The 233,091-nt window shown below is 36.4% G+C and overlaps 13 protein-coding genes, 1 long non-coding RNA gene, 1 other non-coding gene and 2 pseudogenes across 29 annotated transcripts; 6 read left to right on the forward strand and 11 right to left on the reverse strand.

Moving 5' to 3' along the window:
- Positions 1-53,528: 53,528 nt before the first annotated feature.
- LOC147545098 (uncharacterized) lies at positions 53,529-56,217 on the forward strand. 2 transcript variants are annotated; one of them, XR_015239649.1, is made up of 7 exons: positions 53,529-53,954; positions 54,048-54,143; positions 54,316-54,356; positions 54,471-54,588; positions 55,043-55,123; positions 55,333-55,448; positions 55,808-56,217. XR_015239649.1 is itself a non-coding variant. In XM_086672875.1 (6 exons), exons 1-6 carry the CDS (start codon positions 53,754-53,756, stop codon positions 55,387-55,389), a joined length of 594 nt encoding a protein of 197 aa, XP_086529001.1. In that variant the 5' UTR covers positions 53,565-53,753; the 3' UTR covers positions 55,390-55,470. The 2 variants fall into 2 exon arrangements, 1 of the variants encoding a protein (XP_086529001.1); XM_086672875.1 differs by lacking the exon at positions 55,808-56,217 and having other exon boundaries at positions 53,565-53,954; positions 55,333-55,470.
- A 1,170-nt stretch (positions 56,218-57,387) lies between these two features.
- Positions 57,388-61,135, forward strand: LOC147545099 (uncharacterized protein At4g38062-like). Of its 2 annotated transcripts, none has more exons than XM_086672876.1 (2): positions 57,388-57,658; positions 58,175-61,135. In XM_086672876.1, the coding sequence occupies exon 2, from the start codon at positions 58,203-58,205 to the stop codon at positions 60,981-60,983; it is 2,781 nt and encodes a 926-aa protein (XP_086529002.1). In that variant the 5' UTR covers positions 57,388-57,658; positions 58,175-58,202; the 3' UTR covers positions 60,984-61,135. The 2 variants fall into 2 exon arrangements, with proteins under 2 accessions (XP_086529002.1, XP_086529003.1); XM_086672877.1 differs by having other exon boundaries at positions 57,472-57,658; positions 58,200-61,135.
- Positions 61,136-61,505: 370 nt separating this feature from the next.
- On the forward strand, positions 61,506-73,240 carry LOC147545100 (mechanosensitive ion channel protein 2, chloroplastic-like). 7 transcript variants are annotated; one of them, XM_086672878.1, is made up of 17 exons: positions 61,506-61,919; positions 62,973-63,326; positions 63,436-63,784; positions 63,977-64,054; positions 68,487-68,709; positions 68,782-68,841; positions 68,965-69,122; positions 69,343-69,466; positions 69,570-69,667; positions 69,768-69,881; positions 70,331-70,391; positions 70,760-70,909; positions 71,107-71,217; positions 71,355-71,522; positions 71,655-71,768; positions 72,067-72,123; positions 72,244-73,240. In XM_086672878.1, exons 5-17 carry the CDS (start codon positions 68,629-68,631, stop codon positions 73,054-73,056), a joined length of 2,109 nt encoding a protein of 702 aa, XP_086529004.1. In that variant the 5' UTR covers positions 61,506-61,919; positions 62,973-63,326; positions 63,436-63,784; positions 63,977-64,054; positions 68,487-68,628; the 3' UTR covers positions 73,057-73,240. The 7 variants fall into 7 exon arrangements, with proteins under 7 accessions (XP_086529004.1, XP_086529007.1, XP_086529005.1 ...); XM_086672882.1 differs by lacking the exons at positions 61,506-61,919; positions 62,973-63,326 and adding exons at positions 64,108-64,556; positions 68,243-68,370 and having other exon boundaries at positions 63,474-63,784; positions 63,977-64,060; XM_086672881.1 differs by lacking the exon at positions 63,977-64,054 and having other exon boundaries at positions 63,575-63,784.
- A 602-nt stretch (positions 73,241-73,842) lies between these two features.
- Positions 73,843-75,037, forward strand: LOC147545101 (uncharacterized). The gene has a single exon (XM_086672886.1). The coding sequence runs from the start codon at positions 74,393-74,395 to the stop codon at positions 74,816-74,818; it is 426 nt and encodes a 141-aa protein (XP_086529012.1). The 5' UTR covers positions 73,843-74,392; the 3' UTR covers positions 74,819-75,037.
- Positions 75,038-76,149: 1,112 nt separating this feature from the next.
- On the reverse strand, positions 76,150-78,786 carry LOC147545102 (Thioredoxin superfamily protein). Its single transcript, XM_086672885.1, has 2 exons — positions 78,172-78,786; positions 76,150-76,483 (listed from the first exon to the last, which is right to left on the reverse strand). Exons 1-2 carry the CDS (start codon positions 78,655-78,657, stop codon positions 76,313-76,315), a joined length of 657 nt encoding a protein of 218 aa, XP_086529011.1. The 5' UTR covers positions 78,658-78,786; the 3' UTR covers positions 76,150-76,312.
- A 7,638-nt stretch (positions 78,787-86,424) lies between these two features.
- On the forward strand, positions 86,425-94,983 carry LOC147545103 (putative ubiquitin-like-specific protease 2B). 2 transcript variants are annotated; one of them, XM_086637688.1, is made up of 16 exons: positions 86,425-86,998; positions 88,087-88,221; positions 88,349-88,395; positions 89,463-89,660; positions 89,743-89,818; positions 90,015-90,123; positions 90,840-90,914; positions 91,356-91,487; positions 91,703-91,903; positions 91,998-92,053; positions 92,141-92,234; positions 92,554-92,644; positions 92,814-92,933; positions 93,200-93,622; positions 93,910-94,502; positions 94,600-94,983. In XM_086637688.1, the coding sequence occupies exons 1-15, from the start codon at positions 86,842-86,844 to the stop codon at positions 94,498-94,500; spliced, it is 2,505 nt and encodes an 834-aa protein (XP_086493814.1). In that variant the 5' UTR covers positions 86,425-86,841; the 3' UTR covers positions 94,501-94,502; positions 94,600-94,983. The 2 variants fall into 2 exon arrangements, with proteins under 2 accessions (XP_086493814.1, XP_086493815.1); XM_086637689.1 differs by having other exon boundaries at positions 86,539-86,998; positions 94,610-94,983.
- Positions 94,984-95,079: 96 nt separating this feature from the next.
- LOC147545104 (peroxidase 10-like) lies at positions 95,080-97,281 on the reverse strand. Of its 2 annotated transcripts, none has more exons than XM_086637692.1 (4): positions 96,920-97,281; positions 96,578-96,769; positions 96,236-96,401; positions 95,080-95,593 (listed from the first exon to the last, which is right to left on the reverse strand). In XM_086637692.1, exons 1-4 carry the CDS (start codon positions 97,130-97,132, stop codon positions 95,184-95,186), a joined length of 981 nt encoding a protein of 326 aa, XP_086493818.1. In that variant the 5' UTR covers positions 97,133-97,281; the 3' UTR covers positions 95,080-95,183. The 2 variants fall into 2 exon arrangements, with proteins under 2 accessions (XP_086493818.1, XP_086493817.1); XM_086637691.1 differs by having other exon boundaries at positions 96,236-96,495; positions 96,540-96,769; positions 96,920-97,192.
- A 1,746-nt stretch (positions 97,282-99,027) lies between these two features.
- Positions 99,028-99,101, reverse strand: TRNAI-AAU (transfer RNA isoleucine (anticodon AAU)). Its single transcript has one exon. It is a non-coding gene; the product is annotated as a tRNA-Ile (tRNA).
- Positions 99,102-101,445: 2,344 nt separating this feature from the next.
- On the reverse strand, positions 101,446-103,732 carry LOC147545106 (demethylepipodophyllotoxin synthase-like). The gene is made up of 2 exons (XM_086637690.1): positions 102,659-103,732; positions 101,446-102,285 (listed from the first exon to the last, which is right to left on the reverse strand). Exons 1-2 carry the CDS (start codon positions 103,628-103,630, stop codon positions 101,656-101,658), a joined length of 1,602 nt encoding a protein of 533 aa, XP_086493816.1. The 5' UTR covers positions 103,631-103,732; the 3' UTR covers positions 101,446-101,655.
- Positions 103,733-114,190: 10,458 nt separating this feature from the next.
- Positions 114,191-115,378, reverse strand: LOC147545107 (magnesium-protoporphyrin IX monomethyl ester [oxidative] cyclase, chloroplastic-like; annotated as a pseudogene). The gene is made up of 4 exons (XR_015223560.1): positions 115,369-115,378; positions 114,974-115,282; positions 114,794-114,892; positions 114,191-114,545 (listed from the first exon to the last, which is right to left on the reverse strand). The product of XR_015223560.1 is annotated as a magnesium-protoporphyrin IX monomethyl ester [oxidative] cyclase, chloroplastic-like (transcript).
- A 2,621-nt stretch (positions 115,379-117,999) lies between these two features.
- On the reverse strand, positions 118,000-122,403 carry LOC147545108 (uncharacterized). Its single transcript, XR_015223484.1, has 6 exons — positions 122,037-122,403; positions 121,383-121,445; positions 120,460-120,623; positions 119,171-119,233; positions 118,213-118,335; positions 118,000-118,128 (listed from the first exon to the last, which is right to left on the reverse strand). It is a non-coding gene; the product is annotated as an uncharacterized LOC147545108 (long non-coding RNA).
- Positions 122,404-125,335: 2,932 nt separating this feature from the next.
- On the reverse strand, positions 125,336-132,676 carry LOC147545109 (spermidine copper dependent amine oxidase 1-like). 4 transcript variants are annotated; one of them, XM_086638613.1, is made up of 6 exons: positions 132,574-132,676; positions 131,960-132,176; positions 126,799-126,877; positions 126,384-126,569; positions 126,033-126,173; positions 125,336-125,658 (listed from the first exon to the last, which is right to left on the reverse strand). In XM_086638613.1, the coding sequence occupies exons 3-6, from the start codon at positions 126,841-126,843 to the stop codon at positions 125,449-125,451; spliced, it is 582 nt and encodes a 193-aa protein (XP_086494739.1). In that variant the 5' UTR covers positions 126,844-126,877; positions 131,960-132,176; positions 132,574-132,676; the 3' UTR covers positions 125,336-125,448. The 4 variants fall into 4 exon arrangements, with proteins under 4 accessions (XP_086494739.1, XP_086494741.1, XP_086494740.1 ...); XM_086638615.1 differs by adding an exon at positions 126,973-127,128 and having other exon boundaries at positions 126,762-126,877; positions 131,960-132,652; XM_086638614.1 differs by adding an exon at positions 126,973-127,128 and having other exon boundaries at positions 131,960-132,646.
- Positions 132,677-143,162: 10,486 nt separating this feature from the next.
- LOC147545110 (GDSL-like Lipase/Acylhydrolase superfamily protein) lies at positions 143,163-145,006 on the reverse strand. The gene is made up of 5 exons (XM_086636069.1): positions 144,688-145,006; positions 144,461-144,591; positions 144,037-144,285; positions 143,705-143,960; positions 143,163-143,543 (listed from the first exon to the last, which is right to left on the reverse strand). The coding sequence occupies exons 1-5, from the start codon at positions 144,950-144,952 to the stop codon at positions 143,320-143,322; spliced, it is 1,125 nt and encodes a 374-aa protein (XP_086492195.1). The 5' UTR covers positions 144,953-145,006; the 3' UTR covers positions 143,163-143,319.
- Positions 145,007-152,270: 7,264 nt separating this feature from the next.
- On the forward strand, positions 152,271-154,251 carry LOC147545111 (B3 domain-containing protein Os11g0197600-like). Its single transcript, XM_086635270.1, has 5 exons — positions 152,271-152,536; positions 152,706-153,171; positions 153,278-153,432; positions 153,700-154,006; positions 154,090-154,251. The coding sequence occupies exons 1-4, from the start codon at positions 152,429-152,431 to the stop codon at positions 153,994-153,996; spliced, it is 1,026 nt and encodes a 341-aa protein (XP_086491396.1). The 5' UTR covers positions 152,271-152,428; the 3' UTR covers positions 153,997-154,006; positions 154,090-154,251.
- Positions 154,252-162,705: 8,454 nt separating this feature from the next.
- LOC147545112 (uncharacterized) lies at positions 162,706-163,428 on the reverse strand. Its single transcript, XM_086635794.1, has one exon. The coding sequence runs from the start codon at positions 163,426-163,428 to the stop codon at positions 162,706-162,708; it is 723 nt and encodes a 240-aa protein (XP_086491920.1).
- Positions 163,429-166,355: 2,927 nt separating this feature from the next.
- LOC147545113 (uncharacterized) lies at positions 166,356-167,078 on the reverse strand. Its single transcript, XM_086635795.1, has one exon. It carries the CDS (start codon positions 167,076-167,078, stop codon positions 166,356-166,358), a length of 723 nt encoding a protein of 240 aa, XP_086491921.1.
- A 24,231-nt stretch (positions 167,079-191,309) lies between these two features.
- Positions 191,310-192,498, reverse strand: LOC147545114 (uncharacterized; annotated as a pseudogene).
- Positions 192,499-233,091: the final 40,593 nt, after the last annotated feature.

Below are 233,091 nucleotides of genomic sequence, written 5' to 3' on the forward strand. Positions count from 1 at the left end.
ACTATAAAATGGTGGATGACAGAATGATACGGGCATCCAATGGACGGACAACAACATCAATCCACACATTCGATCATATACAGAATAACTCATTACTTTATCTCTCATATAGAGTGATCAACTAGTCTGCAACATTACTACTATCGTCTTATTCTCTCTCATAACGTATACTCATCAAAGGAGAACGACCTATCTTTCTCTCTCATAACGACCGCTCATCTAAAGAGGGTGACCTATCTTTCTCTTTTAACGATTGCTCATCAAAGAATGGCAACCTATCTTTCCCTCTCCTAGCGATTACTCATCAAAGGAGGGCGACCTATCCATCTCTCTCCTGACGACTGCTCATCAAAGGAGGGCGAGCTATCCTCTGGATCTCTCCTGAAGATCACTCCATCAGAAGATAACATTCACAATTCCGAAGCTCTGTCTCTGGTCTATTATTCGTATTTCAATACTTGTTAAGTTTACTGACTTGACCGTCAAAGTTCCCTTTGGCGGACACCATCCCGGTGTTTCATTTCTTGTCACAGGTTAAGCCCAAAAAAGTCGTTGGTGCCCATAAAAACATTAACAGGTGAAAGCCTGACTTACGACCAACGACCCGGTCTCACTGACATCTTGACCCGCGATTTCGGCCCCTCACAGATAAAAGATGATTTGTTAAAGTCAATGTAAACCAATTGAAAAATTAAGTCGAAAATCAAAATTGATCTTAAAAGCAGATCAAAACATCAAAACTAAGAAGATAGGGTTTACATCAATTGATGAGACATGAAAATGTCCCATCTTAGTCTCTTAATTTGGACAAGTTAGTCTATCTAGGGCAAGTTACTCTCATGAATTGCCTCTTTTTCTACTCAGATACCTTTTTCAGAGTTATGTGTGCAAAACGGATAAAAGTCGGAGAAATGCAGACTAGGGGTATTTTGGTCATTTTGTGATTCTGATTTCATGATCATTATTAGTGCTCGGATGGAAAGTAGAGTCCAAGATGAACCCGTATGCGAAAACGGAAGTCAAATCGGAGTCCGGATGAATAAATTAGAGCAAGTCAAAGTTCGGGTCAAATTTGGTATACTAAAAGTCAAGAGGGACACGTGGCATGCATCCGGCAAGAAATCGAATGGACCAGGGAATGCGCGGGCTACTTTCTGTCACGTCCAGAGGTACACAAAGCTATACGCGTGACCCGGACAGCCCAAACCGGCTCGATGAAGCTGACGTCATCATCTTCTTCTTCCTTTTATTATAACCGAGAGCTGTTCTAAATTTCTTAAAACCGAGACTTCACCAAGATTCCGACCGACTGAAACAGAAATAGAAAGAGATGCAGAATGGAGAAACAAATCAGAGGAGAAGAGATTGATTGAACATAGAGAGAATCATGGTGGGATTTCTTTCCTTTTCTTCTTCTTCTTACTATTTATTTGTATTTCTTCCACAAAGAGAGAAAGTTAGAGATTTGTTTTGCTATGGAGATTGGCAAAGAAGAAACCGAATCAAGAAGGGAATCGGATTAATGATCAAGAGGAGATCTTTTAGAAAATGGAAAGAGATTGAAAGACAGAGAGATTTTCTTTATCTTTAAAACCGAGAAGGAAAGAAAGGAGATTGATAGAGATAATCAGGAAGATGATTGGTGATTGCTTTGAGATGGAAAGAGTAAGATTGAAGAGGATTCTATTGATATTTTTTTTAGAAAGAGACAGCAAGCTCGGAGCTGGGATTTTGTCTCCTCTGTTTGTATAAAACAGAGAGAGAACAGAGTTATGGGGCATCTCGGTTGGGGAGAGATCATCCTCTCTTTAAGCTCAATCAATAGGAAAACCAGAGAGAGAGAGAGAGAAGAACAGAAGATTATCATCTCTTCTCCACGGCTAAAAGAGACACAGAAGTTTAGAGAGAGAGAACAAATCACTCTCGATTTTGGATCACCATCACATATCTTCCTTCTTCTTTTGTAATTTTGTAGTGAGAGAAAGGTTATTGAAAGAGAAAGAAACAGAGAGAGAGAAAGAAACAGTGAGAGAGAAGAATTGTAGAGAGAGAAAGAATTGAATTTGAATTTACAAACTCCATTAAAATCTCATCTTTTCTTCTTCATCCTTTACTGTTTTGGTCAGAGAGAGAGAGAGGGAGAGTTATATTAATGTTTTAGAGAGAGAAAGAGAAAGGTTAGAGTGATAAAGAAGGAGAAAACAGTAGAGAGAGAAAAAAACCAGGTGAGGAAAATAATTTTCCCACAGAGAAGTATTTTCCAGGAAGACGAGAAAATCGTTTTCCCTGAGGGTGTGTTTGGCAGAATTTTGGGAAAAACAGAAGGAAATCATTTCCCTAAGGCCCTGTTTGGTTTGGAAATAGCGAAAAAGTTAAGTTTTCTTCCATTCTCTTTTATTATTCATACTTATTTAAATCTCGATCATGATTAGCTAAAACTCTCCATCTAGGATTTTACGATGAAACCCATTTTTGATCTTTTAGAGATATAATTTTTATTGATTAACTCTTGATTAATGCTTCATAGTTTAATTCGTTTTAGTTTGATAAATAGATTTTCTTTTCACTATTTATACTTTTCGATTTGATGCATCGTGCTTATGTTAAATCATTTGACGGTTCATACTTATTAATTGATAAATAGTAGTTTAGAGATTTATTTATTTAAAATAAAATGATTACATTGTTATGTTTTATTCGGTTTTAACGAAAACATCTCCTGGAATTAGGATAGTTTATTATCCGAAATTCTGAGTTATAAAAAAGAAGAGAATTAACCATTTTAAGTATTTGTTTCTAAAGGTTATTTTATGTGGTGAATTTCTAAAATCCTAGGTCCTCTCCCCCATTTAAGTTCGTTGTATCATAATTTGTTTTATTAATTTGTTTGTTATTATTTTATCACCAAAACCAAAACCATTTTCAAAATCGTCTTACTTCCAAGTCTTAGAATAGGTTTCACTTAGTCTCTCAGGAACGAACCGGTCTTACCGGAATTTATTACAACTTGACACCCGTGCACTTGCGGGTGTAGACCTATTTAGGGTAACCTTTTTAGGCCCATCATCAATCTAAACCCAATAGAAAATTGAGTTAATTCCTATATGGCCCCCTACTTTGTGACAAGCTTCCTTTATGGCCCCCTTTTTTTCGTAAATTCAAATATGACCCCCTTTTCTTAACACCGTTAGTCAACTTTTATGGTTAATCTTTTTGTTTCCATATTTACCCTTTTTATAAGAATGATTTCAAAATTCAAAATTGACCCCCTTTTAAATTTGGGTCAATTTCCAAAAACTTATAGCTACGTTAGAAAAAACTAGGGGGCCAAAATAGAATACATATAAAATTTTTTTTAAAAACACCTCATCTCTCCCTCTCTCTCCTCCACATCATGTATCTTGCCACCTCATCATCTTCTCCGATGAAGGTCGCCGGCAGGCCAAATTTTCCGGCGACCTTCAAATATATATATATTTTTTTTATCTTTCTCTAACTAATCTCTCTCTCATTTCTCTCTCTCTCTCACTCCCATCTCTCTCTCTCTCTCTCCCATCTCTCTCTCTCTCATTTCTCTCTATAATTCCGGCGAAGGGGAGGAGCCCCTTCACCGGAATAACCAGACTCGGTCTGGTTTCAAACCAGACCGAGTCTGGTCATTAACCAGACCTTGAAGGTCTGGTTTCAAGATGAAATTAGACCTTCAAGGTTTGGTTATTCCGGCGAAGGGGCTCCTCCCCTTCGCCGGAATTATAGTGAGATGAGAGAGAGAGAGAAATTAGAGAGAGAGAAATGAGATAGAGATTAGTTAGAGAAAGATTAAAAAAAAAAAAAATTTGAAGGTCGTCGGAAAATTTGGCCGGCCGGCGACCTTCATCGGAGAAGATGATGAGGTGGCGAGATACATGATGTGGAGGAGAGAGAGGGAGAGATGAGGTGTTTTTAAAATTTTTTTTATATGTATTCTATTTTGGCCCCCTAGTTTTTTCTAAAGTAGCTATATGTTTTTGGAAATTGACCCAAATTTAAAAGGGGGTCAATTTTGAATTTTGAAGTCATTCTTATAAGAAGGGTAAATATGGAAACAAAAAGATTAACCATAAAAGTTGACTGACGGTGTTAAGAAAAGGGGGTCATATTTGAATTTACGAAAAAAAGGGGGCCATAAAGGAAGCTGGTCACAAAGTAAGGGGCCATATAGGAATTAACTCTAGAGTATTTGAGTGGAAAATAAAAATATATGTTAAATGCAGGCCCCAAAAATCAAAACCTTGGCCTTTTCATAAAGTCATGTTTTACAATATTTGGTCTTGTTTTAATGATTCCTCTCATAGCTTTGGATATGGTTGTAGGAGATTCCTCGTAACGAAAAATAACATGTTCATCATTTGAGAAATAATAGGGTATTAGTATGAACAAAAGGTACAAACCCTAAAACATATAGTTATTAGCTTTCTATAATATTAGGTATGACTACTTGTGCCTTCCCGTCGGTATGTTCGATTTAGTGATATAGTAACATCTAAAACAAAACAGCTTTAGGAAAACAAGCACAAAAGTACCCACTTACAGGGGATTCGTGGGTGATCAAGGAATTACCTCCCGTTCAAGACGGGCGATGACCTTTGAGGACGACCCGGGCCACTCTTCCCTCAAGTGTTCGAACCCGAGGCTTCGTTTGATTTTCGGTTACAATTTATAAGCCCTCTATTTTAGGGTCAAAACTTTAATCCAAAAAAATAAAATTAAGAAAGTCTAAAGTCTCTCTCTCACCAAAAAAAAAAAAAAAAATATAAATTTCTTCTTTTCGACTCCTCCTCCTTGTTTGCGCCTTCTCTTTCGCTCCTTAATGCCCTAAACACCAAAAATAGAGAAGCAAGTCAAAGTGGCCAAAAATAAAAACTTACCAAAAATAAAAACTTTCCAAGATTAGAACAAATTTAAAACATAGTCCCCGGCAGCGGCGCCAAAAACTTGATGGGCCTAAAAGGTTTCCCTAAATAGGTCTACACCCGCAAGTGCACGGGTGTCAAGTTGTAATTTTTCCGGTAAGACCGGTTCGTTCCTCAGAGACTAGTTAAACCTATTCTAAAATTAGGAAGTAATAAGATTGTAAAATGATTTGGTTTTTGGTTTTTAAAATAAAATTACGGGAATGAAAATGAACTCAAATGGGGAGAGGAGTCTAGGGTTTAGGATTCCACCACATAAAATCACTTTTAGAAACAAATACTTAAAATGGTTAATTCTCTTTTTTATAACTCAGAAATTCGGATAATGAACTATCCTAATTCCGGGAGATGTTTTCGTTAAAACCGAATAAAACATAACAATGTAATCATTTTAGGGTTAATTCCGTTTTGGCCCCCATATTGTGACCAACTCACCGTTTTAGCCCCCAATTGTGTCCGGCAGTTCGTTTTGGCCCCAATTTCCTATTTGGCCCCATCATATTTTTGTAAGCTTCTCCATTATACCCTTATGGCAAATTCGTAATTTAAATGTGTTTTCTTTCTCTTTGTCCACCTCACCAAGCAATTTCCACGTCACATTTGTCCACATAAGATCGCCGGAAAATGTCGCCGGCGACATCATTTCCGGCGACCACCATTTTTTTTTTTTTTTTTTTTTTTTAACTTCTTCTTCTCCAACCATCTCCTTCTTCTTCTCCAACCATCTCCTTCCTTCTTCTTCTCTCTCTTTCTCCTTCTTCTTCTCTCTCTCCTTCTTCTTCTCTCTCTCTTCCCCTCTTCTCTCTCTCTCCCCCTCTTCTCTCTCTGTTAGGTTTCCGGCGAAGGGAAACCCTTCGCCGGAAACCGTCTGGATCTGGGGAAAACCCCAGATCCAGACACCTCTTCGTCTGGAAATTTCCAGACGAAGAGGAACCCCTCTTCGTCTGGAATTTCCAGACGAAGAGGAACCCCTCTTCGTCTGGAATTTCCAGACGAAGAGGAACCCCTCTTCGTCTGGAATTTCCAGACGAAGAGGACCCCTCTTCGTCTGGATTTTCCAGACGAAGAGGACCCCTCTTCGTCTGGAAAATCCAGACGAAGAGGTGTCTGGATCTGGGGTTTTCCCCAGATCCAGACGGTTTCCGGCGAAGGGTTTCCCTTCGCCGGAAACCTAACAGAGAGAGAAGAGGGGGAGAGAGAGAGAAGAGGGGAAGAGAGAGAGAAGAAGAAGGAGAGAGAGAAGAAGAAGGAGAAAGAGAGAGAAGAAGAAGGAAGGAGATGGTTGGAGAAGAAGAAGGAGATGGTTGGAGAAGAAGAAGTTAAAAAAAAAAAAAAAAAAAAAAAATGGTGGTCGCCGGAAATGATGTCGCCGGCGACATTTTCCGGCGACATATTCCGGCGATCTTATGTGGACAAATGTGACGTGGAAATTGCTTGGTGAGGTGGACAAAGAGAAAGAAAACACATTTAAATTACGAATTTGCCATAAGGGTATAATGGAGAAGCTTACAAAAATATGGTGGGGCCAAATAGGAAATTGGGGCCAAAACGAACTGCCGGACACAATTGGGGGCCAAAACGGTGAGTTGGTCACAATATGGGGGCCAAAACGGAATTAACCCATCATTTTATTTTAAATAAATAAATCTCTAAACTACTATTTATCAATTAATAAGTATGAACCGTCAAATGATTTAACATAAGCACGATGCATCAAATCGAAAAGTATAAATAGTGAAAAGAAAATCTATTTATCAAACTAAAACGAAATAAACTATGAAGCATTAATCAAAAGTTAATCAATAAAAATTATATCTCTAAAAGATCAAAAATGGGTTTCATCGTAAAACTCTAGATGGAGAGTCTTAGCTAATCATGATCGAGATTTAAATAAATATGAATAATAAAAGAGAATGAAAGAAAACTTAACTTTTTCTCGCTGATTTTCCTCTGTGCAGCCAAACAGACCCTTAAGGAAAATAGTTTTCTCGTCTTCTCGGAAAATACTTCCCTGTGAGAAAATTATTTTCCTCAACTGGTTTTTTCTCTTTCTCTACTGTTTTCTCTTTATTTCTCACTCTAACCTTTCTCTTTCTCTCTCTAAAACAATACTATAACTCTCTTTTTCTCTCTTTAACCAAAACAGTAAAGAAATAAGAAGAAAGAATAGATTTAAAAGCTTGGTTTATCAATTCAAAATCTCTCTCTCTCTCTATACAGTAGCCTCTCTCTCTCTTAACTCTTTCTAACTAATCTTCTCTCTCTCACAAAGAGAAGGATTAGAAGAAGAATAAGAAACAAAGACAGAAACTCTAACTCTCCAAACTCTCTCTAGCTCTCGGCTTTGTGATCTCTACATCACTCTCTCTCTCTCTAGTATTTCTGTCAAGTTGAGCTCGAGAGGCCTTTTGACCCCCAAATCCGAGATACTCCTGCTCTGTTGTCTCCCTGTTTTTATCAGCCAAGAAAACCCCCCTATCTCTCAATCGATTTTTGTTATGTAAAGAAGATATATTTTTCTAGAAAATAGAAGGAATATCTCCATCTTCAATCTTGTTCCAGCTATCAACCGAATTTCTCCTATTTCCTTCTATGTAGAAATCTTCATCTATCTTTCTTTCTTCAGTCACTATCTTTGAAAATCCAATCGGGTTTCTTCTTCATCTCTCTATAATATATTGGAAAACCGACCAGCTCTGTCGAATCCTTATTTTATTTCCATCTCTAGATCAATTCTCCTTCCTTGCTTCTATTAATCGAATCCATCTCTCTGTTACCACATCAGAGAGTAATCTCTCTCTCTAGAAATAATGAAAATCTCTCTCAATCACACCTGTTACCAACTCTGTTCCTCTTTGATTTCTTTCCTTCTCTGAAAATCTTTTAATTGTAATGCTTCCATATTCAGCCAAATCCCATCTTCATCCTTCTTAAAAATATTCAACACTTTCTTCCTTTCTCGCTTTCTCTCTCTATTCTACTGTTAATAGAGACGGGAGAAGGGCAAGATAAAATTAATGGGTCCCCATAAATCTTGGCAATAATCTTGGCAACAACCAGTCAATGATTTTATTGCTATCATTAGGATTAATTTGGTGCATCTAGGTGTATCATAAGAAAGTGCAACATGCCTCCTGGATGATGCCATATGTTGCTTCAATAACCACCATCGTCGGATCTAGTGTTGTACACCAAATATAAGCCCGAAACAACGTGTGTTTGACACAAGGGATCATGTTCAAATAAATGCCCAATTGCCGTCCCGCTATGCCCACCAATATACCGGAAATTACATACTGCCGTCAAATTACCTGCCATATGTCGCTTGTAGCTCCAGGTTGACATTTAGTCATCTGATTTTGACCATACCTTGACCCACTCTATTTTTCTCACCCGGAGTTGGACTCCGATTAGACTTCCGCTTTCTCCCACAAGTTCGTCTTGAACCCTAGTTTCATCTGAGTGTCAACGGTTGCCAAAATTTCCAGAGAACCAATACCAAGAAATGACACAAATACCCCCAACACGGCTTTCTCTCGATTTTACCCGTTTTTCACACTGAACTCCCTAAAAGACACCTGGGAAAGAGAAATACACAATTAATCAGAGTAACTGCTCGAAATAGACTAACTAACCCAAATTAAGAGATTCAAATGAGGCATTTTCATGACTCATCACTTTGCCAAGTGCAAAGCGCTCTGACTATCACAAAACAGAGTTACCTTCTCTTGTTTGTGTCCAAGCTCCTCCAATAACATTTGCAACCAGATTGCCTCTTTGCTAGATTGTGTAGCTGCCACGTATTCTGCTTCCGTCGTAGAAGTGGCCACGATAGACTGCAGTTTCGAAACCCAACTTACTGCTCCTCTAGCAAGAGTAAACACATACCCTGTGGTGGATTTGCTTTTATCAAGATTACCTGCATAATCCGAATCAACATAGCCTTTAACAAGAAAGTCCGGTCCTCCGTAACCTAATGCAGCATTTGAGGTACCCTTGAGATATCTCAGGATCCTCTTCACCGTATTCCAATGCTCTCTACCAGGATTTGCCATGTACCGATTAACTGCTCCCACTGCTTGTGCAATGTCTGGTCTTGTACATACCATGGCAAACATTAGGCTTCCCACTGCTGATGCATACGGTACTCGAGACATCTCCATCTTCTCTGCTTCACTGCTAGGACACATACTTGAAGATAACTTGAAATTAATTGGAAGAGGGGTAGAGATTGACTTACTATCTTGCATATTGAAGCGTCGCAAGATTTTCTTCAAGTAGTTTTTTTGAGAAAGCCAAATCTTCCTATTACTTCTGTCTCGGTGAATTTGCATCCCTAGAATCTTGTTTGCTGGTCCCAAGTCCTTCATTTCAAATTCCCTAGCCATTTGAGCCTTCAAATTTTCAATACGATCTTTGCTGGGGCGTGCAACCAACATGTCGTCTACATACAACAGCAAAATTATAAAATCACCATCACCAAATCTCTTGTTGTAAGTACAAGGATCTGCATTAAGTCTGTTGTATCCTAGGCTCGTAATGAAGGACTCAAATCTCTTATACCAACATCTCGGCGCCTGTTTGAGACCGTATAGAGATTTGTTCAACCTGCAAACCAAGTTCTCTTTTTCTTCAAAACCTTCTGGTTGGAGCATATAAATTTCTTCTTCAAGTTCTTCATGAAGAAATGCAGTTTTCACATCTAACTGCTCCAAGTACAAGTCATATGTAGCACACATCGCCAGGACTACCCGAACTGTTGTAAGTCGTACAAAAGGTGAGAATATTTCGTTGAAGTCAATACCTTCTTTCTGAGCGAACCCTTTCACTACTAGTCTAGCACGATACCGCTCCACTTGGTCATTGCTATCCCGTTTGATCTTGAAAACCCATTTGTTTCCGATAGCTTTCCTTCCATGTGGTAGATGAACAAGATCCCATGTATAATTTTTATGGAGAGCTTCTATTTCTTCTTGCATTGCCGCCATCCATAGAGAAGCTTCTTGACCTTTTATAGCCTCATTATAAGTTGAAGGTTTTCCATCTTCCGTTAGCAGACAGTATGCAATATTCCCTTCCATAAAATAATCTGAGTGCCAAGCTGGTTCTCTCCGCTCCCGAGTTGACTGTCGAATTAATGGAGTTTCAGTCTCAGCTTCTTCTTGTTCTTCGTGCTCTAGTTCCGCTTCAGAAGAATTTTGATCTTCTTGTTCATTTCTAACATGAACTGTATTAGTCTCTGGTTTCTCCTTTGAAGTGCTATCATTTGTATGTACTTTGTCTTCTGTAAATATCACGTCCCTGCTGATTATTACCTTGTGGGCAGTGGGATCCCACAGGCGATACCCTTTCACTCCATCAGCATACCCTAAGAAAATACATCTTCTAGATTTCGAATCTAGCTTTGATGTTTCTTGGGTGTTGTACATCACGTACACTGGACTTCCAAACATATGTAAGCGAGAATAATCAGCTGGTTTACCTGTCCACATTTGCATTGGCGTCTTTAGATCAATTGCGGTTGACGGAGACCGATTGATCACATAGCACGCGGTCTTGACTGCTTCCGCCCAAAAAGATTTGTCCATTCCTGCAGCTCTCAACATTGCTCTTGTTCTTTCTAACAAGGTTCTGTTCATCCGCTCTGCTACTCCATTTTGTTGTGGAGTGTACGCCACTGTGAACTGCCTTTTGATGCCTTCTTCTTGACAAAAGGTATCAAACTCAATACCAGTATATTCTCCTCCGTTGTCTGACCTTAGACACTTGATCTTCTTCTCAGATTCAAGCTCTATTTGCGCTTTGAAATTTTTGAAAACTGGAAATACATCTGCCTTCCTCTTGATTGGAAACACACAACATCTCCTGGAGTAATCATCAATAAAAGATACAAAGTATCTTGCACCTCCTAGGGATATAACCGGTGATTACCATACATCAGAGTGAACAAGTTCTAAGATAGTCTTGCTTCTAGCATTTGAACTACTGAACTTCAATCTGTGCTGCTTACTAGTAACACAATGCTCACGAAATGGTAAGGAAACATTTTTGAGCCCTGGAAGAAGGTTTTGTTCGACGAGAATCTTCATACCTTGTTCTGATATGTGACCAAGTTTTTGGTGCCAAAGATTTGTTGACTCTTCTATCGAACTTATTGATGCAACTGAAACTTCTCCCTCTTGTTGTGTTTCTCCTTGCAGCATGTACATATTAGCAGCTATCTTTTCCGCTTTCATGATCACAAGCGCACCTTTGATCACCTTCATTTTCCCATCTTCAATATGGGTTTTACACCCAAGACTATCTAATTGTCCTAAAGACAATAGATTTTTCTTCAAACCTTTAACATGTCGTACCTCCTGGATAGTGCGAACGGTACCATCATACATCTTCAGTTTGATGCTCCCAATACCAGCAATCTCCACAACATGATCATCTCCCATGTACACAGATCCTCCAGAGGTGGGTTCATATTGATGGAACCATTCTCTCCGAGGGGTCATATGCCATGTGGCTCCTGAATCCATTAGCCAAACTTCAGCAAAATTTCTTCTGCCTTCATGAACTGTTGTTGCCTCGCTGTATAAAATTTCGCCTTCATCCGAGGTACCTGCTACACAACCCTGAGCGTTTGACAGCTCAGGACTTTTTCCTTCTTTCTTCTTGAGATTCCAACACTCCCTTTTGTAATGCCCTTTCTTTCCACAATAGTGACACTTCACATTCTTCTTACTCCTTGATTTTGATCTACTCTGCTTTTGACTCCCACTTGAGCCACGTTCCATTGATCGCCCTCTCATAATCGTCAAAGCTTCAGCATGTTGTGAGCTTTCTTGTCTATCTTCTTTGTTTTTGCGTCGATTTTCTTCTTCAAGAACTGCAGCAGCAATATCATCAAAGGACAGAACTTCTATATTGGTGGTAATATTGATGATGAGTTGATCATATGAATCTGGTAGACTTTGAAGTAAAATTTCCCCACGTTCAACCGTGTCCATGTCATGCCCTATTGATGTAAGTTGAGAGAATAAAGTATTAAGGGTGTTGATGTGGTTTGTTACCGTTGTTGACTCCATCATTCTAAGAGTGTAGAGTCTTCTCTTCAAGAAGATTTTGTTTTTGTAGTGATTTGGTCTCGTACAACTTTGTTAAAGTATCCCATATTTCTTTTGCTGACGTCTTCTCAGCTACACTTGATAATACTCCATCGGCTAGTGCTAGGTGTAGATTTGCAATAGCATTGCCATCTATCTCGTTCCACTTAGCATCATCAAGCATATCAACCCGCCTATCTTCAATTGCCGCCAGACAATTATCTTTTCTCAAAATTGCCTTCATCTTCATTTTCCATAATGAGAAATTATTCTCATTGAACTTTTCTATATCGTACTTTGCCGCCATTATTTCAGTGTCTTCTTCCACTAACCGAACGACAAGAACCTGGGCTCTGATACCACTGTTAGAAAGGTTGTGAGTCTTAGACACTCAATTGCAACTAAAGTCGAATATCGAATAACACGAAGATGAACAATTTTTGTAGATAGATTTTCACTTAGAGATGAATTACTTACAACTTCTTCTCTCTAAATAAGGAGATAACAATTATGAACAACCTCTCTCTTATTCTAGGAGATATACTATCAACTCTCTCTTTACCAAAGGAAAGACAAGTATTTAGAAGAAACTAAACTCTCTTTCTAATACTAACTCACTTTCTCTTCACTTGGATTGCTTATGAGATGGAATGGATGGGATGAGAATGGGATGATAATGAATTGTAGTTCTTCATCTCCTTTTATAGTGTTGGAGGAGAAATATGGTGTGGACACCTCAACAAATGAGGTGTCTCACCAACTCATGGTGTCCTCTTGACAAATTGCCACCTCAAATGATAAGAGACTTATCACCAAGGTGAGATGTCTCATTTACAATAGATGGTTCATGTTGCTTGACACCTCACATGGTAGTTGACACCAAGAGCTTGGTTGATGCCACCTAAAGCTTCAAACAAAGTAGCTTTACACCTGCTGCTAATTTGGTCAACATGACTCCAATTTGGGGATATATATAATATTGCTAAAGTTCTAAGTAGTTGTAGTTCATGACATGTTATAAATGGAAATGAACTACTTCTTTCACGATGAGTAGTCGATTTATGAATAAAAAGAAGCACTTCACAATAGTTTCGAACAAACGTAACCAAAGAACACCTTTTGAATGTAGGAGAAATTACATATTTGGAGCATCTGAAAAAAGTAAAAAGGAAATGATCTAAGAAAAGTGTTCTGGCAGTTAATAGGTAAAAGACGTACTGAAGTGCATGGCAGGTTGTGAGGCATAGTTAAAATGATTGACATCCAAATGAGAAGTTAAAGAGACATTTTTTTCATCGAAAAAGTGATAAAATCAATCAGCGTGTGAACATTTGGAGATGTAGTCACTTATGAGGGGGGTTGAAAATTAATAAATACTTGCTGCAAAGTTGATTCTTTCGCTCAAATGTGACTTGGTTGCTCAACATCCATTCCTGTTAAAATGGTCGTCTTTCCTGAAGAATATGCATTTACACATCCTCAAATTGTGTATACTGAAATTCAGGTTGAAGCTGAATTCGTGAAGTAATTGAAAAACACTTTCTTAAGCCCCTCATTAGCAAAAAGAGAAATAAAAGAATAAGGTAAAATCAAATGCAATCAAACACTTGGTGCGTTGTAGTTGAGAACGAATAAGGATTTTATAGACAAGTAGGGCAACCGAAAATCCAAAACCAATTCACTGATGAACATAAATTGTAAGGAGAGCGAAAGGTGTGAGAATAGTCCCACATAGAAGAATGGGTAACTCTAGCAACCAAGAATATAAAGTATAGGTCATCTCCACTCATTGCCAATTGGTTTTGAGTTGGATGACCACAAACTTAACATGGTATCAGAGCTAGGCCCACACGTGATAGGCTTAAAAGCCACACGTGCTCCACGTCACCCGTAAAGAAAAAAAAACACACGTGTTAGGTTCAAAGAACGCCACACGTGAGGGGGCGTGTGAGAATAGTCTCACATAGAAGAATGGGTAACTAGCAACCAAGAATATAAAGTATAGGTCCTCTCCACTCATTGCCAATTGGTTTTGAGTTGGATGACCACAAACTTAACAAAGGGAAAATTTGGTGGGAGAGAGAGGTTACATGTATGGATCTTGAATGAGTTCTTTGATTCATTGGATTAATAATTAGTTGTTGGAGGAGTAGTGGAGGTTTCACAAACTACTAGAATTCCATGAGAGACTTGTGCCGGTTTTTAGAGGAGCAGTGGTTGGAATTCCAAATAAATAAAGTTGTTTCATTATATGACAGGGTTATGGAATGCAATTAATTAGGAACTAATGCATCTAAGGACAAAAAATAGATCTTAAACAAAAAAGACAATCGTGATTGTCTCTGGTTTTCTTAATAAGTTGGTGGAAGAAAGGTGAAAGAGATTGAGTGAATCGACACACATAACGAGGATAATAAGTTTAGTGGACTTATCTCTTAACTTTATTTACCTCTCTAGATTTATTGTCTGGTGATGAAATACAACCTTGCAATTACAACCACACAATTCTCTTTTATTCTTTCTTTTACAAACAAGCAATAACACTTCTCTTTACCAAAAAAAAAACTATAACACATCTGATATTCACGGTAAGTCTACTCACATGTCTCACTATCCCATTCTTTCTAAATGGTTTATTTTCTTAAATTTTATCAAAGCTTAACATAAATATTAAACATACAAAAAACAATTATTAGGTAGTAACATTGGTCTGATGTGAAAAGAAAATTAACTATATTATCTTTCTTAATTTTATTTTTTATGAAAAACTTCTTCGTTTCTTATTCAATAATGCTGGATCAATAATGCTGGAACAATAAACTGAAAACTTATTTGTAAGAATAGTTTTTTGGGTACATAAAGAGAGATTTGTACTATCTTAAAAATTTGTTACGTCATCTTCTAAAGCATATTTTAACTGGATAATGAGTCTGTGAAGTTTGAGGGGCTCGAACTGTAGTTATAATAGGCCAGCGTTTTGGAGAAAACAAAATAGTTTCCGGAGTGAAAAATTTTAAAGGGAATATGGAAAATTTTGGAAATTTTCCGAGAAAACAAATTTTAAGGGGAAACAACACATTTCATTTTTCCTCTTCTTCTTCTTCTTCTTCTTCATCATCTTCAACTCGACCACCAACTCCGACCACCACCTCCGGCCACCACCATTTTCTCTTTTTGTTTCTTCCTCCTCTTCTCACTCTCTATCTCTATTTCTCTTATATTTTGTCTCTCTCAATCTCACAATCTCTCTCTCTCCCTCCCCCCTCTCTCTCTCTCTTATCGTCTCTCTCTCTCATACACAGTTCCGCTAAATCCTCGCCACAACAAGACCTCGAGGAAGGTTTCACTAAACCCTCCTCGCGAGTTTCGTGGGTCGATCGACCACGAAACATTTCGTGGTCAATCAGCCACAACTTTTCGTGGACAGTTAGCCCACGAAATGGTTTGTGGTCGACAGACCCACGAGATCTCATGGGTCGGTCGGCCACGAACCATTTCGTGGGTCGACTCTGTCCACGAACCATTTCGTGGGTCGACTCTGTCACGAATTCTGGAACTGCGACAAAGAGAGTTTAGGGAGAATGAGAGTGAGACCGAGTATTAGGGTCTGGTGATCGGAGAAACCGATATACAGTGAGAGAAAACGAGATATAGTGAGAGAGAGGCAACGAGATCGATAAAGAGAGAGGGAGAAAGAGATAGGGAGATAGAGAGAAAGATGCAAATGATGATGGTGGTGGCCGGATTTTGGTGATGACGGTGGTGGATGGATTTTGGTGATGATGGTGGTGGCTGGATTCTGGCGACCTTGCCGGAATGGAGAAGAAATGGTCAACAAATTTGTTCCCCCCTAACAATTGGAAAATATACTGGTCAAGTTGACCAAATTTTGACAAAATCTTCACTCTCCGAAAATTATTTTGATTTCCCCAAAGCGCTGACCTTATAATATTGTCATAGAAGTACTGGACACAATGGCCAATGTTTCCATTGTATAGTTAACTTGATATGTATTGTTTGCTAATTAAGTGATTTTTTTCATGATGTTTTATCAAAATAATATATTCGATACAATTATTTACTTTATGAAAGTAAAAGAAGTACAAAATTAATATGGTCATATTGATCATCCAAAACTGTAAGAAATTATAAATTAAATAGTTTTGAATTAGCATTTTCATTGGGATATGAATATACACTTTATCCTTCACATAATAGTATAAAAGGGCCCCAAAAAAATTTTCGCACCGGGCCCCCGACTCTCGGCCACACTACTGAACAAGAACATATTGAGCAACATAGTTTTCAAATTGATATTGAATAATCATTATCACTTTAGAATCGAGAAGTTCCCTTATAACTTGTAAAGATTCTTGTCATTTCGTTTCAATTAAGAACTTCTAAACATTGCTGCTATAAACTTTTGTCCAAAGAGAACCCTTTAAGTTGTCTCATTACACCGTTTGTGATGAATATCATAATATCAAAATCCAAACTATAAACTTGTTGAAATGAGCATTTTCGATGTAGAAAAAATCGTCAATAGTTGGTTATAATCTATGTAGTAGAAAGATAAAGGGGAAAATGGAGAACAATAAAGGCGGAAAAGGGGGATGACGAGGGATGACTGAAAGAGCTTAAAACAAATTGTAAGATATATATAAAAAACATGGGTAACCCAAAAATTAAAAGATTTTGGAAGCAATTCCAACATATGTGGGCTCACATATGTATAGACAAGTGTATGGCTATCTTAGTAAACTGTCAAGTCCTAAAGTGATCTAATATGGATTGAATTGGCCAGTAGGTGTCAATGTGTCATGGAATAAACGTGTAGAGACCATTAAATGATTTTTAATTTGATGAGGGGCCAAATTAAAAATTATAAGCCTATAAATAGGGGTTATAGTCTCCATTTGGGCTTCTTCTCAATCTCCCCAATTCTTGGTTTAGTGTGACTCCCTTTCATCACAAGAGAGGTTTCAAGAGAAGAAGAACCAAGTGGAAGATCAACCCTACCCAATCAACTACAAGTTATGGGTCAAGGTACGCTTCCGCTTATGATTAAATACATCTCTTTGAATCTTTTGGAGAACATGTCTAGTTTACATTATACATAACATATTGTATGGTAAATTTGTATTTGACTATATGTATCTATAAAGTCTAGTTTAATCTAACAAAATAACCATTCGTTTTAGTCTCTCTTGGGAATTTCTTAAGTGAATAACCATAAAATGAATTAGATACTAAAATAATAAGAATCGCAAAGTTCGAGCGAAAAAATACCCATTCAAACTTTAAAATGTAAAGAGAATTATGTAGACAGGAAAAGTGTTACGAAAGATGATGGAGAAAGAGATTGACTTGTTTTGCTTTTATAAAGAGATAGTATAACTTAAGCTCCTCCATAATGTGGAGTAATATAAATTTTCAATTTTTTTTTTAGAGAGTGTAAAGGATATAATAAATCACCATTGTTGCCTTTATGAATTTTCAGTTTTTATTTACATAGAGTAGAAGTTATATAAAACTTTTAATGTCATTTATTATATATAATGACCATTTAGTGAAGGACAATTAAAGGAGGTTTAATGAGAGATTTGTGAGGAAAAGTTATGTTAGTGTTGAGATTTTAAGATAGTGAATTAGATGGTCAAGATTTAGAGATATATAAAACGGATGACCATGATTTAATATGGCGTTTTGTATAATAATTTTAGTAAGTGGGTGAACGAATTATGATATTTCTAAGTAGGTAAGAGATCAAGCAGTCAAAACTGTAGAACAAAGGGAACGAACAACTGGATTTCCCTTTCGGTTTGTCCCAGTCAGCGCAACAAATATTGTGTTTTATATAATAGACTAGGTAAAGCCCGTGCCTTCGGCACGGTGGAACTCAGTATATGAACGACATAATGGAAAGAACATAAAAAATTTAATCGTCACAAAGTAGTTTAGTTTTTTTATCATAAATTGGAATTCGGAGATGTAGGACAAAGGAAAACACATTTTGTTATTGTTGAAGTTCAAAAGAGTACAGAAAAGTACTACAATAAACTAACCATTATTAAAATAAAAATGTCAAAAAAGAATGAATAAAGAGGATAAAAAACACATTCAAGAGATTCATAAGTCCCCAAATACTCTACTGATTCTATTTATGTAGATCATGATCAACTGAATGTAGAATATATTGAAGGACTTGTGCTATCTTGACATAATCATGCTTGGCGGAATGCAAATCAATTCTAAGAATCTCAGACCGGCTCCATGACAACTTAATAAAACAACAAACTAGTTCCATTTCCGTTGAACCATGCTTCGAACAGAATTGTCCGATATTAGTTTCATTTTTCTAACAAGCTAGTCAACTATGTTGCTCTTCCAACAAATGTAATTCATCAGAAATACTTTCAAACAATAACAAAAAATTTCCTTGTTATCAAGATAAATTTTTTTTTTTTCCATTTTCATGAGTCTAAAGATTTAGAGATGCTGTTGTTGGAATCGGAGCCAATTTTGGCTCGACCCGACTCGTCAAATTCAGAAACCGAACGCGCCATTGCGTTCGTCTCGTCGAGCTCTTAAATTTAGAGCAAAGAATTACTCGAATCCGATTCCGGATGAATGAGAAATTCGAGTTTGAAGTTTGGGTGAAAAAACGGTTAAGTCAGGGTCTGAAACGTCAAACGGGACAAGTTAGATCAGGGGTCGTTTGAGCGAATACCACGCGCATCCAAATCTGTGGGCACATTTCGGTATTGATCTGACGGTGGGCGTTCCACCCGAGATTTTCACCCAGATCCGACGTCCCAGATTATAACCGACTTCAACAATCAGTTATACTTCCTGTTTGGTCCCTAATTCCGAACAGATATGTCTTTTAACCCAACAGACACTATGCATCCATTCAACTCCTATATAAACCAACCAAATCCACTCCAATTTTCAATCAATTCATTCTCTTCTCTTCTTCTCTTCCCTTCTAACAATTAGAGGTTCTGGTTAGCCTAGAATATCTAATTAAAGAAGTATTTTCTAGAGGTTCTGGATAGACTAGAATATCTAGAAAAGGAAGAAAGAAGTTCTTCATAGGTCGTCTAGAACATCAATTCAATTTATTCTCTTCTTCTCTTCCCTTCTAACAATTAGAGGTTCTGGTTAGCCTAGAATATCTAATTAAAGAAGTATTTTCTAGAGGTTCTGGATAGACTAGAATATCTGGAAAAGGAAGAAAGAAGTCTCGAGTGAAATCTGAATTTCCAAAGCATCTAGAAGATCATCCGCATCAGTCAAAGAGCTCATAATACTGACAAAGGTTCGCCCGCTTTCAGAATATAGAAGTACCATCTTAAAATTCTGAAAGGTTAGTCGTTGTATCCCGAAGGCATTCACCCTAACGTTTGGTACTGTTACGGGGGTGTAAAATGTCTTAAGGAAAGAGAATTTATTCTTGCCTCGACTACATTAAACACCTATCTCGGTTAGCCCGAAAGAAGGAATATTGACTTATCTTTATTCTTTAATAGTTTATCTCTCTATAAAGTTAGAGAAAGGAAACTCTGTCCGAATCAAGCCAAGACAGAGAGAAATCGACTTATCGAGGAAAAGGGAAAGGCCTGTCGAATGCTACAAATGTAGAAAGCGAGGCCACCTAGCCAAAGATTGTCACTCCACATATGACAGTCAAAGGGAAAAAACCGATAACCAAGCTTTATTAGCAAAAGACACCGAAAATCGGAATCACCGTCTAATGATTACTGAGTTCGAAAAGGCGTTTGATCTACTTCATAAAATGAACCTCTGTGCAGAGGCACATGAAGATAACCTGGTTAACAACCAGAGATGGTGGGTCGATTCTAAGACAAATCATCACGTTTGTAGTGACAAAAGCCTATTCTCTTCCTATACAGAGGTAGCCGAAGGAGAAACCTTATTCAAGGTAAACGGCTCGACCACCCAAGTCAAAGGAAGGGGAAAGATCGTGTTAAAATTCACTTCCGAAATAGAGGTGACTTTGACCGATGTACTCCATGCTCCAGACAATCAAAAGAACTTGATTTCTGGTTCTCTTTTAAGTGAGAACGGGTTCAGACTAATCTTTCTGTCAGATATCGTTATCATATTTAAGAAAATGATGTATATTGGAAAGGGCCACTTATGTGGGGGGTTATTTCAATTAAATGTTACCCATGTAATGCCGAAGGCACCTATTATTAATAAAATTAATAATTATGCGTATATTATTGAGTCCTCCAATATTTGTCACGAAAGATTAGGACATGTGAATAATAAGTCATTAAAGACATTAATGAGCTTGGAGTTAAATTCCGAAACTCGAAATTTACTCAAGACGTACATGTCAAACATGTGTATAGTCAAAAATGACTAAAACGTTGTTCAAAGTCTTTAGACTTAATTCACAATGAACCCTATAACCTAAGAACGGTTCAAACATAAGGTGGAAAAGGCAATTCATTACCTTTATCGATGACTCCACTTGGTTCTGTTACTTACTAACACGTAAGGATAAAGCAATCGAAAAAATCGAGCTTTATAAAATCAAAGTAGAAACTCAACTTTGTAAAAAGATTGAGGCTTTGAGAAACGACTGAGATGGAGAGTATGAATCTCCCTTCGCCGAGATATACGCCAAGAATGGCATAGTTCATCAAACGGCGACTCTTTTGGTATAATGGAAGCACAGAACATTAGAAGGGATAAAACTCGATCAGTGGAGATTAAAAATCGATGATCAATCTAATCTCGATGAATTTTGTGAAGTATTTCACTAAAATTCTACTACTAGCCAAGAACAGAAATAAGGTTCAACCCATGGTGACCACAAATGTTGACTTAGTTGATGACTCTTAAAATATCTTCTCGATAACAGAGACATCGAAAAACTAAGCGACACCTTGACCACCAAGTATCGACATAAATACTGGGTGTGAAACCGTATATCGAGAATACATAGAGCGATCAATGATGAATACATGATCCTAAAGATTCAATTCGATGACAAATCGAAGATGACAACCGCATAAGTTAGCGAAAAAGTATGTCAAGACAAATGTCAAAACCTAAACGGTTAGACAAGGTCGATGACAGAATGTTCTCGTTATACAAATAGCTACAAGACGATAAACTGTTCGAAAGAAATCATCGGTCTGAGATAATGAAAAATTCCGTGAAACACTCTCGAATACAAAGTTGACGAAGAATGCAAAATTCTGAAATTAAACTTGTCTTCGAGAAAGTAAGTTATTTCGTATAACATATTCAGGCGGTAAATAATTCTCTAGAAGGTCCTTAGGCCTGTCTAAGAATTACAAGGAATCCTCAGATATGTTAAATGGAAGGACCTTGGCTGAAAGATCTCAAGATCAGGAGTTATTATAAATAAATCCTTAAAGTCTTTGTAAGGAGGTCCCTAGTTTTGGATCATTACAGAATAGTCCTTATAAATCCTCATGGCAACCTAGTCTTCTTGGATAGACAAGAGAATTAAGGTTGATAAGACGTAAAGTTGAATATTACATCATTCGGTCTAGACGTGACTCGAATAGTAAATTCAAGGGTCTTGGTAAGATTTTCAATTCAAGAGTATGAACGAAATCTAGAGACGATAAAGGACAAAATAATGAATGATAACTTTGATGATCATAGTCTATCAAACGAGTATATATGATTAAGACATATAACTTAAGAAAGAGTTAAACGAGAAACTCGCCTTGTATTATATCTCAAGGTTTTAATGATCATAAATCATCATGTTATAGAACAAAACTAAAGACACTACACTGAAGAAATTGTGTACGAAAATAGTTTTGTTAAAGAGGAGAATCCAATGGTTATCCTAGAACTGTGGGGGCAGATATTGTTACATATCTGAACAGTACCCTATATGGAATACTATAAAATTCCACCCAAATTGACGAATAAGAGAAAATACTCTTGAAATGTGGGGGGAACCAAAAGGAACCAAAATGCCAATTATAAATGGCATAAAAGTCTCTATATTCTCCTGACGATACAACATCATACGGACGTGAAAAGAGGGAAATTATAGAGTACCTCGGAAACCAGATTTAACCATAAGAATGTTGGTCAATAAGGTTTAATTGAGTTAAGAACTATAGTTATATTCACTAAGTTGTGACAAGAGTCGGAAATCAAGTGTGTGAATATAAGTGATGACGTGAATGTCCAAATTCACTCAACAAATCTGGGAAAAACACAAATGGAAAGAACTTCTCTTCCTAATCCTAAACTAAGTAACGAGATTCAACCGTGAATCATCTGTTCAAAAGAACAGACAATACTAGTTAGGAATAAGAAAGTGTTTAAGAAGATATGATTCGATGTTTTTCCAGATTGAATTATTACTCATGATTGATAATCTAAAGTGCAAGGTTAGACAGAGAATGGTAGAATAACCACTCAAAAACCACGATAAGCATAAATACTTGAATTTGAACAAATTCAAGAAAGAGTTATCATAGTAACAAATAGTTCTTAGGTATCTGAGCAGACTCGTATTAATTGGTTGTACATATCATAAAAGGAAACGAAGATATGTGGACAACACTCGAATCTCAGATACAAAACAGTGGATATGACAAACCACTAAGGGCTACGATATCACAAAATCCTCAGAGGCAGACGTGCATAGCTGGATCAATAATGTAATCCTAAAGGCCTTGATGGATACATTGTTTTGGGAGAAAGCAAAGGAAGTAGGTGAACTTCCTGGAGGATATTTGTTTGTGATTGAAGCCAGTGCACGCAATAAACCTAAGTAGTTGTTGCGTAGGCACTAATACGGTAAGTCTAGAGAATTCAAAATAAATAGACTAGCACCGTAAAGCAATTGCTCTCAAGGAATGCATAAATTAATTATGCTCAATCCTAAGTTACCTGGCGGATCCGTAAAGAACAAGGGTGAACAAGAGAGTTGAAATTGCATCATCAAGGGGAATGTGGCAAAAACGCCTAAAGTAAATGAGTAAAGGCATGGTGAAACCCTACCTAGATGACTGGAGATCCCACGATCTAGGTTCAAAGGGCAACTGAAGCTATATCCTGACTCGACAGTAACACTGTAAGAGATTTCTATCTCTTACCCATTCCTAGGATGATAACAGTGTTGCCTGCATTGAGAGGCTAAGCATTAAGCTTTTAATGAATCCGAAAACTTAGAACTTGATTCTAACGTGAGGTATAGCAGGATACCTTATTACGGATAACCTATATGTGTGTGAATTGATGCCGGTTCCGTGGGAAGGTCGTCTAGGCCGACTTCTCTAAAGCACACATGAATTCGGGAATGTTCAGGGCCGAAATGAACACAACCGAGAACCTAAGTCGGTAAGGGATTAGCTGTGTGATAGCTATTCAGGTTTACAATTTCCAGGACTCAGTTCAAGACGATAAGTTCACTGCCGTCCTTGTAGACCTTGTAGTTATTCACTAGGAAAGGTTCAAAGTCGAAAGACTACCTTCTTCTGATGCAGCGAAGTTCCGCATATGAGCTCTTTTAGTGTCAGTATGTCAGTATAGTATGTTTGTATATAGTAAACCTCGAATTTTCATTCATGTGGGGGATTGTTGGAATCGGAGCCAATTTTGGCTCGACCCGACTCGTCAAATTCAGAAACCGAACGCGCCATTGCGTTCGTCTCGTCGAGCTCTTAAATTTAGAGCAAAGAATTACTCGAATCCGATTCCGGATGAATGAGAAATTCGAGTTTGAAGTTTGGGTGAAAAAACGGTTAAGTCAGGGTCTGAAACGTCAAACGGGACAAGTTAGATCAGGGGTCGTTTGAGCGAATACCACGCGCATCCAAATCTGTGGGCACATTTCGGTATTGATCTGACGGTGGGCGTTCCACCCGAGATTTTCACCCAGATCCGACGTCCCAGATTATAACCGACTTCAACAATCAGTTATACTTCCTGTTTGGTCCCTAATTCCGAACAGATATGTCTTTTAACCCAACAGACACTATGCATCCATTCAACTCCTATATAAACCAACCAAATCCACTCCAATTTTCAATCAATTCATTCTCTTCTCTTCTTCTCTTCCCTTCTAACAATTAGAGGTTCTGGTTAGCCTAGAATATCTAATTAAAGAAGTATTTTCTAGAGGTTCTGGATAGACTAGAATATCTAGAAAAGGAAGAAAGAAGTTCTTCATAGGTCGTCTAGAACATCAATTCAATTCATTCTCTTCTTCTCTTCCCTTCTAACAATTAGAGGTTCTGGTTAGCCTAGAATATCTAATTAAAGAAGTATTTTCTAGAGGTTCTGGATAGACTAGAATATCTGGAAAAGGAAGAAAGAAGTCTCGAGTGAAATCTGAATTTCCAAAGCATCTAGAAGATCATCCGCATCAGTCAAAGAGCTCATAATACTGACAAAGGTTCGCCCGCTTTCAGAATATAGAAGTACCATCTTAAAATTCTGAAAGGTTAGTCGTTGTATCCCGAAGGCATTCACCCTAACGTTTGGTACTGTTACGGGGGTGTAAAATGTCTTAAGGAAAGAGAATTTATTCTTGCCTCGACTACATTAAACACCTATCTCGGTTAGCCCGAAAGAAGGAATATTGACTTATCTTTATTCTTTAATAGTTTATCTCTCTATAAAGTTAGAGAAAGGAAACTCTGTCCGAATCAAGCCAAGACAGAGAGAAATCGACTTATCGATTAATAATCAGAGAACAACAGCTGTTACAGCCAGGGTGGATAAAAATTAAAAACAACATTAAAGCAAAAGTAACCCAACATCTAATGATATGAGTACTTGTAGTACAAAACCTAAAATCATTTCAACCTAAAGAACCAACAGTGTTCGAAACCCTATAAATGAATCACTCAATCAATATCTGCTCAACGATGATACCGAGAATTTAATGGCATTTGCAGATGCATTGTAGTCGATGTAACTTTGTAGTTATGGTAACTTATGAAAGATCTTGTTGTTTCTTAAATGTTACCCAACAATGTTGGACCGCAACATTTTTGTGGTTCTATACTCGCCCTCCTCCATCATTCTTTTTTTGTTGTTGACCTAATTCTCCAAATGAGATATCCACAAGGACTGGAACTGGGACAACAACGTCTTTGAATTGCCTGTTGCAATGCAATACATAAGGGTAAAAACCTCTGCATGTAGAGGAGAAAACAACTCAACATCTTTTCAATAACTAAACAAAATTTAAAATCAGACTAAGGTGTTGTTTGTTTTTTTATTTTTTCAGATCTAAAATCTGAATTGGGTTCCAATTCAGATTTCAGATGTTTGTTTTTGAATTTTAGAAAATCTGAAAATTTGGCTGAATTTGGTCTAAGATCTGAATTGGCTGAAAAACCCCCCAAATATTTCAGACTTTAAAACAAGTCTGAAACAGTGGTTTAATTTCTGAAATATGGGAAATGTCATTTCTGCCCCTACATTTTTTAAAAAATTTGTCCACTACCACCACCACCGGCAAACCAAACCACCGACAAACCAAACCACAACAAAACCACCACCAGACCACGGCAAAACCGACACCAAGCACATAACCTACACCACCACAGATCCCATCACCACCACCACCACAGATCCCATCACCACCACCACCACAGAGCCAATCACCACCACCACCAAGAAGTTTGACAAATCACTCAGACCACCACCAACAACAACACTAACCCCGACACCATTGTGGTCTTTTGCCGGAGATATGTTAACCCTCGCCGGATATGGCGAGGGTTTAGATTTCCATATCTTCACTTAAATAAAGAGAATGAAAAAGAGAGAGATCATGTAAGAGCAGGATAGAAAGAGAGAGAGCCGGCTAGAGAAGGTTAGAGAGAGACATGGCAATAGAAGGTTAGAGAGAGATGTTGGCGAGAGATGACCGCGATAACTTTTCCATCGGAGAGAGAGAGAGGGAGTAGTAGTGGAGAGGCTGAGATGAGAAAGATAACAAACCCTAGGGTTTCTTTGCCTTTTTGTTCAGCAAAAAAGATTAGGGCGTGTTTTGTTTATGAGGGTATATTGGTCAAAATTTTATTCAGATTCATTAACTCAGATATAAAAAACAAACATTAACTTTGTACAATAATTCAGCCGATTCAGTTTCAGCCATTTCAGTTCAGCCAATTCAGATTCAGCTAATTCAGATTCAGCCACAAATAAAAAAACAAAAATCACCTAAGTCATTGACTGCTAACCTAGCTGTAGATCCCAAAAAAAAAATGCTACCAGCTTCAAATTGGTGGTTTGTAATCCACTCAATATAAAGGGCGGAAAAATTTGGAACAAAATGAAGTAAGGTGACGAACCTTGTGGTATTTAAGTGGATTTAAATTAATGCACCTGATGATTGCAAGGGAAGCAAAACTTGCACTAATTTAGTTGATGTAAGACAGTAAGACTAAGACTGCAAATTAGGAGGGTCTACAAAAATCAATTATTTCATTCATGATTGGTAGTTAGTTAATCAATAACAAAACGAATTTCGAAAGGAGTGTACAATCGAATAACCCAAGAAATAAAAATCGTTGAGTGAAAGAGTCGTCGCATCTTGGGGGCCATTTGAGTAGTAAAGTAAACAAAATGTAGGAAAAATGCTTCAGTTATCCAGTAAGTAAAGGACTTATGAGTGGCATTTGGTGAGACATAAAACTGACGAATTCATATTCGCAGGAAATTAGGAGATGCCGTCAATCCCCATGAGGCCTGAAAATTAGTAAATACATGTTGCACAGTTTAATTTTTCGCCTGAATCTGACTTGCTTGATCGATAATCATCTCTGCTTCAACGACCAATGTTACTGAAGTATTTACATTTAATGATCCTCTCCTTTTCATTTCCTAACATTCTGGGTGAAGCATTACCGAATGCTAAAGAAATTATGATGTTTTTGACTACTTCTGATTGTTACTCACTTGGTCGACGTACTTACTGCTACAATGTTTAAAACCAAATAAGAGGCACATCCCCCTACATAAAGAATGAGAGAACCAACACAGAGGAAAATAGAGAAAAATGCAACCGTTTTTCCTTTTTTTGCTCCCGAGTGGTGCGATTTGGATTTGCAAATCGGAGCCTCCACTATTGGTGGTGAGTTAGTTTCATTTCGGCCAACTAGCAGTTCCATCCCACCTTTTCAGCAGTTTTCAACAGTTTCTCCCACGTTCCCCACCTCATCTCCTCCTCCACCCGTCTATTTTTAGTTAGAAGTTCTGTTCTTGTCTCTCTACAGGAGATTCTCATTCTCGAGATTTAGTCTCACTTCGTCTTCTTTCTTCTACATCATTCTTCTCTTCACTTTCTTTAATCATGGCAGACACAAACACCCAATTTTTCCAACAGTTTGAAGCACTAACCACTATCGAACAGCCACCGGCGATGGTTGAGGTGGCTGATAATACCAACCCGGAAGCGGATATGATCAAGACAGGAGTTGTGTGGATCCAGCGCACCAAAAGAGTCGAAATCGGACAAGCTATGATGAGATTAGCCAGGGTGATTCATGGTCCGAACAAATTCGTGATAACGGAGGTCAAGGAAAATACTTTCATTATTCGTTTCATTACGGCAACGGAACTCGACCTGGCGTTGGATAGCTCTCCTTGGGTTATACAGGAGGAACTGATGGTATTACAACCTTGTCTTAAAGACTGTCCTCCAGGAGATCTTAAATTCGACACTGCTTGTTTCTGGACACAATTCCATGGAATCCCTCTAGGTCTTCTTAATTGTGAAACAGTGAACAGGTGTGCAGCTGCATTAGGAAACTACAGGCAAACGACTTCAGAGGATGCGGCAAAGTGGAGTTTATTTGGAAGGGCTAAGATTGAGTTTTCTCTTAACAAACCTCTTCCACAAATTGTTTATTTGAAAATCTCTAATGCAAAGTTAATCGCTATTGAAATTAGGGTAGAGAAACTACCCAGATTTTGTCGGTCATGTGGATACCTAGGTCATACTATTAAGTTCTGCCCTACCATGTTAGCATTTGGAGACCTTCTCAAACAGCGTCTCTCATTCGAACAGAATCAATTAGTCAAGAAAGCCATGGAACCTAAATATAAAGACAATTTTAAGGTTCCTCTTAATGCTAGATCCCTAGGTCGGGAATTGGGATCTTTAGGCCTGGAGCGACTCTCCATTGATTCAAATGGAAACACGGCATCAGCAGTTCCTCATGAGGGACTCGAGACTACCAGACAAACACCTAACATCCGTACTAACTTTGGTGAACTTTTGTCTAGTCTCTCACAGGTCAAAAGGAGTAAAGTCCAAACTTCAGAAGGAGTCACATCGGTGAATGTGGGTGGAGAAGACCCAAGAGTTCTAGAAACCGACCGGCAAGTGACATACTATGCAGTTATACCTGATCCACATATCCTACCGATCTCTCTGGAAGGTCACCAGGCGGAACGTTCAAAAAAGCATTATAAAAGGACAGCAAAACATGTGTTACTGGATCAAGATGAACGGGTACCGGCAACCCAAATGTCGGATGTACCATGAATCTGTTAGCTTGGAATCGTCGGGGTCTAGGGAACGCCCCGACAAAAGAGACTCTCTCCCAGTTCCTAGGAGCGATAAAACCACAGCTAGTTTTTCTCTCCGAAACTAGAATTTCTAATTATGCTGTATTTCCTTGTTTTATTAAGTTTAATTTACCTAATTATGTTGTAATACCGGCCACGGGTAGAAGTGGTGGTTTAATATTACACTGGTCGGATGAGTTAGAGGTTACAGTTAACTCTTCATCTATTAATTATATTCATATCACGATCTCTACTCTCCATCAACCTGACCCGTGGGACCTTTTTTGTGTCTATGGTCCTCCCAGAGTGCAGGACAGACAACCTTTTTGGACCAATCTTCTACATGAAATTACTAGCGTCACTAATCCCTACTGTTGTATCGGGGACTTAAATGCTATTAGTTCTAGATCGGATAAGTGGGGAGGTTGTCCGACAATCCCTTTTATGACGAATTTCCAGCACTTCATCAGTGAAGCAAATTTGCTGGACCTTGGGTTCAACGGTCCAGCCTACACTTGGACTAATTGCAAAGCCTTACATCATCTGACTAGGGAGAGACTAGACCGAGTATTATGTGACGCTTCCTGGTTGTTGAGATTCCCTGAATCCGGGGTTTTTCATTTGCCTAGGTACAATAGTGACCATGCTCCGATTATGCTTAAACTTGCTGTTCAGGGCAATGTGGTTAACACTATCTCAAATTTTGAGATTTTCTGGACTAAACACAAAGATTACAAGAAAATTTTTTTAGAGAATTGGGAGAGTATTCAGGAACCATTTCTTAAGAAAATTTCCTTAGCTAAAAATGCCATTCATAATTGGAGTAGACGGGCTTTTGGGATACTAAAAAATAGACTAACCATTTTGAGAAAATGACTTGCAGATATCCAAAGCCTCGAACCAAAGGAGGACTCACTCCTTATAGAGAGTAGCATCCAAGAAGAGATAATGTACCTCGAGGAAGTCCAAAAATCAAAGGCGGAACAAAGGACAAAATCAAAGTGGGCCCACAACAGAGATAGGAACACCAAAGCTTTTCACCTAGCAATGTCTACAAGGCGACAGAAAAATAGAATACATCAACTACGCCTCAACTCAGGATAACTCTCAACAAACGAAGGTGATATTTGCAATGAATTAATCAATTTCTTTCAGAATTTATTTCAGGCAGAACAGGTGACTGATCCGCCAACCAAGGTTATCAATGCTTATAAGGTATTTTCAGCTGAAGCCCTGACCCATATCTCTAGGGTTCCATCAGAAGAGGAAATCAAGGATGTCGTATTTGAGATGGGCTCGATGAAAAGCCCGGGTCCAGATGGATTACCTTGCTATTTTTTCCAACACAATTGGGAGGTGATAGGAGCCGAACTTGTTACCTTCATTAAGGAGACATTCACCACCGGTAAGTTTGATCCCACTCTCAATGAGACGACAATAGCCTTGATCCCTAAAATCAGAAACCCGAGTAAGGCCTCGGACTTCAGGCCAATTTCCCTTTGCAACTCAGTTTACAAATTCATCACGAAAATCATTGCAAATAGATTGAGACCATATCTCGAGGATAATATTATGTGGACACAAAACGCCTTCGTTCCTGGGCGGCAAATCATGGATAATATCATCATCACCCAGGAACTACTCCATTCGATGAATTTAGCCAAAGGGAAAAAAGGGGCTTTCTCGCTTAAGATGGACATGGCCAAGGCCTATGATAGGGTTAACTGGGACTTCCTTAATACAGTCCTCTCAGCCACGGGACTCCAAGGATACAAGATCAATCAAGCCTGTCCGAGCATTACTCATCTTTTATTTGCGGACGACTTGATTGTCTTTGGCAATGCAAACAAGGAAAATCTAGAAAATATTTTACAATTCATTGCTCAATACGAAGCCTTTTCGGGGCAAAAGGTAAATTTCGAGAAATCCTCGGTACTGTTTAGCCGAGGGGTTCCAGAATCAACTCAGCAACTTTTTGTTAACCAACTTCGAGCACCAAAAATGACGGACCAGGCAAAGTATCTCGGAGCTCTCCTCTTAAAGCCAGGTAACCGAATTAAAAGTCATGAGTGGCTTATTGACAAATTCCAGAAATCCTTGTCAGGTTGGAAGAAAAAGATGATCTCGCAAGCTGGACGTACGGTATTGATCAAATCTGTTCTTGGGCCTTATTGCACATACCCTTTTAGTTATCAATTGCTTCCTACAGGGGTCATAGAGAAACTCGAACAAGCGGAACGTAATTTTTGGTGGGGTCACGAGGATAATGAGAAAAAAATTCATTTTATCAGGTGGGACATTATTAGCAGCCCCAAACATAAAGGGGGACTGGGCATTAGGACCCTAGCCCATGTAAATGGGGCCCTAATAGCTAAGTTAACCTGGAGGCTATTGACACACCCCAATGCTGTTTGGGTCAAGATTCTCAAGGGTAAGTATTTGACCTATGATGACTTTTGGTCATCCCCTCTCCCCCCTTCTCCTTCTCCTTTATGGAGATCAATTATTCATACCAGAGAAACAATGGAGAGGAATGTCCTATGGATCATAGGGGATGGTACTACTGTCAAAATTCAGATGGACCCTTGGATTCCAAATACACCCACCCACAGACCAGAAATGAAAAAAGAATTACCATCTAACATATTTTGGGTCGTAGATTTAATCATCAAACAGACTAACAGTTGGAATGTGCAGCTCATAAACAAATATTTTGATAGTCAAACAACTCAAGCAATCACAGGAATGAGGATCTCATCTAGACATCAGAAGGATAAGCTTATTTGGAGTCCAACAGAGGGGGGTAATTTTTCTACCAAGTCTTATTATACGGAAATTAAAACCCTACCACAGTTAAGTGACAAAGCCCAAGATTTTCCATGGAAAACATTTTGGAAAATGAAAGAGATGAAACCGAACATCCAAATCTTCATTTGGAAACTCATTCATGACGGTTTACCAAATCTTAGCAATATAGGGAAAAGAATCGATACAATACCTCTTATTTGCCGTATGTGTGATTCAAATGAGGACGAGACAATAGAACACCTCTTTGGCAGCTGTCCGAAATTCCAACAGTTATTAGGGTTAGCTGGAGATACAGATCGAAACCAGATAAGTACACACCCAATCGACAGACTCAAGTTCATCCTTAAATCAAGCCAAAACAGGGAATATAGATGGTATTGTTTAACTACACTAATGTGGAATTGGTGGAAAGGTAGGAATGAACTTATCTTTCGCAATATCGAACCGGATCTCAAGAGATGTTGGTGGAAGACTAGCGAAGAGCTCAGGTATGCTTCGATAACCTCAAACCCTCTTTTATCAAATCATTTGGTGTCTGCAGATGGATGGTGTCCTCCACCGACGGGAATCATTAAGATCAACTTCGACGGATCTTACAAGGATACAAGAGCAGCATGCGCAGCAGTGGCAAGAGATGAGAACGGAATTATAACCGAGATAAGAACAGATCTATTCACGCCGATCTCGCCTCTGCATAGCGAGCTTTTAGGGTTCCGGTCGGCTGTAGAGATGATGGAAGACAGGAGAGAAGGCTTTTATATCATTGAGGGGGACTCTAGGGTTTTACTTGAATTAATATCAGCCGAAGATCCCATCATCCCATGGAGATTACTTGATGAAATCAACGACCTACGGGAGCGCACGTGTCAGCTGCATGTCACTCTAGCCTACTGCCCTCGTGAGAACAACACGCTGGCACATAACTTGGCCGCGGACGCGTCATCACCGGGAGCTTAAAGATTTCGGTCTTAGTACTATGGTTAATAATGTTTACATTTTGACCCTTCTCACTTGTGGATGGGGTGAACTTTGTAACGTTATTTTGTTAATGGTATTTCTTTCCTCAAAAAAAAAAAAAAAGAATGAGAGAAACCTTACATGCTAATTTCTTTTAATATATTTATAGAAACACAAAATCTTATATAAGAGAGTTAATAAACACAAAAGTAAATTCATAATGAAGAGTTGACTTTAATAAACCCACATGCAATAAGCACCAAGTCAGATTATGGGTTATTCAATAATTAATTCAAAAATACAATTTGTATAGAAAGAAAGAGTCATTTCTTTTTAATGACCAAAAGAAGAAAGGAACTTGTTTGAAGGAAAATACACTTTATGCATCTCCATTTTAAAATGTATTGAAAATAAACTTCTAGAACCACATAACTATGTAGCATGTTGTTTGATGATAAAAGATTAATCACAAATAAAAACCTCAAGTAATGAACCCTAAAATTATCAATCAACTAAATCTCATCAAACTTAGATTCAAATATGAACTCAAATCTTTTCTACAACAAAGTTAAATACTCATAGATAACTACTAACCTTTTGACATAAACAACACAAAATACCATTAAGCTAAAGAGTCTTGTTCCATTAGATTATCTCTTTAAAGTAGCACATCCTCTTGCAAAAGAACCACCAAGAACTCTATCTCATTTTTACTTTCTCTCACTAGGATACTTTTTTTTTTAATCTCAAAAAGGCACACACACGTTTTTTACACTTGCACCCACTTTTGTTCCAACACACTTCTATTTGATAACCCTATAGTACTCAAGCCACACTCAAACTCCAAGCCCACATAATATTCCATACAAGGCCCAACTTCAAATTTGGTTTAAAGCCCCTTTTTCCAACATCCCCCCTTAAACCAAATTTCCGTAGCTTCTCATACCTAACATCCACTTCAATCTTTCAAAGACATCATGCTTTAAAGGCTGCGTAAATATATCCGCTATTTGATCTTCAGACTTGCAATACATCACTTCAATATCACCTTCTTTAACATGTTCACGAATATAATGGTAGCGTGTATCAATGTGCTTGCTTCTTTCATGACAAACGGAATTCTTGGCTAAAACAATAGCCGATTTGTTATCAAGGAACACTTCGGTTGGACCAACTTGAGGGCATTGAAGATGCTTCAACATATTTCTTAACCAAATTGCATGACAAACCATAGAGCTAGCGGTTACATATTCCGCTTCACAAGTAGATAAAGTCACAATGGGTTGTTTCTTAGAAGACCAAGTAAATGTCGTGTAGCCCATGAAAAATACAAATCCGGATGTACTCTTTCTTTCATCTAAGTCTCTACCCCAATCACTATCGGAATAACCGATACGTGATGTGGCGTGAAAATGCCACATTTAGGTCACTTAACTTTGATGAGTTAGTTCTTTTCGAGTTTTATTTCTAATTATTTATGTGTTTTTTTTGCTAGGTAGTTTATTTGTGGTTTGGCGTGTAATTCGGAATAAAGAGAGCGAATTATCACATTTTCATCTTATGCGGCAAAAGGGAAGAAAAGAGCCCCAGGGGTATTTTGGTCATTTTAGTCAAAATCAAAAGTCAAACAACAACTGAAGTCAATGACGAGTCCGACGGTGAAAACGGAAGTTGATTCGGAGTTCGGACGGGGAAGTTATGAAAGAAAGAAGCCAAGGTCTTTTCTTGAAGGCACTTCCCTTGGTTTTAATGTAGAGACAAGATGGAGGCACCTCTTGATTTCTAAATCAAGCCCAAAACCAAGCCCAAAACCCACATAAACCAAAGAAGAAGAAAAGAGTTGAAAATATATGGGCACCCTCTTTACGGTTCAAAGTCAAGTTTGAGTCAAAGTCTTGACCTAGGGTTTTAGTAGTAAAGGGTTACTATTCATCATCTTCTTCATCAACCAAGGAACAACCAAGAAGAAAGAGAGAGAAAAAGGAGGCTACAACTTAGGGTTCTTGAGTTTGAAGGATTTGGTTGGGTTGAGAGCTAGAAAGAGAGAAGGAAGAAGGAGGAGGGCCGGCCAAGCATAGGCCGGCCAGCACACTAGGCCGGCCTAGCTTAGCCGGCCGAGTTGCTATCTTCACAGCAGCTCGGGCTGCTTTCAACAGCAGCTCGGGCTGCTTCAGGCAGCAGCTCTCGGGATGGCCATGGAGCACGGGACGCGACCAGCGCACAGAAGCAGCCACGAGCAGCAGCGACAGCAGCAACCGGAACGGGAAAGGAGCAGCTTCATGGAGCACGGGACAGCAGCTTCCGAGCTCGGGACGCGGCTGCGGGTATCTTGGCCGGCACGGGAGCAACGCTCGGGACGCGACCAAGGGATATCCGGCTCGGACAGCAGCATACATGGCCGGATCTATATGATTTTTGGCCGGAATCTTCACTTCTTTGGCCGGATTTATATGAGTTTTCCGGCAACCTTTTTGATCCGAAACCTTGGGGCTTTTACTCCCCATGTCTTTTGCTAGCTACCCCTTGTGTTTGATTTGATTTTGGATTGAAATTGCTTAGAGAGAGAAAGCTTGGTGAAGCTTTAATGGTGGTGGGTTTTAAATGAAGAAGATGATGCTGATTGCTAAGGGGAGATCTGATTTTTGCTCGGGGACACCCATTATGCACTGTTAAGGGGAAATCCAGAAATTTGCTAAGGGGAGATCGGCTGAACCTCATCTACTCATATTTTCCGACGAACCTAGCCTCGAATTACATCGACAAAGGGGGATTTCTCATCATCTTCTTTTCATTTATTACTTATCACCATGTTTAGCTAAATCAAGTGTGTCGATTATATGGATGAAATGTGATGAATTTGTGATTATGTTGATATGATTTAATGTTTTAATAATAAATTGATGTTCTCTTATTTTGATTACTTATTTCAATCGTTTTTCATGTGTCTTACCAAGTACTGCGCATAGTTAATCGATTAGGCAAAGTGATTGATATCGATCGTAGTCTAGATTCAAATTTCATGTGTCTTGTCATGCACTTCACATAGTTAGGCGACTAGACGACATTTTCGATGATTCGGTTTTAATCGTTTAAGAACTTTGTTTGACTACGTATTATCTCCGGACATACGTAGTGCTTATGAACGTCCACCTTAGGAATCAAGACTAGATTTACATCAATCCATTCGATTGGACCGTACATAGTTATAGGTTTATTATCATGGATTCCCGGACTTCGACACCTCGCTCACTTATTTGTCTCCCGATTTTTGTTGTTTCCCGACTCTTGTTCCTTCGACTCTTCTCTCGAATCTCTCTCGCCCATTTACATTGATAATTTAGTTTGTTTTACTTGCTTTCTTCTTTGTTGCTTATTTCATTATAAAGCCCCCCATTTGCCTTTGTTTCCTTTTTAGTCTAAGTTAGCATTTGATTTCTAGACCAGGGGATAAGACCCTTCGACATCCAAACTACCATCCTATCCTTGGATCGATCCCGGCTTTGCCGGATTACTACTTGATACCTCCGCTTGGGTGTGCAACTTTTTCGGGTGCATCATGTTTTTGGCGCCGCTGCCGGGGATAGGTTTAGTAGTTTAGATATCGTTTACGTGTTTTGTTCATTAGCTTAGTGTTGTTTGCTTACTTGGACGTTTATTTTCTTTGTTTTTTTTTTAGTTTCTTTTTAATTCTTGTTTTCTTTGAGGTACTTATCCAAGGAGCTTTAAAGGACGAAAGCAAACAAGTTTGGGGATAAAAAGGTAGAGACAAGAAAAGGGAAGATGATCCAATTGTGGTAACAAACGCCACCTCTAGTATCGTTCTCTAACCTTTACCTATTTGAGCAGCTTAAGTGCATTTGCATCTTGTCTATTATTGATAGTTGTAGTCGAATTGAACATTTGTGATTGCTTGCATTTTTTTTATTGTGCTTCAATGGATGTTAATGGGACTGATAGTTGGAATGATGGGTATGAGGTTCATCGACCGCTTAGAAGTCTTAGGGACTACCTTGAACCTAATATGGCTAGCATACCCTCATGCATCATATTTCCGAGTAATGTGTGTAATTTAGATATAGACCCTGAGATTATTCCATTACTTCCTATATTTCGAGGCTTAGAGAATGAAGATCCATATTTTCATTTGAGAGAGTTCGATGAGATTTGCTCGATACTCCCAATCAATGGAGAACTTGAGGGAATCGCTAAGCTTAAATTATTTCCGTTTTCATTAAAAGAAAAGTCGAAGATATGGTTTCATTCTTTAAGGCCTAAGACTATAAGAAGTTGGGATGAGATGACTAGGGTGTTTTTGAAAAAGTTCTTTCCCGCTCATCGAACCACCACCTTAAGAAGAGAAATTATGAACTTTGAGCAAGACAAAGAGGAGACCTTCTTTAGGTGTTGGGAGAGATTTAAAGACCTCCTTCTCGCATGTCCACATCATAACTACGAAACATGGAGGGTCATCGGATTCTTTTACGATGGCTTGACTTCCAAAATGAAACACTTCGTGGAAGTTATGTGCAACGAAGAGTTTATGAGTAAAAGTCCTAATGAGGCTTGGGAGTATGATAAAATTTTCAACGTGTCTCGGAAAGAATTTACAGATATGCATGATGGTGATTTAGTGATTGATAGTGTTTGTAGCATTTGTGCAAGTCGAGAACACCTAACGGGTGAATGCCCTCCTACTTATCTTTGTCGAGATGTCTCATTAGGATGCACAAATGTCGTAGACACGTATATGAAGCCCGTAAGTTCAAGGAGTGATGCCTTTACAAATGATTATGAGAATCTTCAAGAGCCCTTAGTTGGTTTCACTTATGCATCTCATCATGAGAGGACTCTTGAAGATGTTTCGAAATCATTTTATGAGGTAGAAACTCAGATTAGCCAAAACACCTTGCACGCCCTTAAAGAGATGGAAGCAAAATTGAAAGACATCGAGAAACGGGTTTCACAACCCCAAGCTCCAACAAATCCTAAGGGTACAGGTGAGGGTAATACACCTAGTGCTAATGTTAAGTCTAACTCCATTCTCGAAAGTGATGAAATGATTAACTTAGAGACTCCCATGACGGTAGACATACCCGAGGATCGTACGATTTTTGAGAATGGTGGTGGGCATAACGAGGTTTTTAAGTCGAAATCTGAGTCTAAACCAGTTGATAAACCTAAACCCTCATTCTCTCAACAATTATTGCCTACCTGTGATATATATATGCTTGCACCGGTAGTTCAAAGGGACAATACTATTAGTGCTCAGGAGGACCATAACAACATGACTAGTTTGATTCCTGAGACCTTTGTAGATCATTTTGGTGAAATGCATGCCCCCTCTGTTATTTTATCAAACTTTGTTGCCTTGTCATCATCCAAGTTTGGGGATTACCTCTTATTTTTTGCCGTCTCACGTATAAACCCATACCATTACATTGTTGTGAGACGGTTCTTACCAGTTAAAACTTTCGTATGGGTAGACCCCCAAATATTTCGTCTTTTGTTATATGATTGGTTGGTCTATTGAGATGGGTTTGATGTTTGTGGGTATCATCTCTGGAAACCCTCCACGAGACCTAACTCGTGCTCTTGTTAAAGCAAGAGAATCAATGACTAATTGCATGGTTCGATGCAATCGAGTGATCCTGCGTGAGTGGTCATTTTTATCTGGTCATGCTTATGCTTCATTCTTATGTTTTATATTGATGTGTTAGGAGTGTTTCTCACTTTGTATACTTTTAGGACGTGGTTCGTTCCAAGTTTGGGGATGGCAATGGGCTTATCATCAACTTCGAACTCGAACACACAAGTCTTGGTAGTATAAATTTTTATCTCCGCCGGCTATGGTAATATCCTTCTTCTCTTTAACTTATTGTACCTCTTATCTTTTGGTGAGTATATGCTTAGAACATTGAGGACAATGTAGTTTTAAGTTTGAGGATGGGGATACGACCATTTAGTCGCATGACATCATGACCTTAGATTTCAAAAGACAAGAGAGTTCAACAAATTCGACCAAATTTGAAATTTTTTGGGTAGATTTGGTATGATTCTAGTGATTTTCTTAAGTATGTTGATGCATGTGTGTCTTTCTCGATAAATCTTATGCATGCTCTTAGTCTTTTCATGAATGTTGAGTCCTTTGGTGTTGGTGTTTTATCATGTGAGTATCATCTTAAGGAAGAAGGAACACTTCTAAGTGACCTAAAATAGTCATTAGTGGAGACTTAAACCCATGTGAGATATTTGAGCCTTTTTATTGCCTTTGAGTGTACTCTTCCGCGCTAACTCCGAGTAGAATGAAGAGCTACTCAACTTCGCAACTTTCAATAGAGCTTAGACGATCTCATGAGCTCAACTTCCTTAGCCACTAGGAGTGACATCAGGATAGCGAATAAACCTTACTCTTGTAGTCCATGAAACCCGATAATGTTGTCAACTTTAGGGAAACGGATACTCCACCATCCATTCATCATACTACTCTCGAGAATGAAGGCATGAAAAGTAAAGAAGAAAAGATGTGAAAGCAAAATGTGAAAGTAAAGGTGATTTGTTGAGAATACTAGTTGTATTTTTGTTTTGGTGTTTAGGTATGTGTGTAAAAAAGAAAAGAAAGTGAAAGAAAATGAAAAAGTGAAAAAAAAGGAAAAAACGAAAAAAGGAAAAAGAGAAAAGTGAAAAGAAAGAAAAAAGAAAAAAAGAAAGAAAGTGTTTATATGTGTTATTTTGTGTTTGTGTAAGTGTTGTGGAAAATAAAGTATTCAAGGCAAAAAGTCAAGTTTAAAGGTTGTTTGAGTATTCTTTTATCATTGAAGGCGTCGACATTCTCGGGATTTCATCATCTTCCATTCCATCACTTGTATCCGTTTACCTTTAGGAGACATTATTAGAGGGTGGAGTGGGTGAGAAGGGTGAGTGAGCTTCCCCATTCCGTTAGTGGTTGTTTCCATTCCTAAGAGATCATTTCGTTTTAGAACTTGATATCCTCATTTAATTTTGTATGTGTTGAGTTTACTTTATTCCATGCTCACACATGAGAGTGAACCATTACAATTCGATTTTGAGTGATTTCATGTTTAAGAGCGTATGACTGTGAGGCTAAAGTCGAGGCGAAATGTGCTATGATAGGAAACAAGGTTTTGTTACTTTAGCCTTGGATGATACTCATGATGATGGGATACTTACATGTGAGTATAAAACTATTAGTGAGGAGACTCTTAACATGCTTTGTGTTTATTGGTTTGATTCATATGTTTGACATACTTTAGTCTCTAACTTGTTGATCATCACCTTATTTGCATCGATAGTTGAACTCTTTTGTCCTTTGGAATTTAGAACTTTGTGGGTGTATTCACTGGAAACCCTCACGAGACAAAACTCGTCCTTTAGGGGTAACCTAAGGGTTTAAAGGCTTGTTGCATACGCTAGATGCAACCGGGAGTCCTCCGAAAGTGAGCTAGGTTTACTTTATTGTCTTGTTTTGTTTGTTTGCTCGAGGACCAGCAAATTCTAAGTTTGGGGATGTTGATGTGGCGTGAAAATGCCACATTCAGGTTACTTAACTTTGATGAGTTAGTTCTTTTCGAGTTTTATTTCTAATTATTTATGTGTTTTTTTTGCTAGGTAGTTTATTTGTGGTTTGGCGTGTAATTCGGAATAAAGAGAGCGAATTATCACATTTTCATCTTATGCGACAAAAGGGAAGAAAAGAGCCCCAGGGGTATTTTGGTCATTTTGGTCAAAATCAGAAGTCAAACAACAAATGAAGTCAATGACGAGTCCGACGGTGAAAACGGAAGTTGATTCGGAGTTCGGAAGGGGAAGTTATGAAAGAAAGAAGCCAAGGTCTTTTCTTGAAGGCACTTCCCTTGGTTTTAATGTAGAGACAAGATGGAGGTACCTCTTGATTTCTAAATCAAGCCCAAAACCAAGCCCAAAGCCCACATAAACCAAAGAAGAAGAAAAGAGTTGAAAATATATGGGCACCCTCTTTATGGTTCAAAGTCAAGTTTGAGTCAAAGTCTTGACCTAGGGTTTTAGTAGTAAAGGGTTACTATTCATCATCTTCTTCATCAACCAAGGAACAACCAAGAAGAAAGAGAGAGAAAAAGGAGGCTACAACTTAGGGTTCTTGTGTTTGAAGGATTTGGTTGGGTTGAGAGCTAGAAAGAGAGAAGGAAGAAGGAGGAGGGCCGGCCAAGCATAGGCCGGCCAGCACACTAGGCCGGCCTAGCTTAGCCGGCCGAGTTGCTATCTTCACAGCAGCTCGGGCTGCTTCAGGCAGCAGCTCTCGGGATGGCCATGGAGCACGGGACGCGACCAGCGCACAGAAGCAGCCACGAGCAGCAGCGACAGCAGCAACCGGAACGGGAAAGGAGCAGCTTCATGGAGCACGAGACAGCAGCTTCCGAGCTCGGGACGCGGCTGCGGGTATCTTGGTCGGCACGGGAGCAACGATCGGGACGCGACCAAGGGACATCCGGCTCGGACAGCAGCATACATGGCCGGATCTATATGATTTTTGGCCGGAATCTTCACTTCTTTGGCCGGATTTATATGAGTTTTCCGGCAACCTTTTTTATCTGAAACCTTAGGGCTTTTACTCCCCATGTCTTTTGCTAGCTACCCCTTGTGTTTGATTTGATTTTGGATTGAAATTGCTTAGAGAGAGAAAGCTTGGTGAAGCTTTAATGGTGGTGGGTTTTAAATGAAGAAGATGATGCTGATTGCTAAGGGGAGATCTGATTTTTGCTCGGGGACACCCATTATGCACTGTTAAGGGGAAATCCAGAAATTTGCTAAGGGGAGATCGGCTGAACCTCATCTACTCATATTTTCCGACGAACCTAGCCTCGAATTACATCGAAAAGGGGGGATTTCTCATCATCTTCTTTTCATTTATTACTTATCACCATGTTTAGCTAAATCAAGTGTGTCGATTATATGGATGAAATGTGATGAATTTGTGATTATGTTGATATGATTTAATGTTTTAATAATAAATTGATGTTCTCTTATTTTGATTACTTGTTTCAATCGTTTTTCATGTGTCTTACCAAGTACTTCGCATAGTTAATCGATTAGGCAAAGTGATTGATATCGATCGTAGTCTAGATTCAAATTTCATGTGTCTTGTCATGCACTTCACATAGTTAGGCGACTAGACGACATTTTCGATGATTCGGTTTTAATCGTTTAGGAACTTTGTTTGACTACGTATTATCTCCGGACATACGTAGTGCTTATGAACGTCCACCTTAGGAATCAAGACTAGATTTACATCAATCCATTCGATTGGACCGTACATAGTTATAGGTTTATTATCATGGATTCCCGGACTTCGACACCTCGCTCACTTATTTGTCTCCCGATTTTTGTTGTTTCCCGACTCTTGTTCCTTCGACTCTTCTCTCGAATCTCTCTCGCCCATTTACATTGATAATTTAGTTTGTTTTACTTGCTTTCTTCTTTGTTGCTTATTTCATTATAAAGCCCCCCATTTGCCTTTGTTTCCTTTTTAGTCTAAGTTAGCATTTGATTTCTAGACCAGGGGATAAGACCCTTCGACATCCAAACTACCATCCTATCTTTGGATCGATCCCGGCTTTGCCGGATTACTACTTGATACCTCCGCTTGGGTGTGCAACCTTTTCGGGTGCATCAATACGCTTAAAATCTTGTTCACAAGAGAAAAATAAACCATCATTGAGCGTACCTTTAACATATCGAAGGAGCCTCTTTGCAACATTAAGGTGAGATTCATCCGGTGTCTCCATGTACCTACTCACTAGCCCAACTCCATAGAGAATATCCGGTCGTGTACATGTAAGATAACGTAGACTTCCAATCAAACTTTTGAAATATGTACGATTGACATCACTTCTTCTTGTGCATTTTCTCAACTCCACTCCACTTTCAAGAGGGGTGTTTACCGGATTACATGACTCCATTTTAAACCTTTTAAGAACTTCCTTGGCATATCCACTTTGAGAAATAAATATGCCATTTTCCATTTGCTTCACTTCAATACCAAGGAAATGACCCATCAACCCAATATCGGTCATATCAAATTCCTTAATCATGCTCTTCTTGAACTCATCAAATAGTTTTGAATCATTACCGGTGAATATCAAATCATCAACATAGAGACAAACAAATAACATACCTCCATCTTCTTTCACTTTCATATATAATGTGTGCTCATGAGGACACTTTTCAAACCCATTTTCTTGGAAATACTTATCAATTCTTGCATTCCATGCACGTGGAGCTTGCTTTAACCCATAAAGGGCTTTCTTCAACTTATAAACTTTATCTTCTTTTCCCTTTCTAACATATCCCAAAGGTTGTTCAACATATATCTCTTCCTCTAGGATACCATTTAAAAATGCCGACTTGACATCAAGTTGATAAATCTTCCATGAATATTGAGCCGCTATAGAGATTAACAATCTAATTGTTTCCATACGAGCAACGGGAGCAAATATCTCACTATAATCAATGCCGGCTCTTTGTTTGTAACCTTTAACTACAAGTCTTGCTTTGTATCTTTGGACTTCTCCACTTGCATTCTTCTTTGTCTTATACACCCACTTCACGCCAATAGGTTTGTATCCCTTTGGCAAATTTGTCAACTCTCACGTATCATTTTTTTCAATTGCATTAATTTCTTCATTCATTGCATTTTCCCATTTTTCTTCTTGGATGGCCTCTTCATAACTAATAGGATCACAATCCATGAGAAAACAACACAAGTTCAATTCTTCTTCATTATCTACAACTTCATAAATTTCTCTCAAATTTCTCGTCTTCATTGGTCTTTCACTAGAACTTCCCCCCGATGATGAAGATGATGGAGATGAGGATGAAGGTGATGACGATGATGATGCTTCTCTATACATCGGTGTTTGTGGCTCTCTTTGAACTTCTCTTGGTGCTTCTTCTTTTTCATGTTCTTCCCCTTCAAGCTCAAGTTCAACTTGAGTAATTTCTTTTCCTTTCCACTCCCATGCCATTTCTTCTTCAAATACAACATCTCTACTAAGGAGAACTTTATTGGCAATAGGGTTGAATAACTTATAGCATTTTGTTTGTTCATTATAACCAAGGAATATGCATTTTTCACCTTTGTCATCAAGTTTTGTTCTTCTTGCTTCCGGTATCTTTGCATAAGCAATGCACCCAAAAACTTTTAAATGAGCCACACTTGGCTTGTAGTAGCCCCATGCCTCTTCCGGTGTCTTCATATACACACTTTTTGTGGGACATCTATTCAACAAATATACGACACATGCCACGGCTTCCCCCCAAAAATTTTTAGGCAACATTTTCTCTTTTAACATGCTTCTTGCCATATTTAATATGGTGCGGTTTTTCCTCTCGGACACTCCATTTAGTTGTGGTGTGTATGATGGAGTAAGTTCATGAGTAATCCCATGATTTTTACAAAACAAATCAAAATCTCTTGAAGTGTATTCTCCACCTCTATCGGATCTTAATTTCTTGATCACATAACCACTTTGTTTTTCAACCATATTCTTGAATTCTTTAAATGCTTCAAATACTTCAAATTTATTTTTCAAGAAGTATACCCATGTTTTTCTACTATAATCATCAACGAAAGTAAGGAAATAGTTATTACTTCCATTTGTCATCGGATTCAATGGACCACAAACATCGGTATGCACAAGTTCCAATGGATTATAAGCTCTCCACCTTCCTTCTTTCGAAAAATTTGTTCGATGATGTTTACCAAAGATAGATCCTTCACACACTTTATGTGGGTGATCAATATATGGTAAACCCCTTACCATATTCTTGTTTGCCAAAGTCTTCATCCCATCAAAGTTTAGATGCCCAAGTCTCAAATGCCACAACCAAGATTTATCTTTCACAATAGAGTTTAAGCATTTTACATCACCATGTTGCATGTTCAAAGGGAATAATCTATTTTTCGCCATCTTCACCTTGGCAATGAGAGTTCCACTTCTATCTCTTAATGTGAGATGAAGATCCTTCAATCTAATATCATATCCCTTCTCTAAAAGTTGTCCCAAACTCAAAATATTATTTTTCATATCGGGAACATAATAAACATCGGAAATATAACTATGGTTGCCATTTTTTAGTTGAATGAGGATATTACCTTTTCCTAGCACCGGAATCTTTGAAGAGTCACCAAACTTTATATTCCCTTTTACATTTTCATTTACTTCAACAAACAATTCTTTTTTCCCACAAATATGATTACTTGCACCGGTATCAAAATACCAAGTATTTGTTTGAGATTCATCAAACCCATCACAAGAAAATAACAATGTAGGATCCACATTAATTTCTACATCGTTCTCAACAAGATTTGATTCTTCCTTCACTTCATTTTTATACCAACATTCATTACTATAATGTCCAAGTTTGTGACAATTGTAGCATTCAATATCCCTTTTATCTCTACCTTGACTATTATAAGGTCTAGTAAAGTTTCCTCTACCTCTTCCTCTTGATTCATTTGTTTTTCCTCTATTAAAAGGATTTCTTCCTCTTTGGTTTCCAAAGCCCCTTCTATGATTATCATAGCCTCTTCCATAACTCTCATAGTCTTTTTCCTTTTTTGATATACATTGTTTTTCTTCTAAAGTTAGTTTTGCTTGAAGCACTTGATCAACCGAATAATTTGAAGAGTTTGTAACATTTCTATTCACCCTTTGTTCATGGATTTGCAATGTTCCCATCAATTCATCTACCGTCATAGATTCCAAGTCTTTTGATTCTTCAACAACAATAACCACATTATCAAATTTTGGTGTCAAAGACCGTAAAATCTTCTCCATCACCCGAACATCATCACATTTTTCACCACACCTTTTCATTTCGTTAACATTAGACAATACTCTTGAAAATTAATCGGAAACAAGTTCTCCTTCACTCATACTCAACCTTTCAAATTCACCGCGCAAAATTTGAAGACGAGCCTTCACTACTTTATCAACTCCTCTAAAAGAATTCTTGAGAATATTCCAAGCCTCTTTCGATGATTTTGCTTCGGATACTTTTTCAAATGTAGGACTATCTATCCCTTGATATATGAGAAACAAAGCTTTTTTATCATTCTTCCTTGAATCTTTAAGAACATTTTTTTTGTAAATCATTCATACTATCCTCTTCTTCTAAACTTGGTTCTACATAACCATTTTGAACAATATCCCACAAATCTTGAGAACCCAACAACACACTCATTTGGATAGACCAATGTCCATAGTTTTCTTTTGTTAATCTAGGTATTTGAGATTGTACCATATTTGCCATCTTTCTTACAAGATCCCCAATTTTTTTTACAAACCCTAGATTCTCAAAGTGTTAAAATGCTAAAGCATTATGGCTCTGATACCATGTTGTTTGATGATAAAAGATTAATCACAAATAAAAACCTCAAGTAATGAACCCTAAAATTATCAATCAACTAAACCTCATCAAACTTAGATTCAAATATGAACTCAAATCTTTTCTACAACAAAGTTAAATACTCATAGATAACTACTAACCTTTTGACATAAACAACACAAAATACCATTAAGTTAAAGAGTCTTGTTCCATTAGATTATCTCTTTAAAGTAGCACATCCTCTTGCAAAAGAACCACCAAGAACTCTATCTCATTTTTACTTTCTCTCACTAGGATACTTTTTTTTTTTTTTAATCTCAAAAAGGCACACACACGTTTTTTACACTTGCACCCACTTTTGTTCCAACACACTTCTATTTGATAACCCTATAGTACTCAAGCTACACTCAAACTCCAAGCCCACATAATATTCCTTACAAGGCCCAACTTCAAATTTGGTTTAAAGCCCCTTTTTCCAACATAGCTCTGAATGGAGGGATTTGGTAACATGAGTGATATTGTAAGACTTGTGACATGTACACGGCTATGTCGAAATAAGTCACTTTTATGACATGACAGAGAGGGCAAAAGTGAAGAAAATCAAACTACACAAAGGTTCAAGTTCACAACAACAAATTAGCTTATGTTACAAAATAAGAACTTCTTATATCCATTTTTAGTAGAGAATATACGCATCTGAAATTAAAGTTATTACGAAACCAAAGAATTTAACGCCGACATCAAACCCATTCTCACACATAGTAGGTATATTTCAAAACACCTGAGAATATATCAATGCGAAGCAACTTACAACTTAGTGAAATGACACCCTTGATTAGGCAAAGCATTTCTATGCAAGTGTATTTCTTCTCGTTTTATACTCCCAACAGTAAAAATTATGGATGAAACATGAGCCAGATTCTACTTCAAAAACAGAAACAAAGATTTAGCAAAGGATGGTAATTTCCCTAAATCATTTGTAGACACAATCATCTCATTTAACAGCTACATAAGATTATACCAAACAACATCAATAATTTAGGACGAAATATAATTGTACATCGGTTTTTCTTATAGTTTTTTGTTATATTCAATAGTGATCACCAAAAAAATAACAAGGGGAAGTTGGAAACGATTTTGGAATTGTTTAAAAATAAAATGTAATGGTGCATTGAGCATGAGGTCATTCGTATGAAAATGGGAAAGAAGTTATGCTGAATAGTAGATGAGTTTGTTGGTCTTCACATTACAAACCATGACTATGAATATTGATAAGCGGGTCGCACAAAATTGGATCTTGAGTTCATAATACTGAGGTAAGTGTTAAGTTTCAATAATGATAGTACTAAACGTTCGCGAAAGCTATCAAACCTATCCTAGAAATTGATCTGATTATGAAAATTAACCGAAAAGCTAAACCAAAACTAAATATGTAAACAGAATTAACGAGGTTTAGCTTAAAGCCTACGTCCTCGGGCGAACAAGAAACTTTATTGAAGGATAGATGAAGACGACTCCCACAACCCGCAAGTTCGTCCTAAGACAGTACTGAAATAGAAAATAACCTTCTATCTCTTTGACCTACTCTCTTTCACTCTTTGTTAAATAGTTGTTGCGTGTGTTGTTACAAGCACAAGCATATCCTATATATAGGTGTTTTATCCACCGACTTCAAGTAGTAGAATTTAGAAACTGCCTATTTAGTTTTCTAAATTGAAACCGCCTCTTCAATTTAGAACCCAATTGAAACCGCCTCTACCAATTGAAAACGCCTCTTACAAATAACATTTTCATTCACTCATGCAACTACATTAACTAATAAAAAAATTTCATACCTCCAAGAGATATCTTCTAACGGGAGGTTCAAACCGAATTTTGCAGAATCTATGGACCCAAATGGTCAAGACACAATGAGGAAAGGTGAGTAATCTCATAAGAAGAAGTTGTGAGATAATCAATGCAGATATTATACGCCCATGAACATCTGAGCGAAATCCAGGTGCACTTTCGTGTTCTTGATTATAAAAGATTATAATCTACAAAATTGAGAATCATTAAACGTATTGTTACTAAAGTGAGATGAGATGAGAAATTAAAGATAGAAATTTCAATTGTACAGTTATGAAATGGTTACCTCCGGATGACGAAAAACGACATATGCAAGGGCAAACAATACTATTTTGAACGGAAGTAAGAAAGGAGTCACGACATCATAGACCAGACCAATTAAGAAGTAAAGCCAATTTTGAGGTTCTCCTACATTAACGGATACTTCCTGGATCCATTGCCTCTTCCCTACCATTTTCTTTATGTACGAAGAAGAAAACTATCAAATGGTAAAGAATCAAAGGTTCAACCTTAAAATCTCCCCAACAACTAAACCCATCCATCAACCATTATATATAAGTAATGAGGGATAATAAGAGTTGAAATACGGAGGAGTCGTAACCGTTTTCTTCCTAGAGAGAGAAACAGAGTTCGAGATCCAGTTCTTCCGGCGAAGGGTTTCCCTTAATTTGCCGAATCTTCCTCTTTTATGCTTTCTCCTCCATGATAAACTCCGATTCACCATCGTCAGATTTGAAGATATAATCGCAGGTTGTATTCTCATGAGAAGTTTTAATCAATCCCCATCTTTAATTTACTCAAGATTCGTAGTTTCAAATCCAACACCAACTCAATTACAAGTAATTCTTCATTATGCAACATCAACCATTGTTTCCACAACAATCTCTTTCTGTGATTCAAATCTCATTTGATGTTCTTAAATTAAAATCACTCTGTAATTTCTTAGTTTTCAGATTAGGCCACGATTCATTAATGTGGGCATCTTTTAATCCAAATGGGTTTACATTATTTCTTGAAGAAGATTCAAAATGGGTTGAAATTGTTTTAAAAAATCCACCTAATCTTAATGCTAAGACAGTAAATTACCTTCCGGTGATGACGGCGGTTTGTATATGATGAACAATGGTAGATCTGGGTTGAAAGAACAAGGAATCAACTTTCATCAATAACAAATAAGAAGGAATTGACTCGTTGAGACTTGCTGAGTTGATTATTCCTTCCGGTGATGACGACGGTTTTTTCTACTGTGGTGACAGTTATCCGGTGATGACGGTGGTTTTCCGGCGGCGGTTTTCCGGCGACGATGGCAGTTTTTCCGGCGAAAACGAAGGGGATATAAATTTAGTATTTTCTTAATTTGTATTTTCTATTATTATTGTTGTAATTTGCTTTTAGTCAGACCTTTAGGGTCTCCTTTCACGGATCTTTAGGATCCTTTTTGTCAGACCTTTAGGATCTTTTTTCTCGGATCTTTAGGATCCCAATAGTGTCTGTGTCTAGTCCAATTTCTTTCTCTTCATGAGACACTTTACATTTAAAGGCATGTAACTCTCATGAAGTATTCAGAGGAGAGAAATAAGAATTCATCCATGTAATCATTGTGATTCAATCACTTATTAATGGAATTTGTTCCCTTGGTTTCAAAAAAAAAAAAATAATGAGGAGAGTCGCTTTTATTGGGATACATCATACATACACTAACAATAGGTGTTTGAATACATATGGACCCCAACCAACATATCTTTCCCACCATAAAATGAGTAAAGGGTTGAATAAAATTTGAGTTCTTAAGCAAAATTACTCGGAGAATTGGAAAAACCAATTATCTACAGATAAGACTTAGGTGCTGTTTGTTTTTTTATATTTTCAGATCTGAACCCAATTCAGATTTCAGATTTCGGATGTTTGTTTTTTTGAGTTTAAGAAAATCTGAAAATCTGGCTGAAAATGGTCAAGGTCTGAATTGACTGAAAAAGAACCCATATATTTCAGACTTCAAAGAAGTCTGAAATAGTGGCAAAATTGTTGAAATATAACAAATGACGATTCTGCCCCTATATTTTAGAAAAATTTGTCTCAATGCCATGGGCAAACCAAACCACCACCACACCAGCAGATCAAAGCACCACCACCACACCGGTAGATCAAACCACCACCACCACACCAACAGATCAAACCACCACCACCACCACCGGCAGACCAAACCACCACTGGCAGACCAAACCACCACCACAAGCAGACCAAACCACCACCACAGGCAGACCTAACCACTACTAACACCGGCAGACCAAACCACCACCACCACTGGCAGACCAAACCACTACCATCACATGCATACCAAACCACCACCACCACCGGCAGACACCACCATCTTGTTCGAAACCCTAGTCCTTCGGTTAGAGAGAAAGACAGAGATACGGCGAGGGTTAGTTTTCCAGACGGATGGTTTAGCTTTCCAACCTACATTAGAGAGAAAGATCCGGCGATTTTGCTTGCTAACCTTCATCAGATAGAGAGAGAGATCTGATGGTTTTGCCATCCAACCTTCATTAGAGATGTGGAGGTTTTTCTTCACAACCTTCAAGAGAGAGAGAGATCTGATGGTTTTGCTTTCCAACCTTCATGAGAGATCCGACTGCTTTGCTTTCTATGACTCCATTAGAGAGAGATGGAGGGAGAGGAAAGACTGAAGTTTTCTTATTTTTGAAAGAGAGAGAGAGCAGCAAAAAATCCTAGAAACCTAGGGTTTTTTTTATGGAGTTTCTTTAGTTTTTGGTTTTTATTCAGCTTAGGGAGTAATTAGGTCTTTTTGGTTATATATTATTTAGGGGTATAAACGTAAAAAGATGAACTTAGACCCAATGATTCAGACCTAAAAAACAAACATCTAATTTGTTAAAACAATTCACTAATTCAGATTCAGCCAATTCAGTTCAGCCAATTCAGATTCAGCTATTTCAGATTCAGACACATACAAAAAAACAAACAGCACCTTAATCTGGATCACTAAAAGAATGATCAAAGTTATTTATAGATAACATTTAAGAAATAACATTGTTGAACCACAAGGCATCAAAATGGGCGAACATGATCGAGAGAAACTTATCCAAAACTGACCTAACTTCAATCAAATGTTCGCAAAACCCATCGAAAACAAAAATACAGTGAATTAACTTAACGTAAGACTGCATCCAGAATATTAAAAACATGATCAAAGTAAAAAATTATTGAACCAGGAAGAATAAAAATAGGCGAATCTGGTCTAGAGAAACTTAAATGATTTAATTTTAGGGCATCTGGAACAGAACTGAAATAGAGTTTTGTACAAAGAGATTTATTGATGAAATGAATGGTAAGAGTTAAAGATTGAGTTCGAGAAACGAATCGATTGTGGATGTGGGAGAAGAGGGGTTTTGGTAAGCAATGAATGCAGAAGTTTGGTGGGAGGGAGATAGGGTGAGAGCGATGAAATTGAGTAGGGGAGAGGAACCGTTGATTCGAATGATCACATTAAATCTGAGTTGGGTACGTGGATGCTTAGTCAACAATTGGAGCATCAACTTTGTCCAAGTCACAACCTTTCTGGTAGGTAATAGATCCAAGAGTGATTCAAGATCAAATAAAACAAATGGTTATGATTTGGAGCTTGTCTCAATAAGCATGAGAACGCATTTATTTTATCCTAGTCAGCTGGATTAATTTTGTCCCAGTCAGCTTGAAACCATCCTGTTTTGTTATATAGATATATGTAAGATTATATGATTGGGCATGAATGAATGACGGATGGTGGAGATTCAATTGTTTATCTTTTTATTCTTTCTGGAATGTTGATAAACTGTGTCGAATTAATCACGTACATGTAGACTTAATGGTTTGTGAGATAATACTGAAGTAACTTTTAACACGTTATAGGTATAATTGTAGCAGGTTTTAAAGTCGAAAACTCGAAATTTTGTTCTTGGTAAAATTTTAATCGTTGGTTATGTTGGATAACCGAACCAAACGTTCATGCATAGTTTGGTTTGGTAACGGAACCAAACCATGAATGAATTGGAATCTACAATAACCAAACTCTTCGGATCGGACTACAGGTAGACTCAAAAAATTAGTCATCAACTAATGTTCGCTCCCTAATGATATTCCAAAATTGCGGTTGTGGAGGTGAGGTGAAAACTGAAAATTTGAAAAATAAAATTACAATCAAGTAAAATTTTAAGGTCGCGGCTTTGGGGAATAAAGAAAAATCTCCGGGGAATAAATTTTCCGGGGAATCCATGTTTCTTTGTGAAATCTCTAGGGAATATTTTTTTATGGGGAACACAATTTTTTTATAACTTACACCTCTTTCTTCTTCCCCTCTTCTTTCTTCTTCTCCGGAAAACAAAACTTATTCATCTCATCTTTTTTTATTCTCTATCACTTCTCTTACTTATCTTCTCCAAATCTCAAATACATACTAACCTTATTTCTCTAAAATCAACAACAAAGTTAGAGAGATAAAGAGAAAAAAAATATTCTAAACCCTAGAAATCATCAAACAAACTATTTTGAAGTCCTTAATACATCATCCATGGGATGACCAAAGCAAGTTTCTTCCTCCATTAATCCTCCCAAGATAAACACATTATAAACCCTAAAAATCAATTAATTTTGAAACCCTAAAACATGTTCACTTCTAAACATATTAGGTTGTTCTCCTATGTTTTAGGGTTTAGCGATTAGAAGAAAACAAAGCTTTGAAAATAAGATGAAGAAAAGAAGAAACTTGGAAAGAGTTTAGGGTTTAGAACCCTGGAAAGATTTTGCTTAAATTTATAAAAGTTCTTTCTAAATTCGTTTATAAGATCTTCTAAAAATTTAGTTTTGTTTAACTCTAAAATTGGGAGCCCTATAAAAACAAATAGATATAAAAAAAAAGCCCAGCGCTTTGGGGAAAGCTAAATAGTTTCCGGGGTGTGAAATTTTAAAGGGAATATGCAAAATTTTGAAAAATTTCCGGGGAAACATATTTTATGGGGAATATGGTTCAAAATAAAAAACTCTCTCCCTCCACCTCACCTCACCTCCCTCCACCTCATCTTCTCTCTATCTTCTCCGATTAGTCGCCGGCCGGAAAATTTTCCTGTCGGCGACCGTGAAATTTTTTTTTTTTCTCTCACATCTCTCTCTCTCTCTCTCTAAACTCCGGCGAAGGGGGTTTCCCTTCGCCGGAGTTTAAAGAGAGAGAGATGTGAGAGAAATTTTTTTTTTTTTTCATGGTCGCCGACCGGAAAATTTTTCGGCTTCTGACCGGCGACCTATCGGAGAAGAGAGAGAGAAGATGAGGTGGAGAGAGAGTGAGGTGAGGTGGAGAGAGAGTGAGGTGAGGTGGAAAGAGAGAGAGCTGAGGTGGAGAAGTATTTTGATTTCCCCCTAAATAAAATTGTCAAACAAAATTGACCAATTTTTGACCAAGTCTTCACACCCCGGAAACTATTTAGCTTTCCCCAAAGCGCTGGCCAAAAAAAAGTCAATCTTGATTGACCATTTGTAGAGAATTTTTATTCCCCAGATATTTTTTTTTTATTCTCCAAAGCCCTGGCTAATTTTAAACCAAGTTCCATGTTCCGGAATTGTACTTCTATGTGGTTATGTATCAATATATGTACCAATATTCACACTAAAGTGAAACTCATTTTCCTACAATACTTGATAAGTTTTTTTTTGTTTGTAGAAGTCACCAGACTTTTGAAGGAGCCTGGAACCCAAGTGCCTCATTTTCCTGCAATACTTGATAAGTTGTTCCACACATCTAGTGTCATTGTCATACAGATGCATCTATTCTTGGTTTCTCTGCAATCTTGGTTTCTCTACAGTATTACAAAGTAGATGCACTTACCAACGGCACCACCATTGGTTAACTGTAAACATTATGAGACAAATAGTAATCAAACCTCAAAACTCAACAAGTCAAGGTTTTCAGGGTTGAATAGATGACGGTTGTTAATAATGGCGCGGATTAGTTTCCTCGATCTCTGTTAATATTTACACGTACTCAGCCATACCGAAGGACAACACATACACTAGCACCCGTGCCACGCAACCTTCGTTAGAGAGAGAGAGACAGAGTTTTAGAGAGAGAAAGTAGTTAACCTTCTGAGGTTTTCTAATGGCGAGGAACGGAGGAGGATATGAAGAAGAAAGTTATCCATTAACTTCAATTCCATCATCATCAAGACATAGAACTAACAGACGTACAGATCCCTTCTTACTAATATGCAGATGTTTCAGCGTCTTGGTTACATTAGCTGCAATTCTTTGCATTTTTATCAATGTTATCTCCGCTTTTAGATCTTTCAAATCCGCTGATGTAATTAACCTAACCCTAAAATTCAATCTTCTTAAACATTATATTTTTGTACCCAATTATTTTATGTCTCTTTCCCTTTGATTTCTGTTGCAGATTTTTGATGGGATTTTTCGATGTTATGCTGTTGCTATTGCATTCTTCGTCGTTGTTGCAGAAACAGAGTGGACGTTCATTTTGAACTTCTGGAAGGTGATGATTGATTTTATGATCTCTTAATTTTGCCCTAATTTTCTTTTGGGTATTCATCTATTTATCTTTTTCTGACTCAAAATCTCAAATACAGTATTGAACTGGAAAAAGTATGACATAATTTTGAAATGAAACCATATCTAGGTCAAATTTGATAATCATCTGGTTGCAGGTATTGGAGTATTGGGCTGGTAGGGGAATGCTGCAAATCTTGTATGGTTATTCTCTTAGTCTTGATGATTTTCAAAATGTCTTTCTTACATACTTATGAGTGATATTTAGATTACAAGATCAACAATATAAGTCGTAATTGAATTTGTATTTCAGTGTTGCTGTGATGACAAGAGCATACCCTAATCTGAATAAAGAGCGGAAAAATCTTGTTCTACTTCAAAAAATATCAAGTTATGTTCTCTTAGCTTGTGGTCTGGCCTACGTCATTTCGGTAAAGATCGAATCCCTTTGCAGAATATCAATTTAGTTTATGTATTCCTTTCGTATTGAAACATCTTAGGAAGAATTTGTCAATTTCGGTGTTAATGTGTTTGTTTGGTAATACATCATCTTAAGAAAAGTGATTGATTTAGTCGGCAATCTATATATATTTGGTATTCAAACATTTAAGAAACTAAGAAGAACCCTTATATTTCTAGTTGATAATTCGTTCCTTTGGTATTGGGACATCTTAGAAAAACCAATCGCTTTACTTAACCCAAGTCCCCGGATATTCATTTTGATTATCAGCTACCTTCTTAGATGCGTTTTCTGTAAGGTTGTTCTTCATGTTGAATGATGTGTTTGCTTAGGTGTTAGTTAACTAAACTGAATGTCGATCAAGTTTGTTTTTCACGTTTTCGTAATGCTTACAATCAAATATTCGTTGAAATGTCAATTGTTAGGGTGTCCTATGCATCGGACTTTTGAAACGAGCTCGCCAATCCAAAGAAATTTCAAGGAATCAAGCTCTTAAAGATTTGGAGGTAAGCTACTGTGTACAGAGAGTGGCTATAAAATAATAAAAGGATGAAGAGTTGCCATTTTGTGCTGAATAATGTTTGTTAGACACGTCATGGTAGCTGGTACAATGATTTATTATACTACCACTTCAGAGTTCAGATGTTTTTTCTATCTTAATATCGATTTTAGTTTAATTCCTTCGATATTTAACTTATTTTTATTTTCTCTATAGGATTTGGAGCGGCGTAAAGAAGAACTTGAAGCATTACTACTTGCAGAAAGGGCTTGATACAAGTTAATAATGGTAGAAACGCCTGATTATCCATTTGATGATCTTTATAAAGGGAAGTAAGTATTGATATTCGATTCCTCGTGTTTATATTACAAGGAAATCACAACTAGAAAGTAAACATGTAGAAGCCGTATCACATTTAGATTAGATAATTAGGGTCTTGATTCTTGTGACTTGACGATTTAACACCAATCGAATTTCAATCCTTGATTTAGGATTGTGCTTGCCCTCGATTACCCTGGCTTCTCCATCACCAAACCCACCACTCTATGAAAAGGCTATACACCTCTCGTAACTCAAGTGTGAAAGATTTCCCTAAGCAATGTGGAAGTAAATGCAATGCACACGAACCTTCTAATGCACATCACTAGATGCTTATTTCTGCGTATACGTAACTGTGTTATATTCTAAACAGGATTGAAGCGCAGTAGGTGGAGTAGTACCTAAATTACATCTGCGGATAAGATCACAACTACACCAAGTCCGATATAGCCGTTCTTGCTTTCTGACAAAAAGTAGGTACAAGTTATTGTATATCTTTTTGCTGCTTATATGACTGACAAAACAGATGAAACAGAATCGCGCCCTTTAAACAGAGCTGCATTTTCAAATTACTGATACTCAGTTAAGTTTTTAATATGAACTACCTCTGGATGTGGTTATGCTTATATATCAGGTTGATTTAACACAGTTGCTTGTATATTTCCTATACATCTTCATTCTTCAGTTGTTGCTCTGGGTTTTCTATGTAATCTAGTTCTATCTTCAATTACTTTGTTTTAAGTCGAAAAACATCTTGAGTGGTCAATGAAAATCATTTTTTTTTGTTGTTTGGTTTGAGGTCATTTTGATCTGAAGAAAGAAACTTGTTATGATTCAAATCATGCTAATGACATAACACTATGAATCTCAAAGGGAGATTCGCTATTTGGACTCCCTTTCGTATAATTGACTTGTTGTTCGGACTCCCTTTTTCTAGTGTTCATTTTGGACTCCCTTTTAACGGAATCACCGGAATCACCTGGGAATATTCCGTCTCTAAAGTTATACTTAAAAAGATTCTCGCTTTACTCGTACATAATCAATATTACAGTTTGGACTCTCTAATTTAATTAACTCGAGTAGTTTGGACTCAACTTCTTCTTCTATTTAAGTCATCTTCTTCCTCCATTAACGGTAAAATCAAGATAAGATAATATTCAAAATAAAAACATTGGTTTACCACTAAGGTTGTGTTTGATAGCGTTTTAGTAGAAAGAAAAAAAATAGAGAAATATTTGCACCGAGAAACATTTTCACCTAAAAACATTTTCTTCATAATTATTTTTCATATTCTCTGGTGGGAGGTGGGTCAAGAATTCCCCTAATTTTGAGGAAATTTTGGAAAAATCGATCACGTGAGGAAAACTCAAACTTTCCCTAATATGTGCACCAAACAGTTGGAAAATAACATTTTTTAAAGAAATTATTTCCTTTTTCCTTGTAAAAATCCCTATCAAACACAACCAAGACTTAGTTGCCCAAATTCAAGAGAAGACTTAGTTGCCCAAATATGCCCAAATTCAAGAGAAAAAAGAAGATGAAACCAACAAAATAAATAAATAAAAGGTATAATATCAATTCAAAATAAGAATAAAGGAACTAGGAAATCAAAAATATCGATAAATCCATGAATCCTTAGAAAAAGATGCTTCCTTCCTGCTGCCCAAGTTGTGAATTTTGATAAGTTTGAACCCCATGAAAAAATAGGATTCGATGAAGAAGAATGAATCCTTAAAAGCAGAGGGTTACTACCATAAATTAGAATAAACACGTAACTGTCGTGGAAAATCTTAAGCACACCCTGAAAAACAACCTTAGTCAGAACATGAAAGATAACCCTAAAACTTCAAACAAGCTACCAAATGCTTAATCCAAAAAAAAAAAATGCTTAATCCAAAACTTTAGAGGGCTTCTTATAGTTTGGGTAAATATATTGGGGCCAATATCAAAGTTGGGTTTCTTACTTATCAGGGTAAAATAGTCATTTTAAGTAACGAGGATCTATTTGACCGTTAAGTTCTCATCAGTGCAAAATTCAAACTTAAAAAAACCTTTCGCCATTCCTTAGTTACAACGGCTCTTTTCTAAAAACCAACTCCTGAACTTCAAGATTCAACATCTTCTTCGATATCGACTTTTCGACTTCTTTCATCAATAGATCGGAATCCAATATCAGAACCTTCTACAATTTTTGTTACTGGCGAATCTCCAGCCACCTTAACAGGTAACTTTTTTGCTTATCGTCTCCGTTCTCTACCTCAATTTTCTCGTTTTAGGGTTTTTGTGGTAATATTTTCATGTTCCTTGCTTCTGTTCTTTCCAAAATTTCTGTAAATTTCTAGTTCAGCACCCAAAATTTGAGGTCCTTTTGAGCAAAAACTAGGGTAATTTCTTGTTTTGCACCTTTATTCTAGAGAGAGAGAGAGATTTTCATTATTTCTTAAGCATTATAACTTCTCTAATCCCCAAATTCATTCCACTTGATCTGCATTGTCATTTAGGCACATTTATAGCTGTAACTCATGTGATTAAGGTTAGGGACTGGATTATTTAGTTAACATTGACAAAAAATTAGGGCACAAACCCTTGTTTTGATTTATTATTAAAAGATTATACTTTGTTCATTAGTTATTTGGTTTTAAAAGAACTATCTTTAGGGTTTTTAGTATTTAAGTCTTATGAGGAACAAAACGTTTTTTTATTTCAACTGTTAATTTTTTTCCTTTCTTTGTTAACTCAGATTCTGAAAATCTTCACTGATCCAGAATATGATGGAGAAGCTCCAGAAAGAGCTGGATGATGTTAAAGATGAAATGGAGAAGTTAACAGCTGAATACCGAATTAAAGCGGAATTATCAGAGAGTTTGAAGAGAACTCATAATGAGCAACTAATCAAACTCAAAGAAGCAAAAATGGAGATTGAGAAGCAAGCTCAAGACATAAATGCTAAAGCTGAGGAAATCTCAGTCACTAAGCAAATGTATGAAGATGTCAAAAACAGTTTAAATGAAAAAGAATCTGTTATTCGACATCTAAGTTCAACAAACGAAAAAATCCGAGCTGATTTCGGAGAGAAGATGCAAAAATTGGAAAGAGAAAACAGAGATATGTCGGTTGCTTTAGAGGATGTGAATGTGAAAAGCGTCGATCAAGAGAAGATAATCAACAAGTATAAGGAGGAGATAGAAAATTTGAAAGGGTGTTTAACTAATTCAAAGAAGAAGTGTTTAGAAGCCGAGCAAAGGGCGAATGCATCTAAAGAAGTTAGACAGAGAGAGAGCATGTTTATAGAAGTAGAGGAGGAAAATGGGAAGCTCAAAGATAAGCTCAAGTGGAAGATTGAGCAGTTTAAGCACCTCGAAGAAGCTCATGATAAGATGCAAAAACAGTTCGATTTGAGTAAGAAAGCGTGGGAGAAAGAGAAATCAACCCTCATCGATGAGATTACTTCATTGCAGTCAAGTTTGGATTCTCAAACTCGAATTTCAGAAAGCCTAAAGAGCAGGCTAGAGATGTGTAACCAAGCTTTAACACATGAAGAAAGCCGAAGAAAATTACTAGAAGTTCAAATATCGGAATCAAAAGCGTCATATGAGAATGTCTTCGCAGATTATGAAGAAGCAAAGTCAAAGATTGAGAATTTGACAGTACAAAGGAATGAAGAAATTGCATCTTTGAGGAACTCTTTGGGCAGTAGGCAGACCCTCTCGAAAGAAATGGAATTCAAAATTGGGCATCTTGAAGAAGAAAATCGGGAGTTGAAAGAATCTCTTAAAGAACTGCGGGAAGCTCAAATTCAAGAAGCTGGAGCTGCTGGTTCATTATCGAAGCTTCGAAACAAGCTTAAAAGTATCGAGAAAGTGCATAAAGAATGTTCAGCAAATCTGAAGGCGAAAGAAATTGAATGGAGTACTCAAGTTGAAAAAATGTCCAAGGATCTGAGTGACTGCAGAGATGAGTTAGATTGCAAAGATAAACAATTACACGAAATGCAGATAGAGTTAGAAAATTGCAATTCTTCGATATTGCAGTTAAAGCTTGACTATGAAGAAATGTCTGTGTTGCTTATGGTATACAAATCTGGGTATTCCGATGCTCACTCGGATCTCTCAGATTCAAAAGTTGAAACAGAAATGCACAACAAAGAGACAGATGAACAAGTTGCTGATCTGATGGAGCAGTTAGATCGGAAGAACAGTTCCTTGGTGCAAGCGTACAACGATATTGAAAAATGCCGCGATTCAATGTCATCATTAGAGAAGAAGATTGAATCCTTATATACTATTGAACAACCGTATCTTTCGATGCAGAATGAGCTCGAGAAGTGTAAAGCTATGCTTGAGGAATCATCTTTGGAGTACCTTAACTTGAAGGAACAAGCTTCTCATATGGAAAGCTCACTGAACGAAGATTTGAGAAAAGTTTCTGATGCTTTAGATGTAGCAAATCAAGAATTGGCTGAAAGAGCTAATGACGAAAGTGAGATAGAATTCGAATTGGATAGATGGAAATCTGTAGCTGAAAGACTACAAGCTTGCCTCGAAGAGAGTCAAGAAACTCGCAAAGAAATGGAAGATTCATTACTTGCGCAGGTAGAGATGGAGCAGACACTCAAGCAAGAGATGGAAAGCCTTACACGAAAAGCCGAAGAAAAAGATAAAGTAGTTGATGAACTCCAGAAACAAGTGGTTTTACTGGAAAAGGAACGTCACCGAAGTGAAAGAGAAACTATCTTGCTGGAAAGAACGGCGATGAGTAATGACTTTGAGCAAGAGAGAGAAAGCATTCTTCTAACTGTAGGGGAGAAGGATAAGAATATACGAAGTCTCAAGCAAGATATTGCTTTCTTGGAGGAAGAATTCATGGCAAGAGAATTAGAAGCTGCTGTTCTTGCACAAATGAAGGAAGAGAGAACTTTGGAGCAAGAGAAAGACCAGTTCACAGAACATCTAAATCGCTCGATTATGTTGATTTATGAAGCTTGGGAGAAGATAACCACATCTTGGACTCTAGGTGAACTAGAGATCCAGTTGAAGAGCCTGACAATTATTGAAATGGAAGAAGAAATCCACAATTTACAAAAGAATTTGGAATTGCTAGAGAAGTCTTTGTCTTGTTCAAAGCAAAATGAAGAACATTTAAAATTGAAACAGTTAGAAATTGAACAAGTTATAGCTCAACTTGAGAACCAGGGTAGAACCTCAAAAGCCGTTAACGAAAACCTAGAATCTGAGAAAAGACTTTTGCTGGATGAAGTCATGAAGTTGACGTCTGAGAAGAGAGATTTGCTGAACTATGTTGGAGAATTCTCTGATCAGGTCAATGAGTTTTCTGATAAAGACACGGCTCTTATGGGTAAGTTAGAGAAGATAGTACAAAGCTTCAACAGAGAAAACAAACTCGTGACCGATTTAGTGGTGGTTGATGACGAACTCTACGACTTGAACGCTGAGAATGTCAGCCCACTTCTTGCTTCCTTGAGGAAGAAAAATGGAGGTAAGCTTGAGGAAAGGTCGCCACTGAGAGAGCGTAATATCAGCCACTGCTGAAACTTGGTACGCATATGCACGTTCACGTTGCTACATGTTTCTTTTGTTCTTCTTTTCTCAAATTATGAAACAAATCATGGCACTGTGATTTGTTTTGAGCTTGTATATGACTTAAGTCTCTTTTTCATATATAAGCAAATTGGTTTCTCGAATTCATACTATTCTTCGAAATTCAAGTTCTCAAATTCTTGTTATGTGGGAATTGTTTCTTGCACTCTAGATGTAATCTCATTGGGTCCACACGAATCCTGCACAGGTTTTAGCACTACGGAAGTTATAGGCACTCATACTTTTGTTCCACTCGCAAGCAACTTTATATCACTTGACTTGGGCAATTGACCATGGATTGTGGGGTTGGACTTGGTAACTTTCACCGTGCGAACTCTTCGTCTCTTCCCAACGATTGGTCCAACAACAACACATTTTCTACCAGGATCTGAGTTTCCCATACTCTTATCAGTTACCAGTCAGTCGTCCATGTCAGAGACATTACGTGTAACTTTTTTTCTCCGAAGTTCATCCTCAGTTTAGTCAGATTAGAATATGAATTTTTTGTTAAAATGGGGTTTAGGGGTAGAACGATGAGTTGACTAGTCGTACATAGGCGGAGCTCAACTTGTGGAAAGCGGAGGTCCTCGAAGATATATTTCATCATAAATATGAATTTGGTTCAAACTTGGATTCAATTCTAGGGCATAAAAATGCATTTTTCATTTCTTTTTCTTTGTTATGTGTACATTGAAGATAATAACAAAGGAGATGAAGGCCGGTCCAATTTAGTTGTCCTTTTAGATAGCTACCAACAACTCCTCATCTTCTTTACCCTCTCTCTTAATAGATAGCTGACGTGCTACCTTATCATCTTCTTTTCTCCTTCCCCACACACTCAATTGTTGCTTTCACGAGGCCTTAGATTTTTCTTCTTCCTCTCTTAGGGTCTGTTTGATACGTTGGAAAATAGGTAGGGAAAATCGATTTTCGTAAGAAAATCGATTTTCCGTTGTTTGGTTCGTCCAAAAAGGTGTGAAAATTGATTTTCGTAAGAAAAAAAAGTGGGAAAAACGTCCAACAAATTTTACCACCTTTGACGTGAGAAAGTCACTTTCCCACCCTCTAACTTTACGCTCTCTCTCCTCCCGACTCTTTCACGGGTCTCTCTCACACACCTTTCTGAACTCTCTCAACCTTCTCTCTCCTATCTGTCTCTCTATATCTCAGTGAAGAACCAGACATCCATGGGTCTATGACTATGAAATTAGAAGATCATGGAGTGTATTGAAACCCTAATCACAGATAACCAACCAGACATCCATTTCCACCTCCATGAAAAAACCCTAAATCATAGTGTGTTGCAACCCTAATAATAGATAACCAACCAGACATCCATTTCCACCTTCATGAAAAACCCCTAAATCATACTGTATTAAAACCTTCATACCTCCATGAAGTTAGAAGATCATCTTTGTATAGCTGTGGAATTGGGAACAAGAGCTTCATCATTGATAACCAACTAGATATCCATTTCTATGAAGTGGTAAAACCGATTTTGTTATACCTTACCAGAGTAAAGGAAAGGGGTAAAGAAACATGAAAAAAAACCTAAAATTTAGACTCTGATAGGAAGATTTACATGATTATAATTGCACGATTTTGTTATTGCTTCATCGCAGGACGAAATCATCATCATCTTTAACCACGGGATCCATTTTTGGGGAGTTTTCTTTTCATTCTAACAGCAGGAAGATCTTCAACAAAAAAAGAAACAGTAGCAAGAGATGATGACGAAATTCTATAGGCACTCTCACTTAGTTGTTATATTAATGAACAGTATGGATTTTTAAAGGCACCCAAGAATTTTCTTACAACCCCACCAAACATCATAAAACTTAATTCACATGAAAAACTAGGTTTTCTTTCCCATCATAAAAAAAAGGATTTTCTTTCCCATCAGAAAAAAATGGTTTTCACACGTATCAAACGGACCCTTAGGAGAAAATTCCCTTGAGAAATTTCCACGTGCAAGAAATGCATTTAAAATAAGAACAATCACAAAAAGAAAAAAAACCAAAATCCTAAATGCTTCTCATTTCATCAAAATAAAGTAATAAAACAACCCATAATTGAATTCGCGAAAATATTTCCAAAACAAAAAAAAAAAATGGTTGTGAGTCAATCCTATGTTAGTGGGAGGTCAATAAGATGCTACAACAGCTAATGATTCGAGCATAATTGTACAACTAGGCTATGTTTGGTTTAATAGAAGGGCGCTGATGCTATGCCCGACCAATGTTCCGGTCGAATCCCAACCGAGGTACTTGACCGGTTCAGATCTAGTGAGAGAAAGTCAGGCATAAGATCATTTTTAGTACTAGAATAGAATATAATTGCAACCGTATTAAAATTATTTCTACTTGTCATATTCTTAATTAAACCAAATAAAACTACGAGACAGTAAGATATGACACTAGGGAAAATGGGATTATGATTTATATGTAGACTGTTCTTTTACCCGTATAATTCATAGTCAAGAATTTTGACAAAGTCGTTTGTACTCTTAGCATTTCCCTTATTAAATTGTTATTCTTGGTAAGCTAATCAAGATTCATTATTTCCACACATGAGTTAAATAACTACTTAATCTACAAGTAGTTGAGTTTTACCTTTCAAGACAAATTTGGAAGGGAGTATTCTCTTCTCCCATGCGCCTCATCTCTCTTTCTCTCTCTAAAATTAATTATTGCCTAAATAAAGTTCACAAATTGCACCAATTTCTTCATACTTGAACGATTTCTTCTTAAAAGGTAACTACAATTACTTTATTCTTTCTTGATCCTTTTTTCAATTTGATTAAGATAGCTTACTAAATTAGTTTCTCTCACTAGAATATTGTTGTTTCCCCCCGTTTTTGTTAGACTTCATAGTGAATCACTTTGTGGGTATTGACTGTTTGTTTGTACTTTGATTGATGTAATTTATTATTCATGATTCTTCAGTTTTTCTTCACAACTTGAAAATTTTGGAGCTAGTTCAGAAATTACAGAAGTTGTTAATTGTTGGAGGGTCTCTTGAAGGTAAATGTGAAGAATTTTCTTTGTGATCTTGTGCTTTCAGCTTATTACTTTAGTTTCGTTAACTAAAATTTGTTCTTACCCCCATATTTGTAACTTCATAGTGAATCAATTTCTTCCTATGAATAGTGTTGATGTAATTAATGGTGCATGTATTTTTTTAATTTTTAATCAGAAGTTCCAAATTGTTGAGCTAGTTTAGTGATGGAAACTGTTTGTTGTAATTAGTGGGGGTTTGAGTAATTTAGTTCGGATTTCTGGGGTTGTTTTTGTTTTGATTACGCTCAATCTGATTTTCGGCCCTTATCGTTCGAGGGAGAAGAGTAAATTTATGCCTGTGTTGCTGCTGCTTGATCATTTGAACTTATAGAAAGGTGTGTCTAGCTGTTAAGGAAACAGTTAATTTTCTTTTGCCTTGATTAGTAAGTTAGGTCTGAATAGGTCAAACCGTCGATGCCCCCAGGTGAGGGTGGAAGACCCCTACACGGGTGAGGGTGGAAGATTAGTGTTAAATTTGTGGTCATCCAGCTCAAAACTAATTGACAATGAGTGGAGAGGACCTAGACATTATATTCTTGGTTGTTAGATGCCCATTCTCCCATGTGGGACTATTCTCACATGCCCCCTCACGTGTGGCTTGTTCTTTTTTTTTTTGGGTAGCTGTTGGGGTCCCTCCTTATAATTAAAGGACTCCTAGTTGGAATAGGATTTCCCTTATTCCTTGTTTGGGGAAAAAATAGAAGTTTCTATTTTTTCAAGCCTAAAAAGGAATTCCTATTTCTTTTGGTAAACCTCCCTATTTATCATTATAAAAGGGAATGAAAGGGAAGAGATTATACACAACAACTTCCAGAACAAAGAGAAGTCAGAGAAAGAGAGATTTCTGAAGTGGTTCTTTCAAGAGAGATTGAAAGAGCAGAATATTGGTTTGAAGAAAAGAAGATTATTAATCTTGTGAAGCAATTTAGTTTGTGGTTATCTTCTTCGACCTTTAGTAATCTAGGATTTGTTCAAATCCTAAGGAGTAAGAGATTTTTATTTCTTTGTTTCTTTGTTCAGTTTATCCACCATAGGTTTGGTGAAGAGTTGTGTAATCCATTATTATCATTATAGTGGAAGATTTCTGGACTAGGTCCCGTGGTTTTTTTACCTTCTAGTTTGGAGGGGTTTTTTGCCACGTTAAATAATCTTGGTGTCTCTACTTTTACTTTCGCATCGTTTATCTTCATATTCCTGAACAAGTTAATTAGGTTATTTTTCCTAACAAGTGGTACCAGAGCTAAGGTTGGATTTATTGTTCAGAAATATGGAAGTGAATACTAATCGCATGATTAGTTTAGATGGAGAAAACTACTTGATGTGGAAAGCAAAAATGGAAGATTTGTTATACTGCAAAGACCTAGCTGCACCCATTGAAAATCACGGTACAAAACCGATGAAGATAGATGAAGAAGACTGGAAGGTATTAGATCGTAAGGTTGTTGGATTTATTCGACAATGGGTAGAACCCAGTGTTTTTCATCATGTATCGACGGAGACTTCCGCTTATAGTCTATGGAAGAAATTAGAAGAATTATATGATCAGAAGACAGCTGCCAAAAAGGCTTACTTGTTCAGAAAGCTAGGAAAATTACAATATAAAGAAGGAACCTCAATTGCTCAACACTTGAATGAGATGAAAAGTCTAGTAAATCAGCTTTTTGCAATGAAGTTAGTTTTGGATGATGAGTTGCAGGCCTTACTTCTTCTAAATTCTTTACCAGATAGTTGGGAGACATTGGTGGTGTCTCTTAGCAATTCTGCTCCTGATGGCATAATGCGTATGAATCACGTAACAGGTAGTTTGTTGAATGAAGAAACAAGAAGGAGTGGTTGAAAGCTATGCAAGATGAGATTGAATCATTGCATAAGAACAACACTTTTAAGTTGGTTGAAAAACCTAAGAATAAGAAAATTCTTAAAAACTAAGTGGGTTTTCAAAATCAAAACCGAAGAAAGAAATTCACAACCACGGTATAAGGCACGCCTAGTGGTGAAAGGATTTGGGCAGAAGAAGGGTATTGATTTTGATGAGATTTTCTCTCCAGTGGTGAAGATGTCCTTTATACGGTTAGTATTGGGATTGGCTGCAAGTATGAACCTAGAAATTGAACAACTAGATGTCAAGCCCGCTTTCCTTCATGGTGACTTGGAGGAAGATGTGTATATGGAACAACCAACAGGGTTTGAAGTTAAAGGTAAGGAACACTTGGTTTGTAAGTTAGAGAAGAGTTTATATGGGCTGAAACAAGCACCAAGACAGTGGTACAAAAATTTTGAATCATTCACGAAGGATCAAGGGTATCACAGGACGGCTTCAGATCATTGTGTTTTCGTTCATAAATTTCCTGATGGAGATTTGATTATACTTCTACTTTATGTTGATGATATGTTGATTGTTGGTCAGGATGCTAATAAAATTAGCAGGTTAAAGAAGGAACTAAACAAGTATTTCGATATGAAAGACTTGGGTCCAGCAAAACAAATTCTTGGCATGCATATCTCTCGTGATAGGAAAGCTGGAAAACTTTGGCTATCACAAGAAAGATACATTGAGAAGGTTCTAAAAAGGTTCAATATGGACAAGACAAAACCAGTGAGTTGTCCATTAGCCAGTCACTTCAAGTTGACTCGTGATCAGTGTCCATCAACTAGAAGTGAGAAAGAAGAAATGGAGAAAATTCCTTATGCTTCAGCTGTAGGAAGCTTGATGTATGCAATGGTGTGTACAAGACCGGACATTGCATTTGCAGTTGGAGTAGTAAGCAGATTTCTTGCTAATCCAGGCAAAGAGCATTGGTTAGCAGTGAAGTGGATTCTGAAGTATCTTAGAGGTACGTTTAAAGCTCGTATATGTTTTGGTAATGATAAGCCAATATTAGTCGGTTACACAGATGCAGACATGGCAGGAGATGTAGACTCTAAAAGGTCCACATCAGGCTACTTATTTACATTTTCAGGGGGAGCAGTGTCATGGCAATCTAAATTACAAAAGTGTGTAGCTTTATCTACTACAGAGGCAGAATATATTGCCATTACAGAATGTTGCAAGGAGATGTTATGGGTGAAGAGGCTGTTAGAAGAACTTGGTATGAAACAAGATAATTATGTTATTCATTGCGACAGTCAAAGTGCCATCCACCTCAGTAAGAATTCTAGTTTCCATTCTAAGTCCAAGCATATAAATGTGAGATACCAGTGGATCCAAGATGTTCTTGAAGACAAGGTGTTGAAGATCGAGAAAATTCATACTGACGACAATGGTTCAGATATGATGACAAAACCATTACCCAAAGGCAAACATGAGCTATGTAGCAGTGTTGCAGGTTTGGGGATGGTAGGTCCCTCTTCATAAGTCGGGAGGGGGAGTTTGTTGGGGTCCCTCCTTATAATTAAAGGACTCCTAGTTGGAATAGGATTTCCCTTATTCCTTGTTTGGGGAAAAAATAGAAGTTTCTATTTTTTCAAGCCTAAAAAGGAATTCCTATTTCTTTTGGTAAACCTCCCTATTTATCATTATAAAAGGGAATGAAAGGGAAGAGATTATACACAACAACTTCCAGAACAAAGAGAAGTCAGAGAAAGAGAGATTTCTGAAGTGGTTCTTTCAAGAGAGATTGAAAGAGCAGAATATTGGTTTGAAGAAAAGAAGATTATTAATCTTGTGAAGCAATTTAGTTTGTGGTTATCTTCTTCGACCTTTAGTAATCTAGGATTTGTTCAAATCCTAAGGAGTAAGAGATTTTTATTTCTTTGTTTCTTTGTTCAGTTTATCCACCATAGGTTTGGTGAAGAGTTGTGTAATCCATTATTATCATTATAGTGGAAGATTTCTGGACTAGGTCCCGTGGTTTTTTTACCTTCTAGTTTGGAGGGGTTTTTTTGCCACGTTAAATAATCTTGGTGTCTCTACTTTTACTTTCGCATCGTTTATCTTCATATTCCTGAACAAGTTAATTAGGTTATTTTTCCTAACAGTAGCGTGGAGCACGTGTGGCTTTTAAGCCTATCACGTGAGGGCCTCTCTAATACCATGTTAAGTTTGTGGTCATCCAACTCAAAACCTGTTGGCAATGAGTGGAGAGGACCTAGACATTACATTCTTGGTTGCTAGATACCCATTCTCCCATGCGGGACTATTCTCACAATTAGGCAATCCTGTTTGTAGTTGAACTCCTAATTTTACATGAGCCAGACTCGCTAGGCGCTGAAAATGGCTTTGAATCCAAGAACACCTTAAAAAAAAGTAATTTCAGTCCAACAACTCACTCATCTCACATGTAGGAGGGAAAGAAAACCCAATGCTGCATGTTGTTTATCATTGTCTTCATTTTTCATTCGACTAAGAAAACATTAAGATTTTGCTGCAACTAAACTTTTGATTACGATTTAACAGGTTCCACATTTTTGAGGATCCTCCCGCAGTTGTCTTAATTTCGTTTCTCTGTCTTCAAGCGGATTCATTTGATATCTGAGGATAACCAAGTTTGAGCATTTTATGATTTTATGCTTCTAGTGGCCTCGTGTGACTTCTTCAAATGTTCACAGTTTCTTGTTCTTTCCAATTCTCACGAGAATTGGGACGTCACAAGAACCATGGACACATTAGCCATTTCAAGGTATGAATCATATCTGATGGGTACTTTTGTGGTGATTTTTTGACTTCATGTTTGTTTTGATGATTTTTGCAGAGTGTGGTGGGAAAAGATCGGTTAGATTTTTCAAGTTTCTCTTTCTCATCACATGAAAAGGTACGCCGAGCATTTTGAAGAATTACTGCAACCTAATGCCCTATTGTATCTCGAACATTATTAGCTTATGCGTAGAGACTAACTAGTTCAACTGATGGTTACTATTTTTTGGATCTATTTCAGCAACTGGATGCGTTGAGTTTACATCTTTTAGATAGTATACATAAACCAATACACTTTATACCGCTTAGGTACAACAAGTTTGTCTGCCGGTCTTCCTTAATCCCAGATGCAGCTAATGCGATTCCGATCCTGAAAACTGCTCTTACATCTCTAACAAGGTGTTTTACCCTTTTGACTACGTCACTTGTTTGGTAGAATATTTGTAAATTACTAAATTGTATATTTATGCATCAAGTTTTCCTCTTTCTCTAGCCACTCTTTACGTACTGGGTTAATTCATTTGTTCCCATTCTTGAAATAGTTTCAGGGGAATGGAAATGACTACTATTACCATTTCGGTTGTATTTTCTCTGAAACAACTTCATTGGAATTACACAGATTATATAATTCCTCCAAGGGAAGTCTTTTCGTGCTTCAATTGGTCCCAGCATTAAGTGTAATCGCTTTTGCTCTTTGCTGTCTGGAGCCACTCATGCGTCATAGCAGGACTGTCTTCATCCACGTATTATTACTCTTTACTCTAGTTTACTAATTTAGTATCTCCTATTTGTTTCCATTTTAGCTGCGCTGTGTGAGCTGACATTGTTCTTCGCAACCTTCTACAGCAGAATGATAATAGTTGGAAAAAAAGTAACGTACATTATGTCATGACCTCTTACATACAACCTTTGTTGCTCTGGTTTGGAGCATCGCTTATCTGCAGGTGTTTTAACATTTCCTTTAGAATGTTTAACTTTCAATACGTTTTCACTCATCACAGAGTTATTGATTTTGTTAACGATGAAAGTAATAATGCTTCTCAGGGCACTGGATCCAATGGTCCTACCTTCAGAAGCTAGCCAAGCTGTAAAACAACGCCTTTTGAATTTTGTCCGATCGCTGTCAATGGTGCTGGCTCTTGCCTACTGTCTATCAAAGTGAGTGTTGTTGGTCTCATAATGAAAATTCTTAACGATGCGTTTTGTCCATTTTGACTGTAACAACACTCTAGCAATTCAACTGGTGATGAAGCTACTTTAATTTTTTCTCTAAAAATGGACAGAAGAAACCTGTTTGACTGAGACTCTTTTTCTTGCCACAATAACATCCTTATTTACTCGTGTATGAAGTCCTACGGGTTCATACTTGCAATAATAAGAACGTCAAATGTTTACGTTTGTTGTTCCATAACTAGTTGCCTCTTGTACCATGACCCTAAAAGTTCCACTAATTTTTTTTTTCTTTACTTTTTTTGTATTAAACTTTTTGGTCTTTCACTATGGTAGAACTTTACGTGGGACATTCTATCACTTTCCAAATATCTAGGGTATTTGAAAATCATGTATTGAGGAGTTGAGCAGATACTAAACATTCTCATATAATGCAGCTTTATTCAACAAGCACAGAAACTATTTGGGGAGACGCCCGACTCCAGCGATACAAGAAGTGTATGTTTCTTTTGATATATCATGATCAACTAGCTCAATGTGTTCCTTAGATATTAAGCACTTTCTCATTTTGTTTACCTATTAAGTGGAAATCCTCTGAAGTTAGGAGCAAGTTATTATCTCGAAATTAAATAGTCGTTCTCTTTTTTGGCTGCATATTGAACTGTACTATAATTTTTCCAGTTGAGCTTTTGTATCAAAATGAATGTTTGAGTTGTCTAAAATGAGTGGAATTTTTCAGATGAAGTTATTTCTTTATCGCCTCAAAAATAGTGGATGCTACTTGTTATAAAATCCAAATAATGCAGTTGTAGACACATCTTTTCTTTGGTTAATTCACTCGCTGGCTTTCTATCTCTTACTTCCAGATGGGTTTTCAATTTGCCGGGAAAGCGATATATAGTGCCGTTTGGGTCGCCTCTGTTTCCTTATTCATGGAATTGCTGGGTTTCTCTACTCAGAAGTGGCTAACTGCAGGAGGTCTTGGAACAGTGATATTGACACTTGCGGGTCGTGAGGTACATCCTACCACCCATTGCTGCATTTTTTCTGTTCACACGTTTCTTTGGGCTTGTTCAGAAGTTTTAAATGAATATGCATTTATAACTTTTTGCATCAAATAAAACGTCAAGTGTGTTTTCAGTTATTTGTTCTATTTTTCTTCCGTGCTAGGTTGTAGTATTTAGCTAATTGTTGGCACTCTCACCTTACTCAGATATTCACAAACTTCCTCTCAAGTGTGATGATCCATGCCACTCGACCATTTGTTGTGAACGAATGGATACAAACAAAGATTGAAGGCTACGATGTTTCTGGCACTGTTGAGGTTCGTCTAGAGTATTGAGCATGAAATATTAAGTTTCATTAGTTTCTATTTCTTCTGGAGAACAATGGGGTCAACTAGTACAGAAAGGGGTGAAATAAGTGAAAGTTTATTAAAATGCTAATATTGTCATGTTTCAGCATGTGGGTTGGTGGTCGCCGACCATTATAAGAGGTGACGATCGTGAAGCAGTTCATATTCCCAACCACAAGTTCACAGTAAACGTTGTAAGAAATCTCACCCAGAAAACCCATTGGCGTATCAAAACCCATCTGGCTATCAGTCACCTGGATGTCAAAAAGATCAATGTGAGGTTTAATCTAATGTTTTATTTGAACGCAAATGGAGTCTTTTCCTCGTTCATATGAAGTGGGGTCTGGACTTGGGAAGTTTCTTACCCTCCACTTGTAGATTGATTGAATCATTTTTTCTCCCTACAGATTATTGTAGCAGACATGCGGAAAGTATTGTCGAAAAATCCACAGGTAGAGCAGCAGAAGTTGCATAGAAGAGTATTCCTGGAAAACGTAAATCCAGAAAATCAAGCTCTTCTGGTATAGCCTTTCCCATTCTTACTGAAATTTTTGTTACTGAAGTTATCAATTTGTATTGCTTTTCTTTCTCTATCGTACATCTCTTAGGTTGAGGTGGGTTCTTGGGTATGAGTTGTATGACTATTTAAGCTTAACATAGTGGGCCTTAAAGATGATCGTTCTTATGAATCTTGTTCTTGATTTTCTTGTCAACTAGCATAAGAATCACTTACAAAGCGTAATGAAATATTATCAGTTTAAGTGGGTCGTCGTCAAAATTTACTTTTTAATGAAGTCTTATGCCTTGCTTGTGGTGCAGATTCTGGTTTCGTGCTTTGTGAAGACATCTCATTTCGAAGAATACTTGTGTGTAAAAGTAAGATGATCTATACATTTTATATCCTAGTTCGATTAATCAAGGCCACTTGAAGATTCGTATATAAGGTTGTATCTTGATGTTTATGTCACTAAATCACTTCATCTCGGGTGATAACAGGAAGCCGTTTTGTTGGATCTGCTCAGAGTTATAAGCCATCATCGTGCTCGGCTTGCTACTCCAATCCGAACTGTTCAAAAAATCTATAGTGATGCAGATTTCGATAATATCCCATTCTCAGATACAATCTTCAGTCGTGCCAGAGCTGCCGCAATGAATCGTTCTCTCCTACTGATAGAACCTCCATACAAAATTAATGGAGATGAGAAATCAAAAGGTCCAGCTCAGACAACGGAAGAAGATAAAGAAGTTAATCCAACTGCCAACCCGGCATCTGGATCCAGTACAGACACAAAGACCCCGTTAAGGTCTGACTCCAATTTAGACGATAAGATCACATCTACACCGTCTACTTCCAAGTCAGATAGTAAGCTCACTGAAACACCATCTGACTCCAAATCGGAACCTGAGCCATCAACATCAATTCCTGACTCCAAGACGAATTCCAAGTTAACAGGCACTTCAGCATCAGAATCAAATCCAGAAACTAAGATTTCAGAATCGACTACTTCTGAGAAGCCACAAGTTACCTCTGGCAACTCGAAAGGAGAAGGAAGTGAGAAGTTCACAAGTACACCACCTTCTACAACTACTCGGCCTACTACATTAAAAGAAAATATTGTTCTTGGTGTTGCATTAGATGACTCTAGGCAGATGCTCCCAATCGAGGAAGAGATGGCTCCATCTAATACTGCAGAAATAAAGGAAATGGCACCGTCTATTAACAGCAACGAATCTTCTCCATCTACCCGGACAGATTCAAAAGTCGGCCAGCCAGCAGAAGATCAGGAAAAGAGAGATCCATATATTTAATTTTTCGGTCTTAAAACAGTAAGGTTAGCTCAAGAAAAGCATGAAGCTGCGTATCTGAAAGCTTGAAATCATGCAAGTATTATACTTTCTGATAAAATTAGGTATGAATGTAAATTATGATAAGTTGTAGGATTAGTGTCTTTGATTGAAGCAACTGGAGTGATATTATACATTTTCTTCAGTATTTCTCTCTTTAAGCATCTCACAAAGGAAGACCACCCTTGTCAACATTAGCGAAACTAGACTACAATTGGAAAATGTATTGTAGTGAGAAAAAGTTGTTAATTATGTTGTACCAATGGTTTTTAAATACTGATACAAAATAGATTTTTATTTCATGTGCAAGTAAGATATAATTATATCGCCTCATTTTTAACGATCTAAACTACAAGAACTGCGGATATTGTCTTTCATTTTGTTCATAAGTTTGAGCTCCTGATACTGTCTTTCCTTTTTTTTTTGTTCATAAGTTTGAGCTCCTATATATTTATATCGTTTTGGACGCTATACTAAGCAACATGAGTTTTGAAACAAATCGTAACTCAATAGCATAAAGTTTTGTTCACAGTGAAGGATGGCAGCCCAACACTTATAGCCGGTAGAAGGACACCCACGACGCTTTCCAGAGCAACGTGACACTATCTTTATACATGAATACTAATATACTATCATATTTTTCTCTTTTTATCTTGTTCTCTCTTTAATCCACTAAAAAACACTTTTCCAACACTTTCAATAAAATAATTTGAAATATTGTATTAAAAGAAAAAAAAATTTGTTAAAGTGAAACTATTTTATTTGTAATTGAAGAAGTTAAAAACTTGAGCTAGTTAAAAAGCTTGAAAGGGTTTTTTCTGAGAAAACTTTTCCCACTATCTACCTTTCCCATCTACTTCTATTTTTCTCTCTCTTTCTTTACTTCGTCGCTCTATCTATCTAGCTCTAGGTTTCCATCCACTTTCAATTCAGGACCAGGATCCAAAATTGCTCTCATTTCTATCTAGAGTTTCTCTCACTTTCTTACTGCAGACAAAAACAATTTCTTTTTGGCTTGTAAACCTCCCAAAATCTCATCTTTCACCCACCTCTTTTTTGCCTTACCCTTCAAGAAACAAACTTAAGGAGTTCAAGTCCTCAAAGTTCATAAAACCCATCTCTTATAATTCATCCTTCTATCCATTTATTAATCTCCAGCCACCATGAACTTCTCTCATCTACTTCCACCTAAAAAGGCTAAAACCCTGACAATTCTAACTTAAAAACTCAATTTTCTAGAGAGAGAAAGTAGAAAGATCAGATTTTTTTCCCCCTTCTCTTCACTCTTGAATTTGTTGAAATGTCAGTCCCAGTAGACCAACAACAACAGCAACTGCAGCAGCAGCAGCAGCAGCAGCAGCAGCAGCAACAGCAGCAAGAGCAACAACTACCTCCACCACTAGCTTTATCACAACAAGTTTATACAAGTCATTCTCATCATGGATCAATTGGAACTGTTATAGCTGTTCTAACTGTTATTACAGTTTTAGGGCTTATAGCAGGTATGATTGGTAGAATTTGTTCAGGAAGAAGAGTTAGAGGACTAGGGCAATATGATTTTGAAAGTTGGGTAGAAAGAAAATGCTCTTCTTGCATTGATGGAAGAATCAGTGCTCCACTTCCACCATCAATTAGTTCAATTGACTCTGTTCCAGTAGCAATTCCAGTTGATTTACCTCAAAAAGAAGAAGATCCCCATAACCCATCTTCACCAACCAAATCTTAACATGGGTTTCTCCTTTCTCTCTCTCTCTCTCTCTCTCTCTCTCTCTCTCTCTGTAAGATCTCCATCTCTTTCTCTCTGTCTTCAACTCATCTGTATGTTGGAATCAAATGGGGGTCTTGGTTGTATTCAATTCTTTTTGTTATGTATGTACAACTTTGATGGTTTGATCTTGCTATATTATATTCCTTGTTATATAAACTTTGATGAATTTAGATGGAATTCAAATTAGTTCAGAAGAATGATGAAAGAATTTTCAACAAAAAAAGGAATGATGAAGGAATTGTTCTGAACTACAAGCATGGGTGATGAACTGAATCACACTCCTCTAGTCTCTAACGTGCTTCTGCCTGACTGACCCATTATTAACTGATGGGGGACACATTTATTTTTCAGAATGGACTTGTTTCCGTTACTTTTGTTTTTTTCAGTATTTTGTTGAGTTATCATCAAGAAGTTGCAGTATTTGTCCTGAAATTCTTCATTAGAATCTGAATTTCATCCCTAGTCCAAATCAATGGGGTTGATTATCAATGTCCCATTTTCCTAATTTTCTTCCATTTTCGACTTCAGCTTGTGGGTAGCAAAGTTTCATTTTTTTTTTTTTTTTTTCCTTTAACAAAAAAAAAAAAAAAGTTTCATTTTTTTTCCCCTCCGTCCCTCTCACTGTTCACCACAAAGGGAACTAGTCTATTTCCCAGAACCCCTTTCTTCTAAGACGAAGGGACCTCAAGGAGGGTTCCAGCAAAATCCTCCTCGAGGGTTTCAGACTTTCGTGGCTGACCGGCCATGAGATGTACCCTATACATCTCGTGCTCGGTCGGTCACAAAACCCTCGAGGAGGGTCTCTAGCGGGTTCCCGGAACACTTTCCTTCGCCCGAAGGGTGAAAAAGACCGTGAAAAAGATACGAGGAGATAAAGATTAAAAGACAAAAACAGAATAAAAAAACAATTTTTGGACTTAAAATGAAGATGCAAGTCTTTATTCCCGGATCATTTTAGATACCCAAAGCTGTGGACTTTCAATAATGGTGGTCAAGAAAAATACTGTTTAAATAGGGGTATTTTCCCCATTTCAGGGCAAACCCCAATTTACTCTTATTCATATATTTTCTGTCTCTACCAACTTTCTTTATGTGGGAGCCAGACCTTCATTGTTTTATATCCTACTTTCCTTTGTGATGTTCTTTTCTATGGTCAAAAAAGATTAGAAATGATAACTTCTTAGTGCTCAAAAGCTTTATTTCTCATTCATCAATTTCTTTAATACTCCAACAGTATAAAGATATAGATGATGATACTATGGAAGGTCCATGAATCTCAATCCAGTCAATTTTGTATATGAAAAAAATATTATCATATATAAGCCAGTAAAAAGTAGTCTATTTTTTCAAATATCATCATTTAGAGTAAGATCAAGCGAATTATATTACATTGAAATCGATAGAATTGCCATAACCTGAATTTAATATAACTTACGTGTATGCAATGGAAGTTTAAGTTTCAATCTTTTGTTTGTTTTTCTGAGGCTTCTTCATTTTGATTAAATGAGAAAGACCTGCAACTACATGCATTCGACTAGTTGGGACACCCGTCTTTGCTATTGCTCTGCCATGTTTGTCCAAAAGCACGAAGCAAGGAACATATCGAATATCATAGTGAAGGAGCTGCCAAAGAAACAAGATGAAAATCAAGTAAAATATCAATTTGAGGTTCATCTTATAAGAAATAAATGAAGGTAGTTCATCTGAGTGCCTAAGGTTCGCTTAAGAATGTTGTCGATCAAGTAGAATAGTTGAAGCACAGAGAAAAACTGATAGTTCTCATTTTCCTGAACAATATAATAAAAATGCATAAGCAGGTAAACTATTGTCACTGAGATTGGGGCAATCTTTTACCTTGACAATCACATATTCTATCTTATATGACTTAATTCTCGACCACTGAGTTTCTAGTACTATTGCTCTTTTGGTGCTCTAAGTCAAAATGCTCCAGCTCAACTTTTGAAGGTTGCCTGAATCGGCTCAGATCCATCAAGGGCTCGGTATAAACTTTGCAAACTTTCAAGTAGGACTCAAAGGAATACTCTGATTGTCCATTTTGGGTCCTAATTATCAGACTGAATCAGAACAATATTCATGAAAAGAAGACACAGTAACTCAAATGGCATATTCTGATAGGAAAGGCCTGCTCAGAATGGATATGGACCATCTGTCTGGATAGGTCTCAATTATCTATTCTTGGAACAAAATAATGTGTACTCAATGGTTCAAACATAAAGCTAAGGATCATCTAACAGGACTACATAGAAGTAACGTTACCAACTCTTTTTCGCCCAATGTGGGTTTAATGGTTATGATATTTTTGTGCTCTTTTTCTACTATATATAAAATAAATAGTAGCATGGGAAAAGAGATACAAACATTACATGAAGTATGTGCTGAACTTGTTATCGGTTAATGAATGACAGTACGCATATTTGGTATATCTGGTAATCCGAAAGTTTAGAAGAACTAATTCCGTGCCTATACTAATGAGTTGATATTACAAAACTTCGACTATTAGTCTACAAAGAAAAGCAATAAGCGCCTTACACTTTTCTTTGATTTGATCCAGTACATTGTCGATTGAGTAAACAGGTAAACAGGACAAGTTTGTGGAAAAATCAATCAAAATTCAATAGTTGTTCTTCTGATAACCCACCAAAACCCTCAGTATATCAATAGACATCGACATTCAACTCAAAAGAAAGACTAGACCTTCTTTTATTTCAATTAAACTCAATTATATGTCCAACTAAAGCCAGTGAACAATCTTGTTTCACTATGAAGAGGTAAAAAGGCTCTATCTAAATTTACGACACTTAAAGCACCTGGTCACTTAAGGTGGGTTTGGTTATTTGGCATCTAAATCTGATTTGTATTGTGTTTTACTTATTCAACCAGATTCATATGATCGTCCTTGTTCTGGTCACTTATAGACTTCATCGGAAATTCTACCTGTAGGTAATCTATCTAACAAAGGATGACGAATTTTGGTTATCCACCCAACCAGCTGAGAAGAAATCAATCATATTATCTATATCCCAATAACTAGACCCTTTTATATCAACCCTAAGGACATGTTTGTCGCGCCAGATAACTAGGAATCACATTACGGGATAACTATTCCCTAGTAATCGCATTTCATTCCTGCAAGCCAAACATGACCTCATTGGTCAGGAAGAAGTTATCATCTTCATTGGACTTTTTGTCATAGCAGTTTCAAAACACAGAAGAATTAAATCCCTAAAACTAGCTAGAACAAGAGAAATTGAAAATTTGTAAACTTTGGGAAATCCCAGTTCTGGTCTTACCTCAGGCAACCATTTCTCATTTTCAGCATCCGCCATGACGATGTTAAGCCAATCTGAATTCCTCGACTCCATTTCCGTAACAAGATGAAGCAATGAATTGCAGAGCCTACACTTTGGTGAATAGAATTCCATCACTGTCGCCTCCTTCCCACTCGCCAAAGCCAAAGCTAGAGCTCTTTGCTCTGCTTCTCCTTGTTCTTCCGGAGATAGAATTTCATCCTTCTTCCTTTGCGTTGTCGTCGTCGTCTTCAAACTGATTTCAGCAGCATTGAAGGGCGGATTGCTTTTTAAGGTATTAATTGGGGAATCTAGGGTTTTAAGAGCTGAGTTGAATACATTGAAAGCCAAAAGTCCAACATTTTGAATGGATTTGAAGAGCCAAGGAGCCTCTAAGTTGCAGGGAGATTTAGGGTTTTGGTTGATGTTATTGTTCTTGTCCCATGGCCATTTCAAGCAGAATACAGGAGGTTTTGGAAGAGGTTCCATGTTTCCTGGATTTTAGGGTTAGCTGCTCTTCTTGAGTATCAACGCGGCATCATTTCACTGTTCTGTTGTTTGATTTTGGATCGAGGCACTAGGAAAAAGAATTTTGGGTTTTTTTGAGCTTAACCCCTCGGCTAATTGAGTTTACCCCTTCACTTTAGAATTGGTGGCCAATACGTGGACAACCGTTTTTCTTATACGGCCAACTATTTTCGGGCCCAATGCAAGACAACTATCTTTGACTTAGTTGACTTTGATTTAATAAGGGGACAACTCCATAAAGCCTTAAATATTAACAGTTATTAATTTGTAGACCATTAACAAAAACAATAGTCAAAATAGAAAACCATCTCCATTATCTTCTTCTTCTTTTTCAGCTTCTTATTCTTCTCGTTACTAATTGGCTGATATCAATAGTGTTTGAATCACCCATAAGTCCATAACCCTTTCTTCTTTTTCTTCACTGTGGTGTTTGTTGTGTTCATCGATAAGTTCATATAGTTTCTAGGTTATCTCCATTAATTTATCTTTTAGCTTAGTTTCTGGGTTATCTCCATTAATTTATCTTTAAGCTTCTTTCACCTCTTCTTTGTCAAGTTCACATCTTGCATTATAAAGGTTCAAAAAAAAAAACATCCACAACTCTATTAAACTTACTCCAACATTGGGTTGCGAATTTAAGGGAACACTGGATGTAGTCAAGATTGGTGCAATCTCATCAGAAACAACCAACTTTATACTGTTGGTGGGTACGACCATTGGTGGAGGAAGCATCATTCTCAGTAGCTAAAAATGATGATGTTGATGAATGAAAATTAGGGTCTGAAAAGCAGCATATTTAATGAGGCTGAAGTGGTGACAATGATCTCACCCACGGAAATCCATCCTCCCTCCTCTGATGGTACTGTTAAATCTTGATGGCGGAGGTGCATGGCAAGAATAGCCAGGAAAGAAAGGATACATTTTGAGATGTAAAACCACCAACAGTAGCAGATTTATTTGTTTGTTAAACAAAAATTTGATTTCTAGGTTTTAAAATTTTCAAGGAGTTTTAGGGTTCATGAAGAAGACTTAGATCTTACTTTTCTCTTTGGGAAGATATTTCAACAATTTCATTCTCTTTTCTTGATGCCAAAATCAACAATTTCTCTCCAAAATTTTTCTCCCTCTAGAAATTTGTTGGTGATGAAGAACAAGTAGTAGTAGAAGAAGACTAAAGTCTAGGGTTTATGGACAAGAAGAGGGAGGAGTTAAAATAAAGTTCTAATTTTTGAAGTACTTGAGTGAAAAATAATAGAGTGTTGTCCCCTTAAAAAATGTTGTCCATATAAATTTTTTAATTTTTCTGGTTGTCCACATAAAATAGTTGTCCATATAAGAAAATCGGTTGTCCGCGTATTGGCCACCTTAGAATTTTGTCAAAAATACTAAGGACATATTTAGTAAGAGATAATAAAATCATAAACTAAATAATATTACAAATACAGTAAATCTTTACTAAATATATCCACGAACAAATTGAACAATTAAGTAAGGTAGAATAACCACCACGAAGCATATGGAAGAATAATTGCTCTTAGAATTCACAATTATTTCACGTACGCCAAACATAACCTTTGTGTTTTTGTTAAAAATAGTAAATCTAACGGATTAAGCTCAATTACACATTATTGAGGGGGTAAATCCAATTACCAATTAGTGACAAGGGAGTAACTTCAAAAAACATTCGGTACGAGCCCACCAAATTCACGAGAGACCAATCGGTACGAGTCCACCAAAATTCACTTCAGTAACCTATTTTTACGAATTCGGTGTACTCGTACCGAATTGTGAATTTGGCGGACTCGTACGAAATTCACAAGAGGGACCCTTTTAATAAGAATAGGGGCCCCTTTAAAACTTCCCGAAAAGAAATTTTTAAATTTCAGAATTAGTTATTTGAAACTCCATAAATGAGGTTCCTCTTGATGTTTCTTTATTTTATGATGTTCAATCTTCATATGAAGTGTTACTTCCACATTATATAATTTCTTAATAAAGTGAAAAAACTTCACGCAATTTTTTTTGTTTTAAGAAAACAAAAAGTTAAATTTTAGATCTATTTTTTTGGTTTCTTTCTTTAAAAATTACGTTTTTAGCAGATGTTTATTGTTAACAGAAAAATTGATTGGTGTGTTAAGCATTTTAAAGTTTGTTGCAAGTACAATGTTAACACAACAAGCAAACTCAAAAATGCTTATTTATTTTTATACATTTTACCACTAAAACCCAAAATTTATGCCTTATAGAAATTGATTGGTGTGTTAAGCATTTTAGTTTTTTAAAAATGATGTTGATACAACAAGCAAACTCAAAAATATTTTTTTTATTTCGTCATTTTTATTGACATTTATGTTTTTCTTCAAACATAACATCCGTTTTTGTTAAAAAGCAAAACAAAAATCTTTGTAGTCTGGGCATTCTCTTACACGCTTTCAGCACATGGTGTTAGTTAATCACATAAATATATGTGTGACATCCCAAGCCCAGCAGTTGCCGATATTGTCCTCCCTTTCTGCCACCACCCTCGCACGGATGGTAGGAGGTTTTGTTCTTGGCGAGAGCACCACGGACTCCCCGAAAAGACCTCGGTACTTACCAAGTTTGAGCATACACCTATAACCCAAGCTCCGGACACTCTCGTGAGCGATGTGAGACTATAACAATCCCCCACCCTCAGTGAAGAGCCGTCCTCGATTCTGATACCACTTGTGATGCACCAAGTCCAGCAATTGCCGATATTTTCCTCTCTTTCGCCACCACCCTCGCATGGATGGTAGGAAGTTTTATTCTTGGCAAGAGCACCACGGACTCCCCCAAAAGGCCTCGGTACTTACCAAGCTTGAGCATACACTTATAGCCCAGGCTCCGGACACTCTCGTGAGCGATGTGGGACTATCACAATATGCTTATCGCAAATGCGTACATGCTCATCTTAACCATTAAACATTGTATTTATATTTTCTTGTTTTCGCTATTTCTCGTCTGTTTGCATTATGTTTTTTTATAAATTCTCAACGTACACCACTTTGTTTATTGCAATATCTCACATTCACTAAGCACAACAACTAACTTCATGACATTTGTATGTCACATAAAACAAACAGGTAAATTCTTTTGTGGGAAGAATTCAGTTGTTCTAACATTTACGTGTTTGTTGCGCACACTTTTGCGTACGTTATTTGCATATTATTCATGTTTTTTGATATAAATCTATTTGCTTAGAATACTCCTGATTCATTTGTTAATCAATTTTTAACTACTTGTGGACTCACATTTTAATAGAGGAAGATCAAATAACTGATTCACAAAAGAGGGGTAAACACCTTGAATCCGAGTCTTAGGCTCTGATGTTTTACTCATGTAAGTTAACTATTTTCCGGAGTAGTGACAACTTTCCATGATGCTCTTGACTGATATATAATTGCAATAACGAATAGTTACAAATTTATCAATAAATCGTTTCGGGCTACAACATATGCACTGTTGAAAGTGTCTTGAATATGGGTTTGATATCTAACCCGATTTACGATCCACCAACCCGCTTTGGATTCAACGCAGAATTTTGAACCCGTTAGCGAAGCTGATTATTGAGACATGGTTGGTATGCGAAGCATGACTCTGATACAGAGCTGAACTCTGAGACAGAGTTGGAATGCGAAGCTGTGCTTATGTCAGTTATTAGTGTTAGCATATCCATGTGTATTTCAGATTTTAAAAGAGAGAGGCAGTGGGATTAGGGTTGCTATATAAACTAAACCCTAGGAGATATCTGTGTCTGAATTCTCACGAATCTCTTGTGTAACTTGTTTGTTTATCATAGTGGAAATCATCGCGCCGTTGTCGCCATGATGTAGGTCTCACCAACCGAACCACGTAAATCTCTTGTATTATGTGTGATTGTTCTTTATTTACTATTGCTTTTCTTAGATTACTTGATTTCGGTCACAACAAACCTTAATTGTCATAAGATGCACAAAACGCAATTATAATTGGAGAATACAAAACAAAATAAACAAAATGCAAAAACCATTTCTTTCTCCACAAGGCAAATAGAAATATGCTTGAGCCAAATTATTATTTGCCCGCTAATGGGTTTGTCATATACAAAGGGTAATATGCATAACATTTTAATTTTTTGCACAATACAAATAAAAAAATGCATATGTTTAAATGTTTTTGTCAAAAAAAAAAAAATGAAAAAAATACAACAAACATTTATTTTATCACAAGGAAAATCGAAAAAGTTTTTACACAAAATGTTAGTGCTAATTAATGTGTTTGTCAAATGCAAATGGTGAAATGTAAAATATATATTTTTTTTTACAAAACAAATTGAGAAATGCTTAAGCCATATTATTTGTCCGTTAATGGATTTGTCGAATACAAATGGTACTATGCATAACATTTTAATTTTTGCAAAAGAAAAATAAAATAATGCTTTAGTCTAAATGTGTTTGTCAAAAAAAAATTGAAGAAACTATTTCTTTCATCACAAGACAAATCGAAAAATTCTTAACCTAAATTTTCTTATTTGTCCGCTGATGGGTATGTCATATACAAACGGTAATATCCATAACATTTTAATTCTTGCAAAAGAAAAATAAAAAAAATGCATTAGTCTAAATATTTTCTCAAAAGCAAAAGAAAAAATGTGGAAACTATTTTTTTCATCACAAAGCAAAGCGAAAATGTTTTAGACAAATTGTTAGTGCCAGTTAATGTGTTTATCAAATGCAAGGCGAAACGTAGACTATATATTTTTTAACAAAACAAATCAAAAAATGCTTAAGCCAAAATATTATTTGTTGATTAATGGGTTTTTCAGATGCAAAGGGTAAGATGTATAAGTATAACATATTTATTTATGCACACAACAATTTAGAAAATGCATAAGTCTATATGCCATGTTTATATTTGTTAAAGGATATGCCATGTTTATATGCAAAGGGTAAGATGCATAAGTCTATATGCATAAGTCTATGTGCCATGTTTCGGTTAATGTGTTTGTCAAAAGCAAAAGAAAAATGCAAAAGAAAATTCTTACTTCATAAGACAAATTACAAAATACTTAAGCCAAAATATTATTTGTTCGTTAATGGATTTGTCAAATACACCAAGGGTAACATGCATAATATTTTAATATTTGCAATTTGCAAAAGACAAATAAAAAATGTATTATTCTAAATGTTTCTGTCACACGCAAAAGAAAAAAATAGGGAAACCATTCATTTCTTCACACGGCAAATCGAAAAATGTTTTAGATAAAATGCTAGTACAAGTTAATATGTTTGTCAAATACAAATGTTGAAATGTAGAATTTATTAATTTTTTCACAAAACTAGGATTTGTTCAGAAGGTTTCAAAAGTTTATTCCCATTGATTTGGGTTGGAACTGTAGTGTGGGTGAATTCGACCAGAATTTTCATTTTCAGGAGTCAACTCGTATTTTTATGCGACAGGATTTTTTACATTAATTCTCAATGTGGAGCTTGGTTTCCTATTACCCCAGTATTTTGGGCTTATAACTTACCGGCCCTTCGAAAAATGCCGCTGGACGTAGGAAATAATTGCGGAACAAAATTTTCTTTGACAAAGTTTGTTTGACCCAATTGACTTAGGTTATTGGATAGTCTACTTCATTTGTTTTTTATCTTCTTCACTGCACCACCATCACAAATTATCACGGCTGATGACCGTCATCACTATGGTTTCATTCTCTTTTCAAACAAACTATTTTGTATTTGTAAGATCATCTAGTTAGGCAAACAATAACGGAGCCTATAGTGGAAATTAACAAAGTGAACTATTGGTTACGAAAAAGTTATATTTATAGTGTTTACATTAGAATTACAAGAAGATATCTATATAACAAATGACTTAGGTTTTCATGCTAAGTCATAATTTTCATTTATAAATCTCAGTCAATTAGTTTGTATTATTATTTTTTTTATAAAGGTGTAAAAGTCAAAATAGCTACCCACTTCCTATAAAATCTCACACTATTTCTCTCTCTCCTCCCTATATTCTTTCTCTTTAAATTCACACGATTCTCTCTATCTTTTTGCTTCTCTCTTTAAATCTCACACTATTACAATTATCATTTTTATTTTTTCTACTTGAAGATTTCTAAATAACCAAAGTATATGTTCATGATTCGACATAAAATGCTTATATAAAACTCAGTGTCCTATGGGCACAGGCTATACCCTAGTATAGGATAAATAGTAATATGAAAAACACTAAAAACAAATTAATCGGAATTTTAGTTTCCAATGTCCTCCCTTGGTTGATTGTATGGTGCGTGCCCATTTGGTGGAGCACCCATTTTGCTTGGGTACGCCGATAGTATTTATCGTCATCTTCACTTTGGGCACCATCAAACAACATCAATATCTTCATGGTCATGCCTAAAACGACCTAAGCAACTTTTTTGCACCACATTTGCTTAAAGGGGCCAATCTAGAAGGTTCTTTCTTAAATTGTATGAAGTGACAAGTTTCTAAGTCTTCTACAAGTCAAAGTAGAATCACGAAACCGAGCCAAAACCAAATCTTTAATAGTTTTAAGTTAAAAATATAAGTTATATTTTGTTTGGTTAAAAATTCAAATATTTGTACTTTGTTTAGTTAAAAACTCAATATATTTTTCAACATTGTTGCAAGTTGTTGGAAACTTCTTTTAAGCGGTTGAAATTTACAAAAAATACCTAGGGAGCTAATAAAAAAAGTTTGAATAATCAGTTTTCACGAAAACAAATTTTATAAGGAGTTTTGACCAAATTTCACAAACAGAATTAATCCGAAAGGTGTAAAACATTGATTTTCACGTCATTTCTCCTTCTTTCCTACACTTCATCTCATTTTTCCTCCACTTAATCTCTACAACTTAGCCTTCTTCTCCAACAATAATATTAGGCCGACTACCTTTAGCCGAAAAAGAAAATATTTCTTCTTCTCTTTTCTCTATCCGGCGACTGCCACTGCCATCTATTTCTCTCCTTCTATCTCTTTTTAATCTCGTTTCTCCCTTCGTCAAGGTCATCCTCACTATCTATCTTGCTCATTCTCTCTCTCGACTCTCGTTCATCCTATATCTCTATCTATCTTGCTCGTTCAATATCTCTTGGCTTATTCTGTATTAATATCTCTTCGTCTTTTTGTCTATCTCTTTCTCTTACTCCCGTTGTTCCGACAAATGAAAGTGTGCCCCTTTGTCGAACTTCAAGAAGGATTTCGTGGCCGATGGACTAAAAATAAAGATACTCTTTAAGTTAATCTTGATCGGTGAAAACTGTATTGCCCGGAGACTTTTTTGGATATCGCAAAATCGTAGTCCTTTTGGAAAGAAATAGTCATTTATGTTATTAATAGGTGGGTGACCACTTTATATGTTATAACTGCTTAGAAGAATTATACGAGTACAATAGACATCGTACATCAACCACTTTATATATGATAGAAATTCTGAAGACACCCCTATAAGCGTCAGGAGGACCTCTATGTAAGTGTCAAAGGTGCCTCCTTTACCCTCAAATTTCCCTAAAATTTGTTTTTAGGGAAACACCTTTAACAGTTACAAGGGACGACTTTAAAACTCTCACAATAACGCCCATAAAGTCATACACAATGTACTAGATGTGACGCTCCTGTCCACCATTCTTTGGTGTAGTGGTTGGACACTATTCTTAAGTTCATGAGGTTTTGGAATCGGTGAAAGCAGTTTATCATCAAGATTTATCTTATGTAACTTAGACAATAAATAAAATAAATCTAGGAATAAATAGACTTACAGGTCCGTAAGATAGTCCTAAGCCTTTTATAAGGCCCAAAATGTCTTAACTGGCCGTTACAGTGCTCATCCGTTACAGTGCTCAGCCAAATTCATGATGTTGTGTAAGAGACTTTTGGAGTCCCAATCTCAAAAACCACCTTTCAACAAAAAAAAAAGAAAAAAAAAAAACTCAAAAGACACAGATTTGACTTTCCTCAACATTTCGAAGGAAATTTTACGACCTTGATGACCTGCAAATCTCCAAATCCAATCGAAACTTCTTTTCTTTCTTTCTCAGTTGTTCTCCATAATTTTTTTATCTTACAATTCTGCAATTTGATTAGCTACTGATTTCCGAATCTGAATTTTTGCGCGATGGGGAACTCCGATGATAAAGATTTTAATGTTTTTAGTTTCAAAGAGGAAGACGAGATTATTGAATCTGTCTCTGGAAGTCTCGTGGAGAAGTTCACAAACTCTAATCATTCTGAGAGCTTACCTAGTCACACCAAGTATAACTTCCTTGAATGCCGTAAGTTACCTTTTTAGAAACCCTAATTTCTTTTCTAATATAAACACAAGTTTGGTACTTGAGCAAACATTTCCTTATATTGATGTTTTGATCACATCATTCTAGCTCTTTGTGGGTAATTGGGTTATTCTGCCCTGTGGGTTGAGTTGGAATTTGTAGTTAACTTCAGATGGATATATCAAATTCACATTTCATTATTTGTTGGCTTTGATAGGTGTTTTGAGAACTTATATGATGCAAATTTAGATCTTTATGTCTGTTCGGAGTCAAATTTTACTAATTAATTGTTCCTGGTAATTGAATTTCACCTGAAACTGTTCAATAGATGAATCATGTTTTAACAATTTGGTAAGAATTAGTCCTATGTTTGTTTCCTTTGCTGCTGTAATTGGTAGTTGATTGAATCAAAGTTGTGTTCGATCCCTATTGACCAAATAAGAGTTGTTCATACTGTTGTACACACAGGCACGTAATTGATGCACCACAAATTGAACCAAATCGAGTTTAATTCTATATGATAGAAAAAGTGCAAGGATTTAACATCATGATCTTAGTCGTTTTTCATTTGGGAGGTTATCGATCTGATGGCTGGGTGATTTTATATTTAAGTGACATTACATTTCGTGGATATGAATCTATTTTTTTGATGTTTGCCTACTCCCATGTTATATGAATTGTTACTTCTATCTAATCATCTGAGCTTTTAGAACGAGTGGTTGTTAAAACAGTGTACTATTTTAACTACCACTTATTGTAGAAGTTACTGACTGGAATTTGTGGTTTAGCTATTGAGGCTAAAAGCCTAAAAAGAGGCACTTTAATATCTGTGGTTTCTCCAAGTTCGAATCTAAGGTCTTTGTTATATATTTAGGTACTCTTTCTGCTATGGTTTTCTCTGACAATTTGTGCTTTTGAGGGTCTTCATGTGAACATAACACGTGATTGTGGATTATTCTTTCCCTCTACTTCAGTATTTTATTTTTTTACAGATTTATCTGTCTGGCGCGATGATCGCTTTCTGTTGTTATTCTTTTGTGGAAAATGTGTGTTGCATGCTATTCTCTGACGCCCATAAAATTCTTTTACAGTTCCCAGAGAAGCTGAAATTCAACAAATGCAAGGCAGTAGAAACCTTGACGATCAAGCTGATGTCATTTCAGAGGAAGATGGATGTGTTAGAACAAGTTCTCCATCATCTTCTTCTGATCTTGGAGAAATTGCAGGTTCTAATCTCATAATTTTTGGGTTTATCTACTAATCTTATAATATAAAGAAGGTTTATATATGTGTATATATGAATGTTTGTGTACTACCCCTTTCTTCTTACTGCAGTATATTACACAATTTCAGGTTTAGATGACCCAGCTACTAAATCATGTTCTCTTGATTGGCAAATGGTAAGCATTTTTTGCTTCTCCATTTCATCTTCATGCGATTTTGTTTAATGTTAAGGTCTATGTTGAGGAGCAAGACCTAGGTTAAACCGATGTATGAGTATCAGGCTCTAAACATAAGCCATGAGCTGATGAGCATTTCCCAGTAAAATTAATTCTTGGAAAGGAAGTACCCCGTGCTAACGAGGTCTGATTGTTCCACGCGGCCACGCGCTTAGGGGAGCGTCCAGATTCGTGTTATAAGGGCGTGTCTATACAGCTACTTGTATAGTGACTAGGTCTTTTGGGTTGGCTTGTGAGTTTGCTCACCAAGAAACAGAAACGTCACTCCGAGCAGTGGTGTCAAACTTCCAAAGAAACTTATCTCTAGGGATGGGGGATTTGATTGTCCCAATGCCTTAGGGAGCGTCTAGATCTATCTGTGAGGGTTTGCCCGCCCTAAGTTAATGACAAGGCATTTTGGTTGGCTACAATTTTGTGCATGTGCTGGGCTTGGGGTGTCACGAGACTTATGAGCACAAGGACAACACTAAGGGAAACCTCTCAAGAATCATAGATTTCTTTTTGTTGGTTTGCTTTCCCGTTGCAAAGAAAATAGAAAATACATGCTCTTGCTTTTGAGACTTTATCGGTCAATTTCGGTGTCCATGTTTCTTAACGTCGAGTCTTAGAAGAGCAATAGATTGTAAATCATGTTAAATGGTTTTAACATTTTATTAGATTAACATTGAGGAATCTCTCTTCTTGTCATAAAAGTCGCAAAATGCATGTAGTCCTTAAACTATATCCGTAGTAGAGCTAGGCCTAGAACCTTAGAATTTTTTCTTCGGTAGGGTTGGATGAGTTATTGTATCTTCAAAAGTGGTAGGCAAGACAACACTAATAAAATTGGTTGTGATTCCCCCCCCCCCCCCTGCCCCCCCTGTTAAACTTTTGAGTTTAGAAGTGAAAGGGGACTGGGTCTGTAGAGAGGTTTTGTTAATACATTTGCTCTTTTTCTTTAATGGTATTATATGGCCTTTTCACACTGATTCATTACTTTTAATTGCTGTCTCTTGGTGATGTGATAGGAAACGGTGAATGTGGCGGTGGTTGTTTCCCCTGATTATGTTATATATGACAAAAGATACTGTACAGAATCTTTGTTAACCTTTTCCTGTAGTTGTATTATGCTCGAGGGTTCAAATGCATGTGCAGATAAAGGATCTTTTAGTTCAGAATGGTTAATTTTTGATGTCAAACGTATTGAGTCTCAATGGTGTGGTGTGGTGGGTCCCCTCCTCCCTACCTTTTTATAGTTTTTTTCTATACATGGCTGCAGAAATAGTTAATTTACGATATTGGATTCAGGTTGGAATAGCTTTTGTTAAGCTTTTTGTAAGAGATAGTTCTGCAATAGGAGCTAGTAGTTCATCTGGAGCTACAGGTTGGTGTTTCTTGACAAATTATGCTCATCTTGTGTATTAGTTTCTTCCGTGAGATCTCATTTGCTGACTCAAATAAAACTTCAGTGCTTCTCTCTAGCTTATCAGGAATCCAGCTCATTATCAGTTACCCACACACGTAGAAAGATTCTTTCTCAGTTGGTTTTGAAAACAAATATTATCTTTAATTACTTGCAGACATTGTTGAGTTGAAGTTTGCAGTTCATGATCGCCAGTGGCCTCAGAAACAGGAAAATATCCTCTCACTGAATCCGAGATACAAGGATGTATGGGAAGTTACAATGGAGTAAGTTGTTTATTTTTCATCTTGATAGGTAGTTGGTGGAGTCTGTTAATTTGACCAGACCTGTTATAACTAGTCAGTACTCACCATCAATTTTATGTTTGTGTTTGTGAAGAGAAAGAGAATTAAATGGGGGACCTTGTGGTCAACCCTATGGGTAGGGAGAAGGTATACATTATGATGACGATTCAAGTAATAAATTGGACAGTAGAAACGTTACATGTTGTGGCCTTTTTGAATCCCAGATAACTAATGCCAGGACTGAGTTTGATCCTGCAATTAACAAATGTTTAGATCACAGGATCAGGACAATTTTAGAGTTTTATTCCATTTCTTCTAGTTTCTAATGTATAGTTTTAGAGCTTTTTGATATGTTGACCGATGGATGGCAATGCCTTGTGTTTCCTTTCTTACTTTCTGATAAATTGTTACACTCTGTGCGCAACCTTTTCGCAGTTTGTGCCTTTAGCAGTGTAAGTGTGTAACACAGTTGACACCATTTCTGCAGTTCAAAGTTTAAATTGGGTATGCTTAACTTTTCCAGTTTGACTTGGTATACCACCTTATGAAATCTGATATCATAAAAGTTCACAGGGACAAACTAAGAGTTAGTCAATTTTGATTGAGCTTGCTTTGCTCAACATAGAGTCATTATGAGGTGAATAATTATTTGGACTATATAGTCTGCTACTAACTATCCACACTATTATAACTTTCAGCACTGACATGGAAACGGAAGACATTGAGTATGCAGGGCAGAACAGTTCATTCTCTTCAGCTGACTACTTTTCTAAGTGAGTGACGTGAATGAATTAATTTGTTTGCTGTACCTCAGTTAACTTGTGATGACAACATGTTTCTAGATTTCCAAGCATAAAATTTCTAATCTTCACCCAGCTTTCTATGTTGGAGCTAGACTCTACTGAGGCATCATCTGTATCTTACATATTATGAAGTGTAAAACCATCTTTTGTTATGTTTCTTTGCACAATTTTACTTATTTGGAGTTGATGTGACATGAACCACACTTAGCACATGCCAGGTCTCATTACATTTTTATTTGATTGCTCAGTGTCTTTTATAATATATGATGAAGAACACATGATAAAAGCATAATGCTTTTATTGCTGCCATTACTATTTAATTATACGTATGTGTTCTCCCTTCAAATATTGTATCTTATATGGTACTCTTCCCCATGCACGTTAGCTGACTTAAAATATGAAAAATTTCAGTTATGATAAGCATTTTGAAGATGTTGTCTATCCGAAAGGCGATCCTGATGCAGTTTCTATTAGTAAAAGAGATGTTGAGCTATTGCAGCCCGAGATTTTCCTGAATGATACACTGATCGACTTCTATATTAAGTAAGTTGAAACCTATAATCTTAAGCAGGTTTCATTTAGGTGATTTTGACTTCTTGTTTAATAAATGAACTTCGACAAAAACAATAGCAAGTCCTTCCTTTGTAGAAGTCTCAATGCATTTCTAGTGCACCCTTATTCTGGCGAGCATATTGTGGCTTATTTTTCTACTATTGTTCCTATTAAATGGTTTTAATTACAATTCTAAATGTTGGCAGATATTTGAAGAGTAAGATCCCACCCGAAGATCACCATAGGTTCCACTTTTTTAATAGTTTTTTCTTTCGGAAGCTAGCCGATCTGGACAAAGATCCATCTAGTGCTTCTGAAGGCAGGGCAGCTTTTTTACGTGTTCGCAAATGGACAAGGAAAGTGAATCTGTTTGAAAAGGATTACATCTTTATTCCTATAAACTTCAAGTAAGACATGAGTGATGCGTCATTTTTTCGTTACAATTAGTCTTCTTTTTCATACTATTGTGCTCTGACATGAATGATCGTTCCTCTTGAGTAGTCTCCATTGGAGTTTGATTGTCATTTGTCATCCTGGTGAGATTGCCAATTCCAAAGGTAAATTCTTATGTATTTTGGTTTATTTTCTAGCTCTTTCTTGCATAGCTTCTTTCCTTCATTGCATGCAATTTCTATTCCTACCAGATGAAGAAGCTGATGACTCTCGCAAAGTTCCCTGCATAATGCATATGGATTCTATTAAAGGAAGTCATAAAGGTCTCAAGAATCTTATCCAGAGGTTTGTAAACTTCAGTTTTCGCTTTCTTATATGATATAATGATCTAGACAGTGGACCCAAAAGAAGGTAGAAATACATATGAGCTTCTATGAGAAGGAATCAAACAAAGGTGTCTGTTGCAGTAAAACATTTCTAGGAAGCAGCTAGTATGTTGGTTTCTTCTAGGGGCTAAAGTGCTAGATTTAGTTCTTCAGATACACATGAAATGAAGCTTATCATTCCATTCATTTTTTCTTCTCAGATCTTCTGAGCGTAGACAGAAGTTTCTTAATGCTAGAACAAGTGTTTTAATGCTTTATCTCTTTAATTGAGAGTGCAGTTACCTATGGGAAGAGTGGAAAGAACGGAAGCCAGAGTCACCTGAAGTTCTTTCATCCAAATTCTTAAATTTAAGATTTGTCCCACTTGAGGTATTTTCAGTATTCTCACGAGAATATTGTCCATACAATCTGATTCTTCTTCCTATTAAACAATGCGTACTTAAAGAGAGTTTAATTTTATATTTTACCTCTTTTTTATATTCGGTTAAAATTATTAGGCATGGAGTTATCTAAGTTTCTCACGTCCATTGTACTTCAGTTGCCACAGCAGGAAAACTCGTTTGACTGTGGCCTCTTCTTGCTCCACTATGTCGAGTGTTTTCTGGAGGAGGCTCCTCTTGACTTCAGCCCTTTCAGGATATCAAAGTCCTGTAACTTTGTAAGTGACTTGTTTCTTGTAACCAGATTCCTAATATTCTGTTTATTTCCTACCATTTTTGTAAGGGAGTAGGACAGTCTGTAAGTCCCAGATATCTTCATCTAGGATATATCATTAAATACTCCATGATATTAGCGTAACACTTGGTTGTTATCTATATTTAGACAACTTCAAAGTAACCGTAAAATTCTTCACTTAAAATGTCATTTTCCTTTTGTTCAAGTCCATATGGTTAGTTAGTTATATGCAGTATTCTTGTCGTTCAGCTTAGCACTGACTGGTTTCCACCTTCCGAAGCTTCCTTCAAACGTGCTTGTTTTCGAAAGTTGATTCGAGAACTCATTAAAGACCATTCTCTTGAAGTCCCTCAAGATTCTCGGGGAGATGTGCATCATTCCTCTGGATTTTCTCAAACCGATCTGGAGAGGGAAAATGGGCTAGTATTTCTTCCTGAGAGATGTGGCATTACAGATATTGGTGATAATAATTCATCTTTTCCCGCTGTGGAGCAAGGGATTGAAATCAAACTTTTGGAGAAAGCACCTCTAAGTGATGTTCAATTTGGCGGAGAGCAAGGTTTGATTCTCAGAGAGTTCTTTGAACCAGGAACATCTCCTGGTGGACAGTATCTATCTTTTGACCAGAATGGACCACTTCACACCACAAATGGTGGCATGTCACCCATAGAGGTAATAAGACTTTCTCCTTTTTAAGATAAAGTATATTATCTGCATGTATAGAGGATGGAAGTAAATTTCATGATATTTACGAAAACATCCCTGCATATACGTGAAGTGGAATGCATATAAGTCGCCTATCCTCACCTAGCGTGTCAAATAATGTAAGCTTGTTGCATTGGACCAAATTATTCCTTACATCTTGTTTCCCATGATAACCATACAACTTTTGGAAGTTAGTGTGTTTGATGAACTTGTTACAAAACTGGCTAAAAGGGCTGCACTTTGCCTGAAAACAGGAAATGGAAGAAGAAACTACAGAGCAGGTTGCTTTCTCACCATCAGGTGCAGCAGGTTCTTGGCCACTAGTTGGACTGACATTCGAGGATTGTCCACCTACAACCTCTCACCCGTCTAAAAACGTTACAGACTTGGAGCATTTAGTTAATCCAGACTGCTCCATGGGGCTGGAGGAGCAAAATCACGCATCACACCCATTCCCTGTAACTTCCACTTTTATGTCTCAGAATTTATTTGAATTCGGGGTAAATGTCTTACCCCGAGTTACAGACCCTGCTTCACAAAATGAACAAGAAGCAACAGAAAATACAACATTGGTCTCCCCAGAATACTCTTCTGGTGTTAGAGAAAGCCCAGCCTCCTCAGAACACGCTTGTGGTATAGTCGAAGACCCTAAAGAGATGGAAAAGCCCTCTGAGGCAAACGAGAGCGAAGAATCCCTCTCCTTTAAAAAGGACTTGAGAGAACAGTCTTTTTCAAATGAAGCAGAGAATCTTTTAGGAGATAATCTGCAATTCAACGGTGCTGATGACGATGAACATCAACATATTGCAAAACGCCCAAAGACAATTCCTTCTGCCGAAGTTTGAAGGTGATTCTGTGTTCGAAACTTTGTCAATTTGCAGAGGTGTATCTCCACTATCATGAATATTTCTAGTATCTCTATTGTATTAACAAATTTTTTTCAGGGTGGTCCAGAACAACATAGCAGAGATAGAGTAGTACCAAGATTTCTGATCATCTATTTTCAGATTCTGGAGATGTGGCTGGAAGAACTTCCCATCTAATAGGTTGAGGAATGCTAATAACTGAAGTCCAGTAGTTTGAGTTGTAGAATCGGGCATTATGATCGTTTCATCTCTTTGCTGTTCACCAGAAGGAAACACGGAAACTCAACTACTAGAAATTCGAATCTTTGAACAATTCACATTCGGTTGAAACCTGCTTGGGAGTGGAGTTACTGGTGTAACTGTATACTTTATTTTGGATGATATGCCTGTAAATCTGATAGTTTATTCTGTATAGATCAGTAAAATTTTCCACGATAGTGAATTACGGGTACGATATTGCCACATTATAGTCCCTTCCATGTTCTTCTTTGTATTGCTGTTGTCTCATACATAACAAGTATTCACATCATATCAAGTAGGGTCCAACAAGAAGTCTCATACATAATAAGATAGTATTTATTTCTGAATACACTGATTGCTTCATACATATGGTTACACAAAATGCTGTTTCTTGGATTAAAAATACAAACCACTAATTAGTTTCAATTAACAACCCCACATTTTCTCCTAATCTCCCCATCTTCTCCGGTGAGTACACCGACATATCCTAATTTCACCATTGACGCTGCAAAATCCTCGTAAAACTGATAACGATAGGTACTATAGTATTTAACCATGCCTGAAGTGACAGAGTTCTTCATAAGTACTTGATCAGATTCAAGAAGACCCGCATTGTTCATGAGATTTGTGTAATACACATGATCAAATCTGTCATAAGTAAGTTGATCTAATGGAGCTAGCTTACTTTTTTGTGTTGTTCCTTGTGGGCACGTACTTCGCAAACTTTGAAGCAGTGATGTATGGACTGTTGGATCAGGCTTACCAGTGCCTTTGTAATCGAAAAGACGGTGCTGGAAGGTGAAGCACTGTGCAAAACCAATAGTATGTGCACCTGCAACATTGCATAAGAAAACGAAGTTATTAGACCTAGGCAGTGTTGTGCTGAAACTATTAATCGTGTGGGCGGGTAAGTAACTTTCAGTGAATAGAAGATACCGGATATTGAACCATAGTGATTAAAGGGCTGTACATGGAATTATGTCGGAAAAATGAATCAGAGAAGAAGAAGAATACGCTACAAAATCTGTGATGACCCAAGATTTATTACTTATCGTTATTGTTCTCGCTTTTTCTATGCTGGTTCAAGTCCAAACTGTACAGGTTTTATTCCTGGTGAAAACTCCGAGAGTCCCCAAAAGGCCTTGGTATTTAAGCTTGAGGTTAAACCTACAAGCTCGGTGCTAGCTCCAAACGCTCTCTCAAGCAATGGATAATATTTGCTGGTATGGGGATATTATCGGCCATGTTAATGCTGGTTCTTAGTATATCGTTTGAGGGAGTAGCCGATATGATATCCAATACATAGTCTGTCAGACAGAGGCACACAACATACAGCGGCATGTGGAACTAGGAAAAGTTTTTCCTGTTTCAAATTGTTAAACATGAGATGGTAGAAAGTTTCAATATCGAAGAAATGTGTTTTTTTTTTCTGTTGGAAGTGATCGAATTGCAAATGCTATAGTGAGATAAGGACCTGATAGAACTACAACATCCTTCACGTCAAGACCCTTTGAAGTGAACTTGGCTGTAATGTTTTCTAGAGGTTCCATCGGGGAAGGTATCTGCTCGTTAGCTGCTTTCCGACTTGCAGTCCTGCCATCTCGTCTACCTAATGGCACATGCCAGTAAGGCCCATCAACCTGCCATGAACAACCCAAGGTAAAAATAATCAAAACCAAACTTGAACAAGAAGTGTTGTATGGGAGAGGAAAACCAAAAGAGTTGGGTGATTCCCTTATTTCTTGTACTTTTTTTTTTTTTTTTTTTTGTTGAATAACCTTATTTCTTGTACTTGAACAAGAGATATTTCACTTACTAGAGCGACGGCTTCGCTTGTTGCAAGAGCCAATATATCAGCACATGAAACAGTCAATGGGCACTCTCGTTCTACTTCTTCTTTTATCTTTTCTATAACGTCGTACCCTCTAAGAGAATTTCGGTTTGGAAAAGCGTTCTTTTCCCCCTCAAAAGTGCTAGTATCGTCAAGTAGTATCGATCCATCACATCCCTATAAAACAAGGAAGAAACAAAATAAATATCGATATAAGTATAAGTCCTATTATATATTTTAAGAAGCCAATCCATGATGTACCAACTTATTATAAAAATCATACAACCATTAAACCTTTGTGAGACTAATCAAAGATAGAATGGTTACATTAACGATGCAGTCGTGGAATTGCATTCGAAGAAGAGACGCTGCTATCCTAGTTTCATTCTTAACAGCTAACCAAACATTATATCTGACTATGTCTCTTAAGTAAGGACAGGTATAATAATAATAGTCATAAGATAGTTCAGCGTAAACCGAAAATGGGTTACAAAACAAGAAGAAACAGAACAAAAAGGAACTGAGATGGATTGAAGCCATGACTATCTATGACTTTTTAACAACTTTCTTCTTGGAATTTACTAACTTTGATTGATGTTCTGTCATAAGTGAAGCTTGGGGTGATTTATATGCAAGGGTTAGAGAGAAACTGAGTTCATAGTGGAAACTGTCAAGGCACTAATTTCATTATCATTATTATTATTATTATTACCACTAGTGGGTGTACTTGGATTTGCAACAAATAGCAGTGTATAAGCAATTGATATGTCGCTCCCCCTCGGATAGTTTACGCATGGCTCATACCGACGACTCTTTCAATGGTCACTCCCCATTGAAGATTGTTCAAAAACCAATTTGGTCACGTTCTAATTTCGTATGATTTGACTCTGTTGTATTTTATTAGTGATGGATATAATGCAAGAATACAAAATTTAAGTGCAGAAGCAAATGGAAGACAATGCGAGTGGAACTTTTAAGAATACAAAATTTAAGAAATACTTAGTGGGAGAGTGATATAATCTCCATTAGAGTTAGAGTACATTTGTTTCATTTGTTTAATACCCAAATGCACAATGTGTGAAAATGAATCTCTAAAGGTTCTGAATTTAAAACTGCGCATACCCACTTTACAAGTTACACTGACAAAAATACATGGCCATCTACAAAAGTACCCCGGGTGCCCCTCTCTTTAGTAGTCTGAGGCCTATGGACAAAATAGTCCGAGGGCACTTGGACTGGCCTAAGTCTGTGTTGTTCAGGTCCAACATGGTTTAGGTCCAGTCAGAGAGCCCTCGGATTGCCCAGTCTGTGGGGGCGCTAAGAATGAGGGCGGGCCTATGACAATTTTCCGGAGCGCCTACTGACCCTCCCTTACATATATTCTTCAACTAGCTAGTACTGAAACTGACACTCATCTCAGATTTGTTTGTTTCTTTGGTATGTCATTGTTTGAACTCTAGGAACTATCTCGGCCTTATGTGCCAAGGTAATGTCGCCAAGCACGATCAGTAAGTGATGTGCATATTGAGGAAAATCAATATAAAGAAACTACTATATATGTCTGGTTATATAAAAAACTTACCTGGTTGTATCTTAAGCATTTACCTAGACAAAACGTCCCATCATCTATCCTCATCTGTTACAAAAATTGTTTTGGTAAGTACAAAGTTTTTGAGGGCCAATAAAAGACAATAGGTTTGCAAATAATGGACTCATAGGCAAATCAAAATATTTTAGTTACTCCACTTGCTGACTATGTTTTAAGTTGGATCCATCAGTGAGTGTTCTCCCCAAAACTGATTGTCTGTGGGGTCTAATACCAGATTACTTTTATCTTTAAAACAAAAAAAACAACTCCACAACAAGAAATGGTCGTTTTTTAACAAAAAATGAAGGAAAGAAATGGTCGATCTCACTTGCTTGTCTGACCTCCAGGTCAGAGATTCGAGGCACTTGGGTTTCAAGCTCTTAAGGAGCCTGACTTCTACAACAAAAATGAAAGAGTCTAGAACCTATAGATCAGTTTCCAGACACCCCCACCTTCTAACTGATGTGGGACTAGCACATCAGTCATTTGAAAATTTAATGTTGCACATTTCTTTTTACACATCCAAGACCACAATTTGTATTAAGATATCAGGACCCCAATTTCCATTTCATTTATTGAAATAATATGTCTAGAACATCTTTGCATCATGTACACAACCACATTTTGGCGAATAGATATTGTAAGAACTTTTTGATTTAATTAATGCAATCTATTTCAACAAAAAAAAAAAAAACCACATTTTGAGACTAGAAATCAAAATGATAATTTATAGGATATGGTATCAAGATTCAAATCCAGGTTTTGCATCATGTACACAACCACCATTAAGCCTGGTGGTAGAAACCGTTTTTGATTTTCAGAGGGAGAAATAGGGAAAAAAATAATTTGGCCCATGCAGGTCTCGAACCTGCAACCTTCGCGTTATTAGCACGACGCTCTAACCAACTGAGCTAATGGGCCGTTTGATTTAGTTTGAAGATTGACCAGTAATGACCGTCACAGTTATGGGCTGAAGTTATAATTTATTTTCTTCAATTTGGTATAATAAACAATAAATGCAGTGTTATAGGATGGTGTGGACCAGCCTTCTGAGCTGCTAGTGATACTGTCTGCTTTGGCACACTTGGACCTCACAATTTTAAAAGGTCTCACTAGGGAAGGTTGTTTAACCTCTTAACAGGAGCACCACATTCCGTCTCACCACCAATGTGTGATTGTTGCCACAACATATAGACATAACTTTAATGGGATGTGCTTGCGTTTTAGTTTTTTATTTTCAACAAAAAGAAGAAATAGAAAAGCCTTGCTTTTTATTGGTATTTCTTGCTTGTTCTTCTTTTTTATCGTATTCTTGCTTCTATTTATTCTTTATGAATAATTTTCTTGTGCGAGATAACGATAAAAATATGTCATTCTTTTTTCTTTAGATTAGCAAATTACCTAACCAACACAATTTGAAGTTAGCAGCACCTTTATTTTTGTTAAGATAAGTTAGCAGAACCTTACTGCTTTGGAAACTACGATCGAGCAAGCCTCTGTTTCGCAATTTAACAATTTGTCGTCTATTACCTACTCAACCACATGAAATCAAGGATAGAAAATTGGGTCATGGACTCATGGAGAACCTAAGATCACATTATTTTTTTTTTTTTTTGATGAACCAGAATTTCATTCAAATGATGGAAATTAATCTAATACATTACATGGTTAAGAAAATTTTGACTCCTTTAAGTACAACAAAGATTTACTAAAGTACATTACAACATGTACTTACAAAAGTATAGGGGAACATGAAGGTAAAGGAGTACAATATTACAAAAATGAAATGAAAAGACCCTAAAGGTCACAGAATTAAAAGATCACAAAATTGCAAATGAGAAGACCCTAAAAGTCGTAAACTTATTATACTAACATAGCAATTAGTGGAGAATTTAGAGATTTGATGAAGCTTTGGATTGAAGTTGTTGTTCGAATATGATATCTTCTTCTTGATGTCGTATTTTCTTTGAGTCATTTGATTATTCAAATCCAAAATATAAAAATTAGGCCTGTGACTTTGAAGAAACCATCTTTAGATTTGGTAACCCTAAAAGAGATATGGGATTCCCAAATCCCAACACCACTTAAAGATATTTTCATTCATAACCCGGATGGTGAAACACTTACGTATGGGACTAAAGGTCACAGGTTCGAAATCAGCCATAAGTGTGTTTTCAATTTTTTTTTTTTTTTATGGATAATCCTTTTTTGGCCCCCAATATATTACAAAAGTCTTGATTATACCCTTAACTCTAACCAACTGGCGTTTTGGCACTCAATGTGTCTAGACTTTCTTTCTACACTCCATTTTTTCACTTATTTTGTTACATTTTGATTTTCTTCTTATTCTTAAATTTTTTATTTTCTTTTATCTCTCTTCATTTCATCTTTCCTTTTCTAGATCTCATCTTTCTCTTTTCTTCTTCGTCTTTCTCCACTATTATCTTTTTTCTTAGTTGTTGTAGTAAAGGGGAGGGTCTCCTTTGTCGGGAGTCGGGACCTTTCCTCTTTATACAAGACAACTCAGTATTTTACCGTATTTTGGTTAATTTACTTGGTAAAACAAAATAGTTTATGTCCTACTTTTGCATTTTAGCGTGAATCTAACCTCCGAAAAGAATTCGGCCCTTCTCAAATCTTATGCATGTTTATCACGAGAAAAAAGGCAATTATCAGAAAAATTAAACGTATAAAGCGATCAAACGTATGAAGCAATTGTAACTGAATAAAAATGTCTTTTTCTTTTGTAAACACTGATGCTTTTTTACTACAAGTTTAATACGCAAAAACGTCTTTATCTTTTGCAAGCACTGAAATTCCTTCGTTCTTAACTTTTCCTCTCTTCTCTTCCCTTTCTTGTCTTTCCTCTATTTCCATCTTCTCTTTTTTTCTATTACCACTTCAACCATCACGATAGGCTTCTCCCTGCTCTTCTTAGCGATGTTATCGTGGTATGGCTACCATATTTCGTTCCAACTAGGTAAGACAAAAGAGTTGATGTTTCAATTTTTTGTGATTTTGTCACAAATCTAGCTTCGAAATTTTTTTTGCTTCTCGAATGTTGGGTACGTGTGACGGTAGAAAATAGAAAATTTTATTGTAAAATAATAAAAGAACGAAAGAATTGTAATCGAACAAAAAACGTCATCGTATTTCGGAAGTAGTAGTGTTTTAAAATTTCATATACAAACTTTCTTTGAGTCAGCCCTGCCTAAAACGAAATTCTGGCTCCGCCCCTATTCCCAACACCACACATGATCATTGATTTTACTATAAATTATTATCACTTTTTATTCATAGCTAAGAAGACAAACAACGTTAAGGTATAAACCACAAAACCAGTAGAAAAGAAATACACATACAAACATTACATAAGACCTCCTCCCTTATGTAGGTAGTACGGTAGTAAAGAGAGGGGAAACACACCAATTTCAAGCATAATAGAGCACACTCAATAATACATAAGAAGGCCTCATCAAGCCGAAACATAGAATGCATCGGAAGCAAGGCGTGGGATGAGCTTAACTTCAAGTGGGGTGGCTTTCACCATATTGTCTACCCCTGGACTCACGGTCATATCGACTGGAGCACCTGATGGTGTTTTGATATCAAATCCATGGACTAGACGTGCGATGGTTAGGTGCAGCATCTCAAGACCCAATGAGTTACCCGGGCATGATCTTCTACCCGACCCGAATGGGATAAGTTGAAAATTTTGAGGTTTAAACTCAATGTGAGCATGGGTAGTGAGGAATCTCTCGGGCTTGAATTCTGCTGGTTCGAGCCACACCTTTGGGTCACGATGAATCTTCCAGGTATTCACGATTAAACGGGACCCTGCTGGAACATAGTAGTTGGCCACAGTGCTGTCTTCGTTGGATTCAAGTTGGCGCATTGATACTGGGTATAGCCGTGTTGTTTCCTTAATTATGGCTTGGAGGTATACAAGGTTTTTGATATCTGATTCTTCTACGTTCCTTTCCCTGCCTATGTGATTGTCTAACTCATCATGGGCCTTCTTCAACACACCTGGATTATTAGCTAGTAAAGCCATGGCCCAAACTAGGGTAAACATAGTCCATACGCTAACACCCTGCATTAGAGCCTGCAGAACATCCATACGGATTAAAGCAAATGTCTAATTAATTACATCGTTTGATAACTACCTCCATGTCATCATAGAGATTCAAACAGAATCTCCTCGATCTTGGAGATGGAAATTTAATAAAAACTTGTTGTTACTATCTTATCTAACTTGTTGTTCTAGTCGTACGTGTTCTAAAATTCACTAGACAGAAGGACACGGGATAGACTCAAAGAATGTCATAAAAGACGGGCAAATGAGTGAGAACAATCCCACATGGTCCAGAACATAACCAACAATATAATGTCCTATGAGATCTCTTCACTCATGGCCAATAATTTTAGGAGTTTTAAGTTATATGTCAACAAACTTAATTTGTTATTAGTTTACATACCATGCAAGTAGCCTTGGTGATGGTATCGACATCGTAATATTGAGAAAGCTTGTTGTCATCTTGAAGCACGTTCAGCATCACGTCCATCCAGTCGTTAACGTCGGACGATACTCTCTTCTTCTCTTTATGTTCTTCCAACCACTCTCCTAGGATCCTGTCTAACTCTTTACCAGTAGTTTTCATATCCTTCACAACAGGCCCATCCAAACCGAGCAATCCTAGAAGCGGTACACCATCCGACACTACAATTTGGCCCATTAACCTAACAAATTCCCTCAACCCCTTTTGAGCTTTTGGACAAGCAACACTACCAACACCAAAGCATCTCTTCCCTGCAATCATCTTAGCAGACATATTTAGGGTTAAGTCACTAAGCCATTGCTTCATTTCAACTAAAACTGCAGGTTGCCCTTGGTTGACTTTGTACACTTCTCTAATGGATGAATTAATCTCAAAGGCCCAGGCATGTTTTAGCAACTCTACCCGGTTATTGGAAAGAAGATCTTGTTTCATTATTTTTCGAATTTCAGTCCAGTATGGTGCATCTGAGGCGAACCTTAACATGGCATCGTTGTAACCTATGTACTTACCGGCCGCCGTTTGAGGCGTTCGGGAGGAGAAAACCTTGTCATGAGTAGTGAAAATCTCGTTCGCTACCTCCCAGTCACTCACAATTAGTGTCTTGTGGACACCAATGTTAATGGTGAATACTGGTCCGTGCTTGTCGGCCATGTCTCCTAGTATTATGTGAACCGGGTAAGGTCCACGGAGGAGATGAAGATGACCAATAACCGGCCACGAACCAGCTGGTTCGGGTGGTGCTTCGTTTGTCTTCTTAATCATCTCAAAAGTAGATGATGATTTTGATGGCCTCTTGCCAGCTAGAGTATAGTAGAGACCAAGAGCAAAGAGGGTAACATACATATTTGTAGCTGAGAACTGGGAGGAGAGAACATCTTGATAGAAATTCATGGTTGCTTAGACACTCTATTAATCAGTTTCTTGGTGTAGTTAGAACTCAAGATACTCGCCTCCTTTTATATCCAATGTTTGAGGGCTTTTTTGTGACTCACCTTTTGGAGTTAGGTAGATGTTTGTATTTTTTCTTCAATCTTATCCGTAGGGATCTGATGTGTTTTAATTTGAACTAGGTTCCCACCCCACCCTACGGGTGCGGTAGATCCCTTTTGGCTACGCCGTCGTGTCAAGAATATTGTTGATAAATTATTTTAGGAGAAAGAAAAAAGAGACTACAAAGTTAATTAGGCGAAAGAGATGGAAGAAGACAAAAATTGATGAAGAACGATTACATATCGAAATAAAAAAAAAATTATATTGTAACAGTTGAATACCCATTTTACATTTAGAGAAAACAATAATTATACATTAAACAACCAACAGGAGCAATCAAATACTAAGCTATTTACATTTAAGAAAAAGAGAATTACATTTAAAAAAGAAAAATAATATTTCATTGAAGCCTGAACTATAAAATAGATGTGAGAGATTGTATTTTTTTTCATTGAAAAGATATCACTCGCAAGAGTCCTATTTATATATTTTTCGAAGTAGTTACTTTGGGAAGTTTTTCATAAAAAAACGATCAAGAATTTGGAAGATAAATTTTCTCCCCACTAATTTCTCTTCCTCCCGCGATCTTCTCCCATAATTGTTGGGTATATAGTAATTGTCAACAATAACCTTGTAGTTAATTTGTTAGAATTGGACATATCTGATGATCTCTAATACAAATGAGGATATAAAAGTCTAATGGTAGTTTCAAGTAGTTAGAACTTAATTATTGACAATGATACCCTTTTGTTTTGATTCGAATTACAAAAAGAAGATAATAGATGGTAGTTTCAAGTAGTTAGAACCGTAGGATGTAATCTTTATGAAAATCCCAATAAAAATGGACGGTCAGACTTATCCCGTGAATAACCGACTGAGCTGTTTTAATATAATAGATGGTAGGAGTTTAAATTATTTTGAGAAGGAGCACCTAATGTTAGGTTATCCTCAGATAAGAAACATTTTGATCATTGATTTTTATGTCTAACTCAAATAGATCTAAAATATGTGTAACTAGGCTATTTAGACGAGTCAAGTGTGTAAGTGAGACAAAAACAAATATTCTAAAATAAAATCTAGTCACATAAATAAAATATGTACTAGAAAAACAACACCATGTCACCACCTTTACAATTATATTACTCCTTGTACAATTGTATTGCATGTTTTTCAATTTGTAGACTTCTGGCTAGCTCGTCAACTTGAGCGGAGATGTACTACCGCGTTAGATGTGGATGGAAGGATTGAAGAAGATTTGTTTTATTAAAATTTCACAAACATTATGTTTCTTTTTGTAATCTTTCACCAAGGCTTTAAAGTCCTTCTTAATAGCATAACCCAGAAAAAACACGGTTATGTTTGATTAAGGAAAATCTAACCTTATTAGCATCTTCGGTGCAAAACTCAAAATTTTTTTTAATTAATCTTATATGTCAAGTTTCAATTTATATTTTATTTCGTATGTGTCTAAATTGAGTTTCTGTAAGCTTTGTATTTCTCCAATTTTTGCAAATGGATAGATAAATGAAATTGATTGTTGTATTTTCTTCACATGGATTTGCTATGCACAAACCAAATTAGATGCAACTCTATCATAATAAATTATTCCCACATATTGATCAACATTCACAAACATATCATTTTTTTTTTGTTGAAACTCACAAACATATCATGACTACCAAACTTAATTAATAATAACAAATATTGAGTTTCATCCAAACTCCTCTCAATTCAATCTCATGTTTCTCTCAACTTGGAAACAAGAAATGCATGCTCGTCACTGTTTTTTTATTTCTTACACAAAATGTAACGGCAGCCACCTATCACCCCTATATTAGAGCATCTCCAATGCAACACTCAAACTCTAAATCTTAAAGTGCTACATAAGATTTTTTAGAGTTTTTCTTTTAAAATCCATCTCCAATGCAAAACTCAACATGAATATCTAAAGTGATGTGTCAAGATTTATTTTAGAGATCCGTAAGAGGACACTCTAAATTTAGAGTATCTTTTTGAGGATCTCTAAGTGCCACATAAGCAAATCAATTAGTTTTAAACCAAAATATATGTTTTTAGCAGAGCCGTGGCTAGGAATTTTAGGGCCATGGGCGAAGTTTCATTATGGCCTTTGGTATAATAAAAAAAATTACAAGCAAAAAATTGAACGACGCGCTTTTTTTAATATGATATCTTTTGTATCATGATTTTCTCATAAGTATTTATCCATTGTTAGAATAAAAAAAACTTAGATCTCTTTTATTTAAAAACACGTCTAAAGATGAAAGATATGCACCCAAACAACAAAACATTTTAAAGAAAAAGTGTGACGGAGCATAAATAAGGATTGATTTAGCAATTATCCTCTCAACCTCACAATTATAAGGAAAGAAAAAAACGAGTGATGGATTTCGAATGCGTGTCTCAGGTGTGGTAAAAGATAAACTTGACCACTAGAACTGATGGAGTTTCACGTTGAAGTGTTTAGGGTTATTTATATATAATCTGAGTGTGACCCTCATAAGAGGTGGGCCTATTTGGGGGTGGGGGCCAGGGCGGACGCCCTGCACACCTGCCCCCATACACGGCTCTGGTTTTTAGAGTTTCTCTTGAGTGTTGCATTGGAGAAGGTTTTGCTATAGAGTGTCTCTAAATGGCCAAATAGGAAAGAGACCATTTAGAGATCCATTTTTCACACTTCACACATATGATTTTTAGAGTTTTTCTTGAGTCTTGCATTGGAGATGCTCTTCGTTCCCTGACATTGTATACACTAAATCATATCTATTAGGGTTTGGTTTCCACTGTGTTAGAGTTTGTAATCATTTTATCATGATACAAGGAGGCGTACCTCATTGAATAAAATATGCAATTCAGCAATACCCGTTTGGTATCAGAGCCAACTGAATTTCTGTGGGTATGCTATCTCCTAAGACTTGCACTGCTCTTTGTCCCTACCTCCAAAATTGTGGTGTAATAACATCTCCGTTCTCACTTGCCTCAAACCCTGTATTCCACTCAAATATCAAGCATTCGACGTTAGATCATCATTTCATTCGTGAACTTTTTCTTTTTTGTTTTTTGTTGAGAATTTCATTCGTGAACTAGTTCAAGCGAAGACTTTGCAACTTGGTCACATTCCAACAAAAGATCGACTGGTGGATGTTCTCACCAAGCCACTGCCATCCCTGTGCTTCACCATCTTACGCCACAAGCTTCGGGTCTCAGCAGACCCCTTTGCTTGAGGGGAGGGGGGGGGGGGGGGGGGGGGTTGGTAACGGTGCCCACCTATCACTCTTATATTAGTTCCGTGACATTGTATACACTGAATCATATCTATTAGGGTATGGTTTCTATTATATTAGAGTTTGTACTCGTGTTATCAGACGTACCTCATTCAATAAAATATACAATTAAACAATAACGTCTAAATGTGTGCCTTAACTTACATAATTATTGAGAGGTTTTCTTTCTTGCTACAGTTGAACTTGATGTACCTTTGTATCAAACACACTTGCTTAACTTAAGTATGTGCTAAGTTGTTAACGTTGGAGAGTGTAAAAATGATTTTCAAAACTATTCGAACCATCACATGGTTAAAATAAAAAAAAGTATGATCGATTATATAAGAAATTAGAACAATATTAGAAAGAATAAACTTTTTTAAAGCATTATTTGCCCCCTCTAGATCGAGATTACTTGAAGCGTACAAGGCAAATTACTTCCCAAGATATGGCAAACCTTTGTGGAATTACACCAAGTAATTTGTGGAGATTTTACCTTAGGAGCAACAGAACATATTGACTTTGGCAAAGAAGTTTACAATACAACAAAAGAAAATAAATTTATGATTTTGCAACATGTTGAAAATAAGTTTTTTTTTGAGAATTAAAAATATAAGTTTCTACACCTCCCATATACACCTCCCATATATAAGAAATGAAAAAACACATTTTCAAATAAAATCCTTTAACAAAAGGATGTGTCTCTCTAAATAATTTTAACAAAAAGATATAACTATTAGACATAAATTTCAAATTCAAATATTATAATAATTTGTAATTTTATAGAATAGTTTAATTAATTACTTGTCCAAAATTTCCAACAGTTTCCTTTTGCCGATATCTCTTTCTTTCCACCTATTTATATGATCATCTTTCATTTCACACAGTTTACTTTCCGTTTATTTGACTCACATTTTTAACCGTAAAATTATCATGGAAGAATTACCACTTTCTAGTTTATTGGATCAAACCGCTGAGAAATTTCTTGATTGGAGAGCTCTGTCAGTTTTCGGCAGCTTTGACATATTCATGGTTACAAGAACTTGTTGATCAAGCTTCGTGTTCGCTGGTTTCTTTCGGTATTACACCTGGTGATGTTATCGCTTTTACATTTCCTAAGACTGTTGAGGTTAGTTATTCTCTTTCTCTTTCTAGAATTTTCTCTCTCGATGTTATAAAGTACTAATTTATTTGATTAATGTTGTTGACGATTTTATGATTTTCTAGGATATCTAAGTGCCACATAAATAAATTAAATAATTTTATACCAAAATATAGATTTTTAGAGTTTCTTCTGAGTGTTGCACTGGAGAAGGCTTTCCAATAGAGTATCTCTAAATGACCAAATAGGAAAGAGGCCATTTAGAGATCCACTTTTCACACTTGGCACTTAAGATTTTGAGAGTTTTTCTTGAGTCTTGCATTGGTTGCTCTTAGAGTCGAAACGTTCCAACTCCATCAGCCGCTTCAAAAGTCAGTATCAATAAGATCACCGCCAAATTACCCAACTCAGAAATAGTTGGTAGTAAAAACACTATACTTATAGATAATGCTGGTATAATACTGGTATCAATAAGATCACCTCCAATCAATGAGTGTTAAAGCACATAGTGTAAGTGAAAAAAAGAAGAATAATCTTTCACTCTATCTGTTTTTCTATCACTTTCTATCTTTATGCTATTATGTTTATTTGGTTAACAGTTCATGAGAAATCAATTATGTTGAGGACTGAACCAGACTTCTGGCGAAGGAAAATCCATTCGTCGGAGTGTTTAGAAAGAAGAGGAAAAGGTAGAAGAAGAGAGAAATGAGGAAGAAGAGAAAGAAAGGAGGACGTATAAGAGAGAGAAAGTTTTTTTTTTTTGTGGTTGATGGTCGTCGGGCTGAAAATTTTCCGGCCGACGACCTTCTGTCGGAGAAGAAAGTGTGAGGTTGAGAGGGAGGTGAAATGTGGTGAAGTGGCCTAATGTTCTTGAATTAATTCTATTTTGAAATATTTTTATAAGAAGAATAATTATGGAAACAAAAAAGTTAACCATTAAAGTTAACTGATAGAGTTAATTAAAGGGGGTCAAATGTGAATTTACGAAAAATAAAAGGTCAAAAAGGAAACTGATCACAAACTAGGGGGCCGAAAGGAAATAACTCTAAAAATAAATTAGGTATCAAGAATTAAAATATAATGTAGGTTGACTAAGACAATTGAGATACTTAAAAGAAAACTCAAATATTGAGTTTCTTCTTGAGAAAACTCAACATTAAATAATGATACTTCATTTTGAGAAGGCCGCGGCTTTGGGGAATAAAGAAAATTCTCCGGGGAATAAAGACTTTTCTTAAAACTAGTCAAATAAGATTGACTTTTATGTTTCTTTTTATTGCTAAGGGGCTTCTAATTTTAGAAGATGCTATAAAAAAAAGACTCTCTTCCACCTCATCATCTTCTCCGACGGGCGACCTTCAAACATAAAAAAAAATTCTCTCTCTCCAAATTTTATATTTTTAAAATGAGTTATTTTCTTTTTGGTCCCCTACTTTGTGACCAGCTTCCTTCTTGGCCTCTTATTTTTCATAAATTCAAATATTATCCCATTTTAAAAGTAAACGTCATAACTTCCCTTCCACTAAATATATTTTCAAAATAAGAAAAAGATAAAAAACATCTCTGCACTTCACCTCTCTCTCTCTCCACCTTACTCTCTCTCTCTCTTTAGCCCGCCTTTCTCTCTCCACCTCACCTCTCTTTCTCTCTCCACCTCACCTCTCTCTTCTCCGACAAGGTCGTCGATCGAAAAATTATTTGCCCGGCAACCTTCAAATAAAAAATATTTTTCTCTCCCCTCTCTCTCTCTAAACACTCTGACGAAGGGGTTTCCCTTCGTCGGAGTGTTTAGAGAGAGATGAGAGAATATTTTTTGTTTAAAAGTCGCCGGCCGAAAAATTTTAGGTCGGCAACTTCGTCAGAGAAGAGAGAGGTGAGGTGGAGAGAGAAAGAGGGGGAGAGGTGAAGTGGAGAGATGTTTTTTTATTTTATTTTATTTTGAAAATATGTTTAGTGGAAAGGTAGTTATGATATTTACTTTAAAAATGGGGTCATATTTGAATTTATGAAACATAGGGGGCCAAGTGTTACAAAGTAGGGATAAAAAAAAAAACTCTTTCAAATCTCGACGACCACCACAACAGAAGGTGCATGAACAATGAAAGAGAGAGAGAGAGTACGAAAGTGGAGAAAGATGGATTTATAAATTAGGGTTTCTTTTGGGCAAGAATAGAAGGAGAAAGTATAAATTGGAAAATTAGGGTTTTTGGGTAAAAAAAATGAAATGAAGGCATAAATGTCAAAATCCTAATTCAGACCCAATAATTCAAATTCAAAAAACAAACATCTAACTTCTGAAATAATTCAGCTAATTCAGATTGTTCCAATTCAGATTCAGCCAATTCAGATTCAGACAAAAAAAAAACAAACAGCACCTAAGAGTACCTTAGTTGGTATGTTTATAAGATAGTCGGTATAGAATTTGAATTTCAATATTTATTCTTTTTCATTTATTTGTGCATTTCAAATAATGATTCCTAAGTGTACGTATGTAAACGTAGATTTTAACTTTTTTTTCTTTTGTGAATGAACTGGGCATAACCTCCGCCCTACGGGCGGGGGAATGCCCTTTACGCAACACCAAATGCGGACGTGGTATTCGATTATTTAACTTTTCTCCACATTCCACATTTAGTACTTTCTCATTATAGTTTTCACTTGTTAAAATCAGCACTCTCTGTCAACACTTGTTTACCCAAGTGGTTAAAATTGTTGACATATACTTAAAAAGATTTTGGAGGTCTCGGGTTCGATCTCCAGAGGAGGTGGAATTCTTGGGTTATCGAATTTGAGATTATTAGGGTATAAATAAGGTAGTTGAGCTTCATGCCATGGTTAGTTGGGCTTTAGGCATGTTTTTGCTAAATTTGACAGTATTGTGCTTATCACATTTTTGATATATCAACGCCGTTATAATGACTATCATACATCGTAGCCAATTTAAAAAAAAAATCAGTATTCTCTAAAGATAAGTATAGTGTTCTCAAATCTATTTAGAAAATTTATTCTGAAAAAACTTCTAGTTCTGTTTTACAAATAGCCAGTGTCATCTTACCTTTTTGACACATAAGTGTTACTAAAAATATTTTAGTAGATTGCGATATAGTTATTATATGTAATTTTCCATAAAGGAGTTTTGAGTCCAATTGAATGTAATCCTCTCAGTAATGTCAAAGAAAAAAAAATCAATTGCGACTCTAACTTGGGTGCAACAGACATAAATGTAGCTCATTCAGAATTTGAATAGATCAAACACTTTAATATTTACAGAAACATATTTGGGATTTTGAAAACGTATATCATTTGCATAAGCAAAATGATTTTGAAAAGAAAAGACTGTATTAGAGAGGGGGAGAGAGAGAGAAACAAAGAAGTGTTGATGAGAAGCTTAAGTGAGAGAAATAGAGAAGGATAAAAGATGAAATATTTGAAAAAAAGGAAAAAAGACCTTTCTTATGGGGTACTCTTAAAAACTACAAAAAAAGAGTTTTATTCAGGAGTGCAACGTGAAGACTAACCCAAACTGTAGCCTAAGTGAGCTTCAGATAGTTTTAAAACAAAACATTAATAGTTGTATCTATTAGCCCAACAAGTTAAATCCTTGACTCAGGTTAGATAGGTCAGGACGAACACCATGTGGCCTTTAATATTTCGCTTTAAAGAAATATTAAATCTTATTGGGCTTCCAATTCCTAACCACTCACATTTTGGCACCCAATTGTGTCCAAGCTTCTTTCCAAACCTCAAATTTTTTTTTCTAATTATCCATTTCCTATGTTGTAATTATATTAGCATGATATGTTTATCATATTTTTTTCAATTACTTTTTACGAAGAAAAAAAAGTTAATGTCTCAAGTTTTTGTTCTTCGTCGCAAATTTAAATATAATATTTTTCTTCTTCTCCGCTCCTCAAATATAGGTATGCAAAAAACTAATTTTTTATTATATAATTAAAATGATATTATAATCGAGCAAAAAATATCCTCCTCATCTTGAGCCAGCAACCTTGTGTATAAAAATTTTATGTAAAAAATCACTCAAGTTAGTCATGCCAAAATCCTGGTTTCCCCTTGGTTTTATTATACATTTGCTTTCATTAATTTCTTTCGTAATTAAATATTAGAGTTATTGAGTTACAACAGAATTATTGAAAAAGTATTGGAATCCACATAGTTGTCGTACTCATCAAATATGGTCCAAGTAATAGCACAAGGAAGTCATTTATTTAGTCCCCGTTCTTGGGGTCCTTTATGTGTATCTTTTATGTTGTGTAATATTTCTGCAAATGAATATATAAATAAAAATACATTAAAAAAGTAAATGTTAAATCAAAATTCGTCATTCTTCAATATGGATAACCCTACATTAATTAATATCTAAATAAGCACAAAAATGAAAAATGCATACAACTATTCTAGGAAATATGAATTTGTAACTATTATAAAACGTACTTATGATTTTGATATACAATTGTAATGTTTAGCGAGTGTAACCTTCACTATTTCTTTCTTTGTGTTTTTCATAATCTTACTGGTAGCGTATCACTTATGTATAAATTAAGCACAATAAAAAACAAATCAAAACTTGCGGCCTCATTCATGGACGATGGATTTAGTGAAATCCAAAACATTATCAAAAGTAAGTAATTGTACTAATATTTTGTTAACCCGATTAATTAATATATTAGTAAATAGTTAAAATCAACCAAAGAATTAAAGAAATCCTTTGGCCATACATTGGATTTAATTAGTTCGTAAAATAAATCTATACAAGTTAACCAACATATAGTAATACTTACATATACGCTAATCAATTCATATTTTAAATAAGGAAATATAGATTAAAAATCACACTACTTTCAGACTAACTCTTTAATATCAAATGAGACGAACAACCAAATCAACAATTCATATTTTAAATAAGGAAATATACGCTAATCAATTCATATTTTAAATAAGGAAATATAGATTAAAAATCACACTACTTTCAGACTAACTCTTTAATATCAAATGAGACGAACAACCAAATCAACAATCATACACCTCCCTTCCTAGATGTACTTTCTTAATTTCATGTAATTGGATTCTCTTCATTTCATGTACCTGATTTCTTAATAGTGGGAGGAACTTTTCTACACTTCCTTCTACTTTTCCTTCACAAAAGCAATTCATCTGTGTTTGTGATAAGTCAAGATCTTCTCTTTGATCTTCTCAAAGATACATTTTTTCTTCGTTTTGTACTCATCTTAGTGTTCTGTCACAAAAAATCGTTGTAAACCATTCTTATTTTCAACGTGGATGAAATGAAAGATCACGTTCATGTCATTTTTCGTCAGAAATGTGTACTTTTTCCTAGTTTTGTTGTGGCCATGACAACTTCTTCATCTCCTAAATTTCTTCTGGCCAAGGAAGAAATCAAACAACCCAAGATCTTTGATTTCATCAACATTTGTATTGCTCGTTCCCGATAGTAGTGGCTACTGATCAAAAATTATATAATGAAACAAAACAAAATAAAAGTTGACTCTGTATTAATTGAAAGATAACAATTAATTAAGAGAGATTTGAGAGGTAAAAATGAGATTAAAGAGGTGGCTTTTATAGAGTGGGAGAGATGGAAATTAATAGTCGTGACATTCAAATGGTCATCTGAAACCTACTAAACATTAAAATTCAATCTTATTTACATAGATTTATGGGGGAGTTAAGCATATGTGAATGTGGGGGTGGCATTCCTTTCTTTAATGGAATTTAGATAGGTGGAATGTAGGTGCATTTAACATATTTTAATTCCAAGATTATTTTAACCTAAGTAATTAAGAGAGAATATGTGGGGACATGCAAGTTTAATAAAGAGATATATATAACATGCAAAAGTTTGGATTAGATGGAGAGATATTTAATGGTGGGGATTTCTAAATGGTTTCGTCCTAATCAACATTTATTTGTCCAAATCACCTTCCAACTAAGCATTTAGGAGTATTTATTTTGTCCTAGTCACATTGATGTGTTTTGTATAATAGACTAGGCATAACCCCCGCGCGATGGGCGGGGGAATGCCCTTTACGCATCGGAATAGTAGACACGATATTAAATTATTTAAATTTTCTTTTCTTTTCGACATTTAGTACTTTCTCACTATGGTATCGACATTTCGGATCAACATTCTCCATAAGTGTATTGTTCTCGAGTTATTAGATTTATCTTAAGTTATTTAAAGCTTCGAAGTTTGGAGAACTATTATTGATTTTAATGTTTCTAAATCTATTTTCAAAATCTATTGATTTAAGTTCTTCACCAAAGGTATATCTTCGGTGTCCCCGATAGCAAGAAGTTTGGTATTAATCTCCACCATTCTGTCCAATTTCCTCTTGAACTCTGGGTTCTCCACATCTAGAACTGCCGGAAAAATCCTCGCTTTTGTTCGATTAGTCTGCAGATGAAGTTCAATACTTGGTCGTTAGACTTCCCTTTGTCTATGTCGCAGCGGACTATTCTTATGTGTTGCTCGAGGTATGGAACCAAATTAAGTGTGTTGGCATCCAACTAAAAACCAATTACAATGAGCATCGAGGGCCTCTAGACTTTATTTACTTGGTCATGAGTTCTCTTTGTCCATGTGAGACTATTCTTAATTAGTCATCTTAACTTTTCCATAAAAGATGATAGTTATCGGCTAACCTCAATTATAACATGCATATCGAATTCTTTGGTGTTAAGTCCAATTCCTTCGTAGAAGGCTGTCTGTTGGCAGTCGTTCAAGTACATCGTCACGTAAACCTGTGAAACAATGGTGGTGGTTGTACTCCATTCTCATGATCATATAACTTTGCAAGTAACTAACAGAGAAATGAAAGTTACCAATAAGCAGAAGAATCGAGACCACAATTTCGACTTCCAGTCATTGAGAAACTGAGGTTGAGCTTTCATGAGTGCAGAAAAGAAAATCTCCATGTTTGTTCTCATCTTGGCACCAGTTCTCAAAATACTTGAAAATGGAGTAAACTTGGTATTCTTGGTTGGTTTTGAGATGCCTGTATATGGTGATGTACCTCCAATGCCCAATCTTTTCTGACAAATATGTAGCATAGAAAATGAATTTTGGCTTGAAGAATGTTTCTTTCCTAGCTTTTGTTAGGAAACCTAGATCCAGTGCCAAGTTCAAATAACCTACATACCGCTGGAATCACACTTACCAATAGCTGCAAGATTAATCGTGTACAGAAATAAAATGATTAAAATCCCAATTAATCAACCACAAACCATTTCAACCTTGTCATAGATTAGGCTTAGGCAACATATATGGAATCACATTTCAGCCTTATAAAGATGTTCAGAATTAACGACCACAACTCCATTACGACCATGAAATATCTTCTCTACTTATTCATACACCATACCTAAATCAAAACAAACAAAAATCAAGTTGAATTTTTGCTTTTCAAACTAAAAATGAAAAAGATCCCAAAAGAACCCAATAGCAGAGTGATTTTTTGATCTTCGCTCATTTATACATTTATAACTTCCGTATAACGGTAAAGCTAAACCGTTGACAGTTGGACTATTGGATGTAGGGATGAATTACCACATTGATACCAACCTTTCCAACTGATTATTGTTAGTCTACCCTACAAAATACTCTTAGAAATTTTTTATTATTTGATGTCCATAAAGATATGAAGTAACTGACAGCCCCTTACCAAATACAAGTAATGAGATAAACAGACAGAAACAATTGTCAACTCTGGTAAAGTCTCAATCTTTTATATTTGTTTTCTGAAATAGGTCTTAATGACTGAGAAATCGAGGGCAGTCAGGTATATGATAATAAAAAATATGGTACCATTACATAGGTAGAAAAGCTAAGAACTTCCCGCTACCAATTGACACCATGAAATTGTAGACCTCCACCGTCTCGATAAAAAAAAATTTACACGATTAGGTGCAGTGTTTATGGGGTATGTATGATACTGGACTACCACTTAAAATCTATCTTTATCCAGTAATAAATTGCGACCCAAATTCGAACATAATAGAATAGTAGTCGTACAAAACTTAATGGTCCAAAATCTAGAATCGGCTAAAACGACGGGAGCAGACCCAAATCTATTGGAAATCTAGATATAGATTGTAATCTAAAATCGATTTCGATTTAAACATCAAACACCTAAATAATACCTGTCGTCACCTTGCTTCAATTGTACCCTGAAATCAAAAGCATGGAGAGTGAGGTTGTTAGTTGATTTCGAACCCTATATCGATTTAAACAACAAATAAACTTCACCTCTTGAATACATGTGGTCACCTTGATTCAAAACTTGTTGTCAATCCAAAATCCAGAATCCATTGAAAAAATAGGAGCAAATCTAAAATCTAAATCCTATGGAAACCCGGATTTAGTATTTAGATTGTAATCTAAAACTGATTTTGGTTGAAGATCAAATAAACCTCAACCTATAATACCTTTCGTCACATTGATATAACTGAACTCTAAAATCAGAAGCATGGAGAAAGAGATTGTGAATCGTAAATCAATTTAGACATCCAATAAACCTCAACACAAATATATCTTCACTCGTTAAGCCAATATCTTTCTTCATCAGAAGGGAGAGAGTGAACTGAGAAGAATTGAGAGGGAACAACAAAAAGAAGAAGAATTCTTACTAATGTATCTTTGAATTGACCAATAATAAGACTCCAAATTGATGCACCTTCTTGTATTTCCAACTAATTTGAACCATAAATTTTTCGCCTTTTTCTATTTCTTCACTCGTTAAGCCAATATCTTTCTTCATCTTGAACTCCTTCAAAGAATCTTCAACATCTTTACACCAAGCCTGGAACTTTTTCTATTCAACATCTGAAATCCGGCACAAGGGGAAAGAAAACAACTCCAACAAACTAATTTCAGAAACAAATCCACAACCTTGTCATTAAACTTTAAACCAACAAAGTGGAGAAAGCATTTGCCTTATTTGTATTGACAAGTACCACATACTTTGAGGTCACTAAACATTAACCTGCTTGAAGAACCCTTCACACTTATAATAATCTAATTACCAAGGCACTCATAATTGGTTTTGACAATTGTAAAAGCGCTTTCAATAGTTACAGTTTTGAGGAGGTGTATTGGCTGGTTCACTCTTCTAAAGAAGACATATGAACAGCTAGGCGTCTTACCCCCCAGAAGTCTCATCACCTGTATGGGGAAGATAGGTAGCATGCTTTGATGCATTGACCATGATGTAATCGGCTAAAGATGAATCCCTGACCTAAAAGAGAAACTAACAAAAGATAAGATTAGGATTTATCGAACCCCAAAAGAATTTAGAAAAAAAATACACAAGAGAAAGTAAATTTTACGAAATAACAATTGTAATGGAGGAGAAGGTGTACGGATATTTAGATATAAGAAACTAACATCGTTAGCTTATTGTATATCTTTTATTCAATAACTTCTAACCGAGATACATAAAATTAATAATTTACTCACGACTCATCAGTGCATCATAGCTTTATGTGTTTGACAAAACACTGTGTGAAGATAACTCGACCACAATATAAAGTAAACGACAAACATTAAAGCGAAGTTATAATGGGGAGTCTCAAGAATCTCCCAAGAAAGGTGTGCTCCATCTAAAAGTCTGGTACAATGATATCATTCAACAATACCTTTTGAAATAACACCAAATTCAAACTCAAGATAGAAACACAACTTTATCATATAAATTTGTAACATGATTCAAATCAGTAGCTGCATATTTTTAGTAACATGCTTCGAGTCAGTACTAAAACCACAATTTCTTAGTGAAAAACCACTAACGTTAAAACAAAAGTCAGGGAGATGAAATGGCATACAATGTTGCACAAGATAACCAGAGTGATCTTCACAATTTCAATACTTGGAACATTTAATTGAAATGTGGGAATTTGATTCATGCGGGGGAAATGCCTCTAATGAAATTCAAATATTGGGACAATGAATCTTGAGAGGCATTATGTCTCACATTTTCTGCCTGAATGATGAAGATGTCATGTCAAAAAACCTAAAATTTAGGAGTTGCAAGGTAACATGAAATTGAACATTGATAAATAATCACCTCTTCTGCGCAGTACTTAAACAGGTCTGGTCTATCTTTAAGGCACCTGACAGCAGTCTTTAGAATCTCACTAATTTCGGGATTATTATTACCACCTAGTCTCCTACATTTTGCTTGAAGCCACTTGCGGAAAAACATATTATGAGTAAATGAATATTAAAAAAAAATTAAATGAAGATAAATCTGATAGGGAAAGATTTGATAGAAGACGGAATCTACAACAACTGATAGAAAGTTGGAATTGACAAACAATCAAATGCATAACCTTAAGAATTGGGACTTAGTCCAAAACTGGAATACTTACAAGTTACAACTATTATTCAATGGCTTAACATCATTTCAAGTAGGAGGTCATTGCAATGTTTCAAGTAGTAACTCTCTGAAGGGTTCAAATTTAATAAATGGAATACTTAGGGGGTGTACGTGTTTCTGTCAGAACAAAATTTTGAAAGAATCAATGTTATACTTTTAACTGTTCGAGATTTTCTAAAGTTCATACTCCAAATGGATTTCCACTGACATAAAACTGAAGCGGTGCACAACGTTTGACGTTTGTAGGAAAATATATTGCCATCGAACACACTTTTAAAGTTGACAAAGTAGTCTGCTTTTCTTGTTATTCCTTATATTTGTATTTGGGTGCCTCGTGGATGTAACTATGTAAATTTTATTTACTGGAAAAATTTATCTGTGTTTGAAGTGTTTCCATATCTAAGTAGATGTTTGACGATTTACATCTTCTAAATCATAGTTTGTTAATTTTTTGTGTGAGGGAATGAAATTGTTAAGTAAAAGAAATCAAAAGTTTCATAACAAACTCTGGAAAGACAACGCAAAGTGGGTATTAAAAATATCTTACTGTTGATGTCATGTAAAGACATCATACTGTTAAGTCATAAGAAGGGCTTGAAAAGTTTCAAATACTTAGTAAATTTCTCTATTTTTGGAGAAGCTTCACCTGCAAAGGCGCTCATATGCCCTCTCTTGGTATAGATCCATCATATCCATTGGAGAAGCTTCACTTGCAAAGGCGCTCATATGCTAGAAAGATGAATAATGTACACAACTTTTAAGGTAAACCAACTGAAACTATGTTGCAATGGAATGAATCAGTGTGCATATATCAGTACGAAGCGTAGGAAATATGACCAACAATACATAACTGATCGGAATCTCTTGACCTTTAGACAAATTAAACAGAACTTAATGTGTGAAACCTTACAATTATAGAATCTTTGAAATTAAGGAATCAATAAAGGCTTTGTGTCATTCCAAATGGATAAGATCAAGCCTCTTTAAATGGTCATAATTTAGGACACTTTTTTTGTTGTCAATGCTAATTTTATTTTTGTAAATGTTCATTTGGAATACAATTTACTGAGATTTGGTAACAAATGGTGAACAGTGAATGTGCCGCATTACGTTAAAGTCTTCACATTGTCACATGACAAGTAGAATTGTGATCTTTTTCCCAAATCGAAATAGTTCTGGAAATAGTCTTTAATCGGCAATTTCCATTAACAATATAAAACAATGCCAAATTTTTTCCCAATCTGAAACAGTTTTGAAATAGTCATAAAAAGAAATATAGTATCCTATTGTTAAACCACCTTTTTCGAACAAAGATATCAAGCTGTTATTGGTTTTTTTCGCGCAGCATTATAAACTAATACCCATTCGTGCGATAAAAATTCATGATCAGCGGTTGGGCACATTTATATAACAAGGGACGCGGGTTGACCATTGTGTTAATAATTCTGAAAATAAAGGGATGAAAAGTTTACCTTGGTATAAGTTTTTTGAAAGATTTTCTTCCGAGCATCCAAAAAGATCCGAAACTATTATGCTAAGTAGTTTATGACCGGACCTTCCTAAAAGATATTCATTTTTATGTGGACAAACCATTTTTTTCTATCTACGTGTCTTTGGCACCCTTTCTTATTCACTATATCTATTCTCAAATCCACAAATAGAAACTACTCCTTTGACCTAAGACTCGAAGTTCATAACCTCCCAACCATTCAATCAGCAACTCCAAATCCTCTTATTGCAAATTAATAGGAACAAACATTTCTAAGCACAAGAAAGATTCCAATTCATCTTTTTGTTTGGCTTTTACATATTTTTAGAAGGTGAATAAGTGTCGAGCCGTTGTTCTTAGGGCTAAATATCGGTTTATTCTCTGTTACATAGTCTTTGCTAGACTGGTTTTGTGCCATGATTAAGGTAACTTTTTGTTGTGCTTACCGCATATTGGTTCAATGTTTTGTTTCACGTAGTCTTTGCTGGCCCGATTAGGTGTGATTAAGGTAATCTTTTGTTCTATTTCCTCAGATTATTCCTTCGCCACTTCGATCACACCTTTTAGGCCGGTTAGAAACTTCATAACGTCATGGATTTCTTTGATGTTCCTGAAACCCATTGATACAGGATTTAATTAGAACGTTGAAGTATAAAATTAACATTCAGTGTTACATCATCATAAATTAAGATAAAATCACATTTATACAACAAAGAAAATTTAGACGGGTGAATAAAAATTAATCACCCATTCCGTGAGGCCTTCCAGGTTAGTTTCCACCCCTGGTCCACCAAAATGAAGTGAAGGTAGCAAACAAACTATACATATGAGCTATGGTATTCAGGATTGTTTGTCAATGAGAATGATATGAAGCCCTTGGATTGGTCACCCATTTCACCAAGGCATTACAGATCGTGAACATGGAATATAATAAAATAAGAAAATTCATATAACGACAACTTTAATTAGTCATAATAGTTCTTGACAAAGTTAATAAGAAAGTTCAAAGGTAATAAGAAAGCCACTCGAAATTGGCATCGTCAGCAATGCTTTAACATGGTATTATCCACTGGTTGTAGTCCTTCGCTACCTTAGAAATTGATGCAAGATTTTACTCTTTAAAGGAGCTTAAGTTTCTAGTAGTCTTTCTTAGGGAATTTCGTCAAACCTAGGAGGTCACTGACATCAAGTACTACTTAATCTCAACTCTGTATAAATTGTTTTTTTTTTTTGAACTTGTATAAAATGATTATTACTGTTACTAATAAGTTGATAGTGCAACTCCAAACCTTTTGTTACCAAATGGGACATTGAGGTTCTAAAAATATGCAAAATCCAACGACAAAAAAAAGTAAAGAATGAATTTTACCTATTATTAAATCTGCTCGGACAGTTCAAAAATGCGAAATTGGTTTCATAATATTTGAAAATCCTGTAATCGCAATCGACCTTCATAACCATGACCGAAGTGAAAGATGGTCTACAACAAAATATAAAACAAATACAAACACCAATGGGGCAAAAATAAATCATCAACCAGATGTTAACAACTAAATCAATAATTGTCGAAGTTGAGTGGCATTTATCACAAGCAATTTTGAACAATATGGTATCTCTCTGTGAAGATTCTATGAAGTGGTTATGTTGTAATTGTATCTGAGTTGTTACTACAGGGAAGATAACTCTGGAAAACCAAAAAAAACCTTACTGAAATCTTTTCAATTAAAAGTTCATATTAAAAAAATAGAAAAATTTGGAAGTAGAAAAAAGTATTTGATGAACCACAAAACAAAATAAGCAAGTTGTTAATTAAGTAAATAACTATGGTACCATTAATTCTATTCTCTTCAAACATCTTATTCTTTCCCACATTCTAGTTGAGGCATTTTATCAAACATCTTGACAACAATTTCTAATTTAGAAGATCTAACTCTAAAAAGATCTGATGAAGCTCTGATCTAATAAATGGGCAAAGTGGAAAATCGGAAAATAAAAATTTATATCTTCTTTTATGAGCTTTTACCGTTATCTTCTTTGTTGATTCCAGTTCACTGAGTTCCTCATGCATATTTTTCTCTCTCCTGTGCACCATCTGTGGAGTAGAAAGATGTTTCGTAGGAGAGTATTAGATGAAGAAGAGGAAATGAGGAATTTACCTAGGAACTTGTAACTCAAATCTTCACCCTCTTCAGACATAAAAGAGAGAATGAATAATGAAGCAACAGGTTCACGGAGACTGAGGAACAGTGAGGAGCATCATCAGATATTAAGGGTTGAATGAATTTGCAGATTCAATCGAATAGATAACGAAGGTGTAGGAAGAGAGGCGAAGAGTTTTGACTCTTCAGTTCAATAGAGAGAGACGGACAATGTGTGGGGTGTTAGATTACAATCTAATAAATTATGTCCTAGTGTATATTAATTATGTCCTACTGGCATGTCCATGTCTTTAAATTTATCCTTGTCACATTGCCAAATCATATTTTATGTAATTATTGTGTCCTAGTCACAAGGATCTGTTTTGTAATAATAGACTAGGCATAACCTTCGCCCGATGGGCGGGGGAATGCCCTTTACGCAACGGAATAGTAGACACGATATTAAATTATATGAATTTTCTCTTCTTTTCTACATTTAGTACTTTCTCACTATAGTATCGACTTTTCGGATCAACACTCTCCATAAGTGTATTATTCTTGAGTTATTAGATTTATCTAAAGTTATTTAAAGCTTCGAAGTCTGCAGAACTATTATTGATTTTAATGTTCCTAAATCTATTTAGAAAATCTATTTTCAAAATTTATAGATAGCTCACTGCCATTTTACTATTTTTTTTCTTGCCATCTTACTTTTTTCACACGTGTTAGTAAAAATCTGTACATATTTTGATATAGTTGTTAGATGTAATTTTTCATAAAGAATATGAAGCCAAATCGAATGCAAGCGATTTTGACTCAATAATGTGAAAGATAAAATCAATTCAGGCTCGTAATTGGGTGTAGGAGACATAATTTAAATTGATGTGAAGTTAAAGAAACCAAATACTTGCATAGACATTCGAGAATTTGAGAGTGTATCTTTGAACCCAAAGAAAATGGGTTGTTAAAACAAACCAACATGTTGCAGAAAACATCATCAAATGGCTTGTTAAAGCTTTGAACAAAAATAAAGCTTCTTAAAGAGCGACGACGGTTTTGTACCCATGTCGCACACTCTTTGAAAAGATCTGAGACAATTACCAGAAACCATGAAGGGAATGTCCTATAATCATAACAACACTATAAGAGAACACAATTTGAATAAGTATCACAATGACATACGCACCCTTTGATTGTACAATGCAGATCTAATCCGAACGAATACATCTGGAAATGGTCCCTTAGAAACTCAAGATTCCCGTACAGATGAACTCCCATCTCAGGGATATGGAACTAAGGTGTATGAGTACGAGTTGCAAGAACCGCATGAGAAGAAGGGAGAAATACCAGTAGTAACTCTATTTTGCTCGCTATGGGTCCTTAACCATTTCTTGTTAAAGTTGAAAATGTTGAAGAAGGTTTATCTATCATTATCTTCAACTTTTGTCACCTGATGTTCGAGGATAAACTCGACAAGCCACGCAAAAAAAAAATAATACAAAAAAAGATGATTTTTTTGTGTTGAATATACACAAAAGATGTTGGTATTACTAATTTATAAATATTAAATATTATTTAATGTCATTGACATAACCATATAAACAACAGAGTTGTTTTACTACGGTAAGAATTGACCATAAATAACAATTTTTGGTATCAATAATTAGGAGTTCTTGCGCACTAATACAAATAGTAGATTTAGACAGTGAGTCCCGACGATTACACGTTGTTTAATTCTTCACAACACTCTTCGCCACATGCAAATCTCGCACTGTCATATTCATCAATAAATCTGTTCAAGTAGATGTTGTGGCACCATGTAAATCTATGTCATTAGCTGGTTTAATAGTTTTATCATATTATACTCGTTCACTAAATTGACCATATCATCATGCGAAGCAATATCGACACTTTCCCTCCTGCTCAAATAAAAAATCCTTCGACTCTTACACATACTTAACCACCTTTTACATATACTTAACCACTCCTTGCTTCGATATGATTGTGTACTATTACTGTTAATACTAACTCCCAACAGACTTATCGAAAATTAATACAATATGTACCCCAAGTAAAGCCGTTGCTGATGGTCGGCGATAAAAATCTTATGCACGGGAAAGAATTTAGTTTCCTAAATATATTTTAGCTAGGGTTTACTCACCAATTTCCAACTCTATAATCATATCATCCGTCGAACTATACATACAATCTCCAACAAGTAAACTATGAAATGGTTGAATAGAATTGAAGCCTAAATGAAGATGAACAACAGAGCAATCTTATAAACAGTAAAAAAGAGGTCTCGGCAAAATCAAATCCTGAAAATAAGAATGAAATTGGGGAAAGGGAAAAAAACGTTAACATCAGTAACATCATAAACAAAGGAATTCAAATAAAACTAAACCCAGCATCTGTATATAAATATACAGAGACAGAGAGAGATAGATAATAGTTCAAGAAATTTGTAGCAAAACTTAGATGTTGATTCAAAACTATAACATCACCTTAATGGAAAGCTAATTCAGTCACTTGACCATAATATCGTCAAGATCAAGGTCAAATCGACTTTCACTATCCACCAAGTTTGATTATCATAACATCGGCAAAAGCAATAGGAGATAAATGTATATCTCCAATTCATAAGACAAAATAATAGGCAAAAAGGAGTGCATATCCGCAATGCATCTAACAATACAACTGTTCAAACTTCAAAGAAAACACAAATAGGTAAAGGTGGATTAAAAGCAAATTCAGGTACAAAAGAAAACTCATCATTAGAAATGCTTAACTCATGTCTTCTTCTTTTGAAGATTCCGATATATTTATACCTATAGCAGTAAAATCACCTGAAAACTTTTAAGTTAGGTGCGAGCCTGAGTCCAATATTTGCTTTTGACGGAAATAGTAACCTTTTGAAAGTTATATATATCATACTTTTAGGCTTTTATTCATACTTTTAGGCTTTTATTATAAAGGGGACCAATAAACATTGTGTAAAACAAGTGTCTCTTCAAGGAAGGAAAATAGTAAAAGAGTCTAAAGACAACTTAGCAAATACAAATGAAAAGATCTAGCATATAGAATATCAACTCTAGAACACTGCCAACAACCCTTGGTTGGAGTGATAAGAGGTATAATCTTCCTCCTTAGAGGTCAAGGATTCGAGGCACACGCTAAACAGTTCAAAAAAAAACTCTAAAACACAATCAGACAGTAAAGGCATCAATGTATACTTTTTTTTAACTTTGCACTGACCTCCTACTAAAAGAGATTATGACATTTGACATGTGAGTGGGTTTATGCTCTTTGCATTAGGGAATTTACCCCTGGATACATCTCATCACGGTATAAGGTGACTTTACCCCAAGGATTATGCTTTAAGTCTAAGAAAGCAGCTCGCCTCGGAAACTTTGCCTCAGAGCCAGCCAATGGCAAACAATTTGAACCAGGCATTAGTTTATAGCCAGTTAAATGCTCTGTGCGGTTCGCATTTCTCGTGTTCCTGATCTGAATAAAAAACAGTGACAGACAAGTTAAACCATGTCTTTACTAACGAAAGAAAGCTATTCAAACTTTTTCACGGGACAGCCCACACTTGAAGTTCATTCAACTGGACATTATGTAATCCTAGGCGCAGTGAACCATGAAACCACATGTTACTGAATTCATCTCAGAAGATCGGCACTTCGACATCATTTAAACCAAAGAAGAAGATAGCATGGTTGATGGTTTGTACTTAAGTAATTCAGGCAAGATGTTTTGATAAATAGAGTAGAAATAAGAAACTGTTTAACGCAAAAATAACAAACATCATTAACTATTCTTACAATATTACTTCTCAGTAACCACTATTATTTGAAGAAATTGTAGGAACAACTTACAATCCAATGGCGAGCAGACAAAGGATTACAATCACGCATTGCTTGTGTTTCAGATCTTAGCAGTTTTTCTTCAGCATAGAAAGCATTGTTGTGGATATTATTATTCCCTGGCTCTTCAACTTCAACATTCACCTCAACCACCTGAGGAAGACAGGAGTCGGTCATTCGATATTCATTAAAGAAGTAGATGAAATGAGTTGGGATGAAGAAACATACAAGAAGTGACAATGGGCAGAGGTACCGAATATAATAATCAAAACATTTATCGAAGATAGTACTCATTTCTCTTATATCCCCTATGATTTAAGGAATTATGTATCATAAGAAGTCCCATTAATCACAGTAATGCACCTGATTAAAAGCTTCTCCAGGTTTACAATCCACAACCATGTTTATACGAGTAACAAAGAAATGTTGGTGTACTTGTGCATATAATCCTGGAGCAATTGTTGTACCATATTTTCTGGATTCACCTGGTTGCAGTGCACCTAAGCTGAGTATTCCTGTTAGCTTAACCTCAACTTCTATTTTTCCATCCTGTAACAATAAACAAAAACTTTATGATCCTTACTATAGATTCGGTTACATAGATCGTTTGAGAAAGAAGTAGAGATAAAGGAACTAAGCTAACCACTAATAAGTGGAAGATATGTGTTCGCAAAACAATTGTTGGCAAACGATTCAAAAAATAATTTTCCCCACTGATTACAGATACGGAAGGTTATGTACCATTTTTATATATTGAACATAGAAAGCAAATACTAACTTGCAAGTGTTTCAACTCCACCGGTGAAATTGGTGAAATGAGCATCGAAGTATTTGATGGAGCCTAAACAATCACAACCCTGAAAGACAAATTGATAAAAGTGTCAGAAGAACCCATACTCATAATTAGCCACGGTACAGAAAAAGGAACAACAAGGTGTCTCGGTCGCCTAACTTCTGCTAAGCCTGCTCTCCAATCTCGATGCTTCCACAGTATACCATGATCTTCTTCTTGTAAACAAACACACTTTCAATTGTTTCAACTCCACCGGTGAAATTAGTGAAATGAGCATCGAAGTATTTGATGTAGCCTAAACAAGAGAGGATAAATCTAAGGCCCAAAAAAGGAGCTCAAATACCAAATCCAACCCAATAGGGAATAATATCTCAAAAAAAACCCAAAAAGTGATGTTACCTTCCTATCCTCCCAAAAGAAATGCTTACCTCTTATGTCCCTCACCCATTTCCCTCTCAAACGTACTTGTGTCAGCCAACACATGCCTTTCTCTTTCTCTCTCTAGACTCTTCTCCCTCAAAACACTCTCTCTCTCTACAATAGATTAGACACTATAACCCTCATTTTCTCTCTTCCATCCAAACATTTTTCTTTCTCTCTCTCTCTCTCTCTCTCTCTCTCTCTCTCTTTCTCTCTCTCTCGCTCAAACGGAAAGATTTCCGACCATTTACTCTCTCAACCGAAGCGTTTCCGGCTACTCTCTCTCTCTCTCTATCTTGCTCAAACGAAACGATTTCCGGCCATTTACTCTCTCAACCGAAGCGTTTCCGGCTACTTTCTCTCTCTAGTAAACCTTCAAAAGCAACTTGATCCTCTCATCTCTCTCTCTATTTCGCTCTCTTTCAACAAATCAGCTTCTTCTCTCTCTTCTTCGAGCATCATCAAACCTAATTTTTGTTCGGCACAACACACAGGTATGACTATGTTCTTCCTCAAAATCTTCTTTCTATCTCTGATCTTGGTCAAGTTTTAGGGTTTTTGGTGGTGAAATTATGAGTTTGTTTTGACATTTTGGGTTGTTTTAAAAAAATTAGGGTTTTGTTTCACACCTTTAGTACTTTGATTCTGATTTTTGGGGTTTAACTTGCTCTTAAGTTGTTCTTCGTGATTGTTGAAAACATTTTGGTTTGTGATAAAACATTTAAGGATTTTGTTTGATTTCGGAATCATGCATCTTCACAGAAGGTAATTTTGGGGTTTATGGTTCTTCATCAAGTTTTTAGGTTAGGTTTGTTGATGAAATTATGGGTTTGTTGTTTGGGTTGTACTTTGTTTTCGATTTTTGGTTGTTTGTCATTGTTGATGAAATGAATGGTTTGTTTTAGAATTCTGGGTTCTGTTAAAGAAATTAGGGTTATGTTGAGACATTTTGGATTCTGTTCTTGGTAAATATTGGAGACATTTTGTTTTTTTTTTTTATAAAAAATTTGGTTGGATGTTGATGCATTTGGTGGTTTTTACCCCTGAAACTTGATACGATGTAACATTTTGGGTTGTGTAGAAACATTTTTGGTTTGTTTCAAACATGTGGGGTATCTTACAAACATTTCAATTTGTGTAGAAAACATATAAAAGATAGTGAAGAGCCGACCACCGCTGGGCCTAGTAAAAAAGGCAAGAAAATGATGAGTGTGACATCATCACAGACAAAGGTATGATATTCTATAAATATTTCAAACAATTTTTAAGCATTTTACATAATTTCGAGACATTATGGAGTTTGTCCACTCAGTATTGTTTGTGGTCTTGCATTTCGTATAATGTTTTGGCATAATTGCTAGTGTGTTGTCATTCTGTAAAATGTTGCTTCACTTATTCCTACTCTTATTCCTAGGGTTTTGTGAAAAGTTCTGAAAACCATTGGCATCAGCTTACAGTGTTGTAGCATTTGTAGCGTGTTAGAACTTTTCGCTGAATGATCTAACATATCTATTACTGTGTGTTTGAAGCATCGATCTGCGACATCCAAATCAAAAGAGCATATGGTGGAGGCTCAACGTACAGAGCCAATGGAGCAAAAGAAGAAAAATTCTTTAAATTACAAATGTAATTTGAAAGCAGTTCACAAGGTAGCAAGGGACAATTTGGAATCATTTGTAGTCCAGTTTTTGTTCTCTGGAATGTTGATGAAATGAATGGTTTGTGTTAACATTTTGGGTTGTGTTCCAGAAATTAGGGTTATGTTGAGACATTTAGTACTTTGTTTATGATTTTTGGGAATTTTACTTGATTATTACAGTGATGTTATTGGTCAATGTGGCAGACAATTTGATTTATGTTTTAACATTTAGTGGGGTGTTGATGGATTTTGTGGTTATTAATGAATAAAAATTGATATGTTTTTTACATTTTGGGTTGTATAGAAACATTTTGGTTTTGTTATCAACATTTTGTGGTCTCTTACAAACATATCATTTTGTGCAAACATTTAAAAAGGAGAAGCAACAGCAGCAAGACAATAGGCTGTACAAAGATCTAGCTCTAGAAAGAGGGCTAGTGAAGAGACAACAACTGCAGGGCCGAGTAAAAATTGCAAAAAAAATATTAAAGGTGACTGAATCACATACCAAGGTAAGATGCATTCCTAAACATTTTGCATAATGTTTAGGAATGCATACGAAATGACATAAGGTTCTGTGAAAAAAGTTAAAATTTGGGGAAAACAGTTGCATCAGATTTTTGAAATGTCCTCTCATTATTGATTGTGGTCTAGCATTAAGTATAATGTTTTCGCATTATTGGTAGTGTCCCGGCATTTTGGAAAATGTTGTCTACATTATTCCTAGGGTTCTGTGTATTGTTATGGAAACCAGTGGCATCAGTTTTTTGGTACACAATTTGCAAAATGATCTCGCATTAATGACAGTGTTCTAACATTGTAAATAATGTTTAAAGGTGACTGAATCACAGACCAAGGTAAAAATGCATTCCTAAACATTTTGCATAATGTTTAGGAATGCATACGAAATGACATAAGATTCTGTGAAAAAAGTTAAAATTTGGGGAAACAGTTGCATCAGATTTTTCCAAAATGACAGCTCATTATTGATTGTGGTCTAGCATTAAGTATAATGTTTTTGCATTATTGGTAGTGTCCCAGCATTTTGGAAAATGTTGTCTACATTATTCCTAGGGTTCTGTGTATTGTTATGGAAACCAGTGGCATCAGTTTTTTGGTACACAATTTGCAAAATGATCTAGCATTAATGACAGTGTTCTAGCATTGTAAATAATGTTTAGGGGTGCAAGGTAATAACAACAATTGTTTCTCAAACAATTCGAATAATGTTAGAACATTATGGATAATGTTGGAACATTATCGATAATGTTTAAGAATTGTAGAAATTGTTCCTCGAGCATTATGTATAATGTAGCACGCAAGTTACCTAATCTTCATCCATTTCAGAATATATTTGTACATTAGTGGTGGTGGTATGGCATTTTACAGATTGTTTGCATAAGTCTGAAAGTGTTTGCAAGTAATATATAGAAATACTAACATATGTATTACTGTGATTTTGAAGCATCGAGCGGTGTCATCAATATTGAAGGAAAACACAAGATTGTGGAGATTAAACCTGAATTGAAAGTGTGGTTGATATTTTGTGCTTTGGGGAAAGAAGTTTTAAGCAATAGTGAAGTTGTTTTTGAGAAACGGTGTTATGTTCACATTCGTAAACCCGCAACGACTTCAATTTTGCTTAGAGGACAAACAAAAAATAATTGTTAAATTATTTTGTGTGGTATTGTACTGTTTTTGTTTGTTGTGGGATCTTGATGTTGAAAGAATATGAAGTACATTTGTTTAATATATTATTTTTGTTCTTCAAAATATATGAGATGAATAGACATTATACAGAATGTTTAGTTTGTTTGGGTAGTGCCAAGACAATTTAACAAATGTTAAGGCAAATTTGGAAATGTTACACAACGGCGGAGTATGTCCGTTTCAAAATCAAAAGTTCTCTCGTCAGCGGAGAAGTGTAGGTATTTTAAATTGAATTCTGCTTTGCAATTTAACAAATGTTAGGGCACTGCTTAAAATGCTTAGAAAACGTTAGGCTGATCTGAACATCTTTAATACAAAATTGTGGTGAACATTTTTCAAAATGTTCACACATCCTTTAAAATGTTAACACAAATTGTAAAGTGTTTTTAACAAAACGAGAACCAGTTGCTACTGTTAACATAACTGTACGGAATAGTGTTAACACATCCCGTAAAATGTTTAGACAAACTGTAAAGTGTTGCTTACAAAACGAGAAGTGGTTGCTAATATTAACAAATCTGTACGGAACAACAAAGAAAACACCATGAAAATACCCTAAAACCAAGAACAACCTCACTAATGGAGCTTCAAATAAGTAGATCTACAAATCTATATATTTAACTCTCTACAAACTATGAAAACACCATGAAAACACCATGAAAACAAGATTTGAAGTTTTTTTTAACCTCCATTAAAGAAGATGATGAATGAAGGTGATGACTGAACCACGAAAACGTGAAAAGGGTTATCTCTCTCGGTCTCGGTTTTTTAGAGAAGAAGATGATGAATGAATGAAGGTGGAATAGATTGAAGATGATGAATGAAGGTGGAATAGATGAAGTTTATGTCGGCTTCTATAGTCTACAGAGAAGAAGATGATGAATGAAGGTGGAATAGAATGAAGAGATGACCGGTGAGGTTCGGGTGAGAAGAGAGAAAAGAGGGTTTGGTGTTGGGAGGTAGAGAGAGAAAGTAAACCCAGATTATGAGAGGAAGAAAGATATTTTGGAGAGAGAAATTTTGGTTTGTAAAGGGAGGGAGTAGTTGGATATATATGGGAGGGCAAAAGAGGGATTAGAAGAAGTCATTAGGTCTTAGAGATACAAGTTGGGAAGGGATGGAGCATAGGGATGTGTATTTGGGTTTGATATGAGTTATTAGTTGATTATTGGGTTTTGGGTGGGATATTAATCCTTGTTGGGTTTTTTTTTTGTATTTGGGCCCAAAATTTGGGCCTTTCATCAAAAAATTCCCTAAACAATCACAACCCTGAAAGACAAATTTATTTCAGACACTTAAATTTGAAAAAAAAAAACTACGAGCAGCAAATCTAATACTCAAAAGAAAGAAAACCACACAGAGAATAACTAACTTTACCTTTTTAAGAGAATGTGCATTTCCACCCAGGCCATCTTCCCCTGCATCAAATGCATTTTTCCTATAATGTGGTTCATTTGGATCTCCATAGGGCACGACCATCTCAACAAAACTCACTCTGTGAGCTAGAGACCTCCCACCCCGGCTACCATCAATATATGCACTGGAGTAATGACCAGCCCCCCTCATTGGGAGTGAAACCAACCGGAAAGTTCCACTATAGGCAACCAATAAGATGAGAATAATTTTCAATATCATGATTCAAGAGAACTTCAAATGGGTTAGTCGATTAAATGTAGAAAAGCAGATAATCCTTAGTTGTGCAATGGAGATTAATAGTAAAACACACCTGCTATAGTAAAATCAGAAAACCCTAACCTTAACAAAAAAATATTTTGGGAACCAGAAAGAGGGATTTATTAGAACTAGAAAACCCTAAGTTTAGAATGGAGATTAAAAACAGAAAGAAAATCCCATCGATTAAATGAAGAAAACATACCTTTGATCTCCATTGAAAAATTTCATCTTCAAAACCATAACTCACAGAATTTTTTTATTTCATTTGGATATTCAATTTTACATTAACAATCTATAAATTAAAAAAACAATCTTACATTCAATGTAGGCAATGATATGAGAGAAGGGAGAGAGAACGATTGAAGATGAGGAGACGCGTTTACGTTGAGTGTAGAGAGAGAAGAACAAAGTTGTGAGAGGAGAATGAAAATGGAGGGTTCAGACTAGGGGTGGGAATCGGTCCGGACCGGTCGATACCGGACACTAACTTCATCGAACCGGTCAACTCGGACATAAACTGTTAGTGACCACCTATTTACTCGTGCGGACTCGGACGGTCACTCTCAAGAATTTTTTTCCATTGACCATTCAAGACCGTCTATTTTACCGGTCCAGTCGGACCCCGGACGGTCTCGGTCCGGACTTTCCAATAAATTTACTTAATTCAGAACTTTATTTTTATTACCACAAACAAGATTACTTACAAATGAAGATGTTTAGGCAAGAAATCAAAAGTAAATATAAAAAAGAAAAAACACAGTTGATCATCATTTGACAAGATATAATTAAGCCATGCACTAATGTTTGGTCTTCCAGAGGACTATATGACTATAGCCAACGATCATCATATATTCATATGTCTATAAAATTCAACGGTCAACTTCTAAAAATGAGGACAGTTTAGTCGGCCAACCTATTCGGTCACTCGTACCGGTCGGTTAGTGGTCGGTCCTTCGACATAGAATTTTGACCGTGACCGTCCGCCAATTCTTTCGGGCTGGTCGGACACTGACCGTTATGACCATTGGGTGTCCATGGACACTTTTTATCTCGGTCGAACGGGTCAGATAGCGGTCTTCCGGATCTTTTTTCCACCCCTAGTTCAGACGTTCTTTCGTGTTGTTGAAAGGGGTTATGACGTTTGGTTGGATTTTTCTGTTGAAAGATGAAGTGTAGAGAGAGAAGAACAAAGTTGTGAGAGGAGATTAGTATGTGGCCTGCTCTCACGTGATCAAACGCCTCTGTCTGACACATTCATATTTAGTGATGGACACCACCACAACTCTTTTTGTAAACTAATAAACTCATTTCCTACTTAGTTGGACACCCACACTCTCTCACACCATCTCCAAAAAAATGTGTAAGTTTCAGTATTGGTGTAGTAAGTAAAGAGTCTAAAGTTTCCTTCTGATTCCAACCTTAAGAATGAAAACGTTGCATTGTAATTGAGTTTCTTTAGTATCATACCCCTTGAATTAGTCGTCGGTCGTGATTGAAGTAAGTGTCTCGTCGTTGAAACAGAATTAAGCGTTTGTGCTTCGACAAAGATAGGGTTAACTCATAAGTAGTAATGCTTTCATCTTCACGGACCGCATCAAATGTAACATTTAAGAGTCCTTTATCTCCCCAACCTCCATATTGGAAAAACTTACCTGAATTACCGACATTCAAGAGTACTTTATCTCCTCAACCTCCATACTGTAAGGCCCATCAAAACCCTTGCTATTCGATGTTCGACTAACGAGCTTATTCTCCCCACCAATTTTAAGTGATTGGCCTACTAAAAGGGTATCGGACGGATAATCGAAGCTTTGTGGTATAATACAATAACACCTCTTGTATTACAGGGTCTTTTAAGTTGGAGTGAGAATTTCATTTGTTCCATCATAAAAAATTAAGAGCATAACTTGAAGTATCATACTCAAATTTATTCAATTTCTCATTTCCTCCATTATTGTTCATTACTTTCTTCAGAGCAGCTCTTGTTTTCTAGAAAAGATTTGTACAATAATTCCAACCCATTATTATTTAAACTTGGGTTTTCAATTTCTACATGAAATGAAAAGTTTTGAAATTTGATACTGATTTGAGAATTGAAGAACTAATTTTCTAGTGATAAAGGTGGGTTCTTCCTATTTAAACGTGGAGATGGGCTTGGTGCTTCACTCTTGGGCTTCATGCCTTCAGATGCTAGCGCCTTGTACAGTTGTTTTCAAAGGCATTAACGGATTACCTGACCGCTACCTGCTCGATTTTTTATTTGCCCGCTCAATTAGGCGGGCACGAGCGGACAACGAATGTTATTTTACCCGTCCGCCCCGCCCGAAATACTTAACGGTCAGCATGTTAAAGTGCTCGTACCCGCCCGACCCGTTACTCTTTATGCCCGGGCTGCCCGCCCGTCCCGGTTCCCACCCTATGTTATTTCTATAGTTTTAGATACGGTAGGTAATGGATAAAAGGGTGAGGATCGTATTAAAATCGCAACGAACTGCTGGATTTGTCTTAGTCAGCACAAAACATTGTGTTTTATACAATAGATACTTTCTAACAATTAAAACTACTTTAACTTATACATTAATATAGAGGGACTAAAATATGTATATTAGTTATATACAGTTTCTAAAAATTAAAATATACATAAATAAATAAAATATATAGTTGTTAATTAAAACAAAAAAATTATCTTTTAAAACTATAGAAGGTATATATTTTTAATAAATATTTATATACATACACAAAGATCAAGATTAAGATAACATATTTAAAATTATAAATATTTATATTTTTTAAGTAAAGAGATAACATATTTATATTTTTATAAAAATATTTATATTTTTAAGTAAAGAGATAACATATTTTAAAAATTTGTCCTAGTCAGCATTCACTTGTCCAAGTCACTCCCTCCAAATGTACCACTTGGGTTCTCGTCTCTCGCTCCAAATGTTGGACGGATCGACAAATTTGATAATGTTATTGTCGCGTCCTCTTGAGTGACGAGAGACTCTATAACAATCTCCACCTTCTTTGCAGCAGTCCTTTTGTTTCCTTCTTGCGCAAATTCTATTGGAAATGCGTAGGTAACAAGGTTTACATCTTTCAAGCAACTTGCAGTTACAACTATCAGACCACTTTCGTTACGGTGATTGGTAAACATTTAGCAAGTGTTTCTACATTACTTAATCCGAGATATTGGATGATAGTTTGTCCTAGTCAACATTCATGTGTCCAAGTCACTCTTCAACTAAGTCATATTGATCTGTTTTGTATAATAGATTTATTAAAACTACTTTAATTAATAAATTACTAGAGAGAGACTAAAATATGTAGCTATATATAGTTTCTAACAATTAATATATAAATAAATAAAGTTTCTAATGATTTACAATAAATAGCTAACGATTTAATAATTTTTTTTATAAATACTTTATTTTTTAATGATCTAAATGTAAATAAACATTCTTAAAAGCTTTCTTGTTTATTAAGTAAAACAAAAAGGATAATCTTTTAAAACTATAGAAGATATATAATTTTAATAAATATTTTATAAATACACAAAGATCATTTGACTCTCCGTCATTAAGTTGGCTTCATCTAAGGAAAAATGATGAACTAAATTTGGCTTCATCTCAGGGGAAAGGAGGAACTCTAACAAAAAAATAAAGTTATCTAAGGCAAAAGGATGAACTACGAGAAAATAAATGACCTAGATACTTAGTTAGAAAATGACTCGGACAAATGAATGTTGACTAGGACAAATTTTTAAATATATATCGTCCAATATATGTTCATCTAATCTTAATTGTTGTATACTAGGCATAGCTCCCACCCTACGTGCGGGGGCAATGCCCCTTGCGAAATGGAAATAAGGGGTCTGATTTTATTCTTTAAAGTGAGGGGAATGAAATTGAAATTGATACAATTATGTTGTCTAACCTATCGTAAATATATACGGATTACAAAACATCATATCACACGTAGTCCACTATCGGGTAAGTGATAAAAATTTCATATGAGATTTTTCTGAAGACTTGGTACTAATCATAATAATGTAATCACCAACTTGATTAAGAACATTATTCGGAACCTAGGTAAAGTAGAGTATAATGAATTTGGTTTCTTCTAAGATCAACGAATGAGAAAATATCGGATCAGAGAATGAGAAAGTTAAGTTTCTCTTAAGATTACACATCTTGAACCTTATAAAACAAAAAATTACGTACTACATGACGCAGGTCATATGAATTTGGTGAATTTAACAATTTAATTCCAAATATATTCAATTATGTAATAGATAAGTAAGTTGATCTGAACTTCACAAGTTGAAACAAAATGGTTTGTAAATGTACTAAAATGCTTCATTAGTAAAAGGTAAGAGGACTTTTATTTTTGTTTGCAAATATTCACCCAAGAAATTTTCTAAAATTGCTCGAGACCATCTCAAAATTTGACTGAAAATTGATCTACAATAGCCTTGAGCTAAACTATAATTTAGATCTTTATTTTAAAAATCAATTTATATTAGTGTGCATGAGTTAAAAATTTCAGTAAAATATTTGAAGCCATTTTTAAATACATAAACATTTATAAATTAATTAGTAAAAATTTTGTAATTGAATATTTAAAGTCCTAATTAGGTGTCTCATAGCGGACGAAAGCATTTAGTCTATAAACTGCCTAATATATCATCATCAAGACTAAACTGCCTAATATATCATCACCGGCTCATGAATTTGCATAGTGTACATGTACATAGAATATTCAACCTTTTGGAAAAACAAACAGATAAAAAAAATAACGGATAAAAAAAGATACACATATATTATAAAATTTGACAACACCGAAAATAATAAGATGTAATAAAAAAAAACGCATAAAGACGAAAATAAAAAACTGGAGGTGATTGATCTTTCCTATTTGAAATTCTTTAAAGTTCACAAAATATGATATTTACAATCTCAGCACAGACAATTTACAACTGCTGTAAAAATACAAATTGACAAACTTTAAAGGTCTTAAACAACGGATCGAAAAGAAAATTTGATGATGAAATAAATGTGCAACTTTGGAAGGTTTACGTATAGAGAAAAGTATATAAGTGTCTTAATTGATCTTTATTTTTGAGTCTTCCAACTCAAATTTTTCAGGCAACTTATAGCTGCATTAGCATTCGAAAATAGACATGCTTAAGATAGAATTATGAAGAAGCAACTTTGAAGAGCAACTACCGAATATCATGAACCTGAAAACTGAGAGTCAATATTAAAGTAATAAAAATATTTTTCTGTATCAATTCTTGACATTTTTATCACTTAATTTATATTAACTTTAACACCAACCCTTGAAGACTATTGGTGTCCCATCGTTGATTAGTCTCTCTACTACCATTGTCATTCGACCCAATAATTGATCATGCTTTCCCTGACGCCATTGCTAAACAAACATGCTTTACTACTTGTAACTGGATCAACAATAGTACCTCACTTTCATTATTAAATCCTCTCTTTAATTTCTCGTTATTACTTCCTCACAGGCTTAACGGACTAATTTAAAACATGCCCCTTTGAGAAGTTTCAATTTTCAGTTCTCACCTCCTTCTCAAACAACATTGTTCTGCTATGATTTCAAAAATCATAAATTGGAACTATAAAAATAATAAATGTTTGACGGAGACAAAAATTATTCGATACACATTTATACCAATTTACAAGATGATGAATATACGTCTTTTTTTTGTATCAAAAGGATGATGAATATATATCTTCAACTTTGGATATGTTGGTTATAATGTTTAGTTTGTGGTTGTTCATAAGAACGATAGAGGAATACCTTATAATTGCATTGGTCTTCATGTTCTTATTCACCCATCTCGAAGGTTTGTCTAAAACCTTAAGATATGATGAAATATACATCTACAACTTGGAGTTCTTGGTTATAATATTTGGTTTTATGTCGCTACATAAGAATCTATTATACATAAGAAATTAATAATGGAAGAGGTAGAGGTAAAGATGGAGGGTTAATAATTATTAAGAAAATAAAAATATTTTAATTCATATCCTAATCCTATTCATGTTAAGTTTTGTCCTAATCACATATCCTAGTCACATTATTTTGTATTAATTATGTCCTAGTCATTAATCCTTGTCAGCAAAATGGACATTTATTTTGTCCTAGTCACGTTGACCTGATTTGTATAATAGATGTAAGTCGCATGGTTGCTAAATTTTGGAGCACCTAATACATAATTAACATGCTCATTTGGATTTATCTAAAATATAAAATTTTTATTTTATTTACATCACTCGGGATTTTTTACTTATTGCGTTATGTACTTATGTTTAAGAAGAAAATTATATGTTTTTTTTTGTTGGGAATTGACTACGATCTACTATAGTCATTACATTAGCACAAAATGATACGTTTTGGTTACCATAAAATAGCCCTAAAAATTTTTTGGACCGCACCTCCAATTTTTTGACTACGGCACTGCAAAATAACGTAGTGGTAGTTCCACTATACGGGAGACAATTATTGTCTTCATACGGTGGTGGCGGTTTTGTTGGTTGTGGTTGTCTAGTGTTACTGTGTTAGTATGCCAGTGGCTATAGTGACACTTTATGAACTTCAAGATATCATTTTGGTAGTGGACTACAGAATTTCGGGGGAAGGAATAGTTTACAGGGCCTCCCATTTTTGTTAAAAGGCCTCCCTATGAATTTATTGACTTTCTAATAGTCTTTTTTTTTTTTGTTGAACTAGAGCTTCAAAATTAAATCAAAACGTTATTACAATATTTTTTTACTAACATACAAGGAATATTCTCCCAGCTTTTACTTGTCCCTTTCTTCCTCGCCCATTTTGCTAGTTTGTCTGCACTTGCATTCAGATCTCTTTTTACATACTTGAATTGCACCTCTTCAAAATCTTTCCTTTGTGCTTTAATTTTCCGGGTGTGAATCAACGATTGCCAGTTCACCTCATGTCTGTTCTGGTATATGTGTTTGATCAGATTGATATTATCACTTTCAATTATAATTTTCTTGTAGTGGTTCTTCTTTGCCCATTCGATTCCGAGTAGGATTGCCAAAGCTTCTCCTTCTTCACTATTCCTCGTTCTCTTTGATGTTACGTGCGCTGCGATGAATCGCGATTCTGCATTATGGACTATCAAACTGATTCCCACTTTGGATGTTACATTGATAAAAGATGCATCTACATTAATCTTAATAAAATCTGTAGGCGGAGGTTGCCATTTGTCCCTGTTATTTTTCTCATTTTTCTCGGATTTGATGGGGATTTTAGGGAAATTGTCGATCATTTTGATAATTTTATTAAGGTCATTTAATTCATGTTGAAAGCAGTGGTCGCATCTAGTTTTCCAGATCATCCATAAAATAGTAGTATAATGCACATTATTACTAGTGTATGTTTGATTCATATGATTTTCCCATGAGAAGATCCATTCTGATAGGGATTCAATATTCTCTGCAATGATGTTATACTTAAACCAAATGTTTTTAGCAAGGTTACAATGTAATAGAGCATGTTCAATAGATTCAATGCTCGTGCAATTCGGACACGTAAAATTATTATTTATGTATTTACCTATTCTTTCCTTCACCGGGAGTGCTTTTGTGCATATTTTCCAGATGAACATCTTGATCCGAGGAATGGTCGGTAGAGACCAAATGAAGTTCCAATTCTGACTATTCATGCTATTGATATTCGTCGTGTTATTGAGGTGTTGGTACATCGATGCTACCGTAAATTTACCCGTGTTAGTGAGTTTCCATCGGAGCTGGTCCTTACCTTCTCTATTCACCGGGATAGCCTGAATAATATTCTGAGTATGGATGTCAAAGTTCGCTCGTAGCACTTCAGTATTCCAACTGTTATCGGTGATCAACTGCGCGACTTTCGTGAGGTGAGAGTTATTTATGTTTGGAATTCTGTCATTACTCTCTGGAATCCAATTATCCGTCCATATGTTGATGTTTTCCCCCGAATGAACTTCCCAAATTGCCAAATCATCCAGAAGGCTGTAGTGTTTTTTTATAGTTTTCCAAGTCCAGGAGTGATGCGCTTTAGCTGGCCCCGGGCTGCTGGTGTTCGGATAATATTTGGCTTTAAGAATTTTGACCCAGGTAGCTTCAGGATCAGTCTTAATCCGCCACACTAATTTAGTTAGGAGAGCTTTATTATCCAAGTCTGGCAAATGAAGACCTAGACCTCCTAGTTTTTTCGAAGTGCATATCTATGACCAGGCTTTAGTGCAGATACCTTTAGCTTTACCCCACCAGAAATTCCGTTGCACGGCCTTGATGCTTTTGCAAATTCCTTTAGGAATTGCGAAGCACTGCATCTGATATCGGGGTACGGCCGCCGCAATGGTTGAGATAACCACCGTGCGACCAGCTTGCGAGAGAAACGAGTAATTCCATTTGTTCAGTTTATTCTTGATTTGTTCCAGTATATCTTTGAAGACGGTCATTTTCTGAGCACCAATGAAGAGTTGTGTTCCGAGGTATTTCTCTGAAGTGGATGCATATTTAACTTTCATAGTACGCATGATCATCCTCTTGAATTTGGGATGAGAGTTCATAGTCATTGACCTCGTTTGGTTAAAGGGCCTCCCACGCAATGGTTTATAAAATCCACCTTAAGGGTGCACCCACATTAACAATCTACATATCTCAACCCTAAATCTCTCCAAAACTTAAATCTCTAAACATTCACTTCTTCCACTTCCGTGATAACCAAACTTTCAAAAACTAAACCTAGGGCTTGAGGAAGATGAAAGAGGAAGGGGTGAAGATCAAAAGTGGGAGAGAGAACGAGAGAAAAACCAAGGGAGAATGAGGGAGAGATGAAGATGAAAATGGCGGCAGTGATAGAGGTGATAGATTTTACAGAGAGAAAGAAGATAAATTGAAAAAGAAGAAGATGAAACAGAACTGCTGGTGCAACTTTCGGTAGACTCGGCCTCTCAGGCCGAATTATGCAATATTCACGGATCGAGCCACTATAAAATGTTGCGCAATTCAGCATGAGCCCACCGTAAAATGTTACATAATTCGGCCTGAGCCCACCGAAAATTGGTCCAACAGCTACTGGCCCAATTTTTGGTGGGCTCAGACCGAATTATGCAACATTTACGGCTCGATTCCACCGTATTTGCCACCAGTAGCTTTTCGGTCTTCTTTTTTGTGTTGCCAACAGTAGATTTAAGTATTCAAACATTGTAGTTTCAAAAAAATCGAAAAACTAAACCTAGGGTTATGAGGAAGATGAAAGAGGAACAGATGAAGATGAAAAGAGGGAGAGAGGAGAGAACAAGAGGGAGAAAGAGAGATAAACCGAGAGAGAATGAGGGAAAGATGAAGATGAAAATGACGGCAGTGATAGAGGTGATAGATTTTACTGAGAGAGAAGATAAACTAAAGAAGAAGAAGAAGATGAAACATAGGTTATGAGTAAGATGAAAGAGGGGTGGGATTTTTGATCGGTCAAGGGACTTTTTCTTGGTTTGAATAATTTTGACCTAACGGCGCTAACTTTACTGTTAAGTCAAACTATAGAAGGGAGAGTGCTTTTTTTAGAGGGGCCCTTCTAATTAATATGAGAGATTTAGGGGGCGCTTTAAAAGGAGGAGTCTTTTAACAAAAATGAGGGGCCCTATAAAATCTCCCTTGGGAATGCTAGGATTCTTGTAGGTTACCAAATAAACCAAAGAAAACCTTCTGAAATTCATGAATTCTAGCATTTAGGATTCCTTCTTACAAACACACTATTATAGGTTAATCAAGATACTGCTATAGTTAGAATGACTACATAGGTTACCAAATAAACCAAAGAAAACCTTCTGAAATTCATGAATTCTAGCATTTAGGATTCCTTCTTACAAACACACTATTATAGGTTAATCAAGATACTGCTATAGTTAGAATGACTACATTTCACAGTTTTTAAGTAGTGGGAGAGATGGTTCATAATGAGTCTTTAGTCTGCAATATTATTTGAACAGGTCTTTTATATAAAACTCCAATGAAGAGTTATGCGAAAACTAGCAAAATATGAGATTGGTACACCAAACATCACATATGTGGTCACCGAAATTTTAAAATGAGAGAGATATCATCTGTTTTTATCTAATGTTCTATATTAATGGGCCGAAAATAATTTGAAGCCGTCTAATAGGTTTTTAGTCCAGCTAGTTATAACATAATTAAGTGTAAAAGCGACAAGTACTGGCTTTGTAATAGTTTAATGCAAAACCTTCGTGTGGAAACTATTTACAATGGCGCACATTGATGTTAAATACTTAAATGTAATATTTCAACGGTTGATCCTTCATGTCCATTACTGCAGGTATTGCCGTATTGCAAATGATTTCATATCTTTACAACCGTACGTACTCCGCGAAAAGGGAAGAAAATACCCATCTTCAAGATAGTCTCTAGGGTTCCTCCACCCTAACAGCATTTTAAGATCAATATGGATGCGGCTTTTTCAATCCAAGGTGCAGCTTGTAATACGGACGCACACCAGGGGCACTAGCTAATATGCATAGAAGTTTCGGGATATGGGATTCATCTAATATCCCATCTATTAATTGTTGTAAACACGTTCTCCGGTGAGAACTGATAATGAAATTTAAGCTTCTTTGTCACAAAAATGTCCCTGTATAAACTTGGAACCGAAAGGCTAGTAGTACCCGATGGATGTACCTATGTGGTGGCGTACTTAAAAATACTCATTCGGCACTCTCTGTCACAAACGGAGCCCAACAGGGCAAAGCCCTTGAAAAGCAGTTTGGGCCTCTCATGGAAAGTCAAGTATTTTTCTTATGATCATCTTAATTGCAAGCTCTTAAGCCTTAAAGAAAACAGATATCCCCACCAAATGCATACAACTTTAATCTTCATGATTCCTATACTTTATTCTCACATTGTTGGAGTAAACACAAGTACATGCAAATGTAAGTTCACGAGAAAACTTCTTAAACAAAGAAAGAAAAAACAGACAGACAGACAGACAGACAGTAGAATTACTAATAAATACTAGAGATCTCTTAGCTGTCTCAGATTGATAGGAGATATAATATTGGTATCACCGTCAATGAGTTGCTTGGCGATTATAAGGTTAGCAGCTTCACTTGGATGGTATGGATCCCAGAAAACATGTTTAGTCCGATCAAGACATAAACTCGAAGTTGGTCCACATGGTATTATCCCACTAAATTGCCCTCCATTCCCACAACATGCTGCACTTGCTGTCTTGAATCCTACATTTACATACATTCATGCCCACACAATTATTATTTCACTCAAGCTTTTAATGGAACTCTATGTTCATTAACATCGCAATACTAATCTCGTTAATTAAAATCACGCAGATATCTTCAGGAAAAAAAAATATAATAATAGAAAAATAGTCTTGACTTACCAAATTTGGCGTAATTTGTGATGACTCCCATAACAAGATCATAAACATTAGCTAGGACAAATTTGGCACCAGGGAGATTCTCATTTAATTCTGTAAGCAAATCCTTCAATCTTCCATTATATTGAAGTGCTAATTTATTTGGTAATTCCACACATTGATCCTCATTCAGTTGATTTATTGTTTTTTGATAAGGTATGCATCCGATCGGTCCCACGCTTCCGATGACAAACTTTCGTGCATCTAGCTTGTAAAGTCTCTGTTGATTCAAATTCAAATACACAGTCAAATGAAAACTAAATAGGAAAAATGTTGATGTGAAATCATTTACTTACGGTGAGTTGCCCACGAAGATTTGTTATGAGATGATCGATAAAAGCATTTGGAGTTTCTGATATTCTTTCACCGATAGAGAGAACGGGAAGAAGATAATTATTTAAGAAATCATTTGATCCCACGGTTATGGAAAAAATAGCCTTTTTCATTAAGAAATCTCTAGCTTTTGATGCACCTAATAATCCATCCAATTGTTTCCTAGTAATGTTGAAGTAATCAATCTGAATATCCATTGAAAGCCTGTTTACCTGTAAATTAAAACTATATTTTGTTATATTACACAATAATATAGAACAAAACATTAACCCTTGACCTTGTACTTGATAAGTGGATTTGAGGATTGTTCTCCCTTTGTACTTGAACATCATTAAAGAAGAAAAAAAAAAAACAACTATGTAATATATGAGAGTAGGAAGAGATTACAAATATTCTTCCAGTTGCGTTCATGATTCCTCCCCCTCCCGATGCGTAATTTACTCCATTTAGTATTGCTTTGCCGGTGGCATTTGGTGACAGAAATGGGATCGCGTAACTTGGTTGTCCCAATTCCTCCCCTGTAAAATACAAAATTTGGTGATAACATCAGTTAACTTGACCAATGGTGACCCATATAAATTCGTAAAGTACTAGTAATGTATATTTGTATATACCAACAATGTCTCCTATTGTCCTCCCATTGGTATATCGCCCTGTAGGGAGCCCGTGTGAAGCCTTAAAATCGATACCATTAGGTTTAAGATCCGCCTTTGATAATGTAGATAAATAATTATTATTTCCAGCATCAACTAAAGAATCGCCAAATATAAAAGATGATCCTGAGATTTCATCACCTTTACAAACAATTGAGAAACTTATGATCATTAAGAACAAGAAATGAATTGAAATAGAATTGAAAGAACTCATGATGATAGTCATGATTTATCGTATTCTATTTTTAGCTCTCAAGTATTGATGATATTACATTACCATGGCTAAGTCCTTTCCTCTAATGAGTTTTATACTCTTTCTTCTTTCTTTCTCTTCTTTAGGGAGAAAGTACTAAAATCTATGATTTTGCTTTAGGAGTTAGAATTTGGTTTGACTACACATTTGGTAGAGTGAAGCAAAAGAGAAAGAAAAATTGGATGGAAAGAAATTCAAAATGGTAGTTCATCAACATTAGAAGGTTCAACATGTAATGAACTTTTGGAGTTTTTCTAGAGGGTTTACCATAAGTCAAGGATTGGTCTGATATCTCTTACTACTTGCAACAATTAATCAAGTGGGTATTGGTGAGAATTTTGGGTTTGTTACATTTTCGTCCATTAAAGATGACCAACTCACCAAAAGACTCCCTAAAGATGACCAACTTATAAAATAACCTCCTTTTTCATTATTGATAAGTAATACTAATTACTTATATTTTCAAAATTAGTTGTTCCTAGATCATATCTATAATTAAGACCTTGTTGAATTTTCAATTATACCCTTTAAATTTTGTTTTCTCTCTTTCCTCCCACATTTATCTCTCAATATGGCAAGATTTGAGTTTTTCAAGTGTGAAACAAACCTTAGAAATAGAAACAAATCAAACATTTTGTGAATCTAGGGTTTTCGCAGAGAAAGAGAGAGAGGTCGAAATGAGGAATTAGGGCAAATCTTTGCCTTTTATATCTAGGTCATGTTCTGACCAAGACTTAGTCAAGAAGACCAATGTCAAGTCAAGCTAAGAAGACCAATGCCAAGTCAAGCTAAGAAGACCAATGTCAAGTCAAGCCAAGAAGACCAATAGTCAAGTCAAGATGCTCTCTGGTCAAACCGAGTCAAGGAAGTCTTCTGACTAAGTCAACCTGCAACAAGAATAACTAACTTTAGTTAGTTACAACTAAAATCTGTTTAGTTAACTAACAAATCTGTTTAGTTAACTAACTACTTTTCTAATCTTTCTTTCTCTTCTTCTTTAGTTTCTCATTAGTATAAATAAACTTGTAATAAACCTAAATGATCATTGATTGGAAAATAAAATAGAGTTCTTAGAATTTCTTACATGGTATCAGTCTAGGTCTTTTGTGATCCAAAAGCTAGGGTTCTTCGAGCTCAATAACAATCATCATCATCTCGCAACAAAGAAAACATTCAACATTCAGAAAATTCAACATTCAATATCAAAATTCAGAAAATTCAACATCAAAATTCAGAAGATTCAACATCAAAATTCAGAAGATTCAAGATTATAATCAAGTTTTTCAAAGTTTTTGATCAAAATTACAACAAAATACAACTATACTTACTGTTTTTCCGGGCTTTTCTTCAAGCTTTCATCAAATGACTTCAATTACAGGTAATCTGCCTCCAATTTCATCAGTTACTAGTTTCATAACTGAAAAGTTAGATGATTCTAACTTTCTTATGTGGAAAGATCAAATAGAAACCCTTCTAAGTACTTATGAGTTACTAGGGTTTGTCACTGGCACAATAGAAGCACCTCCACAGCTTACTTTCATTCATGGAGTTGAACAAATCAACCCAGATTTTATACAGTGGAGAAGTAAAGAGAATTTTGTGAAATCTTATCTCAAAAGTACTCTTTCCAAATCTATTTACTATGATACTTATGGCCTTCAAACTGCCAAGGAAATTTGGGATTATCTAGTTCTTACAAACAATGAAGGCCTTGAATCTCAAAAAGACCAATTGAGAAAAAAATTGCAAAATATAAAAAAGGGAAACTCTACCATATCTGTTTATCTCAGGGAATTGAAACAAATTTCTGATTCTTTACTATCTGTTAATGACAAAGTAAATGAATCAGAACTAGTAAGAATTGCTATTCAAGGGTTAAGTGTGGATTATGATCAATTTACTATTGCTGTGAGGGCAAACAATGAGCACTTAACATTTGCTCAATTAAAGTCTAGGTTAATACAACATGAACAGTGGTTATTATCAAGAGAAGTTGATCATGAAGCTTATTATGTAAGGAGATATAATCAACAACAACAAACTAGACAGAGTTATAAACCCTCTCCTTCTTATTATAAGAATCAACCCATGGTTAAAAAAGATGAGAATATATCATCCCCTCAAGTCTCAGGAGGATCAAATCAACACTATAAAGGAAAAAGGGCAGATGACTTTGATTTCTCAAAAGTCCCTTGTGGAATTTGTAAAAGATGGGGGCATTCAGCAGGTGTCTGTTATTTTAGATATCAACAAAACAAGAATCATATGGGCTACCACTCTGAATCACAAGATAAACAAGATAAACAAGATCTTCCCTTAGGAAATTCTACAAATATGCAAGATTCACAGTCTTATCTTTATGAGGATGAAGTCTTATTAGAATGTAATAATGCAGAATTATATGATTCAAGTATGTTTCAAGGCTATCATAGTTCAAATGATGAGGATATTTTCCAAGAATGTCACACTGCTATTGTTCAAAATATGGCAGAAGATGTGTTTTTTGACTGTGAGTCATCTGATATTACAGCAGAAGAGTGTCATGTTGTTACTACAACTACAACTGATCAAAATACAGCATGGTTAGCAGACACAGGAGCAAGCAGTCATATGACTCATAGTGCTTCTATATTAAAATCAATTCAGACCTATAAAGGGACAGAGGCTGTCATGGTAGGTAGTGGCAAATTTCTTCCTATTACTGACACTGGGTCTTCTGATTTATCTACTGCCACTCATTCTTTTGAACTAAACAAGGTGCTGTGTGTTCCAAATCTCAAAAGGAACCTCTTATCTGTGTCAAAGTTTACAAGAGATAACTCATGCTCAATTGAGTTTCTACCTTGGGGCTATACTATAAAAGATTTATGCACAAAGAAGATATTGGCTGAAGGTCCTATGAAACAAAATCTATATCCCATAGAGGTTCATAACAAGGTATTGAAAGATAGGATTATCTCAGCTCATATGGCTCTCACTGCAGTTCAATATGACATATGGCATGCAAGATTGGGTCATTCCCATAATGGTATTATTACTCAACTACACAATGAACAGAAGATAGCATTATCAACAACTCATGAGAAGACTTTGTGCAAGTCTTGTGCCTTAGGCAAGAGCAAATGTCTGCCATTTGAGGAGTCTACTACTACCACTAATACTCCCCTATACTTGGTCCACTGTGACATATGGGGACCAGCTCCTGTTTCAACCCCAAATGGAGCAAAGTATTATATTCTCTTTCTAGATGATTTCAGCAAGTTTAGTTGGATATATGCTATGAAAGCTAGATCTGACAGCACAAAATGTTTTATTCATTTCAAGGCAGCAGCTGAGAATCTATTAAAAGAAAAGATAGTATATTTTCAATCTGATGGGGCTCCAGAATTGAAACATGGAGAATTCAGAAAATTTTTGGACACAAATGGCATAATATTCAGGTGTTCTTGTCCATATACTCCACAACAGAATGGCAAGGCAGAAAGAAAGCACAGACATATCACAGAATTAGCTATGCAAGATGAATACCAAGCTCTTTTGGACAATAAGACTTGGTCACTAGTACCATATCATCAAAGTATGAATGTTCTAGGCTGCAAGTGGGTTTTTAAACTCAAACAAAAGAGTGATGGTACAATAGAAAGATATAAAGCCAGACTTGTGGCTAAAGGTTTTCATCAACAAGAAGGAGTTGATTATGCAGAAACTTTCAGCCCAGTGGTCAAATCAAACACCATTAGAATAGTACTCACTATTGCAGTTACTAAATCATGGCACATCAAGCAGTTAGATGTCTCAAATGCTTTCCTTCATGGAACTCTTGATGAAGATGTGTGTCATTTACACAAAGCCCTATATGGGCTAAAGCAAGCACCAAGAGCATGGTTCAACAAATTTGCTCACTTTCTATACACTTATGGTTTTCACAAGAGCAAAACAGATCACTCCATGTTTGTATATCATTCAAGTGCAGGCAACATGATCTTATTATTATATGTGGATGATATCATCCTAACAGGAAGCTCTGACTCCCAAATATCTTGTCTCATCAAGGAGTTGAGTTTGGTTTTCAAAATGAAGGATTTGGGGTCATTAGCTTACTTTCTGGGCATTGAGGTAACTAATTCCTCACAACAAGGGTCTATCATTCTCACACAGAACAAATATGCACTTCAACTACTTCAAAAAGCAGACTTATTGAATTCAAAACCATCAAGACTACCAGTATCAGATGGTAAAAGGATCTCACTTACAGATGGGGAAGAGCTACCAAGTCCAACAGAATACAGAAGTCTAGTGGGGGCTTTACAATACCTCACTTTGACTCGTCCTGATCTTTCTTTTGCAGTGAATTATGCCGCTCAGTTCATGCACAAACCAACAAATACTCATTTAGTATTGGTCAAGAAGATCTTGCGATATGTAAAAGGGACTTTGGGTTCGGGTCTGTTGATTTCTCCTACTGACTTAACAACATTAACAGCCTATTCAGACTCGGATTGGGCTGGTTGCCCTGATTCTCGTAAGTCAACAGGGGGCTATTGTGTGTTCTTGGGTAAAACCCTAATTTCTTGGTGCTCGAAAAAGCAAGCAACAGTAGCCAAATCCTCAACGGAAGCAGAATATAAAGCTTTATCAAACACTGCTACAGAAATGGTTTGGATTACGTACCTCATGGATGAACTTGGTTGTTCATTGAAGAAACCTTTGCTTCTCTACTGTGATAACATTAGTGCGAAATATTTGGCCTCAAATCCGATATTTCATGCTAGAACGAAGCATATAGAGGTCGATTTTCACTATGTCAGAGATCTAGTTTCGAATGGAACTTTGGTGATTCACCATCTCTCAACGAAGGAGCAACTCGCTGATATTTTTACCAAGGGGGTTTCTTTTGATCTCTTCTCTTATTTTCGAAGCAAACTCATGCTTCATCGCAGCTCCTCACCATGAGTTTGAGGGGGGCTGTGAATCTAGGGTTTTCGCAGAGAAAGAGAGAGAGGTCGAAATGAGGAATTAGGGCAAATCTTTGCCTTTTATATCTAGGTCATGTTCTGACCAAGACTTAGTCAAGAAGACCAATGTCAAGTCAAGCTAAGAAGACCAATGCCAAGTCAAGCTAAGAAGACCAATGTCAAGTCAAGCCAAGAAGACCAATAGTCAAGTCAAGATGCTCTCTGGTCAAACCGAGTCAAGGAAGTCTTCTGACTAAGTCAACCTGCAACAAGAATAACTAACTTTAGTTAGTTACAACTAAAATCTGTTTAGTTAACTAACAAATCTGTTTAGTTAACTAACTACTTTTCTAATCTTTCTTTCTCTTCTTCTTTAGTTTCTCATTAGTATAAATAAACTTGTAATAAACCTAAATGATCATTGATTGGAAAATAAAATAGAGTTCTTAGAATTTCTTACACATTTGAACTTATAAAATGGAGAAGAAAATAAAGAAAACCAAGGATTCGTAGGTTATAGACTAAGAAGAAATAATTGACCAAATAAGGTTGAAATTAGCACTGAAGATCACTGGTAAATATGATTTATTTTTTTGATTACATGACGATCGAGTTCTTTGTATTCTCTGCAAGTTAAGCTCATCTTCTAGATCTCCATTTAATTTCTTCAATGTTTTGTGAACTTAAATCATTTCGTTCATTTAGTATATTGTTTCTTTCTCTATTTTGCTTTGATATATGTTGATTTCGTCGGAAAAGTTGTTGATGATGAAACAAACTTTGCTTCACGTGTATTAAGATACCCAAAAGATGAAGAATTCAACACTTGGAATTTATTTTGGAAAGTGACGCAGTGGGTTGAGTGTAGTATCATCGGCGAGTTATCACCAATGAGATAGAGGGACTGATGGTTGAAAAAGGTGTGCTCTATAAGACCACTGATGAGAGAGAAAAGAAGCGATTGAGAGAAATATGAAGTTGGATGATGTTACTGCATATGTAGATAAGTTTGAATAAGGGGATACATTTCGGGAACAATTGCAAAGCAATCATTAAGATACGATCAAATCGAATTCCCCCTTGCAATAAATTTTCTTTTTCAAACTACCTATCCAACTTCTTCTTTCTCTCTATATACTTTTTTGTTTACATAAGATTCTTCGCCGGTTACTAGGTTATAGCATCTGGTATTGATAAACCAAACACAATGGTTAATTGAGTTACTAAAAGGCTCAAATTTGGACAGAAGTAAGAGAGAAAAGTGAAAAATGGGGAAAGAGGGAAGATGACTAATTGAAGATAGAGTTATAAATTAGTTTGAAAGTAGATTTTAGAGGGTATAATTGCATAATCGACAAAGTCTTAATCGTAAATATGATTTGGGACATCTGGGTTACAAAAGTGTGGAACCATGTACAGGAAACATGGTTTTGAAAATAGAAGTAATTATTACCTAAGAGAGAAATCAACGAAATAATGAAAATGACAATTATTTTAGAAGTTGGCTGTCTTTAGGGGGCTAAAATGAAATTTACCCAGTTTATATCATGCATAGGTTCCTTTAACTCTTACTAGGTTTCTATGGACGTGACATGTCGGCTAACGATGTCACATCACATTAAATTATGATTCACATTTAAATCAAAACTCCTAAAAAGATATGTGGAGATAGAAAACAGAGAAAGTAAGTATCTTTCAGTATATCTTAACAAAAAAAAAAAAAGTATCTTTCAGTATACATAATCAAAACCTCTAAATACTTCCCACTCTTGAATCATAGGGAGAAATAGTTACCCAATTACCTAAACCAAAACAAACAAATAAACAAATGACAGACTAAATGAGTAATAAAGATGACACTGAAGTACAAAAGTTCGAGAAAGAAAATAAAGAGATTATAGTAGAAGAGATAGGGCGGGTAGTTGTCTCAAGTTAAAACTGAATTACATGAAGAGAAATAAAGAAATGAATATTAACCGACTAATGTAAATCTCGTGATGGTTGTAAGATAGCAGTTAGAGAAAATGAGACGGATGTAAATGAAAAAATAGACAGAAAAGATACGCGGAGTAGCATTTATTTAGGGATATCTTAATTGACTTTTATACTAAAAAGAATTAATTATATGCCACTCTAATGTATTGAACTTGGGTGTTTCAACAGGCGACTCTTGCAATCCCGGGTGGGTCATAGTGCATATCGGGCTCCCGGGTCATATTGGTACCCCGTTGTATAATAGATACAACTCTATTCGTCTTCTCTAATTCATTTTTTTTCCCGCGGTCTTCGAGGACAAGAAGTAAACAAATTGACCGCAGGATAAATCCTAGCCCTCCTCCCGAGCTGTCACATTACCTAAAAAGTTACTGAAATTACTTACAGTACTTCCTCAATAGTCCACCTTCACTCACCAGTCATCACTACTTCTGTAAAACCCTCAAAAGCAAACAAACAATCTTAAGTTTTTCTTGAAATATCACTCAGGTGAACCAGAATGGGAGATTTGAAATTGGGTTTAGTGAGAAAAGGAAATTCCACTATGGATTTCTCAATCCCTAATTTCTTCAAGATTTATTTACCTTGTTTAAGCTCCAAACTACTTGTATGATCTCTCTCTCTCTCTCTCACTCTTAATTGAAATCTTACATTCGGTTATTGTGTATTTTCTTTTCATTTATGCCAAATCACAACTTTATACTTGAAAATTATATTAACTTGGGTAGTCTTTTAGATTCTGATTTTCTTTTTAATGTATGTCTTTTTTTTTACAGAAAATTCCTATAGCTTTCTTGAAACATTTTGAAAGTGAAACAACTTCAGGAAGAGTTTCATTGATAGGCCCAAGTAAGAATATTTGGAATGTAATCTTGATTGAAAAAAAAAATGGGGTTTTCTTTGAAGACGGTTGGCCATTGTTTGTTAAAGATCATTTCATCAAAACTGGTGATTTCTTAGTTTTTGGATACAATGGAAATTTAGTTTTTACAGTTCAAATATTTGATACAAGTGGGTGTGAAAAAGAATCTGCATTTTATGCCATTAATAGTCAAGAAACTACTAGTCCTAATTCTATCAAAGATAAGATGAAAAAGAGAAGGCTTAAGAATGTGGTAGAGGTTTCGGATGATTCTTTGAAGAGGAAGTCGAAAGTCGAAATTGTCGATCTCTCTATAGAGGGAACTTCTATAAGTAATGTTGGTGGAAATTGCTTAAGCAATGAAAGTGAGAAGAGAGTAGGTAAGTTCTTTCCGTTCGGAATAATGTTTATCGATATTTTTCTACTTGGGATATTTATGTGTAGAAATGTAGTTGGTTTACTAATGTTTTGGTGTCTTTGTTATAGCTAGAAATCGGTTAGGATCTTATATATCACAAAGACGGGTTGTGACGAAGGAAGAAGGAGCAAAGGCATTGAAATCAGCCATGGAATTTAAATCGAAGAATCCTTGTTGGGTGGTGGTTATGCGAGAGTCCCACGTTTATTTCGGGTATTATGTGGTGAGCTTTCTCATTTTTCATAATTTTAGCCTGTTTAGACATTAACTCGTCTATGTTATCACATTATTCGATAACCATAGTGAGCTTAGTTGACAAACGTTCTTCCTGTTTTGATTTTCGATCAAAACAAATATGTATGAAGTGCAATCTCTTACTTTTCGAATTGGACTATCTGAAATTATCTGACTCGGTTGATATTCAATCTAATTCATGAAATCCTACTAAACTAGATCTTCGTCACATTTGTTTTGTGATCTAATATTGCAGCCTTTTCCGAAGTCATTAAGTCACTCCTGTCTTCCACCTACCAGCAGAGAAATGACTATATGGGATCCAAGTGGGAAACCATGGCCTGTGAGGTATCTTTACACCAATGCTAGAGGAGGATTAAGTGCTGGCTGGGCCGTCCTTTCTCGCCAAAACAACATCGAAGCTGATGATGTTTGTATTTTCGAGCTTATAAAACAAAATCAAATGAAATTACATATTTTTAGAGTGGTACATGAGATCAAACCCTTACTAAGAAGCCGAAGTTACACAAGAACAGAAACCAGTGGTGATTGACAAACTCCTTGTAAGTGAAGATCAAAATAACATTGTATTCATCTATAATAATACATCGGACAACCCTTAACATAGTTTCTTTGTTTTGATTAGGTAAGGCGAAACGAGAAGTGAATTGACGATCTTTGAAAACAGCGTTGGTGCACTTTTTTGTGTTACTTTTGCTGGTTTAATTGTAAGCTACTGTTATGAATCTACTTACATGAAGTAATTTGTTATTGTCTTTGTTGCAGTTAATTGTTCCTGTTTCTTGTAGCCCATTCCAGTACAGAATATGTGAAATCTGAAACAGAAAAAAATGATTTCTAATTTTGGTGTTTTTTATTTTTAGAAGATAAGAGAACCCATTTTCGGAAAAACCAATCAAATAACTAATCTCCACCCATAATTGAAGCCTCACAGGATAAATACTTTTGTAACTCAAAGATGAAGAAAGGAGAATTTCTCATTAGGTTTCAAAGATACAAGTGTTTGAGTATTTATAATCTCTTAACCTATGAGAGAGAAACTAAACAGAAAATTAACTAACTTTAACAACCTTTTAACTACTTTTAACAAACTATTATTTCATAACTATTTGTTTAACAGAATTCTTCTATCAGCACCCACCACTTCTATCAACACCACCATACTTTGCTTTTGTAATCTTTAGAAGTTAACACCTTGAATACACCACCATCTCATACTCTAACATCCCCCCTCAAGATCAGGAACCGAGAGGGACATGAGCTTGGTTCGAAGATGAACAAATTGAGTTGGAAGTAAGCCTTTGGTGAATAGATCTGTTGGCTGATCCTCAGTAGGAATGTAGTTTATCACCACAGAGCCATTTGCTACCAAATCTCTTAAGAAGTGATAATCAACCTCAATGTGTTTCGTACGAGCATGAAACACTGGGTTGGAAGCAATTGCCTTGGCACCTACATTATCACAATAGAGCATAAAAGGCATAGTAGGGACAATATGAAGCTCAGACAACAAATAAGAGATCCATAGAACTTCAGCAACAGTGAAGGACAATGCCTTATACTCAGCCTCTGTTGAGGATCTTGCTACTGTTGGTTGTTTCTTGGAGCTCCAAGAAACCAATGAATTTCCCAACATAATGCAGAAACCAGTAGTGCTCCTTCTAGTGTCGGGGCAACCAGCCCAATCTGAATCCGAGAATGCCACAAGGCTGGTAGTATCACCCTTTGAAATAGTAATCCCACAGTCCACTGTGCCTTTTAAGTACCTCAAGATCTTCTTCAAAAGTAAGAAATGAGAATCACATGGTTGTTGCATAAACTGAGCAGCATAGTTAGCAGCAAAACAAATGTCAGATCTTGTTGTAACCAAGTACTGTAAGCCCCCTACCAAAGTTCTGTAACTTGTAGGATCTGTCATAGAAGTACCATCTAGTTTTGAGAGTCTATTTGCCTGAAGAAACAGGAGTTGAACTAGCCTTACAATCCAAGAAATCAGCTTTCTTTAATAATTCAAGGACATACTTTTTCTGGGTAAGTAAAATAACAGATGAAGTAGGAGCATAAGTCACCTCAATACCTAGAAAGTAGTGTAAGAACCCCAAATGTTTCATGGCAAACTCTTTGCTGAGATTAGCAATTAGTTGATCCAAGAGTGTGTCAGAACTTCCAGTAAGGATAATATCATCCACATACAAAAGAAGAACTATAATGTGAGAAGAGACCTTATGAATAAACATAGAATGGTCATGATCACTCTTGATAAAACCCAAAGTTAAGAGATAAGTCCCAAATCTATTGAACCAAACTCTTGGAGCTTGTTTCAACCCATAAAGACTTTTGTGTAGAAGACAAACATGATTTGGTTTATCTGGATCAACAAAACCTTGTGGTTGCTTCATGTATACAGTTTCTTCTAAAATACCATGAAGAAAAGCATTTGATACATCAAGTTGATGTATATGCCATGAGTTTGAAATAACAATATTCAGCACTGTTCTAATAGTAGTTGCTTTCACTACTGGACTAAAAGTTTCAGTATAATCCAATCCTTCATGTTGGTGAAAGCCCTTTGCAACCAACCTGGCCTTATATCTCTCTATTTGACCATCTGATTTGTATTTTATCTTAAACACCCACTTACACCCTAAGACATTCATATGCTCTTGAACAGGAACTAGAGACCAAGTGTGGTTCTGTTGTAGAGCTAAGAATTCATCATTCATAGCTTTACACCATTGTGGATTTGAACTGGCTTGTTTGAAAGTTAGGTTCTTGTGATTCATTGAGAATAGATAAGAAAGATGAATGTAAAGGATATCTTATAGTGAAATGAGTAACATGATCAGGCAAATACTTAGGCTTAGTAATCCCATTTCTTGATCTAGTTGTCATACCATGAGTTGGTAGAACAAATGATTGAGAAGTTGAAGATGGAGTAGGACTATCAATAGGACCTTCTTGATGGGAAGTACTAGGATTAAAGGATGGTAAAGGAAGATAAAAACTTATAATGGTGTAGTAAGAGAAGATATGCTAGGAGCAGAAGAATGAGCCAAAGTTTGAAATGGAAACTCAGTCTTTGAAAATATCACATTCCTAGACATGTAAACTTTACCACTATCTAAATCTAAGCATTTGAAACCCTTGAAAGATAAGTTGTATCCAATGAAGACACATTTAATAGCTTTAGGACTCAATTTATCTTCCCTATAGGCCTCTAAGTGTGGATAACAGGCACAGCCAAACACTTTAAAGAGAGAGTAATCAGGTAGCTTATCAAACAAAACCTCAAATGGTGATTTACTACCTAATACCTTGGTAGGAAGCCTATTTATAATATAAATGGCAGTTGCATACGCCTCAAACCAAAAATGTTTAGGAGCATGAGCTTGAAAAAGAAGAGTGTTACCTATTTCAGTGAGGTGTCTGTTCTTCCTTTCAGCTCGACCATTCTGCTGAGGTGTGTAGGGGCATGAACATCTAAAAGTTATACCACATCGATCAAGATAAGATTTGAAATCACCCTTAGCCAATTCAGGAGCACCATCACTTTGGAATTGTTTTATGGATGTAGAGAATAGATTTTCACTAAGTTGTTTGAACTTTTTGAAGCATTGAAGGCTATCAGATCTCAAATAGAGGTGAAGATGTATAAGACTCAGAAAGAGCAAATGGTAATGATTTGCTTTTAGCCAATTTGCAATAATGACAAGAACCCTCAGAGTCCTTTTGATCAATGTGAATAACTTTTTTCCTGTGAAGAAGATGCAATATAGAATTTGATGGGTGACCAAGCCTTTGATGCCAAATAGAAGAAGAAGCAGCCAAAACAGAGGTATAAACCTCTATAGGTAAAGGTGATGGGTCATGAAAATGTCCCATCTAAGTCATTTAATTTAGCCAAGTTAGTCGGTTTCGAGTCTTTATTATAATAAAATGGTTGGTTTTCTTGATTAGGTGTCTTTTGCGGAGTTAGATGTGAAAAACGGTTAAAAACGAGGAAAAGATGCATGAAGGTTATTTTGGTCATTTGGAGTCAAGGAAAATCTGGTAATTTGGCCAAGGTCAGTGCGTGGTTGAAAAGTAGATGTCGAGACGAGTCCGTAGGAGAAAACGGAAGTCAATTCGGAGTCCGGATGAGCGAAAAATGCAAAGTCAAAGTCAGGTCAACATTTGGTCAGCATTTGGTACAATGTCGGGCAAGTTTCTGGCCCGCGGTATGCCTAAGGACACGTGTCGAGATCGGAAGGCCGTCGCATCCAGTTCCCGTGTTTCTGCTGAGCATCGAAATGGAACTTATAGGCGGGATCCTGTGTAGCGCGTCGCGGCTTTCTTCGGTAGCCCCCTTCTCACGTTATAATCTCAGCCGCTACCTTCCGCGTCCTTCAGATCAACGCACGAGGTTTCTCTGCCGGTCACCGATCCAATGTAGCGCGTTGTATCCTATTTCAGTAGTCCCGCTCCTACGTTTTAATCTCGATCGTTGGCTTCCGCGTTTTCTAGATCCAACGGCTGCCGAGATTCAGCTCTATTTCTTTTAATCCCGTGCTCCCGAAGCTGTTTAGTCTTCATGCTCCCGGCCACGTGGCTCTCTCCCATCCACCCAGATCCCGCGCTTTCTTCCATCCAAGGGCTGCTGCTCCGTCTCACCCTATTAACTTATAACCGGCTACACCCTAGCATCCGAAATTCCCACAACTAACCCTAGCCGCCTGGGTTTTGTCCTTTAAACCCCTAGAATTCCCAAAGTAACCCTCTCTTTTTCACTTTTTACCACTTTAACCCAACAAAAACCCTAATTTCACCTAAACCATCTTTCCCATTTTATCCCTTTTCTACCAAAAACCCACCTATAAATAAGTCTCTTTCTCCTCCATTAAAACCTAGACTTGCAAACCCTCTCAATCTCCCTCTCCTCTTTCAATCCCCTCTTACCTATTTCTTTCTCTCTTCTCTAGTACTAAATCCACTTTATCCATTATTTTTCCATCTTTCTCTACTACTACTTCTTCTCTACCACTATTCTTTCTTCCATTAATAGTCTTCTTCTTCTTCTTTCCATATTCTTCTATCATCTTTACCCTCTTCATCTCTTCTTTCCAACTTCTTTCTAGATCTAATTTCTTCCTTCTCTTTCTTTTTCTTATTTGGGTGGCAATAAAATAGCTATCACTTGGATTTCTTGGAGTAAAATTCTTGAGCACAAATGGAGCAAATCTTGGATAAAATGGAGATACATGGGAATATGGATTTTGAACATTCTTGGTGATTTTTTTCCATTAATTTCTTAGTATTTTCATTTATTTTACAATGTCAATGAATGTTATTCTAGATTCCATGTATAGTTAATTTAGTCATCTAAGGTTGTAAATGAAACCCATTTTGGATCTTTATAATACTTGTTCTTGATTAATTAAATCCTTTGGTGTGCTTTAATGTCTATTGATTGTTTATCTATATGGATTGGATTTTCTTTCCATTACTCATGCCTCATAATTAGATATTTCATACTTTCGTTAAGTTGTTAGATGGAGTATGCTTTTTTAGATGATGAATAATAGTTAAGTGATCCGAATCTTTATAAGGAAGACAATTAGAATTAGTGATTATAAAATTGTTTTATCTAGAATATCATCCGGAATTCAAATAGTTCATTATATTGGATCCCGAGTAAATACAAAAGAGATTTAAGTAATTAAGTGCTTGTTTTATAAAGTGAAATTATGCGGTGGATTTTATAACCTTAGATATCTTCTTACCTCTCTCTTAGTTGGTTTATTTAGTTTTATTCGTTTTCTTATTTCTTACATATCAATCATCAAATCTATGAAGTGGGGTGTGTGTTAGTCTATGTTAGCTATCGACATTTTGATTATTGGGCTAAACTCGCCGTCAATATCCGAAGTTACCTACCTATCCCTTGGGACGATACTCGATCTTATTTTCAATACTATAACTTGACCCCGTATACTTGCAGGAATAGACCTATTTTTAGGCCTATCAGAAGGCTTTTGTACTTTGAAAGTAATAGGATACAAATTGTTAACCATAGGTCCTTCATTTAACACTTTCTCAGACCACAAATCTCTTACTTTATAGCCCCAAGGAGAGAATTGAACTATACACTGATTATCTTTAGTGAATTGAGAGATGAACAGTAGATTTCTTTGGATATGAGGAACAAGTAGCACATTTTGTAAATGAAAATTGTGAGATGATGTGTTCAAATTAGCATCACCAGTGCTCTTAATGGGAATACACATCCCACTGCCCACCATGACTGAGTCCTTGCCATCATAATCCTTCTTATTTGACATTGTAGTAATATCATTAGTCATATGGCTAGATGCCCCAGTATCTGCTAACCACACTGACTCAGTAGTATGTGTTGACATTGGAGAGATCTCCTCTTGTTCAGAATGAACTAAGAAAGCCATATGAGCTTCTTCATGTTCAAACTCTTCAGCCATAGTACCAAAATTAGCTTCATATATATCCTCTTCTGAATTTGAGAAGGGGTTAAGATCAATTTTGTGATGATTCTGATCTGAACACTCACCTTCTTCAAAAATATGAAGACCAGCAAAGTTGTGTTTTGTTTGATTATAAGAAATGTTATAAGCTATACGTTTCTTGAACTGATTTTGAAATTCATTACTATTATGAGGATTATTGCTATTATGATTATTGCTATTATGAAAATTATTGTTATACTTTGGATATTGATTATGATTGTTGTTGTATTGATAGTATTGGTTATGGCTATTTGGTAGATCATCATTTGGAAGATATCTAAACCTACATTTGAGGCAGAATGACCCCATGTTCGACATATACCACAAGGAATGGTTGAAAAATCAAATTCAACTGCCTTCAAGCCAGGCTGATAAGATTTAGGTGTGGAATTATTGATGAAAGACTGTTTATTAGAATATGAGATTTGAGATTGTGGAAAATTACCTCTGTGGATTGTAGGAGATCGATTAGGTAGTTTGACTTGTTGATTAGAAAACCTAATTTGTTCCTTCTTGGCATAATAAGCAGAATTGATATCATCTCCTTCTTGAATAGAAAGCCAATGTTCATGATGGAGAAGTCTTGTTCGAAGATCAGCAAAGGATTGTGTTGAATCCTTATTATGCATAATAATGACAAATTGATTATACTCTTTGCCAAGACCTTGGAGAGTAATTCTGCACAATTCCTTGTCTGAAATCTTTTCATTAACTGCTATTAAGGCATCAGATAAAGACTTGATTCGACGAAGGTATTTAGTAATGGATGAATCTCCTTTTCTAACATGTTGAATTTGATGTCTTAGAGTAGTAATCCTAGATTCATACTCTTCAACAAAAGATGAAGAAAGAAAATTCCAAATCTCATGAGCAGTGTTGAGTCCAAGAACATCAGCAGATATAGATCGACTGAAAGTAGATTTAAGACAAGATTTGACATAGCTATCAGTCTTTCGCCATAAGAAAAACTCAGGATTAGGTATCTCTCTTCCTACTTCAATTATAGTTGGAGATGGAGCAGTAATAGAACCATCAACATAACCAAATAGATCTGCTCCTATCAAAATCAAAACAAACTGATCTTTCCAAATCAAATAATTCGAGCTATCTAGTTTTTCAGATACATAATTTGATGGATGAGAGATCGATGAACTCGAATTTGATGGAATAAGAGGCGTTGAAGAAGATGAAGCCATGCTTGAATTTTAGAGAGAGAAAATTACATTAGAGAGAGAAGAGAAATGAAGAAGAAAAACTAATTTGATTCCCGCTCTGATACCATGAAAGATGAAGAAAGGAGAATTTCTCATTAGGTTTCAAAGATACAAGTGTTTGAGTATTTATAATCTCTTAACCTATGAGAGAAAAACTAAACAGAAAATTAACAAACTTTAACAACCTTTTAACTACTTCTTAACAAACTATTATTTCATAACTATTTGTTTAACATAATTCTTCTATCAGCACCCACCACTTCTATCAACACCACCATACTTAGCTTTTGTAATCTTTAGAAGTTAACACCTCGAATACACCACCATCTCATACTCTAACAGTAACCATACAGAGAAAGTGAATGTGTGTGCAATTACCCCACTTGAGATATGGAAAAAGGTTCTTTGAGTTTGAGTAACCTCTTAGAACACTGTCTTGTACTTACGATTAAGGTTTTTCAGGTACCGTTGCTAAGAAATTTCCCAACCGTGGGCCGTGGCTGATTAAGTTTCATGTAGTCGTTGGTATAGTTATCTATAGTTAAGGTTGATAAGATCTACTCTGTTGAATTTTTCTGTGATAGTCCAATCATCACTCGCGAGAGTGTCCGCAGCCTGGGCTATAGGTGTACACTCAAGCTTGGCTAGGTTCTAAACCGGAGGCAGGATCTATAGCTGCTAAGGCTTGGAGTGTCATATTTTACTCTTTGGTGAGGGTGATGTGTTGTCTTTAACTTCTTAAGGAAATATAGGGACCCTGGATTTCGTTATAGGCAGGCGATGCTGGCACTCAATAGTTTTGGACTTTGGATGCTTAGGCCAATATGATTTGACCTTTCCTTTTCATCCTCTTTACGATATAGAAGAAATAATGTTCGTATCCCCCTCCACTAACATATCCAGGAATTTTATGTCCAAAAAGTATTTGTTTCCTGCCATTTTGTGAATCCTACACAAAATTTGAGCAAGTAATAGTTTCTAGGACTTCGAGCTAGTAGATCTCAATGCCATACCGTACGAACATATCTCCACAATAGTTCATGTGAACTTTTTATGGAGGGTAATGTGTATTCGGGCCTTTAAGCCGAAATCTAGATGGTAGAAACTAACTTGGTAATAATTCCAACCAAAGGTATTTGATAGTTCTAGTGTACGTCATGATTTCGTACCGGTGATGAACTGATGACTGATGAACGAATTATTCTCCTTTTAATTCCATTCCAGAGAGAATTTACCATCCTGTGAGAATTGGACCCCCACAAGTTACTAAATTTGTAATTTTCAAGTTTACTGCCTCTTATATTTTTCGCTGTATTGAAAAAATTAACAAAACTGTGGAATAACTTCCAAAAAAAAAAAACAAAACTGTGGAATTTTGTTCGAATAAGGTTTCCTTTTCATGATTAGGTAAGGGCATAAGGCAGGTACTAAAACCAAATTGATTTGTCGTAACAATTGTTTCACAACAGGAAAAATATGGGAGATATGAGTGTTACACTGGAGAAAACAAAATCAATAAAGAAATATACCACTCTTACAAAGTGGACAATAAGGTGAAATATTTAACCAAGGAACTAGACATTCGTCGTGGAAAATATGTTTGCACTGACATAATTCAAAAATGTGAATCCCATTCTTAAATTCATTGAGACAAATCATGCATACTTTCTCTTTATTCTCACTATAATCGTTGTTGTCGAATCTCTTTAAATCTAACAAGTTCAACGCCGAGCATGATCTACCATGTTTGGTAAGATCATTAACAGATACTTCAATATCTTTGGGTATTTCTTTTTCATCTTCAAGATTTACTACCTTAATAACGTCTACTGCTGCTATTATACACAACATACCCTGTTTCATGTTCACTAGACGTTGTGCATTCCTATTTTGAACCTTCGATATCCTGCGTATAAAAAATTGCCAAAACCTTCTACTGCTCTCAGAATCATTAGTGAGGTTTGTAGACAAAAGTGGTTCAAGATCTACATTAGCAAAAGGATTTGATTTAAACAGATCGAGCAAGTTGATCTTGAACAGTCTGAAGAATTCAACATCTTCGTCGGTTGTTGATAGTGGATGGTTGAGTATTCGACCATTACTATTACGAAAAATAAATTTTGATCTAATTTGAACTTCAAAAAATACTTGAGTTTCCGTGAGTCTGTTCGTTTCGTCACCTTTAAGCATGATGCACCGAGAACGTTGCAAACGAATTGCCGACCCCAAAGCCATGGTACCCAAGTATCAACTTCTTTACTGTGATATGTCACTCACTGTTTAGGCAGAATAATTAAAGTATAAATCAGCAGTGCTACTATATATATATATAATATATAATATATATATATATATATATATATATATATATATATATATGGAGAGAGAGATTTTAGAGTTCAGGTTTGATTAGAAACCGACTGAAGTTCTCAAAAGGAATCCTAGACAAACTAGGTTTCCCGGTGGAAAGTTGCTCAAAAGTGGGTTCAAGAGGACGTGTAACCAAATATTTTACTTCTTAATCTCAGCGGTTGATTAAGTCTACGGTTGACATAAGAACATGAAGCAGTTGGAACTAGGATGGGAATCGGTCTGGGTCGGGCTAGTCGGGTTCATGTTATTCATCGGTCGGGCTGTTCGGGCTTTGAAACTCTCTCTCCAGTCGGGCTTTCGGGTTTAATCGGACGGGTTATTTAAAAAAATTTAGTGTCCAAAACTCGTCCAAGTCCGTCAAACTTTTCGAGTTTCTCGGGTATCAGGCGGTCGAGTATCGGATTTCCGGCCGGCGACCCTGCCGGTGAAGACGATGATGTGGCTGGTTATAACGAGGTGGCAGAGAGAGAAAACATGTTGGAGGAGAGAGAAAAGAAATGGAAGAGAGAGTAACGGTGTTATAACGGAAGGGGCCATATGGATATTTTTCGTAAAGAAGGGGGCCAGGCGGGAAGCTGGTTACAAAGTTGGGGGCCATTAGAGAAATAACACTAAATAAGAACCTCTTCATTCAACTTATGAAGTAACAAGGACAGGTCATCCAAAGTTATAGTGGAAGCAACTACCTTACTATTTTTTTTTTGTTGAAAGAACTACTCTACTAACAGCTTTTTTTTTGTTGAAGAAAACAAAAGGAAAACAAAGGAAGACAACAAAGCATAATTACAATCCTAAGTCCGTCATCAGAGCCTGTTTGGAGTTCCATATGCGCCTTACTTTATTTCTTCTCCCCCATTTGGCCAATTGATCCGCTTGAGTATTTATCGTCCGTGGGCCGTAAAGGAATTGAATTGGTCAAAGCTTTTGTTGAGAGATCTTATGCCTTCCATATGATTCTTCGGTTGCCAATGAATATCATGTCTCTGATCCCTGAGGTGAGAGTTGAGGTTGAGGTTGTCACTTTCAATCTGAAGATGAGAGATATTGAGCTCCAAAGCCCATTGGATGGCCTTGAGAATCGCTATACATTCACACTCGTCTGCAGTTTGTCCTCTGATGGTGTCAGCCAATGCCATTATGAACTCCCCATTCTCGTCATGAATGATGCCGCCAATTCCAGCTGGTTCTGCATAACTCGTGAACGAGGCGTCCACATTGATTTTGAGAAAAGGTGGTGTAGGAGGACTCCATATTGGTTTGTTGGATTTCTTAATTGACGGTTTAGCTTCCTGAGTATTAGTGGCGAAACTCTGTATCATATGAATCACTTGTAATGGTGTACAATCTTTATTGTCAAAGCTTTTCTCACATCTCGCTTTCCAGATGAACCACATAATTTTGGCGAAACTCTACTAACAGCTTAGAAGTCATTAGTGGGGATTTACAAAATGATATCATTGGGCCTAAAAACATTATTGTCCAATACTCCAAGTCAGGTCTTCATGGCCCCACCAAACAAAACAAAAACTGAAAGTCGCGGTGGAGATTTGAACCACGACCTCCATAGTACAAAGCAAGTACCAAGCTGGCTGAGCTAACTTGAACTTATGTTTTATGGTGCCTTTCTCGTTATAGATATATTACTTGCTTAGTTTTTCCAGAGAAGGGGCCCTGGGAGAAAAGGGCTCGGTGTGATCACACCCCCTCACCTACATCTAGGGTCGGGAAAACGGTCTAAGAATCCGAAACCCGGCCCTAACCGCCCGATCCGAGGCGATCCGGAGACCGAAGGAGATCCGGCGCGGGTTTACCCGGCCCGAAATTTCGGAGGCGTGGGCGGACATCGGGTAGGGGGTCTTACCCGAGGTCCAACTCATACAGACCGCCCGAAATTCAAGCCCGATCCGCCCGACCAAAATTCAAGCCCGACCGCTCAAAACTCTTACCCGCCCGCGACTTAAACCCGTTACCCGCGACCAATCGCCGCAATCAATACCCGCGCCTAATACCCGCGACCGCTACCCGAGACACATTTCTTTAATCCCTTTATGATCAAACGACTGAAAATCATCAACCGTTGGATCAAAATATCGAACCTATATATACCCTCTCAAAAGGCCACTCTCCCTAAACCTAAACTAAAACCGCCTCACTCACACTGACAGTCACTCACCGCCGACGACCACCACTCCCGAACAACCGATCCACCATATACCACCACCACTACACCTGTAACAGTAACACCACCACTCCATAACCACCAAATATAATAGATAAAATTTAGTTTAATTTTTTATATTTGTAATTATGTTTTTTTATGTATATTATTTTTAATTTAGTTTAATATAAATGGAACCCGAAGCCCGACCCGCCCGAGCCCGTTAGAGCCCGAACGGGCACTCGGGCATAACCGGGCCGCGGGCTCCCAGAAAGGACGTCATATCTTATAGATAATACACTATCCATTCCTAGAATGAACTAACATTCGTGTGAGAATTGGACCACTAAATTAGTAATTCTTTTGTTTACTGAATCTTTTATTTTTTGCTGCATTGTATTTTTTCATCTTCTAAAATGTGATTGGATATAGGAACAATTAGCAAAAAATGGCAGAATAGTACTTGTAAAACCAATTTGATTATCCCTAAAAGTGAAAAGTGAAAACAAAAACATGATCATCTCATTGTACTATAATCTTTTTTTTCATGAACACGAATAAGATAAAACTTTGATTCGATCAAAACTATAGAAAGTGAGAGCACATAGTCATAGTTATGGAGAAAACAAAATCAATAAAGAAATATACCACTCTTACAAAGTGGACAATAAGGTGAATTATTTAACCAAGGAACTAGACATTCGTCGTGGAAAACATGTTTGCACTGACATAATTCGAAAACGTGAACCCCGTTCTTAAATTCATTGAGACAAATCACGCATGAGTTCTCCTTCTCACTATAGTCGTTGTTGTCGAATCTCTTCAAATCTAACAAGTTCAACGCCGAGCGCGATCTACCATATCTGGTAAGATCATTAACACATACTTCAATATGATCTTTGGGTATTTCTTTTTCATCTTCAAGATTTACTACCTCAATAACGTCTACCGCTGCTACTATACACACCATACCCTGTTTCATGTTCACAAGACGTTGTGCATTCTTGTTATGAGCCTTTGATATCTTGCGTATAAAAAATTGCCAAAACCTTCTATCGCTCTCAGAATCATTAGTGAGGTTTGTAGACAAAAGTGGTTCAAGATCTACATTCGCAAAAGGATTTGGTTTAAACAGATCGAGCAAGTTGATCTTGAACAGTCTATAGAATTCAACATCTTCGTCGGTTGTTGATAGTGGATGGTTGAGTATTCGACCATCACTATTACGAAAAATAAATTTTGATCTAACTTGAACTTCAAAAAATACTTGAGTTTCGGTCAGCCTGTTTGTATTGTCTCCTTTAACCTTAAGGCACCGACAACGCTGCAAACGAATTGCCGACCCCAGAGCCATAGTACCTAATTCCTTACTGTGATATGTCACTCACTAGTCATCGGCAGTGCTACTATATATGGAGAGAGAGATTTTAGAGTTCAGGTTTGATTAGAAACCGACTGAAGTGCTGAAATGGAATCCTAGACAAACTAGGTTTCCTGGTGGAAACAGGCTCAAAAGTGGGTTGAAGAGAACGTGTAACCAAATATTTTGCTTCTTAATCTCAGCGGTTGATTAAATCAACGGTTGAGATAAGAACATGGAGCAGTTGGAACCAAATTAAGACAGGGAACCAAGGAGGAAAAGACCAAACAACCCCAATAGTTTCCTAAACTTAAACCTAAGGCCGAAAGTACCTTCTCGTCTTGCTCTCTAGCCTCTCAGCCAATTTGTCATTTTGTCCGAGGGAACAAGGCGGGTAGTCTAGGTTGTCAGCAAGACTACCTGTATCGGGGTTGTTATAATAATTTACGCGAAGGGCTTAATGCATCCCGTCAAAAGGTGGGTGAGATGGGAAAATAAGAAAGTTAATCGAGGTAGAAAATTTTAAAGCGAAGATGTGAATTTTAACAAATTTTATAGGATGCAAAATTTTAAAGAAAACAAATCATCTTCTTTTTCTTCCTCTTCTCTCCTTCCATTAAAACTACAACCCCCACTTATCTTTTTCTCTCTACTCTTCCCTCTCTATTTTTCTCTATACTCCTCCCTCCATTTCTTTTTCTACTTCTCCATCTCCTTTGTTTTTTTGTTTAATCCGGCGCAGGGGATAAAGTCGAACCAGATCCGGCTAGTGATTTGGGGTTCTCCCAAACATGAATGGCTTGGGAGACCCCAAACCAGTGCCGCTTTTCAGCGAGCGATTTTTTCGTCTGAAAAAAACTAGATAGTACGAGAAAGAGAGGGAAGAAAAAGAGAGAGAAGAAGCGAAAAAAAGACAAAAACACTTCACCCCAAAATAATTTCCCTTTAACATTTGAAAAAAATGAGTCAATCTACTTATACCCCCAACACCTGTTAGCACACAAATATAAAGAACACTGATCGACTTACAGGTGTAAACTTTGCCCGAAATCAGACATGGTCAGTGCCCGCCCGACCCGTCTATAGTTGATAGGCGGGTTTGGAGTCTACACAAAAAACCCTTAACCGCTCATGTAACCCCAACAGAGAGTCCGCTACAAACATCTCGATTATTTATCAGGGTGGGTACTGACCCCAAATAAAAATAATTGCCGCCTCGTCTCGTCTAATAAGAAATGGATCACGTAGGGCCAGTTCAACCCAGAAATTTTCTGTTATGTTTCAAAGTTATTTTAGCCACAAGTGATATATTACTGTCTACAAAATTTTATGAAATTTGAATTTATCAATCATTAATACTACAACTAAGTAAAGTAAAATAGTTAAATTGATGGTATAAGATTAAAGTCTTAGAAATATAAATATTAATATAACATATATTTAATATATAAAATACTAATCGGACCGCAATGGGGTTCACTACCTAATACCAACTCCTCTTAGAAAACCGACTTATTTTTTTAGCTTCATCCCATACTAGAACCTTAAAATAAACGGGTAGTAAAACCCATCTCATTAGGTGCGAATTTGGGCGAAAGCACCACTCCTTCGGACCAAATTGCCACCCCTAATCGTACTCCCTACCCTTTAGGCCAAGGGGTAATATCGTCTTTTGTTATTTCAAAGTTTGGTTCTATTTTTGACAGGTTTTACGGGTACGGTTAAATCTAATTTATTATGGACAATAATATTTAATCTAGAGAAATATCTCAATAAAAGAAACAATAAATTAATAAAAATGGTAAAGAAAAATCAGAAACCCACATACAGGCTGTATTTTTTTTTTTTTCAGAAAAGAAGGTGAAATTTTTATAGTTGGCCTAGTGCGAAAGTTTGATTGAGACCCTTTATATCGCAGTAAAACTAAAAAAATCGTACACCTCAAGTAATTCTTCAAAATAAATTCGACGTATTTGTTGTTAGTTTTGAATCACAATTTCATTATATGAATTATAATGGATCCATCTAAGAAACTAAAAAGCAAAATTAGACAAAATAAAAAGTTTGTCATGTTTAAGGGGATTTTTTTTTGTTGAGAAACCAAAATGGAGTTAACATATGGAATAGGCCCCGGCTAAAAGCACCCAATAACTCTCCTTTGACCGCAAACACCTGTTAGCTTACTCTATATAAGGGCTATGGTGAAATCTTTGTTTTCTCGTGCACTAATAGAGAAAGAGATAGAGAGAGAGAGATACAGAGAGAGAGAGAGATACAGAGAGAGAGAGAGATACAGAGAGAGAGAGAGAGAAAGATACAGAGAGACAGAAATGGAAGACATTATTGACAGTATTGCTATGTCCTTCATGGACCAGATTGAAGTCTTCAATCTCAAGAACAACAAGAAGAAGGAAAAGAAGAAGAAGGAAAAGAAGAAGAAGAAGAATAATTCTGAAGTTTTTCATCACATCAAGAAGGGAAAGAATGTTTCTAAGGATGATATGAAAGTAGGTTATCCAGATGAGGAAGACTACTGATTCCAATCTTTTTCTTCAATTTGATTCGTCAACAGAGAGCAATGGCCAACAAGTTTTCTTTTTGGAATTTCGAATTAAATGAATTGTGAAGTTCAATAATAAACAGTTCTTAATTTTCATTGTTATTTTTTGATTGCTTTCTTGATATGGGTAATAAAAAAGGTTTACTCTGTAATTCAATTTAAACAGGGTTTTCAAGAATGTGTCTTCTCTGTCTCTGTCTCTGTCTCTCTCTCTCTCTCTCTCTCTCTCTCTAACTATTATATATATATATATATATATATACATATGTTTCTGTTTTGCTATCTTGGAATCCCGATTCATGAAATACAAGTTTGTGATTTTGCTGCTGAAAGAGTGAAAGAAGAGGGTATTACTAAGAATGAATTTGATTTGCTGATGGAATTGGTAAGGAAATGGAAGAAGAAAGAAAGGAAAAGAAATGAGGAGATGATGGTGGCCTGCCTGAGAAAGGAGAAGAATAATGAATAAATGTTTTCAAATAATTGTTGCCGCCCAATTACCGGCCGACTTCCGGCGACCGGTACCGTCACGAAGAAAGTGATAGGTCAATCCTTAAAGGGCCATTTAGGTTAGATGGTCATCTTGAGGGGCCATAATGGAATTATCTATTATTTTAGAGGCCTCTCAATGGGAGAGTGATCAACTCAAACCCCCCAGAATTTAATCAATAGATAATACACCATTATCTTCAAAAAAAAGATAATGCACCATCCATTCCTAGAATGAACTGACATTCGTGTGAGAATTGGACCACTAGGTTACTAAATTAGTAATTTCTTTGTTTACTGCATCTCTTATCTTTTACTGCATTGTATTTTTTTCATCTTCTAAAATGTGATTGGATATAGGAATAATTAGCAAAAAACGTAGAATATAACTTGTAAAACCGTGGAAATTCGTCCGAATAAGGTTTCCTTTTTATGATTAGTTAAGGCAGGTACTAAACCAAATTGATTTGCTGTAAAAATTGCTTCACAACAAGAAGAATATGGGAGATACGAGTATTACTCTGTGCAGAAAAAAAATCATATATATAGTAAATTTGTCGAGCTTTAAGCTTAGTTCCTGCCTCTTCTCTAAACCACAACTCTGTGCAGAAAATAAAATTATATATATATATTCTTCATTGATTTTCCGCGAACGAGGAAGTTAGTATTTGCAATCTTCGTCAGCCACTTAAAAGATGATGGGAGATGTCGAAATTTATTGGATGCTTATTCACTATTCTTGCTTTGGAGTGAATCTTTGTATCCTATGATTCAGATTATAGTTGGTACTTTGGTCCAGATTTTCAGCACATTTCGTGAAAAGTGGGAATGAAGGATAGGTATGGCGAAGTTCATCATATGCGGGTGCATCAAAAGGTTTTCTTCATTGAAAAGGTTCGGGACGAACCTTCTGGGGAACAGGGTGCTGATGCAGGCGCATAACATGTGGGCCCACGTCCACGCGTGCCCACAGCCTATTCGACCATAATAGTAGTCCTAGTTAGTATAGGATTAGGAAGTTACTTTAATTTGATATTTCTTTATTTTGAAGTTTCTATGTTTTGAGTATTTTATTATTTTAGGAATCCTAGTTTGAATCTATCTAGGAAAGTTTGTTATCCTATAAAAGGAGGTCTAGTCTATTTTATTAGGGAGATTGAAGAGAAAACCAAATCAAAGTTTATAGTTTATTAAGTTTATTCAGTTATTTTACCGTTCTTCCTTTACTTTATTTATTGTTCTTATATTTCCGCTGCGTCTACATCAGAGCTACTAACCTGACCCTGATTTTGACCCTTGGACCAAGCAAAATTGGGGTGATTTCTCCAACCCGGATTATAAGTGTTCGAATAAGGATCATATTTCTGACGGTAATCTTGCCTAGAGTTTAGGTAAAGAGCATTAGCTTGCTCTTTTTCGTCAGAAACGAAGAATAGGGTACACTTATTCCCTGTATGAGATGGGTCTCCACAAACGGAGCATGGATAAGAGATGGATTCATTTCCAACACTCATGGCCTGAGTGGGATCCTCCCTAACTGCTTTAGGCTGACCAAGCTCTAGGGCTTCTATCCTTCTCGTCATGGCGGCGAGTTTAAGTTCGGAGTCATCAACTCTATAGATGTCGCCTTTATTCGGAGTAGGGTTTGCCCTAGTAGGAGGTCCTCTAGAAGTTTCCCATTGATGGGATTTCTCAGCTAAATCTTCTAGAAATGTCATGCAGTCATCGACGGATTTATAAGTAAATCCGCCACCACAGAATGACTTTACCATGGATGTAGTGGGATAGTCTAGTCCGTCATAAAGAAATTGGACTAGTCTGCTCTTTTCATAACCATGGTGTGGACACTAGTTCCAGTTCTTTAAATCTCTCAAGATATTTGTAGAGAGATTCTCCTTCTTGTTGCACAAAATTATTAAGACTTTTCCTTAAAGCGGTGGTTTTGTGCTTTGAAAGAATTTCAGAAGGAATAAACTGGTTAATTCTTCCCATTTGGTGATGGAATGAGGTTGTAAGGCATACAACCAAGATTTTGCTTTCTCTCCCAAAGAGAAAGGGAACAACCTAAGCCTCACTATTTCATCAGACATATTGGAGAATCTTATAGTCCCACAGATTTCTTCAAAATCCCTAACATGGTGGTAAGGATTCTCGTTCTCAACTCCACGAAAGAGTGGGAGCATTTGGATAATGCTCGGCTTTAACTCAAAGTGAGCCGTGGAGTGGGGTAACTGTATGCATGATGGTTGACATGTTCTAGCAGGGTTCATGTAATCCCTGAGTGTCATAGGTGGATTTCCATCCCTGGCTTGGTTTAGATTTTCACCCATAGTGTCATTCAAAGAGAGATTGGCTAGAAGATTACTTAAATGAGTTTCTCTACTAATGAAACGACCTCTCTTATCACGATATCTATCGGGCATAAACTAGAGCCCAATGACCAAGGATATTCTCAAATATATATATATATATATATATATATATATATATATATATATATTTTAATTGAAAACCGAGGAATCACTACGAAGACCCTAGAGGAAAGCAAACACAACCAGTCTGACTCCACCAAGCAACCTAAACAGAATCTAGACAGACAAGTTGGTCAGATTCACCCTAGAAATCTAGACAGCTCCTACTTCGTTACAAAGCTTGAACTATAATTGTTATGAGGGTTACTCCGTCAAAGTAATACGGTCAAACAATTCTTGGTGACGACCAACGATGAACATTGTGATAGCCGTCCAACCTTCGGTAGCGTTGCCTCTTCTCGAGGTGACCTTTTAAAGAATTGATTGACACTTTCCTTTGAGGAATGCCCAAATATAAATTAAGTCCCTGAATTGTTTCAAAGATCCTATGAGCTCGAAACCTTAGGGGCTGATGTCTAATTCAGATTTTAGGTGAAGTTTGGGATCGTGAATGTTGTTACCTATTTGGGCAAGAGAACGGTGATGAAATCCGTCTCCTATCTTTCAATTGGGTTATTGCCCTTACTAGAATGCTTACACTAAGCAATTCGATCAAAACAATTAGGCACACGAAACACGCAAATACCCACTGACAGGGGCTTCGTGGGTGATTAGAGAAATTACCTCCCGTTCAGGACGGGCGATGACCCTTGCAGACGACCCGGGCCACTCTCCCCTTGAGTGTTCCAACCCGAGGCTTCGTTTTGGTTTTCGGTTACAATTTATAAAGCCCTCCAATTTAGGGTCAAAACTTTAATACCAAAAACAAAAACTAGAAAGTCTAAAAGTCTCTCTCTCATCAAAAATAAAAAAAATACTAAAAATAAAATGTAAATTTTCCTACTTGAGCTCCTCTCCTTGTTGCGCCTTTTCCTTCGCTCCTTAGCGTTTTACACACCAAAAATGGAAAAGCAAGTCAAAGTGTCCAAAAATAAAAACTTACCAAAAATAGAAATAAAATTAGATTCAATTCAAACTAAGTCCCCGGCAGCGGCGCCAAAAACTTGATGGGCCTAGAAAGTTTCTTAAATAGGTCTACACCCGCAAGTGCACGGGTGTCAAGTTGTAAAATTCCGGTAAGACCGGTTCGTTCCTCAGAGACTAAGTCAAATTTCAATTCTAATCTTAAAACTATTAGGTCTTCAAAAAGTGGTTTGATTGATAATATTTTTCTTTTTTCAAATAATAAAAAGATAAACAATAATTAAAATTTAAATAATACTAAAGTTGATATTCAGATAAAGGGAACCTAGGGTTTTCGAATCCGTCCTTCTAATAATTCTAACGATGATTCATTATGATTTAATTAGCAAATTCTTTATATAACTCAGATTTTTGGTCCATGAATGGTCTAAAAATCCGGAAGATTTTATCATGAAAAACAAGAAAAAATGATTAACAAATTATATCGATAAAATTATTTATGAAGAAGTTCATCTAAGACCCTAGATAAAAGATTAGTTAATCATGATGAAAGATTTAAAGGTTAACTATATAAAATATGGGAGAAAAATAGAAAAATTGAATTTCTTACTGATTTTCCAGCCAAACAGAGCCTTAGGGAAGTGATTTCCTTCTGATTTTCCACTGTTCTGCCAAACGCACCCTCTGGGAAAACGATTTTCTCGTATTCCCGGAAATATTTTCCCTGTGAGAAAATTATTTTCTCACCTGTTTTCTCACCTTCTCCAATTCTCTTTCTCTCTCTAAGCTCCTGTTTCTCTCTTTATCTCTTACTCTAATCTCTCTCTCTATGTTCTCTCTTTCTCTCTCACTGGAAACAGGAACCAAAAAGAAAGAAAAGAAAAAAATAAAACCGAATGATAATTGATTCTCAAAAACCAAGTTTCTCTCTCTACAATATCTCTCTGTCTCTCTCTCTAACTTTCTCTCTTCCTCTGTAATCTCTCTCTCTTTCTCACTAAGAAACTAAGATTACAAATAAAAGAAACAAAATCAGAAAAATAAGATAGCTCTCGGTTCTCTCTCTCTCTACTGTTCTTCTTTTTTTTCTCTCACTAAAAACCTCCCAAAACCGTGATGATGCTAAATAACTCACACTCAATACATTAACCTTAATTGCTTTCTGTAATTTCCCTCTCTCTCACTAAGAAGTCAATTCCAAAAACCCGAGATGATGAAGATGATAAGAATGGGTCTCATCTGTTTCTGATTTTCTGCCGTGAGCCCCCCTCCTCTCTTCCTTCCTCTTCAGTTTATGTAGAGAGAGAAAGACACTCAATTCATTTCTTTCCTTGCCTCTCTCTCCAACTTTCTCTTTTTTAAAAATATTACCTTTCTATCAATCTCTGATTAAGGTAAGAAATCGAGCTGCTCCTGCCATTCCTTTTGTATTTGAATTTCTTTCCTTCTCCGATTTTCTTTCTCCCTGTTACTCTCTCTCTCTACTTTCCATTTTCAGATTTAAAAAGATAAGAGACGTGAGAGAGAGAGAGAGAGGGAAAAATGAATCTGACCGTTTCAATTCTGCACTGTTAAGTGACCACGATACTGTGCATCTCGGCTGACGAAGATGCGTGGAATGTGACTCCTTCAGATTCAGCCACGTGCCTTGAGAGACCTAGGCCGTTGATCATAACAAGTTGTTGTCGGGTGTATGGTTTAAGTATTGTGCTAGGTCGCACTGGATCATTAGATCCGGTACACCCCAAAATGCACTCTTCACTGACCGAAGTCATCCCGAAAATGATCCAAGCGGTTGATCTATTTCCTTTACTGCGCGCCATGTGTCACTGAAAATCTAAGTTGACTTTGGTCAACTTATCTTGGCCCAAACTTTGACTTCACCTAGTTTTGTCGTCCGGACTCCGATTTGACTTCCGTCTTCGCCGTTGGACTCGTCTTGAACTCTACTTTCACCCGAGCATCAAAATTGTCCTAATCACCAGACTACAATAATCTCCAAATTACCAAAATACCCCTAGGCGTGTTTTCCTTCCGTTTTTATCTGTTTTTCACACTGAACTCCGTAAAAGACACCTGAGAAAGAAAATCAAACAAATCATCAGAGTAACAACTCGAACTGGACTAACTAACCGGAGTTAAGAGATTCAAATGAGACATTTTCACGTCTCATCATCTGTGCAGAAAATAAAATTATATATATAGTAAATTCGTCGACAACAAACTAATTTTGATATTGGTATTTACCTTGGATACAAGCATCTTCAACCCAATCTCTTCTCTAAACCACAACTCTTTAAATATTCACTTGTTTCTCTCACTAGAAACCCTCTTTTTTTCTTGAGAACGAAATGCTTAAAATCTAATAATACTACTTAACCCTCTCTTTGGTTTCTACCTTCACTTAATTGAATAATGAGCCTAAGCCCAATTTGGTTTAAAGCCCAATTTTCAACATCCCCTTTGAACCAAATTTTCACAACTCTTCATATCGAAACATCCACTTCAATCATTTAAAGATATTATACTTCAAAAGTTGTTCATCAAATTTTTCATCCTTAAGCATACATTCAAGATTGTCGACTTGGCATAAAATTGATAACTTTTCCATGAATATTTACCTACTATATAGATCCATATTTTCATATGAACAAAATGAATAAATACCTTACTAAAATCAATGTCGACTCTTTGCTTGTAACTTTTATCTACAAGCCTTGCTTTTTTACTTTTGGACTTCACCACTTCCATTCTTCTTTGCTTTGTATGCACAATTTACACCAATAGGCTTGTACCACTTTGTCAACTTTGTCAACTCATATGCATCATCCTTTTCAATTGTATTAATTTCTTCATCCATAATTTTTTTCATTTTTTCTCCTTGAATGACTTCTTCATGACTAATATGATCATAATCCATGAGAAAGCAACATAAATTCACTTCTTCTTCATTATCAATAACTTCATAAATCTCTCTCAAGCTTCTTGCTTTCATTGGTTTTTCACTAGAACTTCCTTCCAATGTTGAGGATGATGGAGATGAAGATCATGGTGATGATGATGCGTACACATTGGTGTTTGTGGCTCTCTTTGAATTTTTTTTTGTGCTTTTTCTTTTTCTGTCTCTACTAAGGAGAATTTTATTGGTAGTTGGATCAAATAATTTGTAACACTTTGTTTGCTCACTATAACCAAGGAAGATGCATTTTTCACCTTTGTCGTCAAGTTTTGTTCTCCTTGGTTCCGGTATCTTTGCATAAGCAATACACTCAAATACTTTTAGATGAGCTACACTTGACTTGTAATAGCCCCATGCTTTTTCTGGCGTCTTCTTATGAACACTTTTAGTCGGACATCTATTTAACAAATATACCGCACATGTCACGGCTTCTCCCCAAAATTCTCTAGGTAACATTTTTTCTTTCAACATGTTTCGTGCCATATTTGATATGGTGCGATTTTTTCACTCGGCTACTCCGTTTAGTTGTGATGTGTATTATGGGGTGAGTTCGTGATAAATTTCATGTTATTTACAAAACATATCAAAGTCTCTTGAAGTAAATTCCCCACCTCTATCCGATCTTAGTTTCTTGATCACATACCCACTTTGTTTCTCAACCATATTCTTGAATTCCTTAAACACTTCAAATACTTCGGATTTATTTTTCAAGAAGTCTACCATGTTTTTCTATTATAATCATCAATAAAAGTGAGAAACTAATTGTTACCTCCATTCGTCATTCGTTTCAATGGACCAAAAACATCGGTATGCACAAGCTCCAAAGGATTAGGAGCTCTCCACCTTCCTTCTTTAGAAAAAGTTGTTCTATGATGCTTCCCAAAGTTACATCCTTTACACATTCATTCACATTCATTGGACTTGGGCCTAGGTTCTAAAGCGGAGATAGTCTAGATACCTGGTAAGGTTTGGAGCGACACATTTTACTCATTCGTACAGGTGTGAAAACCAAGAGCTAAAGATTGAGTCGTTGTAGAAGTGAGGATTGAGCCGTTGCAGAAGTGAATAACCATCGTACCTCTCTCTGTATATAGGGAACACCGAACACGTATTGGAGCAAAAGTTGAAAGGTAGATCTGTTGTCTTTAACTTCTTAAGGAAATGTAGAGACACCAGATTTGGCTATACACAGGCTATGCAGGCACTCAGTAATTTTGGGCTGTGGGTGCTCAAGCCCTCTAGTTTTTAACCTTTTATTTTCATCTTATTCTTGACATAGAAGAAAGAAGATGACATGTTTGTATTCACCATAACTAATTAACATATCTAAGGATTTAAATGTCCAAGAAGGATTTGTTTCCTACCATTTTGTGAATCTTAATTATAAAGAATTTGAGCAAGTGATAGTTCTCGGGACTTCAAGCGAAACCATATCGTAGGAACGCATCTGGACCAATTCATATGAACTTTCTTTAAAGATAATGTATATTCGTTTCTGGAACCCGAAACTTAAGGACAGAAACCAACTTGCAACCTGGGATTGTTAATCTTACACATGTAATTCATGAAGTCACACTGGTAAAGAATTATTCTCCATTTTGTCAAGGATAATAGCATCAAGAGAGGACGTCATATCTTATAGATAATACACTATCCATTCCTAGAATGAACTAACATTCGTGTGAGAATCGGACCACTAAATTAGTAATTCTTTTGTTTACTGAATCTTTTATTTTTTGCTGCATTGTATTTTTTCATCTTCTAACATGTGATTGGATATAGGAACAATATAACTAGTAAAACCAATTTGATTATCCCTAAAAGTGAAAAGTGAAAACAAAAACATGATCATCTCATTGTACTATAATCTTTTTTTTCATGAACACGAATAAGATAAAACTTTGATTCGATCAAAACTATAGAAAGTGAGAGCACATAGTCATAGTTATGGAGAAAACAAAATCAATGAAGAAATATACCACTCTTACAAAGTGGACAATAAGGTGAATTATTTAACCAAGGAACTAGACATTCGTCGTGGAAAACATGTTTGCACTGACATAATTCGAAAACGTGAACCCCGTTCTTAAATTCATTGAGACAAATCACGCATGAGTTCTCCTTCTCACTATAGTCGTTGTTGTCGAATCTCTTCAAATCTAACAAGTTCAACGCCGAGCGCGATCTACCATGTCTGGTAAGATCATTAACACATACTTCAATATGATCTTTGGGTATTTCTTTTTCATCTTCAAGATTTACTACCTCAATAACGTCTACTGCTGCTACTATACACACCATACCCCTGTTTCATGTTCACAAGACGTTGTGCATTCTTGTTATGAGCCTTTGATATCTTGCGTATAAAAAATTGCCAAAACCTTCTATCGCTCTCAGAATCATTAGTGAGGTTTGTAGACAAAAGTGGTTCAAGATCTACATTCGCAAAAGGATTTGGTTTAAACAGATCGAGCAAGTTGATCTTGAACAGTCTATAGAATTCAACATCTTCGTCGGTTGTTGATAGTGGATGGTTGAGTATTCGACCATCACTATTACGAAAAATAAATTTTGATCTAACTTGAACTTCAAAAAATACTTGAGTTTCGGTCAGCCTGTTTGTATTGTCTCCTTTAACCTTAATGCACCGATAACGCTGCAAACGAATTGCCGACCTCAGAGCCATAGTACCTAATTCCTTACTGTGATATGTCACTCACTAGTCATCGGCAGTGCTACTATATATGGAGAGAGAGATTTTAGAGTTCAGGTTTGATTAGAAACCGACTGAAGTGCTGAAAAGGAATCCTAGACAAACTAGGTTTCCTGGTGGAAACAGGCTCAAAAGTGGGTTGAAGAGAACGTGTAACCAAATATTTTGCTTCTTAATCTCAGCGGTTGATTAAATCAACGGTTGAGATAAGAACATGGAGCAGTTGGAACCAAATTAAGACAGGGAACCAAGGAGGAAAAGACCAAACAACCCCAATAGTTTCCTAAACTTAAACCTAAGGCCGAAAGTACCTTCTCGTCTTGCTCTCTAGCCTCTCAGCCAATTTGTCATTTTGTCCGAGGGAACAAGGCGGGTAGTCTAGGTTGTTAGCAAGACTACCTAGGGGTGGGAATCGGGCGGGTTCGGACGGGCTCGGGCAATATAGAGTCGGGCTCGGGCGGATCGGGCACGAGTATGTCTAGCCCGCGTGTAAGTGTCGGGCGGATCGGGCCGGACAGAAGTCTCCATATCAGGGCCCGTAGCCCGCCCGAGCCCGCCTGCCCGAGCGGGCTCCGTCGGACTCGGGCCGGACGGGCTCGGGTAATTTTACTTAAAAAAATATTTAAAAAAAAAATAAGAAAAACCCTAAGTTCCAAAAACCCTAAGTTCCAAGTTCATTCACAAGAAAAGTTACCCATCTCTTCAATCACCAATTTTCTTCAATAATCATATTGGTTCATCTCTCATCAACCACCCATTTTCTTTAATAGTCACTCTTGCCATCATCCATCTCTATTTTCAATCATCATGTTTTCATTCATTCATTTATTTCATTGTGGTACCAAGCACTAGGTTACAAAAACCATAAGACATGAAAAATGAGACTGAACATCTACCAAGAAACATACTGTAATTTGTTAACTTTAAATCTCAAAATGATGGGGAGATTTTGTTGTAAAACAAGCTATGAATAAAAAACAACCACAACAAAAAACAAAATAATCATCATCAATCACATAAATAGTTACATCTCATTACATATCATCATCATCTATCTTAAATCAAGATTTATTTTACAACCTATAACATCTTAGAAAACAAGAAACAACATATAACATAGGTTTAATGGAGTTTTGGGGTGATGGTTTAATGGTTCTTCCATTATTATAAATCCGAAAGTTGTTATATCTATTTGAGTTAGAGAGAAGGAGGAGGAGAGAGACAGAGAGAGGCGGAAGGAGACAGAGAGAACTAGAGAGGCGGAGAGAGACAGAGAGAGGCGGAAGGAGACAGAGAGAACTAGAGAGGCGGAGAGAGACAGAGAGAGGCGGAGAGAGACAGAGAAAACTAAAGAGGGAGAGAGAAAGATGAAGAGAGAAAGGCATTTAGGTTTCTTTCTAGGGTTTCTGTTTTGTGAGTTTTTATAAGAGGTAAAGGGTAACTCACACACGGGCTCGGGTATCGGGTTGGCATCGGGCTTGGGTATCGGGCTCGGGTACCGGGCGGGTTTATCGGGCCGGGAATCGGATTTGAATCCCTGACCGAGCCCGGCCCTATAAGCCCGAGCCATCGGGCCGGGTAGGTCCGGCTCGGGTAGAAACCGGGCTGCGGGTCTAAACGGTCCGGGCGGATCGGGCCGGATCCCGGGTTCCCGGACCGTTTTCCCACCCCTAAGACTACCTGTATCGGGGTTGTTATAATAATTTACGCGAAGGGCTTAATGCATCCCGTCAAAAGGTGGGTGAGATGGGAAAATAAGAAAGTTAATCGAGGTAGAAAATTTTAAAGCGAAGATGTGAATTTTAACAAATTTTATAGGATGCAAAATTTTAAAGAAAACAAATCATCTTCTTTTTCTTCCTCTTCTCTCCTTCCATTAAAACTACAACCCCCACTTATCTTTTTCTCTCTACTCTTCCCTCTCTATTTTTCTCTATACTCCTCCCTCTCCATTTCTTTTTCTACTTCTCCATCTCCTTTGTTTTTTTGTTTAATCCGGCGCAGGGGATAAAGCCGAACCAGATCCGGCTAGTGATTTGGGGTTCTCCCAAACATGAATGGCTTGGGAGACCCCAAACCAGTGCCGCTTTTCAGCGAGCGATTTTTTCGTCTGAAAAAAACTAGATAGTACGAGAAAGAGAGGGAAGAAAAAGAGAGAGAAGAAGCGAAAAAAAGACAAAAACACTTCACCCCAAAATAATTTCCCTTTAACATTTGAAAAAAATGAGTCAATCTACTTATACCCCCAACACCTGTTAGCACACAAATATAAAGAACACTGATCGACTTACAGGTGTAAACTTTGCCCGAAATCAGACATGGTCAGTGCCCGCCCGACCCGTCTATAGTTGATAGGCGGGTTTGGAGTCTACACAAAAAACCCTTAACCGCTCATGTAACCCCAACAGAGAGTCCGCTACAAACATCTCGATTATTTATCAGGGTGGGTACTGACCCCAAATAAAAATAATTGCCGCCTCGTCTCGTCTAATAAGAAATGGATCACGTAGGGCCAGTTCAACCCAGAAATTTTCTGTTATGTTTCAAAGTTATTTTAGCCACAAGTGATATATTACTGTCTACAAAATTTTATGAAATTTGAATTTATCAATCATTAATACTACAACTAAGTAAAGTAAAATAGTTAAATTGATGGTATAAGATTAAAGTCTTAGAAATATAAATATTAATATAACATATATTTAATATATAAAATACTAATCGGACCGCAATGGGGTTCACTACCTAATACCAACTCCTCTTAGAAAACCGACTTATTTTTTTAGCTTCATCCCATACTAGAACCTTAAAATAAACGGGTAGTAAAACCCATCTCATTAGGTGCGAATTTGGGCGAAAGCACCACTCCTTCGGACCAAATTGCCACCCCTAATCGTACTCCCTACCCTTTAGGCCAAGGGGTAATATCGTCTTTTGTTATTTCAAAGTTTGGTTCTATTTTTGACAGGTTTTACGGGTACGGTTAAATCTAATTTATTATGGACAATAATATTTAATCTAGAGAAATATCTCAATAAAAGAAACAATAAATTAATAAAAATGGTAAAGAAAAATCAGAAACCCACATACAGGCTGTATTTTTTTTTTTTTCAGAAAAGAAGGTGAAATTTTTATAGTTGGCCTAGTGCGAAAGTTTGATTGAGACCCTTTATATCGCAGTAAAACTAAAAAAATCGTACACCTCAAGTAATTCTTCAAAATAAATTCGACGTATTTGTTGTTAGTTTTGAATCACAATTTCATTATATGAATTATAATGGATCCATCTAAGAAACTAAAAAGCAAAATTAGACAAAATAAAAAGTTTGTCATGTTTAAGGGGATTTTTTTTTGTTGAGAAACCAAAATGGAGTTAACATATGGAATAGGCCCCGGCTAAAAGCACCCAATAACTCTCCTTTGACCGCAAACACCTGTTAGCTTACTCTATATAAGGGCTATGGTGAAATCTTTGTTTTCTCGTGCACTAATAGAGAAAGAGATAGAGAGAGAGAGATACAGAGAGAGAGAGAGATACAGAGAGAGAGATAGAGAAAGAGAGAGAGAGAGAGAAAGATACAGAGAGACAGAAATGGAAGACATTATTGACAGTATTGCTATGTCCTTCATGGACCAGATTGAAGTCTTCAATCTCAAGAACAACAAGAAGAAGGAAAAGAAGAAGAAGGAAAAGAAGAAGAAGAAGAATAATTCTGAAGTTTTTCATCACATCAAGAAGGGAAAGAATGTTTCTAAGGATGATATGAAAGTAGGTTATCCAGATGAGGAAGACTACTGATTCCAATCTTTTTCTTCAATTTGATTCGTCAACAGAGAGCAATGGCCAACAAGTTTTCTTTTTGGAATTTCGAATTAAATGAATTGTGAAGTTCAATAATAAACAGTTCTTAATTTTCATTGTTATTTTTTGATTGCTTTCTTGATATGGGTAATAAAAAAGGTTTACTCTGTAATTCAATTTAAACAGGGTTTTCAAGAATGTGTCTTCTCTGTCTCTGTCTCTGTCTCTCTCTCTCTCTCTCTCTCTCTCTCTAACTATTATATATATATATATATATATATATATATACATATGTTTCTGTTTTGCTATCTTGGAATCCCGATTCATGAAATACAAGTTTGTGATTTTGCTGCTGAAAGAGTGAAAGAAGAGGGTATTACTAAGAATGAATTTGATTTGCTGATGGAATTGGTAAGGAAATGGAAGAAGAAAGAAAGGAAAAGAAATGAGGAGATGATGGTGGCCTGCCTGAGAAAGGAGAAGAATAATGAATAAATGTTTTCAAATAATTGTTGCCGCCCAATTACCGGCCGACTTCCGGCGACCGGTACCGTCACGAAGAAAGTGATAGGTCAATCCTTAAAGGGCCATTTAGGTTAGATGGTCATCTTGAGGGGCCATAATGGAATTATCTATTATTTTAGAGGCCTCTCAATGGGAGAGTGATCAACTCAAACCCCCCAGAATTTAATCAATAGATAATACACCATTATCTTCAAAAAAAAGATAATGCACCATCCATTCCTAGAATGAACTGACATTCGTGTGAGAATTGGACCACTAGGTTACTAAATTAGTAATTTCTTTGTTTACTGCATCTCTTATCTTTTACTGCATTGTATTTTTTTCATCTTCTAAAATGTGATTGGATATAGGAATAATTAGCAAAAAACGTAGAATATAACTTGTAAAACCGTGGAAATTCGTCCGAATAAGGTTTCCTTTTTATGATTAGTTAAGGCAGGTACTAAACCAAATTGATTTGCTGTAAAAATTGCTTCACAACAAGAAGAATATGGGAGATACGAGTATTACTCTGTGCAGAAAAAAAAATCATATATATAGTAAATTTGTCGAGCTTTAAGCTTAGTTCCTGCCTCTTCTCTAAACCACAACTCTGTGCAGAAAATAAAACTATATATATAGTAAATTCGTCGACAACAAACTAATTTTGATATTGGTATTTACCTTGGATACAAGCATCTTCAACCCAATATCTTCTCTAAACCACAACTCTTTAAATATTCACTTGTTTCTCTCACTAGAAACCCTCTTTTTTTCTTGAGAACCAAATGCTTAAAATCTAATAATACTACTTAACCCTCTCTTTGGTTTCTACCTTCACTTAATTAATTGAATAATGAGCCTAAGCCCAATTTGGTTTAAAGCCCAATTTTCAACATCCCCTTTGAACCAAATTTTCAGTACTCTTCATATCGAAACATCCACTTCAATCGTTTAAAGATATTATACTTCAAAAGTTATTCATCAAATTTTTCATCCTTAAGCACACATTCAAGATTGTCGACTTGGCATAAAATTGATAACTTTTCCATGAATATTTACCTACTATATAGATCCATATTTTCATATGAACAAATGAATAAATACCTTACTAAAATCAATGTCGACTCTTTGCTTGTAACTTTTATCTACAAGCCTTGCCTTTTTACTTTTGGACTTCACCACTTCCATTCTTCTTTGCTTTGTATGCACAATTTACACCAATAGGCTTGTACCACTTTGTCAACTCATATGCATCATTCTTTTCAATTGTATTAATTTCTTCATCCATAATTTTTTTCATTTTTTCTCCTTGAATGACTTCTTCATGACTAATATGATCATAATCCATGAGAAAGCAACATAAGTTCACTTCTTCTTAATTATCAATAACTTCATAAATCTCTCTCAAGCTTCTTGCTTTCAGTGGTTTTTCACTAGAACTTCCTTCCAATGTTGAGGATGATGGAGATGAAGATCATGGTGATGATGATGCGTACACATTGGTGTTTGTGGCTCTCTTTGAATTTTTTTTTTGTGCTTTTTCTTCTTCTGTCTCTACTAAGGAGAATTTTATTGGTAGTTGGATTAAATAATTTGTAACATTTTGTTTGCTCACTATAACCAAGGAAGATGCATTTTTCACCTTTGTCGTCAAGCTTTGTTCTCCTTGGTTTCGGTATCTTTGCATAAGCAATACACTCAAATACTTTTAGATGAGCTACACTTGACTTGTAATAGCCCCATGCTTTTTTCTGGCGTCTTCCTATAAACACTTTTAGTCGGACATCTATTTAACAAATATACAACACATGTCACGGCTTCTCCCCAAAACATTTTTTCTTTCAACATGTTTCCTGCCATATTTGATATGGTGCGATTTTTTCACTCGGCAACTCCGTTTAGTTGTGATGTGTATTATGGGGTGAGTTCGTGATAAATTTCATGTTCTTTACAAAACATATCAAAGTCTCTTGAAGTAAATTCCCCACCTCTATCCGATCTTAGTTTCTTGATCACATACCCACTTTGTTTCTCAACCATATTCTTGAATTCCTTAAACACTTCAAATACTTCGGATTTATTTTTCAAGAAGTCTACCATGTTTTTCTATTATAATCATCAATAAAAGTGAGAAACTAATTGTTACCTCCATTCGTCATTCGTTTCAATGGACCAAAAACATCGGTATGCACAAGCTCCAAAGGATTAGGAGCTCTCCACCTTCCTTCTTTAGAAAAAGTTGTTCTATGATGCTTCCCAAAGATACATCATTTACACATTCATTCACTTCAACAAACAATTCTCTTTTTCCACAAATATGATTACTTGCACCGGTATCGAAATACCAAATTTTTTTTATGATTACTTGCATGTTGAAATTGAAAGTGTTGAAAGCGGCTTGAATATGATTTCATATCGAACCCAGTTTACGAATTACCAATCGCGGAATTTTGGACCCGTTAGCAGAGCTGAGTATTGAGACAGGGGTAGTATGCAAAGCAGGGCTCTGAGGCTGAGTTGATCTCCGAGACGAAGCTGGAATGCGGAGCAGTGCTTATGTCGGTTATTAGTGTTAGTGTATCCATGTGTATTTCAAATTTAGAAAGAGAGCCGGTGAGGCGGTGGGATTAGAGTTCTAATGGCTATTTAAACTAAAATCCTAGGAGATATCTGTCTAATTCTCACGAATCTCTTGTGTAACTTGTTTTCTTAACATAATGGAAATCATCACGCCGTCGAGTAAGTCTCACCAATCGAATCACGTATATCTCTTGTGTGATTGTTATTCATTTCCTATTGTTTTTCCTTTATTACTTGATTTCAGGCACAACGAACCCAAATTGTCATAACAAATTAGTATCAGAGCTAAGGGTTTGAGGTTTTTGTGATGGCGAAATATGAGATAGAGAAGTTCGATGGAAGTAATGATTTTAATTAGGGGTGAACATCGGTTGGATAACCGACTTTTTGGGCCAATCCAAAGTCCAAATTGAAGGGTTCGGCTTTTTCAAATCTAAATCTAAACCAATTCGTTCATGGTTTGGATCGGTTGGATAACCAAACCACCTGTGACATTTTACCATAAACAAAATTTCGCATTTTCGACTTAAAAACATGAAACTAACTTAACTATTGAATTAAGCTACAATTCTCCACGCCATTTACTCCCTGTTACACATGCATTAAGCTACAATATCAACACACATGGAACTAACTTAACTATTGAATCTCAGCCATCCATCATTGTCATCATATGTATTTATGTATATAATATATAAAAAATGACAATAAATAGTTTGGTTCGGTTATTCGTCAACCAAATCCATAAACCAATCCAAACCACTTAGTTCTGCCATTTTAACATCCGGATCACTATTGGATCGGTCCACTGGGTCTTTCAGATACTAAATGAACACTCCTGATTTTAATCTTTTGAAGATTAAGATGCGAGTATTATTAGTTCAACAAGGTTTGTTGAAAAGTTGAATGAGAGTGTTGCACTCGTTGAATCATTATCAGAAATTGAGAAATAAGATCTCATGGACAGATTTTGTTGTGTTTGAGCAACGAGGTCTTACGAGAAGTAGCAATTGAAGAAAGCATTGAACTCTAAGGACTTGAGACGAAGATCAATGGAAGAAAACACATCAAGAGATGGTTTGGTTGTAAGGGGAGGGTCGCATCATCTAGGCGATGGGAAGGACCGGTCTGAAGGGTTCTCATAGGGTATCTCATACACCTAATTGTCTAGTGTTGTTAGCGAAATATCAAACATCTCTATGTTTAACACTAGTTTCCAGGATCTATACATGAACATATCAATGAACTAGATTGGAAAGAAGATTACCTCTTAATCGCTTTCCCACGAACTAAATCCCGACAAGTATTCGGAAGACAAGGAGCTCTTTACTTGAGACACCGAGTATATGACTTGAACTCCCTCCTTTCAGTCAGCTAGGACCTTCTTGAAGGTTGAGATGAAGAACTCCTTCTTCTTGACTAGATACTTGAGAAAACTCCTTTTCTCTCTCTCTCTCTGAAATGTATATTCTGAAACTCTTTCAGTTAATACTTAGACCAGAATTCTTACCTGAATTCTTGTCTCCCAAAAACCTCTTTCTTTAGGTTGTCTAATTAGGTATATATAGAAATCCCTAGAAGAGGTATTAGACTCAAACTAGGATTCCTAAAACCTAATTACAAGGCAACTTCTAAAATACCCTCTTTAGGGTTACTTTGAGTGGCCGGCCAACATAGCCCTTTATGGGCTTTCTTGGCCGGCCCACTTAGGGCCTAACCGGCCATGTAATGGCCGACCCCTTGCCTAGGTCGGACATCACATGGTCGGCCCACCTAAAGCCTTTCCGAGCCTCCCTTTCGGGACCGGACATGTTTGTATCTCTTCGGACTTCTCCGAACTAATATGGACTTACCAATAATGGATCCAATCCACTTATTTGTCATTCTCCTTCTAGTCAATTCTCTCCGTTCAAGTCATTACTCTTGTGTGTAACCCTTGTAGGATCCAGTCTATGTTAGCCGCGGATTACCGAAGTTATCCGATGATCGTAGTTGGCTTCTAGCTAAGCATTACGATCCTTAATTGGACCGGACTAATGATCTTCTGAGTAAGGTCATTAAGATCCTATTCGCCAAATTGTACGCATTGCAACCTTGGTCGAAGGACACTCCTTCGGAAGGATACCATTCCTTCTGACTGAGGCAATATATCCTTCAGTCTCCCACTTGTACTTAGAACATGTGCAATGCTTGTTATCCTGGCAATTTTTCTCAATTTGCCTATATTATTCTATATTTGTTGTCCCCTTAGAATAATATAATTCTAAGATCCCATTCCTCCGAAATTAAGCGTACTTTGGCACTGCCCTTAATTCGTCGTCTTGGGTGAGTAACTCTTTATTGATCATACTCCTATGATTCTTGGTTAACGATTTAAACGTTAAATCGTCCTTTAGCCCTGAAATCCAAAACCCTTTTGTTGATTCGTTGAGAATAACCATTTAGACATGTAGATCTCTTCATAGATCTACCCGTATTGTCCCGAGGTAAAAGATGGCACCCTGCTTTGGCATGACCCACCATCGATGAACAAGGGCTCAACAGGTGTCTTAATCTGGGTAGGCTTTACTCAAAATTCTTTTTGGGACTTATTACGTAATTTATCAAGTTGCGTTACTGTGAACTCTTGCATAACCATTCATGATTTATTACGTAAAAGTTTATGTGGGTTTGCGTAATGATTTGTTAAATCTTAGTATTACCCCTTAAAAGATCTCATCTTTTGAGTTTATTTCTTGTTCGCCTATGGTTCGTTTGGATTCGAATCCAAGAACCTCTATTGACTACTCCCACTTGAACCATGATCTCATCGTTCGGTTCGTCAATAGATTCTAAGACCCTATACTCTAAGTATTATTCGGGCACAACTTCCCTATACTCTAAGTATTATTCGGGCACAACTTCTTGTGCTTAGAATAAGAAACGATAATCTTATCTAAAGGTATACTAAGTTGGTACAATTGAACAAGAAGACACCAACTTTACAAAGCAGAATAATTAAAGAACAATGCAGTTGCAAAAATTGAACGTTACAAAGCGAGACTAGTGGCAAAAGGCTACACTCAAACTTACGGAGTCGATTACACAGAGACATTTGCTCCAGTTGCAAAAATCAACACAGTTCTTGTGTTGTTATCATTAGCAGCAAATTTCGATTGGCCACTTCAACAATTTGATGTGAAGAATGCTTTTTTGCATGGAGAACTGTTAGAAGAAGTATACATGGATCTTCCGCCAGGATGCAATATACCAGAGAAACATAACCAGAAGGTGTGCAGATTAAAAAAGTCATTGTATGGATTGAAACAATCACCAAGAGCGTGGTTCGGAAGGCTTACAAAGGCTATGAAGGAGTTCGGGTATCGCCAAAGCAATTCTGATCATACCTTGTTCATAAAAAGACATGAAGGAAAACTAACAGCACTTATTGTATATGTTGATGACATGGTAGTCACTGGGGATGACCCCGAAGAACGGAAGGCTTTACAAAATTACTTGTCTAAAGAGTTTGAGATGAAAGACCTTGGTGAGTTGAAATACTTTTTTGGAATTGAAGTCTCTCGATCCAACAAAGGGATTTACCTATCCCAGAGAAAGTATACATTAGATCTGTTACATGAGGTGGGTATGTCAGCATGTGAGCCGATTGATACACCTGTGGAAGAAGGATTAAAATTATTCATTGAGCCTAATCAGATCCCGGTGGATAAAGGAAGATATCAAAGACTCGTTGGAAGGTTGATGTACTTGGCGCACACGAGGCCAGATCTTGCATATGCGTTAAGTACTGTTAGTCAATTTATGCACAATCCAAGAGAAGAGCACATGAATGTTGTTTTACGCATTTTGAGATATCTGAAGGCGGCTCCGGGAAAAGGTATTCTGTTTACTAAAAATTCAGGTTCATATGTCGATTTAGGAATACCTCTAGTTTGACGTGGTGGTAATATTTTCCTAGATGGTTCAGATGGTGCTTCAGGATCATCCTCGACAAGCGATTGGTTTGGTGTATCACGAACCTCTGGTGCTGTGGCTTCAATTGGAGACAAATCCACAATTTCGTCAATGATTTCATTAACACTTTCTTTCATTACTGATTCATCTGGTATTGTTTCTTCAGGAATTAAATTTATTTCAATATTAGATCCAAGATTGTTCTCTTCTATATGATTTTCAGTTTCTTCATAATCAAGAGTCAGAACTTCTTGTTTGCTTTTCTCCCCCTGAAGTTCAGACTCAGATGAAAAATACATGGAGTTTTCATGAAAGATAACATCCAATGTAACAAACATTCGTTTAGTTGGAGGATGATAACATCTGTAACCTTTCTGATTTGCAGCATACCCTACAAATACACACCTTAATGCCCTTGGAGTTAGTTTTGTACGTTGGTGCTCATGAAGATGAACAAATACTACACAACCGAAGATACGGGGAGGTAAATTTGAAACTGTCGGAGAGGTTATAACATCTGCTAGAGCTTGAAAGGGAGTCTTAAACTCAATAGTACTAGAAGGTACTCTATTAATTAAATAGGTTGCAGCAAGAAGTGCTTCTCCCCAAAAAGATAATGGCATATGTGCTTCGATCAACATAGCCCTGATGACTTCCAATAAGTGACGATTCTTCCTTTCAGCGACTCCATTTTGTTGCGGGGTATTTGGACATGTGGTTTGATGCACAATACCATGAGATTCCAAATAGGTTTGAAGTTCATGATCTATATACTCTCCACCGTTGTCACTACGAAGTATCTGGACTTTTGAGTTGTACTGAGTGCTAAACAATTTATGAACCTTCTGAAATAATACTTTTACCTCACTTTTAGATTTCATCAAACATACCCAAGTCATCCTAGTACAATCATCAATAAATGTAACAAACCACCGTGACCCACCTAAAGTAGGAACCTTGGATGGACCCCAAACATCAGAATGTAAGATCATAAAAGGAATTGGACTTTTATTTAATTTTAACGGGAATGATATACGGTGACTTTTTGCTAGTGCACAAACATCACATTGAAAACTTGAAACATCACTATTAATAAATAACGATGGAAATAATTTTTTAAGGTATCCAAAAGAAGCATGTCCTAAACGTCGATGCCATAACCATATCTCAGCTTTACTTTTATCTTCAAAATTGTTCATTGTTAATGCCTGACGCAATTTACTACAGCTTTCAGATACTAAGTCCAAGTAATACAGCTTTCCTCGCCTAACACCATAACCAATCGTCTGCCTTGTCTGGATATCCTTAAACACACAAAATTCAGGCCAAAAAATCACAACACAAAATAAAGCAGTAGTTATTTGAGACACTGATAAATAAATTATGATCTAAAGATGAGACAACCAAAACAGAGTCTAAATTCAGGGTGTCAGTAAGAGATATAGGTCCTTCCCCTACAACAGAGGCTGAAGTACCATTGGCAGTAGAGACATATTTATGTAAGGATTGATTAATGGTCGAAATCTGTCTAGAATCAAAAGTCATATGATCTGTAGCTCCAGAATCAATTATCCAAGTATTATTCGAAACATGTGTAGAAATATTTGAAACCTTACCTACGTTACCTGTAGTGGCTACCATTGCTGAAGCTTGTTCAATAGTTGGATTTTCTTCCTCCGTCTCAACAAGTGCAACTACAGGGGTCTTCTTGGAATTTTTCTTTCGATTATGATCCCACCATTCTGGATAGCCTACTAGTTCATAACAATGCCTTTTGGTATGACCAGTTTTGTTGCAGTTAGTACACTTGTAAGTTGATTTGTCGGATTGACCAATAGTTTTAACAAGGTTTGGCTTTGTCTTGTTGCGAGTCATCATTGCGGAAGCATCAGTTGTTTCAGATTCTCCGTTCATCGTTGTGCGTCGAACAAGCTCACAACGAACCAAAGCATAACACTCTTCTAAATCAGGAATTGGATCTTTTCTCAAAATTTCACCACGAATTTGTTCAAATTCACCATCTAACCCAGCAAGAAAAATATGCACACGTTGTCGTTGGACTGATTTACGATAAGATACAATATCTTTTTCGTTTTCCATGATCACTTTATCACGGTGATCTAATTCACTAAAGATCTCAACCAATTCACCATAATACACAGAGAGTATCTTTCCGTTCTGTTTGGCAGAAAAAGCTTTTTGATTCAATGAGAAGACTTGCAACTCACGGTGATCCATCATAAAAAGCTTTAGATAAAGCTTTCCAAATATCACGAGCTGTAGGTAAACGAATGTATCTCTTCATAATTTCTGGAGTCATAGACATCAACAACCATCTCTTGACTTTTTGATTTTCTGCGTACCACTTCTCATATTTAATGTCATCTTCAGTAGGTGGTAATGTATTACCACGAATAAACAAAAGTTTTTCTTTTTCAGCGATATGCATCTCCATGATTTGAGACCACATATCATAATTTTTTTCATTCAATATAATCCCTGAATTAAAGGATCCCTCTGCCTGAAAAATCGTACCAATTGTCTGATCCATCTTTTCCATTATATTAATTATAAGGAAGATATTATATCAGAATAATAAAAAAACTGGATGAAGATAAATCTTTTTGATAGAAATTCAAAAGAAAAAAAACTTAAGATTGTTGGCTTTGTTACCAAGTTGAAATTGATCAAAGAAGTTGTTTTTTTCCTTGATGGATTACAAAAGAAATACAAGACTCTATTTATAGAGTTGGAATACTACTAGTTTAGTAGTTTCTAATTTTACAATATATATTTACTAGCTTCTAATATATTTACTAGTTTCTAATATTTGCTAGTTCCTAATATCTCAATATAGATGGGAATATTATATGGGATATCCCAAACTATAGAAATATATTTCAACATACTATTCTACACAATCACATACATCCATACATACAATAATATGACATTCATAATAAATAAAGTATGTATCCTAAATACATTTCTAGGTTTTGCTATGTCTCGTATAGCTAATAGTGGGAATTTGTGACATCTCTATGTCTAATGGGCTTTAAAGTTTGTATTCATAATACTCAAACTAGAAGCACATTATGTTTCTTCCTTAATTGTTTCCTAAATCAATATAAGGAAAAACTCCGTTCGGGCTCTTCTTTAACCCGGGTCATTGTCGGAAAAATTATGCTTGGAACCGGGAGAAAAAGTTTGAAAACCTCCCGCTTAGGTAAGGCCTAAAAGCCCTTGAGTAACACTCGAAAGGACCTAAGTCAACCCTGGTCAAAGTCCTTTGACTGGTCTTAGGTCAACCTTTGACTTTACCTGGTCAAGGTCCGGACCATTAGATAGCACCATCCTATCGTGCTCAATCACTCGAGCAGACTCGTCCTAGCCTAGCTGGACGCTTCTGTCCTAGGACAGATTATAGGCATCTCGGGTGAGATGTCTAGGATGCGTCCTGGACGCGCCCTAGACGCATCCAGACGATCGGGTCATCTATTTCTCCTCTCGGATGCTCATTCCGAGAGGTGTTGGAACATCCAGACGCGTCTCATATGTTCGGTCCGAGATGCACTCGTGCACTACAGTCGCGTCCCAGACGATTCTGTGCACAGACGGCACGACCATTCTACTTGGGATGCCTTCTGGATGCGTCCAGATGCGTCTTAGACGCTTCTGGATGCTCCTGTCGCATCCCAGGCGCTTCTGGAAGCTTCCAGATGCATTTTGGATGCGTCCGGTAGCTCCAGGTGCATTCTGGATGCGTCCGGACCACTGTCCAGTGTCCCGGTCCTAGACCGAGACTTAATAGGTTCCCTTCGAGCGCGTCCTAGACGCGTCAGGGATGTCCGAGACACTCCTGTCTCGGACTCCTAATCTGTCTCGGACTGGGATATCCCAGACGCGTCTTTCACGCGCTGGGACGTCTGAGACCCGAGAGTCTCGGACTCCTAGTCCGTGTTGGACTGAGATATCCCAGACGCGTCCTAGACGCTCTGGGGTGTCCGAGACCAGAGAGTCTCGAACTCCTAGTCCGTCTCGGACTAGGATTCCCGGTCCTTCGCGGACTGGGATTTCCAGTCCGCGTCCCACCCTGTCTCGGACTAACTGTCAGAGACGTGCTGGTCCGGCCCGGACGCGTCCTGTCTGGTCCGGCCAGCTAGGTTTCAAATATTTTTGGAAACTCTAGTGCTCCTACTGAATTCTTTTCTGTTTTTCTTTGTTCCAGCTGCTGTTAGGTACTGTTTTTGACAAATTCATCAACCAATCTTCATGGTTTTGATGATTTTTATCAAAATTCTTAAAACTTAAAGCTTGTTTATAAAAACCCTTTTCATAAAAATATGTTTTTAGTGTTTTTAGGTCAAGAATCACATTCAAAACCCTAATTTGATCTCATCAAAATATGCTTGAATCTCCATTCAAACACCACAAATGCTAGTATCTAGTTGTTCAAGTTTGAATCTAATTCGTCTAGTCAAAGATAGTTCATGCAAACGGCTCGTGATGCCACTAAAGGGTTCTCATAGGGTATCTCATACACCTAATTGTCTAGTGTTGTTAGCGGAATCTCAAACATCTCTATGTTTAACACTAGTTTCCAGGATCTATACATGAACATATTAATGAACTAGATTGGAAAGAAGATTACCTCTTAATCGCTTTCATACGAACTAAATCCTGACCAGTATTCGAAAGATAAGAGCTCCAAGTGTAGATCCTCTACTTGAGACACCGAGTATATGACTTGAACGCCCTCCTTTCAGTCAGCTTGGACCTTCTTGAAGGTTGAGATGAAGAACTCCTTTTTCTTGACTAGATGCTTGAGAAAACTCCTTTTCTCTCTCTCTCTCTCAGATGTATATTCTGAAACTCTTTCAGTTAATACTTAGACCACAATTCTTGTCTCCCCAAAAACCTCTTTCTTTAGGTTGTCTAATTAGGTATATATAGAAATCCCTAGAACAGGTATTAGACTCGAACTAGGATTCCTAAAACCTAATTACAAGGCAACTTCCAAAATACCCTCTTTAGGGTTACTTTGAGTGGCCGGCCAACATAGCCCTTTATGGGCTTCCTTGGCCGGCCCACTTAGGGCCTAACGGGCCATGTAATGGCCGGCCCCTTGCCTAGGTCGGCCATCACATGGCCGACCCACCTAAAGCCTTTCTGGGCCTCCCTTTCGAGCCCGGACATGTTTGTATCTCTTCGGACTTCTCCGAACTAATATGGACTTACCAATAATGGATCCAATCCACTTATTTGCCATTCTCCTTCTAGTCAATTCTCTCCGTTCAAGTCATTACTCTTGTGTGTAACCCTTGTAGGATCCGGTCTATGTTAGCCGCAGATTACCGAAGTTATCCGACGATCGTAGTTGGCTTCTAACTAAGCATTACGATCCCTAATTGTACCGGACTAATGATCTTCCGAGTAAGGTCATTAAGATCCTATTCGCCAAATTGTACGCATTGCAACCTTGGTCGAAGGACACTCCTTCGGAAGGATACCATTCCTTCTGACTGAGGCAATATATCCTTCACGGTCTAGTCTAAATCGAAACCTAGGAAGTACAAATGCTTTAATTGTAAGAAGGAGGGACACTTCAAGAAGAATTGTCCTGAGCTTAGAAAGAAACCAGGTGAGGCAGCAATCATCGAAGAAGAAAACGATGATGGTAGTGTCTTGGCAATCATTGAAGAATGTGATGAAGCTATGGTTCTCGCTATCATGTCTGCTTCTTCTGAAGATGGACGGATTTTGGATACTGGTTGTACATTCCATGTATGTCCTCATAGGGATTGGGTTTGCACTTACAAGGCCATTAATAGCGGTAAGGTTTTAATGGGAAACGACGTTGCCTGTAAGGTGGTTGGGATAGGTATAATTCAAATCAAGATGCACGATGGTGTTGTGAGGACTATAACATACATCAGACATGTTCCAAATTTGAAGAAGAATTTAAGCTCTTTGGGAATTTTGGATGATAATGGTTGTAAGTAAACTAGTAAAGGTGGTGTTTTTCGGATTTTAAGGGGAGTCTTACAGTTATAAAGGGGTTGAAGAAGAATGGTCTATATGTGTTACAGGATAACACAGTTACCGGATCTGTAGCAGTATCATCATCAGACAAGGAAATTGAGACTACCAAGCTATGTCATAAGCTATTAGGGCATATGCACGAAAGGGGATGGTTATACTGAGTAAGCAGGGTTTACTCTGTTGGATAGAAGGTTGGAAAACTAGAATTCTGTGGACATTGCATATTCGGGAAGCAATGTCGGGTAAAGTTTAGTACAACGGTTCATAATACCAAAGGAACTCTAGACTACATCCATTCAGATCTTTGGGGTCCCTTCAGGGTTAGTTCACATAGTGGAGGTAGATACATGTTAACCATGATAGATGATTTTTCCAGGAAAGTATGAGTATACATACTAAAACGCAAAGATGAAGCATTCGACAAGTTCGAGAGGTGGAAGACCTTGATCGAGAAGTAGACTGGAAAATCGATCAAACATTTGAGTACTGATAATGGCATGGAATTTTGCGGAAATGAGTTTAATAGGTTCTGTGAAGACCAAGGGATTGTGAGACATCATACGGTCAGAAAGACACCACAACAGAATGGTGTGGCGAAACGTATGAACAGAACTCTATTCGAACGAACTCGTTGTATGCTTTCGAATGCATGGTTGTCAGAGGTGTTTTGGGCAGAAGCAGTGAACACAGCAGCGTATCTGGTAAATATTTTTCCATATAAATCTATCGAGTGTAAAACTCCGAATGAGGTGTGGTTTGGTTATCCTGCAAAGTATGAGAACTTGAAGATTTTTTGTTGCCCGACTTATCACATATTAAAGAAGGTAAGCTGGATCTGAGGGCTAAAAAATATGTATTTCTTGGTTATGAGCCCAGGGTGAAAGGTTATCTGTTGTGGAATCTGGATGGAAAATCAAAGAAGTTTCTTATCAGTAGAGATGTTACTTTTGATGAGTTAGCCATGGTAACTCAGAAGGTAACGCCTGTAGATGCTCAGAAAAGTGTTGGTAAACAGGTGGAGCAAAAAGATCATGGGGAACATGTGGCGTTTGAGATAGACACTCGGGAGGAGGTTAGACCTTAGGTATATGAGCAAGTTGAGGAAGATGGACATGAAGTAGTTCATTACAGTGTTGCGAGGAACAGGGGAAGGAGAGACATTCGGGTACCGGAAAGGTATGAAATAATAGATATGGTTGCATTCGTACTTAGTGTGGGGAAAAACATTGATGTAGGTGAGCCATGCACCTACGAAGAAGCTACGAGGAGTGATGAATCGAGGCATTAGTCTTTTGCCATGAATAAAGAGATTGAAGGAAAAAATTATATGCGTCAATCAGAGGGGTTTGAGATTCTCGGGAAAGAAGACCAGGTGTGTTTGCTGAAGAAATCCTTGTATGGATTAAAACAGTCTCCTATGCAATGGTATAAGCGTTTTGATACGTTTATGGTTAAAAATGGTTACGATAGAAGCAAATATGATAGTTGTGTGTTGGACAGGAAACTATCAGATGATTCTTATGTGTATTTATTCCAATATGTGGATGACATGCTGATAGCTTGCAAGGATATGTCTGAGATCCACATGTTAAAGGATCAGTTAAAGGGTGAGTTTAAGATGAAAGACTTGGGTGTCTCAAGAAAGATATTGGGTATGGAGATACGTAGAGACAAATCTGTTGAGAAACTGTTCTTGTCTCAGAAAAACATATTTCAAGAAGGTGGTGGAACGTTTTGGTCAGACTGAGGCGAATCCTATTGGTACTCTATTGGCAGCATACTTCAAGCTTTCGGGTGAACTTTCACCGACAACGGATGAAGAGACATAGTACATGTCTCGAGTGCCTTATGCAAGTGTAGTAGGTATCGTTATGTATGTTATGGTGTGCACAAGGCCGGATATTTCACACATTGTTAGTGTAGTCAGCAAATACATGAGCAGAGACCTGAGAAAGGTCATTAGCAGGCTGTTAAAAAGATACTGCGGTACCTGGGAGAAAGTGCAGACGTTGATTTGGTTTACGACAGAAGGGCTGACACTTCTAGTTCGATAGTTGGGTTTGTGGATTCAGATTTTTCAGGGGGTCTTGATAGGAAGAGATCGCTGACGGGCTATACGTTCACTTTCTACGGGAGTGTCATTAGTTGGAGAGAAGTGGTACAGTCAGTGGTAGCTATGTCTACAACGAAAGTTGAGTACATAGCAGCAAGAGATGCGGTCAAGGAGGTAATATGGCTGAGTGGTTTAGTTGGTGATTTTTGCCGAGTAGGGATTTCAACCTAGCCTCTGCTACGTCTAGGTTGCTCTGAAATATCATTTTTCTCTCTTCTTGTTTCCTTCTTTCAACCTTAAGCCCCTCGAGAGCTGCTGAGATCATTATGAGGTACAAAGATCCTTCTCGGTCTTCACTGGGTGTTAGTTTTTCTGCTGGCATGTCTGCCAGAAGGTCTTTAGGAAAAAGTGATTAGTTCTGAAGAAGTATTAAGTAGGATTCGAGTTACCGAATGTGAGGATTTGCTAGAGAGATGCCCCTCCTTCTAGCGCCAAATGCTGATGTCAAAAATTGGCTCCCGGTTAAATCAGCATAAAAAAGGGAGTTGATGCATGACAACCTCCGTTATGATGGTATATTCTGTTTAGAGAGGGGAGATTCCTCTGTTCAGCTCTGCTTCTCTACTCTGCTCCGCTCCTCTGCTCTACTTCTCCGCTCCGTTCTTCTTGCTTGATGGGCCCAAAAAGGGTCTATTCCCGCAAGTATACGGGGTCAAGTTATAGTATTCATAATAAGATCGAGTATCGTCCCAAGAGATAGGTAGGTAACTTCGGATATTGACGGCGAGTCTAGCCCAATAATCCAAATGTCAAAAACTAACTTAGACTAACACACACACACACCCCACTCATAACTTTGATGATTGATTTGCAAGAAATAAGAAAATAAATAAAACTAACTAAACCTATCTAAGAAAGAGATGAGAGAAGATATCTAAGGTTATAAAATCCACCACATAATTTCACTTTATAAAACAAGCACTTAATTACTTAAATCTCTTTTGTATTTACTCGGGATCCAATATAATGAACTATTTGGATTCCGGATGATATTCTAGATAAAACAATTTTATAATTAAGAATGTATGATTGACTACCATATAAAACTAATTTCCTAGACTATCATTCAAGATCTAAAAGGCATATCTCATCTAATAAATCAATAAAAGCATGAAATATCTAATTATAATACATGAATGATAATAAGGTTATAGAATCAACATGAAATGACAATCAATAGGCATTGAAGCACATCAAAGGATTTAATTAATCAAGAACAAGTATTGTAAAGATCCAAAATGGGTTTCATTCACAACCTTAGATTGCTAAATTAACTATACATGGAATCTAGAATAACATTCATTGACATTGTAAAATAAATGAAAATACTAAGAAATTAATGGAAATAAATCACCAAGAATGCTCAAATTCCATATCCCCATGTATCTCCAATTTGTCCAAGATTTGCTCCATTTATGCTCAAGAATGTTACTCCAAGAAATCCAAGTAATAGCTATTTTATTGCCACCCAAATAAGAAAAAGAAGGAAAAGAATGAAGAAATTAGATGTAGAAAGAAGAGATGAAGTGGGTAAAGATGATAGAAGAATATGGAAGAAAGAAGGAGATGACTATTAATGGAAGAAAGAATAGTAGTAGAGAAGAAGATGGAAAAAGAATGGAAAAGAAATGGATTTAGTAGTAGAGAAGAAAGATTAGGTAAGAGGAAGTAGAAGAAAAGAAAGGGGGATTAGGGTTAGAAGATAGAAAGAGAAGTGGCTTAGAAATTAGGTAAGGAAGCCATTTGAGAGGGTTGTTGAAGTCTAGGTTTTAATGGAGGAGAAAGGTGCTATTTATAGATGGGTTAGGGTTTTGGTTGGGTTAAATGGTAAAAAGAATTAAAAGGAAGGGTTACTTTTGGGATTTAATGGGTTAAAAGGACAAACCAGGTGGCTATTAGGTAATTTCGGGGGTATTAAAGTAGAAAGGACAGAGCCACGCGTCGCCTGTCCGTTGGGTGTTAATACGGAAGCTAATGTGCAACCGGTTATAAGATAAGAAGTTGGGACGGAACAGCCACCGTTGGATCTTCACGCGCAAGGATCTGGATGGTTTATGTGGCGCCACGCGTCCGGGTGCACGGAAACTATTTGCTTCGGGAGACATGGGATAATTAATAAACACGGGACTGTCAGCAGCCGTAGATCTTGAAAACGCGGGAACGACCGGCTGAGATTAAAACGTTGGATCGGGCCTACCGAGTTAAGTTGCGGCGCGTCACACTGAATCAGGCCTTTAAGAGCCATTTCGCTGCTTAGCGTGAATACGGGAACCACGTGTTCCAACCTCCATACGTAGACACGTGTCCCTAGCGTACCGCGGGCCAGAAACCTCCCCGAGCTTGTACCGAATGTTGACCAAATGTTGACCTGACTTTGACCTTGGTTTATTCCTTCGTCCGGACTCCGATTTGACTTCCGTTTTCTCCTACGGACTCGTCTCGACCTCTACTTTTCAACCACGCACTGACCTTGGCCAAATTTACAGAATGTCCTTGACTCCAAATGACCAAAATACCCTTCATGCATCTTTTCCTCATTTTTAACCGTTTTTCGCATCTTACTCCGCAAAACACACCTAATCAAGAAAATCAAGCATTTTATTATAATAAAGACCCGAAACGAACTAACTCGACTAAATTAAACGACTTAAATGGGACATTTTCATGACCCATCATTGCTCCAGCTCCTGACTCCTTGCTCCAACTCTTGATTCCTTGCTCATGTACGTCTGTTCTCGAGGGGGGGAAACCTGCAAAGGGTTCGAAAATCGCTCCGATGCTCAAGACAGTCGGGGTGCCCTTTGCAGTAAAAGAATGAATATTGATTGATCCTTTTGGAGGACGAGTTATGAGAACTCTGTTTTGGGGGCGATCCTTCTAGTATGAAGAGATCTTATTTTTTAGGAGAGAGGGTGTGTTTGTTCTCCAGAGATCGTGTCCTTTGAAGTTCGATGTGGGGGGTCTTTTATAGGCGAAGGTAGGCTGACTGTGATTAGTGGCGGCGGTGAGGCGGTGGCCGTCAAACCGTAATAGAAGTTACCTCTTTTGCGTATCTAGGGTTTCTCTTCGAGTCTATCTCGGATCTTTGATAAGTGAAAGTTCTTAAGTTCAAGGATACTTCGTTGATATCTTGCCGGAGTGATAGACTCTAAAGGAGAAGTTTCCTCCTTTAGATACGTAGAGTCCAGCCGGGCTTAAACACTTCAAGATGTGTAACCGACTGAGATCTTTCTGGAAAGTCCAAGATTAAGTCATTAGGTTGCGCATCGCTGATATCTTCCCAGTTTTGGGCGTAAGATATGGGTCGAACCTGTGGAGACCCCCCTTATTCCTTTAGAGATCACAGGGTTGATCTGAGAGAACAATTCTTGCTGCACGTAATGAAGATGTATCTGTAATCAACGACGCGGCTTTGAGTATATCTCCCGGAGAAGTAGTAACTTATCTTGCTGCAGATAAAATGGAGGAAAGCGAAGTTAACAACTACGCTTTAGATGTTCGCTATCCTAATGAGTTTCTTAATTCTTTAAATCCTGCAGGATTTCCACCTTTTAAGTTAGACTTAAAAGTTGGGTGTCCCATAATGTTGTTACGAAATCTTTCTCCTAAAGATGGATTGTGTAATGGCACGCGATTGATGGTTGTAAGATGTTCACATCGTGTGATAGAAGCGAAAATCTTAAATGGAGATAAAGTTGGTAACTTGGTGTTTATTCCGAGAATTTCTCTAACACCTACCTCTTCAGACTTCAACGTCCAATTCAGCAGACGTCAATTTCCAGTTAAACTCGCTTATGGGATGACAATAAATAAATCGTAGGGTCAATCTGTTAAATTTGTCGGGATTGATTTGCGTACTCCTGTATTTAGCCATGGTCATTACTTTTACGCTTCCGCAACAATCTACATCAGCTGGTATTCAGAGCTTTAAGAATCTGGGAACAGATAATTTTTTTTTAAATACTTCTCATCTTGAATGTTGGAATAATCTTCCGCGTTTAGGTTGGGATCCTTTAAGAGATGCACAACAACTCTATGTTGATCGAAAAGATCAAAACAAAATTAATGTCGATTCCAAAATTCCTATGTTTAATTATCAATATCATATAGATTTTTGGATTCAACAGATGGAAGATTGGTTTATAAACCAAGAAGTCCATGACGAAGATAAGGTTTTTGTCATCGAACAACACTTGTCTAAAAGAGTCTATGAAAAATTCAACAAGATGCAATGGAGACTCATTGATCAAGGAAAAGAATTCGTCGACGATTGGACTACATTGAAAAACATCTTTAGATATGTTTTTCTTCCTTTAGATGAAATTTTTTCATATGTGGAGACAAAGATTGAATCCAGTAGACAGTTCTCGAATGTTATTTCGGTCACCGTGTTCGATGGTATTGAAGAAGAAGTTCTTGACAAAAAGAATAAAATTTTCTCAACGGCAGAGGAAAAAGAAGAACAAAGTGAATTATCCTCTTTTAGCTTGAAAAGGTCAGTTCATTCTAGTTTAGATTTGATTAAGCCATATTCGAGTTTGGTTTATAAGCAACACGAAGATGAACGTGGGAAGATCGTTCAAGTGAAGAAATTCAAGGCTGATTTTTCAATAAAGTATTATGTGGTGTTTGTGGTCTTCTTCATCAAATTAAAAGATGACGGGAGATGTTGCAATTTGTTGGAAGTTTCTTTCCTACATTTATTTTTGCAAGATTCTTTGCAGTATGAGATTGAAGCTACTGATTTCGTTCAAGTGGGTGTCCTTCAACCCCAATGCACTATTCGCTCGAAGTGGGAATTAAGGATTGCATTGTTGAGTCTCACTTGAGGGCAAGTTCGTTCTCGGTCGGGGAGTATGATGGAGACCATCAAGATGGGCCTCACGGCCGAACTAGTTAGAGGGCCTCATGGCCGAGCCCATTAGGGTTAGAGTTTAGGAGTTTCCATGTTTTAGTATTTCCTACTAAGTCTAGGTTTAGAAGTTTCTATGTTTGAGTATCTTTGATATTTAGGAATCCTAATTTGAGTCTATCTAGAAGTTTCTAAATTCCTATAAAAAGAAATCAGGTCTGTCCTTGTTATTCAGATCAGAGAATATTATCAACCAAGTTTATTATTATTCAAGTTATTAATCAAGTTTATTGTTTATCGTTATTTTATCAGTTTTATTTCGTTAGTTTAGTTTATTAACAATGGTGGATTCCATTACTTTTTGAGTTCTTGATTTTTTATTGAACTTATGGTAATATTTCTTTTATCTGACCAGACTTTCCATATTTTTTTTATCCAGGTGAAGTTTCATAGTACACGATTCTTTTGATTAAGTTACAAATTTTAGTGTAATTCTTTATCTTTCTTTTTAGATTGCATTCTCCTTGCTTACATGCACGTCTAACAAGAAATATGTTGTTTTTCAGGATTGTTTTCTTCTCTTTTTTATTTCTCTATACTATCACCATAGACTATTGTTTAGTTTAGTTCTTTTTTTTGTATTTATTTATTTGGTAAGCAACCTATATAATTTTGTTTTAGTTGTTATTAGAATATCAAAGAACTCAACAAGGTTAGGATCGAATTCTTTAGTAAGGACTCTTGAACTGTTCACATTAGTTGTCTTGATTTATTACGTTGAACTTTTTTCGAATTTATATTTGGAAATTCGAAGCTTTCATATAAATGCTCAAACATACACAAAAAATCACTTTATTTCACTATTTTTCTTTCTTTTCTTTTTCTTTTTCTTTTTTTTCATATCACTTTTTTTTTCATTTTTCATTTTTTCATTTTTCATTTTTTCTCATAACACAAATTCAATCAACCAAAATAAAATACTACACACATAACTCTATTCTTGCAATCAACTTTTCATTTCATACTTGCTTTTGACATTCTTCATTCTTTTATCTCATGTCTTCATTCTCGGGATATAAGATGATAGATGGTGATGGAGTATCCGCTTTCCTCTAGTTGGCATTCTCATTGGGTTTCATGGACTACAAGGGCAAGGTTAATTCGCTATCCTAATGTCACTCCTAGTGGCTAAGGAAATTGAGCACACGAGATCAAATGAGCTCTTTTATAAGTTACGAGGTTGAGTAGCTCTTCATTCTACTCGGAGTTAGCGCGGAAGAGTACACTCGAATGGCAATTTAGGCTTTGAGCTCTCACATGGGTTAAGTCTCCACTAATGACTACTTTAGGTCTCTTAGAAATGTTTCTTCTTCACTAAGATGTAACTCACATGGCACAACACAAACACTAAAAGACTCGACTTTCATGCAAAGGCCATTAGCAATCACAAAACTCATCAACTCGACACATATGCATCAAAATTCTTAAAACTATCACTAGAATCACATGCAAATCTACTCAAAATGTTCAAAATTTTCAAATTTTGGCTAATTTGAACCCTTTTGTCTTTGAAACCCATGGTCATGCATTGGTTATGGTCATATCCCGCATCCCCAAACTTAAAACTAACATTGTCCTCAATGTTCTAAGCATATACTCACCAAAAGATAAAGAGACACATCAATCTAAAGAGAAGAGTGGAGAGATATTACCATAACCGAAGGAGATAAAAGATGATACTACCAAGGCTCATGTATAAAGAGGTTCCAAGTTGATGCCAAGCTCGCGCCATCCCCAAACTTGGAACAAACAACGCCTTAGAAGTAAAACATATAAGAATTGCTCCTAAAATATCAACAAATATCATAAGAATGAAGCACATAAAACATATGACCATATAAAACTTACCACTAACGCGGGTATACACGATTGCATTAAGCTATGCAATTAGCCTTTGATTCTCTTGATTTCTTACAAGAACACGAGTTATGTCTCGTGGAGGGTTTCCAGAGATGATACCCACAAACATCAAGACCCATTAATCGGCCTAACGATCATAAAGCAAAAGACGAAAGATTTGGGGGTCAACCCAAAGAAAGCTATATACAAATAGTAATCGTCTCACAAAAAGATAAAGAATACGAAGTGCACATGAGACGATAAAAGAAAACAAGCCATCCCCAAACTTAGTGGGTGCACAGTTCACTAAGTAGGTATAGATAGAAGGAACGACAACAAAGAAATCATCAAAAGGATCGACATACATGTGAAGAGTCAAAATATCAGTCAAAGGCAAAAAATCATCTGGAAGCTTAGTGGACAGAATATCCACTATGTCCATAGACGTCTTTGGAAAGACGTCTGAAATGTCCCAAAAGGGATCAACAACCGAGTTTGAGATCATGTGGAAAGTCGAACTAGACTCTAAGGGTAAGGCAGTATGCTCGGGGACCAAGTCAAGGTCCATGGTTTCCTTAGGTAAATAGTCTGACAAACTATCCAACATGTCTCTAACTACTACGTCATCAATATCCTCAAAGACATCTGGGGCCTCGCAGTCAGTTATAATATCAGGCCTTCCTAGCATTGCATCTAAGACTGACTCCTTACAAGTGTCAAAAATTGGATAGTTCGGAATCGTGTCATCCTCAAACTTGCTCGTAGAGCCATCACCCTGAACATCAAAGTCTAATGTAGTCCTATCATGATGAGATGACACATGGTGAGGAAACGAGACAACAAGGTTATCAGTTTGTTCAAGCTCTTGGGTCCTCTCAGTTGATTCGTCGACATTTAACTTAGTACTAGGGTTAGACGTATTACCCTCGCCATCGGACCTAGTACCCTCTTGAGTTTGGGGTGGTAAAACCCCTTCCTCGTCGGCTAATAACTGTGACATCATGATCTCTAATGGACGATTTAGAGATTCTAATTGATGATTTAGAGACTCAAACCTCTGATGTAACTCTTGTTGCAGTTGAGTCTGCGTTTGTTGTAACTCTTGCTGCATTTGAGTCTGCATCTGTTCAAATCGGTCTTGTGTCTCTTTAAGTTGTAACATCATTTCAGTCAGACGACTCATAAACTCTAATTGAGAACTATCTTCAAGAGTCTCTTCATGATAAGGCTCACTAGTGTAATTAAATGAAGACTCTTGATAATAACTCTCACCGTACATACTAGGATCATACCTGCCTCTAAAATCATTGGTCTCAGAATAGTGTGGACTATAAGGTCTCTCGTACATATTTAGTGTCGGACCATATTCATCACTAATTTGACCATCTCTATATATATGTCGGTATTCTCCTAGGGTCATACGAGATCAGTCAGACTCAAATGGTCTATTCCCCTCACTAATCGAAACATCTCTACACATCCTTTGGTATTCACCTAAGGTCATATCAGGTTGGTTAGTGCGAGGAATCCTCGAAATAAGCTCATCATCATCAACATCGAATGGCCAACCGTTATAAGAACGTGCCATGATCTCACAATGCTCAAGGAACTAACAAACAAGCTATCAATGCAAATCAAAACTTATCCAACCAATCACACACAAGTAAGAAAGAAAGAGATAGAATATGATACTAGCGGATGCTCCTCTCTTTTCGTTCTTCCTTCCGATTTCTTTCTGATTCTTTTGTTCCCCTTCGCTCCTATGTTCCTGTTTTTTGGCTTTTCTCTTAAGGTGGTACCTGAAAAAAAAAAAAAGATAAGAAAGTACGAAAATAAAGAAAGAAAAACGTCTAAGTTAACAAATAACACTAAACTAAAGAACAAAACAAGCAAACAATATCCTAACTACTAAATCTATCCCCGGCAGCGGCGCCAAAAACTTGATGGGCCCAAAAAGGGTCTATTCCCGCAAGTATACGGGGTCAAGTTATAGTATTCATAATAAGATCGAGTATCGTCCCAAGAGATAGGTAGGTAACTTCGGATATTGACGGCGAGTCTAGCCCAATAATCCAAATGTCAAAAACTAACTTAGACTAACACACACACACACCCCACTCATAACTTTGATGATTGATTTGCAAGAAATAAGAAAATAAATAAAACTAACTAAACCTATCTAAGAAAGAGATGAGAGAAGATATCTAAGGTTATAAAATCCACCACATAATTTCACTTTATAAAACAAGCACTTAATTACTTAAATCTCTTTTGTATTTACTCGGGATCCAATATAATGAACTATTTGGATTCCGGATGATATTCTAGATAAAACAATTTTATAATTAAGAATGTATGATTGACTACCATATAAAACTAATTTCCTAGACTATCATTCAAGATCTAAAAGGCATATCTCATCTAATAAATCAATAAAAGCATGAAATATCTAATTATAATACATGAATGATAATAAGGTTATAGAATCAACATGAAATGACAATCAATAGGCATTGAAGCACATCAAAGGATTTAATTAATCAAGAACAAGTATTGTAAAGATCCAAAATGGGTTTCATTCACAACCTTAGATTGCTAAATTAACTATACATGGAATCTAGAATAACATTCATTGACATTGTAAAATAAATGAAAATACTAAGAAATTAATGGAAAGAAATCACCAAGAATGCTCAAATTCCATATCCCCATGTATCTCCAATTTGTCCAAGATTTGCTCCATTTATGCTCAAGAATGTTACTCCAAGAAATCCAAGTAATAGCTATTTTATTGCCACCCAAATAAGAAAAAGAAGGAAAAGAATGAAGAAATTAGATGTAGAAAGAAGAGATGAAGTGGGTAAAGATGATAGAAGAATATGGAAGAAAGAAGGAGATGACTATTAATGGAAGAAAGAATAGTAGTAGAGAAGAAGATGGAAAAAGAATGGAAAAGAAATGGATTTAGTAGTAGAGAAGAAAGATTAGGTAAGTAGAAGAAAAGAAAGGGGGATTAGGGTTAGAAGATAGAAAGAGAAGTGGCTTAGAAATTAGGTAAGGAAGCCATTTGAGAGGGTTGTTGAAGTCTAGGTTTTAATGGAGGAGAAAGGTGCTATTTATAGATGGGTTAGGGTTTTGGTTGGGTTAAATGGTAAAAAGAATTAAAAGGAAGGGTTACTTTTGGGATTTAATGGGTTAAAAGGACAAACCAGGTGGCTATTAGGTAATTTCGGGGGTATTAAAGTAGAAAGGACAGAGCCACGCGTCGCCTGTCCGTTGGGTGTTAATACGGAAGCTAATGTGTAACCGGTTATAAGATAAGAAGTTGGGACGGAACAGCCACCGTTGGATCTTCACGCGCAAGGATCTGGATGGTTTATGTGGCGCCACGCGTCCGGGTGCACGGAAACTATTTGCTTCGGGAGACATGGGATAATTAATAAACACGGGACTGTCAGCAGCCGTAGATCTTGAAAACGCGGGAACGACCGGCTGAGATTAAAACGTTGGATCGGGCCTACCGAGTTAAGTTGCGGCGCGTCACACTGAATCAGGCCTATAAGAGCCATTTCGCTGCTTAGCGTGAATACGGGAACCGCGTGTTCCAACCTCCATACGTAGACACGTGTCCCTAGCGTACCGCGGGCCAGAAACCTCCCCGAGCTTGTACCGAATGTTGACCAAATGTTGACCTGACTTTGACCTTGGTTTATTCCTTCGTCCGGACTCCGATTTGACTTCCGTTTTCTCCTACGGACTCGTCTCGACCTCTACTTTTCAACCACGCACTGACCTTGGCCAAATTTCCAGAATGTCCTTGACTCCAAATGACCAAAATACCCTTCATGCATCTTTTCCTCATTTTTAACCGTTTTTCGCATCTTACTCCGCAAAACACACCTAATCAAGAAAATCAAGCATTTTATTATAATAAAGACCCGAAACGAACTAACTCGACTAAATTAAACGACTTAAATGGGACATTTTCATGACCCATCATTGCTCCAGCTCCTGACTCCTTGCTCCAACTCTTGATTCCTTGCTCATGTACGTCTGTTCTCGAGGGGGGGAAACCTGCAAAGGGTTCGAAAATCGCTCCGATGCTCAAGACAGTTGGGGTGCCCTTTGCAGTAAAAGAATGAATATTGATTGATCCTTTTGGAGGACGAGTTATGAGAACTCTGTTTTGGGGGCGATCCTTCTAGTATGAAGAGATCTTATTTTTTAGGAGAGAGGGTGTGTTTGTTCTCCAGAGATCGTGTCCTTTGAAGTTCGATGTGGGGGGTCTTTTATAGGCGAAGGTAGGCTGACTGTGATTAGTGGCGGCGGTGAGGCGGTGGCCGTCAAACCGTAATAGAAGTTACCTCTTTTGCGTATCTAGGGTTTCTCTTCGAGTCTATCTCGGATCTTTGATAAGTGAAAGTTCTTAAGTTCAAGGATACTTCGTTGATATCTTGCCGGAGTGATAGACTCTAAAGGAGAAGTTTCCTCCTTTAGATACGTAGAGTCCAGCCGGGCTTAAACACTTCAAGATGTGTAACCGACTGAGATCTTTCTGGAAAGTCCAAGATTAAGTCATTAGGTTGCGCATCGCTGATATCTTCCCAGTTTTGGGCGTAAGATATGGGTCGAACCTGTGGAGACCCCCCTTATTCCTTTAGAGATCACAGGGTTGATCTGAGAGAACAATTCTTGCTGCACGTAATGAAGATGTATCTGTAATCAACGACGCGGCTTTGAGTATATCTCCCGGAGAAGTAGTAACTTATCTTGCTGCAGATAAAATGGAGGAAAGCGAAGTTAACAACTACGCTTTAGATGTTCGCTATCCTAATGAGTTTCTTAATTCTTTAAATCCTGCAGGATTTCCACCTTTTAAGTTAGACTTAAAAGTTGGGTGTCCCATAATGTTGTTACGAAATCTTTCTCCTAAAGATGGATTGTGTAATGGCACGCGATTGATGGTTGTAAGATGTTCACATCGTGTGATAGAAGCGAAAATCTTAAATGGAGATAAAGTTGGTAACTTGGTGTTTATTCCGAGAATTTCTCTAACACCTACCTCTTCAGACTTCAACGTCCAATTCAGCAGACGTCAATTTCCAGTTAAACTCGCTTATGGGATGACAATAAATAAATCGTAGGGTCAATCTGTTAAATTTGTCGGGATTGATTTGCGTACTCCTGTATTTAGCCATGGGCAGTTATACGTGGCTTTATCAAGATGCACTTTCACCACCAAGTTACATATATTACTTCCGGAAGCTGAACCAAATACTACAACAAATGTGGTTTATAATGAAGTTCTTTTATGAATTTATTTTATTTGTTTTCAAAGTACATTTAAATATTATTTCATTTAGTGGAAATACTTTGTTCCACTACGAACATTTATATTTGGCTCAAGAGCATTTATATGGGTTTCTTTCTAAACAAAGTATTATGATTTTTTAATATCACATCGGTAATTTTATTTATTAATTTATTTGTATAAATTTTTGACGAACTAGGTGTGCATGAAATAATATGGGTTTCTATCTAAACAAAGTATTTAGATCCCTTTTCACTAACGCCATTGTGAGAATAGACGAGCTAGAATTTAGCGTAGGTTGATGATGTCAAAGTGATACTTATAGACCGAGTTCTACAACATACGTCGGGTGTGCATGTGCCGCAGTGTTCATGCGCACCATTGTCTATACACAAACCGTCAGACGTCACACGCGTCGTGCATTCACCCAGACGTGCACGCATCGTGTGCCTGTTTTACAGGTGCTACTAGATTGAATATATTGTTGCCAGAAGATAAAAATGCATGTAAATCGAAAAATGTCGTCCATCCAAAAGTACTGTTATGATGATTCAACATTTTTTAAGATTATTATTTTTTTTAGTTTTACTTGGAATTAAAAATAGATGGTCTATTTTGTTATGGTTACTAGGTGCTACTTTAGTTATCTTTCAATTTCATTAATAACTTTAATTATTTTATTTTTTTTTACAATGAATACCTGAAACTAAATTTTCACCGTGAAAAAAATGAAAACTAGGTTCCCACCGCGCCCTTCGGGCGCGGTAGATCCCTCTTGGCTAACGCCGTTTTGGTTTATTACGTCCCGATTTTACGACTAAAGTGTTTTCGATCATTCTCCGAGTATGCGTGTAACGTGGAATCTATTTTTTAAGTTCACATCACGTTGAGTCAAGCTTACCCAAGAAGTGGATGCACATTGCTGACCATTTTCACACAATGTGGGGTCAGGCGAGTAGCTGTCATCTGAAATTATGTACTGATTTCGAATGAAATCACGTACTGATTTCGGATGACAGGTAAACGCTTGACACCAAAAGGTGTGAAAATGGTCAGCAATGTGCACCCACTTCTTGGGTAAGCTCGACTCAACGTGATGTGAACTTAAAAAATAGATTCCACGTTACACGCATACTCGGAGAATGATCGAAAACACTTTAGTCGTAAAATCGGGACGTAATAAACCAAAACGGCGTTAGCCAAGAGGGATCTACCGCGCCCGTAGGGCGCGGTGGGAACCTAGTATTATTATATTAAGACAGGGATTCACGGAGGAAAAGACCAAAACAACCCCAATAGGTTTCGTAAACTTTAAACTTTTGGCCAAAAGTAAATTTCGAAAATAATATCGATAGAGATTGTGAGACCAGTATGAATAGATACGGTGAGAGGGGACAACCCTGTCTGAGTCCCCTAATTTGATAAGTATTTTCAAGAAAATGAATTTGAAAATTGTCCTCATGAGCACACTTTATATATGAAAGTGAAAGAAGATGGAGGAGGTATGTTATTTGTCTGTCTCTATGTTTATGATTTGACATTCACCGGTGATTCAAGAATATTTGATGAGTTCAAGAAGAGTATGATTAAGGAATTTGATATGACTGATATAGGGTTGATGGGTCATTTTCTTGGTATTGAAGTGAAGCAAATGGAAAATGACATATATATTTCTCAAAGTCGATATGCTAAGGAAGCTCTTAAAAGGTTTAAAAAGGAGTCATGTAATCCGGTAAACACCCCTCTTGAAAGTGGAGTGAAATTGAGAAAATGCACAAGAACAAGTGGTTTCGATCCTACATATTTCAAAAGTTTGATTGGAAGTCTACGTTATCTTACATGTACAAGATCAGATATTCTTTATGGAGTTGAGCTAGTGAGTAGGTACATGGCGGCACCGGATGAATCTCATCTTAATGTTGCAAAGAGGCTCCTTCGACATGTTAAAGGTACGCTCAGTGATGGTTTATTTTTCTCTTGTAAACAAGATTTTAAGCTTATCGGTTATTTCGATAGTGATTGGGGTAGAGACTTAGATGAAAGAAAGAGTACATCGGGGTTTGTATTTTTTATGGGTTACACGACATTTACTTGATCTTCCAAGAAACAACCCATTGTGACTTTATCTACTTGTGAAGCGGAATATGTAGCCGCTAGCTCTATGGTTTGTCATGGAATTTGGTTAAGAAATGTGTTGAAGCATCTTCAATGCCCTCAAGTTGGTCCAGCCGAAGTGTTCCTTGATAACAAATCAGCTATTGCTTTAGCCAAGAATTCCGTTTGTCGTGACAGAATCAAGAACATTGATACACGCTACAGTTTTGTTCGTGAACATGTTAAATAAGATGATATTGAAGTGATGTATTGCAAGTCTGAAGATCAAATAGCGAATATATTTACGAAGCCCTTGAAGCATGATGTATTTGAAAGATTCAAGTGGATGTTAGGTATATGGAAATTTGGTTTAAGAGGAGATTTGAAGGAGGTTTAATATTGTGACAAAACTTTGTTTGTCTTGTTTATGAGATTGTGTAAATCTAAACAAATTTTGTTATATGAAAGTATGTTGACGTAAATCTTTTGAATTTATTTGAGTGTGTTAAAGTATCCATATCTCTAATCTCCAACAATTCTTACTCGTCATGTCTCGAGCTATATGATTTGCTCTATCAATCAATCTAACTTACACAATGCTTTCATATATAAAATAAAAATTAAAAGATTTGGTGCAATACCCTTTTTGACACCACAAGAATAAACCAATAGAGCTTGATTGAAAAAACCTTCTCTAATATGAAAAAATCATTAAGTTAAATCATCGAACAATTTGCCTACAATCAAACTCATCAACCATTCTATTAAACAAGGTCACAACTTTATCAGGATAATTTGCTTTTTAATAAGCTTTAAACACATAATGAAACGTTTGTGTCCCTCCCTCCCTCCCACCCTCCCTCCCTCTCTCTCTCTCTCTCTCTTTATATATATATATATATATACTTGGTGTCCACCGCGTCCTACGGACGCGGTAGATCCCTTTTGGCAAACGCCGTTATATAGTGCAATACGCTAGAGTGTGTGAGGTGTTTGGGTGCAATTCGGGGTCGAGCATACACTCGGACGTGTATGTCCCGTGGTTTCCATCTTTTCCCATCTGACATTATACAGGTATCAGTAATTCGCAACTATGCGAATCACAGATACCTTTGTGATCCCAAATGGAGAAGAAATGGAAATCACGGGACATACACGTCTGAGTGTATGCTCGTTCCCGAATTGCACCCAAACACCTCACACACTCTAGCGTATTGCACTCTATAACGGCGTTAGCCAAAAGGGATCTACCGCGTCCGTAGGACGCGGTAGACACCTAGTTATTAGAAGGTATAATCAACTCTTTGAGATTCGACACAAAAAAAAAAGGCTTGGATATAATATGTAATTACGAGATTCTCAATGAAAATCGGACGAACGTGAATATCCAAGACATAAATGGACAGGTCACCTCAAAAAACACCATTGTGCTATATATAATAGATATATATATATATATATATATAGAAAATAATCGACATAACCTGAATATGAGAAAATAAACGGTAAAATTATCGATTATGAGAAAATAAACGGTAAAATCATCTTGTGTAGAAGAACCAAATTTACGACATAACCTGAATATTTCATCAGCAATTGGGTGTCCATTTCTATTATATCTGTTTTGATATGTTCGGGTGGAAAAAGTTATGTTATATGTTATGATTTATGAACCAAATTTTTAGAAAACTCAATTTTAGAAGATTGTTAAGAGAGAAAAAAGAAGAAGAAGGAACAAGAATAAGGAAGAGATGAGGAAAAAGTATGAATTAATTTTTAGAAGAAGGGTAGATGGGGAAAGAAAAAAGTCAGTTGTTAAAGTTGACTGACGGTTGTACAAAAAAGGGGCCAATTTTGAATTTACCAAAAAAAAAGGCCAAAAAAGAAATTGGCCACAAACTAGGAGGAAAAAAAGGAAATAACTCAATTTTTATTTATTTATGAAGGTCGACGGTAGGGGATTGCTGGTCGATGACGACCTAAGGACGCCAAATGTGTCGTTAGTTCAAACGTTGACCTAGACATTGCCATACACACATTGCCTTTAACGGTTAAGAAATTGTCTTTAGCAAGCTTGCCTCTAACAACTTTGGACATTGCTTATAAAACCTCCTTTTAACAACATCAAGCGTTCGATTCTCCTAAAAAAATTTCTTTTATTGATTTTGTAAGTTTGTTTCTTTTCCATTGATTTTCGTAAGCAAGGATTTTTCGAAATAATGAATTACAACAATCTCAAAATTTAACATTAAGAAATTAAGTAAATAAGACTGAAATGGTTTTATTGCAAATTTTATAATCAAGATTATCTAAAAGGCTACAAGTTCAAGTGCGCTACAAAAGTTTAAGTATCACTCATAATCTTAATGACAAATTTTCAAAGTTTTGTTTTTGAAGAGATTGTCTCTATGCGGCGATATTATATATATTGAATGATTTGGATTGAGCAAATGATTCGTATTAACCAAATTTACGGTTGTTCATCGAGAACTCTTGCCTGTCTCACTTGAAAAACTCATTATTTCATTTGATACTGATATAAAACTATAAAGTGTGTAACTTTTTTTTTTTTTTTGTGTTGAAAAAGTGTCTAACTTAGCAAATTCATTGTTTAAATAAATTACAAATTATCAAGGGCAAAATATGTTCGAATCCTAATTTATGGATTCTACAATTTCTGTGAATTTTGTATTGAATTTGGTCTAAGTTCGAATCATTAGGTCTGGATTTTGCAAACAATAGATATGAGTTAGATTGTTCACAATGAAACTTAATTAGCCGGCTCTGTGAAGTTTCAAACGAAATGTTAATGTTTGATCCGATCTCTTAAATCTCGTATGAATGTTAATGTTGTGTTCAATAATATTTTTGTGAAGAGAGTTCTACACCTCTTAAAACTACCTTAAATTCTGGAATTTGTGAGGGTGAGGTGAGTGGAAGATGAAGATTAGGGTTTAAGAGACACCTTAGTAAGTTTTTGGGTTAAAAAAACTACCCGCTTAAATTAGTCTTAGTAAGATTTGTATAGTTTCAGATCTAAGAGGTTAGTATGGTTTCATCAAGATCGAAGAAGAAGGATGATTCGGTATGCTGAAGATGATATACATCTGTTGGTGTTTGTGTATTTGTTTTTTTTTTTTCATGTAATATTTGGTGTGTGTTTTGGATAAAACAAGTTTAAGTTTTGAACCTTCAACAAAAAAAGAAAAAGTTTAAGTTTTGAACAACAGTACAATTGTATGTTTTGCACAAATAGGGGAATGTTTAGTCGATTTTCAATATGGTTTTTATGAATTTTCTATTTCGTTAACAAAGTCAAGAAAAATAAAAATAATTGTATTAAAAAAATTTAGATAATAGTATGTTTTGGAACAAACATGTGTATTTTGTGGACAAGCAAATATGTGTTTACCTTTGAAAAAATGAAAAGAAAAAAAAGAGTTGGTTTTAGGGGGGATTGAAGAAGTAAGGACCAGGACACGTGCACATCATTTTTGGATTTTCGATTGCCTGTTATGTTAGTTTTGTTGTACTACGAAGAAAGTGACAAATAGTAAAGAGGGAAAAAATTCAGGACATATCAGTTGGTCATCTTTAGGGGCTAAAATGAAATTAACTTTTTAAAATAGGATCCAGCTAGATGTCTAGACGTTGACTAACGTCTGAAGAGTCAAAGTCAAACATAAAAATCATCGGGTCAACCCGGCTTAAGGTAGCGGGACACCTGAGCCCTCGACAATCCACCACATATTCCCCTAACTAGGAGGTCGGCTAGAGGAAACCAGACCTGCAAGCGCCCTTAGCATGAACACATCAGCCCTGAAGTCTTCAAAGGAGTAATGGGGGTCCACACAGGTTCGGTCAATGCCTCACGCCCAGAACTGGGGAGGCGGAAGCGCCAAGCAATCTACCGACTTAATCCCTAAACTTCCAAAGAGATCTCAGGCGGCTACACATCTCGAAGTGCTGAAGCCAGTTTGGACTTCATGTGTCTAAGGGAGGAAACTTCTCCTTTAAGGTCTATCACTTCGACAAGATATCTATGAAGAATCCTTTTAGAATAGGATTCGACTAGAAGCACCCAATAAAAAGGCTGTTAGCACCGCATAAAAGCGATTTACCTTAGTCAATCTCCTTTGACCACAAACACCTATTTTCACCCAAATACAAATCAATCCATCTTACAGACAAATCCATGACTTTGACCAGTCCGAGAGGTGTTGGACTAGCTCAGCCTGTCGCACTCGTCAGTTCGATACCCTGCTTTGGGTTCCGGACTGACCTATCCGACGGTATTATTTTTTTACACCCTTGAGACAATACTGTGCCAACAGAGGTCCAAAATGTCAAGGGTATGCCCTTTTGAGATGTTGCTCCATAATTTGTTATGGGACTTTAAAAACCCATTAGTCCCTCTACGTGGCTGGTTTGTTGACCACCACAGCAACATTCCCTATTCCTTACAACTATTACCCTATATAAGGAGCTATGCATTAACAGAAACAGAGAAAGAAAGAGAGAAACCGAGAAAGATAAAGATAGAGAGAGAAAGATAGAGAGAGAAAGATGGAGAGAGACCGAGAGACAACAATGGGACTTGACGTTGTTGACACTATCGCCATGGCCTTCATGGACCAAATTGAAGTCTTCACACTGAAAAACAAGAAGAAGAAGGAAAAGAAGAAGAAGGAGAAGAAGAAGAACTCTGAAGATGAAGAAAAAAATTTGAGATTGTGGATTCATGAAATACAAGTTTGAGATTGTGTGTTCTTTATAAAGCATGGAAGATGAAGAAAAAAATTCAAATCATTTGCCGCCCAATTACGGGACGACCTCCGGCGACGGGTACCGGCAACAAGAAAGTCATAGGTCATCTTTAAAGGGCCATTTAGTTTACTTGGTCATCTATAGGGGGCGATAATGAAATTATCCATTATTTTAAAGGGCTCTCATTGGGAGAGGGATCAACTCAGACCCTAATTAACACTTTTGTCCATAATTAAACCCATGTTTGGGAAAACCAAACTGATCTCAACCCATAATTGAAGTCTAAACGGTTAATACTATCCTAACCACATAAAGAAAGTGACACAATCCAAAATGTGTGTTCAAATTACACCACTTGAGATATGGAAAAAGGTTGTCTGACTAACCTCTTACAGACTTATACCACACAGTCTTGTACTCAAAACCAAGGTTTTCAGTACATCGTTGCTACGAAAATTGTGGCTCATTAAATTTCATGTAGTTCGTTGGTATAGTTATCTGAAGTTAAGAATGATATCATCTACTCTGGTGAATCTCTATGTGATAGTCCCATATCGCTCGAGAGAGTGTCTGCAATCTGGGCTATAGGTGTACGGTCAAGCTTGGGTCTAGGTTCTAAAGCGGATACAAAAATCTATAGTTAGCAAGGTGATGGAGGCCATCATCATGGGCCTCACGTTCAAGTCATTGGGCCTCACGACCGAGTCCATTAGGGTTAGATTTGAGAGTTTCAGGTTTAGAAGTTTCTATGTTTGAGTATCTTTGATATTTAGGAATCCTAGTTTGAGTCTATCAAGAGGTGTCGTAGTTCCTATAAAAGGAAATTCAGTTTGTCTTGGTCATTCAGATCAGAGAATATTATCAATCGAGTTTATTATTAATCAAGTTTATCGTTTTGTTCTTTACTTTATCAGTTTATTTACGTATTTTATCAGTTTATTTACGTATTTTATCATTGTTATAATGGTGGATTCCATTACTTTTACGCTTCCGCAACAATCTAAATCAGCTGGTATTCAGAGCCTGAAGAATCTGGGAACAGATGAATTTTTTTTCATGGATACATCTCTCCTTGAATGCTGGAAATTTTTTCCATGTTTAGGTTGGGATCCCTTTCGAGATTCTAAACAATTCTACATTGATCGAAAAGATCAAGAAAAAAATTAATAACGTTTCCAAAATTCCTCTCTTCGACGGTCAATACCATATAGATTTTTTGATTCAACAGATGGAGGATTGGTTCATAAATCAAGATGTACATGTCGAAGATAAGGTTTTTATCATGGAACAACATATGTCCGAAAGAATCTATGAACAATTCAATGCAATGCAATGGAGACTCATTGACGAAGGAAAAAAATTCATAGACGATTGGACGACATTGAAAAGTATCTTCAGGTATGTTTTTCTACCCTTGGATGAATAGTTGTCATATGCTGAAACAATGATTGAATCAAGTAGACAATTCTCCAACGTTACTTTGGTCATCGGGATCGATGATATTGAAGAAGTTCTTGACAAACAGAACAAAATTCTATCAATGACCGAGGAAGAAGAAGAAAGTGATTTTTTACGAGACATTAGTACCAAGAATTTCATGCTCCCTCTTGTAGGAGTCTCTTTTCTCAAAGAAACAATGAACATAGGTGCAGAAGTTGATGCCCATCACCTGTTCGATATTAGGTTTCTTAGAGTTTATAAACTTCACGAAGATGAACGAGGGAAGATAATTCAAGTTATTATTGAGAAGGACGAAACAGAGAAAGTGATGAAGTGGATGATGAAATTCATAGTTAATTTTTCCATAGTGAACTATGTGGTGTTCGTGGTCTTCTTCATCAAACTAAAAGACGACGGGAGATGTCGCAATTTGTTAGAAGTTTCTTTCCTACAATTGTTTTTGCGAGATTCTTTGCAATATGAGATTTATGTCAGTGATTTGGTCCATCATTGTCTTCTTCAGATTTTTGCCAACTTTCGTGCAAAGTGGGAATTAAGGATCGCATTGTTAAGTCTCACTTGAGGGCAAGTTCGTTCTCGGACGGGGAGTATGATGGAGGCCATCATCATGGGCATCACGTTCAAGTCATTGGGCCTCACGACCGAGTCCATTAGGGTTAGATTTGAGAGTTTCAGGTTTAGAATTTTCTATGTTTGAGTATCTTTGATATTTAGAAATCCTAGTTTGAGTCTATCTAGAGGTGTCTTAGTTCCTATAAAAGGAAATTCAGTTTGTCTTGGTCATTCAGATCAGAGAATATTATCAATCGAGTTTATTATTAATCAGGTTTATCGTTTTGTTCTTTACTTTATCAGTTTATTTACGTATTTTATCAGTTTATTTACGCATTTTATCATTGTTATAATGGTGGATTCCATTACTTTTACGCTTCCGTAACAATCTACATCACAAGGCTTCGAGTGTCATATTTTACTCTTTCGTGAGGGTGATATGTTGTCTTTTAACTTCTTGAGGAAATATAGGGACCACGGATTTGGTTATAGGCACGCCATGCTAACACTCAATAGTTTTGGACTTTGGATGCTTAGGCCCATATGATTTGATCTCTTCTTTTCATCATATTTTTGATATGGAAGAAATAGAAGATGACATGTTCGTATTCCCCTCGACTAACATGTCTAAGAATTTAATGTCCAAAAAGGATTTGTTTCCTACCATTTTGTGAATCCTACACAAAATTTTAGCAAGTAATAGTTTATGGGACTTTGAGCTAGTAGATCTCGAAACCATATAGTAGAAACATATCCCGACAATAATTCATGTGAATTTTTTATGGAAAGTAATGTGTCTCCTTCCAACCCAAACCAAGTTGAAACCTCAAAGCAGCTAAAGAAAAACACGACTGGATTTTGAGGTTAAAAACATATTCTTACAGTTTGGTATGATCACAAAATACCTCCAGTTTTGCATTCTTTGTTACTTTAGGCCCTGTTTTGACTTGGGTCAAATGAAAAATAGAATCAACCTCATTGATTTAACTGAAAACATGGGATGTTACAATCTTCTCCCTTAAAGAAATTTTCTCAACTAATCATTAATCTCTTTTTTTTCGATTCTTATGTTGGTACGTCTATAAGAACCCCTCTTTTTTATTCTTGGGTCGCACTCACTCTTACAGTACCAACACAAATCAAACTCAGTCTGAATTCCGTCAGACTCCTATATTCGTAGCCTACAGAGAGTACCAAGAGAAAAGCGACACAAGACCATGGGACACCTTTGGAGACACACCCATCTTATTCTAAGGAAAAATTAGGCTAAGGTCCAAAAATTAACCCTCTAATAAGACCCGACACCAATATGGAGAGGAAATAAGGCGCAAGTCTATTTGTCACAAAAATCATTTCGAGCTGTATTTTACGTTCTAAAAACTGAGCGGGCTGAAGGACCCTAGAGGCTGGCAAGGGTTAGACATGCTCGAGAGTAGTGGATTTGGGATTTCATAGACATTTGGAAGTCTATGATTGTCTCTGGCATTCAAACTCGGACATTTGAGAGTCTCTGAATGTCCGAGGCATTCAAATACAGACATTTGAGAGTATATAAGTATTTGAGGCATTCAAATATAGACATCTGGAAATCTCCGAATGCCCGTGGCATTCAATTATTGACAAAATGTCCGCGGATTTTGGTAGACTTCATATTTTGGTGGATTATATGAAGGATTTAGAGCAAACTTGAAGCCTAATTTGTCTTTACAAAAACAAGAGACATTTTGTCCATGACCTCAAAATCCATAAAATGTCACTATATTAAATAATCAATATCCACTAATTGTCCATCAACTTCTAAAGTTGTCCACAGATATCTATGGATGTCTACGAAAGTCAAAAAACATATTTTGGAAATGTTAATTAAAATATTTTGTTTCGTAACAATAATAGTATTAAAATAATAAATATCAATCAAATGTATATCAATCTCCACAAATATTTACAGACATCTACCGAAGTCAAAAAATATATTTTTGAAAAGTTAGTAAGAATATATTATTTCATGTGATTAAACAATAATAATAATATTAAAATAATAAATATCCACCAAATGTCCATCAATGTCCGCAGATATTCACAAATGTCTACGAAAGTCGAAAAATATATTTTTAAAATGTCAGTACAAATATATTATTTCATGTGATTAAACAATAATAATAATATTAAAATAATAAATATTCATCAATGTCCGCAGATATTCATAGATGTCTACGAAAGTCGAAAAATATATTATTGAAATGTTAGTAGAAATATAACATTTCATATGACTAGACAACGATAATAATATTAAAATAATAAATGTCTACCTAATGCCCATCAATGTCCACAGATATCTAGGGATCTCTACAAATTAGAAAAATATATTTTGAATTATGAGTACAAATATAATATCCACTACACATTTTGTCAATTGCAATATCTTGAAATGTCCCCAGGACATTTTGTCAACGGATAAAATGTTTTCAAATGTCTCTAATACATTTCGTTTACAAACTCAATGTCTTGAAATGTCTATAGAGACATATTGTTTATATATAAATCACCCGGAATGTCTAACGGTTGTAGCTAACCCTACAGATCTTAAGACTTAAAATCAATCATATAGGCGGGCAGGTGTAATGAGTAGGATAAACGGATGAGTATTGACGGGTTCGGTCGGGCGGATCATATAAGCGGACAAACTCGGTCGGATCACCGGACAAAGACCTATGTCCGCGTCCGTCCATTTAAGCTCTTTCGGTCAGGTGGGTACGGACCTATTCGGACATCGAACGGTCACGCACCCGGACGCAGACGGTCGTGGGCGGGTTTCGATTTCCGGGCCAAAATCCCACCTCTAAACCCGCCCCTCTAATCATGTAAGATTGTAATGATGAAACATAACGTATCATGACAAAACCCTAATCAACACTGTTGTCCAAATTTCTCACCATCTGAGGGTCTAAAATCCCAACTCGCTTAAGGTTACCCATTAAAATAGTAGACTTCGTTGGCAGATATGTATCACATTTTTATAAACAGGAAATTGGGCCGGAGGCCCAATTTATTGTATTTTTTTGTTAAAAAGACAACCTATCTTTTTAACTAGCTAGGCCCCAAGTAAGTTCTAAAAATAGGCTTGAAGGACATTTTTAAAAGCACCAACTTTTTAAGAGTCAAAAATACCCTTCATTCAATTAGAAATACCTAGTAATAATCTAACTAATAAATTAGGAACTTGAGTTTTTCTTATGGACGAACCGAGTTGGATTGTCGATGCCGATTAGAATTTCTGGGGTTTGAATCGATTTTGGCTATAAGATAAGTTGATGTTTTTAGGTTTTGGTGATTTAATCTATTTGCTTGTTGTTTGAAGAGGCTTTTAAGGGGTTTGATTTAGTTTTTGGTTCTAAATTCTAGAGAGAGAAAGTTTTATATACTTTCAATGGAAGGAGAATTTGATAGTGTTTCAAGGTGTAATCCAACTTCTTCATTGCTTTATTTTCATTGAGTTATGAATGATGGATGACAATTTGTTAGTTTTGATGTTTATGTTCAAACTTATTTGTTGGGTTTATATGGAAGTTGTGAAAGTATAGTTGATGCAAGCAATGTGTTTGATAAAATGCTTGAAAGAGATGTTGTTGCTTGGAATGCAACGTTAGTTGGTTATACAAGACTTAGGTTGATTGAAATAGCAATAAAGTTGTTAGATGAAATGCCTGTGAGAAATATTTTTTCTTGGATAATCATGATTGGTATTTATGTTCAAATTGAGAATTTCATGAAAGCTTTGGAAGTTTTTCAAAGAAATGTAAAATGATGGTGCTAGAGCTTATAAAATGACTATTATGAATTTGTAGGGGTTTTAGCTAGTTTTTCGATACAACATTCTATTAGACAATATATAATAATTTGTAACAAATTTCATGTTAAATCAATTCAAAAACTAATTTGCAAACCATTTGCATGGCATTGCAAGGTGTTTGCAAGGCTCTGCAAGGTGTTTGCAAGGCTCTGCAAGGTGTTTGCAAGGCTCTGCAAGGTATGTGCAAAGCTTTGCAAGGCTCTGCAAGGTGTTCGCAAGGTATTTGCAAAAGTTATGCAAGGTGTTCGCAAGGCTCAGCAAAGTTTTTGCAAGGCTCTGCAAGGTGTTTGCAAGGCTTTGCAAGGCTCTGCAAGGTGTTTGCAAGGCTTTGCAAGGCAGTGCAAAGTGTTTGCAAGGCAGTGCAAGGTGTTTGCAAGGTATTTTCTTAGACTAGGGTTAGATTGGTCTTTTTACTAAAATTGAAAATTACATAATTGCCATCAGGGAGGTGAAGCCTAAAAAACTTTGATGAATCCTTTTTAACTAAAGTCATAATTTCTTAGGGAGTTTTGGCCAAAACTCCCTTTTATAAAAATGGCTGACTTTCAACGTAAGGTGGACCCTAATTTTCCAGCCCCCCAGAATTTAATCAATATAGGACCAGGGCCGTGGCTGGGAATTTGGGGGCCCTGTGCCAAATTTGATCTGGGCCTTTCTACTGATAAAAGTTAATACAAAAATACAAGATAATTTAATAAGAGATAGATAAAAATCATAATGAATCCTATATTTCAAAGAAGTAGTTAAAGAAAAAACATTCATTTAATTTGTTATAGAAAATCGAGTCTAAGAATTCACAGTCACTTGTGAACAAAAAAAATTTGTTTACTATATCTTAGATTATACATTTATAACTAAAAATAACACAATGAAATGTTAAACTCCTACTAACTGTATGCATTTTAATATAATATCATGTTGAAATTTTGGTTTACAAATAATTAAATATGACAAAGTGATGTAGACGCAGGCACGCAGCGGAAATATAAAAACGATAAATAAAGTAAACGAAGAACGGTAAAATAACTGAATAAACTGAATAAATTATAAACTTTGATTTGGTTTTTCTCTTCAATATGAATAATAAAATAGACTAGACCTCCTTTTATAGGATATAAGACTTTCCTAGATAGACTCAAACTAGGATTCTTAAATAATAAAATACTTAAAACATAGAAACTTTAAAATAAAGAAATACCAATTTAAAGTAGGGTGCTTCTAAAAGCACCAGGCCAAAAGGCTGTTAGCATCCATCTCTGTTAGCACCAGGCCTAACCGTTCTTTTCTCTATTAGCACCGTCTAATTATGTAGGCACCGGTCAAGTGGAGTTAACCCTAACCCCTCCATCCATCTCTCACAAAATCCAACCAGAATTTGGGACAAAACAATGATGCCCTAAGACGGACTAGACCAGACCACCCATTTCCAATAAGTCATGGATTAACTAATTCACGCCTCAATAAAGATTAAACATTTAGGGTTCTATCCACCTCCTTCCTCTTCCTCAGTTGAAAGTTATTACACCACCAACAACAACAACAACAAAACTAGTAACAATAATATTCAATACAGAGACCAAATACTTTAGCCTAAACCCTCTGAGATTCCATGGAGTAAAGAACTTACTAACTCAGTTCATCTGATTTGTAATATTGGAACTCAGTTCATCTCAATTGGCGACACTAGGATGGATTCTCTTCATGCTAACGCAGATAACATGTCTGTTTCATTTATGTCTAGTGGTTCACTTTTCTAGTTAGTGCTTCTTCAACCAATTACATCATACAACATAGAAATACCCATACATTATTATGACAAAACCATCATAATCCGATATAACATGGCAGTGAATGATGAGGTGAGTACTAGATTGCACTCGCCCAAAATCCGTAAAATAGCTTTTATTTACCTCCACCCGTTTTCTAACAACATTGATAGTAATAACACAGGTTATTCAAAATCACTATTTCCTTTGATGCCAGTTTCATAGAGTAATAACCTCTACTACGATTCATACAAGTACCAAAACTCCACCTTTAAGTACTTATAGGTGAAGTATTTGATCTGGGAAGATAAATCAACAAGAATAACTTGGAATTGAAATAACTATTAGTATTGTCTAGTGATTCACTTTTCTAGTTACTGCATCTTCAACCAAATTTCCTTTACTGCCCTGATATCAATTCTATCCTATTTTGGCCGATTTTATCCGAACCCATTAATGAAGAAGAAGACGATTATGATGACTTTGATGAAATGTGTTCGAGATTCAGGAGATGATTGCTGTCAAAAATTGGGAAATTAAATTGGTTTGAGAAGAACTCATCTAGCGACGATTCAAGACAGAATTGGAAATCGTCTTTTGATCGGACTGTTTTGTTAATCTGATTGTGAAGTGAATCCATATCATAATTTGATCCTGTTAGTGTTAGAACTAAAATTAGGGGTTTCATTGATTATGAACTATACGAATAATTAATTCCTTTAGTTTAACAAGAAGATGAATTGGGATTGCTTTTGTTTTGGAAGAAGAAGATGGAAGAAGCAAATGAAGGTGAACGTCACCCACATTAAAAACCGGTGCTTATAGAGAACTCGGATCAAAGACCATTGATCTGAGTCAAAAAAAATTTCTGGATGCTAACAGCCTTTTGGCTGGGTGCCTTTAGAAGCACCACTTCCTAATCCTATACTAACTAGGACTACTATTATGGCCGAATAGGATGTGGGCACGCGTGGACGTGGGCCCACATGTTATGCGCCTGCATCACAAAGACTAAGAGTTAAAAAAGTGTGACGGAGAAGAGATGGATTTAATTAACAATTGTAGTCTCCAAAAAAGTAAATAAAAAAAATAGTTTGCTGGCCAGGGGACTTGAACCCGAGCGGATTACATGGATCAAAAGAAGAGTTGCCAACTGAGCTAAGAAACTTCATGTTATGGTATGTAAGCTTTAATTATATGTATCTTAAATATCTAAAAAATGGGCCCCCAACATTGGGAGGCCCAGTGCGAGCGCCCTGCCAGCTCTGGGCCTTCCACGGGCCTGTATTGGACTACACAAATCACCCAATCTTCCATCTTCGTTGAATTTTCTTTCATATTCTTGGTTTCAATTCTTATACAGTACTTACTTTAATTTGTTGTATACTTCCATAAATTTCCAAGAGCAGGCTAAGATTTCATTAATTTTTTCTGCAACACAATATAAACATCGTGTAATTGTTCGAACATTATCTATAATTTATGGAACATTACGCATACTTTTTCACAAACAGGAGCCTTGTTATCCAGACTAAAGATTTGTTAGTCTCCAAAACCTGATGAATTTTGACAAACATTATACATAATATACGATATTGTACATGTCGTTTATAGTATATTATATGTTTTGTTGACTACTGTATATGTATTTCTGTGTGTACATTTGATTTTACAGATGGAATTTCCTACAGAATCATCAAATCTAAGTAAGACTACGAAACTAAAATCTGATGGTTGGATAAAATATTTAATGAAACTGGTCAGTTATTTCCTAGTGGTGCAAAAAATTTTCGATATGTTCTTCGACAATATAGTATAAACATAGGGCATGATTTCAAATTCATCAAAAATGATTCAAAACGTGTAATTGTTGTTTGTCATGTACAAGACTGCAAATGGAGAGTACATGGATGGGTACATGTGAATCAATGTTCATATTGAAAGAAATGAAAATGAAACATGACTGTGCTGATTTCATTAAAAAGAGCAAGAAACCAAAAATTAACAGTTCTTTTGTTGGTAAGCTTATTCTCGATGATGTTACCAGAAGTCCTGATCGTTCCACAGCAAATTTAAATAAGGATTTCTTGAAAGACTGCGGTGTCCAACTTCCATATTACTACACATATGAGGGTAAGAAAATTGTAATGAACGAAACATTTGGCCTAGAAGGAGATTCATATGCAAAACTTAAATGGTATGCTGATGCTTTCTCCCGTACAAATCCAAATAGCATTGTTCAACTAGAAGTTGACGAGGTAACTCAGAGATTCCAAAGAATCCTTCTCATACATCGGATTCTTCTCATACAGAGTTGTGTGCATACACACCCAGAATTATAAAAACATATTGTAAATAACACATTATTTATAATACATAACATGTAATTTATACTAAATTACATATATTGTCATTACTACACAGAAATAAGTTGAGTGAAGGTGGTAACTCACTGGCAACGATAACAAGCATCCCAAGGCTTTCGTGGGGTCATCTGAGTCCTTATCGATTTTATCGATCACGTAAGAGTGTATGGCTCTCGGCCACGCCACCCGGTTGATATACCTTCTCGATTGGATGTTCTGATAGATACTCGGCAAGACAGAAAACCCTGCCAAAGTTGCAAACAAGAAGCTTGTTGACATCAACATTATGAGAAGTCCAACAAATTCAATTGCTGGTTCACCATTCCTCACACATCTTTCAAGTGCCTTTGCAACTACAGCAGTTGAAAGTCCTTGATGCTTGTTCCTGGATGCAATGAGTGTGTCCTTGAAATACTTCATTAAAAAAGCACACTTCAAAGGATCTTGTTCGTTGTTCTTTGGAAAAGCCTCATATTCGACACCCTCCATTGGCATGCCCAACATTAGAGACACATCTTCTGCTTTGAATTCCATCTCAACACCACCAATAAAAAATTTCTTTGTCGATTTTTTGTACCGACAAAGAACATTCAAGATTGCACTATTTGGACGTGTTGTATAATTTTCCCTCAATATCATACCATCTGCCGTAGCATCAAAAAGTTTTGACAACGGAGTCTTGCTTATCTCTTCCTTCATTTCTTCCATCATGAAGCTACGGAAGCTATTGATGAACTCTATGGGTTTACTCAGAGTATATATGAATAGAGTAGATGACTTTTGATCAGGAATCATCTTTTGTTCACCTACAATATTGACAGTCTTCCCCCTACTGTCTTTAGCATTCACTTTCGTTGTTTTTGAATTTCCTCCAACCTGTTAAGTAAATTATAAGTTAGAAATGTACATTTACCATATTACATTATAAATTATGTATAATTTATCACACAGTATTGGTTTTATAAGAGGAAAAATGAATATTTTGTCACAGTTTCTGTCTTTATAGAAATTATGTCTTCTGCATAACAAATTACACTTACTCAATTACAAATGCTACATACTGTATCAATTGTTGCATACTGTTTCAACACTGGATTAGACTTTTCAAAAATATTACCTCAGTAACTGAGGTTGGTTTAATTTTCGATTTCTTTCCACCAATAACTTCTTCCACAACAACTTTCTTCTTTAAAGGACTCTTTCTTACTGGTGTTGATTCCTTCGAAGCTTTAGGTGTACTTTTCGTTTCGGGTGTCATTTTAAATCTCCTGCACAACAACAAATTTCGTGTTATTGTTAATAAATTATAAGTATTTCACAAAACAAAATTGTGTATAAATGTTAATGATTATAAACTCATTTCATAAAAACTTTTAGGCTTTCGAAAAATAAATGTAATATAAGATGAGATAATCGACCTACAAAACCATAGAATTATCATACACAATTTATAATTTATAAAACATTACCCAAAAACAATGTAACAAGATAAACCTTAAACCCCCAAAAACGAAATCACTCAGTAAAAACCTTAAATTTCCCCCCAAAATGTTACCAAAATGCTGCAAGAAATTTCATTACAATGAAAAATAATCATGCATGATGAGATTTAAACAGATTTCACCTGAAAGTAATGATGGTTCGGTTTTGAAACGATTCGAAAAAATGTTTCGGTTTAATGGAGATTCTTACCTTCTCACCTGATGAAGAAGCTTTGAAAGTTAATAACTCAAGAAGAACGAAAGATTTTACTCACCGTTATTCCTTTTTTAATACCCGACAATCACGTACAAAATGTCATTTCACATTCGGTCCGACCTCTCATCATCAAAATCACGGAAAATCTGTTTGGAACAGGAACAAAATTTTGTTTAAGCAGGTAAGGGTTTTTAGTCCCAAATACAAAAAGACTAATAAACTACTTTATAGAAAGATTGGACTCTAGACCCTCTTTCAATATTATTTTGGGCGTTATAGCCATGGACCTGTTGAAATATCTTTCTATATATTAAGATATCCCATATAATAGATATTAGGAAATATCAAATATTAGAAACTAGTAAGATTTAGGAACTAGTAAATATATTAGTATAAACTATTAAGAAACTAGTAAAATATTAGAAACTAGTAAAGTTAGAAACTAGTAGTATTGTAACTCTATAAATAGAGTCTTATATTTCTTTTGTAATCATCAAGGAATAAAACAATTTCTTTGATCAATTTCAACTTGGTACCAGAGCCAAAAGTCTTAAATTTGTGTTTGGGAATTTATATTGATTGAAAGAGAAGAGCCTTTCATCTTCATCTTGTTTTTTGGTTTAGCTAAAGTGAAGGGCAACTGATGCTTCCGCAATAATGACTCTCAATAAGGCAAATTCAAATTTTGCTAAAGTTGTTGGTCAATCTGACAAAATTACTTATAAGTGTACACACTGCAACAAAATTGGTCATACCAAAAGTCATTGTTATGAATTATTAGGCTATCCAGAATGGTGGGATCATAATCGAAAGAAAAACTCTAAGAAGACCCTTGTAGATCCAACTGTTAAGCAAGCTTCATCGACAATAGCCACTACAGGTAATGTAGGCAAGACTTTAAATATGTCTACACAATTTTCGAATAGTACTTGGATAATTGATTCTGGTGCTACAGATCATATGACTTTTGATTCTAGACAGGTCTCAACCATAAACGAATCTTCACATAAATATGTCTCTACTGCCAATGGCACCTCAGCCCCTGTTGTAGGGGAAGGACCTATAACTCTAACGAACACATTGAACTTAGACTCTGTTTTGGTTGTCCCATCTTTAGATCATAATTTATTATCAGTGTCTCAAATAACCACCACTCTATTTTGTGTTGTCATCTTTTGGCCTGAATTTTGTGTCTTTAAGGACATCCGGACAAGGCAAACAATTGGTTATGGTGTTAGGCGAGGAAAGTTGTATTACTTGGATTTAGTATCTGAAAGCTCTAATAAATTGCGTCAGGCATTAGTAGTGAACAATTCTGAAATAAAAAATAAAGATGAAATATGGTTATGGCATCGCCGTCTGGGGCATGCCTCCTTTGGTTACCTTAAGAAGTTATTTCCATCGCTATTTATTAAATGCGATGTTTCAAGTTTTCAATGTGATGTTTGTGCACTTGCAAAAAGTCATCGTGCATCGTTTCCGTTAAATTTAAATAAAAGTCCAACTCCTTTTATGATCTTACATTCCGATGTCTGGGGTCCATCTAAGGTTCCTACTTTGGGTGGGGCTCGGTGGTTTGTTACCTTTATTGATGATTGTACTAGGATGACTTGGGTGTGTTTGATGAAATCTAAAAGTGAGGTAAAGTTATTATTTCAGAAGGTTCATAAACTGTTTAGTACTCAGTACAACGCAAATGTTCAGATACTTCGTAGTGACAACGGAGGAGAGTATATGGATCATGAACTTCAAACTTATTTGGTTTCTCATGGTATTGTTCATCAAACTACTTGCCCAAATACCCCTCAACAAAATGGGGTCGCTGAAAGAAAGAATCGTCACTTGTTAGAAGTTATCAGGGCTATGTTGATCGAAGCACATATGCCATTATCTTATTGGGGAGAAGCACTTCTTGCTGCAACCTATTTAATTAATAGAGTACCATCTAGTACTATTGATTTTAAGACTCCTTTTCAAGCTCTATCGGATGCTACAACTTCTCCGACAGTTTCAAATTTACCTCCCCGTGTCTTTGGGTGTGTAGCATTTGTTCATCTTCATGAGCACCAACGTACAAAATTAACTCCAAGGGCATTAAGATGTGTATTTGTAGGGTACGGTGCAAATCAGAAAGGGTACAGATGTTATCATCCTCCAACTAAACGAATGTTTGTTACATCGAATGTTATCTTTCATGAAGATTCTAAGTATTTTTCACCTGAGTCTGAACTTCAGGGGGAGAAAACTAAGCAGGAAGTTCTGACTCTTGATTATGAAGAAACGGATAATCAAGTAGAAGAGAACAAAATTGGGTCTAATATTGAAGTAAATTTGATTCCTGAAGAAATAAGTAGAGCTGAAATTGAAATTCCAGAATTACCAACACCTGAATCGGTAATGGAAGAAAGTGTTAATGAAATCGTTGAACAAATTGTGGATTCACCTCCAACTGAAGCCGTTGAACCAAGGGTTAGTAATACACCAAACCAATCAGTTGTCGAGGATGTTCCTGAAGCACCTTCCGAACCACCTAGGAAAATATTACCGTCGCGTCAAACCAGAGGTATTCCTAAACCGACATATGAACCTGAGCTGACTAGTAGAGTCAAATATCCTATGAGTCAGTATGTGTCAGATCATCGGTTGTCAGAATCAAATAAGTCGTTTGTAAATCAATTATCTACTGTATATATTCCTAACAATGTACAGGAAGCCTTATCTGATTCAAAATGGAAAGCAGCTATGAATGAGGAGATGAAATCCTTACAAAAGAATGACACTTGGGAGCTAGTTGATCGTCCAGAAGATAAAAATCCAGTGGGATGTCGGTGGATTTATTCAGTGAAGTATAAAGCAGATGGTACAATTGAACGTTACAAAGAGAGACTAGTGGCAAAAGGCTACACTCAAACTTATGGAGTCGATTACACAGAGACATTCGCTCCAGTTGCAAAAATCAACACTGTTCGCATCTTGTTATCGTTAGCAGCCAAATTTAGATTGGCCACTACAACAATTTGATGTAAAGAATGCTTTTTTGCATGGGGAACTATTAGAAGAAGTCTATATGGACCTTCCACCGGGATGCAAGATACCACAAATACATAGCCAGAAGGTATGTAGATTGAAAAAGTCATTGTATGGATTAAAACAATCACCAAGAGCGTGGTTTGGAAGGTTTACAAAGGCTATGAAGGAATTCGGTTATCACCAAAGCAATTCTGACCATACTTTATTTACAAAAAGGCAGAAAGGAAAACTCACAGCACTTATTGTATATGTTGATGACATGGTGGTTACTGGGGATGATCCTGAAGAACGAAAGGCTTTACAGAATTACTTATCTAAAGAGTTTGAGATGAAAGACCTTGGTCCATTGAAATACTTTCTTGGAATTGAAGTATCTCGATCTAGTAATGGAATTTTCTTATCCCAAAGAAAGTATACTTTAGATTTGTTACATGAGGTGGGTATGTCAGCGTGTGAGCCGATTGATACACCTGTCGAAGAAGGATTAAAGTTGTCAGTGGAGCCTAATCAGATACCGGTTGATAAAGGAAGATATCAACGACTGGTTGGAAGGTTGATGTACTTGGCGCAAACGAGACCAGATCTTGCATATGCGTTAAGTATTATTAGTCAATTTATGCACAATCCCGGTGAAAAACACATGAATGCTGTTTTACGCATTTTGAGATATTTGAAGGCGGCTCCTGGAAAAGGTATTTTGTTTACTAAAAATTCAAGTTGTCGAACTATTGATGTATATACTGATGCAGATTGGGTCGGTGAAGTAAATGGTAGGCGATCAACTGCAGGATATTTTACCTTTGTTGGTGGAAATCTTGTTACATGGAAAAGTAAAAAACAGAATGTTGTTGCACGTTCAAGTGCAGTGTCTGAATTTAGAGGAATGGCTGATGGCATATGTGAAGCGTTATGGTTAAGACTCCTGTTGGATGATTTAGGATATCCTTCTGAAAGACCAATTCAATTATATTGTGACAATAAAGCAGCATGTGATATTGCTCACAATCCAGTCCAGCACGACCGCACAAAGCATGTTGAGGTGGATCGATGTTTTATTAAAGAAAAGTTGGAAGACAACATTGTAGAGTTACCAAAGGTCCGATCTGAAGATCAGTTGGCTGATGTTCTTACCAAAGCAGTTTCAAGTCGAATATTTTCGAAAATGGTAGACAAGTTGGGCATGTGCGATATCTATGCACCAACTTGAGGGGGAGTGTTGAAATATCTTTCTATATATTAAGATATCC

This window comes from Eschscholzia californica, unplaced genomic scaffold, assembly GCF_041429995.1.
Source record: "Eschscholzia californica isolate CP2 unplaced genomic scaffold, dmEscCali1.0.p SCAF_4, whole genome shotgun sequence".
In the NCBI taxonomy this organism is placed as follows: Eukaryota; Viridiplantae; Streptophyta; class Magnoliopsida; order Ranunculales; family Papaveraceae; genus Eschscholzia; species Eschscholzia californica.

Coding starts and splice junctions, on each gene's coding strand:
- LOC147545098 (XM_086672875.1), top strand. CDS start 53,754: ATGGCGAGGAACGGAGGAGGATATGAAGAAGAAAGTTATCCATTAACT. Junction 54,357..54,470: donor AGGGGAATGCTGCAAATCTT/GTATGGTTATTC, acceptor TTTGTATTTCAG/TGTTGCTGTGATGACAAGAG. Junction 55,124..55,332: donor AAGCTCTTAAAGATTTGGAG/GTAAGCTACTGT, acceptor TTTTCTCTATAG/GATTTGGAGCGGCGTAAAGA.
- LOC147545099 (XM_086672876.1), top strand. CDS start 58,203: ATGATGGAGAAGCTCCAGAAAGAGCTGGATGATGTTAAAGATGAAATG.
- LOC147545100 (XM_086672878.1), top strand. CDS start 68,629: ATGTTCACAGTTTCTTGTTCTTTCCAATTCTCACGAGAATTGGGACGT. Junction 69,668..69,767: donor GGAGCATCGCTTATCTGCAG/GTGTTTTAACAT, acceptor AATGCTTCTCAG/GGCACTGGATCCAATGGTCC. Junction 71,523..71,654: donor TGGATGTCAAAAAGATCAAT/GTGAGGTTTAAT, acceptor TTCTCCCTACAG/ATTATTGTAGCAGACATGCG.
- LOC147545101 (XM_086672886.1), top strand. CDS start 74,393: ATGTCAGTCCCAGTAGACCAACAACAACAGCAACTGCAGCAGCAGCAG.
- LOC147545102 (XM_086672885.1), bottom strand. CDS start 78,657: ATGGAACCTCTTCCAAAACCTCCTGTATTCTGCTTGAAATGGCCATGG. Junction 76,484..78,171: donor ATGAGAAATGGTTGCCTGAG/GTAAGACCAGAA, acceptor TTTCTTTGGCAG/CTCCTTCACTATGATATTCG.
- LOC147545103 (XM_086637688.1), top strand. CDS start 86,842: ATGGGGAACTCCGATGATAAAGATTTTAATGTTTTTAGTTTCAAAGAG. Junction 89,819..90,014: donor TAGTTCATCTGGAGCTACAG/GTTGGTGTTTCT, acceptor AATTACTTGCAG/ACATTGTTGAGTTGAAGTTT. Junction 93,623..93,909: donor GTGGCATGTCACCCATAGAG/GTAATAAGACTT, acceptor GCCTGAAAACAG/GAAATGGAAGAAGAAACTAC.
- LOC147545104 (XM_086637691.1), bottom strand. CDS start 97,132: ATGGCTTCAATCCATCTCAGTTCCTTTTTGTTCTGTTTCTTCTTGTTT. Junction 96,770..96,919: donor TCCACGACTGCATCGTTAAT/GTAACCATTCTA, acceptor CTTGTTTTATAG/GGATGTGATGGATCGATACT. Junction 95,594..96,235: donor GGATGTTGTAGTTCTATCAG/GTCCTTATCTCA, acceptor GCAATGTTGCAG/GTGCACATACTATTGGTTTT.
- LOC147545106 (XM_086637690.1), bottom strand. CDS start 103,630: ATGAATTTCTATCAAGATGTTCTCTCCTCCCAGTTCTCAGCTACAAAT. Junction 102,286..102,658: donor TCACCAAGGCTACTTGCATG/GTATGTAAACTA, acceptor GATGTTCTGCAG/GCTCTAATGCAGGGTGTTAG.
- LOC147545109 (XM_086638613.1), bottom strand. CDS start 126,843: ATGCTCATTTCACCAATTTCACCGGTGGAGTTGAAACACTTGCAA. Junction 126,174..126,383: donor CTGGAGAAGCTTTTAATCAG/GTGCATTACTGT, acceptor TGTCTTCCTCAG/GTGGTTGAGGTGAATGTTGA. Junction 125,659..126,032: donor TGTCTGCTCGCCATTGGATT/GTAAGTTGTTCC, acceptor TTTTTTATTCAG/ATCAGGAACACGAGAAATGC.
- LOC147545110 (XM_086636069.1), bottom strand. CDS start 144,952: ATGACTATCATCATGAGTTCTTTCAATTCTATTTCAATTCATTTCTTG. Junction 144,592..144,687: donor GACAATAGGAGACATTGTTG/GTATATACAAAT, acceptor TGTATTTTACAG/GGGAGGAATTGGGACAACCA. Junction 143,544..143,704: donor CACAAATTACGCCAAATTTG/GTAAGTCAAGAC, acceptor ATGTAAATGTAG/GATTCAAGACAGCAAGTGCA.
- LOC147545111 (XM_086635270.1), top strand. CDS start 152,429: ATGGGAGATTTGAAATTGGGTTTAGTGAGAAAAGGAAATTCCACTATG. Junction 152,537..152,705: donor GTTTAAGCTCCAAACTACTT/GTATGATCTCTC, acceptor TTTTTTTTACAG/AAAATTCCTATAGCTTTCTT. Junction 153,172..153,277: donor TGAAAGTGAGAAGAGAGTAG/GTAAGTTCTTTC, acceptor TCTTTGTTATAG/CTAGAAATCGGTTAGGATCT.
- LOC147545112 (XM_086635794.1), bottom strand. CDS start 163,428: ATGGCTTTGGGGTCGGCAATTCGTTTGCAACGTTCTCGGTGCATCATG.
- LOC147545113 (XM_086635795.1), bottom strand. CDS start 167,078: ATGGCTCTGGGGTCGGCAATTCGTTTGCAGCGTTGTCGGTGCCTTAAG.